Source organism: Dipodomys ordii, unplaced genomic scaffold (genome assembly GCF_000151885.1).
Source record: "Dipodomys ordii isolate 6190 unplaced genomic scaffold, Dord_2.0 Scaffold1000000616, whole genome shotgun sequence".
NCBI classification, from domain to species: Eukaryota; Metazoa; Chordata; class Mammalia; order Rodentia; family Heteromyidae; genus Dipodomys; species Dipodomys ordii.
This window is the reverse complement of record NW_012284233.1, coordinates 344387-632744: the sequence shown is the minus strand read 5'-3', so window position 1 is coordinate 632744 and position 288358 is coordinate 344387. Positions and strand designations below refer to the sequence as shown.

The following is a 288358-nucleotide window of genomic DNA, read 5'->3' as shown; positions in this document are numbered from 1 at the left end:
GCTTTGATCTGTGATCCTCAGATCTCAGCCTCCTGAGTAGCTAGGATTACAGGCGTGTACCACCGGCACCCTGCTTCCATGAGACTTTTAGCTCCAAGTTATGAACAAAAATATGGAGAGGAATATGTGGCTCAAACAGTAGAATGTCAGCCTTGAATACAAGAGTGAAATCAAAGTGCCAAACCCTGAGTTCAAGCCCTACTACAAAAGCACATATGAAGAAAACAAAAGACATGCTAAACTGACATCTGTATTCCCTTGTTCAATTCAGCACGATGTATAGTAGCCAAGAAAGCCAATCTAAGGTTCTACAAGCAGATGAAGTAATATAAAAATATCACCTATATGTTTTTATACATATGTGTATATGTGTGTATGATACTACTCAGTTATAAACAATAGTGAGAGCTTAGTGGTAGAGTGCTTACTTTGCATGCATGAAGCCCTGGGTTCAATTCCTCAGTACCACATAAACAGAAAAAAAGCCATAAGTGGGACTGTGGCTCAAGTGGTAGAGTGTTAGCCTTGAGCACAGAGAGGCACAGGGACATAGCCCAGGCCCTGAGTTCAAGCCCCAGGACTGGCCAAAGAACAAAAACAAAAAACAAGAAAAAACCAAAAATTAAATATTGTCATTTGTTGAAATGTAAATGAAAGTATAATTCATTATGTTAGAGCAAAGATAACCTCTGCAAAGGAAAGCAAGTATCTGATCTCATAGATAACTGTGATTGCATAGAAGCTGAGAGGAGAATGGTGGTTGCCAGAGGCTGGTGAGTGTATAGCAGTAGTACAATTTGGAAAGGTTGATGATCAGGGGCATAGCTACAGTAAGACTGGAGTAAACAGCTCTGCTGTGCTATTGCATAATAGGCTGACTGTAGATAATTACTAATAATACAAGGGCAAAAAAAATCGTTTAACTAGGGATACAGGTGGACCCATTGGAACAATGAGATGTACAAGTCGTTATGTCGATAAACGAAATTTACAACTTTGGTGAGGGGTGGGGCGAGTATTGGGTGGGGGGAGGAGGGGAAGGGATGGGAAGGCGAAACAAAGAGGAGGCAACAATGCTTGATAAGAAATGTACTCGTTATCTTGCCCATGTATTTGTAACTCCTCTGTACAATAAAAATTAAAATAAAAATAAAAATTTTGAAGGGTTTCATCACAAAGAAATGAAATATGCTTGAGGACAGTTTAACTTAACTTAAAAATTTCACAATTGCTGCATGTTTTAAAATGGCATGCAGAATTTCATTAAAATGTATAATTATTACTTTTTCTAAATCAGTTAAAAGTAATTTAATAGCAAATTTCACAGGGCTCATTCATCCCTTATTCTTATCTACTCAGGATGCTGAGGGCTACCCCTGTCCCCTAGTGTCTTTAGAAACTAGAAACCTCTCTTTTACAAGTAAAAATTAGAGGTCTTAATTATATCATACTCTCCCATATTCCCAGCAGTACTTTCTCAGCAGCTTTAATTGATTCAGTTGGATGGAGTTCCATGTATCTTCCCCTATTGACATACTCTGGTATTGCAATGATTTCGAATTCATATGGTGGAAATGTCCTTTGACAGATCTTACCTATATTAAAAGTTGTAGACTCAGGGGCTTAAAAATAACTTTTCTTGTCTCACTGCTTTTAAGAATTCAGTATGATACTGAATAAGAGTTTGGAAAGCAGAAACTCTTGACTTATTTCTGACTATAGAGAAAATCATTTTATGTTTTCCATGTTTAGTATAACTAGGGAATAAAAGTTTATAGAATATACTTTTATAATGATGACATAGATTCTTTACGATCCTACTTTCCTGAGAGATTTCATCAGGAATTAGTATTGAAATTTGTCAAAGTACTTTTCTACCTCAACTAACAGGATTATGTGATTCTTTCCTTGATTTGGCTTATGGGATATATTGCATTTAATGAACCGGGTTAAGTTGAGCCATGTCTGTAGTGATAGAATAATATTAATTTTCAGCCTGGAACTGGTGGCTCATGTCTGTAATTCTAGCTACTCAGGTCATCTGGGGATCGTGGTTCAAATCCAGTCTGGGCAGGAAAGTCCATGAGACTCTTATCTTTAACCCATGAGAAAACTGGAAGTGGCTCTGTGGCTCAAGTGGTAGGGCGCTCACTTTGAGCTGAAGAGCGCAGGGACTTTGCCCAGGTCCAAAGTTCAAGCCCCATGAATGACAAAAGATAATTAATAACAGTAATATCAATTTGATCACGGTGTATTATGATCACCCAAATGTGTTGTTGAACTTGGTTTGAAAATATTAATTGGGAATTCTTATGTGTGTGTTCATCAATGTTATTGATCCATAATTCTATATTTTCTTGGTCTTATTCAATATAAATATAATACTATACTCAAAGAAGAAATTTGCTAGCATTTTTACCTTTCTAATTTTTGAAGACTTAGGGAAGTATCACTATTTATTTTTCTGAAAAATCTGATAAAATTTTTCAATACACTATGAGATCCCAGGCTTTAAATTATTTGGAGCTGTTTTATATTTTCAATCATTATTTTTGCTTTACATTTAGATGGTTTATTTTCTTTGATTTTGGTTTTAATAGGTCTTATGTATGCAGAAATTTATAAATTTCTTTTAGACTATCAATTTTATTAGAAGATACATTTTCACAGTATTCTATCATAATCCTCTAGCTTTTGTAATTTTTGTTTTGTTTTTCATTTCCTTTTGGTTAATTTGACTAAGAGTTTAACAAACCAATTTAAAGGTGTGTTGTCAAGATGATGCATGGGGAGTTACAGTTACATGTCATTTAATGAGTTATTTCTTTTTAACAATGTCCTCCTTCCTTGGCTTTCACCCAGTTTTCTGTTCCCAATCTCATCCACAAGCTATATAGGTCTTTTTCAACATAATATCTGGTGAATATGATATGCTGTATTTATTCACTCTTTTATCACTCCATTTCTATTCTTTCCCCTTTCTCTCATCAAAACAGATAAACTTGGGGCTGGGAAGGTGGCTCAGTGGTAGAGTCCTTGCCTTGCATTCATTAGGCTCTGGGCTCAATTCCTCAGAAAGAGTCAGAAGTGGCGCTGTGGCTCAAGTTATATAGTGCTTGCCCTGAGCTGAAGAGCTGAGGGACAGCACCCAAGCCCAGAGTTCAAGCCCCACGACTGACAAAAAAAAGATAAATACAAGACAAAAAGTATAGGATTGTCTACGCATGTCCAGAAAACTGAAGCCAGATCCTTATATATCACCCTGCAACAGGTTCCATTCAAAATGGATTAAAGACCTGAGTGTAAGATCAGATCCCTGAATATATTACAAGAAGTTGTAGGGAAAACACTGGCGTTCCTAGGCTTCGGCTAAAACTTCTTAAGTAAAGATCCACAATCACAACAAGTCCATGAAAGACTGCGTAAATGGGATTGCATCAAATTTAAAAGTTTCTGCATGGCAAAGGATATAGCTAGCAAAATTAATAGAAACATGGGAGAAGATTTTTATGTGCTATATACCAGACAAGGGTCTCAGATCTAAAATATACTTAGAGCTCAAAATTAACACCTACAACAATAAACCCTCAAGGAAGTGGTGCTGTGTCTCAAGTGAGAGATCTCTCGTCTTGAGCTGAAGAGGTCAGGGATAGTGCCCAGGCCAGAATTCAAGCCCCCCAACTGACAACATAAAAACTAAAAATAATACAAAAATAAAATAAACCCTCAAATAAACAGCTACCCAATTAATAGATGGCTAGAGACTTAAAGAGATATTCAAGGATTTACAGATTTAAAGATACAAAAGGATTGGCCAATAGACACATGAAAAATATTTAACATCTCTGGTCATAAAAATGTACAAATCAAAACAACACTGTAATTCCACCTCACCTCAGTTTGGTCATTATCAAGATAAAGCAATTTAGCTTTTCACAGAAAACTTTTGCTTCAAAGATTGTTTGTATTTTGTGTATATTTCATTAATATACTTGACCTTCATTATTTCTCATATTGGGTTTGGCTTTTAAAAAATAAGAAATTCAGAAATGTTTCAGTTCTACAAGTCAGACTTGGAATACAATGCATCTTGATCAGAATCATCCCTTCCATTTTTCTTATCTATCTTTTGTTTTTGTTTGTCTAGGATCTTGAGAAGGTTTGAAATCACTTAAAGGCAGCAAGAAACTCCTGGGAGTCTTATGCAAAGGTGATTATTTTATGAATAAAGCTCTACTTATCTATAAAATAAAAGCAAGGCTGCATCAAATTAAAATGTTTTTGCACATTATAAGAAACACTCATCCAAACTGAGAAGACTTATGACATGGGAGATAAACTTCAACTATTTAAAGAACCAATAGATAGAATCAACATCCAATATATGCAAGACACCCAAAAATTAAACAGCAAGAGAGCTGATAATCGATTGAACAATGAATTGGGCAATTATTTCTCAGAATAAGTACAAGTGGCTTATAAATACATGAAAAAACATTCAATATTCTTAAAAGACCAAACATAGAGCTCCCCAATGATCCAGCAATCCCACTCATGGGAATTTAGCCAAACAATCACAAACAAGGCTACACTAAAGCTACCATAACACTTAGGTTCATTGCAGCATTATTTACCATAGCTAAGATATAGAACCAATCCAGATGTGATCAGTAGATGAAGGGATCAAGAAAATGTGGTATATATAGACAATGGAATTCTATGCAGATCAAAACTACACTAAGACTCTATCTTACCCCAGTTGGAATGGAAATCACCAAGGAAATAAACAATAACAAATTTTGGCTAGGCTTCAAGGTGAAAGAAACACTTACATACTGTTCAAATGTAAGCTAATACGACTATTATGGAAACATGTATCTAGATAATTTAGAAACTAAAAAATAATCTTTCTGTAGGTCACTGCTCTATCACTTTTGGTAATATATTTGAAATCTGGTAAAGCATCTAGAAAGACACGTGTATAACAATATTTATTGCATCACTGTTCACGATATCCAATCTATGGAGTCAGCCTAAGTTCCCAACAACCAAAGAAGAAAGAAAATGGGTATATTTACTCCACATATATTCAGTCATTAAGAAGGAAATAATGTAATTTACAGGAAAACTGATTAAAATGCAGATTGAACTCCTGATGGGAGGCCCAACAAAATAAATATGGAATGATTTTGCTGGCTTTTAGATTTTAAACCTAAAATTGTGATAAAGATAATAAAAAGTAAATAACAAAGTAAAATAATAAAATAGCCATACTAGTACTTTAATGTAAAATAAAAACAGCCTGATGACAATAAAGAGAGGGTAGGGGAAGGAAAATGAAATTGAGTGATGAAGATCATTGAAATAGCTTAGACAAATAGAAAGATGATAGATGAATAGATGATAGGTACAGAGATACAGATGATAGATAGGTAAAAATGTAGATGAGGGGAAGGAAGAATAAAGAAAGAATAAAATCAAAATGAAGGAAGGAAGAAAAGAAGGAAGAAAGGAAGGAAGGAAGGAAGGAAGGAAGGAAAAAAGGAAGGGAGGGAGGGAAGGAGGGATGGAGGGAGGGAGGGAAGCAGTAAGGGAGAAAGGGAGGGAAGGAAGGAGGGAAAGAATGAGCCTAGTGAAAACCACCAATCATCAACAAAGCATGAAGAGAAGAGTGACATGATAATACATTATAGAGGATAAATGTATTAAAAGTACTCTCTATGCATTTATGGAATTATCATAATGACCCCCTCTTATACTATTTAAGATATGCTAATTAAAAATAAATATAGATACAAAACTAAAATCTGGAATGTAGATTTTTTTTTTGTTGTGGGGCTTGAACTCTGGGCTTTGGCACTGTCCCTGAGCTCTTCAGCTTAAGGTGAGTGTTCTACCACTTGAACCACAGAGCCACTTCCGGTTTTCTGGGGGTTTATTGGAGATAAGAGTCTCATGGACTTTTCTGCCTGGGCTGGCTTTGAACCGTGGTAGATCTTATTTTTTTCTTTTACTTTTTTCCTTCCTCCTGTATGTATGTACTCTTTCCTTCTTTCCTCCCCTTATTTTCTCAGTTTCATTTGGCCTACATGCATTCTTTACAGGCATGCTGTTGTCCCTAAAATGAAGGTTGACTTGGTTATATCAAACAACTCTCCGCCACAAATGAGAATGAGAGAAAGACCTTCAAAAGAATCCTTTGAAAATGCAAGTCCTAGCACAGCTGATAAAAGCTTTGTTTAGAAACCTTCTATCCTAAAGGGACATGAAAGTAATGGCAGTAACAAATATTATTTAACATTTAACATTCATTTCAACTAATGGTGTTTGAACATTACACCTTGTGCTTTTACCTTGGATTTTTCTCTCATACATGACTCTGAACTGCTTGAGCCACACCTTCAATTCGACCTTTCCCTCATGATTTGGAGATAGGAATCTTATGGATGTGTCTTCCCAGACTGACTCTGGACCTCAATACACAGATCTCAGTCTCTAGAGTAGCTAGAATTACAGGTGTAAGTCACTATGTCTGGCTTATTGTATGGTTTTTATAAATTGTATTGTTAAGTCTAAAGTTTGGAAAGGGGTGAAATAAGGTATGAATCCATATTATTTATTATGTTCTTTACTAATATATTGTACTTTGGGTATGGTTTTATTTACTTTTAAAATGAAGTCTGTGTTTAAAATAATCTCATTGTACCTCATCACAGTTTTTTAAATTAAATACTATCTTGAAGCAAATTATTCTTTCAGACTTTTTATCATTTTTCTTTTCCTCTGTCTTGATTTCAGTCTCAATTTCGTTCTCAGAAATTATCTGACGACAGTGATATCTCTTGTGTGTGTGTTTTCGTGTGTGTGTGTGTGTATGTGTGTTTGTGTGTGTGTGTGTGTGTGTGCGTGCGTGTGTGTTTCTAGCAGGGCATTTTTAAGTTATCTTTAAGTAGTTTTACAAAAAAGCCACTTAACAAATCAGTTCATAAATGTAATATACTTTGATCAGAGTCACCACTTTCAACATCCTCACCCATCCCTCACCTACTCAATCCTTCCCTCCTTTTCTTAATTTTGTAGACTATATGGTGAATTCTTGAAAGCAATCTTTTCCCTTGCCCCTACCCCATCCATTTCAAGTACTGTACCTTGGAACTTATTTCCTTTAACTTTGGTTTTGCCTTTTTAAGGAATTACAGTACTCAAGTTCTCCCTTGAATCTACCATATTTCATTTCATACATTTTTGTAAGCCTGAATACCACCTAATATGTTTGCTTATAAGTTTATAAGCTATATCTAACTTACACATTATGTGAAATTATGCATCCTTTTTCTCTCTGGACTTGACTTACTTCATGTCACATAAATTTTTCTAGGTCCCTCACTTTTTCTTCAAATGATACAATAGCATTCTTTTTAAATAAGTTTTTATTGTAAAAATACTGTACAGAGGGGTTACAGTTGCATGAGTATGGTAATGAGTACATTGCTTACCAAGCAATGTTTTTCCCCTACCATCTGTGCCCTCCCACCTCCTCAACTACACTCCCCTCCCCCCACCTAAAATGTAAAGTGCATTTTTCAACATAGATGTACAATACCATTCTTTCAATGCCTTTCCACCCTAAATTTGATTTAGAGATTTATTTATGTAATGGATATGAAAACTGAATAAAATGCAATATAAATGTAAAGCAGATTTACTGAACTTACCTTTATAAAAATAGTATCATGAGATAATGGAAATTATTTTTTCAGGTTAGTTAGACATGTATAACCTTTGTTTGTATATTTAGTTGACTATCTGGGGTGTTTTTCCATGTACATAATTTATTCAGTTTGTATAACAAAATATAAATTATAGATAAACTATTATTCATTAAATAATACATCAATTATTTTATTGTTATTATCTGTAAGTAGATGCACAATGGAATTGCCACTTAAAGTAGTTTATTAATATATTTTGATTAATGTCACATCTTCCAATAGTCTCACCCATTCATCCCCTACCCACACCTTCCTTAAGTCTTTTTAATTTTGTAGGATATACTTTGGATTCTTGTATTTTTCTCCTACTCTCCTCTTCATTTGTCCATCCCTTTCCCTACCCGACCCTACCCCTTTTGAGTATCCACGTCCTTTTGTACCTAGTTAAAAATATGATTTTTCTATATTTTCAAGTTCTCAATTTTCCCAGTTTCTATATTCTACAAGTCTATATTTTCTAGTTTGTAATTTTGAAGTCAGAGACTGTGGATAGTTCTCTCTTAAAGAACAAGGTAGCATACTAATAAACTTGGATTTATTAGCCAATAACAACCCTGTTCAAATATACATCCATTATCTACTAATTTATTCAATGGCTTATACAAGTTACCGAGATCTTGTACAGTATCAATTTATTCCTGTTAAATGAATGTGTTAGAGCTCAGAGGGTGTTGTAAATTTTACTTAAATTAATTGAATAAAAATCACAACCAGGGCTGGGAAGGTGGCTCAGTGGTAGAGCACTTGCCTTGCATGCATGAGGCCCTGGGTTCGATTCCCCAACACATAAGCAAAAAGAAAAAAACCAGGAAGTGGCGCTGTGGCTCAAGTGGTAGAGCACTAGCCTTGAGCTGAAGAGCTGAAGGATAGCGCCCAGGCCCAGAGTTCAGGCCCCATGACCGGACCCCCCAAAAATATTACAACCATAGAAAAAAGTTCTTTATAAAATATCATTTACTTTTCTCCTTTTGTCCTTTTTGGAATAGTAAAAGGTTTTATATAAGAATAATATAAATTCTCTTCAGTTAACATTGTGTGTCTATTCAGGTCATTCAATGAGTTGAATATTCCTTACCACTATGGCCTTTGCCCATGTTATTAGTTGGAATGACTCATCATACACTTGAACTGTTAGCTCTTGTGTTACAGAAGACATTCATATTTTCACACTTAATGCAAAATACCTTGCTGAGTAAAATGAATGCAATGCACAATTGTGATCGTGCAGTATGCATAAGTAAAAGACTGGTGGCCTTTCTACTTTAAAGGAAACATTGAAATATATTACAGAAAGAAATTTTGTCTTCCACTCTAACAATGATATGCACAAGACACTATGTTGAAAATGAACTTTACAACTTGGGGGGAGGGGGAGTTGGAGAGGTGGAATGGGAAGAGATGGTAGGGGAAAACAAAGGAAGAGGTAACAATGCTCAATAGGAAATGTACTCATTACCTTACTCATGTAACTGTAACCCCTTTGTACAGTAATTTTATAATAAAACATATATTAAAAAGAGAAATTTGGTCTCAAAAATATGTTTAGAGATTTAAGTACTGACAGTATGTTTACTAGTATAACTATGACTATTTTGGTTCCATAAATAATACAAAGTGGGTAAAATTGAAAACTGGCTTTTATACTTTATGCTTTATACCTTAGTAATCATTATATCATGCCTATTGGATTGTTTTGATTTGCAGGGAGACTTGGATCATCTAGACAGTCTAACAATGTGATGTGGGATATAGTTGGCCATATAAGGTAGTTTAATGTAAGATTGAAGGTAGATATTCAGGGTATGTGATATCATCATGACTTCGACAGGAGTTGAGGTTGAAATTCAGCCACTTGAGAAATCACCATGTCAATGCAAGATCTACTCATTTAAGTTACCACACCAAGGCTCAGATAAGTGTTCTTGATTGGCCATATTCCATGCAGTTGTATCTTACCCAATTCAATGTCAGGAGCTTCCATTTCTCAGCAGAGGAAAAAACAAATAGAAGATCTACACTTGAAACTTTCTTATAATGCTTTTATATAATTCCTATAAAACTATAGGAATTATATTTCCTTTCTCCCAGTGGAATGTAACAGTTCACTTTTATCTATAATAAAACACACCCAGGAATATAACATCTCTAAGTATAATTTTAGTAAGTTATCAAACCTAAGATTAATCAGAGTGTGCTTATAAATTAGGGACATGTCTGAAGTGAGAGTACTCTGCATTGTTTATTAACTTCAGAATGTGTCCATTCCAGTTTTTAAAAAAAGACAAAATACATACAGTTTTTCTTTTCAATGCTTGCTAAAACCCTAGTCAATGAGAACATTCAAATTTTATATTCTGTGGTCAAAGGGGGTGAGACATGCAATAGATTCATTTCTTTCTTTGTCTCACTTTTTATTTTTGGTCGGTAGTGGGGTTTGAACTCTGGGCTTGGGCGCTGTCCCTCAGCTCTTCAGCTCAAGGGGAGCACTCTACCACTTGAGCTACAGCGCCACTTCCGGTTTTCTGGTGGTTTATTGGAGATAGGAGTCTCATGTTCTCTCATACCCGTGCTGGCTTTGAACCGAGATCCTCAGATCTCAGCCTCCTGAGTAGCTAGGATTACAGGCGTGAGCCACCAGCGCCTGGCTTCTTTGCCTCACTTTTAAATCATCCCCATCCTTCCTGGAAAATGAACAGGCTATGTGTTTTGTTTTTATAAATAAACTACAAACATAAGCATAAGTTATACATAAAGCAGAGTATAGGTAAATAAAGCATGGATGCTGTCTTGAATTCTCCTCCACCTGATTGTTAGCTAGAGGCCAGCAAAATAGCTGTATACCCTGACATTGGGTGGCAATGTCTCATGCCTGTGATCCTTGCAACTCAAGAGGCTGAGATCTGAGGATAATGGTTCAAATCCATGTCAGGCAAGGAAATTTGTGATACTTTTACCTCTAGTTAATGAACAAAAAGCCAAAAGTGAATCTGGGTCAGGTAGTAGAGAACTAAAGGACAGTGCACAGTTCCTGAGTTCAAGCCCAAGTGTCAGCATGCAAATTAAATATATATGTATATATTTGTATACATATATATGTATATATACATATGTATATTCCTGTATATCTTATATGGGATTATGAAAAGCTGTTTACTCTCTGAGCAACAATCACTATATAAGAATGTCTTTGCAACTGGGCACTGGTAGCTCATACCTGTAATCTTAGCTACTTAGGAGCCTGAGATCTGGGGATCACAGTATGAAGCCAGTCCAGGCAGGAAAATCATTGAGCCTCTTATCTCCAATTAACAACCAGAAAACTGGAAGTGTTGCTGTGGCTCAAAATGGTAGAATGCTAGTCTTGAGCAAAAAAGGACAATGTCCAAGTCCTGAGTACAAGTCCCACAACCAACTACAATAAAATCTATGATGTCTTAATTTTGTTAAACAGGATTGGTGTTCTTGTTACTTAGCATAATGTGTCCAAATCTAATCAAGCAATACCCTTTTTAAAAATGAATGACCAGGCCGGGCGCCAGTGGCTTACGCCTGTAATCCTAGCTACTCAGGGGGCTGAGATCTGAGAATCGCAGTTCAAAGCCACCCCAGGCAGGGAAGACTGTGAGACTCCTATCTCCAATAAAACCACTAGAAAACCGGAAGTGGCGCTGTAGCTCAAGTGGTAGAGGGCTCGCCTTGAGCTGAAGAGCTGAGGGACAGCGCCCAGGCCCAGAGTTCAAGCCCCATGACCGACAAAAAAAAAAAAAAAGAATGACCAAATGGCAGATTTCAGAGGAAGATAACACTGTCTGCTTAACGTGAATCAGAGCATGTCTGTCTCACTTCCTATGTCCTGGGAGAGAGTGCCAGGACACAGAGTTTCCCAAAGTAATTGTTCTGAAAAATGAAGAGGATGTTATTAAAAATTGGATGTTGGATAAATGATGTGTGCCAATTATAGTAGAGTTTGAGACTGCCAATTTGTTTCTATGAAGATCTGTCTCTCTTCCAAATTAAGTGTGTTATGATTATTTCATTTCTTTTATAAAACCTGCATGGTACAAAGTCAAGCAGTTGACTTACTATCAGAATACAACATTTTATATATGATGTGTAAGTATGAAACTTTGGACTGCTTTGTGTTAACTATCCACTATTTTATCTGAATTGATTGTTTTCAACAGCATGTATGTAGCTAAGTTCAATTTAATAAAAAATAAAAGCTGTGATTGATCCAGTCATCCTGTTCAATCTATATGGGGCATATTGATTCAAAGTGGCATTTTGAAATTTAATTAAATCTAGCAGTCTTGTATATTTTACATATAGTATTTACACAGTGGCCTACCAATGTGCTTGATTTTTCTCCCCTTCACTATTGAACCTACTTGCTGTTTTTAGTTTGTTTGTCCACATTTAATCCTGGATAGAAATCAGATAATACAAAGTTTTCTCGTGAGGTATAAAGCTCTATTGAAATAATTTTAAAATAATAATAGGTTCTAAAAATTCTATAACATGTTCAGGATTATGTTTTAGGATTTCGCTGACACTATTTATAAATGTGAATTCAATTGTTTAAAATTGTTTAAATAGGGATACAGGTGGACCTATTGCAGCAATGAGATGTACGAGTCGTTATGTTGAAAAAACTTTACAACTCTGGCAAGTGGTGGGGGGCAGGATGGGAAGGGACGGGAAGGGGAAACAAAGGAGGAGGCAATAATGCTTGATAAGAAATGTACTCATTATCTTGCCCATGTAATTTTAACCCCTCTGTAGAGTATTTTCACAATAAAAATGTTGATGGACTTCAATAGAATATAAAATATAGAGAGTTTTCACATTGCTGTTAGTATGAATCAAATTTTATGCTGATTAGTCTTATAGTTATTATCTCATGTAATTTTTCATTCCATATGTTAATATCTTTAGGGTGATTTGATGAATGAAGGAATTAGAACTAGAAGGAATTATATAAATTTGTCCTCATATTTATATATTTAAAATAAATAGCCAGATCCACGACTTTGTCATTTGAAATTAAGCATTTTACATATTATGACTTTTTACAAGTTTGATGAACTTAAAATGTTTAAGCTTATTAGAATCTATTTAAATGAGAGATATATCTTTATAGGTTAAAACAATGATTTTCATGAAAAAATAGTACTTTTTTGGGTGGGAGGTTTCTGAATTGCTGGAAGTTATAACATAAGTTTAATAGAGGGATATTTCTCCAACTAATAATTGTCTTTAATGTTTTACAGACTTTAATATCAACATTGAACAATTCTTAGATAACATTTGGTTACTCCATTCAAGTCAGTAGCTACATTTTAATATATATTTAAAAATGCAATATATAATCACTTTTAATTTCTGTGAATTAATTGGAGAAAAATAAAACTTTGGAAAATACTAAACTTTGCCATTTCAATAGGTATATTATTTAATAATTTATCCTTGTGTTTCAATTTTATATATAAGAAGATATCAAATATTTATAAAATATTTCCCTAATAAATACATCCATTCACTGTCTTTATCAGCTTTGGCTAATATAATAATATAACTAACATGGCTTAAAAAAACAAACAAGTATTTATTTTGTCTCAATTGTCAAGGTGCAAAGCAGGTAAATTCTTGATTTGGTTTGTAAACCTCTACTTTCTCACTTTTTTTCTGGCACTGATACTTGGATTCAATGCCTGGGCACTATCCTGTAGCTTTTTAATGCTCAAGGCTGTCACTCTGTCACTTGAACCACAGATCTGCTTTTGGGTGGTTAATTGGAAAAGAGAGTCTGACAGAGTTTCCTGCTCCAGATCGTTCCAACCTTATCCTCAGATCTCAGACTCCTAAGTTAACTACACTTGAATAGAGGAACGAGTCACCAGTGCTCAGCAATTACTATATTCTTGTATGTTTCCTTGGTGCTCCTGAAAAGATAGAGGAAAAGATTAGTTGTTTCTTTGTCCTCTTCTAAGCATGTCCACCTTTTAGCTTTAAGACTTCATTTAGTCCCAATTACATTCATAAAATCTTTGGCTGCAAATATGGTCATATTAAAGGTTAATAGATCAAACTCAGAATAGAGATACCTGCTTAATATTTGCAAGCACATAAATTAAGCTATAGGTGAGATGCTGGAAATATAAATATTCTACATCCTGAAGTTTATACATGGTGGAAAGAATAAATTTATAAGTGGTAAATAAAACACAGTAACATAAATAACTCTGATGGAATTGAAAGTCAGGAAGATGGTTCCAAGGATAGATCTAGAAATTAGAGATAAATGGATAGAGGAAATGGTGGGTGAAGACAAATTGAATATTCAATATTATATATGTGAAAATGGAACCAGTTACCTTTGGGGTTTGGGGAATGGGTGTGGTTGGGAGAAATGATGCAAGGGTGACATTTATCAATATGCTTTGTGCTTCTAAACTGATGTGTTGAATTGAAACCCTTTTGTACAACTACTTAATGATAATATATACATGCAAACATATACATATATATATATATATACAGATACATACATAAAAATATTGTAACTATTAAAATTGTTGAGAAATAAGGGTAAATGAATGAGTTCAAGCAGTGATGACGATTGGATGTAAAGCAAGAACCATCCAATCAAACTACAGCAAGGACTGCAATTTGTCATGAGCATGTTGTGAATCTCTCTGGGCTGTCCATGGTAAAGGCCTATATTCTCAATTACATTTGAAGCAAAATTTGCTTTCTAGCATGTGAGAATGAAATGGAAAATGCTAAGGGAAAAAACTCGATAGTTTCAATTAGATAGACAAGTTGTGGGCTTGGATGTAGCTCAGTGGCAAAGCACTTGCCTAGCAAGTGCTACGTCCTGGGTTCGATCCCCAGTACCAAAAAAGAAAAGACAAAAAAAAGACAAGTTGTGAGGCCGGGAAAGATGATGGCATGTTATTTAGATAAATTGATTTAAATCTTTTTTTGGGGGGTCCGGTCGTGGGGCCTGAACTCTCAGCCTGGGTGCTGTCCCTCAGCTCTTCAGCTCAAGGCTAGCACTCTACCACTTGAGCCACAGCGCCACTTCCGGCTTTTTTCTTTTTGCTTATGTGGTGCTGAGGAATCGAACTCAGGGCCTCAGGCATGCAAGGCAAGCGCTCTACCACTGAGCCACCTTCCCAGCCCTGATTTAAATCTTTTCTAGGACAAGAAACCAGGGTGTGTAAATGTAGGAGTAATGTGGGTGTGTCAAAGCAAACACCTAAATCTATAGGAAGAACTTTGAAAACACACCCTATTCTCCAATAATGGAGACACTGGCTAAAATGAAGTTTGGAGGAAAAGATCAGAACTCAATTATGTGCAAGTGGAAGATTGCTCAAGAAACAGTGAGGCCCCATGTTGACACTAACTTGTTTATCAGTGGTCTGAAGAAAAACAGATCAAGTGGGATGGAAAGGGTTGGAGACTGAGAGGAATGAAGATAGAAGAAGAAGAGAAGATTATGAAAACTGGCTCAATTATAGTAGTTGAAAAAACTGAGGAATTACATGATCTACCATCAGAGCTGGGGAACCAAAAGAAAAAGGAAAAAAACACAGTTGTGCATCTTATGCTAAAGATAAGGACTGAGATATAGGTTTTCTAATGTTCATTTAATATTCCAAGGCAAAAAAATGTCCTAGTTCAAGGAATGTGAAGAATTTGTCTTAATTCATTCACATTTTGGGTGTACATAGACTCCTGTTGATTGGATAATACCTGCTAACTTTCACAAGCAATCATCTTTGTAGGATCTACTATTTCAATTTCTGACTTCTCTGCAGTTTCAAATATCTTGAGAACATACACAGAGGTATTTCCACGCCTTTGTCCACTCAAGAGTTCACACATAAAATTACATCACTCTATGATTTTATGTCCTCACAGATTCACTACTAACTTCCATGACCCTAATTTTTAGTAGGAAAGAATCTAGTACCTTAGAGAGCTTGTGACAGAATTTGGGCTAATTGGTATTCCTGAAAAATTTAGAAGGATGACAGCAAATTTAGGAATAGAGTTTTTTTTGGAAAGGAAAATGGCATAAATTGGAAAATAATGGAAAACATTAGCAAAAGGAATTCTGGAACCACAAAAGAGACAGATTTAACTGAGTAGTTTTTTTCCTCCAAAAAGAGTAGCAATCATTTTTATGTAGTTTAGAAAACATATCAATGTAAAGAATAGGGTTATCACACCTAGAAACAAGGATATTATTAAAGAATAATAATGCAATGACAATAACAGTATTTAAAGAATTATACAATAAAAATTCAAAGGGGCTGGGAAGAAGTCTCAGTGGTAGAGCAATTGCCTTGCATGCATGAGACCCTGGGTTTGATTCCTCAGCACCACATAAGCAGAAAAAGCCAGAAGTGGCGCTGTGGGTCAATTGGTAGAGCATTAGCTTGAGCTGAAGAGCTGAGAGACACTGCCCAGGCCCAGAATTCAGGCCCCATGACTGACCAAAAAAATTCAAGAATTACCTCTAAATTACCTTCAATATTTTTCATGAAATATTCCACAAGCTGTCACAAGCATGCATACAAATACATTTTCAGTTTAGTTTAAATTTAGACAAAGTGGCTTTCTGCAAACCCAGCTACTATGACCTATCTAAAAATCTAGAAATTGTTGCAAGAAAAGCTTGCCTTTTACCATCCTCAACTCTGTTCTCACCTCAGCTGCTGACTTTTTATTTTTGTTTAAGAAGCCATGCCATTTGGGGAATGGCTAGTTACATCTCATGTTAAAAACTAGAGTCCCCTCTTTCCTTTGACCTCTCCCCTTTTTTTCTTTCTCAGGACTACAAAAATCAAAAGAAATGCTGAACTAGTGGGGCTGTGATTTCCCACTTGCACTCTTAGTACTGTTCATAAGAGTGACCTTGGAATTCTAAAGTCTAAAATGACTTGGAGGAAACTTTCCATGCAATATCACTTGATATGTTTTCAGACCCACACACAACCATCAACTAATTGAAACACTCCATGGGTTTATTTATTTTTAATGTACAATGAGTTAAATTAAATGGCTCTTTACATTGATCTGAGTGATTGTAGATTGGTAAAGAAATTCCCAAGTGTAGGGAGGAGGCAGTCACCTTGAACTTGATTTTTTGTGACAGTTCCAATTCCTCCATCCTTACATGATATTACAGCTATGGAAAAGGAAAATTAGTAAACTTTCATATAGGTCAAAGTACTACTAGACATTGTCTGCTTCCTTAAACTCCATTCTCAATTCACAAGTGGAACAATGTAATTTTTTCTCTTTTTTCCTGTTGTTTTATTTAATTAACTACTCTTTACAATTCTGTCATTAAAACAAAAAGTTAGTACTGAGTCCTGGAGTTTTAGCACTATGTAACACAATCCACAATTCCTGTGAATTTACATGGACCCATGTATGTTAATTTCAGAGGGAATCTCATTACTTAATGCAGTAAAAGCATGGCAAATAGTGGCATAACATAACAATACAAATCTTGACAACTTTTATTTTAACTATCACAAACAAGTTAAGCCAGGCATCAGTGGCCTGCATCTGTTTTCCTTGCAGTTCAGGAAGCCTGGATCTAAGGATTGAGATTCAGCTTGAGCAAGGAAAGTCCATGAGAGTCTTGTCTCCAACAAACAAGCAAAATGTGGGAAATAGTGGTGTGAATCAAATAGTAGAGCACAATTCTTGGGAGAAAAGTTAAGGCAAAGATGAAGTACACAACCTAGGACCTGAGTTTAAGCCCTAGTACTTGACCTCCACCTACAAAAAATGATAGAATAAATGGAATGTCACTTTATTGGTGAGATTCATCTACAGAAAGGATTTCTGTACCTGTGTCACCTTTAGGAGTTATGAACATGTAGATTATCAATGGATTAATTTTGTAATTACAAATAAAATTAGAATTTGGGACTGCTCTCTCAGATACTCAAAAGTTATCTACCATTATAATAGTAGATTTCAAAAAAATCTTAGGAGAAATGTGTGACTCCATCTAAGTACATTGTGACTAGGAAGTAAAAGAGATTGCCTGGCTCTGAAGGCTTCCTTCACCACCTCGTGTTCCATCCAGGCGCACAACCTAGATGATTCTGTCAACCACATTCAAGATGTGTTATCTACCCTTAATTAATCATTTCAGAAAATTCGAGGCATCCTTCAATTGGATCCAATTGACAATTAAGAAAAACCATCACGAGGACGGATGTTCATGAGAATATGGAGAATGGTCAGACAGAGTTGCAATTGCTGAAGAAGCATTAAGCCAATGTATCTACAATTTAGAAGGCAAGACAACTGATTTTGTGTCAGCCTCAGATACAATCAATCTTACTATACTTTCATTGAAACTTTTACATAAAAGAAACAAATTGTTTTAATCCAGTTATTTTTGTCATAATTTGTTGCAAAAGTAACGCAAAACTATACAAAAGTAGATGAAGTTTAAAACATATATGCACAATTTAACAATGATAGTGCTTAAAATAAATGTATCGGGTCAAGAAAACTGCTAATGCTAAAGTGTGTCTTCAGTGCCTATTTAATCAAATACCATACTTGTTTTTACTATATAGTAAAGTGTTAGTATACAGTAGAATGTTAATTTGCTTAGCCTTTTGTTAGATTTATTTATTTATGTATTTATGTTTCATTGTGGGGCTTAAACTCTGGGCCTGGGCACTGTCCCTGAGCTCTTCAGAACAAGGCTAGTGCTCTTCCACTTGAACCACAGAGCCATTCCAGATTTCTGCTGGTTTATTGGCAATACATTCTCACGGACATTCCTGGCCGGACTGGCTTTTAACTTTGATCCTGACATCACAGCCTCCTGAGTAGCTAGGATTATAGGAATGGGCCACCGGCACCTGGCTATTAGATTGACTTTTTAAAAATTTGTCTGCATTTAAATTTTATATAAACAGAATTCACCAAAGATTGTTTTCAGTGTGCCCAGTATATCATCTCTATACTTTCTGTACTTATACTGTTTGTTGCATTCCATTCCAATGATAAATGTGTATATATTTTATATATGCACACAAATAACATACACAAATAAATATATATAAATATATATATATCCACATAAAATAATTTCTTTTAACATGGAACTCAGTTTTTTAACACTTCCCAGAGATTACTTTGCTAATCCTTATAGATTGCAGTTTACCAAGGCTGTATGAATTACTGGGATATATGGAGTGCCTTATCATCTAAGTGTTTATAGGACACAAGTGACTCGAAGCTCAAGGTTTAAGAATTGCCTGTCTCATCCAGAATAACTCCCATTGATCAATGTGTCATGGATGTAATAACATGACCTTGATCCTTGAACCAGATCATTGTTGAAAAAGAACTAATTTTAGTTAGTACACATTAGCAGTGATGAATGATGTCATTATCAAGACATTGGGAAGTAATTTCAGAAAATTTCTTATCATATCCTTAATCCTTGACGTAAAGGTAAATTCATAGGGTCAATTTTTGCAGATTTATAGTTATTGTTCTGTGCTGCCTGCATAATATAACAGCCCTGGGACTACGGGTTTTCATTTTGCTCTCCTTATAACATCGGAGAGAATTGAATTAATATGCACTGGTACCGTTTGAAAATTTCAGATCAGGATGAACCAGGACTTTAAAGGTCTATCACAATGACCATTGTTCAATGGAAGAATTTGCAATTTATTTTACTTAAAAGAAATCTTTCCTAAAGTGATAATTTAGTTAATCTCTCGATAGAAAAAAATTCCGGACTTATTTCCATACCATTCATGAATTCTATATCAATTTTGTGGGTCCAATGCTTTTTCTCTAAATTTTTTTCACTTAAATATTATCAAGTATTATAATAGTGTTCACATATTCACTGTATCAATACAATTCAAATACAATATTGGAGAAAGAACATAAGAGATAAAGAATGTGGAACTACAGGTACTTGAGGTCACTGTAGCCGACTGATTCTATAATGGTTCAATGTCTGAGGATAAATAAGTATTGAGGCTAGATCACCTTGATCACTTTTACTTTGTGTTTGACTGTACAAGCTGATTAGGTGTTCTTTCTCTTGGTTGGATGCCTAGTATATATGTAAATATATATTATTTACATATGTTATATACATGATATGTTATAGATAAGTAGATGACAGAAATAGATGATAGATAGATAGATATGTATACATATATACATACATAGACATTTCCAAAATTGTTACACTACTCACAAATGAATAGATAGTAAGAAGTTCTCTAACCCTATATCTAGGTAAATATTTACTTCAGATAGCTTCCTATTTTGTCCCTGGATTTTCTAAAGTGATACATGTTATTATATAACTTTAATTTTGCATCATTAGAAACAATATTAAAGCCTGGTGACAGTGGATAGCATTTATTATTCTCGCCACTCAGAAGGCTAACACTTGGAGACTAAAGTTCAAATTCAGCTTAGTAGGATAGTTCAAGATATCCAGTTAACCACCAAACAGCCAGATATTTCGCATCTGGAATAGAGTTCAAATTATAGAGCACCAACCATGTGCAAATGACACAAACAGGAGCATGTTTCTTAGTTTAAGCTCCAAATCCAGAATAAGACTGCAGATTCTGTTTCATAGAATTCTAAATAGTTTCTGATCATATTTCTTTATGTCCTTTACTTAATAGTATTGGGATAACTGTTTATATTTGCTTCAGATTTTTTCTTTTTTGCTTTTATTATGTTTTATGTTTCACTTTTGTGTTGGTGATGTTTAATTGATGTGTTTCCATTGTGTACTACTCTGTGGCATTTATCTTCTTTGAACAGAAGGATTAAATTTTGATATTGTTAAAACATTCTGTTATTTCATTGTTAGCTTCATATATTGTATTTTCCTCAGTTTGAAAGGCTTTTCCTCTGTTGAAGTCCATTTCAGTTGTAGTCATCTAAATGAAGTGAAACTTTGATCCTATCAATGTTTCATCATTGAAAGCAAGTTCCTTAAATAGTCATTAATAACATTGGAAATGCTCTATTTTTTGTCAGTACAATATATGCCTTCAGGGAGAGAACTGTTGTCATACTTAGGGTCATATGCCTGTCTAGCCAAGGATCACAAAAACCCTTATTAATACAGTGCATCTGGGTGACATAGCAGGTAGAGTCTATGTAAAATATGACCCATAGTACAGCCTTCAGTTACACCTATCGTGTCAGAAGACATTGTTATCCACTTATCTGATGATTTATCCTAAAATATTTCTTTCCTTTTTACACCTTTGTACATTATTACAGCCCCCTAAACTTTCTTACTCCATCTTCTGTAAGGAATCAGTTCTACTGCAAGCAATAAAATAATGGTTCATTGGCCCCAAATCTTTTCTATATGTTAAATTTTGATTTTATTATCATTGCTAAAATTAACATAAAGGGCAGGAAAAATTACTTTCCTCTCAATATAGTTTAAGATTTTTCTCTTTCTTTTTATTGTTTACTTCATGAGAAACATTGAGTATTTAGTTTTGAGAGTGTTTCCAGCGTTTAAACTGAAAATCTTTTCTAAGGTAAAATATAACCTAGGGACTTTCTTTAAATACTCTATTATTTATTTTCTTGTTTTGTTCTTTATTTAATTCTCAAATAATGAGACACATGGAAATATCGAACATAGATGGAGAGCTTCTATAAATAATAGAATTCATCAAGAGGGAATTGGTGAAGCTAATACTTGTAATCTGAACTGTGCAAGAGCTAATGATATCTTTGCTCCTCTGAAGCATAATTCTAGTGAGTATGAGTTATAAAAGGCTCTCAGACACAAAGTTCATTGAAAACTAAAGAACTGAGATGTTATAAGTTCAAGTGGTCATTTGACTCATGCATTGCTAATGGAAAATCTTATCATTTGCTTCACAGATTGGACCTATAGCTTTCATAATTCAGGATGAAGCACATTTTTTAAAATTTAATTTTATTGTCAAGGTGACCTACAGAGGTATTACAGTTACATACATAAGGCACTGAGTACATTTCTTGTAGAACTTATTACCCCCTCCCTCATTTTCTCTCACTTCCCTTTCCCCAATCCCCTCCCCCATATTGTACAGTTCATTTCTAGCATATTGTCTTCTTAGTACAGTGCACATTTGTTTATTTTTATTTTATTTTATTGTAAAGGTGATTGCAGAGGGGTTACAGTTAAATAAGTAAGGCATTTAAAAATTCTAGGTTTTGAATATTTTTCAACATTTTTCCATTTGAGACTTCAGCGGTAAATGATCTTATGAGTTGATGTCATTACAAATATATAGTAAAGAACATTTAGAATAATGCACTATTTTAGGTAAACATGAATGTCGCTTTTCCAGTCACAGAGATTTATCTCCACTACATCAGTTCATTCATGATTTAGAAACAACTTTTTCTTCCTTTTCTTATTTTTCCTTTTCTTTCCTCTAGCCATCTTAATTTGTTCTCATTGAAAATAGGAATATGAAACAAGCACTGGAGCCTCATGCCTGTAATCTAAGCTACTCAGGAGGCAGAGATCTGATAATGCCTTTGAGACTCTTATCTCTAGTTAAGCTCAAAATACAGAAGTGGAGTCGTGGCTCAAGTGGTAGAACACCAGCCTGAGCAACGAAAAGGCTCAGAGACAGAGCTTAGTCCCTGTGAGCCCCAGGAATAGCTGGCACACACATGTGTGAACGCACACACACACAGAGAAAAATATAAAGAGCAATTCCATAGTATTGATTGCCTTTAATCACTGATGGGTTCTGAACAACATTGCCAAATATCTTCTAAGTATAAAATATAATGAAAATGATACGCTGGATTTCACAAAGTTGGTTATGCTCTCGTTTCATTGTCTCTAAATTTCTTCATCGAACTTCTTACAATCAATTCCACCATTCTGTCAGAGCTTGCTAAGGCATACAATAATATTCAGATTTTTAAAAAAATCTATACTTTGTTTCTAGGACATACCTGTCCTTATGAACATTACTCGTGGAATATCACTCTACCTCTGGAAGAATCTTTTGTCACATGACCTGAGATTGTGGTTCATTTCACCCTCCCTCTACTTCCATAGGCATGCTTTTTTCATCTTTCTTGCTACCAATATTCTCCTTTTTTTAAGTTTAAATGGATAATTCCTCTGTTAAATGGCACTATCAAAATACCTACCTTGTATCTCAATGTGAAAATCTAAACAAGTGCTGAAAGTAAAAATATTTGAACCATTCTCTTTCATATTCTTTTCTCTCACAGTGTCCTAACCTTCAAAAATAGCAATTCCGTCTTTCTCTTGCTGAGGAAAAAAAATACTTGAAGTTGTTTGTAACTTAATTTTAGCTTGAGAGAGTATTTTTGGTTGTAAAATCAAGTTTTGTTTGCAATCAAACTTAATTTTAAGTTGTTTGCAAATTAAAAAGAAGGTTAGCATGGGATAGTTCATTAAAACAAAGTAGAGTTCAGTGTAGGTTACATCTATCCCTTATTTAATAAAATAATCCTACAAGTTTCTTAAAGTTGATCTGACTTCTCTATTAGTATCTATGTGAGACTGATATTTACGTAAGATTTGGATGGCTATAGATAGATATATGTACATTCATAATGGGACTCTAATGGACATGAACATCTATTAGATTAAGTAAATACCTAGTATGAGCATATTCGTTTAGAAGGGTTGAAGATAACAATACCGGTTCAGCCCATCATCCCAATCAATGGCATTGAGCAGATAAAATGAATGTCAAGGTCAGAATTGAGAATTGTAAGCAGGGAAATGCAACTCTGAGTAAGTCTGTATGGGATGACTCACAGGAGTATTGTATTTTGTGTTACACATATAAGACATTCCCAAAGCATTTTGACTCAGAAATATGCTATTCCAAGACCATAACAGAAAGAGCATTTAAGCATATTTGTTCACTCAATCACTAATCAATTTCATATTATATTGTTATTGTCCTATTTTTTGAGTGCATGGTCCCTATTTGTTTTAATTTAATTTAATTTTGTTTGTGAACATACTGTACAGAGGTGTTACAATTACTTTGGCAAGATAATGCGTACATTTCTAACCAAGCATTGCAGCCTCCTCCTTTGTTTACCCTTCTCATCCCTTCCCAGCATCCCCCTTCCGCCCCCACCCCCGGCCAATCATAATACTTCTCCTCCCCCCCACCCCGCACCGACTTTGTAAAGCTCGTTTTGGACATGACAACTTGTACTTCTCATTGTTGCAACAGCTCAATCTGTATCCTTAAACGAATTGTTTTTCCCCACCTCCTCCCCAACTTATACTGACATCAAATATAGACAAAGCAGGGTTTATACTGTGGAGGATAGACATACAAAGCAACAAAAAAAATCTTATAAATGCGATAGAAACACACTCATGAAAGAAAAAACATTAAAATATATATCTAAGGGTTCATTTGACAAACATCACATTATCTGATCTTTTCTGCTTGACTCATACATATACTGGATATTGCAAATAAGGGAAACCATGGGGCATATGTTTCTTTGGGCCTGGCTTACTTCATTTAATAAAATTTTTTCCAAGTTTTTCCATTTCCTAACAAATGGGGCAATGTCATATTTTCTGACGGAGGCATAGAATTCCATTGTGTATATATACCACATTTTCTTGATCCATTCATCTACTAAGGGGCATTTGGGTTGGTTCCATATCTTAGCTCTAGTAAACAATGCTGCAATAAACATAGTTGTGCTGGTAGCGTTAGTGTGGTCTTGTTTGTAAACATTTGCATAAATGCCCAAAAGTGGGATTGCTGGGTCATAGGGGAGCTCTATGTGAAGTCTTTTGAGGAACCTCCATACTGCTTTCCAAAGTGGTTGAACAAGTTTACATTCCCACCAACAATGAAGTAAAGTTCCCTTCTGTCCACATCCCCTCCATCATCTGTTATTGTTAGAGTTCTTGATTTTTGCCATTCTAACTGGAGTGAGGTGGTATCTCAATGTTGTTTTGATTTGCATTTCTTTTATGGGTAGGGATGTTGAGCATTTTTTCTTTTTTTTTAAATTTTATTTTATTTTATTTGTGAACATACGGTACAGAGGGGTTACAATTGTATGGGCAGGATAATGTGTACATTTCTTACCAAGCATTGCAGCCTCCTCCTTTGTTTACCCTTCCCATCCCTTCCCAGCCTCCCCCCTCCCCCCATCCCAATCCTTCTCCTTCCCCCCGCCCCCCACCTCCTTCCACCCCTGCCCCCGCACCGACGTTGTAAAGCTAGTTTTGGACATGACAACTTGTACTTCTCATTGTTGCATCAGATCCACCTGTATCCTTAAACAACTGGTTTTTTCCCATCTCCTCCACAAGTTATACTGACATCAAATATAGTGAAAGCAGGGGTTATACTGTGGGGGAGGGACATACAAAACAACAAAGAGATAATCTTATAAATGCGTTAGAAACACATGGATGAAATAAAAAACATTAAAATACATATCTAAGGGTTCATTTTCCTGACATCACATTATCTGACCTTTTCCGCTTGACTCATACATATACTAGATATTGCAAATAAGGGAAACCATGGGACCGATGTTTCTTTGGGCCTGGCTTGCTTCACTTAGTATAATTTTTTTCCAAGTTTTTCCATTTCCTAACAAATGGGGCAATGTCATTCTTTCTGATGGAGGCATAGAATTCCATTGTGTATATATACCACATTTTCTGGATCCATTCATCTACTGAGGGGCATCTGGGTTGGTTCCATATGTTAGCTATGGTAAATAATGCTGCAATAAACATAGTTGTGCTGGTAGCTTTAGTGTGGTCTTGTTTGTAAGCATTTGGGTAAATGCCCAAAAGTGGCATACGGGAGTTCTATGTGAAGTCTTTTGAGGAACCTCCATACTGCTTTCCAAAGTGGTTGGACAAGTTTACATTCCCACCAACAATGAAGTAAGGTTCCTTTCTGTCCACATCCCCTCCAGCTTCTGTTGTTGTTAGAGTTCTTGATTTTTGCCGTTCTTTCTGGGGTGAGGTGATATCTCAATGTTGTTTTGATTTGCATTTCTTTTATGGCTAGGGATGTTGAACATTTCTTCATGTGTCTATTGGCCATCCTTCTTTCTTCTTCAGAGAAGTTTCTCTTTAAGTCTTTTGCCCACTTATTTATTGGGCAGTTGTTTCTTTGGGGATTTGTTGTTGGGGGGTTTAATTTTTTGAGTTCCAAGTATATTTTAGATATGAGACCCTTGTCCGTTGTATGGCTAGTAAAGATCTTCTCCCAATCTGTGGGCTTTCTATTGATGTTGCTAGCTATGTCATTTGCCCTGCAGAAGCTCTGCAACTTTATGCAATCCCATTTGTCCAACCTTTCTTTGATTTGTTGTGTTTCCGGTCTCTATTCAGAAAATTTCGGCCTGAGCCAAGGAGACCTAGGGTTTCTCCTATCCCATCCTGTAATGTTTTCAGAGTGTCTGCTTTGACTTCGAGGTCTTTGATCCATTTGGAGTTGATTCTGGTGCAGGGTGATATATAAGGATCCAGCTTTAGTTTTCCACAAGTAGTTAACCAGTTTTGCCAGCACCATTTACTGAAGAGGCTGTTCTTGTTCCATTCTACTATTTTAGCTCCCAAATCGATGATTAGATGGCTGTAGGTCTATAGGTTCATTTCTGGGTTTTCAATTCTATTCCATTGGTCCTGAGGTCTGTTCTTATGCCAATACCAAGCTGTTTTTATTACTATGGCTTTTTAGTAGAGTTTAAAATTTGGTATTGATATTCCTCCAGCCGTGTTATTTCCGTTGAGGAGAGTTTTTGCTATTCGGGGTCTTTTGGTTTTCCATATGAATTTTTGGATTGCCTCTTCTATTTCCTTGAAGAATGAGGTTGGAATTTTGATAGGTATCACGTTGAATTTGTAGATAGCCTTAGGAAGTATTGCCATTTTCACGATATTAATCGTTCCAAACCAGAAGCATGGGAGGTTTTGCTATTTTTTAAGTTCTGTGTTGATTTTCTTTTTCAAGATTTTAAAGTTTTCATCATAGAAGTCTTCACTTATTTGGTTAAGTTAATTCTTAGGTATTTTATTTTTTGTGGGGCTATTACAAATGGTGTTGCTTTCCTAATTTCAGCCACACTTTACTCATTGTTGCCATACAGAAAAGCCATTGACTTTTGGGGGTTAATTTTATAACTTGCTACTTTGCCAAAGTTTTGAATCAGCTTGAGTAATTTGGGAGTGGAGTCTATGGGATTCTTTAAATACAAGATCATGTCGACTGCAATGAGGGAGAGTTTTATTTCTTCTTTCCCTATTTGGATCCCCTTTATGTCTGCATCTTGTCTTATTGCTGTAGCTAGGAATTCTAATAGTAGATTGATGAAAAGTGGAAAGAGTGGACATCCTTGTCTTGTACCTGAGTTAAGAGGAAATGGCTTTAGTTTTTCACCATTGAGTATAATGTTGGCTGTAGGTTTGTCATATACAGCCTTTATTGTAGTGAGGAATGTTCCATGGATTCCTAATTTTTCCAAACCCTTCATCATAAAGGGGTATTGGATCTTGTCGAATGCTTTTTCTGCATCTATTGAGATAACCATGTGGTTCTTATTCTTGCTCCTGTTGATGTGATGAATAATATTAATTGATTTGTGTATATTGAACCAGCTTTGCATCCTGAAATGAATTTTTTTGATCATGATGTATGAATTTTTGGATGAATTGTTGAAGTCTGTTAGCCAATATTTTGTTGAGAAGTTTTACATCAATGTTCATCAAAGAAATGGGTCTATAGCACTCTTTCTTTGATGAGTCCCTGTCTGTTTTGGGATGAGGGTTATGATGGCTTCATAGAATGTGTTCGGTAGTGAACTTTCTCTTTCAATTTCAATAAAGAGTTGGAGGAGTATTGATGTGAGCTCTGCTTTGAAGGCCTTGTAGAATTCCACTTTAAAACCATCTGGTCATTGACGTTTCTTAGCTGGAAGGTGTCTTATGGCTGTTTCTATTTCAATGCTTGATATGGGCCTGCTAATCTGGTTTAACTGATCTTGGTTTAGTTTTGGCATGTCAATATTTGCTAGGAAAAGTTCCATTTCTGTCAAGTTCTCAAACTTATTAGCATAAAGTTTTGAGAAGTATTCCCTTATAATGTTTTGAATCTTGGTTGTTTCCGTGGTGATGTTTCCATTCTCATCTCTGTGTTTATTTATTTGGGTGTGTTCACTTCTTTTTCTGATAATATTTACTAAGGGTCTCTCAATTTTTTTAATTTTTTGAAAGAACCAACCCTTTGTTTTGTTGATTCTTTCTGTAGTTTTTTGGATTCTAATTCATTTAATTCTGATCTAATTTTAATTAGTTCTTTCCGTCTACTGGTTTGGGGTTTATCTTGCTGCTCTTTTTCAATGAGGTTAAGATGTGTCATTAAATCGTTGGTTTCCAATCTCTCCTATTTGTTAATGTAGGAGATCAGAGCTATAAACTTGCCCCTGACTACTGTTTTGCTGTGTCCCAGAGGAGCTGTTAATTTGTGTGTTCTTTTTTGTTGAATAGCATGAACATTTGAATTTCCTTTCTAATCTCTTCCATGACCCACTCATGATTCAGCAGTGTGTTGTTCAGCCTCCATATGATACCACACTTTCTTAAGTGGCTTTTGGTGTTGTGTTCTAATTTTATTCCCTTGTAGTCAGAGAGGATGCAAGGTATAACTTCAATGTTTCTGAATTTAGACAAGTTTGCTTTGTGGCCTAAAATGTGGTCTATTTTAGAAAACGTTCCATGTGTTGCTGAGAAAAACGTGTATTCTGATGCTGCTGGGTGAATTTTTCGGTAGATATCTGTAAAATCTTGTTGATCTATGCAGCTGTTTAGATCTGCAGTTTCCCTGTTGAATTTTGCCGAGTTGAAGTATCTATTGGGGAGAGTGGTGTGTTAAAATCCCCAACAATTAATGTCTTTGGATTTATACGGGATTTGATCGAAAGTAGTGTTTCTTTGATAAATTTGGGTGCTCCATTGTGTGACGAGTAGATATTTAGAATTGTAATATCCTCCTGAAAGTGGGATCCCTTAATTAGTATGTAGCGACCTTCTTTATCTCTTCTCACGAATTTTAATTTGAAGTATATTTTATCTGATATTAGGATTTCAACTCCTGCCTGTTTATGGGGGCTGTTTGCTTGGTAGATTTTGTTTCAACCTTTAAGATTGAAAATATGTTGTTTTTACAGTCAAGATGTGACTCCTGAAGGCAGCAGATAGAGGGGTCTTGTTTTTTAATCCAGCTAGACAGTCTATGTGGCTTAATTGGAGAGTTCAGTCCGTTAACATTAAGAGAGAGGACTGAGAGTTATTTGGGAGTTCCTGCCATGTTATCCACCTTCTTGGGAGTTGCAAAAACTGGGTTTTTCCTATGGTTCTTGGATTCTCAGTTTTGGTGCAGTTTTTTGGCCTTTATTGTGGTCTTGTTCGTTTTCTATGTGTAGGACATCTTTAAGAATCTTTTGTATGGCTGGTTTGGTGGATATGTATTGTTTCAATTTTTCTTTGCTATGGAAGGTTTTTATTTGGCCTTCAGTTATGAAGGAGAGTTTAGCTGGGTACAGTATTTTTAGTTGATAGTTGTTTGTTTTTAGGGCATGGCATACATCATTCCAGGCTCTTTTTGCTTTGATTGTCTCTGCTGAGAAATCTGAGGTGATTCCAATTGGTTTTCCTTTATATGTGATTAATCTTTTCTCCTTGACAGCTTTAAGGATCTTTTCCTTGGTCTGAGTTGATCCTGTGTGGATTATAATGTGACAGTGGGATGTCCTATTCTGGTCTGCTCTGTGTGGAGTTCTAAAAGCTTCTTGTATCTGAATAGGCCTATCTTTTTGCATGTTTGGGAAGTTCTCTGCTAGGATCCTGTTAAACAAATTTCCTAGGCCATTTACTTCTCTTCCTAGGTGCTCCTCTACACCCATTATCCTTAGATTAAGCCTTCTGGTGGTGTCTTCCAAGTGTTGGATAGATCTATCATATTTCTCAGACTTGTCTTGGATGGTTGTATATTCTTTCTCCATAATATCTAGGCTGTCTTCAATGCCTGAGATTCGATCTTCTGCATGGTCTAACCTGCTGTCAAGACTTTCTACTTTGTTTGTAACTCTTTTCCTTCTAATTGGTCAGCTTTGATGGCTTCAAATTCTTTGTTGAAGCTTTCTTTTACATCTTGTATGAACTTCTATACTTCCGTAATTTGATGTTCAGTGTTTATTCTCAGATCACTTATTTGATTGGTTATGGTTTCCTTGGACTCCCATTCCTTCTGTTGGGTTCCATTCAGCATTTCCTTTGTGGTCTCCCTGACTTCCTTCAGCTCTTTGTTAATGGATTCCATGAATGCCTTTAGAGATCTTTGTGTACTCTCTTCCTGCTCTCTCAATTCCTGTATTATTCATTGATTAGCTTTCTCCCATTCGTGGTATTCCTGTAGTTCTCTTTGATTGTTCTCAGTCTGTTCACGCCATTCCTGCCTGTCTCTTTGAGTATTCTCAAGCTGCTCATGCAAATCCTGTATCCGCTTTTGAGTAGCTTCCTCATGCTTATGATATTGCTGCATAAACTTTTGGATTGCCTCCTCTCTCTCCTTATCATGCTCATACAGAGTCCTGTGTATGCTTTCTGTCTTTTGATTTATCATGTTTGCCAGCAGTGTTTGTAGAGCAATTTGGGAATTCTCCTCTGGATTATTCATTATCTGTTCTGTCCCCTAATTATCAAGATTGTGAATTGAGATACCTGGATTTGCCATTTTTCTTGTGTTTTTCCGGCTTACTCTGCCTATTTCAGATGAAAATAGCACCAGATTTGTGCTAGAGCACTATCTTAAGGCAAGCATCAACCAAAGTCTGAATTTGCACAGTCAATAGTCTACAGATACAAGCTAGTTCATCAGATACAGCTATTCAACATCAAACAGCTATATGTTAATTGGCTACGAACTGCAAAGAAGAATTTGGAAGACCAGAAATTATTAGGGTTAGGGCGAGATGTGGGTAAAAAAATAGGAATAGATTGATGTGGGGAGAGTTAGATTAAGGCTCAGGGAGAGTTATCTAAGTCCTAATCTCAAAGCAGGAAATAGGTTGGGTAGGATGAAAGTAGAGAGAGAGAAAAAAAGAAGATATGTAATGGGAAATTAAATAGACCAGAAAAAAATAGAAAGGTAAAAATAAAATTATGTAGAATCGATAACAATCTGTTTAGATAAGAACATGAATTTATTGACAGAAGGGAAGGGACATAAAGGGGATGTGAAAAACTTAAAATAAAAATGCTTAAAATATTATATAGGTTTAAAGAGGTAGTACTGCTATTGAGGGATTTAAGTCTTAGAGGTTTTGACTTGAGCAATAAATTTGTGGATTAAGTCTGTACACAATAGGGGATAGGGTCTAATAGTCAACTACGGGTTTTCTTAGGATGTCCAGGACAAGTATTAAGTCACATAAAGAAGAACGAAATAGCGGAGAAGGTAAAAAGGATAAGAAAGGAAGAAGAAAAAGTTGAGAAGTTCAGTACAGCTAAACAAAAAACAAAAAGATAATTAAAAAAAGAAAAAAAGAGATATAAGACCAAAAAAGAAAGGAAAACACACACTCACGTATCTCTAAAATAAAAAGTATAAGAGGAAAAAAAAGTTTCTGGAAAACAAATTTTTTTTTCAAAAAAGGCAAAGATTAAAGATTTAAAAAAGTTTTAGAAAAGAAAAAAATTTTTTATATAAGGTACCAAAAATAAAAGATAAAGGGGGGAGGCGACAAGATGGCAGAGGAGAAGCTGGAATCTGAACAAGCTCTTGCATAGAAAGCAGTTTTAGAGTTCCAGTGAACAGTCCTAAGCCAGAGAAACACACCAAGTGTGCCATCACAGGACAGAGAGTTAGACAAGTGAAAGAAACCCAAGGCAAGAATACACATCTGAGCACTAGCCAGCAGCCGCCGGCGGAGGCAGCGGCAGGGTCGCGGTGGAGACAGCAGCCGGGCAATACCTGAGCGCTCACACAGAGAGTCCGGGACGAAGGAGCCAGACCCAGTGGGCGAGCGGATTCTACTCAACACCAGCAAGAACCGACAAGGAGCAGAAAGCTTCATCCTGCAGTTTGCAGACCAGAGACGACCCAGGATCCATGAATCGGCATGAGTAGAAGCCCAACATCCTCACTCCTTCTCAGGGAGCAGAGGAGGGAAGGCCACCCCTCCCCCCCCAGCACCGGTGATCTCCATGTTGGATACCGACAAAGCTAGGAGGAGCTGCTAGCTCCAACTCAGGCCTTGGAATAAAACGAGTCATTTAGCAGGTCACAAGAACTTAATGGAGAAGTGACCTGCCAGACGCAGCTCCATCCAGGGAAAAGTCACCCAGCTCAGGCACCAGCCATTGGAGTGGCTTTCCCCACTGGGTAACCAGAGCCAGTGGCTGCCCCTCCCTCTAGCAGCCTGAACAATCAAAGGAAAAACAGAAACCCTGAGAATGGCTCCAGGCTGGGCTCTGTGAGTTTTTTTTTTCTTTTCTTCACAAATTAGCCCCAGGGAAAAGCTACTGATTGGTGAAAGCCCTCAACTCTACCCAGAACCCAGCCTCACCACTGCATCCCCCTCTTTTGTGATTCTCAAAGCAGATCTGCCTCCCATTAAACTAATCTGGGAGGGGGATCCCAAAATCTTGGGTAAAGCAGAGCATTTTTCTGCCTGTTCGAACAAACTGACTTAAGAAACCAATCAAGCCACAGGACCTCAAGCTGACCAAAGACTCCAACAAGAAGCTGGTTACAGACAAAAGGGAGATACAGGATTCTCCCCACCCCTCCAAAAAAAAAATCAAAGAATTTTTTCTTTTTTTTCTTTTCTTTCCTTACTTTTTTTTTGGTACCTTATACATATAAAATTTTTTTTCCTTGTCTAAAAATTTTATCAATTTTTGCCTTTTTTGAAAAATAATGGTTTTCCAGTAACTTTTTTTCCTCTTATAATTTTTATTTTAGGAATACATGAATGTGCAGTTTCCTTTCTTTTCTTGTCTTCTCTCGCTTTTTCTTTCTTTCTTAACTATCTTTTTGTTTTTTGTCTAACTCTACCGAACTTCTGATCTTTTTTTCCTCCCTTTATTATCCTGTTCACCTATTCTTTTTTTGACCTTCTTTATGTGACTTAGCTCTTTTCCTTCACATCCTCAGATAAACCCGCAGTTAAGTAATAGACCCTATCCCCCATTGTGTACACACTTAATCCACAAATTTATTACCCAATTCAAAACCTCCGAGATTTAAACTCCTTAATAGCAGTACTACCTCTTTATACCTATATAATATTTTAAGCATTTTTTTAAGTTTTTCACTTCTCCTCTATGTCCCTTCCCTTATCTTAATATACTCACATTCCTCTCTAAATAGATCGTCTTTTAATCCCCATAATAATATTAATTTTTTACATTTCTATTTTTTCTGGTCTCTTTTCATTTCACTTTCCCTTTCTTCTTTTTCTCTCTCTGTCTCTACTTGCATCCTACCCAACCTATTTCCTGCATTGGGTTTAGGACATAGTTAACTCTCCCTGTGCCCCCCCACACCAATCTATTCCTATATTTTACCCACATCTCTCCCTAACCCTTATAATTTCTGGTCTTCCAAACTCTTCTCTGCGGTTCGAAGCCCATTAACATATAGTTGTTTGACATTGAATAGATGTATGTGTTGAACCAGATTGTATCTGTAGACTATTAACTGTACAAAAGCAAACTTTGATTGATGGTTGCCTTAAGATACTGTTCTAGCACAAAACTGGTGCTATTTTCATCTCAAATGGGCAGAGTAAGCCGGAAAAACACAAGAAAAATGGCAAATCCGGATATCTCAATTCCTAATCTTGACAATCAGGGGTCAGAACAGATAATGAATGATCCAGAGGAGAGTTTCCAAATAGCTCTACAAACACTGGCGGCAACCATGATAAATGAGAAGTTTGACAACTTCCAAAGGACTCTGTATGAGCATGAAAGGGAGAGAGAGGAGGCATCCCAAAAGCTTATACAGGAATATCATAAGCGTGAGGAAGCTTCTCAAAAACTGATACAGGATTAGCGTGAACAACTTGAGAATACTCAAAGAGAAAGGGAAGAATGGCGTGAGCATGCTGAGAACACTCAAAGAGAACTGCAGGAATCCCACGAAGAGAAGGCAGCTAATCAAAGAGTAATACAGGAATTGAGAGACCAGGTAGAGAATACACAAAGATCACTAAAGGCATTCATGGAATGGATTAACAAAGAGCTGAAGGAAGCCAGGGAGACCACAAAGGGAATGCTGAATGGAACCCAACAGAAAGAATGGGAATCCAAAGAAACCATAACCTATCAACTAAGTGATTTGAGAACAAACACTGAACACCAAATAAAGGAAGTAAGGAAATTCATACAAGACCTAAAACAGAGCTTCAACAAAGAACTTGAAGCCATCAAAGCTGACCAACTAGAAGGAAAAGAGATAAAAAACAAAGTAGAGAGTCTTGACAGCAGGTTAGACCATGCAGAAGATCGAATCTCAGGGATTGAAGACAGCCTAGATATTATAGAGAAAGAACATACAACCATCCAAGACAAGTCCAAGAAATATGATAGATCTATCCAACACCTGGAAGACACCATCAGAAGGCCTAATCTAAGGATAATGGGTGGAGAGGAGCACCTAGAAACAGAAGTTAATGGTCTAGGAAATTTGTTTAACAGGATCCTAGCAGAGAACTTCCCAAACATACAAAAAGATAGGCCTATTCAGATACAAGAAGCTTTTAGAACCCCAAATAGACCAGACCAGAATAGGACCTCCCACGGACACATTATAATCCACACAGGATCAACACAGACCAAGGAAAAGATCCTTAAAGCTGTCAAGAAGAAAAGGGTAATCACCTATAAAAGGAAACCAATCAGAATCAGCTCAGATTTCTCAGCAGAGACAATCAAAGCAAGAAGAGCCTGGAATGAAGTATGCCATGCCGTAAAAACAAACAACTATCAACCAAGAATACTGTACCCAGCTAAACTCTCCTTCATAACTGAAGGCCAAATAAAAACCTTCCATAGCAAAGAAAAATTGAAACAATACATCTCCACCAAACCAGCCCTAAAAAAGATTCTTAAAGATGTCCTAAACATAGAAAACCAACAAGACTGCAATAAAGGCCAAGAAACTGCACCCAAACTAAGAATCCAAGAACCATAGGAAGAACACAGTTTTTGCAGCCCCCAAGAAGGTGGATAACAAGGAAGGAACTCCCAAATACCTCTCATTCCTATCTCTTAACGTTAATGGACTGAACTCTCCAATTAAGCGACATAGACTGTCTAGTTGGATTAAAAAACAAGACCCTTCTATCTGCTGCCTGCAGGAGTCACATCTTGCCCGTAAAAACAAACACATTTTCAAAGTTAAAGGCTGGAACAAAATCTTCCAAGCAAACGGCCCCCATAAACAGGCAGGAGTTGCAAACCTAATATCAGATAAAATAGACTTCAAATTAAAATTGGTGAGAAGAGATAAAGAAGGTTGCTACATACTAATTAAAGGATCTCTCTTTCAGGAAGATATTACAATTCTAAATATCTATTCGCCAAACAATGGAGCACCCAAATTTATCAAAGAAACACTACTTTCCCTCAAATCCCATATAGATCCAAAGACATTAATTGTTGGGGATTTTAACACACCACTCTCCCCACGAGATAGATCAACTCGGCAAAAACTCAACAGAGAAACCGCAGATCTAAACAGCTGCATAGATCAATTAGACTTAACAGACATCTACCGAACATTTCACCCAGCAGCATCAGAATACACGATTTTCTCAGCAGCACATGGAACATTTTCTAAAATAGACCACATTTTAGGCCACAAAGCAAACTTGTCTAAATTCAGAAACATTGAAGTTATACCTTGCATCCTCTCTGACCACAAGGGAATAAAATTAGAACTCAACACCAAAAGCCACCAAAGAAAGTCCGGCATCACATGGAGGCTGAACAACACACTGCTGAACCATGAGTGGGTCATGGAAGAGATTAGAAAGGAAATTAAAATGTTCATGCTATTCAGCAAAAATGAACACACAAATTACCAGCTCCTCTGGGACCCAGCAAAGGCAGTACTCAGAGGCAAGTTTATAGCTCTGAGCTCCTACATCAACAAATTGGAGAGATCTGAAACTAACAATTTAATGACACATCTAAACCTCCTTGAAAAAGAACAGCAAGATAAACCCCAATCCAGTAGACGGAAAGAAATAATCAAAATTGAATCAGAATTAAATGAATTAGAATCCAAAAAAACTATAGAAAGAATCAACAAAACAAAGAGTTGGTTCTTCGAAAAACTTAACAAAATTGACAGACCCTTAGCAAATCTTATCAGAAAAAGAAGAGAACACACCCAAATTAATAAACTCAGAGATGAGAATGGAAGCATCACCACGGAAACAACCAAGATTCAGAACATTATAAGGGAATACTTCCCAAAACTTTATGCTAATAAGATTGAGAACTTGACAGAAATGGAGCTTTTTCTAGCAAATATTGACATGCCAAAACTAAACCAAGATGAGTTAAACTATCTTAACAGGCCCATATCAAGCATTGAAATAGAAACAGCAATAAGAGACCACCCAGCTAAGAAAAGTCCAGGACCAGATGGTTTTACAGCGGAATTTTACAAGGCATTCAAAGCAGAGCTCACACCAATACTCCTCCAACTCTTCAATGAAATTGAAAGAGAAAGCTCACTACCGAACACGTTCTATGAAGCCATCATAACCCTCATCCCAAAACCAGGCAGAGACTCATCAAAGAAAGAGAACTATAGACCCATCTCTTTGATGAATATTGATGCAAAACTTCTCAACAAAATTTTGGCCAATCGACTTCAACATTTCATCCAAAAAATCATACACCACGATCAAACAGGATTCATTTCAGGGATGCAAAGCTGGTTCAATATACGCAAATCAATTAATATTATTCATCACATCAACAGGAGCAAGAATAAGAACCACATGATTATCTCAATAGATGCAGAAAAAGCATTCGACAAGATCCAACACCCCTTTATGATGAAGGGTTTGGAAAAATTAGGAATCCATGGAACATTCCTCAATAAAATAAAGGCTGTACATGACAAACCTACAGCCAGCATTATACTCAATGGTGAAAAACTAAAGCCATTTCCTCTTAACTCAGGTACAAGACAAGGATGCCCACTCTCTCCACTCCTTTTCAATCTAGTATTAGAATGCCTAGCTACAGCAATAAGACAAGATGCAGACATAAAGGGGATCCAAATAGGGAAAGAAGAAATAAAACACTCCCTCATTGCAGATGACATGATCTTGTATTTAAAGAATCCCATAGACTCCACTCCCAAATTACTCAAGCTGAATCAAAACTTTGGCAAAGTAGCAGGGTATAAAATTAACCCCCCAAAATCAATGGCTTTTCTGTATGCCAATAATGAGAAAAGTGTGGCTGAAATTAGGAAAGCAACACCATTTGTAATAGCCCCACAAAAAATAAAATACCTAGGAATTAACTTAACTAAAGAAGTGAAGGACCTCTATGATGAAAACTTTAAAATCTTGAAAAAGGAAATCAACACAGAACTAAAAAAATGGCAAAGCCTCCCATGCTCCTGATTGGAAAGATTAACACCGTGAAAATGGCCATACTTCCCAAGGCTATCTACAAATTCAACGCAATACCTATCAAAATTCCAACCTCATTCTTCAAGGAAATAGAAGAGGCAATCCATAAATTCATATGGAACAATAAAAGACCCGGAATAGCAAAAACACTCCTCAACGGAAAGAACACTGCTGGAGGAATATCAATACCAAATTTCAAACTCTACTACAAAGCCATAGTAATCAAAACAGCTTGGTACTGGCATAAGAACAGACCTCAGGACCAATGGAGTAGAATTGAAAACCCAGAAATGAACCTACAGACCTATAGCCATCTAATCTTCGATAAGGGAGCTAAAACAATAGAATGGAAGAAAGACAGCCTCTTCAGTTAATGGTGCTGGCAAAATTGGTTAACTCCTTGTAGAAAACTCAAGCTAGATCCTTATATATCACCCTGCACCTGAATCAACTCCAAATGGATCAAAGACCTTGAATTCAAAGCAGACACTCTGAAAACATTACAGCATGGAATAGGAGAAACCCTAGGTCTCCTTGGCACAAGCCGAAATTTTTTGAATAGAGACCCGGAAACACAACAAATCAAAGAAAGGTTGGACAAATGGGATTGCATAAAGTTGCAGAGCTTCTGCAGGGCAAATGACATAGCTAGCAAGATCAATAGAAAGCCCACAGATTGGGAGAAGATCTTTACTAGCCATACAACGGACAAGGGTCTCATATCTAAAATATACTTGGAACTTAAAAAATTAAACCCTCCAACAACAAATCCCCAAAGAAACAACTGCCCAATAAATAAGTGGGCGAAAGACTTAAAGAGAAACTTCTCTGAAGAAGAAAGAAGGATGGCCAATAGACACATGAAGAAATGTTCAACATCCCTAGCCATAAAAGAAATGCAAATCAAAACAACATTGAGATATCACCTCACCCCAGAAAGAACGGCAAAAATCAAGAACTCTAATAACAACAGATGCTGGAGGGGATGTGGACAGAAAGGAACCTTACTTCATTGTTGGTGGGAATGTAAACTTGTCCAACCACTTTGGAAAGCAGTATGGAGGTTCCTCAAAAGACTTCACATAGAACTCCCTTATGACCCAGCAATCCCACTTTTGGGCATTTACCCAAATGCTTACAAACAGACCACACTAAAGCTACCAGCACAACTATGTTTATTGTAGCATTATTTACCATAGCTAAGATATGGAACCAACCCAGATGCCCCTCAGTAGATGAATGGATCAAGAAAACGTGGTATATATACACAATGGAAATCTATGCCTCCATCAGAAAGAATGACATTTCCCCATTTGTTAGGAAATGGAAAAACTTGGAAAAAAATTATATTAAGTGAAGTAAGCCAGGCCCAAAGAAACATAGGTCCCATGGTTTCCCTTATTTGCAATATCTAGTATATGTTTGAGTCAAGCGGAAAAGGTCAGATAATGTGATGTCAGGAAAATGAACCCTTAGATATGTATTTTCATGTTTTTTATTTCATCCATGTGTTTCTAACGCATTTATAAGATTATCTCTTTGTTGTTTTGTATGTCCCTCCCCCACAGTATAACCCCTGCTTTCACTATATTTGATGTCAGTATAACTTGTGGAGGAGATGGGGAAAATCCAGTTGTTTAAGGATACAGGTGGATCTGATGCAACAATGAGAAGTACAAGTTGTCATGTCCAAAACGAGCTTTACAACGTCGGTGCGGGGGGGGGAAGGGGTCGGGGGAGGGGGGAGGGAGAAGGATTGGGATGGGGGGAGGGGGGAGGCTGGGAAGGGATGGGAAGTGTAAACAAATGAGGAGGCTGCAATGCTTGGTAAGAAATATACGCATTATCCTGCCCATGGAATTGTAACCCCTCTGTACAGTATGTTCACAAATAAAATAAAATAAAATTTAAAAAAAGAAAAAAACAAAAAAAATAAATAAAAGATAAGAAGAAGAAGGAGAAAGAGAAGAAGAAGAAGAAGAAGAAGAAGAAGAAGAAGAAGAAGAAGAAGAAGAAGAAGAAGAAGAAGAAGAAGAAGAAGAAGAAGAGGAAGAAGAAGAAGAAGAGGAAGAAGAGGAAGAAGAGGAAGAAGAGGAAGAAGAAGAAGAAGAGGAAGAAGAGGAAGAAGAGGAAGAAGAAGAAGAAGAAGAAGAAGAGACAGAAAAAAAAACTACTTTGATTTTTTTGGGAGGAGTGGGAAAAATCCTGTATCTCCCTGTGTCCTTAACCAGCCTCTTGTTGGAGTCTCTGGTCTGCTTGTGTTCCTGTGGCTTGGTTGGTTTCTTAAGTCAGTTTGTTCTAACAGGCAGAAAATGCTCTGCTTTACTCAGGATTTGACGATCCTCCTCCCAGGCTTGTTATTTGGGAGGCAGATCTGCTTTGAGTATCACAGAAGAGGGGGATGCAGCTATGACGCTATGTTCTGGGTAGAGTTGAGGCCTATCAACAGACAGTAGCTTTTTTGGGGCTAGTTTGTGCAAACTTCACAGAGCCCAGCCTGGGGCCATTCCCAGGGTTTCTGTTTACTGATTTTCAATTGCTTGTGGAGCCTGCTAGAAGGAGGGGCAGCCTCTGGCCCTGATTACCCAGTGAAGTAACCCACTCCTAGGGCTGGCACCTGAGCTGGGTGACTTTTCCCTGGGTGGAGCTGAGTCTGGCAGGTCACGCCGCCGTTAAGTTCTTGTGACCTGCTAAATGACTCCTTTTATTCCAAGGCCTGAGTTGGAGCTAGCAGCTCCTCCGAGCTTTGTCAGTATCCAAGATGGAGATCACCGGTGCTGGGGGGGGAGGGGTGGCCATCCCTCCTCTGCTCCCTGAGAAGAAGTGAGGACATCAGGCTTCTACTCACGTGGAGTCTTAATTCATGGGTTGTCTCTGGTCTGCGAACTGGAGGATGAAGATGTCTGCTCCTTGTCGGTTCTTGCTGGTGTTGAGTAGATTCCCCTCGCCTGCTGAGTCTGGCTCCTTTGTCCCGGACTCTCTGTTGCTCAGGTATGGCTCCTGTACTCGCCCGCTGCCGCCACAGCTGCAGCCGCCACCGGGGCTGGTGGCAAGGGCTCAGAAGTGTCTTCTTGCATGGGTTTCCTTCTCTGGCCTAACTCTCTGTCCTGTGATGGCACACTTGGTGTAATTTTCTGACTTAGGACTGTTCACTGGAACTCTAAAACTGCTTTCTATGTGAGAGCTTACTTAGACTCCAACTTCTCCTCTGCCATCCTCCCGGACTCTCCCCATGGTCCATATTATCATTGCTTCCATAGACCATATTAATTTTTTCATAGAAATATGCTGCCCCAATGTTACCACATTAGGACATACAATGTAGCTTCATTTGTCATTATGAACAAATACCTGAATAATTTTGTATTCAATTTTTGAATAAAACTATTTTTTTAAAGGATGTAGTATTTCTAGAAGGAAAGATTTATTAGTGAATGGAATAGCTTATGTCATTAAAACTAAAAAGAAAGCATGCAGCATCTCGGGCTCACGCTTGTAATCTTAGCTACTCAGGTCTAAGTGGTCTAAGATCTGAGGATCACAGTTCAAAGCTAGCGTGCACAGAAAAGTCCATGAGACTTTTATCTCTAATTAAACAGCAAAAAGCTAGAAATGTACCTGTGGCTCAAGTTGTAGAGCACTAACATGGAATAAATAAGCTCAGGGACAGCATCCAGATCTGGGTGTAAGAACCAGGACCAGCAAAAATAAAATAAAATTAAAACTAAATATAAAAGAAAGCAATGTATGAAACTCGACGACAATGGAATGTTTTCTTATGGTATTTTAATGAATATTATTTTAAGTTGATAAACTTAATATTTTTGTAATTGTGATTTTAATATTTGATTCAATAGGACACTGCAGTGTATATATATATAGTAATAGTATTTATATTTCAATGCAATTGAATGGCAAAGGTCATATTACCAAATATACAGGCACATAAAGATGAAGAGATATTCCCTAATTATCGTTTTGTTTGCTAAAACAATAGTGAAATAACTATGATTATGACATGATAGTGATTTTCAAAGTACTTACTCATTGTTTAGTTACCATGTACTTCAAGAAGAAAAATCAGCACTTTGAAATACTCAAGTAGATCTGCATACAAATATCTTCATATTTTGACAAAATAGATTTTCTTTTATCAGATATCATAGGAAACTATGTAGACACTGAAGCCCAAGGCATTACCTCTGTGTTAATTTCATGGTATTTCATTTGTTTATTTATCTCTTGTGAATACATTTTAGCTGAATGACTTTAATATGTCAGGCATGGAATAAATAATGAAGGACCACGTTGCTTACCAACAACGAGCTACATTTACATCTATTCTTGTTTATGTCTGATTTATTTCAGAATCAGTGTGCAGGACTGCTGTCAGAGATTGTGTATAATACTAATATGTCATTGGTGCTCCAAGAGGCGGTCAAAACTCTACTTTAAGAAGTAATATCCATTTAAATGTTGTGTTAACTATTCATAACTTCAACAGTGCCACTGTTCCTGTAGTTCAGGAATTAGTTCTGAAGCTGAAAATATAAATTTAAATCATTTCTACATAAGGATTAACTCTCTAATGACTGTCAAATGGGGAATCTGTGGAACTTCCTTTGGAATAGGTCATCGGTGTGTTCTTTCCTTCCAATTTCTAATCAAACGTGACTAACATCTTAGGGCAATTTTAGATTTGTAGATGATATGAAGTGCTTATATAAAAGAACTTACATATACCTTCTACTCAGTATTCTACTGTTGATAACATAAATGAGTAAGATCACATTTGATACAATAAATGAATCATTCCTATTAGTGACACATGTGTCTGTAACGCATGTATCATCCAATATGTCACTTTTGCACTTAAAATGGTTAGACTGCCTAGGGTCCTCTGGCAGTGACATTCTCTCTGATTTCCTCATTAAAAATAATACCAGACATTTTTGAAGAGTACTCCTGAAGAGTGGCATATGGTATTCCTTTCTTCAACACTGCCACTATAAGTGTGGTCTAGAAATGACCCATATTTAAAAACTGGAGTTATTAATGCTTTCTTCTTATAAGTTAAATCTTTTTTTCAGGGGCATCTTGTCTCTTCTTCCAAATTTGGATTTTATTCAATCATTTAGATAACAGCAATAGAAACTCTTAGATAACTATTTTATATTTAGTCTATCATCAAACATTACTTTAAACCAACTTACACCAACTTTGGTTTTAGTAAGTTTTCTATTTGTTTTTGATTTCTCTTTCTCATATTCTACCACTGTGTACTCTTCTCTTATCGATAAAGTTCTTACATTCTGGAAACCCAAAGTGCTGCAGTTTCATCCTGTATGATTTCTGCTACACAGTTTTCAATCCCAGAATCAGTGATTTCTGCAAGGATCCTTGATTTTAGTTAATAAACCATAATTGATGTTAGAATACAGTTATGCTCATTATCATCAGGATGCCATGTTTTTCGCAGGGCACATGGCCCATTAATAGGCCAAGGAAAAAGTTTAACTCAGGTTCACTCTGAAGTAAAAATAGCCACATTATACCCAGATGGCAAAGAGTTTTTGAAATGCGGTCATTTGCAATGTATGGGTTTTAGTAAATGTGATTAGGCGCGATTGCATAGATTACTATTCTTTAGGGATATTTTATTTTAAAATGATATTACTTAATTTCAAAGGATTTATAAAAGTTATTTCAAAACAACGAATTTAGGGACTGGGAAGGTGGCTCAGTGGTAGAGCGCTTGCCTTGCGTGCCTGAGACCCTGGGTTACATTCCTCAGCACCACATAAGCAAAAAGAAAAAAGACGGAAGTGGTGCTGTGGCTCAAGTGGTAGAGCGCTAGCCTTGAACTGAAGAGCTGAGGGACAGTGCCCAGGCCCAGATTTCAGTCCCAGGACCGAACCAAACAAAACATAAAACAAAAAACAAAAAACTGAAGGGATGATCGAATACTTCAGACTACTTAAACAGATCCAAATTTTTAATGGGAGAGTAAAAGTCAACGCATAATTTTGTATAGTTTGGACCATCTGACTGTAGCTGATTCAAGCCAATTATTTAATAATTGGATCATCCATTCTGCCAAGTACTAACAAGTGAAGTTTGATCAACAGAAAAAAGAAACGGTACTGTGTGCCAAGAGGTTATCATTTAAATCTTGTAAAGTTCATTGAAGGTCTGTGTGCTGGGACTTTCTTCTCCTTTGCTTTCTCTAAAGTTGCAAGTTCCTTTGATTCAAACTCCAGAATGAGTTTCCAGCTTACTCTAACAGAATGGTGACTGTGTGAACTTGATTATCTCCTCAAGAGGATATTACTTCCTCCTCACAACTGAGACAGCTGTTAGAAGGGTAGAACAATGAAGGTGGACTCATTAAACCTGAGTCAAAGTGGCTCCATCTTGCTCCTGGAAGGAACAATGTAAGCTAGCCCTATACCCTGACTCTACCACAGTGACTCGAAAAAGACCCCAGTCGTTTCCAGAATCTGGAACGCCTGCTAGAGGGGGTAGTACCAGATCCCATAGATAATATACAAGCTATAGATGAGAGTTTCCAATAGTATTGATCATAATAAATAAGGCCTTCCTTCAATTTAAAAAAATCACTGTTTTCTACAGGTGATTAACCAATTTTGCCAGCACCATTTAATGAAGAGGCTGTCTTTCTTCCATTCTATTTTTTTAAGCTCCCTTATCCAAGATTAGGTAGCTATAGGTATGTTAATTCATTTCTGAGTTTTCAATTCTATTCCATTGGTCCTGAGGTCTGTTCTTGTGCCAGTACCAAGCTGATTTGTTATTGCTATTTCTCCAGCACTCTTCTTTCTGTTAAGGGTCGTTTTTGCTATTCGGGGTCTTTTATTGTTCCATATGAATTTTTGGATTGCCTCTTCTATTTCCCTGAAGAATGAGGAAAGACTTGAAAAAATTATATTAAGTGAAGTAAGCCAGGCCCAAAGAAACATAGGCCCCATGGTTTCCCTTATTTGCAATAACTAGTACATGTCCTGGACAGGCAGAAAATGTCAGGTAAGATGATGTTAAGTAAAATGAAACCCAAGATAGTGACCCAAGTGTTTTTTAATTGTTGCTATTGTTTCTAATGTATGTATAAGGTACCAAGTGATTTTTTGTTAATTTGTATCTCCCTTACCAACAGAATAACCCACTTTCACTCTATTTGATGTTGGTATAATTTGGTGAGGGGAAGGGAAAAATCAAATTGTTTAAATAGGGATACAGGTGGACCCATTGCAACAATGAGATGTACAAGAGGTTATGTTACAAATGAACTTCACAACTTGGGGCGGGGGTAGGGAGTTGTGGCAGGAGGGGCAGGAAGGGATTGTAAGGGAAAAACAAAGGAGGAGGTTACGATGCTCAATAGGAAATGTACTCATTTCCTTATTCATGTAACTGGAACCGCTCTGTACAGTATTTTTACAATAAACATATATACAATAAATCACTCAGTTTTATAATGCCCAGGCGATATTGTGTGGTGCTTGTTACATACATGGAACTGGGGTTCAGGGGTCAACCTCCTGGATAGACTATTAGAATAGAGTGCCAATGTTTCTTCAAATGTCCCCATTAAGGAAATTATAGTGGAAGTAAAGCCTTTGAGACACCATAGAAACTGAGACTGGATATTGAGAGACTAATACTTGGGTAGAGTCAATTAAATATTCTCTCTGTGCATTAAATAAAAATGAATCTTAGTTAAGCTGTAAGGCAGGGAAGCCGGGAGTCAAGTGGTTTTATTCCCACTGGAATAGACCGTTTTCCCCATAGCAGTAGAGTATATAATGTCTCTCTAGGGATATGGAGTGTGGGAACTCATCTTCTGCATCCTGTCTTTGCTGATTCTGACACTGAAAAGTCTAGGACAACCCCCTTCCTAAAACTGAGCAGTCCCTTTACCCCAAGGCCATCTATACCATGACCCTCTCTAAGTCAAGAGGGGAAAGTTGGTATTTCTTGGAAATTTAGCTGGCAGCAGTGAGTGCTGATCCTTCGAGGGGAAAATATTCAGAGTAGAGTAGTAATGGTTGTCATAGTTTCCTTCTTCCGATCTTACAGGAAAACATTTTCTTTCCCCACTATGTGCGAGGCTGGTGATGGGTTCCTTATATGTAGCTATAACTATGTTTACATAATTTTAGACTTAGCTTCTGAGGTACATTTATCATGAAGTTTTGCTGTATTTTATTAAATCCTTTTTATGCAGATTATTATGATGATCTGTGGCTCACATCATTCATTTGGTTGATGGAATATCTTACATTTCCATGTTCCCCATCATCCTAACATTCAGGGAAGAAATTTGGCTTGTGGTTTGTGATCATTTCAATATGTTTTATAATTTAGTTTTCTAGTGTATCAATGAGGACTTTTTTCATAAACACTTGTCAAGGACATTACTTCCATATTCTTTTTGATTGTAGTAATGTCTTTATTTGATTTGCTTAACCAGGTAACTCTGGCATGATTAAATGGATTTTGGAGTATTTTCCTTCCTTAAATTCTTTTGGTTATACGGTTATATGTATATAGCTTTTGACCTCTTCTACTTGTCCTAGACCTAAACTAGTTATTGCAAATAAGAGAAACCAAGGGACCTATTTTTCTTTGAGTCTGGCTCACTTCACTTAATATAATTTTTTCCAATTCTTTCCATTTCCTAACAAATAAGGCAACGCCATTCTTTTTGATGGAGGCATAGAATTCTATTATATATATGCATATATATATATATATATATATATATATATATATATATACACCACATTTTTTGACCCATTCATCTATTGTGGGGCATCTGCGTTGGTTCCATATATTAGCTATGGTAAATAATGTTGCGATAAACATAGTTGTGCTGGTAGCCTTATAATGGCTTTGTTTGTGATTGTTTGGGTAAATGCCCAAAAGTGGGATTGCTGGTCATAGGTGAGCTCTATGTGGGTCTTTTGTGGAAACTCCATATTATTTTCCAAGTTGAACAATTTACATTCCCACCAACAATGATTTAAGCAAAATGAACCCCAAGATAGGGACACAAGAGGTTTTACCTTTGTTGCTGTTCCTTTTAATGTACTTACAAGGTACTATGTGAATTTTTTTTGTTTATTTGTATGTTCTTCCCCCATGGTAGTTCCCCTGTTCTCACTGTATTTGATTCCAGTGTCCTGCATCTTGTACATACATTTTTCTAATCTGGGGATGGGATGGGAAATAACAAAACGCTGAAATAAGGATACAGGATGACCCATTGTAACAATGAGATGTACAAAAAAGTATGTTGAAGATGAACTTTACAACTTTGGGTGGGGGAGAGCAGAGAGGAGTTGGGAAGGTGGGGAGGAAAGGGATGGTAGGGGAAAAGTAAAGGAGGGTATGAGAATGAAAAAAATTCCTTTAGAAGAGTTTGAGAAAGATTGTTGTTGACTGTTTAAATGCTTGATATAATTCTCCACTGAATCTATCTGATCCTAGATTTTACTTAGATGTAAGATTTTTTTTTGGTCGGTCATGGGGCTTGAACTCTGGGCTTGGGCGCTGGTCCTAAGCTCTTCAGCTTGAGCCACAGTGTCACTTATGGTTTTCTGAGTGGTTTATTGGAGATAAGAATTTCACGGGCTTACCTGCCCGGGCTGGCTTTGAACCTCGATTCTCAGATCTCAGCCTCCTAAATAGCTAGGATTACAGGTACGAGCCACCAGCAGATGGAAGAGTTTCTGTGTGAGGGAAAATTATATTTCCTGTCTGCTAGAATATTACGATTGGTCTATATAAAATTGTTCATAATTTTAAAACATGTTTATATCACTTGTAATATCTGCTATTTCATTCTAAGTTTATTTGAATCATCATATCTCTTCTTTGTCTTACTTAATGATTGGCAATTTTATTTAATAATTTTCAAAAATGTGATTTTTTCCTATTACATTTCCATTTTCTATTTTATTGTCTCTAATCAACTTTTTCTGTTACTCCCTCCTGTCAACAGACATAAGTTTTGTTCACTTTGTAGTTTCTTGAAGTATAGGTATAGAATTCTGCTTGAAATTTTTAAAATTTAATTTGAACCACTATATACTTCCAATTTGTCTCCCCTTTACTGGATGCTCCTGTTATTTTGGTTATCATTAAATGTTGTTTCTCTTTTACATATTTATAGATATTTAATTTACCTTCTACTATTAATTTTGATTACTAATTGTGGTGAGAAAAATGCTTTGTATAATTCTAGACTTAAATAACTTAAACTTTCAGGTCTTTTATATTAATAAGTATTTTGTATTGTGAAAATACCATACAGAGCGGTTACAATTACATGAGCAAGGAAATGAGTACATTTTTTTTAATCAAGCATTGTTGCCTCCTCCTTTATTTTCCCTTACCATCACCCCCAAAGTTGTAAAGTTAGCTTTTCGACATAACATAGGTCCCATGGTTTCCCTTATTTGCAATAACTAGTATATGTCTCAGACAAACTCTGAGGTCTTATACATTCTTCATAGTGGAACTTGGGGTATATGATTTCTGCTGTTCTTTGTTGGAGCTTGTTTTGCATATGTCTCAGAGGTCCAGTCCATCCTTACTGTTATTAATCCCTTCTATTTTCATATTGATCTGTCTAGTTACTTTATCTATGTCTGAAATTGAGATAATACAGTCTCATACAACTTTGTGGCTTATTGCCTGAATTTTTAAAGTATTCCTATGTTTATCCCACAAATCTAAATATTATTATATTAAATACATATATTTATTTTTGTTTCTCAAAAACTTGACTTTCTTTTTGGAGAACTCAGGTTTGAACAAGGGCCTCAATCTTGAAAGCATGTATTCTACAAGTTGAGCTAAAACAAATAGAAATACATCATTCTATTCTGCAAGCATCATTTGTTAAAGAGGGTGTATTTCTTCCAACTATCTGATGATTTTGACTCACTTATCAAAGATTAGGTGGCCATAGGCATGTGGGATCATGTCTGGGTCCTCAATTCTATTCCATTAGTCGTCAGCTCTGTTCATGTGCCAGTACCAAGCTTTTCTTATAAATATATCTTTTTAACTTTTCTTTATTATTCATAATATGTATGAATATTAAGTATTTATTGTGAAAATAATGTACAGAGGGGTTAGAATTACATGAGCAAGGTAATGAGTACATTCCTTATCAAGCATTGTTGCCACCTCTTTGTTTACCCTTAGCATGCCTGCCCATCCAACTCCCCTCCCCCAAAGTTGTAAAGTTCATTTTTCAACATAGCATCTTGTACATCTCATTGTTGCAATGGGTCCACCTGTAACCCTATTTAAATGATTTGTTTTTTTCCTTCCCTCCCCAAATTATACCAACATCAAAAACAGTGAAAACAGGGGCTAAACTGTGGGGGAGGGACATAGAAAGCAACAAGGGAATTATCTTATAAATATGTTAGATTTTTTTTCTTTCATGCACTTGTTTCTAACATATTTATAAGATGATTTCTATGTTGTTTTTTATGTCCCTCCCCCACGGTACAACCTCTTCTTTCACTGTATTTGATGTTGGTATATTTGTGGAGGGGAAGGGCAAAAACAAATTGTTTAACTAGGGATACATTTAGACCCATTGCAACAATGAGATATACAAGTCGTTATGTCGAAAAACGAACTTTACAACTTTGGTGGTGGGGAGAGGATAGGGTGGGCGGAGGTATGGGGAGTATGGGAAGGGGTGGGAAGGGGAAACAAAGAGGAGGCAACAATGCTTGATAAGAAATGTTCTCATTATCTTGCCCATGTAATTATAACTCCTCTGTACGGTATTCTCACAATAAAAATTAAAATAATTAAGTGAATAAATATGTTAGAAATAATAGCAAGAAAGAAAAAAAATTGAGTCCTTATCTTGAGGCTCATTTCACCTAACATCAACTTATCTGACTGTTTCTGCTTAAAAGTAAAAAATTCTGGAACAAAGAAGAGAAAAGAAATGTATCATACTAGAGAGTCCTGTTTGTTTATATTGTGACAACTTTTGTTCTATGTCTGTGTTGTCTGATATATTTTGCTATTTCTTCTCTCTATGTTTGCATGTGTCTGAAATATCACTTTCTTCTCTTTATTGATTGGGAAGAAATTTATCTTTTCATTGACTGTTTTCTGTTTCTCTAATAGCTGTTCTTTATCCCGTGGAAACTGTTTTATTGACTTCTCTAGTGTATTTTTTGTATTTATATATTTCAATGTAATACGTTTTAATTTTCTTCTAATTTGGGGGTGTATTATAAAGATATTTTCTGTATGTTTAACATTGCATGAAAATAACTTTCAAATAGTTAAAAAGCTTAAATTTAGTTACATGAAATATTGTTGTATTTCTGATTTCTCTATTTGTATTATTGATAAAAATAAATTGTACTATTTTATTTTGAATCAGTTCCTAATTATTTTCTTATACTTTTATAAATAATTCTGAACAATTCTGACTATTTTATAATATGTTTGGATCTTATGTTTATATATGCTGTTTATATTTATGATGTTTATAATATATAATTTTGTGCTTCTATTGATTGTTTCACAATACATTAAGCCATATGACTTGTTACAGAATTTCTAGTGGTTATCAATTTCTTAGCTTTCAATTTCTGCTTAAGTTTTAAAGGAGTACATTTTTAATATAGAGTTTTCTTGGCTGTCAAATTTCTCTACCAATGCTTCAAATATATCATCCGAGAAGGTTTCTAGTGATAAATCAGCTGGTGGTCTAATAAAACCTTCCTTGAATGTGAAAAGTCTCTTTTCTGTTGCTTCCTCCGTGATTCTGTATGTTAGTGGCAGGTGAAGTTTCTGTGTAATGTGTTTAAGTGTAAATCTTTTAGATTTATTTTTGTTGGAGTTATTTAATCATCTTGGACTTATGTGTGTATTTCTATAATCAGATTTTGAAACTTCCAATCATTATTTCTTCAAGTAGATACTCTATCATTTTCACTTTTTTCTCCTTTGTGAACTCTCATCATATATGTTTTGCTTAATAGTGACCCACATGTCCCTTAGGTTACCCTTTTTTCTTCCTGATTTTTCTTTTCCTCTTTTATCTCAGTAATATCAAAAATCCTATGAAAAGTCCCAGTTTAATGATTTTTTTCTGATTGGTCATCTACTATTGAATCAGATCAGTACAGTTAATTTTCAATTCAATATTATATTCTTAATTTCCAGATTTTCTTCAGATTCCTATTCATAATTTCTATTGATAGACTTACTTTGTCATATCTCATGTTTATATTATTTTCTTTAATACCAGTGTGCTATATCTTAATTCAATAAATATCTTAGTTTGATGTTGTTACCTTTAAGTAATAGTACAAAAGAGATTTCAACTTCAGATATCAGAGTTTTACCACGAGGAATCATGATCAACATCACTCTCCTAAACATTCTTCCTCTCTCTCCCAAGCCACTAAACCCCTTAATATACCTAGTTTTTCTGGAATGAATTCATATATTGCTACTGCCTTAGAATCAGTATCTGGAGACCAAATTGATTACAGTATGTCATGGTTGCCTTATCTGTACTGTGCTTTTTTGGTTTTGGTTATTAATTTGTTTGATTAATTTTTATTATTTTTCTAAGATTGAAGTCACTGATTATGACAATCTGAGACATTTCAGAGTAGTTCATACAACATTTGCCCCACAGCCTGGATACAGCTTTTGGTGCTCTCAACCTTTTGCTTGGCTTGTCCTCTGTAAGATTGTGTGTGCACGTTTTTGATTCGATTCCCCATTTCCTATTCAAATGCTGCCTTTTGGCAGCTGCCTGGAAGATCATAGCTTCTATGTTGCTATCTTAAAAATGAGAATGATTATAGGAATGAATATGAAAGGGATATTCACTCAGTATTTATTTGTGGTAAATATGCTTCCAGGTGCAAGATGAGATTCTCAACATACACCCTTAATATAAGGACTTAGAGAGAAGGTCAGAAATGGGTCCTTTAAGTAATTTCCAATTATAAGAAATATTCCCTCCAGTGCCTGTGAATTAACAGGAATAATATTTGATAATCATCTTAATAATAATAAAATTTTCTAGTCTTATGAACAGCAAGTTCAAATAATATGTGTTTTCAATTATAATTAACCAAAGAGGGAAAATCATAACATGATGGCTTATATGGTTCTTTTCTGAAATTTGCTAGTGGTATTCAACATATAGATAATCCTATATCTGTTTTAATGACAACACTATTGTATGTCCATTGTTTATAATAAATCTGGGCAAAAAATACTTTAAAATATATATCGACACAAATATAGTTTACGTCTTAAACTATATATGTATTTCAATGACTCACCACTGGAGGTCATATATATGCATATATATTTTTCATAGAAGGTAATATATATGACATCATATATGCTAATGTTTCTATTTATTAAGGAAGTTTATCACAATGGCAAAGGAAGATGAAAGAATTACACCATGTCAATTTAAAGTCTGAAAAAGAAGCTGGGGATTTTGAAATTCCAATCTAAATATCAAAAAGCTGTTAAGTGAGACAGGCCAAGTACACAAAGTCAAATTCTACACGTATTTCATTCATAAGTAGACTCCATACATGTACAGTATACATGTATTTGAAAAAAGACTATCTGCAGGCAAAACAACACGTAGGGTAGACAGGAGGGAAAATGAGAGGGTGTTCCAGGATAAATACTATAAAGGTACATTATACAAATGCATGAAAATAGCACAGTGAAAACCACCAAAAACTGTTAGAAAGGCTAGGCTAAGAAGGAGGATTTCTAAGGTAGCAGGTGGGGGTAGATCAATATATATGGTGCACATGTCTTAATATTGCAATGTAACTGGTGCAGTTACATTTGCAAATAAAAATGTTAGAAAATAGATTTAGAAAATTTATATAGTTGAGGTATAAATGAGTACTTATTATATGTGGAAATACATACTTTCAGGGAAATAAAAAATGAGAATGCAAAATGTAAGAGGCCACAGTAAAAAGGCATGACTTAGAAATAAGAGTTAAGTAATTAATGTGAAATTTTCTTGATATAATTAACATTCAGGTGATTGCAGATCAACTGCTTTTTGGAAGTCCAAACATTATTAAATAAGGAATATTTTAATATCTAGTGGAAAATATTTGCATAGAATATTTCACATGAATGTTATAATTAACCAATACGATACAGAAATTAAACTAATGTCTTCATTTATAACATCTTTTCTTTTTCTGAATTAATAATCATACATATCTTAAACAAGCTTGATTAATAAGGTTGTATGCTTCCTCTTTAAGTCACAACTTGTCTAACTCAGAGTAAATAATAGCACTAAGCAATAATAAAATATGACAAATGGCCTTGCTTATTTTGAACAAAAGAGGCAAAATCATTACCAGAAAATCATGATTGATGGAATGAATAGTGGTAATTGCTTCATATTAAATAAACAAAAGACAGTATCATATATTAATACATTTTGTTAGTGAATTTCATTTAGACAGATATTCTCATCAACAGTAGCAGGAATTGAATAGATTAGTTGCACCCAAAGGTGTTGTTTGTTAATATATCTGACCAAATAATGATGTTTGTATCATGGTAAATTATCTTCTTTATGCTGCAGGGAACACAAGAAACTTTTCTGAAACTTGAATCATGTTGGAGGCTTTTTTGCAGATTTTACATACAAAATTATTTTACATCAACATTTTACTGTATTTTGAAAGAAATATGAGATTGTCTATTTTTCAATGACTTACAATATCATAATAGAGAATAACATTTGACCTATTAATCAGATTTTCAGATATTTTCACTGAATTCTGTATTTCTAGAAATAATAAAATTTGTACATGATTTTTAGGGTTCTTTAACATATTTAATATGGTAAAAGAAATGGCATACTTGAAATTGAAAAATCATAATGAATAACAATCATAAAGAGTTACAGTTTTGTTTAAAAAGAATTACTTTCAAAATGTAAGCAAGAAACTCCACTCCATTTACAGAAACACTTACCTAGAATGAGAACCATGCCAGTTATATTCAAATACATTTTCAACCATTGGCTTTAATCACTTTCATCTGCTGCTCAGAATAACTCCTTGTTTATACTTTTACCTAAGCAACTAATACATTTACTTCAAGATGCAACTACCATTTTACTATACATGTATTTTGAATTTTTGGTGTTCTCATTATATTTCTTGATCTTTGACTTTACAGTACTATGGTCATCAATGCTATTTCAATTGTGGGTTTCTCTCACACAAGAAAAAAAGAAAAGAATAATAATTTAATATGAACCATGTTATTCCTTTTATTTACAAGTGTATTATTATATGTACTTTTATGTCAAATACTACATTATTAAAATAATGTTATAAATCTAATAGAATCTCAACTATGGGATATACTTTCATATAATCTATAGGAATATAAACACTGTTTGCACATCTGTATAACATACATATTTGTATCATTTCTCCCTCTGCTCCTTGTTGTCTTTTTCTCTTAATGTGCATCCTTCCATATACATATAAACAGGCAACATAAATACATTTTCCTCAGAGAAAGAAATTTTAAGACCATTCTATGTCAAAACCATCATTAGGTTTTGATTCTAATTTTCTAATCAAGCAGAAATAATGCAACCTGACTTAATTTTTTTAATTTTTTTTCTATGTGAAAGATGGGATTTTATTGATTAAGGAAGGGTAAGATTCCTTTCACACCCTGAATTCAAGCCTCAGGACCAGTTCATGTACACTTGCCTTCACACACACACACACACACACACACACACACACACACACAAATTTTTAATTTTTCAGGATAAAATTCATAATTTTTCAGGATAAGAAAGACCTGACTTAACTAGTACTTATCTTTCTTAAAATCTATTCTCCTCTTACAATTTTCATTAAGTCATTTATGTTCATTAGGGTTCATTTTCAATTCTGTCAGCTTTGTATACATTTTTATTTTTTTAACACAATGAATTTCATTCTATATTATTTCAATAGTCTTAAAGCAGCCTACAAATCATGGCTTTCTTTTTCAGCTTATTCATTTTTGTGTTTTCATGATCTACCATAATAAGTAACAGGTATTCTAAAATTACTTGACAGATGAACAAATGAATTGGCGCATTCTGTCCTAGTATTCATAGGACACTAGGGGTTAATAGTTAATGAATGGGCAAGATGACATTATTCTAATCACATTTTTATTCCTACGTTCCTTTTATGGCTGTAGAGTGGGAGCATTCAAGGCAAGAGCTTTCAGTCAGATTTCTATCTTTCCAATCAAAGCATCAGTCTTTTATTATTACTCATCTTATTCTGACATTAATTCACTGGCAATATTTTCTTCCATGATGAATATACTAATTTTAAATATTATTTAAAAATTGACCTCACGATCAAATTGTTTGAGCATTTGTGGAATTTTAGGAGAGAATTTACTCTTACAAGATGACGGTACATTTTGCTAAGTAGATTATAAGACAAAGCACAACCATGATTCTGAATATTGAAAAAAACCTTTCGCATTCAAACCTGTTACTCTGACTATGATGATCCACTTGTCAAAACAGAGTACAATTATGCTATGAATAGGAGGGTGATTTCCTGTTTTAATTTTAATGGAAATTGGATATTTGAATTCGGTAGACATGTGTCTGATTTTAATAACCATCAAACGTATGTTCAGACTGAATGACCTAGTCAATTACTTTTCCAAAACTAGTAATTAACAGAGTTTTACATACATAAGAATGGCAATGGAATAACTCATAAATATTCTATGTTTCCAAAGTTAATCACAAGTCAATGTCTAGTTTATTTTTGGAAAGTCATTATTGATGATTTGTAGATGCTGATGAATTACAAAGTAGTAGAATGCTAATAAACAAGGAGAGTATTATAGAAAACACACAATAGTAGAAATAAGAACTTATATTTTAAATTTTAGTGTAATATGTAACTGTTGCTTTTTCATTAATATAAAATTGTCTATAATTTGATGTAGATGCATTCCAAGTTATTCATATATATATGATATTCATATATATGTATAAGCAGAACATGTTTATAAAATAGTAAATACCTTTGTAAAAAGTCTAAATATCTGTGTTTACTAGCCTCTCCAGTCAGTCATACCATCTTCCCTCAATATGCCAATAAATTAAGATGTCATCACTAACAGTAACTAAGGAATGGGTAGAAGAAATGGAAAGAAGGAAGAATGATTTATTATAGTTCATTATAGTCCAAAACTAAAGAAGCAGACTAATTGGTGAGAGAAGACTCTATTTTAATATATCAAAGAACATGAATATAAAATTTACTTTTTTGTGTTGGAGAGAAGTATGTGTGTTTGTGCATGTGTATGTGCATATGCCAGTTCTGGGATTTAAACTCAAGGACTCGATGCTGTTCCTTAGCTTTTTTGCTTGTGGCTGGTGCTCTATCAGGTGAGCACGATCACCACTTTTGACTTTTTGGTGGTTACTTAGATATAATATTCTTACTGTCAGCTTTCAAACAGTGACAGAGCTGTCTTCTGCATAGACAGGATTATAGACATGAGTCATTGGTATCCAACCCAATATGTTATTTCCTTCATAGAATCAAAAAATTCTGTCCAATCATAAGAGTCTGGTGGCTTCTTGTATTAATCAGAGTTTTTCAGATAGCAAAACAAACATTACATATATATATATAATGTATGTATATTTATTTATGAAAGGTTCATATAATTTTTGATCCTAGAAGTATCCTCACCTCTATACTGAGGATCCAGAACAAAGGGGGTTATTAATTTAATCACATCCCAAATCCTTAAGAAAAAGGAATGCCAACATAATAATTCTAAGCCCAATTGCATAAGAAAACTGATCTTTCAGCTTAAATACAAAACTGAGATTTCCACAGTATTTTGTTCTATTCTGATGCAGAATGGGTGGATGCTGTCTGTCCACACTAAGGAGGGTGATTTACATCATTCAACCCACCAATTCAATCCACTAGTTTCTCCTAGAAATGCCTGGTATTAACATAATATTATTTCAAATCCATTCCTTCATTTCTTAGGAACTGTGTCAATTTCCATCAATCATGATACTCACATAAATAAAAAGATCATAATTCTATCTAATATGATACAATTATCCTAGGTATAATAAAACACAAACTATCCCTCCAAAAGAACAAGGTAAATTACTTTTTTACTTTTTTCCTTCCTGTCATAGTCTGAACTGCTATAAAAATAGCAATTGTACAGGGTATTAATAGCTTGAGTATGTTTAACACAGGTCTGGATACCAAGAAATCCAAGATTAAAGCACTGGTATACTAAGAGTCTGGTGAGGCCTAATGCTCTCCATTTCCCGTTCCCTTTTCTTTTGTGGTATATCAGCATGAATCCCTCATCAGAGGCCAAGCAGATGCTGGTACCAACATTATGGACTCTGCCTCTCCACAAAAAGAAGTGAGAGAAGTAAACTTCTTTCCATTTTAAATTATCCAGTATCCAGGATTTTGTTATAGCCACAGAAAAAAATATATCTTTCTCTATTGCAAGCAGATTGAGCATTTACAGATGGCCAACGTCAGGTCAGTTTGATGAGTAAACGCTTAGATTGCCAAGTTCAGATATAACCTTTCTTCTGCTTCAATGCCCATTTTGTAAGAGCTCTTTGGGTAAGAAGAATGGTAGCTAATGAAAGAGGATGCCTGATATCCACAAAGGAAGCCATCCTGTCTGCTTAACTAATAAAATCTTCCTCTCTTGCAATATGTTTTTATTGATAATTCACTAGGAACACTAATATTTTATCCTGTCTCCAATCCAGACAGCCAATTTTTTTCTCTACATTTTCTTGTCTCTAACTTTTTTGTTCGTATGATAATTCCTTCCAAATCCCTGATTATTCACCCAAAGTACAGGTTACAGATCATGAACAATTATGAAATTTTTGTAATCATATGCCTCACCATTTCTTGTAAATGAAGTGCACATGACCAACTGAAATGCATAAAGTTCTATTAAATCAAAGACTTTCACTTGCCACCATCATTGAATCACCTGTCACCTTTTAGATGGTGCTTCATATCATAAAGAACTCTGACCTGAATTGATCATAAGAAACCCAGAGTGCTATGGTTGTGTAAAGACTTAAAAAGAAAGCAGTAGGGAGTCTATTGAGGAACCCCCATGCTACTTTCCAAAGTGGTTGAAAAAATTTACACTCCCACCAACAATGAAGTAAGGTTCCCTTCTGTCCACATCCCCTCCATCATCTCTTGTTGTTAGAGTTCTTGATTTTTGCCATTCTAATTGGGGTGAGGTGGTATCTCAATGTTGTTTTGATTTGCATTTCTTTTATGGCTAGGGAGGTTGAGCATTTCTTCATGTGTCTATTGGCCATCCTTCTTTCTTCTTCACAGAAGTTTTTCTTTAAGTCTTTCGCCCACTTATTTATTGGGTAGTTGTTTCTTTGAGCATTTGTTGTTGGGGGATTTAATTTTTTGAGCTCCAATTATATTTTAGATATGAGACCATTGTCCGTTGTATGGCTAGTGAAGATCTTCTTCCAATCCGTGGGCTTTCTATTGATCTTGCTAGCTATATCCGTTGCCATGCAGAAGCTCTGCAACTTCATGCAATATCATTTGTCCAACTTTTCTTTGATTTGTTGTGTTTCCGGGTCTCTATTCAAAAATTTTCGGCCTGAGCCATGGAGACCTAGGGTTTCTCCTATTCCATCCTGTAATGTTTTCAGAGTGTCTTCTTTGACTCCGAGGTTTTTTGATCCATTTGGAGTTGATTCTGGTGCAGGGTGATATAGAAGGATTTAGCATTAGTTTTCTACAAGTAGGTAACCAATTTTGCCAGCACCATTTACTGAAAAGGCTGTCTTTCTTCCATTCTATTTTTTTAGCTCCCTTATCAAAGATTAGATGGCTATCGGTCTGTAGGTTCAAAGACTCCACATAGAGCTCCCATAAGATCAAGCAGTCCCACTTTTGGGCATTTACCCAAATGTTTACAAACAAGACCACACTAAAGCTACCAGCACAACTATGTTTATTGCAGCATTATTTACCATAGCTAAGATCTGAAACCAACCCAGATGCCCCTCAGTATATGAATGGGTAAAGAAAATATGGTATCTATACACAATGGAATTCTATGCCTCAATCAGAAAGAATGACATTGCCCCATTTGTTAGGAAATCGAAAGACTTGGAAAAAAATTATATTAAGTGAAGTAAGCCAAGCCCAAAGAAACATAGGCCCCATGATTTCCCTTATTTGCAATATCTAGTATATGTATGAGTCAAGCAGAAAAGGCCAGATAAGGTGATGTTAGGAAAATGAACCCTAAGGTATGTATTTTAAATATTTTTTTTCTTTCATGCATTTGTTTCTAATGCAATTATAAGATTATTTCTTTGTTGCTTTGTATGTCCCTCCCCCACAATATAACCCCTGCTTTCATTGTATTTGATGTCGGTATAATTTGTGGAAGGGAAGGGGAAAAACAAGTAGTTTAAATAAGGATACAGGTGGACCTGTTGCAACAATGTAAAGTACAATTTTTCATGTCGAAAACGAACTTTACAACTTGAGGAGGGGGGAGAATTGGGGGGGTAGGATAGGAAGGGATGGGAAGGGTAAACAAAGGAGGCTACAATGCTTGATAAGAAATGTACTCACTATCTTGCCCATGTAATGGTAACCCCTCTGTACAGTATTTTCACAATAAACAAAAAAAGAAAAAAAAAGAAAGCAGTATGGGATTAGTATAGGCCCACACTCAGACAACTTCTCCATATAGCATCTTTGTATCTTAAGGATATACTTGGGGCTTATAATGTCATACCACTCTCATTTGATGAAGTTGATCTCTGTGATTCCTATTGTATGGGAAGATCATTCAGTTCACATGAAAATTTAGTTGCCTGTAGTTAAACATTGACTGTCTCCTAAAGCTCAGTAGCATGCAAAGAACAGTTTCTCTTAAAGAGAGCTATTATGCAAAAACTCACCATAGAAACCCCAGACCAAAACGACTGCATAGATCAACTAGATTTAACAGACTTCTGCAGAATATTTCACCCACCAGCATCATTATACACATTTTTCTCAGAAGCACAAAGAATATTTGCCAAAATAGATCATATTTTAGGTCACAAAACAAATTTTTCCAAATTCAGAAACATTAAAATAATGCCCTTCATTCTTTCAGATCACAAGGGAATAAAATTCAAACTCAACACCAAAAGCCACCAAAGAAAGTCCTGTATCACATGGAGGCTGAACAACACACGGTTGAACCATCAGTGAGTCATGGAAGAGAATAGAAAGGAAATTCAAATGTTCATGATATCCAACAAAATGGACACACAAATTACCAGCTCCTCTGGGACACAGCAAAGGCAGTACTCAGAAGCAAGTTTATAGCTCTGAGTTCCCACATCAACAAATTGGAGAAATCTGAAACCAACAATTTAATGAGACACCTGAAGTTTCTTGAAAAAGAACAGTAAGCTAAACACCAACCCAAGAGATGGAAAAAATAATTAAAATTAAATCAGAATTAAACGAATTAGAATCCAATTAAAAACATACAAAGAATCAACAAAACTAAGAGTTGGTTCTTTGAAAAAATTAACAAAATTGACATACCCTTAGCAAATCTTATCAGAAAAAGAAAAGAACACACACAAATAAACAAACTCAAAGATGAGAATGGAAACATCACCACAGAAACAACCAAGATTCAGAACAGTATAAGGGAACACCTGTCAAACCTTTATGCTAATAAGTTTGAGAATCTGGAAGAAATGGATGATTTTCTAGCAAATATCGACATGCTGAACCGTTTAGGTTCATTTAGAACATGATTTAATACAACTTAATAGACCCATGTCAATCATCAAATTAAGAAAAAGCAATGAGACCTCCTACCCAAGAAAATCCCAGGAGTGGATGGATTTACAACTGAATTCTTCAAGGCCTTCAATGCAGAATTCACAACAATACTCCTCCAACTATTCAATGAAATTGAAAATGAAAGTTCACAACAAACTCTTTCTATGAAGCCATCATAACCCTCGTCTCAAAACCATGCAGGAACTCACCAAAGTAAGAGTACTATAGACCCATTTCTTTAATGAACATCAATGCAAAACTTTTCAACAAAATTTTAGCAAATCCTCTTCAACAACTCACCAAAAAACCGTACAACACGATCAAACAGGATTCATTTCAGGGATGCAAAGCTTGTTCATTATACACAAATCAATTAATATAATTCATCACATTAACAAGAGCAAGGATAAGAACTACATGATTATCTCAATATATGCAGAAAAAGCATTTGACAAGATCCAATACCCCTTTATGATGAAAACTCTGGAAAAAGTAGGCATCCATGGAACATTCCCCAATATAATAAAGGCTTTGTATGACAAACCTATAGCCATTATTATATTTAATGGCGAAAAGCTAAAGCCATCTTCTCTAAACTCAGGAGCGACACAAGGATGTCCACTCTCTCAACTTCTCTTAAATTTAGTATTAGAATGCCTAGCTAGAGCACTTAAAACATGATCCAAACATAAAGGGGATCCAAATAGGGAAAGATGAAGTAAAACTCTCCCTCTTTGCAGAGGACATGATCTTGTATTTAAAAAATCCCATGGATTACACTCCCAAATTACTCTAGCTGATTGAAAACTCTGGCAAAGTAGAAGGGTATAAAATTAACCCCCCAAAATCAATGGCTTTTCTGTATGCCAATACTGAGAAGAGTGTGGCTGAAATCAGGAAAACAACCCCTTTTGTAATAGCCCCACAAAAATAAAATACCTAGGAGCTAACTTAACTAAAGAAGTGAAGGATTTCTATGATGAAAACTTTAAAAACCTGAAATAGAAAATTAAAGCAGAACTTAGGAAGTGAAAAAACCTACCAAGCTCCTGCATTGAGAGGATTAACATCGTGAAAATGACAATAATTCCGAGACCATCTACAAATTCAATATGATGTCTATCAATATGCCAACCTCATTCTTCAATAAAATAGAATAATAAATCCAAAAATTTATATGGAACAATAAAAGATGCTGTATAGAAAAAACAATCTTAACAGAAAGATCAGAGCTGGAGGAATATTAATACCAAATTTCAAACTCTACTACAAAGTCATAGCAATCAAAAGAGCTTAGTAGCAGCATAAGAGTAGAAGTCAGGACCAATGGAAAAGAACTGAATACCCAGAAATTATTCCACAGACCTATAGCCACCTAATCTTTGATAAGGGAGCTAAAAAGAATAGAATGGAAGAAAGACAGCTTCTTCAGTAAATGGTGCTGGCAAAATCAGTTAACACCTGTCCTAAACTAAAGCTAGATCCTTATATATCACCCTGCACCAGAATCAACTCCAAATGGACCAAAGACATCCAAGTCAAACAGATACCCTGAAAACATTACAGGAAAGAATAGGAGAAATTCTAGAGCTCATTGGCACAGGCCAAAATTTTCTTAATAAGACCCAAACACAACAAATCAAAGAAAGGTTGGACAAATGGGATTGAATGAAATTGCAGAGCTTCTGCATGACAAAGGAGATGGCTAGCAAGATCAATCGAAAGCCCAGTGATTGGGAGAGGATCTTCACTAGCCATACAATGGACAAGGGTATATCATCGAAATATACTTACAACTCAAAAAAAATAAATCCCCCAACAAAAGAGCCTCAAATAAACAACTGCCCAATAAATAAGTGGGGGAAAGACTTAAAGAGAAACTTCTCTGAACAGGAATGGCCAATACACACATGAAGAAATGCTCAACCTCTCTAGACATAAAAGAAATGCAAATCAAAACAACATTGAGATACCTCAACCCAGTTAGAATGGATATAATCAAGAAACCTAATAACAACAGATGCTGGAGGGGATGTGGCCAGAATGACACTCTACTTCATTGTTGGTGGGAGTGTAAACTTGTTCAACAACTTTGGAAAGCAGTATGGAGAAGACTCCACGTAGAGTTCCCCTATGACCCAGCAATCCCACTTTTGGGCATTTACCAAATGATCACAAACAAAAGGCTATACTAAAGTTACCAACACAACTATGTTTATTGCAGCATGTTTAACCATTGCTAAGATATGGAACCAATCCAGATGCTCCTCAGTATATGAATGGATGAAGAAAATATGGTAAACATATATACAATGGAATTCTATGCCTCCATCAGAAAGAATGACATTGTCCCATTTGTTAGGAAATAGAAAGATTTGGAAAAATTTATATTAAATGAAGTAAGCCAGTCCCAAAGCAACATAGGTCCCATGGTTTCCCTTACCTGCAATAACTAGTACATGTGTAGGACAAACAGAAAAGGTCAAATGCTATGTACATATGAACCTCAAAATAAGGACACACATTTTTTTTCCTTCTTTTTTATTTTTTTTGGTCTGGTCGTGAGGCGCCTGAACTCTGGGCCTGGGTGCTGGCCCTCAGATCTTCAGCTCAAGGCTAGAGCTCTACTACTTGAGCCACAGCACCACTTCCAGCATTTATCTTTTTGCTTATGTGGTGAGGAGGAATCGAAGCCAGGGCCTCATGCATGCAAGGCAAGCGCTCTACCACTAAGCCACCTTCCCAGCCCTTTCTTTCTATTATTTTTAACACATTTATAATGTGCTATGTGATTTTTTTTGTTTCTTTGGTATCTTCTTACCCATGGTATGTCCCCTGTTTTCACTCTATTTGATTTGGGTGTCTTGTATATAATTTTGGGAGAGGAAGGGAAATAATAAAATGCTGAAATAAGGATACACGTTGACCCATTGTAACAATGAGATGTACAAGGCACTATGTTGAAAATAAACTTTACATCTTCAGTGGGGGAGGGAGTAAGTGGGGGGTGAAGTAGGGAGGAGTTGGAGAGGTGGAGAGGGAAGGGATTGTAGGGGAAAAACAAAGAAGGATGTAATAATGCTTGATAGGAAATATCCTCATTACCTTACTCATGTAACTGCAATCCCTCTCTACAGTATTTTTACAATAAAAACATATAAAATAGAATAAAACAATCAGAAAAAAGTGAGCCGTTATGCAGAGATATTCCAATGGAATGTTCTATGATTACCATAGAAGAACCTGTCAAAGGCCCGAGATCATTATTTTTTGTATTATTAATTAACTTCATTGTTATTATAGAGGTGATGTATAGAGAGATTACAATTATAAATCAAACAATGTGTACACTTCCTTTCATACAGTGTCTTCGGTTCCCTCATTCTCTCCCAGTCCCTCCTTCCCATCTCCACCCATGAATAGTATAGTTCACTTTCATCAGTGTCCAGTGAGCTCACTTGCTGCATTTTCACCTTTTTTCCTTTGAGTTTTGTACCCTTCCCTCAACTCTTCTGAAAATGTACAAGTGAATACACCATACATAATGAAAAGATGACATCATGATTAAAAACTAATTGTAGAGCCTTTGGATTCCAGGCAAAACTAGTAACCTTTCAGATCACTCACTAACTACACCAAACTGAGACATCAGAATATGGAATACATCGCCTCTAGAATATAAAGATAATCACTATGGCATGGCATATATCCTTTCTGTTCCTTTATCAACTATTTGAGAAGGGCTATATCTAATTCCTACACACCCTCTGCTCTTGTAATTTTAGTGAGTTTACAGAGTCTTAATCAGATCTGCATCCTACCCTATACCTAAAATACCAATATGTCTAAAATAGTTACTTTCCTAGTTTACTGGATCTTATTTTCATTTGTGATCAGTTTAACAGATTGAACAGATTTCATGAAACTGAAAGAGGATTCCCATACTTTTTTTTCAACTGGAAGAGCAGTATCATTGAGCCAAAACAGATCAGGGACAGTGCCCAGGCCCTCAGCTCAAGGCCCACAACTGGCCAAAGATAAAAAGGTATTCACTCCTATCTCTAGCCATTTTTCATTTTGTTCATCTTTTGTCATAGTCAATATTTTTTCGTTTTTCTTTTCTTTCTTTTTTTTTTGGTCAGCCAGTGGGCTTGAACTCTCAATCAACTTTATTTCCTGTCTTGACATACTGATTGTTTTCCTTCTGTCCTTTAAAAAAAGCACAGTCATAAAATAAATAATAGATTTTTAAAAATCAAAAAATAGTGTAGACTCAAGAGCAGTACTACTAAAATGATATTGCTAGATGGGCACTGAAGGTCATACCTTTAGTCCTAGCTACTCAGGAAGCTAAGAGCAGAGGATCTGATTAACTAGCAGAAGATCTGATTAACTAGCAGAAGATGGAACTGGAGACAGTGAGCACAAAAGGCCAAGTGAGAGTTTAAGCCCAGTACCATCACAATTTATTAAGTAATTAATGAAAAGTCTGTTGTTGGCTTTGTCATCTGAAAGCTACACTAGTTATAAACTAGTTACAAGTTTTCACAAATAGGCATTGATATATCAGTATATATATATATATATATATATATATATATATACTAGTATATATATATATATATATATATATATATATATACTTGTACTAGGATATGTATTAATTTTAGCAAGATAGAAATTTTTGTTACATAAAAGTGAACACTTATTTTTATTTGAAATGTAGGATTTTTCAGCTATGATATTAGAGAAGTTAAAGACACTTACTAAAATTAGTTTTACCTAAGTAAAAACAGGATAGAATAGCAACAATCATGATCTAATACAATGAAGCACAATAAATGTATCATAAACTTGCATGCTGGCCTTCTTTTGATCCTTGATGAGCATATTAAACTATCACTTTATAGATTCAATAGACAGTCAATATTAGTTAGTATTACTATTTTCAAAAGAAGATAAAGAAAAATACAGAAGAAGAATAAAATTCTTATCTTCAAAAAATATCCATGAGTTTTGTATTGGTTAGGAGAATTGACAGTTCTACAGTAGCAAACATTTTGAATACAAACTGAATGTCAAAAGTTAAGGTTGTTTGAGATTTGAGAACAAATTTGAAAAAAACAAATAGAAGTGCACTGCTTAAGCCTAAGGTTTATAGGTGAAAAACTTCAGTAATCAAGATCCAAAAGTGTTTAGAAATGATTGAGCATGTATGTCCTAGCTTTCACTTCTAGGACATATATATTTTATCTAATTATCCATGAAAAAGAAATCTAAGGGTTTCATGAAGGTAACATTAGATGGTGCAGAAAATGAGTTGTTACGAGACAATATTGCAAGATGATAGTCTAGTGAAATGGTACAACAATCCATGTAAGAAATATTGAGATTCTTTCATTTTTATTTTTTGTGAAAATACTGTACAGAGAGGTTACAATTACATGAGGAAGGTAATGAGTACATTTCTTATCCAGCATTGTTGCCTCCTCCTTTGTTTTTCCCCTACCATCTGTCCCTCCCAACTCCTCAACTACATGCCCCTCTTACCCCCCCATCTTAATTGTGAAGTTCGGTTTTTCACCATAGCATCTTGTACATCTTATTGTTGCAAAGGGTCAATCTGTATCCCTATTTGATTCTTTCTGAGAAATTGATCTACAATGTCATACAAAGAGAGGTATAATGCATGATTTATTGGGTTGGTATATTGATCTGGTAGGATTTGAGAGAAAAAGAAGTTATTCAGAATTTATGTGAGATTCAGATGATTAGTAAAGTAAATATGTCACAAGCAAATCATGGAATAAAACCAAACCATAGCGAATTTTATACTCTTTGGTGGGGGGGCAGGTGTATTACAGTGACAGGAAAGTATGATCGTAAACTCAAAGTTGTATATAACTTTATGTAAAAGTTTTAAAAGTTGAACAAATGGTCAAAATTAATTATAATTTAGTAGGAGTATAAGCACTCTGTTTTAATATTTTAAGTATTTTACTCAAATGTGTTCTACTATCCTCATTTTTGATGTGGTGTCAAAGGGAGAAAAAAAGACTTGGTATTCCATGTGGAATTTATTTCCAGGAGAGATAGGGAGGAGCTAGCAGACAGCACACATGCGTGCAGCTAAAACAAGGAACATTCAGAAAAATCAATTTTATTATTTGCTGACATCACTTGAAAATTGAGCCTCAAAGACAAAACTGTGCTTTTGCTCCTTCAAGTCATTCTTGCTTTAAATAGAACTTAAATAGAAAGGATCAGGTAAAAGTAACCAGCTACGTTCGAAGAAGATGAATGCGCTAATTTTCTGTTGATATTTAGAAAGCATTCTTGTGTTGCGTCATCCATCATCGATGTTCAATATAGAAGAAAAATCATTAAAAAGCTGTTCATTATTTCATGTAAATTAATGCCACATTATTTAGGAGAGTTGCTTAAAGGTTTGTGTTTTCAAAATTGAATATATCTTAAGATGAATAAAAGAGGGCTTTATATTTAGTCATAACAACTATTTATTCTAGAAATCTGAGATCAATTGATTGAAACAATGAAGAAAGTAATTCATTGACTGTCCTACAGAAACAATGAACATTGGCTTATTTCTACTCATTTTCTCCAAAATTTTGGCTATCACATTTATTATCATAGGAACTCACCAAAATACAAAGGATTGTCACAATTTTAAAATGGCTAATCTAACCTTAATGAAATTTATTTGCACTAGATCCTTCAGTTGATAAGTAGCAGATACAATTTGGACTTAGATAACCAATGCATATGTAAGTCCAAAAAGAAATATATTTATCTATTTTTTTATTGTCAAGGTGATATACAGAGGGGTTGCAGTTACATAAGTAAGGTTATATGTACAATTCTTGAAGAACTTTTAAAAGCTAATTTTCCTTTAAGATTTTTGTGTGCATGTACCTTCAAATTTATCTATTTCCATTCTACTTTAGGTTATGACTTGTCTATTCCCAACTGATTCTAACAGATTCTAAGGTTTTTGTCAAGTATCTGTCTCTTCTCTTTCATATTTGTAATCTCACCGTGACCATTTCTGTGTACAGAAATGTGCCATACACACAAAGAAATCCTGTGCCACTTAACAATATTGAAATAAGTCTATGACCTCTTTCTAGATACAAAATATATTGGGAATTGTTTAGTCTTTTTATTTTATTTTATTTTATTTGTGAACATACTGTACAGAGGGGTTACAATTACATGGGCAGGATAATGCATACATTTCTTACCAAGCATTGCAGCCTCCTCCTTTGTTTATCCTTCACATCCCCCACCAGACTCCCCCTCCTCCCCCCAGTCCCAATCCTTCTCCTCCCCCCTGCACCGCCCCCCCGCACAGACATTGTAAAGCTCGTTATGGACATGAAAACTTGTACTTCTCATTGTTGCAACAGGTCAACCTGTATCCTTAATCGACTTGTTTTTCCCCATCTCCTCCACAAGTTATACTGACATCAAATATAGTGAAAGCAGGGCTTATACTGTGGGGGAGGGACATACAAGGCATCAAAGAAATAATCTTATAAATGCTTTAGAAACACATGCATGAAAGAAAAAAACATTAAAATACAAATCTAAGGGTTCATTTTCCTAACATCACATTATCTGACCTATTCCGCTTGACTCATACATGTACTAGATATTGCAAATAAGGGAAACCATGGGGCCTGTGATTCTTTGGGCCTGAAATACTTCGCTTAATATAATTTTTTCCAAGTCTTTCCATTTCCTAACAAATGGGCAATGTCATTCTTTCTGATGGAGGCATAGAATTCCATTGTGTATATATACCACATTTTCTTGATCCATTCATCTACTGAGGGGCATCTGTGTTGGTTCCACATCTTAGCTTTAGTGAATAATGCTGCAATAAACATAGTTGTGCTGGTAGCTTTAATGTGGTCTTGTTTGTAAACATTTGGGTAAATGCCCAAAAGTGGGATTGCTGGGTCATAGGGGAGTGCTATGTGAAGTCTTTTGAGGAACCTCCATACTGCTTCCCAAAGTGGTTGAACAAGTTTACATTCCCACCAACAATGAAGTAAGGTTCCCTTCTGTCCACATCCCCTCCATCATCTGTTATTGTTAGAGTTCTTGATTTTTGCCATTCTAACTGGAGTGAGGTGGTATCTCAATGTTGTTTTGATTTGCATTTCTTTTATGGCTAGGGAGGTTGAGCATTTCTTCATGTGTATTTGGCCATCCTTCTTTCTTCTTCAGAGAAGTTTCTCTTTAAGTTTTTGGACAACTTGTTTATTGGGCAGTTGTTTCTTTGAGGATTTGTTCTTGGGGGATTTAATTTTTTGAGTTCCAAGTATATTTTAGATATGAGACCCTTGTCCGTTGTATGGCTAGTAAAGATCTTTTCCCAATCCGTGGGCTTTGTATTGATCTTGCTAGCTATGTCCTTTGCCATGCAGAAGCTCTGCAACTTTATGCAATCCCATTTGTCCAACCTTTCTTTGATTTGTTGGGTTTCCGGGTCTCTATTCAAAAATTTTCGGCCTGAGCCAAGGGGACCTAGGGTTTCTCCTATTCCACCCTGTAATGTTTTCAGTGTCTGCTTTGACTTTGAGGTCTTTGATCCATTTGGAGTTGATTCTGGTGCAGGGAGATATATAAGGGTCTAGCTTTAGTTTTCTACAAGTAGTTAACCAATTTTGCCAGCACCATTTACTGAGGAGGCTGTCCTTGTTCCATTCTATTGTTTTAGCTCCCTTATCAAATATTAGATGGCGATAGGTCTGTAGGTTCATATCTGGGTTTTCAATTCTATTCCATTGGTCCTGAGGTCTGTCCTTATGCCAATACCAAGCTGTTTTGATTACTATGGCTTTGTAATAGAGTTTGAAATTTGGTATTGATATTCCTCCAGCCGTGTTATTTCCGTTGAGGAGCGTTTTTGCCATTCGGGGTCTTTTATTGTTCCATATGAATTTTTGGATTGCCTCTTCTATTTCCTTGAAGAATGATCTTGGAATTTTGATAGGTATCACGTTGAATTTGTAAATAGCCTTGGGAAGTATTGCCATTTTCACGATGTTAATCTTTCCAATCCAGGAGCATGGGAGGCTTTGCCATTTTTTAAGTTCTGTGTTGATTTCCTTTTTCAAGATTTTAAAGCTTTCATCAGAGAGGTCTTCACTTCTTTGGTTAAGTTGATTCCTGGGGATTTTATTTTTGTGGGGCTATTACAAATGGAGTTGCTTTCCTAATTTCAGCCACACTTTTCACATTGTTGGCATACAGAAAGGCCATTGGTTTTGGGGGGTTAATTTCATACCCTTCTACGTTGCCAAAGTTTTGAATCAGCTTGAGTAATTTGGGAGTGGAGTTTATGGGATTCTTTAAATTCAAGATCATGTCGTCTGCAAAGAGGGAGAGTTTTATTTCTTCTTTCCCTATTTGGATCCCCTTTATGTCTGCATCTTGTCTTATTGCTGTAGCTAGGAATTGTAATACTAGATTGAAGAGAAGTGGAGAGAGTGGACATCCTTGTCTTGTTCCTGAGTTAAGAGGAAATGGCTTTAGTTTTTCACCATTGAGTATAATGCTGGCTGTTGGTTTGTCATATACAGCCTTTATTGTATTGAGAATGTTCCATGGATTCCTAATTTTTTCAAACCCTTCATCATAAAGGGGTATTGGATCTTGTCGAATGCTTTTTCTGCATCTATTGAGATAACCATGTGGTTCTTATTCTTGCTCCTGTTGATGTGATGAATAATATTAATTGATTTGTGTATATTGAACCAACTTTGCATCCCTGAAATGAATTTTTTTGTTCATGGTGTATGATTTTTTGCATGAATTGTTGAAGTCGGTTAGCCAATATTTTGTTGAGAAGTTTTGCATCAATGTTCATCAAAGAAATGGGTCTATAGTTCTCTTTCTTTGATGAGTCCCTGCCTGGTTTTGGGATGAGGGTTATGATGGCTTCATAGAATGTGTTCGGTAGTGAACTTTCTCTTTCAATTTCATTGAAGATTTGGAGGAGTATTGGTATGAGCTCTGCTATGAAGGCCTTGTAAAATTCTGCTGTAAAACCATCTTGTCCTTGACTGTTCTTAGCTAGAAGGTCTCTTATTGCTGTTTCTATTTCAGTGCTTGATATGGGCCTGTTAAGCTGGTTTAACTCATCTTGGTTTAGTTTTGGCATGTCAATATTTGCTAGGAAAAGGTCCATTTCTGTCAAGTTCTCAAACTTATTAGCATAAAGTTTTGAGAAGTTTTCCCTTATAATGTTCTGAATCTTGGTTGTTTCCGTAGTGATGTTTCCATTCTCGTCTCTGAGTTTGTTTATTTGGGTGTGTTCTCTTCTTTTTCTGATAAGATTTGCTAAGTGTCTGTCAATTTTGTTAAGTTGTTCAAAGAACCAACTCTTTGTTTTCTTGATTCTTTCTATAATTTTTTTGGATTGTAATTCATTTAATTCTGATTTAATTTTAATTCTTTCTTTCCATCTACTGGATTGGGGTTTATCTTGCTGCTCTTTTTCAAGGAGGTTTAGATGTGTCATTAAATTGTCAGTTTCAGATCTCTCCAATTTGTTGATGTATTAGCTCAGAGCTATAAACTTGCCTCTGAATACTGCCTTTGCTGAGTCCTAGAGGAGCTGGTAATTTGTGTGTTCATTTTTGTTGAATAGCATGAACATTTGAATTTCCTTTCTAATCTCTTCCATGACCCACTCGTGATTCAGGAGTGTGTTGTTCAGCCTCCATGTGATACCAGACTTTCTTTGGTGGCTTTTGGTGTTGAGTTCTAATTTTATTCCCTTGTCGTCAGAGAGAATGCAAGGTATAACTTCAATGTTTCTGAATTTGGACAAGTTTGCTTTGTGGCCTAAAATGTGGTCTATTTTAGAAAATGTTCCATGTGCTACTGAAAAAAACGTGTATTCTGATGCTGCTGGGTCAACTATTCAGTAGATATCTGTTAAATCAAGTTGATCTATGGAGCTGTTTAGATCTGTAGTTTCTCTGTTGAGATTTTGCCGAGTTGATCTATTTAGTGGGGAGAGTGGTGTTTTAGTATCCACAACAATTTATGTCTTTGCAGTTCTATGGGATTTGAGGGAAAGTAGTGTTTCTTGGATAAATTTGAGTGTTCCATTTTCGAGATATTTAGAATTCTAATATCCTCCTGAAAGGGAAATCCCTTAATTAGTATGTAACCACCTTCTTTATCTCTTCTCACGAGTTTTAATTTGAAGTCTATTTTATCTGATATTAAGATTGCAACTCCCGCCTGTTTATGGGGGCCGTTTGCTTGGTAGATTTTGTTCCAACCTTTAACATTGAATATGTGTTTGTTATTACGGGCAAGATGTGACTTCTGCAGGCAGCAGATAGAAGGGTCTTGTTTTTTAATCGAACTAGACAGTCTATGTTGCTTAATTGGAGAGTTCAGTCCGTTAACGTTAAGAGAAAGGACTGAGAGGTTTTTGGGAATTCCTGCCGTGTTATCCACCTTCTTGCGGGTTGCGAAAACTGGGTTCTTCCTATTGTTCTTGGATTCTCAGTTTGGGTGCAGTTTCTTGACCTTTATTGTGGTCTTGTTGGTTTTCTATGTGTAGGACATCTTTAAGAAACTTTTGTAGGGCTGGTTTGGTGTAGGTGTATTGTTTCAATTTTTCTTTGCTATGGAAGGTTTTTATTTGGCCTTCAGTTATGAAGGAGAGTTTAGCTGGGTACAGTATTCTTGGTTGATAGTTGTTTGTTTTTAGGGCATGGCATACATCATTTCAGGCTCTTCGGGCTTTGATTGTCTCTGCTGAGAAATCTGAGGTGATTCCAATTGGTTTTCCTTTATAGGTAATTAATCTTTTCTCCTTGACAGCTTTAAGGATCTTTTCCTTGGTCTGAGTTGATTCTGTGTGGATTATAATGTGACAGTGGGATGTCCTATTCTGGTCTGGTCTGTTTGGAGTTCTAAAAGCTTCTTGTATCTGAAAAGGCCTATCTTTTTGCATGTTTGGGAAGTTCTCTGCTAGGATCCTGTTAAACAAATTTCCTAGGCCATTGACTTCTGTTTCTAGGTTCTCCTCTACACCCATTATCGTTAGATTAGCCCTTCTGATGGTGTCTTCCAAGTGTTGGATAGATCTATCATATTTCTTGGACTGTCTTGGATGTTTGTATGTTCTTTCTCTATAATATCTAGGCTGTCTTCAATCCCTGAGATTCGATCTTCTGCATGGTCTAACCTTCTGTCAAGACTTTCTTCTTTGTTTTTTATCCCTTTTTCGTCTAATTGGTCAGATTTGATGGCTTCAAGTTCTTTGTTGAAGCTTTGTTTTAGATCTTGTATGAACTCCTTTTTTTCCTTAACTTAATGTTCAGTGTTTTTTCTCAGATCACTTATTTGATTGGTTATGGTTTTCTTGGACTCCCCTTCCTTCTGTTGGGTTCATTCAGCATTCCCTGTGTGGTCTCCCTGACTTCCTTTAGCGCTTTGTTAATGAATTCCATGAATGCCTTTAGTGATCTTTGTGTATTCTCTTCGTGCTCTCTCAATTCCTGTATTACTCTTTGATAACCTTCATCCCGTTCTTGGGATTCCTGTAGTTCTCTTTGAATGTTCTCAGCCTGTTTGCGCCATTCCTGTCTTTTCTCTGAGTATTCTCACGCTGCTCATGCAAATCCTGTATGGGCTTTTGAGTAGCTTCCTTATGCTTATGATATTCCTGTATAAACTTTTGAAATGCCTCCTCTCTCTCCCTATCACACTCATACAGAGACCTTTGTATGCTTTCAATCTTTTGATTTATCATGTTTGCCAGCAGAGTTTGTAGAGCTATTTGGGAATTTTCCTCTGGATTATTCATTATCATTTCTGTCCCCTGATTATCGGGACTGGGAATTGAGATACCCGGATTTGTCATTTTTCTTGTGTTTTTCCAGCTTACTCTGCCCATTTGAGATGAAAATAGCACCAGATTTGTGCTAGAACACAATCTTAAGGCAAGCATCAACGCAAGTCTGAATTTGCGCAGTCAATAGTCTACAGATACAATCTAGTTCAACAGATACATCTATTCAACATCAAACAACTATACGTTAATGGGCTATGAACTGCAAAGAATTTGGAAGAGCAGAAATTATTAGGTTTATGGAGAGATTTGGGTAAAAAATATGAATAGATTGATGTGGGGAGGCTCTGGGGGAGTTAACTAAGTCTTAATCTCAAAGCAGGAAATAGGTTGGGTAGGATGAAAGTAGAGAGAGAGAGAGAAAATAAAAGAAATGGAACGGGAAAAGAAAAGAGACCAGAAAAAATAGAAAAGTTGAAAGTAATAAAATTATGTAGACTCGATAACAATCTATTTAGATAAGAACGTGAATTTATAGAGAGAAGGGGAGGTATATAAAGGAGATGTGAAAAACTTAAAAATAAATATGCTTAAAATATTATATAGGTATAAAGAGGTAGTACTGCTATTAAGGAATTTAAGTCTTAGAGGTTTTGACCTGTGTAATAAATGTGTGGATTAAGTGTGTACACAATGGGGGATAGGGTCTAATAGTCAACCACAGGTTTATCTGAGGGTGTGCAGGACAAGAATTAAGTCACATAATGAAGACCGAAATAGCGGAGAAGGTGAAAAGGATAAGAAAGGGAGAAGAAAAAGATGAGAAGTTCAGTAGAGCTAAACAAAAAACTAAAAGATAATTTAAAAAAGAGAAAAAAAAGAGGAAGAAGACCAAAAAGAACGCAAAAACGCACACTCCCGTATCCCCAAAATAAAAATTATAAGAGGAAAAGAAACGTTTTGGAAAACATTTTTTATCAAAAAAGGCAAAGATTAAAGATTGAAAAAAGTTTTAGAAAAGAAAAAAATATTTTTATATAAGGTACCAAAAATAAAAACTAAAAAAAAAAAAAAAAAGAAGACGAAGAAGAGAAAAAAGAAAAAACAAAAAAGCAAAAAAACAAAAAAACCCAAAAATTTCTTTGATTTTTTTTGGGGGGGAGGAGTGGGAAAAATCCTGTATCTCTCTTTGATCCGTAACCAGCCTCTTGTTGGAGTCTCTGGTCTGCTTGTGGTCCTGTGTCTTAGTTGGTTTCTTAAATCAGTTTATTCTAACAGGCAGTAAAATGCTCTGATTTACCCAGGATTTGGCAATCCTCCTCCCAGGCTAGTTCACTGGGAGACAGATCTACTTTGAGTATCACAAAAGAGGGGGGTGCAGTGATGAGGCTAGGTTCTGGTAGCTTTTCCAGGGCTGGTTTGTGAATACCTCACAGAGCCCAGCCTAGAGCCATTCTCAGCGTTTCTGTTTACTGATTTTCAATTGCTTGTCAAGGCTGCTAGAGGGAGGGGCAGCCTCTGGCTCTGATTACCCAGTGAAGAAACCCACTCCTAGGGCTGGCACCTGAGCTGGGTGACTTTTCCCTGGGTAGAGCAGAGTCTGGCAGGTCACACCGCCGTTAAGTTCTTGTGACCTGCTAAATGACTCCTTTTATTCCAAGGCCTGAGTTGGAGCTAGCAGCTCCTCTGAGCTTTGTCAGTATCCAAGATGGAGATCACCAGTGCTGGGGGTGGGACGGGTGGCCTTCCCTCCTCTGCTCCCTGAGAAGGAGTGAGGACGTCAGGCTTCTACTCACGCCGAGTCTTAGTTCCTGGGTCATCTCTGGTCTGCGAACTGCAGGATGAAGATGTCTGCTCCTTGTCGGTTCTTGCTGGTGTTGAGTAGAATCCGCTCGCCTGCTGTGTCTGGCTCCTTCGTCCTGGACTCTCTGTTGCTCAGGTATGGTGGCTGCGCTCGCCCACCACCTCCACAACTGTCGCCGCCGCCGCGGCTGCTGGCAAGTGTTCAGAAGTGTCTCCTTGCCTGGATTTCCTTCTCTGGCCAAACTCTCTGTCCTGTGATGACTCACTTGGTGTAATTCTCTGACTTAGGACTGTTCACTGGAACTCTAAAACTGCTTTCTGTTCGAGAGCTTACTTAGACTCCAGCTTCTCCTCCGCCATCTTCCCGGACTCCATGGCTTATTAGTGTGTCTCACCAGTTCCTGGCTTTGGTTTCATATGATCTGAAGCAATCTCACATGAAACTAGGAAGATCAGCAGTGCAGCACTGTTGTTTAGTCTTATTCCAATACAATTAAGACAAAGCACTTAAATCTAATGACTACTTGCTGATTGTAATCACTTTATAGGGCCAGTCAACTGCTGATCTTCTGTGATCATTCCTCTTTTTCCTAGGAGTATGTATAAATGCTTATTTTTTAAAATTATGATTTGTCTGATAATAATCATGAACCTTAGTCCTGTTTTTGCCTCTCAATTTAGAACTATTAATGTTGAAAAGTAAAGAGAAAAAGTGTAAATTATTGTTATTTGTGTACCTATTTAAAAATTATGAATATATTACTTGAAATATTCAAAATGAAATTTCACTCAATCTAAATAAAGATGAAAATACTGACCAAATACTGTTACATGATTTTTATTCTGTGCCCACATTGAAATGGAAACACCTTTCTTTTATTGGATCAGTATTATTTTGTGGTATTTATGCTTTTAATTTATTGTAAATATACATTTATAATATGTATATATATGTATTTGTGTATACATGTGAATATAGTAAATATATATATATATATATATATATATGCATGTATATATGTATGCATACATGTCAGATCCTCTTCACCACCCAGTAGCCTCATCTCCTTTCTCTAAACTTCCCTCCTAGACTATCCAAATAATACATTTTGTACCACTGTCATCATCTTTTTCATTTTGTTTATTCTCCTCTTTGAGATACTTCAGTTACTGAATTTATCCTCTTTGAATTCAATTCATCTTGCTATCATGCTTCTGAGTTCAGTGACCTGTTTCTTCTTGTACAGTAGTTGTTGACTTTCTAGATTTCTGCTGCTATTTTATTTTATCTGTTTTTGCTTTGATTCTTAGCATCTGAGGCCAATGTATGTATTCAACATTTTAATCACTTGCAATCTTGCAATCAAGGTATTCACACTGCTACAGTAGTACTCTATAGTGGAAGAGTTGCAGTGTATTTTCTTGCTGCTAGACTGGAAGATAACTCAGAAATGAAGTTTTTTCCATGCATTTTTGGCACTAGACCCAGTCATGCTAGGAAAACAAGATGAAGTCTCTTGAATTTCTTTGTGTGTTCATTGCTGTTAGATGTATATGGAGAATGGGGATGGTAAATAAGAATAAATAATCCTTATTACTTACCCTCTTCTATTCTGCTCCCAGTTTAGATACTTATTTCATATCTTCAGGCATACAAAAATTAATATCCTCAAAATATTACAAAATGTGTTACCCTAGACATCTATACTATTTTCAGTGATAAAATAAAATATCAGATCCAGAATATTTCATCTCCAAGATTCTGTAACCAAAAACCTGTTCATTTTTCCTTTTACATTGATATGTACCTATATATGCATATATAAATATTATATATGTGTAAATATGTATACATAGTTTATCATTTCTCATCTTTTCTCCCAACAGTACTGACTTTTTTGAATTCATATAAACTCACACCAAATTGTGGTAATTGGCATTAGGCTCCAAATTAGCTCTCTTATTTCTTGTTTCCCAATTGCAATGACTAGGTTATGAACAAAGACATAAAAATACATTGATAGTACTACTAGATAAGACGTATTCACTACATTAGTCCAATACTATTAGAAGAAAATTAATTTTGCACTGAACCAGATTTTACTTGCGGTTGCACCATGTCTGGAAGGCTTCTGTGGTAGCTGCTGAAATGACAGTTTACTGCAGTTTGAAGTTTCAATTATTCTCATCATGAGGGCTAATTCTTTGTTTTTAGGAGAAAAAAATTTTGTACTTATCCTCTTACACATGCACAACACATGCTATTTTGTAATCATTTGACAATTTGTCCAAAAAATGAACACTGGAACCACCAAATGCACAGATTGATGAAAATAATCAAATAAATAATACCAATGTGGGACTACAACACACTATAAAATTCAGTCTCAGCTATTGTGGCCAAAATGTTGTGTATATCATGCTTTTGACCTGAATTCAATATGACACATGCTGCTCCACTGTAACTGGAACTTTCTTAATTTATACAAATAAAATATTTAATTCCTCTTGGATTGCAAACAAAAGATGTATATATGTGTGTGTGTATATATATATATTGTTTTCTGATATTAAGAAGTACGGGACAATTCAAGGATTAAGAGGTTTTCTTACAAAACTTGTCTTGCCAAAGTTTTTCTTCCAAAATGTGACACTGTTAACAAAGAAATTGGATAACAGGGTCCACAGAATCTTCCCTGACATTCTGAATAGAGTGTGCCTGGCGGCAGCCTATTGTTGGTTGGTGTTAGATTGATTGCAGCATGATAGACCTCAAAATACCCAGCTTAGTCAATCATAAAACAAGAGGTAAAGATAAATTCAAGACTCTGGTCGGTTCTGTGACCTTCACTGGTAATGAAACTTGTAGGCTCATTAGTTGCAATTAGAAGCATTTAAAAATTAATTGCTTTTAGCTTAATGAAGTTTTTGCTCCCTTGGAACTCACAAGAATGGTAAACACATCAACAAACTTGTTAGCAATGCTTTACTATAGGGTAGAGATAAACTTGGAGAATTGTTGTTTCTCCTTTCTTTCCCCCCCCCTCTTTCTCTCATTATGATGGCATGTATGAAAAGAATGCATGGGTTAAAGTTTCTTTATGTCTTCATAAACATTTGTACATTAGGAGTCATCATTGCAATCCTATACTATTCACATAAGCATTAATATCTCTTCCAAAGTTACCTTTGTTCACATTCGTATTTTAATGTATTGTGTATTTAGCTTATGTGTCTGTAAGAATGTCATTCATCCATGAAATTAACTACCCAGAGAGTATGCTGTTACAAAAGCATTACAAGCCAGAAGAGGTGGCTCGACCTTGAAATCTTAGATTCTTGAGTTGCAGAGAACATCAACAAAGGCAGAAAAGTTCACAGGACTACCTCATTGTGATGATACAGGCTGTTTATCCGAGATACAAGGGAAACACCATGTCTGGCCAGACTTCAACATGGCTGTCATTGCCAGCAGCATGGGCAAACACAGTAGTAGGATCAAACTCAATCTGCCCTGGCCTAAGGCCTTACTTTGAAAATAGCCAAGTCAACATAATGCAATTCTAACTGGAGCGATGTGGAATCTCAATTTTGTTGCTTTGATCTGCATTTTTTAAGGCTAGAGAATTTGAGCATTTTTTCATGTATCTATTGACCATTCTTATTTCCTCTTCAGATAAGTTTCTCTTTAAGACTTTACACACTTATTTATCTCGCAGTTGTTTCTTTGAGGATTTGTTGTTGGAGGAATAAATTTTTTGAATTCTAAGACCCTTATACATTGTGAGGCTAGTGAAAATCTTCGCCCAGTTCATGGACTTTCTATTGAACTTGCTAGCTATGTCCTTCGTCATGCTGAAGTTCTGCAGTTCCATGCAATCCCATTTCTCCAACCTTTCTTTGATTTGTTGTGCTTCTGAATATTTGTTAAGAAAATTCTGGCCACTTCAACCTAGGTTAGAATAGCCATAACTAAGAAATCTAATAACAACAGATGATGGAGGGGATGTGGCCAAAAGGGAACCCTAATGCATTGTTGGTGGAAGTGTAAACTTGTTCAACAACTTTGGAAAGCAGTATGGAGGTTCCTCAAAAGACTCCACATAGTGCTCCCATATGACCCAGAAATCCCACTTTGGGGCATTTACCTAAATGATCACAAACAAGGCTATACTAAAGCTACCAGCAGAACTATGTTCATTGAAGCATTATTAACCATAGCTAAGATATGGAACCAACCCCGATGCCCCTCAGTAGATCAACAGATCAAGAAAATGTGAGATATATCTAGATAGATAGATAGATATATGTATATGTATATATATAATGAAATTCTATGCTTCCATCAGAAAGAATGACACAACCCTATTTGTTAGGAAATGGAAAGACTTGGAAAAAATTATATTAAGTGAAGTAAGTCAGGCCCAAAGAAACGTAAGTCCCATGGCTTCCATTATTTGCAATAACTAGTGTATGTCTAGGACAAGCGGAAACAGTCAAAAGCTATGTACATATGACCATATAAGATGATGTTAAGCAAAAAAACCACAAGTGTTTTTTTTTCTTTCTTGCTATTGTTTTTAATGAACTTATAATGAACTACATGATATTTTATATCTTTGGTATGTTCTTCCCCCACGGTGTAGCTCCTGTTTCCACTGCATTTGATTCAGGTGCCCTGGATCTTGTTTATGCATTTCTAATTTGGGGAAGGGATGGGAAATAACAAAATGCTGAAATAAGGATACAGGTTGACCCATTGTAACAATGAGATGTACAAGACACTATGTTGAAAACGAACTTTACAACTTCAGCAGGAGGGGAGGGAGTTGGTGAGGCAAGGAGGGAAGGGATTATAAGGGAAAAACAAAGGAGGAGGTAAGAATGCTCAATAGGAAATATACTCATTACCTTACTCATGTATCTGGAACCCCTCTGTACGGTATTTTTACAATAAAAAATATAAAAACAACTGATGCTGGAGGGATTGTGGCCAGAGGGAATCTGCATTGGTGGGAGTGTAAACTGGTTCAACCACTTTGGAAAGCAGTATGGAGGTTTCTCAAAAGACTCCACATAGAGCTCCCGTATAACCAGCAATCCCACTTTTAGGCATTTACCCAGTCACAAACAAGGCCATACTAAGGCTACCAGAACAACTAAGTTTATCACAGCATTATTTACCATAATTATAATATGGAACCAACCCAGATGCCTCTCAGTAGATGAATGGATCAAGAAAATGTGATATATACGGATTGGGAAGATGGCTCAGTGGTAGAGCGCTTGCCTTGCATGCCTGAGGCCCTGGGTTCAATTCCTCAGCACCACATAAGCAAAATGAAAAAAGCCGGAAGTGGCGCTGTGACTCAAGTGGTAGAGCACTAGCCTTGAGCTGAAGAGCTGAGGGACAGCGCCCAGGCCCATAGTTCAGGCCCCACAAACGGACCCAAAAAAAAAAAGAAAAGAAAGATATATATATATATATATATATATACACATATATATATATATGTTTATGTATATATGTGTGTGTGTATGTGTATACAATGGAATTCTATGCCTCCATCAGAAAGCATGGCCTTGTCCCATTTGTTGGGAGATGGAAAGACGTGGAAACATTTATATTAAGTAATGTAACCAAGGCCCAAAGAAACATAGGTCCCATGGTTTCCCTTATTTGCAAAAATCTAGAACATCTGTAGGACAAGCAGAAAAGGCCAAAAGCTATGTACATATGACCATACAAGATGATGTTAAGTGAAATGATCTCCAAGATAGGGACATAAATATCTGTTTTCTTTCTTGCTATGTTTTCTAACATATTTATCACGTACCAAGTGATTTTTTGTTGCTTTGTATGTTCCTCCCCCACGGTACAACCCCTGTTATCACTGTATTTGATATGGTGCCCTGCTGTTGTATATACACTCCTCTAATTCAGGGAGGGGAAGGGGAAAAATAAAATGTGGATAAAAGGATTCAGGTTGACCCATTGTAACAGTGAGAAGTATAAAACACTATGTTGAAAACTAACTTTACAACTTGGGGGGGTATTTGTGGAAGTGGGAGGGAAGAGATGGTAGGGGGAAAACAAAGGAGGAGGCAACAATGCTCAATAGGAAATGTACTCATTACCTGGCTCATGTAACTGGAAGCCCTCTGTACAGCATTTTTACAATAAAACGTACAGAAAATTAAAAAAAAACAAATAAAGTGTGGCTCAACTGCTAGAACACTTGCCCTCAAGTTGAGGTCAGGAGTTCAATACCCACTACTACCAAAGAAAATAATAAGAAAAGGAAGAGCATCATTTTTTCTAAAACTTATACATTTAGCCTAAAATGAGATAGAAGTAAAAAGAAAATGAAATCCAATATTTGCTAGACAATTTAATGATGAAGAAAAGAGTTCATGTTCATATTTTAACTTTCTATATTTTTTATCCTGGGGACAAAACCACTCTATTATTTCCTCTGGATCAATTGCTTTGTATATATTTAAAGTGTAGTGTGAGTTCATATTTTCTGACTATATGGGGTATGAGTCTATTATTATTAGGTTATGCAATTTAGCAATCATTCTGAGATAATATGTTTTTATGATTTCCAGGTACAGGAGCCATTTCTTTTCCTCATTAAGAACACATGAGTTATTTTCATAAAGATATCTAAGTGTTGCTGAAGAATGTGAAGGATTTATACACATGAATAACCACAGACAACTTTAAAAATTGCGAAAACACAATGGCTAAATTCTGGGATTGCATTGCCTTACCCCGGATATTTTATTCAGGAAAAAATTGTTCAAGTAATATTTATTTACATATTGGTAAATACATAGATACAATTTATATATTCATTCAATCAGATGATTTAAATGATGCCAAATAAATATTTGTGGAGATGTTATACCAGAAAGTCTGCAGCAATGTTAGATATTGCAATAGAAATTATATTTTAATAACTAGTCTTTGATTAAAAACAATACAAAAATGTCTTACATTAAAATGATAAAAAGATAGAGTTTAGTTCTGTATTAAAAATAAACCATTAATCGGAATTCTAAATTTGTGTAGTTACCACTATATGCTAAAATAGCCTCAGTCTTGTACCTGACATAATTTAACTTACAGATATTTGAAGAACTAGGGTGTTTGCCTTACTTTAACTATCTTACACATTAATACACATTAAGATATGTCCCATATTTAGACCTGTTCTCTTTGACTCAACATACATTGACATATATCTACATACACAGCCTCTTTTGTCTTTGTCAACTAAAACACAATTTTGACTTCTACGTAAAGATTTATCCTCCTCTGAGTCATTTCCTATGATAATATGTTTTATTGGATCTGAAAATAACTTATGTATTCAGTTGTTCATAAATTATGTAAATATTTTGGGGATCAGTAAGTTTGACAATGCTAGAAAGCTGTATGTTTTACATGTGAATTTCCATTACTGAAATAGTATTAGATTAGATGGAGACAGAGAGAGAGAGAGAGAGAGAGAGAGAGAGAGAGAGAGAGAATAAAAAGAGGAAAACTTAAAGCACACACTAAAAAGCTAAGAAATTAATGAATTCTTTTTGGAGGCATACATTTTTTCCTTTGCCTTCCAATGAACTCAGAGTTCCACAGTTGTGTTTAAATAGATGTTAATCTAATTTCTTCCTTGATAATAAAACCCTGCTGTGGCCCAAGTTAATTTACTCAGCTCTTTTGTAATGAAGGCCAGGATGTCTTGTCCTTGAAATTTATTTCTATATCAAAAAGCTAGAATTTTGGATAGGTACTTAAAACTTAGAGCAAATTTGCATACTTATTCATTTGCTTCAACTTAGCCTAAGGAGCAATCTTAATACCTTTATTTATCTAAAGGGTAATTAATAGTAACATCTTCAAACATAATGAAAATTTGGTTTAAGTTTTCTTATTTTCATCCACAATACCTCAGTTGGGCACATTCCCTCTTGTAGTAGTTTTCTATTGCTGACTTGATCCATAATACCACCACTGTGAGAAAAGTTTTTATTCTTCATATACTGCAAACATAGGACACTGCAATTGTGTTGTGTGGTAGAAGCTAATATCTGCAATCTCTGCTACTGAGAATTCTGACATTGGGGATGTGTAGTCTCACAGCAAGGCTAGTCTAGGGAGAAAAGTTAAATACACTACACTTCCAAATAACTAGCAAAAAGCTATGTTAGAAGCATGACTTAAGTGGTAGAGAACCAGTCAATCAAGTGTGCTGCCACCAAAAAATATCTAGGGCTGGGATTGTGGCCCAGTGGTAGAGTGCTTGTCTTGAAGGCCTGAGGCCCAGGTTCGATTCCTCAGCACCACATTAGCAGAAAAGCCGAAAGTGGTGCTGTGCTGAAGTGGTAAAGCACTAGCCTTGAGCTGAAGAGCTGAGAGATAGTTCCTAGGCCCAGAGATCAGGCCCTATGACTGACCAAAGAAAATCTGTAAAATTAAAACCACTGCTTTAGTCAACTTTTTTTTAATGTATCTATTTCAAGCATGGTTGAAAAGATTTAAATATTAAGAGAAACTATTCATGTTGGAATTGTTATATTTTATATCATATTATCAATTCTGATCACTCTAATCCTATCCTATATGTCATTATTTTATCATTCAAAATCTTTCACTCTCTTGTTATAGAAAAATTCCATAACTCTATTCCTATGAGAACTTTATGTTCTCAATCTGTATAATCCCTACTTATAATTCAAGTTTCCTCAATTAATGAGGGTAATAACCACGTTTTACAATTAATTGATAAGTATACAAAGATAAATAAAAGTACCTTCTCCCAAATATATGCTAGAACAAGTACATATACTAAAAAATTAAGTTCAATGGTAAAATAAAGGAAAATATGTGTGAAGATTTTTATGAATCACAAAAAACAGAGAAGTTAGTTGCTGAAATGAGTGTGGGAAAAGAAAATGATGAAAAAGAAAAAAATAGATAAAAAGACTGATATCTCTAAAACACTAATTTCATTGTCAACTAAGAAAATGACTGATAATTAACACCAATTAAAAAATTAAAAAAACGTAGTTTAAGAAGAGAAAGATGTGTTAAGTAGTGAAAAGAGAGTATTAACCGAAAATGCATCACCATTTCAAATCATTGTATAATACCTGTATTTCTCCAGAAAAATATATCAATAGAATGTATATATATCTTTCTTCTATCTTTCTTCTATCTATCTATCTATCTATCTATCTATCTATCTATCTATCTATCTATCTATCTATCTATCTATCTATCTATCTATCTATGTTCCTATCCAATATCTAGATTTTGATTAGAAGGAAAAGTTGGTTATAGTTAGGGGAACTAAAAATTACAGTTTGAAATTGGCAACCTGGAGAAATACAAGAACTGATGCTTCATTTTAGGACAAATCAAAATACCTAAGTACCAAGTTAAAGTTCCAATCTCAAACCAGCAATTTAGCTGAACAAAAAAACACTTATTTCAGTCACAGTCCGAAGGCAAGAATGACCAAAGTCCCACCTCAGGTATATAGAAACTAGGAATTTTCAATTGTTCTGCACTTCGGTTGATTGGTGAACATCTACCCATATTAGGGAGGAAAATCTGCCTTACTCATTCTAAAGATTTAAATGTTTATGTTACCCAGAAACAGATGTACAGATATATTGCAAATGTTTATCCAAATTCCTGGTCACTCCATGGACCTATCATATTAATTCATAAATACAAACTAAAACAAATTCATTTGCTTATGGTTTAGAAAACAATAATAATATTACATTCTTTTCTTCTGATATTGGATTATCAATAAATATCTTGATTTCACCTTTCTCAGAAGAACAGTACACTAACTAAGCTACACAGTTATTCAACAACAGTCAAAATAAAGACTATAACAATGTTAAAGTAAGAGGCTTCATAGGAACATTAACTAGAAAGTAACAACACAAAGATAAATAAAACAGGAAAAAGACAACAAAAAAGAAAATGTAACAATTACTTTTGAATATCACATTTGAGAAAAACATTAAAAGTTTTCCTGATGGTGTGAAGAAAAGCAGAAATTTGGAGAATTTTTCATAAAATTAAACAATCATTGTATAACAACATGAATTGAACATGAATATGAGAGAGAAACATGCATATTCACTTATTTTTTTTATTTTGTTGATCTTGATTACAAAGCTTAGGTAGGACCATAATCTAAAGGAAATGGTAGGGAGCTCTAAATGACTTGAGAAAACTGGCCATAGAATTGTTATATACCTAAAATCAATCTCATAATTTACATTCCAGGAAATTCTTTTTCTTATTTTTTTCTTTTTTTTATTGTGAAAATACCGTAAAGAGGAGTTACAATTAAATTGGCAAGATAATGAGTATAATTCTTCTTTTTTCATGATTAATTGAATTGTTTTTAATTTTTAATTTTATTTTATTGTTTTTATTTATGAACATACTGTACAGAGGGGTTACAATTACATGGGCAGAATAATGCATACATTTCTTACCAAGCATTGCAGCCTACTCCTTTGTTTACCCTTCACATCCCTTCCCAGCTTCCCCTCTCCCCCCCATCCAATCCTTCCCCCCCCTGCACCGATATTGTAAAACACCTTTTCGACATGACAACTTGTACTTCTCATTGTTGCAACAGGTATACCTGTATCCTTAAACGACTTGTTTTTCCCTATCTCCTCCACAAGTTATACTGACATGAAATATAGTGAAAGCGGGGTTATACTGTGGGGGAGGGACATACAAACAACAAAGAAATAATCTTATAAATGCGTTAGAAACACACGAATGAAAGAAAAAAACATTAAAATACATAACTGAGGGTACATTTTCCTAATATCACATTATCTGACCTTTTCAGCTGGACTCATACATATACTAGATATTGCAAATAAAGGAAACCATTGGACGAAGTTTCTTTGACCCTGGCTTACTTCACTTAATATAATTTTTTCCAAGTTTTTCCATTTCCTAACAAATGGGGCAATGTCATTCTTCCTGATGGAGGCATAGAATTCCATTGTGTATATATACCACATTTTCTTCATCCATTCATCTACTGAGGGGCATCTGGGTTGGTTACATATCTTAATTATGCTAAATAATGCTGCAATAAACATAGTTGTGCTGGTAGTTTTAGTGTGGTTTTGTTTGTAAACATTTGGGTAAATGCCCAAAAGTGGGATTGCTGGGTCATACGGGAGTTCTATGTGGAGTCTTTTGAGGAACCTCCATACTGCTTTCCAAAGTGGTTGAACAAGTTTACATTCCCACCAACTATAAAGTAAGGTTCTGTTCTGTCCACTACCCTCCAGCATCCGTTGTTGTTAGAGTACTCGATTTTTGCCATTCTAACTGGAGTGAGGTGGTATCTCAATGTTGTTTTGATTTGCATTTCATTTATGGCTAGGGAGGTTGAGCATTTCTTCATGTGTCTATCTTTCTCTTTAAGTATTTTGCCCACTTATTTATTGGGCAGTTGTTTCTTTGAGGATTTGTTGTTGGGGGATTTAATTTTTTGAGCTCCAATTATATTTTAGATATGAGACCCTTGACCGTTGTATGGCTAGTGAAGATCTTCTCCCAATCCGTGGGCTTTCTATTGATCTTGCTAGCTATGTCCATTGCCATGTAGAAGCTCTGCAACTTTATGCAATCCCATTTGTCCACCCTTTCTTTGATTTGTTGGCTTTCCGGGTCTCTATTCAGAAAATTTCGGCCTGATCCAAGGAGATCTAGGGTTTCTAGTACTCCATCCTGTAATGTTTTCAGAGTGTCTGCTTTGACTTCGAGGTCTTTGATCCATTTGGAGTTGATTCTGGTGCAGGGTGATATATAAGGATCTAGCTTTAGTTTTCTACAATTAGTTAACCAATTTTGCCAGCACCATTTACTGAAGAGGCTGTCTTTCTTCCATTCTATTGTTTTAGCTCCCTTGTCGAAGATTAGATGGCTATAGGTCTGTAGGTTCATTTCTGGGTTTTCATTTCTATGCCAATACCAATTCCAAGCTTTTTTGATTACTATGGCTTTATAGTAGAGTTTGAAATTTGGTATTGATATTCCTCCAGCAGTGTTCTTTCCGTTGAGGAGCGTTTTTGCTATTCGGGGTCTTTTATTGTTCCATATGAATTTTTGGATTGCCTCTTCTATTTCCTTGAAGAATGAGCTTGGAATTTTGATAGGTATCACGTTGAATTTGTAGATAGACTTGGGAAGTATTGCCATTTTCGCGATGCTAATCTTTCCAATCCAGGAGCATTGGAGGTTTTGCCATTTTTTAAGTTCTGTGTTGATTTCCTTTTTCAAGATTTTAAAGTTTTCATTAGAGAGGTCCTTCACTACTTTGGTTAAGTTAATTCCTAGGTATTTTATTTTTTGTGGGGCTATTTCAAATGGAGTTGCTTTCCTAAATTCAGCCACACTTTTCTCATTGTTGGCATACAGAAAATCCATTGATTTTGGGGGTTTAATTTTATATCCTGCTACTTTGCCAAAGTTTTCAATCAGCTTGAGTAATTTGGGAGTGGAGTCTATGAGATTCTTTAAACACAAGATCATGACGTCTGCAAAGAGGGAGAGTTTTATTTCTTCTTTCCCTATTTGGATCCCCTTTATAAGTCTAGAACTTGTCTTATTGCTGTAGCTAGGCATTCTAATACTAGATTGAAGAAAAGTGGAGAGAGTGGACATCCTTGTCTTGTTCCTGAGTTAAGAGGAAATGGCTAATTTTTTCAACATTAACTATAATGCAGGCTGTAGGTTTGTCTTATACAGCTTTTATTGTATTGAGGAATGTTCCATGGATTCCTAATTTTTCCAAAACCTTCATCATAAATGGGTATTGGATCTTGTCGAATGCTTTTTCTGCATCTATTGAGATAATAATGTGGTTCTTATTCTTGCTCCTGTTGATGTGATGAATAATATTAAATGATTTGTGTATATTGCACCAGCTTTGCATCCCTGAAATGAATCCTGTTTGATCGTGGTGTATGATTTTTTGGATGAATTGTTGAAGTAGATTGGCCATAATGTTGTTGAGAAGTTTTGCATCAATGTTCATCAAAGAAATGGGTCTATAGTTCTCTTTCTTTGATGAGTCCCTGCCTGGTTTGGGATGAAGGTTATCATGGCTTCATAGAATATGTTCGGTAGTGAACTTTCTCTTTAAATTTCATTGAAGTGTTGGAGGAGTATTGATGTGAGCTCTGCTTTGAAGGCCTTGTAGAATTCCACTGTAAAACCATCTGGTCCTGGACTTTTCTTAGCTAGGAGGTCTCTTATTGCTGTTTCTATTTCAATGCTTGATATGGGACTGTTAAGATGGTTTAACTCATCTTGGTTTAGTTTTGACATGTCAATATTTGCTAGGAAAAGGTAGATTTCTGTCAAGTTCTCAAACTTATTTGCATAAAGTTTTGAGAAGTATTCCCTTATAATGTTCTGAATCTTGGTTGTTTCCGTGGTGATGTTTCCATTCTCATCTCTGAGTTTATTAATTTGGGTGTGTTCTCTTCTTTTTCTGATAAGATTTGCTAAGGGCCTGTCAATATAGTTAATTTTTTCGAAGAACCAACACTTTATTTTCTTGATCATTTCTATAGTTTTTTGGATTCTAATTCATTTAATTCTGATTTAATTTTAATTATTTCTTTCAATCTACTGGATTAGGGTTTATCTTGCTGCTCTTTTTCAAGGGAGTTTAGATGTGTCATTAAATTGTTGGTTTCCGATCTCTCCAATTTGTTGATGTAGGAGCTCAGAGCTATAAACTTGCCTCTGAGTACTGCCTTTGCTGTGTCCCAGAGGAGCTGGTAATTTGTGTGTTCATTTTTGTTGAATAGCATGAATATTTGAATTTCCTTTCTAATCTCTTCCATGACCCACTCATGATTCAGTAGTGTTGTTCAGCCTCCATTTGATACCGGACTTTCTTTGGTGGCTTTTGGTGTTGAGTTCTAATTTTATTCCCTTGTGGTCAGAGAGGATGCAAGGTATAACTTTAATGTTTCTGAATTTAGACAAGTTTGCTTTGTGGCCTAAAATGTGGTCTATTTTAGAAAATGTTCCATGTGCTGCTGAGAAAAACGTGCATTCTGATGCTGCTGGGTGAAATGTTCAGTAGGTGTCTGTTAAGTCTAGTAGATCTATGCAGCTGTTTACATCTGTGGTTTCTCTGCTGAGTTTTTGCCGAATTGATCTATCTAGTGTGGAGAGTTGTGTGTTAAAATCCCCAACAATTAATGTCCTTGGATCTATGTGGGATTTGAGGGAAAGTAGTGTTTCTTGGATAAATTTGGGTACTCCATTTTTGGCGAATAGATATTTGGAATTGTAATATCCTCCAGAAGGAGAGATCCCTTAATTAGTAGGTAGCAACCTTCTTTATCTCTTCTCATGAATTTTAATTTGAAGTCTATTTTATTTGATATTAGGATTGCAACTCCCGCCTGTTTATGGTATTTTGGTTTGCCTCCTCTCTCTCCCTATCATGCTCATACAGAGTCCTTTGTAGTTTTTCTAATTTTTCATTTATCATGTTTGCCAGCAGTGTTGGTAGAGCTTTTTGGGAACTCTCCTCTGGATTATTCATTGTCTGTTGTGTCCCCTGATTATTAAGGTTGGGATTTGAGATACCCAGATTTGACATTTTTCTTGTGTTTTTCCGGCTTACTCTGCCTACTTGAGATGAAAATAGCACCAGATTTGTGCTAGAACACTATCTTAAGGCAACCATCAACCAAAATCTGAATTTGTACAGTCAATAATCTACAGATACAATCTAGTTCAACAGATACATCTATTCAACATCAAACAACTATATGTTAATGGGCTTCGAACCGCAAAGAAGAATTTGGAAAACCAGAAATTATTAGGGTTAGGGAGAGATGTGGGTAAAAATAGGTATAGATTGGTGTGGGGAGGCACAAGTAGAGTTAACTAAGTCCTAATCTCAATGCAGGAAATAGGTTGGGTAGGATGAAAGTAGACAGAGAGAAAAAAAGAAGAAAGGGTAAGGGAAAAGAAATGAGACCCCCAAAAAATAGAAAAATAAAAATTAATAATGTTATGGAGGACGGAAAACAATCTAGTTAGAGAAGAACGTGAATATATGGAGAGAATGGGAGGGACATAGAGGAGATGTGAAAAACTTAAAAATAAAAATACTTAAAATATTATATAAGTTTAAAGAGGTAATACTGATATTAAGGAATTTAAGTCTCAGTGGTTTTGAATTGAGTAATAAATTTGTAGATTAAGTGTGTACACAATGGGGGATAGTGTCTACTAATTAACTACAGGTTTAGCTGAGGGTGTGCAGGACAAGAGTTAAGTCACATAAAGAAGAGCAAAAGAGAGGAAAAGGTGCAAACGATAAGAAAGGATTCAGTAAAGCTAAAGAAAAAACAAAAAGGTAATTAAAAAGAAAAAAGAGAAAGAATACAAAAAAAGAAAGAAAAACGTACATTCACATATCCCTAAAATAAAAATTATAAGAGGAAAGAAAAAAGTTACTGGAAAACAAAATATTTTTTCAAAAAAGGCAAAAATTAAAGATTAAAAAAAGTTTTATATAAGGTACCAAAAGAAGAAGAAGTATATAAGGTACCAAAAGAAGAAGAAGAAGAAGAAGAAGAAGAAGAAGAAGAAGAAGAAGAAGAAGAAGAAGAAGAAGAAGAAGAAGAAGAAGAAGAAGAAGAAGAAGAAGAAGAAGAGGAAGAGGAAGAGGAAGAAGAGGAAGAGGAAGAAAAATTTCTTTGATGTATCTCCCTGTGTCCATAACCAGCCTCTTGTTGGAGTCTCTGGTCTGCTTGTGGTCCTGTGGCTTGATTGGTTTCTTAAGTCAGTTTGTTTGAACAGGCAGAAAAATGCTCTGCTTTACCCAGGATTTTGAGATCCTCCTCCCAGGTTAGTTTAATGGGAGGCTGATCTGCTTTGAGAATCACAAAAGAGGGGGATGCAGTGATGGGGCTAGGTTCTGGGTAGAGTTGAGGCCTTTCAACAAACAGTAGCTTTTCCCTGGGCCTATTTTGTGAAGAACTCACAGAGCCCAGCCTGGAGCCATTCTCCGGGTTTCTGTTTACTGAATTTCAATTGATTGTTGAGGCTGCTAGAGGGAGAGGCAGCCTCTGGCTCTGATTACCCAGTGAAGAAAGCCACTCCAATGGCTGGGCCTGAACTGGGTGACTTTTCCCTGGGTGGAGCTGAGTCTGGCATGTCACACCGCCGTTAAGTTCTTGTCACCTGCTAAATGACTTGTTTATTCCAAGGTCTGAGTTGGAGCTAGCAGCTCCATCGAGCTTTGTTGGTATCCAAGATGGATATCTCTGGTACTGGGGGGAGGGGTGGCCTTCCCTTCTCTGCTCCTTGAGACGGAGTGAGGATGTCGGGCTTCTACTCACGCAGAGTCTTGGTTCCTGGGTCGTTTCTGGTCTGCGAACTGCAGGATGAAGATGTCTGCTCCTTGTCGGTTCTTGCTGGTGTTGAGTAGAATCCGCTCACCTGCTGCATCTGGCTCATTTGTCCCAGACTCTCTGTGGCTCAGGTATGGTGCCCTGTGGTTGCCGCTGCCACTGCTGCCGCCGCTTCAGCGGCTGCTGGCAAGCACTCAGATGTGTCTCCTTGCCTAGGTTTCCCCTCTCTGGCCTAACTCTCTGTCCTGTGATGGCACACTTGGTGTGATTCTCTGGCTTAGGACTGTTCACTGGAACTCTAAAACTGCTTTCTATGGGAGAGCTTTTTCAGATTCCAGCTTCCCCCCCCGCCATCTTCAATGAGTATAATTCTTATCAAGCATTGTTGCTGCTGCCCCCCATATCTCCTCTCCTCGCCTCCACCTCCCCCCCACCAAAGTTGTAAAGTTCGTTTTTCCACATAACGACTTGTACATCTCATTGTTGCAATGGGTCCAACTGTATCCCTAGTTAAACGATTTGTTTTTCCCTTCCTCTACACAAATTATATCAACATCAAATACAGTGAAAGCACGGGTTATACCATGGGGGAGGGACATACAAAGCAACAAAGAAGTCATCTTCTAAATATGTTAGAAACAATCGAACAACAAAACTCATTAATTAAGATATCATTAAACCAACAAGGGTTAAGTTTAATGAAAAGCACTGGGCAAGGGTAAAAGGTAAGCTAGGCTTAGGAAAGTACAACATAAACACATATACATGTACATATACATATACCCACATGTATGTGCATATACATATGTACTTCTCATAAATGATTACTTATGTAAATAAGGTTTAGATTAAAATTGAAATTGCAGCACTTGCAATAAATATGCAATGATAATCTCTAATTAGATATTAGAGCATACAGTTATTGACTAATCCACTCTTTATTCATACAGATAATTGTATTGAGTATAGTATGAAAATTGTATGTTTTGGGTGTGTTATTCAGGTCTCCATCATTGTATTATATATATGCTTATATATATTTGCTCATAACTATTATCTGTACCATGAATTAGAGCGAAAAAGATAATCAATATCTAAAATGGTGAGAACTAAGACTAGCAGTTTGGGAAGGAATTTATTGTAAAAGGATATTTTTAGTTGAGATTAGAAGATATCTTTGGGAGAGAGACAAGGCAAATGATCTATTATGAACTGAGTCATCAGATTATGTCAGTTATGTCCTCACTAGCATACACCTGCCTCCAATAAATGATACAAGTGAAGTGTTAAGAAGCTAGCATAAATCAGGCATAAAATAAAGTAGAAGTAAAACTGCTTTCTCATTCCTCATCAGGAATCGTGGAATTTTTTCCTTATTAAAATCACTACATATAATTGAAAATGAAATATGAATTTAATACAATTATTTGTTAGGGGTTGGTTTTACAACAGTTTTCCTTCAAAGTAAGAAAATTAAAACATTTTTATTGAGATTCAAATATCTAAAATTAACAGTTGTTTTAAAAAGTGAAATATATGGGGCTGGAAAGTTGACTCAGTTGTAGAATACATGCTTTGCAGACATGAGGCACTGGGTTTGATTCCTCAGCACCACATGAATAGAAATAGCTGGACGTGGCTCAAGTGTTAGAACTCTAGTCTTGAGCTGAGGAGCTGACCCAGAGTTAAAGCTCCACTAAAAACAACAACAACAAAAAAGTGAAATATATATAAATAATGGATAGTATGAATGAGAGATAATGGAAATACGCATATCTGACATCTCTAATTGAAGTCAGACTAAAGGAGGGAAAGAAGGAGAAAGAGATGGAAAGATGAAGAAATGGAGAAAGACAGAAAGAAGATCTGATTGGGCACAATAATACTTGACACTAAAATACCTGAAACAAAACACTGGAAAAGATATTCAATGAATGTTTAAGTACACAGGCAAGAGAGATACAAGGACATCTACTTTTAGTAGACTTGTTATAGTAGAGTTAAAATCTAAAGCAAAGCAAAAAGATTTCTGTACCAGAAGAGGATTTGCTGTATTGGCAGCAGTGAAATGTCAGGTACACTCTGAACTCTGAAACAAAAACAGCATACACACAAAAAGACCAGCAAAAATCAGAAAAGCTATACAAAAAAACACAACAATTTTTGAGACAACTAGACATCAACCAATGAATGGCAGTGATTCTTAAAACATGGTAAAATCACTTTAAAAGCCACAAAAGCACAAATTTATTGCATCCAGAATTTGCTAATGTCATGATATCATGATAAAGAAAGCCCTGTATACTTAATCTTTGACCAATGGCATGAGACAGGCAAGAAATAGAAGGAAAAGTCTCTAAATGCAGAAATAAAACCAGACATCCTCCTGTTCCCAGGGCTCAGGGTAGAAATCTTGTGAGTCACAAAATACTATGAGGATATCAACATGTTTTTTCTCAATAATAAAATGTATTTATGCTGAAAGCTACATAATTTTCTGGTTGAAAGTAACAAAATTTCAACAGGCCATATACATCAAAAGATTCAGTATTCTCCCAGTAGCAGTCAGGTTGGAACTTGGTTGGACCTCTGGTGTGGCTTTCTTGCTCACAACTGGCACTTTACATGCTTAAGTAATTGTTTAATTCTTTCATTTTGATGGTTATACTGGAAATGGAGTCTCAAAGACTATTCTAGATATCAGATGTCACTCTCCTAAGTAATAAAAACTACAGGTATGAGCTAATATCATTACTTGCCTAAGAAAAAGTATGTATAACAAATGTAGCTGTACCAAAGAAAATATTTTTATTTTATTGTAAAATAAAGAGAGGTTACATTTACATGAATAGGTAATCAGTACATTTCTTGTGAAGCATTGTTTTTTTAAGTCTAAGAATTTTTTAAAAGGTCAGAAATCTTCAAGATAAAAATATTATATCTGAATTTCAACCAGAAATGTCTAGGTTCTGGATATTATGATTGTATTCCAATGATATTAGATGATAATTGAATTTAGTTTTCTTTCTTTCTTTCTTTCTTCCTTCCTTTCTTTCTTTCTTTCTTTCTTTCTTTCTTTCTTTCTTTCTTTCTTTCTTTCTTTCTTTCTTTCTTCCTTTCTGTCATGAAGCTGTCACTCTCCTATGTTGAGCCACAGCACCACTTCTTGAATTTTTTCACTGTTTTTTCACTGTAATATTTATAGAGAGAGCAGAAGAGGAATAAAAGTAATATTTATAGAGAGAGCAGAAGAGGAATAAAAGTAGATGAAGCTGAAAAATTCTTATATAAGAGGAAAAAATCGATCATAATCAATTAAAATTCATGTAGGTGTTGCAATTAGAAGTGAATATTAAGATATTTACCACAATGTTATTCTATCTGCTAAAAATTTGTTAACATCATCTGATATATATATATATATATATATATAGGTATATATAGGTATATTATATTTTGTGGGGTATTATGAATGGAGCTGCTTTCCTGATTTCAGCTACACTTTTCTCATTGTTGACACACAGAGAAGTCATTGATTTTTGAGGGTTAATTGTATACCCTGCTCCTCTTCCAAATTTTTTAATCAGCTTGAGTAATTTGAGAGTGGAGTATATGGGATTCTTTAAATACAAGATCAGGTCATTTGCAAAGAGGGAGAGTTTTACTTCAGGTTTCTCTATTTGGATTCCTTTTATGTTTGCATCTTATTGCTGTTGCTAGGTATTCTAATACTAAATTGAAGAGAAGTGGAGAGAGTGGACATTCTTGTCTCATTCCTGAGTTTATAGGAAATGGTGTTGGTTTTTCACCACTGAGTATAATGCTGGTTGTAAGTTTGTCATTTACAGCCTTTATTGTATTGCGGAGTGTTTCCTGGATTCGTAGTTTGTCCAGAACCTTCATCATAAAGGGGTGTTGGATCTTGCCCAATGCCTTTTCTGCATCTATTGAGATAATCATATGGTTCTTATCCTTGCTTTTGCTGATGTGATGAATTATATTAATTGATTCACGTTTATTGAACCAGCTTTGCATCCCTGAAATGAATTGTGTTTGATTGTGGTATATGATTTTTGGGATGAATTATTAAAGTCGATTGGCCAGAATTTTGTTGAGAAGTTTTTCAGCCATGTTCATCATGAAATGGATCTATAGTTCTTTTTCTTTGATGAGTCCCTGCCTGGTTTTGGGATGAGGGTTATGATGGCTTCATAGAATGTGTTTCGTAGTGAACTTTCTCTTTCAATTTCAGTGAAGAGTTGGAGGAGTATTGGTATGAGTTCTGCTTTGAAGGCCTTATAGAATTCTGCGGTAAATCCATCCAGTCCTGGGATTTTCTTAGATGGGAGGTCTCTTATTGCTGCTTCTATTTCAGTGCTTGATATGGGCCTCTTATGTTGGTTCAACTCATCTTGGTTTAGGTTTGGCATGTCGATCTTTGCTAGGAAATCTTCTATTTCTTCCAGGTTCTCAAACTTATTAGTATAAAGGTTTGAGAAATATTCCCTTATAATTTCTGGATCTTGCTTGTTTCTCTGGTGATGTTTCTAATTCTCATCTCTGAGTTTGTTTGTGTGTGTTCTCTTCTTTTTCTGATAAGATTTGCTAAAGGTCTGTCAATTTTGTTAATTTTTTGGAAGAACCAATTCTTTGTTTTGTTGATTATATGTTTTTTTATTCTAATTCATTTAATTCAGACTTAATTTTAACTATTTCTTTTCATCTGCCGGATTGGGGTTTAGCTTGCTGCTCTTTTCAAGGAGGTTCAGATGTCTCATTAAATTATTGGTTTCAGATTTCTCAATTTGTTGATGTAGGAACTCAGAGCTAAGTTTTGCCTGTGAATACTGCATTTGATGTGTCCCAGAGGAGCTGCTAATTTGTGTGTTAATTTTTGTTGAATGTCATGAACATTTGAATTTCTTACTAATCTCTTCCATGGCCCACTGTTGATTCAACAGTGTGTTTTTCAGTCTCCTCATGTTACTGGGCTTGTTGTCTGAGAGAATGCAGGGAGATCTGCTTTGAGTATCACAAAAGAGGAAGATGGTTATTTCCTCTCATGTGGAGATGCTGTGTTGAGGCTAGATTCTGGGTAGGGTTGAGACCTTTCTGCAAATAGTAGCTTTTCCCTGAGAGGCTAGTTCATGAGACCACAGAGCCCAGTCTGGATCCATTCTCTGGGTTTATGTTTACTGAGTTTCAGTTGTTTGTCTAGGCTGCCTTAGGGAGGAGCAGCCTCTGGCTCTGTTTACCCAGTGAAGAAAGTCACTGCTCTGGTGGTGGAGCCTGCTCTGCCTGGGCTGGATGACTTTCCCCTGGGTGGAACTGAGCCTGGCAGGTTAGGTCAGGTTCCTGTGACCTTCTAATGGCTCCAATTGTATTTTTCCAAGGCCTGGGTTGGAGCTATCTTCTCTGGCTTTGTCAGTATCAAAGATGGAGATCTGCCTTCCCACTGTGGTCTGTGAGGAGTGAGGATGTCAGGGTTCTACTCAAGCCAGAATCTAGTCTTTGTTCCTTGGAAGTCCCTGGTCTGCAATCAGCAGTATGATGATTTCTGCTCCTTGCCAGTTCTTACTGGTGTTGAGTAGAATCCACTGGCAAGCTGCCTTTGGTGCCTTTGTCCCAGACTTTCTCTGTATGTACAGTGGCTGCAGCCACCACCTCAGCCGCCACCTCACCTGCCACAGCCATGGCTACCGGCAAGTGCTCAGATCTGTGTCCTTGAACAACCTGCCTGGATTTTCCTTCTCTGGCCAAACTCTTTGTACTGTGATGGCACACTTGTTGTGATTCTCTAGCCTAGAACTCTTCACTGAAGCACTAAAACTGCTTGTTTTAGTGAGCTTGTTTAGCCTCCAGCTTCTCCTCTGCCAAATCCTCTGGTCTCTTAATATAATTTTTATCTTCATAAACGGTAAAAACAATATATGCTAACCAGAAATGAAATAATTGTGTATACCTACAAATATATCTATATTCTCACAGAAAAGGACATATTTAGAATATAATGAAATAAAAATTCTGAAGACAACCAAAATCAATATCAAAATATAGGTTTAACAGAAAAGTGGACCAAACCAAATAAGATTAAGAACATCAGAATTCAGGTGAGAAGTATATGGGTGAAAAATATTGAATAAAAGGAAAAATATTAAAGACATGTTGGTAAAGCTAAAGTTTCTGAATATAGTTTTTTCTCAGTTTTCAATAAGGCCTTAAAATAAACATCTATGTCAAAAATATTGAGTCATTGTTTGTCCTGAGGATCCTTGGCTTATTATGAGGTTTCCTGAAGATAAAGCTATCATCAAAATGAAGAACTATAAACTGAAATATTAGAATTCATTATTAGTCTGCATACTAGGAATCCTATAAGAAATGGAAAAGAATAGATATGAAGCAATGTTTGAAGACACAAAATTTAATCATGGTCCCAAATCCCTTTATATATCAATCATGTAATCATAAACACAGAGTACAATTAAGACTAAATCAAAACAAAATAAAATTACTACTCCTATAGGTTTCCTAGTTAAAATGCTTTAAAGTAAACATACGGGAAGAAAGCAAGTCATGTTCCCTTTAAAGACCAAATGATGTGCTAATAGTCCAGGATAGAGCTTGAACATATGCTTTCTCAAAACTTTCTGGTGAATCTTAATCAAACTGTCATTGTGTTCAGAGGTGGAGATTAATGACGTACAAAAGGGCTAGAGAAAAGTGACTTACACACATTCTTTTATCCCCTATGCTATGGTTATGTGCACAATTCATATTTGTCCCCTTCAAGGACACAGTCTTATAGGTTCCTTTCGACAGCAGAGAGAGAGGGGGTGAGGAGAAAGAGAGAAAGAGAGAGAGGGAGGGAGGAGAGAGAGAGAGACTCATCTGACACTAAAACAGCCAGCACTATGCTTTTGCTAGTCACCACTTCTAGAGCTGTGAGGATTAAATTTCTATTCCTCATAAATTATGTAGCCTCATATAACTTGTCATAGTAGCATAACCAGGCTGAAACATTCAATAATCCATTAGGAACTATGACTAGCAGAAGATAGTCTTTACTGAAAGTTACTAAAACCTAGGATTCTATTCAAAAGAGAAGCAAACCTTAGAAATGAATATACAATAAAAAGTTCAGATGAAAACAGAAAATTTGTCACTAGAAATATTACTCTAAAAGAATCAATAACATCAACTTCTTACCAAACAATTCACAAGGAAATCATAAGTCGATGTATAATAAAGTAACTTTATTGCCCCATAGTCTCCGAATACATTCAACTATGGAACAGCCTAATCAAATCTCTAGGAGTTCACAGTTCAAAACAACTTCTCAGTTGTAATGCACTAAATTTAATCAATAAAAGTTCTCTATCCACTCATTTCCTCATGAAAATGTGTTTTTATTATTTTTACTTGGAGCTTGAACATTTTAAAACTTAAGTAGGATGCATATTTTAACTAAACAAGTTCATATTGTTTTGTTAAGGTTAATTTACAGTCTAATATTCTTCGTTGAGAGCTAAGTACAGATTTTTTTCAAAATTTTCTAGAACACTTAGTTCAAGTTCAATATTAATTCAACCTAAATTAGCATGACTACTTATTGTAGAGTAAATGCTGTGATTTATCAGCCATGAATTATAATGTACACTAGAACTTGTTGCTAAGTACAAATACTTATTATCAAGAGCACGATATTACACCAATGGAACACAGACAGAGCGAGGAAATGATCTTGGAAGGAAGAGATCATTCGATCACAAGCCTCCCATTACAGACTACAAGAAAATTAATGGTTCAGGTTTTCTGCCTTAATAGGTTTCAGTCCCTGTCTCCTGGAAAACATGCATTTCAATTTTATCTACTCTAAATCTCCATTGCACTTTAAAAGATTAATATGAGGTCTATAGCATAGCAGTTTAGAAAGAAAATATTCCTTTTGCAGGTGCAGCCTGTCAAGCTGCTAACATTTACATATGCTTTCACAGTGCTCAGAAAACTTCCTGAGAAAATGAAGCCTGTAATTGTGGTAGTCACCTGAAGACATGCTTTGAATAATCTTCAGAGCCATGGCCAGTTTTGTTCTAGATTACTTATATCTAGTTCTAAGATAGATACATGATCAAATATCTACTAATATAAATAAGCAAGACTTATCTGAATCTCTTTTTCATGGAAGCTATTTTATGGTAGTAAGTTCAAATATATTTAAAATTCCTTTAATCTTATCGCTGTCTATGAAAATGTCTGACTTTTATATAAATTAATGATAAGCTGACATGGTGGCTCAATCCTGTAATATTAGCCATTTGGAGGACAGAGATTGGGAGATTACATTTCAAGCAACTTCAGAGAAAAAAATAGCTCACAAGAATCCATCTCAACCAATGTCTGGGTGTGGTTGTCTTGCCCATTATCCTGGAGGGAAATGTACAAAGTCTGGGCACAGTCAGTACTTGCATGCCTGTTGTTTCTAGTTCCATGGAGACACAAGCAGGTTGTTTACAAAGCAAGTAGGACTGAGCATGAATTTAAGCCCTATCTTGAAAAATAGCCAAAACCTAAAAGAGTCTGAAGTGCCTTTCTAGCAAGGAAGAAGCCGTGCATTTAAATCTAAACTCATCTGAGCAGGGAGCGTAGATCATACTTATGTGTCCTGTAATACACCCTCAACATTGTTTTCACCCTAATGGCTTGTAATTCATCTACTCAATTGATTGTTTCCCTAGTGATAAATATTGTGTGTCTCAAGGCACAGACAGGAGTTTTATTTTTGTTGTGTGTTTTGTACCATAATTAGGGCATGAAGTCAGGGCCTGGTGTTCTAACACTTGAGCCACAATTCCTCTTCCAACTTTTGCTGGGTAATTGGAGAGAAAATTGTCAGGACTTTCTTGTTCCTGCGGGCTTTCAGCTCTAATCTTCAGATTCATTATCCTGAGTATCTAGAATTTCAGGCATGAGCCACTAGCACCAGCCAAGGCACAGGTTTTCTTTGTTTTGGTTTTGTTGGTTGTAGGGCTTGAACCCAGGGCTTGGGTGCTATTCTTGATTATGTTTGTGATCAAGGCTAGCACTCTACCACTCGCGCCACAATGCTATTTCTGGTTTTTGAGTGGTTAATTGGAGATAAGTAAGAGTTTCACGGGGACTTTTTTGCCCAGGCTGGCTTCTAACTGTGATCCTCAGATTTCAGCCTCCTAAATAGCTAAGCTTATAAGCATGAGCCACTGTGTCTGACTAAAGGCACACTTTTGAACATAAATGATAACAACATTCCTGCCACAAATGTGACTATTATTATTATTAATGTGGAAATAGTAGAAATTTTCCTTAGGAATGCTAACAAAACTAAGTAACATTATTAGTTCTACTTAACATGATATTACAATTATTAGCCAGTGGAAAAAATGTCAGAACATGTCATCAACATATCAAGATGGAAAAGAAACTCAAATACGACTTACCACAACTGGTCAAATTAACACTAGGCAAACTGTCAGTTTAATCTCTGAATATTTATTAGAGATAATGGTAGCCCCAATAATAGTGTTTGCTATAAGTTCATCAAAAAAGAAACATACAAACCAAAAAGTTCAGAGACATAAATCTTAAAATATAATTTCATGATCATAAAGAATTAAAATATCAATGAATAAAAAATATAGTACATGCAATATATTTTTACAGAAAATATAAAATATTAAAAAGGGCTGAAGGAATTTCTACTTAAATATTATGATAAATTATGCACATGATTGATAGGTCCAATAATATACAGGTATAAATTGTGTCCAAATTTATAGGTAAAATCATTATTGTTTGAACTAGCCTCTTAAAGGGTTCCATGGGGATACCTACCAATAGTAATATTTATGACCATTAGTAATATTTATGTAAAAGGGGAAATGAAGTACTGAAATATTCTTGACTAAGAAATGCAGACAGAATCAGCACAAGTGGATCACACCTGTAATCCCAGCTACTTAGGCGTCAGATTTGAGGATCAAAGCAGTCCTGGCAGAAAAGTCTAGCAGACTTCTGTCTCTAATTATCCAGAAAGAAAGAAATAAACATAAGCTGAAATATATCATCACAGAGATATTTGATTTATTTACTACAAATCATGATAAACTTCCTGATAAGAAATGTGGTGGCTTTTGAGTAGGGAACAGTTTACCAGATTGGGATAATTCAGAGGCTAGAAATAATTCTTGAGTGCTCAGACCTCAGTACCTTTGCAGTCCTCTATGGAAAAATAAATTGTTATTATAAAGGTAGAAGAATAATCAATCATTTTATGTGAACAAAAGGAAAAGAGAATGAAATAACCTCTCATCTGATATGTAGACATTAATTCATAAGAAATTGAATAAAAGCTGGGTGCTGGTGGCTCACACCTGTAATCCTACCTACTCAGGAGGCTGAGTTCTGAGGATCACGGTTCAAAGCCAGCCCAGGCAGGAAAGTCATGAGACTCTTATCTCCAATAAATACCACCAGAAAACTGGAAGTGATGCTGTGGCTCAAGTGGTAGAACTCTCACCTTGACCGGAAGGGCACAAGGACAGCACCCAAGCCCAGAGTTCAAGCCCCAAAACCGACCAAAAAATTTAAAAAAAGAAACTGAATACATAAATGGGATTTATAAAAAGTAAATCCCAGTTATCATAAAATTCTCTTGGTTTTCCTGTTATAGCCTGGTATGATTCAGATAGTACACATCAACATCAGTTTTGTTCTATACAGGTAACATAATGTTGCTTGTGGAAAGACATAGTGATGCTACTCATCACATGATTGATGTGTGTAATTCTAAAATATTGATGAGACTGAAATCAGAGGCCTGAATGGTTAGACAAACATTATAAGCTCTCATCTCCAATTCACCAACAAAATATAGAGGTGGAAGCATTGAGTGATGATTAGAACACCAGCTGTGAGCAACAGTCCAAGGCTCTGAGTTCAAGCCTCAATACTAGCACAAATAAAGGCGGGAAAGTATAGGTGTAGGTACCTAAGAGATGAGTAAGCTGAAAAAGGAAACTTACAAACATATATCACAAATAAAGGATTAAGGGATTAGTCCCTAAAGTGTGTATTTTTGTGTATATAGTATCTATAAACATGAAATATACAGACAAAGGCACTGAAAGGCATAATGTATAAATATATTATAAAAGGAGACCTAAGATGCAGAAACATCTCTGGGAGACTCCAGAATTTGGACATATGCATAAGTATAAAATTTCAGGATTTTGTGTGACACTCATTTGTAAACAGTAGGTTGCCCATAATGAACACGTTATTTATCAAAATTCCTACCTTACTTTGAAGGCTGTTTTTAAAGTTACCTTTCAGGAGACTATTTGGAACTCCAGAACTAGTATAATGATGACTAAGCAAAGAGCTGTTCTTTAAGCAAAAGACCTTTCTTCTTCTTTCCCTTTATTTCTTTAATTATATATATATAACTTTAACCATTTGTTGAACTACACATTTTGCTAGTTTCGTATATACATGCACCTATTTTACTCCTGTAGATCTGTCTTTCATCAGTATAACTGGTAGTCCCCCAAGTACGTACATATATAGGAAAAGAGAAATATTCTTACTGTGCCACATCTCATAAACTTACTATTACCTCCTTTTTCACCTGCCTCTAATACTTGTAAAATATCTGTTCATTATGAAATTACCATTCCACTTAAAAGAAATATATCTTCTACTCACTTGCTTGCAACTATTTCTTCAAATTGGAGCTCAGTTAATTTCAGTTGGAACACAATTGTGCTTCTTCATTTATTAATGAATCATTCTTTTTCGGAAAGAGAAAGCATGGGATGTGCTTCATTTCTCTAGCTTTCTTTATTAAATTTCATGTTCTGGTATTCTTTCCTGTGTGGCCTTCATCACCCATATTTGGGAACATATCTATAGACTGTATGTACATCTTTATTTAGCATGTGTTCTGGGTCTCATCTGTGAAGATAAGAATGTGTGGAGTTGGATAAAGCAATGTCCTTGTTTTGAGAAAAGCCATTGTGTAATCTTTTTTCAATTTTTCAGCAAATGGAATACATTTTTTCAATTTTATTTTATTTGTGAACATACTGTACAGAGGGGTTACAATTACATGGGCAAGATAATGCATACATTGCTTACCAAGCATTGCAGCCTCCTCTTTGTTTACCCTGCACCTTCCTTCCCAGCCTCCACTCTCCCCCGCACCCAATCCTTACCCCCTCCGCTCCCCCCCCAGCAACATTGTAAAGCTCCTTTTTGACATGATAATTTGTACTTCTCATTGTTGGAACACGTCCAACTGAATCCTTAAATGACTTGTTTTTCCCCATCTCCTCCATAAGATATACTGCCATCAAATATATTGAAAGCGGGGGTTATACTGTGGGGGAGGTACATACAAAGCAACAAAAATAAACTTATAAATGCATGAGAAACACATGCATGAAAGAAAAAAACATTAAAATGCCTATCTAAGAATTCATTTTCCTAACATCACATTATCTGAATTTTTCCACTTGACTCATGCATATACTAGATATTGCAAATAAGGGAAACCATGGGACCTGTGTTTCTTTGTGCCTGGCTTACTTCACTTAATATAATTTTTCCAAGTTTTTCCATGTCCTAACAAATGGAGTAATGTCATTCTTTCTGATTGAGGCATAGGATTCCATTGTGTATATATACCACATATTCTTGATCCATTCATCTACTGAAGGGCATTTGGGTTGGTTCCATATCTTAGCTATCGTAAATAATGCTGCAATAAACATAGTTCTGCTGGTAGTTTTAGTGTGGTCTTGTTTGTAAACATTTGGGTAAATGCCCAAAAGTGGGATTGCTGGGTCATAGGGGAGCTCTATGTGAAGTCTTTTGAGGAACCTCCATACTTCTTTCCAAAGTGGTTGAAAAAGTTTATATTCCCACCAACAATGAAGTAAGGATCCCTTCTGTCCAAAACCCCTCCAGCATCTGTTGTTAGAATTTTTGATTTTTGACATTCTACCTGGGGTGAGGTGGTATCTCAATGTTGCTTTGATTTGCATTTCTTTTATGGCTAGGGATGTTGAACATTTCTTCATGTGTCTTTGGCCATCCTTCTTTCTTCTTCACAGAAGTTTCTCTTTAAGTCTTTCGCCCACTTATTTATTGGACAGCTGTTTCTTTGAGGATTTGTTGTTGGGGGATTTAATTTTTTGAGTTCCAAGTATATTTTAGATATGAGACCCTTGTCCGTTGTATGGCTAGTAAAGATCTTCTCCCAATCTGTGGGCTTTCCATTGATCTTGCTAGCTATGTTCTTTGCCATACAGAAGCTCTGCAACTTCATGCAATCCCATTTGTCCAACCTTTCTTTGATTTGTTGTGTTTCCAGGTCTCTATTCAGAAAATTTCGGCCTGAGCCAAGGAGACCTAGGGTTTCTCCTATTCCATCCTGTAATGTTTTCAGAGTGTCTGCTTTGACTTCGAGGTCTTTGATCCATTTGGAGTTTATTCTGGTGCAGGGTGATATATAAGGATCCAGCTTTAGTTTTCTACAAGTAGGTAACCAATTTTGCCAGCACCATTTACTGAAGAGGCTGTCTTTCTTCCATTCTATTGTTTTAGCTCCCTTATCGAATATTAGATGGCGATAGGTCTGTGGGTTCATTTCTGGGTTTTCAATTCTATTCCATTGGTCCTGATGTCTGGTCTTATGCCAATACCAAGCTGTTTTGATTACTCTGGCTTTATAGTAGAGTTTGAAATTTGTTATTGATATTCCTCCAGCAGTGTTCTTTCCGTTGAGGAGCCTTTTTGCTATTCGTGGTCTTTTGTTTTTCCATATGAATTTTTGGATTGCCTCTTCTATTTCCTTGAAGAATGAGGTTGGAATTTTGATAGATATTGCGTTGAGTTTGTAGATAGCCTTGGGAATTATTGCCATTTTCAAGAAGTTAATCTTTCCAATCCAGGAGCATGGGATGTTTTGCCATTTTTTAATTTCTGTGTTGACTTCCTTTTTCAAGATTTTAAAGTTTTCATCAGAGAGGTCCTTCATTTCTTTGGTTAAGTTAATTCCTAGGTATTTTATTTTTTGTGGGGCTATTACAAATGGAGTTGCTTTCCTAATTTCAGCCACACTTTTCTCATTGTTGGCATACAGAAAAGCCATTGATTTTTGGGGGTTAATTTTATACCCTGCTACTTTGCCAAAGTTTTGAATCAGCTTGAGTAATTTGGGAGTGGAGTCTATGGGATTCTTTAAATATAAGATCATATCATCTGCAAAGAGGGAGAGTTTTATTTCTTCTTTCCCTATTTGGATCCCCTTTATGTCTGCATCTTGTCTTATTGGTGTAGCTAGATATTCTAATACTAGATTGAAGAGAAGTGGAGAGAGTGGATATCCTTGTCTTGTTCCTGAGGTAAGAGGAAATGGCTTTAGTTTTTCACCATTAAGTTTAATGCTGGCTGTAGGTTTGTCATATACAGCCTTTATTGAATTGAGGAATGTTCCATGGATTCCTAATTTTTCCAAAACCTTCATCATAAAGGGGTGTTGGATCTTGTCGACTGCTTTTTCTGCATCTATTAAGATAACCATGTGGTTCTTATTCTTGCTCCTGTTGATGTGATGAATAATATTAATTGATTTGCATATATTGAACTAGCTTTGCATCCCTGAAATGAATCCTGTTTGATCGTGGTGTATGATTTTTTGGAAGAATTGTTGAAGTAGATTGGCCAAAATTTTGTTGAGAAGTTTTGCATCAATGTTCATCAAAGAAATGGGTCTATATTTCTCTTTCTTTGATGAGTCCCTGCCTGGTTTTGGGATGAAGGTTATCATGGCTTCATAGAATGTGTTCGTTAGTGAGCTTGGTGGAGTGTTGGTGTGAGCTCTGCTTTGAAGGCCTTGTAGAATTCCGCTGTAAAATCATCTGGACGTGGACTTTTCTTAGCTGGGAGGTCTCTTATTGCTGTTACTATTTCAATGTTTGATATGGGTCTGTTAAGATGGTTTAACTAATCTTGGTTTAGTTCTGGCATGTCAATGTTTGCTAGGAAAAGGTCCATTTCTGTCAAGTTCTCAAACTTATTACCATAAAGTTTTGAGAATTATTCCCTTATAATGTTCTGAATGTTTGTTGTTTCCATGGTGATGTTTCCATTCTCATCTCTGAGTTTATTAATTTGGGTGTGTTCTCTTCTTTTTCTGATAAGATTTGCTAAGGGCCTGTCAATTTTGTTAAGTTTTTCGAAGAACCAACTCTTTGTTTTGTTGATTCTTCCTATAGATTTTTTGGATTCTAATTCATTTAATTCTGATTAAATTTTAATTATTTCTTTCCATCTACTGGATTGGGGTTTATCTTGCTGCTCTTTTTCAAGGAGGTTTAGATGTGTCATTAAATTGTCAGGTTCAGATCTCTCCAATTTGTTGATGTAGGAGCTCAGAGCTATAAACTTGCCTCTGAGTACTGCCTTTGCTGTGTCCCAGAGGAGCTGGTAATTTGTGTGTTCATTTTTGTTGAATAGCATGAATATTTGAATTTCCTTTCTAATCTCCTCCATGACCCACTCATGATTCAGCATTGTGTTGTTCAGCCTCCATGTGATACCGGACTTTCTTTGGTTGCTTTTGGTGTTGAGTTCTAATTTTATTCCCTTGTGGTCAGAGATGTTGCAAGGTATAACTTCAATGTTTCTGAACTTAGACAAGTTTGCTTTGTGGCCTAAAATGTGGTCTATTTTAGAAAAGGTTCCATATGCTGCTGAGAAAAACGTGTATTCTGATTCTGCTGGGTGAAATGTTCGGTAGATTTCTGTTAAGTCTAGTTGATCTATGCAGCTGTTTAGATCTGCGGTTTCTCTGTTGAGTTTTTGCTGAGTTGATCTATCTAGTGAGGTGAGTGGTAAGTTAAAATTCCCAACAGTTAATGTCTTTGGATCTATATGGGATTTGAGGGAAAGTAGTGTTTATTTGATAAATTTGGGTGCTCCATTGTTTGGCGAATAGATATTTAGAATTGTAATATCCTCCTGAAGGAGAGATCCTTTAATTAGTATGTAGCGACCTTCTTTATCTCTTCTCACCAATTTTAATTTGAAGTCTATTTTATCTGATATTAGGATTGCAATGCCTGCCTGTTTATGGGAGCCGTTTGCTTGGTAGATTTTGTTCCAGCCTTTAACATTGAAAATGTGTTTGTTTTTACGGGCAAGATGTGAGTCCTGCAGGCAGCAGATAGAAGGGTCTTGTTTTTTAATCCAACTAGACAGTCTATGTCGCTTAATTGGAGAGTTCAGTCCGTTAACATTAAGAGATAGGACTGAGAGGTATTTGGGAGTTCGTGCCATGTTATCCACCTTCTTGGGGTTTGCAAAAACTGGGTTCTTCCTATTGTTCTTGGATTCTCAGTTTGGGTGCAGTTTCTTGACCTTTATTGTGGTCTTGTTGGTTTTCTATGTGTAGGACATCTTTAAGAATCTTTTGTTGGGCTGGTTTGGTGGAGATGTTTTGTTTCAATTTTTCTCTACTACGGAAGGTTTATATTTGCCCTTCAGTTATGAAGGAGAGTTTAGCTGGGTATAGTATTCTTGGTTGATAGTTGTTTGTTTTTAGGGCATGGCATACATCATTCCACGCTCTTCTTGCTTTGATTGTCTCTGCTGAGAAATCTGAGGTGATTCTAATTGGTTTTCCTTTATAGGTGATTAATCTTTTCTCCTTGACAGCTTTAAGGATCTTTTCCTTGGTCTGAGTTGATCCTGTGTGGATTATAATGTGACAGTGGGATGTCCTATTCTGGTGTGGTCTATTTGGGGTTCTAAAAGCTTCTTGTATCTGAATAGGCCTATCTTTTTGCATATTTGGGAAGTTGTCTGCTAGGATCCTGTTAAACAAATTTCCTAGACCATTAACTTCTGTTTCAAGGTGCTCCTCTACACCCATTATCCTTAGCTTTGCCCTTCTGATGGTGTCTTCCAAGTGTTGGATAGATCTATCATATTTCTTGGACATGTCTTGGATGGTTGTATGTTCTTTCTCTATAATATCTATGCTGTCTTCAGTCCCTGAGATTCGATCTTCTACATGGTCAAACCTGCTGTCAAGACTTTCTACTTTGTTTTTTATCCCTTTTCCTTCTAATTGGTCAGCTATGATGGCTTCAAGTTCTTTATTGAAGCTTATTGTTAGAACTTGTATGAAATTCTTTACTTCCTTAATTTGATGTTCAGTGTTTAATCTCAGATCACTTATTTGATTGTTTATGGTTTCCTTGGACTCCCATTTCTTCTGTTGGGTTCCATTCAGCATTCCCTTTGTGGTCTCCCTGACTTCCTTCAGCTCTTTGTTAATGGATTCCATGAATGCCTTTAGTGATCTTTGTGTATTCTCTTCTTGCTCTCTCAATTACTGTATTACTCTTTGATAAGCCTCTTCCTGTTCCTGGGATTCCTGTAGTTCTCTTTGAGTGTTCTCAGCCTGTTCACGCCATTCCTCCCTTTCTCTTTGAGTATTCTCAAGCTGTTCATGCAAATCCTGTATCCGCTTTTGAGTAGCTTCCTCACGCTTATGATATTCCTTTTGGAATTCCTCCTCTCTCTCCCTATCACGCTCATACAGTGACCTTTGTATGCTTTCAATCTTTTGATTTATCATGTTTGCCAGCAGTGTTTGTAGAGCTATTTGGGAATTCTCCTCTGGATTATTCATTATTTTTTCTGTGCCCTGATTATTGGGATTGGGAATTGAGATACCGGATTTGCCATTTTTTTGTGTTTTTCTGGCTTATTCTGCCCATTTGAGATGAAAATAGCCCCAGTTTTGTGCTAGAACACTATCTTAAGGCAACCATCAACCCAAGTCTGAATTTGCACAGTCAATAGTCTACAGATACAATCTAGTTCAACCGATACATCCATTCAACATCAAACAACTATACCTTTATGGGCTATGAAACGCAAAGAAGAATTTGGAAGACCAGAAATTATTAGGGTTAAGGAGAGATGTGGGTAAAAATTAGGAATAGATTGATGTGGGGAGGCTCAGGGAGAGTTAACTAAGTCTTAATCTCATAGCAGGAAATAAGTTGGGTAGGATGAAAGTAGGGAGAGAGGAAAAAAAGAAAGGGAAAGGGAAAAGAAAAGAGACCAGAACAAATAGAAAGGTAGAAATTAATAAAATTATGTAGAGTCGATAACAATCTATTTAGATAAGAACATGAACTTATTGAGAGAAGGGGAGGTATATAAAGGAGATGTGAAAATTTTAAAAATAAAAATGCTTAAAATATTATATAGGTATAAAGAGGTAGTACTGCTATTAAGGAATTTAAGTCTTAGAGGTTTTGACTTGAGTAATAAATTTGTGGATTAAATGTGTACACAATGGGGGATAGGGTCTAATATTCAATTACGGGTTTATCAGAGGATGTGGAAGACAAGAATTTAGTCATATAAAGAATAATGAAAGAGAGGAGAAGGTGAAACGGATAAGAAAGGAAGAAGAAAAAGATGAGAAGTTCAGTAGAGCTAAACAAAAAACAAAAAGATAATTTAAAAAGAAAAAAAAGAGAAAGAAGACGATAAAAAGAAAGCAAAAACGCACACTCCCGTATCCCCAAAATAATAATTATAAGAGGAAAAGAATGTTACTGGAAAACAATTTTTTTATCAAAAAAGGCAAAGATTAAAGGTTGAAAAAAGTTTTAGCATAGAAAAAAAAGTTTTTTTTATATAAGGTACCAAAAATAAAAACTGAAAAGAAAAGAAGACAAAGAAGAAGAGAAAAAAGAAAAGAAAAAAAAGAAAAACTTCATTGTTTTTTTTTTGGAGGTGTGGGAAAAATCCTGTATCTCCTTGTGTCTGTAACCAGCCTCTTGTTGGAGTCTCTGGTCTGCTTGTGGTCCTGTGGCTTGGTTTTTTTCTTAAGTCAGTTTGTTCGAAAAGGCAGTAAAATGCTCTGCTTTACCCAGGATTTTGCGATCCTCCTCCCAGGCTATTTAATTGGGAGACGGATCTGCTTTGAGTATCACAAAAGAGGGGGATGCAGTGATGAGTCTAGGTTCTGGTAGCTTTTCTGGGGGTGGTTTGTGAAAACCTCACAGAGCCCAGTCTAGAGCCAATCTCAGGGATTCTGTTTACTGACTTTCAATTGCTTGTCGAGGCTGCTAGAGGGAGGGGCAGCTTCTGGCCATGATTACCCAGTGAAGAAACCCACTCCTCAGGCTGGCGCCCGAGCTGGGTGACTTCTCCCTGGGTGGAGCTGAGTCTGGTAGGTCATGCTGCAGTTAAGTTCTGTGACCTGCTAAATGACTCGTTTTATTCCAAGGCCTGAGCTGGAGCTAGCAGCTCTGCCGAGGTTTGTCGGTATCCAAGATGGAGATCACCGGTGCTCGGGAGGGGGAGGGGGGCCTTCCCACCTCTGCTCTCTGAGAAGGAGTGAGGATGTCAGGCTTCTACTCACGCCAAGTCTTAGTTCCTGGGTCGTCTCTAGTCTGTGAACTACAGGATGAAGATGTCTGCTCCTTGTCGGTTCTTGCTGGTGATGAGTAGAATCCGCTCGCCTGCTGCCTCTGGCTCCTTTGTCCTGGACTCTCTGTTGCTCAGGTTTGGCGGCTGGGCTCGCCCGCCACCGCCACAGCTGCCGCTGCTGGGGCGGCTTCTGGCAAGGGCTCAGAAGTGTCTCCTTGCCTAGGTTTCCTTCTCTGGTCTAACTCTCTGTCCTGTGATGGCACACTTGGTGTAATTCTCTGTCTTAGGACTGTTCACTGGAACTCTAAAACTGCTTTCTATGAGAGAGTTTACTTAGACTCCAGCTTCTCCTCCGCCATCTTCCCAGACTCCCTCGGTCCTCTGTTTTTTACCTAGGCCAAGATCACAATTTTTTTATATAAGCCATATATCTCCTTCATAGCTGGGATTGCATTTGCATACCACTATAGTCTTTAAGTGTGAATTAAGTTGAGAGGAGAGCTTGCTAACTTGTTTTTATTTTTTTCATCCAACTTGGCCTTCAAAAATGAAATCCTTCCCTCTGAAATTACAGGAATGTTTAGGTACAAAGTTAGAAAGACTTTGACTCAAGGAACAAAACAAAACAGTTGAGCCTGAGAATATATGCTTGTAGTCTTCACAATGAGAAGTTCAGGTAGAAGAATTAAGGTCCAGGAGGGAGGAGGATTGGTGGAAGGGGGGGGAGGATGGGAAGGGTAAACAAAGGAGGAGGCTACAATGCTTGATAAGAAATGTATTCATTATCTTGCCCATGTAATTGTAACCCCTCTGTACAGTATTTTCACAATAAAAAAGAGGAATTAAGGTCCATTCTGACCTGTGCAAAAGTTTTGAATCCCTAAGTAAAGAATACTTAAACATTAGAAATTACTTATGGATATAGCTCAGTAGTGGAGCACTGCCTAGCAAGCAAAAGACCATGAATTCTAATCAGTTATTTGTTAAAGGGGTGGTGGGAAGAAGAGGAGGAGAAAGAAGAAGAAGAAGAAGAAGAAGAAGAAGAAGAAGAAGAAGAAGAAGAAGAAGAAGAAGAAGAAGAAGAAGAAGGAGAAGTAGAAGAAGAAGAAGAAGAAGAAGAAGGAGAAGGAGAAGAAGAGGAGGAAGGAGAAGAAGAGGAGGAAGAGGAAGAGGTGGAGGAGGAGGAGGAGGAGCAGGAGGAGCAGGAGGAGTAGGAGGAGCAGGAGGAGGACAACAACGGTGAGGAGGAGGAAGGAGAAGGATGAGGACGAGGAATAAGATGCGAAATGAAACTTGTCATTAATTTACAAGTTTCCAAGACAGGGTCTATTATTTTAGATGTCTTCAAGAAGAAGAAAAGAATGGTGGCAGGGGGAGAGGGATAGATGGTGAGAGAGAGAGAGAAATAGAGAGAGAGACAGCAAAGAGGGAGGAAGGGAAAGAGGGAGGAAGTAAGAGGTAGAGAAAGAGAAATGGTAATCAATGAATAAAAGACTAGAAGAGAAAAATATCTGAACACACAACCATGAAGTAAGACTTGCATAATACCTATTTCAACAAAAAAAATAGAAAGGAGACAGGGAGAGAAGGGATTGCGGAGAATGAGAGAGGGTGGGGAGGAAATAGGGAGAGAGGGTGAAGGAGAGGGATGGAGAGAAATTATAATCAGTGAATACAATCTTAGATAAAAAGGTCTAAAAACATACACATGAAGTAAGACTTTTATGATATCTGTAAAGATGCTTCCTCTATTTCTGTTTCCTTCCTGAATCTCACCCACCTGGATAGATGGATTTATTACTGTTGCTTTCATAGATGTGAATGCAAGTGGTTTCAGACCTTTGGTTGCCTCACTTACTTTATTTTTGTAAATTATAACTTATTAATTGAGGAAAAATACTTATGAAACACATTTTAAAATAGTTATTGATTCTGAGAAAAGTTATTTGCCATGAAAAAAAATGTGTGTAAAGATTTCTTTTAAGTTTTACTCAAATCTTTAAACACTGATGATGTCATTGGCGTGGACTCTCATACAAAGGAGGGACTATTTACCATAAAGGGGATTTGAAGACCAGGGACTGTAAATACCCAGGCTAAAGTCAGTCATAAGCACACATACGATATAAAACCAGCACTGTATTCCATAACGGAGCTCCTCATTCACGTAGTTGTTTCACTTCAGAATTCCTAGATGAAAGCCTACAGAAGGTGCAAGATATAGCACAGAGTGTTTTGTATTCACATTTTGGGTTCATTCTGGGTGCTCATGGACAAGCTCTTGTAATGCACCCAGCTTCCCTACCAAGGAGGACACTTCTATCCATCTCCAGTCACCTGCAAACCCACAGCAATGTCCAGCCAGACATTATGTTTCCAAAAGCCCAGCCATAACAACTCCTTTGTCATTCTGTGAGCCCACAATGCTTTGCTCTCTCTCCTACATTTCTGTGTCTATATTCTTTGCAGTTATTCTTATTTTATAAGCCAACACTGTAGTACCCCAATACTTTCCTATAGTTCATAGTTCTTTCTATTGAACTTCCCTCTTGTTTAAATTACTGGGTGGATTCTTTCCCCTGACTAATCTGTGACTGATACACCATCCAAAGCCATCTGTCTTCTAAGGACTATTAAGACTGGCTCTTAGCTTTACATTTACTGAAGAATGGAGATCCATGTCTTGAAGATTAACGACTGCTTTAGTGCACAGAAGTATTTAATAAGGTCTTTTAAAACATAATTTTAAGGCACAGAAGTATTTAATAAGGTCTTTTAAAACATAATTTTAAGGCATTTCTCTTCTGGTCTATTTTCCAGAAAACAAATATTTAGAACCTGATTGAAGACTGTACAGAATGGCAATTGGTGCCTGTTCATGATATACTAAATATCTTGCAAGAACCCCATGTTTATGTATATATAGAGAGAGATAGAGAGCATTTATACAATGCATGTGCAAGCCAGGAGATCTAAGCAGTGTTGTGGCCTGGGCAGAGACTAGAACACAGTTGGGAGATCTAAGCAGTGTTGTGGCCTGGGCAGAGACTAGAACACAGTTGGTCCATAAATTTATTATAAAATTTAAAGTTTTCTTTTCTTTTCTTTACTTTTGTTAAAGTTTTACATAAATTTATTATAAAATTTAAAGTTTTCTTTTCTTTTACTACAGGATGTTCGTTTATTTGTTGTTCTTCTGGTATTAGTGCTTGGACTCAGTGTCTCAAAATCTCTTAGCCTTTTCACTTAAAGCTGGCACTCTGAGGCTTGAGCTAAAAATCCACTTCTGGATTTTTAAAGTAGCTATTTGGGTATAAAAATCTCACAAACTTTTCTGCCCTAGCTAGCTTCAAATCACAATCCTAAAATCTCGGCCTCCTTGAATACTTAAGATAACAAGAATGAACCCAACAATGCTTGGAAAAAAATAACGTTTCTTATTAAATGATGTTTCATATTTCCTCTCCTACGAGTCTTGGTAAACTGAATATATCATTAGAGAGGTACATTGAATTCCCCATCCAAGATCACAAAATCAGCTATCAATATTGCTACAATCAGAACCATAGTTATTTGAGGAAAATCTTCAGTCCTGAAAGTTAACAACAATAACAACAAAACTTTCCAAACTATTAGCAAGTATATGTCTATAGCAAATCCATTTGTCAATGTCATATTCATCACCAAGGCCTGGATTCTTGTCCAAGATCATATATAGATTTTATCACTTTTGATTTTCCACTCAAAGTGGTAGCTCTACCACTTGAATCACACTGCTACTTCTTGGCTTTTGTGTTGGTTAACTGGAGATGTGTCTCTTGAGCTTTTCTGTTAGACTTTGTGGAATATTATGGTCATCAGAATGTAAATGAAGTAGAGATGCTATGATTAATTCTGAACATATTTTCTGCATGTTCCATGTTCTTTTTCTATGAAATTTGGGCATTGAAATCCTCCAGTGGTTTTAAATAGAGACCATTTTCAAGTTGGTAAAAGTCGTGATCATTCCCATTTTGGACACACAATAAGTGTAAGTTGATACAGATGTAGAAGAAATACTTCACCTTTTCAAATAAAGCATATCTGGTTAACTCAGTAAGTTTTGATATCATGGTAGTATCACCTGTAGTCAGAGACGACATTTCAAGGGTAAAGTAAGAACACATGGTGTATTCTGTCTGGTATCACTTCTTGTGGTGGTGATGGTGATGATGGATGTGTTTGAGCTCAGCGACTTAATTTCTGACTCAGCTTTCTTTCTTTATTTTTTTTAATGTGAAATTACTGTACAGAGGACTTACAATTACATGGGAAGATAATGAGTACACTTCTTATCAAGCATTGTAGCCTCCTCCTTTATTTACCCTTCCCATCCCTTCCCATCCTCCCCAACGCCCCCCATCGTTCCGCCTCCCCCCCCGCCCAAAAGTTGTAAATTTCGTTTTCAACATAACGACTTGTACATCTCATTGTTGCAAGGGCTCCACCTGTATCCCTATGGAAACGATTTGTCACCTTCCCCTCCAAAAATTATACCCACATCAAATACAGTGAAAGCTGGGATTATACTGTAGGGGAGGGACATAAAAAGCAACAAAGAAATAATCTTATAAATGCGTTAGAAAAATTCACATTGACTCAGCCTTATTGTTCATGGCTGAGGCTCATAGCTAGAACCATCACAAGCATTTTGCTAGTTCATCAGAGATGGAGAGTCATGCGGTCTTATTCCTATACAGGCTTTGAACTTCCCTCTTCCAGATATCTGCCTTTGAGTACCTAGCATTATGAAAACATGACCCACTGTGGCCTAGTTTTAGTTTAATTTTATAATGCACCAGTCAATAATGATGAATTCTAGGTTCAAAAAAGGGGAACAAAATTCGATAAGTATATTTTATTGCGTTTATCCACAAATGACTTTCTTCTGCACTGGGTAATGGGAATCACAGCAAGATGTCAATTATAACAAAGAATAGAAACTTTGGCAGAGAAATTTGTAAAATGTCACATCAGGTAGGTCTGCTTGCTAATAACTTTTCAACTTTTAGTAATGTAGATCCACGAGTTAAAACATCATCAAGTTTAAGGGAAAATGTAAATTTATCAGTTCATAAAAAAGACTTTTCTTTTTTTCTTTTTTTCAGTGGTAGAGTGCTTGCCTTGCATGCCTGAGGCCCTGGGTTCGATTGGTCAGCACCACATAAAAAAAGACTTTCCTAATGAAGTTCCTCTGATATTGTTATTAGAATATGTGGGTAGATAGCTACCACCGGGTTCATTGTGTAATTTGGATAATATGATGATATTTTCTCATTCCTGTGAGCTTGAGTCTACTTCAATATTGCCCCCACATCACTCATACATGTATCGTGAGTATGTAGAATGCTTCATTTGTTTATGATGTTTAAGAACATGCACAAGTTTAATATGCTAGAAATTGCCTTTAAATCTAAAAATCAGATTCATTTTCAGACTTTCAATGCCTTTGCAGTTAATCCTTATAAATTGCATATATTATTAACTCCAGTGCATGATAATACATTTGGGATGGATTGTTAACACAAAGATAGGTTGGGGTAACCCATGTTCAAATCAACTCAGTTTCCTCTCACACACAATAACATCTTTAAGTTGCTAGACTGGGTGAAAAGTAGGTTCAGTTACAACTTGGTGAGAAACTTCTTTAGTGGGAGTAATGAAGATATATTTCTATGAAATTTACCTGTAAGAGTTTTGACAAATTCCCATCACAATGCTCAGATTTTAATAATTTCTGACATCCGAGGAAAAGAGATGCTCCCAAAATATCTTGTTCTTGGCAAGAATGGGCTTCTGGTTAAGAAAAACTGTGCCACTATTGTGTGATTTGAAATAGGGAAAGGATTGTTTGAAAACCCAGCCTCTTCTTGCCTTTCTGTCATGTATTAGGAAAGTCAAAACTGAAAATTTTGGAGTAGAAAGGAAGACAGAGAGGAAGAGAGAGAAAGAGAAAGAGAGAGAGACTGGGGTGATGGTTCTGGGACGGAGAAAACAGAGGGAAACGGAAAGCAAGAGAAACTTAGGTATAAAATACAAAGCAAATATCTTTACAGATACCTTTCAAACCTACCACAGGGTTTGGGTATAAGTGATTGATGGTGATATAACAAAGGCTATATAACAGCAAGGTGTTTTATTTTCCCCAAATCCAGCAGGGGGAATAAATAAAACAAGAATATAAAAAGTAAAGAACTTTTAATACCTACAAGTACAGCAAAGATGAAAAAATCTTAATGCCCAGCCAGATAAATATAAATCCTCATACTACTGGCGTTTTTTACTTGTATTCTATGTACTTGATGCATTTGTCTTTTCACAAAAATTTAATAGACACTAAGGGCCAGGTTCAGAAAATATGTATGAATTTTTAATCCAATATAACAATTTTCAGATTGACAATTTCAAAGAATTATATAATCATAATTACTACATGGATGGAACAAATTGGACATCATGAATTAAACATACAGGTAAGGAGAGAGACAGTAACATTAGAAAGAATTTTTAAAATATCACTGACGATATTAGTATAAAACAGAAAACAAAAGACTTTGATGAACTCATCAGTGTAGTGGGAAAAATACATATGAAGATATCAGTGAGCTTAAAGACTTTTCAATAGACAGTTACCAATCTGAAATTGAGGAGATAGAAAAAGGAATGAATTAAAAGAAATAAAATATTCAGCATCTATGTGATAATTATTGAAGGTATCATATATGTATAATGAATACCAGAGAAGCAAGAATACAAAGGCCAGAACAGCTGATCAAATGATAATAGTTGAAAATTAAACAAAATTTATATGAAATTCCAGAAGCTTACAGAAAACAAAGCAAATATTTTAAAAAATCATATTTTAATGGCAGAACACCAACAGCAGAAATAAAAAAGTCACCCACCACACAGTGAGACCATTGGCAGATATTCATAGCAGCATATCAAAAAGGAACAATCACTATGTGCACATGTTCTTATAAAATAATATTTAAAGAAATGAATTCCAAGAGATGGAAATGAGATTTTTGGTGTTGGTGCTGCTGTTTTTGTTATTTTCCTTTATTTGTCATTTGAAGGATGGGGGGGCACAGAAAAGGTGGGACAAAGGGAGAACAAATGCAGCAGTGGTATTCATTAGACAGTATGTAGAAAATGAAGTGACTGTCCCTCAATAGATGAATAGATCAAGAAAATGTGATATATGCTGGGTGCCAGTGGCTCATGCTTATAATCCTAGCTACTCAGGAAGCTGAGATCTGAGGATTGTGTTCAAAGCCAGCCTGGGCAGGACAGTCCTTGACACTCTTATCTCTAATAAATCAACAGAGAAACCAGAAGTGGCATGTAGTTCAAGTGGTAGAGCTCTAGCCTTGAGCTGAAGAGCTAAGGAACAGTGCTCAGGCCCAGATTTCAAGCCCCATGACCAACCAAAAAGAAGATATATATGAATTCAATACTTCTATCAGAAAGAATGACACGGTCCCATTTGGAAGGACTTGGAAAAAAAATCATATTAAGTGAAATAAGCCAGACCCAAAAGAACATAGGTCCCATGGTTTCCCTTATGTGTAATAAATAGTATACATCTAGGATAATCTTAGCAGATGAGCAGAATAGCTCAATAGCTATGTACATATGATCATATAAGATGATGCTAAGAAAAATGAATCCCAAGATATGGGCACAGGAGGTTTTTCTTTGTTGTTGTTGTTTTTTTAATGTACTATGTGGATTTTTTTTGTTTCTTTTACATGAACTTTCCCCTATGGTATAATTCCTGTTGTCACTGTATTTGATTTTGGTACCCTGGGTATTGTATAAATGTTTATATCAATTAGGGAAGGGTAACAAAAAATGGTGATTCAAAGGACAAAGATGAGAACCAATTCAACCGTGATACTCACAAAACCGTATGTTGGAAATGTTCTGTACAACTTTGGGGGAGGGCTTGGGGGAAGGGAAAGCAGGAGAAAAATGAAGGCAGGAGTAAAAAGTTAGCAAGAAATATACTGACTAACTTACTTATGTGATGTAACCTCTAGGTACAACACCTGGATAATAAAATTTAAATTTAAATTAAACTAAAACTGTGAGTAGGGATGGGAGAGAAAAACTGGGAGAGAGCAAAGGAATGGCTGGCAGAGTTCAAAAGGAAATACATTTATTATCTGACTTACATAATTATAACATTACCTGTACAATACATCTGTGTATTAGCTGAACAGTAATAATAAAATATATTTTTAAGAGAAAAAGAAAGACTGTCTGGTTCTAACACAATGTCTCTTAGCTGTGGTGAGTCAGAGGGAAAGTGGAAGAAAAAATGAGGGAGGGGTAACAATGCTTGACAAGAAATGAACTCACTACCTTACTTATGGAATTATAAAGCCTCTTTGCATCACCTTTACAATAAAATTAAATTAAATTTAAAAAAGAAAGAAAATCACACATAGTGGAGCCTTACTTCAGAGGGACAAAGATAAAGATTTTATCAAAATCTTCTAAATTTTTCCAAGCAACAATTAAATGGAGGAGAATATTTAAAGTATGGAAGAAAGACATAACAAAATAGAGCAAAACTAAAACAGAAAGACAAGTTTAGAATCTCATATTCAACAAAATTCTTATGAGAAGAAAACATTGTCGGGCATACGAGAACAATAACAAAAACAGTGATTTTTTTTCTTTGTGTGTTGTGGGGCTTGAACTCTAGGCCTGGTTACTGTCACTGAGCTCTTCAGCTCAAGGCTAGAACACTACCACTAGAGCCACAGTGCCACTTCTGGCCTTTGTATTTTTTTTTGTTTTTGTTTTTACTGTTTATATGGTGCTGAGGAATCCAACCCAGGGCCTCATGTATTGGAGGCAACCACTTGACCACTCTGAGCCACCTTCCCAGCCTCAAAAGTGAGTGAATTTTGTCCTTCATCTTCCCAGATTCATCCATCAATGTTTTTCAGAAGGAACAAAGAAAGAGGTCATCTTAAATGTCTTTCAAGATGATCTTGGTAATTCTAAATAAATTTTGATGAAATGGCATTGTTTAGTGTGACACAATTCAATGAATGGACAGTCATGGTGTTAGTGACCTCTTCTGGAGAGATTATGTGTAAATAAATCTCAATCCCTATTAGGTTGGAAAAGCTCATGACCAACAACGTCTGCAGAATCCCACTCCCAGCTAGTCTTTTAGATGAGGCTGATTGTCCATTGCTCCCCTTAGAGTTCATAATCAAATTTGAACCATGAAGCCTTGTATTTGCCCTGGTTACTAGCCTCGAATTCACTGGTTAGAATCCTAGCTGAGGCCATTCTTGATCATCCTTGTCTATAGTTTTCACGCGTTCACAGCTGGAGAGTATTCACTATGTTTAGTCCTGCAAATTAGACTCTGACTTTCCAGTATAAAATTACAAATTTGTTTCTTTTCACATGTTGTCATAAATTTCTTATAAGGACCCAAATAATAGTCATCCCTGGGCAAATGAGTCCATCAACAATGAGGAGAGGACTCTGGAGGTAGTTTGGATCTTAAAATATGAAAAATAGCATTTTCGCTTAGATGCCTTTCTGAATAAATCTAATTTAAAATAAACTAAGTATAAAACTGGGCACTGGTGGCTCATACCTGTAGTCCTAGCTACTCAGCAGGCTGACATCTCAGATCATGACTCGATTCCCACACAGGTATATAAATCTGTAAGACTCTTATGTGGCTGCAATGGTAAAGCACTAGCCATGAGCATAAAATTTAAGGAACAATAACACTGAGTCCCTGAGTTCAAGTCCCATTACTGAAATAAATAGATTAGTAAATAAAATAATTTATTAATCAACTAAATATAGCTACTCTGTGGCTGTACATTTAAGAGATAATTTTCTAAACATTCCAGAGAGAACATGAGATGAAATAAAGTCATATATGTTGATGCTTGGTTTTGTTATCAATGCCATGAGAATGTATCAAAGAGTTTGATCTAGAATAAATGAGTATATTGATTGAACTCTATTATTCCTGACAACTGAGATGACAGTTTGAATATCTGATGAATAAAATCATGTATTGATTCTTATCTAAATGACAGGTGTTCACTTTTCAAAAAGGAAGATGAAGATGAGAATTTTTTGGTTGGATATGAGGGCAGAACATATTTTGGGAAGTTGACACACAAAATATCAATCAATAGACTATCTTTTAAAGAGTTTCCTTAGGACAATAAAAAATATGTAGGGGTACCAGAGTAACATGTAAAATATATCATTCAGTTTAGAGGACTTGTGAAAGGATCAAAAAGATGATTAGGTTTCCATAGAGATATTTTTTAAATTTTTTTTTAAATTAATTTTTTTAAGTTTTATTATTGTGAAAATACCATACAGAGGGGTTACAATTACATGAGCAATGTAATGAAGACATTTTTTGAATTTTTTATTTATTATAGGTATATATATATATATTATAGGTATATTTATATGTTATAGGTATATATATGGCACATTGGAAGGTTTGATATTTTCTGGTATTATGAATATTTAAAAACAAATTGCTTTTGAAAGTTTTCTTCAAAAAGAAAGAAAAAGAGAGGGTGTAGGTATCTTTCCATAGCTGAAAGTACTTAAAAATTACTGAGAGGAAAAAAATCTAAAGAAGATATCATTCTTGATAAAGAAATGAGGCAGTTTCAAATTAAAAGTACAAGATTAAGTACTTTTCATAAAATATTAAAACTAAAATCACATGCATAAGGTATTTAATTATAAGAATAGCAGTGAAATTTAAAAAGGACAGGATTTATCTATGATAAATAGGCGTTTTTAGGGCAAATACTGCAGAAAAATTTTCCAAGCAAAGATCATAATCATTCTAATCTATATAAAAAACAATCTCAGTTCTTTAAACAATGTAGAGTACATCTGAATTCAGCCATTGCAATGAAATGCCAACTTACAAACCTTAAATCTAAAATAATGTACTTAGTTTTATTTCTCATTTCTCTCTTGGCGGTCCATGTTTTCAGGAAAATCTGTAATGGACCATGAAGTTGGCTGTGCATTGCTATCACTTGTTTAAGTTTCTCTTCCTTGGCTCTTCTACAGTGGCAAACTGTTCTTTTTTCCATGAAGCTACTGAGAAAATCATCTATTTCAGTTTTTCCCTCCGAGAAATCTTCAGCAATATTATCAGATTCTTCCTCAGCTTCATGTGCAGCGACTTTCCATCTTGCCTGTAGGGCACTTGCACTACAACTCTCACTCAGTTCATGTTGTCTCTGCATCTTCTTTTCAAACGTAGATTTCATTTGTGTAAGTAACTCATACTTATCTAAAACAGTTTGCCTTTTGGCTTCTAAACTGGGCTCCAAGAGGAGAGTTTTCTTGCTAATTCCTCAATACTTTTTACTAAATCACCCTTGTCATTAATAATTTGTTTTAGTTGAGGTAAACTCAGAAACTGTTCTAGTAATACTTCCTCTTGTTCATTCATATCTGTGAGTTGTGACACAATCCTGAGAGTTCTGGAAATGCATCAGGGACATCTGGCATCTTGTACCCAAAACCATTTTGGCTTATCGGTGTTGAAGTTTCCATTGTGGGAACAGGCAATGGCAGACTTGAAAGGACACCAAATGTAGGAGCAGCAGACTTGGCTGTTGTATAACTTGTTGAAGAAGAAACAGTGTCAGTAACAAAGAAGTGATGTTCTGTTAGCTTCTTGAGGAGGATATGCTGGAAGAAATAGAAAACCCTAAGAAATTGAGAGACCAGGTAGAGAATACACAAAGATCACTTAAGGAATTCATGGAATCCATTAATAAAGACCTGAAGGAAGCCAGGGAGACCACAAAGGGAATGCTGAATGAAACCCAACAGAAAGAATGGGAATCCAAAGAAACCATAACCAATCAACTAAGTGATTTGAGAACAAATACTGAACACCAAATAAAGGAAGTAAAGAAATTTGTACAAGACCTAAAACAGAGCTTCAACAAAGAACTTGAAGCCATCAAAGCTGACCAACTAGAAGGAAAAGAGATAAAAAACAAAGTAGAGAGTCTTGACAGCAGGTTAGATCATGCAGAAGATCGAATCTCAGGGATTGAAGACAGCCTAGATATTATAGAGAAAGAACATACAACCATCCAAGACAAGTCCAAGAAATATGATAGATCTATCCAACACTTGGAAGACACCATCAGAAGGCCTAATCTAAGGATAATGGGTGTAGAGGAGCACCTAGAAACAGAAGTTAATGGTCTAGGAAATTTGTTTAACAGGATCCTAGCAGAGAACTTCCCAAACATACAAAAAGATAGGCCTATTCAGATACAAGAAGCTTTTAGAAGCCCAAATAGACCAGACCAGAATAGGACCTCCCACCGACACATTATAATCCACACAGGATCAACACAGACCAAGGAAAAGATCCGTAAAGCTGTCAAGGAGAAAAGGGTAATCACCTATAAAGGGAAACCAATCAGAATCACCTCAGATTTCTCAGCAGAGACAATCAAAGCAAGAAGAGCCTGGAATGAAGTATGCCATGCCCTAAAAACAAACAACTATCAACCAAGAATACTGTACCCAGCTAAACTCTCCTTCATAACTGAAGGGCAAATAAAAACCTTCCATAGCAAAGAAAAATTGAAACAATACATCTCCACCAAACCAGCCCTACAAAAGATTCTTAAAGATGTCCTACACATAGAAAACCAACAAGACCGCAATAAAGGCCAAGAAACTGCACGCAAACTAAGAATCCAAGAACCACAGGAAGAACCCAGTTTTTGCAGCCCCCAAGAAGGTGGATAACATGGCAGGAACTCCCAAATACCTCTCAGTCCTATCTCTTAACGTTAACGGACTGAACTCTCCAATTAAGCGACATAGACTGTCTAGTTGGATTAAAAAACAAGACCCTTCTATCTGCTGCCTGCAGGAGTCACATCTTGCCCGTAAAAACAATCACATTTTCAAAGTTAAAGGCTGGAACAAAATCTTCCAAGCAAACGGCCCCCATAAACAGGCGGGAATTGCAATCCTAATATCACATAAAATAGACTTCAAATTAAAATTGGTGAGAAGAGATAAAGAAGGTCGCTACATACTAATTAAAGGATCTCTCTTTCAGGAGGATATTACAATTCTAAATATCTATTCGCCAAACAATGGAGCACCCAAATTTATCAAAGAAACACTACTTTCCCTCAAATCCCATATAGATCCAAAGACATTAACTGTTGGGGATTTTAACACACCACTCTCCCCACGAGATAGATCAACTCGGCAAAAACTCAACAGAGAAACCGCAGATCTAAACAGCTGCATAGATCAACTAGACTTAACAGACATCTACCGAACATTTCACCCAGCAGCATCAGAATACATGTTTTTCTCAGCAGCACATGGAACATTTTCTAAAATAGACCACATTTTAGGCCACAAAGCAAACTTGTCTAAATTCAGAAACATTGAAGTTATACCTTGCATCCTCTCTGACCACAAGGGAATAAAATTAGAACTCAATACCAAAAGCCACCAAAGAAAGTCCGGCATCACATGGAGGCTGAACAACACACTGCTGAATCATGAGTGGGTCATGGAAGAGATTAGAAAGGAAATCCAAATGTTCATGCTATTCAACAAAAATGAACACACAAATTACCAGCTCCTCTGGGACACAACAAAGGCAGTACTCAGAGGCAAGTTTATAGCTCTGAGCTCCTACATCAACAAATTGGAGAGATCTGAAACTAACAATTTAATGACACATCTAAACCTCCTTGAAAAAGAGCAGCAAGATAAACCCCAATCCAATAGATGGAAAGAAATAATCAAAATTAAATCAGAATTAAATGAATTAGAATCCAAAAAAACTATAGAAAGAATCAACAAAACAAAGAGTTGGTTCTTCGAAAAAAGTAACAAAATTGACAGACCCTTAGCAAATCTTATCAGAAAAAGAAGAGAACACACCCAAATTAATAAACTCAGAGATGAGAATGGAAACATCACCACGGAAACAACCAAGATTCAGAACATTATAAGGGAATATTCTCAAAACTTTATGCTAATCAGTTTGAGAACTTGACAGAAATGGACCTTTTTCTAGCAAATATTGACATGCCAAAACTAAACCAAGATGAGTTAAACTATCTTAACAGGCCCATATCAAGCATTGAAATAGAAACAGCACTAGGAGACCTCCCAGCTAAGAAAAGTCCAGGACCAGATGGTTTCACAGCAGAATTTTACAAGGCCTTCAGCGCAGAGCTCACACCAATACTCCTCCAACTCTTCAATGAAATTGAAAGAGAAAGCTCACTACCGATCACGTTCTATGAAGCCATCATAACCCTCATCCCAAAACCAGTCAGAGACTCATCAAAGAAAGAGAACTATAGACCCATCTCTTTGATGAATATTGATGCAAAACTTCTCAACAAAATTTTGGCCAATTGACTTCAACATTTCATCCAAAAAATCATACACCACGATCAAACAGGTTTCATTTCAGGGATGCAAAGCTGGTTCAATATATGCAAATCAATTAATATTATTCATCACATCAACAAGAGCAAGAATAAGAACCACATGATTATCTCAATAGATGCAGAAAAAGCATTCGACAAGATCCAACACCACTTCATGATGAAGGTTTTGGAAAAATTAGGAATCCATGGAACATTCCTCAATACAATAAAGGCTGTATATGACAAACCTACAGCCAGCATTATACTCAATGGTGAAAAACTAAAGCCATTTCCTCTTAACTCAGGAACAAGACAAGGATGCCCACTCTCGCCACTCCTTATCAATCTAGTATTAGAATGCCTAGCTACAGCAATAAGACAAGTTCTAGACTTATAAAGGGGATCCAAATAGGGAAAGAAGAAATAAAACTCTCACTCTTTGCAGATGACATGATCTTGTATTTAAAGAATCCCATAGACTCCACTCTCAAACTACTCAAGCTGATTCAAAACTTTGGCAAAGTAACAGGGTATAAAATTAACCCCCAAAATTCAAAGGCTATTCTGTATGCCAATAATGAGAAAAGTGTGGCTGAAATTAGGAAAGCAACTCCATTTGTAATAGCCCCACAAAAAATAAAATACCTAGGAATTAACTTAACTAAAGAAGTGAAGGACCTCTATGATGAAAACTTTAAAATCTTGAAAAAGGAAATCAACACAGAACTAAAAAAATGGCAAAGCTTCCCATGCTCCTGGATTGGAAAGATTAACATCGTGAAAATGGCGATACTTCCCAAGGCTATCTACTAATTCAACGCAATACCTATCAAAATTCCAACCTCATTCTTCAAGGAAATAGAAGAGGCAATCCAAAAATTCATATGGAACAATAAAAGACCCCGAATAGCAAAAACACTCCTCAACGGAAAGAACACTGCTGGAGGAATATCAATACCAAATTTCAAACTCTACTACAAAGCCATAGTAATCAAAACAGCTTGGTACTGGCATAAGAACAGACCCTAGGACCAATGGAATAGAATTGAAAACCCAGAAATGAACCTCCAGACCTATAGCCATGTAATCTTCGATAAGGGAGCTAAAACAATAGAATGGAAGAAAGACAGCCTCTTCAGTAAATGGTGCTGGCAAAATTGGTTAACTACATGTAGAAAACTAAAGCTAGATCCTTATATATCACCCTGCACCAGAATCAACTCCAAATGGATCAAAGACCTTGAAGTCAAAGCAGACACTCTGAAAACATTACAGGATGGAATAGGAGAAACCCTAGGTCTCCTTGGCACAGGCCGAAATTGTTTGAATAGAGACCCGGAAACACAACAAATCAAAGAAAGGTTGGACAAATGGGATTGCATAAAGTTGCAGAGCTTCTGCAGGGCAAATGACATAGCTAGCAAGATCAATAGAAAGCCCACAGATTGGGAGAAGATCTTTACTAGCCATACAACGGACAAGGGTCTCATATCTAAAATATACTTGGACTCAAAAAATTATACCCCCCAACAACAAATCCCCAAAGAAACAACTGCCCAATAAATAAGTGGGCGAAAGACTTAAAGAGAAACTTCTCTGAAGAAGAAAGAAGGATGGCCAATAGACATGAAGAAATGTTCAACATCCCTAGCCATAAAAGAAATGCAAATCAAAACAACATTGAGATATCACCTCACCCCAGAAAGAACGGCAAAAATCAAGAACTCTAACAACAACAGATGCTGGAGGGGATGTGGACAGAAAGGAACCTTACTTCATTGTTGGTGGGAATGTAAACTTGTCCAACCACTTTGGAAAGCAGTATGGAGGTTCCTCAAAAGACTTCACATAGAACTCCCCTATGACGAAGCAATCCCACTTTTGGGCATTTACCCAAATGCTTACAAACAAGACCACACTAAAGCTACCACCACAACTATGTTTATTGCAGCATTATTTACCATAGCTAAGATATGGAACCAACCCAGATGCCCCTCAGTAGATGAATGGATCAAGAAAATGTGGTATATATACACAATGGAATTCTATGCCTCCATCAGAAAGAATGACATTGCCCCATTTGTTAGGGAATGGAAAAACTTGGAAAAAATTATATTAAGTGAAGTAAGCCAGGCCCAAAGAAACATAGGTCCCATGGTTTCCCTTATTTGCAATATCTAGTATATGTACGAGTCAAGCAGAAAAGGTCAGATAATGTGATGTCAGGAAAATGAACCCTTAGATATGTATCTTAATGTTTTTTCTTTCATACATGTGTTTCTAACGCATTTATAAGATTATCTCTTTCTTGCTTTGTATGTCCCTCCCCCACAGTATAACCCCTGCTTTCACTATATTTGATGTCAGTATAACTTGTGGAGGAGATGGGGAAAAACCAGTTGTTTCAGGATACAGGTGGATCTGATGCAACAATGAGAAGTACAAGTTGTCATGTCCAAAACGAGCTTTACAACGTCGGTGCGGGGGGGGGTGGGAAGATAGTGGGGGGGAGGGGGGAAGGAGAAGGATTGTGATGGGGGGGAAGGGGGAGGCTGGGAAGGGATGGGAAGGGTAAACAAAGGAGGAGACTGCAATGCTTGGTAAGAAATGTACGCATTATCCTGCCCATGCAATTGTAACCCCTCTGTACAGTTTGTTCACAAATAAAATAAAATTAAATTTAAAAGAAAATACTATAGGATGAGAGCAAAAACATACCTTGCACAAAGGTTCTATTGGCTTTCTCTGCAGAATATGTGTAAAGCCTGCAAATAAATACAAGATATCCTCAACCCACAGACTCACAAATCATGTAAAATTTGACTCATATTCTATACTACATTGTTTAGAGATGTGTGTGTGTGTGTGTGTGTGTGTGTGTGTGTGTGCAAGTATTCGGGATTAAATTAGGATCTAGGCACTGCACTTTTGCGTCTTTAGTCAAGAGTGATACTCTCACTTGAGACACTGGTCCACTTCTGGAATTTTTTTAAATAAGTTTTTTTTTAATTGTGAGAACACTGTACAGAGGAGGGGTTGCAGTTACATGAGCAAGGTAATGAGTATATTGCTTCTGAAGCATTGCTGTCTCCTCCTTATTTTTTCCCTACCATCCCTTCCCTCCCACTTCCACAACTACACTCTCCCGTTCCCCACCACCTAAATTGTAAAGTTTGTTTTCTCTGTTTTCTTGTACATCTCATTGTTGCAATGGGTCAACCTATATCCCTGTTTAAACAATTTGTTTTTTCCCTTCCCCTATACAAATTATACCAACATCAAATACAGTGAAAACAGGGGAGGGACATACAAAGCAACAAAGAAACCACATGGTACCTTATAAATACATTAGAAGCAATAGCAAGCAAGAAAAAAAAACACAATTGTGTCCTTATCTTGGCATTCATTTCCCTTAACATAATCTCATCTGACCTTTTTCTGCTTGTCTCAGACATATACTAGTTGTTGCAAATAAGGGAAACCACTTGTGGCTTTGGGCTGGTTCATTGGAGATGAGTCTCATAGACATTTCTGTACAGGTAGGCTTTGAGCTGAAATCCTCACATCTCCACCTCCTGACAGGTATTATAGACATGTGTACTTTACTGTTGCTCACATTTGCTCACATTTGCTACTGATAAATTTAATCCCAAGCACTGTATTTTAGCTATGAACTTCAGAAACAAAATTTTCTGGCTTTATTAAAATTTAAAATGAAATGTGCCTGCTTTTTTCTTTCTAAATAAATGTGCCTGCTTTTTTATTTTAAGAAATCCTTTATGGGGCTGGGAAGGTGGCTCAGTGGTAGAGCTCTTGCCTTGCATGCATGAGGTCCTGGGTTCGATTCCTCAGCACCACATAAGTAAAAAGAAAAAAGCCGGAATTGGCGCTGTGGCTCAAGTGGTAGAGCCCAGGCTCAGAGTTCAGGCCCCACAACAAGCCCCCCCAAAAAGAAATCCTTTATATGCTTTACTTCTTATTTAGAAAGAACTTGGCTTCAGAAAGATTAATGAGAATTTTAAAATTTACCACCCAGCTTAAGAAATGAAGCTTGCATGAACACAGTCTTAGACTTCTTAAATCTAAAAGTATTCTCCAACTTGAATTTTTTCTGTCAGCTTTTACAACAAGGAAAGGAAATTGTTCCAAAGAATTATGACACTTGATACTTATTTGGCAAAAGTAGAGAATGACAATAGTAAAATACGGTTATTTTAAGGGGTTTGAAGCAAAGGAATACTTGGAATCTCCATAGTCTATTCAGATAGAATTTTAGAGACTTGGCATGGTCTTGGAGACACAGCGTTTGTAGGCATCCTTGAGGGACATATGTTCATGTCTGAAGTGTTGGATTCTTAAGGATGCCCAAGACAAAATTTAGTATCAAAAATCTGTGCACACAGACAAAATAAGGAAATAACAAGGAGCACAAATCTGGAGATGAAATCTCTTACAGGACTTTGAATATATTAGAGAAAGTACAGAGAAAGACCAAGGTAGGCTGGCCAGCTTCGTATTTCCCAGATTTTCCTCTGTGTTTGATAAGAATGATTTTGTCTTAATATCACCTTCTTCAAGAGGTATTTATTATTGCTGTTGTTGTAGTTCTTGTTATTATTATTTGTGACATGGCTAAACTGCATGTTTTGCATGTATTTAGATTTTAATCTCACGGAAATTTCTTTGATAGTGGAATCTTCATAGTTATATCATTTAGAAGGAGCCTAGTTATAGGAAATGTACTCATTACCATATTCATGTAACTGTAAACCCTCTGTACAGTATCTTTGCAATAAAAATATATATCAAATAAAAAGAAGTAGCTTAATATAATATGCCTAATTTCCTTAATAAATAAGAAAGTTTGGACAAGGAGATAATCATTGAAAATAATTCAGAACAGAAAAATGATAGTAATCTAGAATTCAAGGAAAAGGAAGGCCACAACAGACCCTTTTAATACATCCTAGAGCAAGAAGTAATCTTTACTTTTGTAGCTCCCAAAATTGTGAAAAAAAATATATCATCCATCTATCTGACTGTCTGTCCTTCTCCATCTGCTTTTCTTTTTTTTAATTTTATTTTATTTGTGAACATACTGTACAGAGGAGTTACAATTACATGAGCAGGATAATGGGTACATTTCTTACCAAGCATTGCAGGGTCCTCCTTTGTTTACCCTTCACATCCCTTCCCAGCCTCCCCCCTCCCCCCAATCCCAATCCTTCTCCTTCCCCCCTTACCCCCACCCCCGCACCGACATTGCAAGCGGAAAAGGTCAGATAATGTGATGTCAGGAAAATGAACCCTTAGATGTGTATTTTAATGTTTTTTTCTTTTGTGCATGTGTTTCTAACGCATTTATAATATTATCTCTTTGTTGCTTTGTATGTCCCTCCCCCACAGTATAATCACTGCTTTCACTATATTTGATGTCAGTACAACTTGTGGAGGAGATGGGAAAAAACCAGTTGTTTAAGGATACAGGTGGACCTGTTGCAACAATGAGAAGTACAAGTTGTCATGTCCATCTGCTTTTCTATATAACATCTATCTGATTTAGTTTAGGAAGTAGAATCATTAGCTTTATGCATGTTAAGTTCACTGAGCTACAGTCTCAGCCCAATTTCTGTAATCAGAGTTTCTGTTTGACTTCCTTACTGCACCTTTAGGGAATGGATACATGTGTGGGTCTTTCCCTTAGTACTAACTAGCAATAAGCAATAATAAGCCATAAACAATATAACACTATGTATTACTAGAAATAATAGAGCTCTCTTAGAATGCATAAATTTTATGCTTATCTAAGTATAATATGTTATAAAATAACTGTATAAGCATAATAAGCAGATATTTTATGTATCCTTTATTAGCACATGTTTCCGGAGGGAATATTTCCTGAAACCAGGCTGCATTGCCAGCTACACCTGACTAAATTTAGCTAGAGATCACAACAGATTATCCTCTTATCCCTCTACTTGGCTTATCAATATATGGTTGTTATAGTCTAAACAATAATTAGATGGCTAAATGCAAGATTCTTCATTGCTGAGTGCAGTCGGTAAATTTTCCTCTGATATACTGTAAACATTCAGTATGCATTTATATATCTTTTATAAATTCAGGAGAATTTTTGTTCTATTGTTTTCATTTTCTTTATGCCTTCTAAAACCAAGGTGAAACTTTGTCCTTCATTACTTTACCATTACCCTTTTCCTTAATATTCTAGTGTGTTCGATTGTTATCTTTATCTTTCCTGGTTTGGGCTTTATTTCTGAATTTTTGACTAATATCTGTCAATTTCTAAGTCATATAACTATGCTTTCTTTTTGCCCATCCCTTTTCTTTCATGTGACTTTCTCAGTAGGCTTGCACTTTGCCCAGAGTGGCAAAATATTCCAATGCTTGTTTCATGTATGTTGTAAGATCTCAGTTTTCATCCCATTATCAGCTGTTACTTGTTTTGCGGGAATCTCTAGCACTTTAAAATATTATCGCTGTATGAATCCTATAATTTTTGTTTCTTTTAAAAATATCCACTGAGGAGAAATTGCTTTACTCAGATTTTGTAATTATAGTCTATTTGGCGAAGGACAAGGGAAAGAATTTTCCACAGGTTGTTTATATTTCTCTTTTGGTCGGTATTTTCATTTCTGAATATTTTTTTTTATTTTTCCCAAAAAATTGGGATACTCAAAAACGGAGATAAAGGCTGAGATTTTTAACAAGTGGAAAATCCTTCCCTTCCATCTCTCTGGTGCTGTCTCTCTGTTCACATTTCTCTCTCTCTCTCTGTCTCTGTCTGTCTGTCTGTCTGTCTGTCTGTCTGTCTGTCTGTCTCTCTCTCTCTTTCTCTCTCATTCTTCGTTGTTCTCCCTTGTCTCCTTCCTGAAAACATGTGTTGTACCCAAACATTCACTTTTTTTCTCATTTCTTAAATGCTTTTGATTCAGTCTGGCTACTTATTCAGTACATATGGCTCAGCTTGAGTCTGGATTTGTATACAATTTCCTCATTATATATTTGTTAATTTTAGTTGACAAATAAAAAATATGTATATTAAATGATATATGCGTATGTTGTACAAAGATTCAATCAAGATCATTATTTAACCAATATATTACTTTTTATCTTTCCATCTATCATCTATCTTATTTATTTGTTGCCTGATAGACACATACTCTGGTTCTTTTGTTCAGCTATTCTGAATATTACTAATATAAACATGACTGTCAGTTGTGTCTCTATTGAATGCTTACTTATATTCCTTTGGATACATACCTGGGAGTTTTATAGCAAGATATATAGCAGTTTTAGTCTTTTGAAGACTCTTCTTACTGTTTTTCACAATGGCTGCACTGATTTATATTTTATTCACCTCACATTAGTGCTGCTTGTTTTCTTAATGATTGCCATTCTGATTGTAGTGAGATGGAATATCTTTATCATTTCAATTTTTTATGACAAAGGATGTTGAGGTTTTTTTCTGTTTATTGGCCACATATGCTTCATTGAGAATTGTCTGATCATTTATTTTGTCCAGCTACAAACTGGATTCTTTTCTTCAGTTTTCAGTTGGTTTGAAATTTTTTAAAGTATAGTCCTTTACTTGACAAATAGCTAGAAAACATTTTCTTTATTTTATAGATTTTCCTTAGATTTGAATGCTTATTTGCTTTGATGTCCAGAAGTTGTTTAATTTGATGCAAAAGCATTTTCAATTTTTGCTCTTATTTCTTGAGCAATTTGCATTCCTTTCAGAAAGGAGTCTCAAATTTAACTACCTATTTACAAATTTTTAAATTGCCATGCATAGTCATACATGTCTGTAATGACAACTACTCAGAAGGGAAAATCAGGATGATTATGACTGGAGACTATTTCAAATTTAATGATACTATCTAATAGACAAAATTAAACAAAAGTACTGCTGACTTGTTTCAAGTGGTAGAGTGCAAGAGAAAGACATTATCACAATGAAAGAAAAGGAGGAGAAAGTGGAGGAGGAGGAAGTAGAGAATGAAGAGGAGGAGGTGAAAGAAGGAAAAACCACAATAGTCTACTATAACTAGAATTGCCTTATTCTTCAATTAAGCGAATTCCCTTATTTTTGAATTCTGTATATCATCATGTGTCCAATAGTATCTTCAATAAAAATTTCTTTCCCTAAACTTCAAGATTTTTATGGAATCCAGTGTTCTTTCTCTTTTTTAATAAATCCTCCATTGTCTCTTCAAATAATTTATCACATATATTGTTTTCATTGCTCTCAACATATAAATATGTCTCTCTCATTTACATATCTGTACACATTTATTTTTAATATAGTTTATCTTTTTGTATTTTAAGAATAATATTTAATAATAATTTATTTGATTTGTTTTTTCTTTCACTCAAGCTATACTCCATTCTTCAAATATGGAAGCCAGTCATCTATCTGGTTACTTTTTATGAACTTCATGTACAGGTTCAGAAGACAATCAGTCTTTCTTCATTAGTAGGTCATTTTGAGATTAGTGGTATCACTCTCTATGAATCACCTATTAATAATCAAAAATCTATTGCTTATATTGATAAAATAGTAACCTGAAGGGATTCATCAGGGCCCATGCATTCGAAGAACCAATGTTGAATATTCTAATAATGTCAAAAGATCGAAACTGAGGAATGAAAAATGAGGAATGTTTGGAATGTTTATACCTGAGTTTTAAAATGAAAAATGTACATGAATTGTGATACTAATATTGTAGAAACTTTGTGAAAAATTTGACCAGGTTCTTATGAATTTTTATGTTAAATCTATTAGAGAACCCAGGAAAGATTCAAAGAAATACAACTTGTGCATACAATATGAATGTGTAATTAAGCATTTATAAATATATGTATAACTACATATGTGTAGATATATGTAGAAATGTTTCCTATAATAACTAATCACTATAATATATTGTTATAAATTTATTTTAACTTCTGGAACCAATATTTTGATTTCAGAGGTTTGTATTATTATAATAATACTTGCTTCACAATCAAGGTTTTATCATTTCATTGTCATTCTTAAATACCTTATTACATCTTTTTAATATTGCTAAGTGTGAAGGCCTTGAAAATCTAATATTTCATGTTTTTGTTACTGTCTGTCATGATGGCTGAATTCTTATTAGTGGGAAATCTTTTGAAAAAGTTTGTTTTCAATTGTGTTGAAGGAAACTTTAAGACATGGCTGTAAACATCCACCTTCTATCATGGCCATCCAATGATCATGTTCTAACAGAACCAATATATGTTAAAACTTCAATAAAGCAAAGGATGTATAGATATTTAGAATGTAAATTATATATATATATATATATATATAATTTGCTTGTGGCTAGGTCAGTGATTCTACATCCTACATTCTTTGCTTAATATTTTACATTTTTAACCCAGAGCTCAAAATAAAAAAAGACAAAAAACTCAAAACCAACTACTCCTTTCTTATTTTCCTGGTGGTAAGAATGTTCTTTACCCATGTGTTCTTTCAGTGTGCACGACTTGTTTGATCGAATTTTAATGTGGGGGTCTGAATTGGTGCTCTTTCCTACACTTCAACATGTGCTTGATTTTCAGCTCAGCCTCTTTTGCTGGGCTTCGAATTTGCCCTGTTTTTATGGTATAATTCAATCAGTATATGAAAGTATGTTTCATGAATATATCAAGAATGTAGAATAGTTTTACATTTCAATTCTTTCAAAAGATTATTTATATGAATGTAAAGCACAAAATGCAGCAGTCTGCCATTTTCCTAATCTGGATTTTAGAAGAGTCTTATTCTTCACATCATATTCTCCCAAATTGCCCTTGCAGTCAGTAGAGTGTGCTTAGCAGCTGTAGTCGGTCTGGGCATGAACACCAATCTGATTTGGCTAATAGACTGTGAACAAGCTTATACACTAGATCCAAGCAAACACTTTAAATGTATTGGAAAGGTTTGGCTATTCCTTCATCTTGAGCCCTAGAATGAGATAATATGTAGAAAAACTAGAGCTGTTTCAGCTGACCAGTGAAGTTTCTGTAAATACAAGCAAAAAGTAATTTTTTGCTGTTAGCTGCAATTGATTTGGTTTTCCTTGTTGCCATAGCAAAGAATGACAGATCAAGCAGAGTGATTTTCATTTCCTTTTGGTACTTATTCCTCTTGTACTGATAAGATTCAGACTCTGCTTTCATGAAAGTTTCCATTATTTAAAGCAGCCTTTTCAAATAATTTTTCAAATAATTTTCTGTGCTCCTAAATGGGAGACTTCTGGCACTTGCCAAACTACTTTGCCCATAATTATAATAATGGTCTCTTTTAATTAAAAACGACTTAATTGTATGTCATTTTTACATGATCTCCTATGTTTTATCCACTGAAGGAAAGGTATAATATACTCTTATGTCATTCATATGGTACATGGTAAAATATGGAAGGTTTTCCCTAACTTTTAAATCTAAAATGAAAACAAAATCCCGTAGTTAAATTCACCCAAGATATTTCAAATAATCTGGCTTCTCCAGTGGACAACGAGGGCAAAGGATTCTCTTTGTTTTTCTTTGTTTAGTTCAGCTTAACATTTGTCAGCCTTGCTGATCTTTTAGAAGATGGACTGTTTTGTTGATTGATTCATTCTTACTTGATCTCCATTTAATTGATTTCTGCCCTAATATTTAATTATTTCTTTCCAACTACTCATTTGTGGATTGGAATGTTCATTTGAATTGTGTTTAGCTAATTATACAATAAGTTTTCAATTAACATGCCAGTTTATGACTACAATATCTCTTGACTAATGTTATCCTTTAATAGTTCAACCCTATCTCTCTTAGTTCCATTTTCACATATGAACAGACCCATGCCCAAATAGCTTCAAATAAACTATTAGGCTGATTTCTCTATTTATTTAAGGTGCATGTGTGGTTGTTTGTGGTTGATCATTTTCTTATGTAGGTATTTATAGACATAAACATTTTTTTAAAATTACTGACTTTACATTCCCAAAGGTTCCTGTATTTTTTAAGATTTTTATGGCCTAATACATGATCTGTTTTGTAGAAAGTTCCATCGATGACTAGAAAAATGTGTAATCTTCTACAGTTGGGTGAAATACTGTTTAGGGCATTTTATCCATGGCATTGTTTAGTTCTGAGATAAATTTGTTGACTTCTGGTTTGGATCTTTGTTTATTGATAAGATGTAAGTTAGCATTCATTAAACACACTTGAACAACTCATCATTAGTATAGTGCTTTTCATCATAGTTAAGCTACAGAAGCAGCCAAGATGCCCTAAAACTGATGAATGGATGAATGATAGGAATATAAGATGGGCTCTGTTGGTTGGTGGGTGCCAGTGGATGGGAAAAGAAGGATGTAGGCAAGAATAGGTGAAGAAGGATGAATATAGTCAAAATACTTTACATACTTATATGCAAACAGAACATTGAAACTTGTTAAAATGAGTTTAATGAGCAAATTATGAAGGACAATGATAGAGGAAGTGGATTTGATGAGGTTACACTGGACACATGACAGAAAGTAGCATAATTAAGCCCATTTGCATCCATAATATATGCTAATAAACAGGGAAACAATAGACAACATTCAGCTCTAAAGAAGGAAATTATGTGATTTTCAGGAAAATGAATGAAACTGGAGATCATTATGCCAGCTTCAGAGGGGCAAATATGATATGCTTTGTCTTATATGTATTATATACATACACACATTATACATTCATATATATATATATATATATATATATATATATATATATATATACACACATATATACACACACACACCCATAACAGAGAGAGGGTAGAGAGAAAGAGGGAGAATTTGATTTTAATATTGGGAAGTGGAGAGAAGGAAAGAGAATGAAGAAGGCTGAAAGATATTGAAATACATGTTTGTGTACAGTTATGAGTAGAATTAAAAATAAATAATAAAGTGAAGGAATATACATAATCATTATATCAAGAAAAATAAAATTATCCTGAAGTGAGGAGCACATCTTCTGTGATCTTTCTGAGCTAGAGAGACCCAGATATAATCCATTTCAATCAAACTGAATGAAACAAACACATAACAAAATGTGGAACTAAAAAAGGGACTGTATTACAGGCACACTGAGAACAAGCCCTCAACCATCTTCCCCCAAGTGACTGATATAGCCGTAGTTGGTATAGCCTCACTACTAGTAACCTCTCATTAAAAATAATGCCAGATGGAATTTTTCAGTTTGCTTTGTTCAGAACCTAATCAATAATCTTAAGTTTGTACCAAGATTCTATATCTTGAAATCAATGGGGGAAAAAGTATTAAGATTCAGTATCTTTCGTGACTCTCTAGGCTTCTTCTGGAATTGAATATTTACATAATGAAGTTTGGTCATTATGAGCAAGATCTAAATTCCATTCAGGAATATAACACTAGGTGTAAGAATTCAAAGCCAACTAACAATTCATTAAATTTAAGAACTGCAAAATTTCAGTTCCTGTGAATTTAACAAGTTATTTGGCGGGGGGGAAATTAACTGAACAGGAAGATTGCATACAGCAGCTGCTGCATTACTAGTGGAGGTATATTTATTGATTTAGGACTTTCTTAAACACCTGTATTAACTTGGTGAGAAAAAGTAGAGTTTTAGAGTTGTGGTATATACATTTCTTTAGATAAAGTATTGCAATAAATTTTGTACAAACCATTAAGGTATACAAATTACTTGGATAAATAAAAATTACACAAAACTATGGAAAATTTTCCCCAGCTTTCAATGCATAATTATAGATAAAGTGAACAAAATTTTCATTTATTTTTGCTTGTGATCTTCTACCCTACTTTAGTAATGTATAATTTTATTGTTATTTTTAAGGTGTGCACAGAGGAGTTATCATTTCATAAGTCAGCATATGCCTTTTCCTCTAGTTTTAAAAAATGTTTCTAATAGATCAAAATAACTTTTAGTATTTGTTTTACTATATGGTGATGACATGAACCTTCAGAGAACATAATATCCCTAATTCAGAACAATTACAAAGTAGATATTATAGTGGAATGAATAATTTGAAACAGAAAACTGAATTTACTGTAATATATGTTCTCTGAGTCTTCTCTTGGGCTAAAATAGGAATAATGTGCCAATGGAAGGTAGTGAAAAAAAGGAATAGTTAAAAACTGCTCATCTGGAGGTGATTGATGAAGATTAAAAATGAAACAAAATGATATCTCTGACAGTATTATTCACCACAGTTTCCATGTCAAAAAGAAATATGGGAAAAGAATGAGCAATATATGAAGCATGAATAGAAATCACCCAAAACAAATATTCAACAAGAGAACAAATGGAACATGAAACACCCCGTCCTTAGTCTATGAGAAATAATAATTGAGAAGGTGTGTTCTCAGATGCACTGTGATAAATCCTGCATATAGAACGGAATCATCATGCAACAGAAATAAAACCCAGTATTCTGGGATAGGAAAGCTTTAGACATGATGATAAAACCAAATGATTTATTTATAACTTGAACAAGCAAAATATTCCTGAATTCATTCATGCATTACAACCAAAATGAAAACCATCATAGATTTTTAGGTTTATCAATATATATTATTGAATAGTATGCAGGAAAAATTTACACACATCTTATGAATTCTATAATATGTGTATTTTTACAACATACAATTGATACAGACTTTGTGACTCATGAGTTTATACTTAATATAAAATATTTTTTAGTGTTAAGAGACAAAGTTCTGATTATAAGTATCTAAATAACTGATTTCTTTTATTCCTTTCTCTACGTTTTACTTTGCAAGTGCTTACACATTTGAGTTAACTGAATAAAGTGTTTATTCAACTGAATAGAATACTAGAAGGAAGAAGAGGATACATCCTCAGAGGACAAGAATGTCAGGAAGAGCGCGCTGTGGTTAGAGGTGAAATAGGGATGTGTGGGCTGATTGAGTCTAGTAGGTATATTGAGTGCAACTGTGAAATAGGTACTATAGTTGGATGCTTGTTGTCTCCAAAAGAAAATTGAAACCCAAATTCATATTTCTTAAAATTAAAGACCCAGAAAAAAGTATTTTTCAAGACATATGGGCCTATATATTGGCCCATATATATATATATATATAATGCTTTGAAAGAATATTCCTTATCAGATCCTTTCATGTAATTTTAGGAGAATAATCATAATTTCAATAAATTATTAAGTATTATACATCTATAATATCTATAATTTATCATTACAATTGTTTCAAATTAGAGCATGATGGTACATAACCTTTTATACAAGATGCAAAGACATGAGAATTATAATGAGGTCAGCTTACACTACATAACAACTTTCTGTCTCAAAATTACCAAAATGATGATGATAATGATGATGATGATGATGAGGAGGAGGATGATGATGATAAAACATTAGCAACAATAACGCTTCTATATACTTTACAATTTTATATTATTTTAAAAGACTAAGGCAGAAAGTTTTGTTTTAGGGTCAAAAGATATACACATTTATAATAAATACAGTTATGCTCTAATATTCTCAGTGATCTAAAACAAAATGGCATACTACACATATTATAAATTATGGAAATAATTGTAATGTTAGTAACACTGTTGTTGGTCCAAGGCCCAGGCTGACTTTAGACTTTGTATCTTCCTGCCTCAACTTCTAGAGTGCATTATATATACCACAATGCTCAGTGTTTCTCACCTTAAAATTTTAATAGTGACGAGAGCAAAACACAAATAACCAATGATTAAAGATATGCTTATGATTTCATCCTCTCAGCTCTATATTAAACAGTTCTTTTGTTATTGTCAAAAATTTATTTTATAGCTTGATTTTTGTTTATTTTTATTTATTTTCTCCTGACTTAAAGCCTAGGGTAGGACAACCAGTATTATGTTGAATTGAAGCTACATCAGTGGAGATCTTTATCTTGTTCCTGTTCTCAGAAAAAAGAAAAGAAGAGAAGAGAAAAGAAACTTAAAGAAAAAGCTTTCAGCCTCCTTAAGTTAGCTCTGACCTTGTCCAATATGGACTTTTTCTCATTGAACTGTATTCCCTTTATATCTATTTTTGAGATATTATCATGAAAATATGATGTTTTTTGTCCAATGCTTTTTCTCTGTTGTAAACAACTATGTGTTTTTAGTCCTTCACTCTCTCCATGGAGTTTATAACACTTCTTTGTGTCTATTGAACTTGCCCGCATCTCTGACAAATCTAGGTTGACCATATTGAATGACCTGCTAATACTGTATTGTGACACTTATTTTGTTAGTATTTTGCTGAGGTTTTCCTGTTTTTTTTTAATATCCAGGATATTCATCTGTCTCTTGTTTGAATGGCTTTGGTATTTGGTTAATACTGGTCTTGTAAAATGAGCTTTTACATATTCCTTTCAATTCATTTTATTTTAGAAGAGTAGTGACATTATCCAAGATGAATTATACTCATAACTTAATTTCTGGAATTGATATCCCTTATGGACAACTACTTAATGATAACAAATAGGATTTTTAATGTTGGCTTTTGCTAGATGCAGTTGGCTCCTGCCTGTAATCCTACCTACTCATTCAGCTGCCATTTGATGATCATTATTAGAATCTATCTTGGGCAGGAAAATAAGTGAAATTTTTATCTCAAATTAACCACAATAAAGCCAAGTGGAGCTGTGACTCAAGTAGTAGAATGCTGGCATTGAGTATCAGAGTTAAGAAATATCATCCAGGCTCTAAATTCGAGCATCAGAACTGGCAAAATTAAACAAAAAACCCAAAAGTTCTTAATTTTAAAAATTACTCTCATATGATTCTTTGCATGATTATACTATCACAGTGCTCCTCACTTTCTCCTTTTATCTTATGAATCTTTTCTGTTTTTTTCTAGATTAGCCAAAGATTTGTTGCTTTTATATTTTTAAACAAATTATTACATTCATTAATGCATTCTATCGCTTTTTCTACCTTTTATTTCAAGGATTTAAATTTTGATTTTTATTATGTACATCTTCCTACTAAAGTTAATGCTACTATTTTAAACTATAGTTCCACTGCTCTCTCCAGTTTTGAAACTGAGAACACAAATACTTTTGTAAAAGAGCTAATAGAATATGTTAAAATATTCTAAAATTTATAGTACAGAGTGCTCTCCACCACAATTTTAATAAAAGTCAAGAAATATGTTGACTCATAATACATAAATGTTTGTATTTCTTTTATATGTAAAATTGCATATTGAATTGCTAGAATCAACAAATGAAAAATAATACAAAACAATAAATAAACCAATATTTTTGTAGAAATAAAAGGAAAGTGAAGATAGAACAGAGTGACAAGACATAGGAAAGTTTCACTTAATTTAGAAGATGGTAGAAAAAAAGAAGTCTAAAGATGAATGTTTTCTGAACATTGTGTGTGCCCATGTGTGTGTGCAAATGTGTGTGCATGCACACACACACACACACACACACACACACCAGTACTGAGACAGTGCCGTGGGCACTGTCCCTTAGCTTTTCCTCTCAAGATGACGCTTGTCACTTTAGCATCACTTTACCTCTGGCTTTTCGGTGGGTGATTGGAGGTAATATTTTCATTGACTTTGCTGCCTAGGGTGTCTTCAAAGCTTGATCTTCAGATCCCAGCCTCCTGCAATTTATTATATATATTATATACAATATGTATTATATAATATATAATATACTATATAATTTACAATATCTCTCTATATATAGTCTCTGTGTGCGTTTAGAACTTTCTATCAGTGTCACATCTTCCATTCTTATTCCACATCTACTCTGTTTTCCCTTCCCCAGTACCATCAAGTCTGCCACTCACTTTTCACATATGTGTTTATTATTATGACTATATATGTCAGCCTTATACTGTTCCATTCATCCACTACTCAAACTATGTTTCAGCTACATGACATATTTTTACTTTTATTTTATTTTTTTTTAATTTTTTTTGGATCCGGTCATGAACTTGAGCCTGGGCACAGTCCCTGAGCTCTTCAGCTCAAGGCTAGCGCTCTACCACTTGAACCATAGCGCCACTTCCGGGTTTTTTCTTTTTGCTTATGTGGTGCTGAGGAATCAAACCCAGGGCCTTGAGCATGCAAGGCAAGTGCTCTACCACAGAGCCACCTTCCCAGTCCGATATTTTTACTTTTAGAGTGTAGTTTGTAATTTGCCAATTAATTCTAGAAGGGTTCTGTGAAAAAAGTAGATAATTATGTTTTTCAAAAGCAATAACATCAGAATATATATACACACATATGGAAATGATTGTATATGAATAAATATCTCCTATAGTTTTTAATAAAATTTAATTTTAAATATTTTTAACAAATTGACTACATGACCATCTCCTATTATTTACCTCGTTGAATTTTACATCTTCTTATTTTTTTTTCCCAGTCGTGACGCCTTAACTCTTGTCCTGGGCACTGTCCTTCAGCTCTTTAGCTCAAGGCTAGGGCTCTACCACTTGAGCCACAGCATCACTTTGGCTTTTTCTGCTTATGTGTTGATGAGGAATTGAACCCAGGGCCTCATGCATGCAAGGCAAGTACTCTACCACTGAGCCACCTTCTCAGCCCTGAATTTTACTTCTTCATGCTAATGATTCATATTTATTGGAAATTAGGTGATATTTTTATACCAGGAGGTATTGTGTAAAGTTCAATTTAAGGCAAATCTTTCTCCAAATCTTGCTGGTACAGTCCCATGATCCCAGTCTATTCTGGAGGCTGACTTCTGAGGATCATAGTTCAAAACCAGAACATCTAGGAAAGTAAGACTTTAATCTCCAATGAACCAGCAAAAAGCCAGAAATGGAGCCATGATTCAAGTGCTAAAGTGCTAGACAAAGCCAAATGAGAATTCAAGACCTAATTTCACGTGTTATTACCTTCTTCCACAAATCTACAAGAAAAAAACTGAAAACAACAAAGAAATCCATCTTCTTTCATCATTTGTTTGATATATGTAGTCTAGAATTGAAATATATAATACACTGTCATTGTATCTTTTTTGTTATTGTTGTTCAGTTGTGGGGCTTGAACTCTGGGCCTGGGCGCTGTCCTCAGCTCTCCAGCTCAAGGCTAGCACTCTACAACTTGAGCTACAGCGCCACTTCCGGTTTTCTGGTGGTTTATTGGAGATAGGAGTCTCACAGTCTCTCCTGCCCTGGCTGGCTTTGAACCGCGACCCTCAGATCTCAGCCTCCTGAGTAGCTAGGATTACAGGCGTGAGCCAGCTTGTATCTTATAAGCTTGAAATGCACACACTCACACACACACACACACACACACACACACACACACACCCTCCTTTTCCCCTGTAATTCCACAACACTGACACGCTGAAAATTTTTGCATTTGCTTTCAAAACTTGCTGCAAACATTAAATCTACTTTGCCAAGAAATGATTGAGCAAGAAGGCATGCTACATTCCAATGCAATCAACCTTCTCTACAGTAGCAACAAATTATTTGGAGTGACAGTTGCAGAAGCTGTTTGGCAATTATGAAATGAGAGTTGGATTCATGCCATGTCATTTTTCCCACTTTCTTCTATTGTGCCACTTTAGAAAATAGCATTGTAACATCCGTTGTGAAAATATTTCCTTCATCATCTAACAACACCTGGACCCAAAGGGGAAGATTTGATGATTTCTCAATGCAGAGACTAAAATAAAAGATGTGTGTGTGTGTGTGTGTGTCTGTGTGTATTCTATTTTAATAATATTTTAAAATATTTGCCTTTTATTGTTTCACAATGATAGTTCGAGTCATGTATACAATTTACCATAATTAACCTATCCCTTCTAGGGTTCTGATTCTTCTTCAAAAGACTTCTGCACCTTACAATGTTCTGTTTTTATATAGGCATATAAAGTACATATATGCATTTTCATCCTCCACCATATCTCTAGGTTTTCTCCTCCTTCTGTGCCAGCCTTCCCTCAGTAGAGAATGTTTTACTTTTCTTTCGTTTTTTTTTTCATTTCAGTTTTTAGTTTAATGTTTTTGTTATGGTGATGGACCGAGGGGTTTCAGTCACATTTGTCAGGCATGTTGAACATTGTTACCCCCCAATTTCATTTTAATGTATATTAATTGTACAAAGTACTTTCACCATGGTATTTTACATATTTAGAGATTAAATTTAGTCAGATTAACCTCCCTTATTCACTATCCTTGATTCTTCTGTCTCCTCTAAACTCCTATTGTTCAATAAACAATAACATTTAAAAATGTATTTTCTGATACTTATTTTGTGACTTCTTGACATTCTTAAAAATGCACTATGGCTTTTTCACACTATATGATATTATCCTGAAGACATTTTCAAACATTATGCACATCTCAAATTGCTCACCTTTCTGAATCTGTGGTGAGGAGTGAGAGTCAAGAGAGACTGTCACAGAAAGTCTATGCCTCTGTGCAGAGGGCAGACATGAGGCTCATTATTGCCACTGTGATTTCAAAGAAGGTTCATCTAACTCACATTATTTCTGTATCCATTTGAAATAACATTCACAATGCAGGGCACCGATATCAAATACAGTAAAAACAGGGATTTTACCATGGGTGAAGAACATACAAGAGAAACAAAAAAATCACATAGTACATTGTAGATATATTAAAAACAATAGCAAGAAAGAAAAAACAAGTTGTGTTCTTATCTTGGGGTTCATTTCACTTAACATCATCTTATATGGTCAAATATACATAGCTTTTGACCTTTTCTGCTAGTCCTCGACTTATAGGAGTGATTACAAATAAGGGAAAACAAGGATACAAGATGGTCCATTGAAACAATGAGATGTAAAGACACTCTGCAGTAAAGGAACTTTACAACTTGGAGGGGGAGGTGGGAGGTGGGGAGGTGGGGAGGTGGGGCGGGAAGAGATGGTAGAGGAAAACAAAGGAGGAGGTAACAATGTTTGATAGGAAATGTACTCATCACCCTACTCGCGTAACTGTAACCCCTCTGTACAATATTTTTTACAATAAAAAACATAAAAAGAAATAGCATTTCACTGTTGGGTTTTCCTGAGTCACTGTTAATTTCTCCTGTTTCAATAAAGGAACAAAAAAACCCCACAAAGCTGGTCATAAATGGGGATTATTGTACCCACCTGTAATTTCAGACCTCAGAAGGCAGAGGCAGGTTTGTGAGTTCATGGCAGTCTACACAGGAAGACCTTCACTGCCTGAGGAAAATTAAAAAAAGAAAGAGAAAAACAAAATAGGGAGGAGAAAATATTGCAAGTGAGAAAATATTGCTTTGGCTCACGCTATGATTCACCTATGTTATACTCTTAATTCTTATTCTAACCAATATATATCTATACCTATACATATCTATCTATCTATATACATATGTATTCTAGAACCCCCAGCCAATATATATATATATATATATATATATATATATATATATATGAAAGAAAAAAGTGAAAAGAAAATTATGAGTTAAAAGTAAACAGATATTTAATAAATAATCATTAATAAATAATCATGCTAAACAATGCTTATATCGGACCACTGATTTATATTTTGAAATTGTTTTAAATCTTATGAAAATTTTGAACAAAATGAACCCCAAGATAGGGACACAAGTAATTTTTTTCTTGCTTGCTATTGTTCCTAAAGTATTTATAATGTACCATATGATTCTTTGGTTACTTTGTATGTTAGTCCCCCAGGGTTTAACCCCTGTTTTCACTGTATTTGATGTAGGTGCCCTGCATCTTGTACATACACTTCTCTAGCTTGGAGAGGGGAAGGGAAAAAAAACAAAATGTTTAAATACGGATATAGTTTGACTCATTGTAACCATGAGTTGTACAAGACACTATGTTGCAAAACGAACTTTACAATTTAGGCGGTGGGGGTGGGGATTGGAAGTTGTGTCATTGTGGAGGTGGGAGGGAAGAGAGGATAGGGGAAAAACAAAGGAGGGGGCAATAGTACTTGATTGGAAATGTACTCATGACCTTATTCATGTAACTGTAACCTCTCTGCACAGTATTTTCACAATAAAAAACTTATTAAAAACAAGAAAATTTGTAGTGAATGGGTATTTTTCTTACTGCAGAAGAGATAGGAAACATTTAAATATCACTATAATTTTACTAAAAGAAAAAACTTTTTACAGTAATTTCTATGATTATAGATGATATTCAAAGCTGTCAGGCTTGTCAGTCTTGATAAAATACAGGAGGAAGATTTTTTTTGCTATAAACATCTTTATATCTTTTCCTTAAAAAAATAAAAAACAACTCTTTGTCTTGAGTTTGCTTTGCACTAACCTTGTATATGATTATTTACAGTGGCTAGTAAAACAAATGGTGATTGGAAAGACTTGTTTATTTAATACAAGTATTAAGAAGAGGTTTTCTCTATACCTTATAGGCACACTTGGGATTTTTGCCCCGCTTTTAAAGAATGACAGCAAAGGCACCTTTATCTGACATTTAGGATGATTAAGTTTTAAAAAATCACTTGGCATATTCTGCAGGACTCCAGAGGGTACTTAAGTTCTATAAGGTAAAAGATCATGTTAGCTTAACTTATATTTAAGGTTTGTTGGCCTGCTATTACTGTGTTAGGCAGTCTCACTGAAATGGAAATATAAAATTTTGCTGTCTGGAGATCAAGTCTGTGCCTGCCCTGCACTATAAATTAGCTGCATAATGCTGTAAAATGTGGTGTTTATCCTGGTTCTAGTAACATTGAGAAAATAGCAAAATACATAAAATTAAGCCTACTTCGTGTGAGACCAATGTTCTTTTGTTTATCATTGACATTTGGGAAGAAAGGTCACTTTACAATGATTTCATAAATAATGCTAAAAGAGAAGTCATTTGTGTCAGAAAGATCATTTTAAAAAGCGGTGTATCTATTGGTTCATAATCCCTACATATTACATATAATATTTATTATATAATATGTTGAAGAAAACATCTAAGAAAATATACTAGTGAATCTAATTAACATTTAGCTTCATTATATTGGTAGTACTGGGTATGAATTCAAACCCTTGTGCTTGCTAGTTAATACCTAAACCAGTTGAACCACACATCAAGCCCTTTGTTTTTAGTTATTCTTCAGATAGGGTCTCATGCTTTCTGGCTGTCTTAGCCTAAGATTCATGATAACATGTGTTTACAATTATACCCATCTTTTACTTTGAAATAAGAGCCTAACCAATTTTGAACTTACCTCAATCATTGGCTCTTCCAATCTCTACCTCCTGAGTAGTTAACTCAGTTTTGAAAATGTACCATTTTTTGGTGATATGTATTTATTAAACCATCCAAGTAATTTTTTAAATTATATGATAAAACTTTTATCTTTAGAAAATTATCTTGAGCAAAATTATTTGACCCTTCCAATAAAATTAGGACCATTATCATTATCATTCATGGGGTTCTTCCAGTCTCCAAATTTCAAGGCAAGAAGCATAGCTATTCATAAAAATAAAGGAAAGCTTTACACTAGAGGACTGTCACTTTCAGAAGAATAATATCCATGCAAAGTTTAATAAAACCTACAAAACCTACAAACCTTCTATAATTTTATATAACCATGTGTAAGTTGATGGAAGTATTTTCTGTGATGCTAATTGGTATGCTTTCAAGTATTTATTGTATTTTTCTTATTTTGTTTTTTTGTTTTATTTTAGCGTGTGTGTGTGTGTGTGTGTGTGTGTGTGTGTACCAGGGCTTGAACTAAGTGACTGAGTGCTGTCCCTTATCTTTTTGCGCAAGACTGAAGCTCTAGTATTTGAGTCACACTTCCACTTCTAACTTTTCATTGAAGCTAAGAGTTTCTGGGATGTTTCTGCCTGAAATGCCTTAGATCCTTGATCCTCCGATGTCTGCCTCTTGAATAGGATTAGATGTGAACTGCTAAGCCCTAGCCAGCAAATGCTAAATTTAATGTATCCTGACATGTTGACAAATCTTAAACTAATTTTTATGACTTAAGATTCCTTTATGAATCTCAAAATGATATGCTGTTCTCCCAAGTCCTCACAAATCTTTTCTTTATAAAGTTCTAGTTTTGAAATAAAGTTGGGAAGACATGACTTTTGCTATGTTCTTATACCTCACAGGCACATATTTATATAAATTATCAAAAGCTTAACAAATCTTGTCTGTCTTCCTTAAATCTTGACAAAGAACATAACTTTACTGTTCCATGTATGAGCGATCGAATAGAAAATAATGTGAGGGGGGAGGAAAAGTGGGAGAAAAATGAGGGAGAGAGTAACAAGTTTGACAAGAAATGTACGTATTACTTTACTTATATAACTGTAATGCCTATGTATATCACCTTGGCAATAAACATGATAATAAATTTTGACAGCTGAGAGAAAATATTCTTGCAGATTATTTTTTTTCTTAATGTGATAATGCATTCATCTCCTGGTGATTTTGTTGAAAATAGTCTCCCAATATTGGTGGATATCTCCTCTCTCTCTTTTTTTTGTTTGATTGTGGAGCTTGAACTCAGGGTCTGGGTGCTGTACCTGAGGTCTTCTGCTCAAGGCTAATGCTCTACCACTTGAGCCAAAGCACCATTTCCAGTTTTCTGGTGGTTAAATGTAGATAAGCATCCCATGGGATTTCCTGTCTGGGCTGACTTTGATTTGTGATTCTCAGATCTCAGCCTCCTATGTAGCTAGGAATACAGGCATGAGCCACAGGGGAGCCCGGCTTGATAGAGTATTTGCAATCTGCATGTCCAAGTTTCAACCATCTCTTTGCTTATTTACTGACACAGCATGTTTTCTATCACCTAGCATATGTTTGTCATTCTTGTTTTAAAACACATGTTTCTGCGATACATAGAAAATATTAAAAGCTTTTAGGAGTATAAATAAGACTGTATATCAAGTTCTTTAATCCAATATGTAAACGGTGATGTAGACTTATGCAGCAAATAATTACCAATTATGAATTTCTAAACTCTTCAACTCTTCAGTGAAATTCTAATAGTGTCCTAATTATGAATAGTATTATTTCTATTTCATATTATGGCAGTTATATATTTCTAAATGTTACCTAATGCGAAATATATAAAAAGTTTAATTATTCTACCTAGCTTCTATATTTCTGCATTTTCATTATTGAGACTTGATGAATATAAATTCCTTCCCCTTATGCATAATTTATTCCTTATCAAGGTTGGTTATGTCACTCACTGTGTTAAAATCCATAATGGATACTTATACATTCTTCACATTAATTTTAGGATTCACGATTAAATAGATGAACTCTTTTTAAACTTGTTGGTTTTGTTATTTAGAATGTATATCTAATTCATCTTCCTTCAGTTTGAAGAATAGAAATAGTACTATATATTCAAAACACTAGTTAATTTGCAACAGCAATGATTTTTATGTTCCTTTTGCATGAGCTCTATGAACGTCAATTTAACTAATAAATCATTTAGACATTTTAAGTCTCACACAGAATATTGGAACTACATAGTATTTTCCATGTATCCTAATAATAATTTAGTGAACTTACTTATAATCATAATTAATATACTATTATTTTTATAAGAATATTAAGTGTTCATAACGTGTTCTCTTCAAATATACTTTATTCATAAAACAGTAGAGTCAAAGACTATACTGACTTTGAGACAAAGACTCAATAGATTTTTCCAGGATTAATAAATAAGAAAACTGACTAAAATACTATGAAACAACAGATACTTACAAATTCTGAAATACAAGTAAGATTCTATACCCTGTTGTTTTTCATTGTGACCTAATAAGGGAATCATATCTTAAGTGAGAAGGAAAATGTATTCTAGATTCTTCTTCTGAATTGATACTATTTACTTCCACCAGTTCTTGAAAGCATTGCCTTAAAAGTACTTATTCTGCCAGGTGCCAGTGGCTCGTGCCTGGAATCCTAGCTACTCAGGAGGCTGAGATCTAAGGATCACAGTTCAAAGCCAGCCCAGGCAGGAAAGTCCGTGAGACTCTAATCAAATTAACCATTGAAAAACCAGAAGAGGTGTTGTGACTCAAATGGTAGAGCACTTGCATTGTGCTGAAGAGCTGAATTACAGTGCCCTGGCCCAGAGTTCAAGCCCGATGACTAGCCACATATATATATATATATATATATATATATATACAGATTTTAAGAAAAATTAGACATAGTATGCAATTTCAAAATATTTTTATATATGAATATCTGATATATAAATATATATCATATGTATTATATATTATAAATTACATTTCAAATATATATAATAAACACACACATATATAAAGAAAATGTATTTATATAAATATATAAGAACACATATGTGTATATGTATTTATATATATATGTATATATATAAATGAAATTCAAAGTACACTGTGTGCATGTATGGAAATATCACAATATAATTCCTAGTTTTACAAGTTTTTGTTTATCAAAAATTAAACAGAAATGCTTACATAAGTTTAAAAATGTTAATAAAATATACGGTATGAACTCCTTAATACACATATGTGTATTAAGGGAAATATGTGGGCAAGAGCAATAGTTGTAACCAGAGTCTATTAGTGAAGGCTCAGTGCTAGTCGTTTACAACTAAGTCTGAATTGGCCTACCACAAGCAAGCACTGTCCATGAATGGAATTATCTTATAAAGAATTTGCTAATTATAATAGAAATTATAGGGAATAATAATAGAAATTTTGCAAGTTTTCTCTAAATTACTGAATTTTTCTGTATAGAATGTGTAATGAAAATCTGTTTCTACAATAATTAGAATCTATTTCAAAGTTCATCTCACAAATTTATTTATTTTTTTATTGTGAAAATACTGTACAGAGGGGTTACAATTACATGAGCAAGGTAATGAGTATATTTCTTACCAAGCATTGTTGCCTTCTCCTTTGTTTCCCCTTACCATCCCTTCCCATTTTCCCACCTCCCACCACCATCACCCGCATGCCACTTTTTTTTAAATTTTATTTTATTTTATTTGTGAACATACTGTACAGAGGGATTACAATTACATGGGCAGGATAATGCGTTCATTTCTTACCAAGCATTTCAGCATCCTCCTTTGGTTTACCTTACACATCCCTTCCCAGCCTCTCCCTCCCCCCCAATCCCAATCCTTCTGGTTCCCCCCCTTGCCACCCCCCACCGACGTTGTAAAGCTCGTTTTGGACATGACAACTTGTACTTCTCATTGTTGCAACAGGTCCACCTGTATCCTTAAACAACTGGTTTTTCCCCATCTCCTCCACAAATTATACTGACATCAAATATAGTGAATGCAGGGGTTATACTGTGGTGGAGGGACATACAAAGCAACAAAGAGATAATCTTATAAACGCGATAGAAACACATGCATGAAAGAAAGAAACATTCAAATACATAGCTAAGGGTTCATTTTCCTGACATCACATTATCTGACCTTTTCCGCTTGACTCCTACTTATACTAGATATTGCAAATAAGGGAAACCATGGGACCTATGTTTCTTTGGGCCTGGCTTACTTCACTTAATATAATTTTTTCCAAGTTTTTCCATTTCCTAACAAATGGGGCAATGTCGTTCTTTATGATGGAGGCATAGAATTCCATTGTGTATATATACCACATTTTCTTGATCCATTCATCTACTGAGGGGCATCTGGGTTGGTTCCATATCTTAGCTATGGTAAATAAGTCTGCAATAAACATTCTTGTGCTGGTAGGTTTAATGTGGTCTTGTTTGTAAACATTAGGGTAAATGCCCAAAAGTGGGATTGCTGGGTCATAAAGGAGTTCTATGTGAAGTCTTTTGAGGAACCTCCATACTGCTTTCCAAAGTGGTTGAACAAGTTTACATTCCCACCAACAATGAAATAAGGTTCCTTTCTGTCCACATCCTCTTCAGCATCTGTTGTTGTTAGAGTTCTTGATTTTTGCAGTTCTAACTGTGGTGAGGTGATATCTCAATGTTGTTTTGATTTGCATTTCTTTTATGGGTAGGGATGTTGAACATTTCTTCATGTGTCTATTGGCCATACTTCTTTCTTCTTCACAGAAGTTTCTCTTTAAGTCTTTCGCCCACTAATTTATTGGGCAGTTGTTTCTTTGAGGATTTGTTGTTGGGGGGTTTAATTTTTTGAGGTCCAAGTATATTTTAGATATGAGACCCTTGTCCGTTGTATGATCTTCTCCCAATCCGTGGGCTTTCTATTGATCTTGCTAGCTATGTCATTTGCCTGCAGAAGCTCTGCAACTTTATGCAATCCCATTTGTCCAACCTTTCTTTGATTTGTTTTGTTTCCGGGTCTCTATTCAAAAAATTTCGGCCTGAGCCAAGGAGACCTAGGGTTTCTCCTATTCAATCCTGTAATGTTTTCAGAGTGTCTGCTTTGACTTCAAGGTCTTTGATCCATTTGGAGTTGATTCTGGTGCAGGGTGATATATAAGGATCTAGCTTTAGTTTTCTACATGTAGTTAACTAATTTTGGCAGCACCATTTACTGATGAGGCTGTCCTTGTTCCATTCTATTGTTTTAGCTCCCTAATCGAAAATTAGATGGCTATAGGTCTGTAGGTTCAATTCTGGGTTTTCAATTCTTTTCCATTGGTCCTGAGGTCTGTTCTTATGCTAATACCAAGCTGTTTTGATTACTATGGCTTTATAGTAGAGTTTGAAATTTGGTATTGATATTCCTCCAGCAGTGTTCTTTCCATTGAGGAGCGTTTTTGCTATTCGGGGTCTTTTATTGTTCCATATGAATTTTTGGATTGCCTCTTCTATTTCCTTGAAGAATGAGGTTGGAATTTTGATAGATATTGCATTGAATTTGTAGAAAGCCTTGGGAAGTATTGCCATTTTCACGATGTTAATCTTTTCAATCCAGGACCCCATGCCACTTTTATGTTATTCACGATAATATTGTACAAAATAGTGTAGGTTGAGAGAAAATGAAGTTATATATGTTTTTCCATTGCTCAAATAATCACCTAATATTGAATGGATGTGTTTTTGTCAATTACATATTCCCTATTTCCTGAGCAAAAAGCTTACTTCGGAAAGAAAGGCTTTCACATAAATGGTTTCAAAAATTGTTCTTTGCTCTATCGTACTGAAAAGGCTTTATCAAGTTTTTCATTAAAAGGTAAAGCTCTGTCCTCGAACTTTGATCGATTTAAGTCAAAACTTCAGAGTAATGTATTATTATAAATCCTTTCTCTAAAATATAGTGAAGACAGTTCAGAGGGCTTATCTTGATCAGTACTTAATACAGAAATGGTGGTCATTTAAACAACACATATCTAATAATTAGGTGCATTAATCATTTATAGTTTGTGTAACAAGTTACATGGTTTCTTACATGTAAAAGTACTTATACAAGATATTGTTGTTGCTGGCAAAGTGTGTCCAAAATCTTTAAGGTAGACATCCATGGGAAGGAAAGATTGTGCATAAACGGGAACTCCAAATGTGCAGGCTGCAGAAAGTAATACACAAAATAAAATCTTGGATTTTGAGGAAGTTATAAGCCTTCTTTTAAAGACGTTTTAGCTGACCACATTGGACCTTGAAGAATAACTTAAAGTCAATTTAAAAGTCGACTATAATCTCTTCTGTAACATTGTTCACAGCTATGTCTAGAAGGCATTTGATAGAATAATAGAAATGTCATAAGCTAACTACCCGAAGTCCAGGTGCCATCCTCCCCGACCACGTATTCCTAGAGGAAATGTTATATGCTTCTATACTTACACTAGCGAAAACACTCTAAAACTATGGCTCAGCTGAACCACATTCATATATTGAAACCAATAGTGGCTGATACCTTATTGATAACTCTTGTACAAGATCTTCCTGTTTGAGAATTGTCTCTTCGACTTAGATATTGCTTTCAATTAGATTGTTCCGATAGAACTCAAGAAAAAAATTAGCATTCAACTAACAAAAAAATGTACCTTCTTTAAACTTTTGTATTAAATTATTCATAGTAATAGGCAAAATATTTGGAAAATATAGTGTCAATTCTATGTTTGAAAAGTAAGTTGTAAACACGTAAAAAAAAGAACAGTGTTTCAATTAAATCAATATTATGTTTTCCTGGCCTATATGCTGACTATATTTTGCTTTGTCTTCCCTCCAAACTCAAATATGAATACTTCTCTTTGTCTTTGTTGAGGCCTGATAAGAAGTCCTATGAATATAGCTAAAGTAAATGGAACTCTATGCCTCTATCAGAAAGAAAAGCATTGCCCCATTTGTTAGGAAATGGAAAGACTTGAAAAAAATTATATGAAGTGAAGTAAGCATGGCCCAAAGAAACATAGGTCCCATGGTTTCCCTTATTTGCAATTACTAGTATATGTCTGAGACAAGTAGAAACGGTCAGGTAAGTTGATGTTAGGCAAAATGAACCCTAAGATAAGGATTCAAATGTTTTTTCTCTCTTGCCATTGTTTCTTTTATTTTTTATAATTATTCTTTTTGTGGGTCCAGTCGTGGGACCTGAACTCTGGACGTGGACACTGTCCCTCAGCTCTACAGCTCAAGTGTAGCGCTCTACCATTTGAGCCACAGCGCCACTTCCTGCTTTATTTTCTGCTTATGTGGTGCTGAGGAATCGAACTTAGGGCCTCATGCATGCAAGGCAAGCGCTCTACCACTGAGCCACCTTCCCAGCCCCTTCCTATTGTTTCTACCATATCTATAAGATGATTTCTTTGTTGCTTTGTATGTCCCTTCACCACGGTATAAGCCCTGTTTTCACTGTATTTGATGTTGGTATCATTTGTGGAGGAGAAGGGAAAAAACAAATCGTATAAATAGGGATACGGGTGGATCCATTGAAACAATGAGATGTACAAGATGTTATTTCAAAAAACGAACGTTACATCATTGGCTAGGGCCGAAGAGGGGAAGGAAGTGGGGCAGAGATGGGAAGGGATAGGAAGGGGAAACAAAAGAGGAGTCAACAATGCTTGATGAGGAATATACTCATTACCTTGCTCATGTAATTGTAACTCCTCTTTATGATATTTTCACAATAAAAAACTTATTAATAACAAAAAAATTAAATCTCAATCATGGGTTTTGGCAGTTTAGGACTTGCACATAAAAATATATGAAACAAGTAAACTAATTCCAGTGGTATTACAGAAAATAGTAATGCAACAAACTATGCTTGTTTTTTCATAAAACTACTTAAAATAGTTTAAGTGAGAACAAAACAGTCTTAAGGTAGCAGTATTCTTAGCATAATGTTTTATTCCAGTATGTACCAGTCTATTACTTAAGAAAATGTATTTTGTCCCCCAAATTTATTTGTTTTATAAAAAAGAGTAGGTATAGGTTTTTTAAAAAATGTTTTATTTTACTAAGCATATAGTTTCTGAAGTATTCTAAGTTCTTTCCCTTTAGAATACTCTAAGGGCTTAACTTTCTGGTGAGAACATTAATTGAAATACTTTATGGTCAATGACTTAGCAGACTTCCAGTGACTTCCACTATCTACTACGTTCTTATTTATGTCTTTTTAGTGCTAGTACTAGGGTTTGAAATAAAAGCCTTTTACCATTGCTTGGCTTTTTCCACTGAAGGCTGCTGCCTTACCACTCATCCAAACTTCCAGATCCAGTGATTTGCTATTTTGAGGATTTGAGGATTTGTCTGCTGGAGCTGGTTTGTACCTTCATCCTTGATTCTCATCCTCCTCCTTAGTAGTCAAGATTATAGCTGAGAAACACCATGACCTAGCAGCTACTTTTTTTTCTTGTCATGGGGCTTGAACTCTGGGCTTGGGCACTGTCTCTCATCTCTTCAGCTCAAAGTGAGCACTCTACCACTTGAACCACAGCGCCACTTCTGGTTTTTTGGTGGCTAATTTGAGATAAGAGTTTCACAGCTTTTCCTGCCCAGGCTGGCTTTGAACTGTGATCCTCAGATCTCAGCCTCCGGAGTAGCTAGGAATACAGGCATGAGCCACTGGCACTTGGCTTAGATTTAAGATTTTTATTTGTCCTAGACATGGGGTTGAACTAAGGGCCTAATCCCTGTCCTGAGCTTCTTTTACTCCTGGCTAACATTTTAATACTTGAGCCATAGCTCCATTTCTGGCTTTTTGATAGTTTATTGACGATAAGAGTCTCATGGACTCTCTTATCTGGTGTGACTTCAAACCATAATCCTCAGATCTCAGCCTGCTAAGTAGCAAAGGTTATACGTATGAGCCACCTGCACCTGGCTAGATTTAAACTTTTATATTAAGTTATACAGCTTAAAAAATCCTACTAGCAAATCCTACTAGAACAAACCTCTTTGATATTTTGAAGAATTTCACATATTTTGTCCTTTATGCTACATCTGAGTTTTTTTAATAAAACCTCTCCTTTCATTCAGATGATTGTGTTGATGGTTGAACAACACCGTGTAATAGGGGCCAGAATATTGAAATCATACAGCTGTTGATTCACCTAGTCTAGCATACAGTTCTTTTAGTCTAATTTTTATCTATCTCAACTTCCATTCATAAACTCAGTTTTGAAAATGCACATTTTTTCACTGCATTAGCAGTGAAAATTACAACTTTGGAACCTGGACATTTTTTGAAACATTTTTCACAGCTCTGCCAGCCAAATAACTATCTTTGTAAACATGATACTTCTGATATGTGAAAGCTGCCATCAAATTCTGATGTTTGAATAGGAGTTTTACAGCTTAATCTCTGATAAATTTTCTATGTCAGATGTCAGTGTGCCATATCTTATTTTTTATGAAAGGTTCTCTTTTCTTTTAAAAACTTTATGCTATGTTTTTAAACTGAGTGAAATTCTATTGCCTATTTTATTAACTTCAGAGCTCTTACAGATTGTAGGGACAATGCCAGAAAATGTAGACAATTAATTACCACTCTCTCCAACTGGAGGTTTTGTTTTATTTGCAAAACCTAGAGTATACTATCATTTCTCCCCATCATTTACCTTCTTTCTCATGTATATCATTTCTACACTGAAATGATCCCTATGTTGTCACACTCTGTTGCTTACAAGTAAAAATAGATGCCTGAAATATTACTTGTCAGTTGAAGAGATGTTTGAAGGTAATAATTCTAAGAAAGACAGTCTTATTTTGTAATGAGGCCTAATTCATGAGGATACTTTCAAAGCATGTGTGTTTTTTATAATTACCTCTGAATATTAGGAAATTATGAGATGCTACAGCTGGACAGCATGCATAATGTACATATTCAGAAGTTGGAAAAACAGATATATTGTCTAGATGAATAGAAAATAACACGAAAAACACAAAATCAGAATATAGATAACTCACCCAGAAATACTTTTCAAAACAACATTAAAGCCATCAGGGTAACATTAGGGTTAGAATCTATAAAGATAAATGGTGATAATTTCTGCAAATTTGCATAGTAGTTAAATATCAAATATTTATACTTAATAAATATCTTTTTCATACATACAAAAGGCCAATAGTTATACAACAAAAGACTCAATATCACTGTTACAGCAATGTAAATAAATATACACATCAATTTCGCCTCCCAACTGTTAGAGAGAGTATAATTAATCACACAGATGACAAGTGTTGGTAAAGGTATAACAGAATGGAGATTGTTTACACTCTTCATGTGAATATAAATTGGTACCACCAAGTGAAAACATTATGGAGACGTCAAGAAATTATTCATAATTCTAATATGCAGCAGTTTTGTCTATGGGTACATTGCCAAGACAATGAAGTCAATATTTTGAAGAGCCAAGTGCACCTTCACTTCCATTTTTATACTATTTTTGAAACCAAGAAATGGAAATAGACTGTCCTGATTGATTGCTGAACCAATAAAAATATATTACATATATGTATACATATGTACATGTGTGTATAAACACATATGTATATTATATGCATATCACTGGAATGTTATTCAGACAAAATGAGAGAAATTCTATGATAGTACAGTATTTGATAGCTAACAAATTTGTTCTCCCAATAACAGAGATAATTGTGCTTATCATGGTTGAGTGGATGGCAAGGTGTTTCTCAAAGTAAACTTCAAATCATAGGATGAATGAGTTTTGGGAATCTGTGTACAGAAGTACTGAAGCTATAGATTCTATTTGAATACATTTGTCTTTAAGAATACTAGAAAAATTAATTTCCTCCTTTATTAAAAGTGTAATATAGTTGATACTTGCTTCCATTGTCCTTTGACTGATCTTATGACTTTTATCTGGGAGCTTGACAATGGATATGATTTTAAATGATACCATCAATTATTATTCATAATAATAATTTTATTGTTTCGATATACCAAGTAAAGAAGTTTTGCCATATCCAATTCAGAAAATTGTGTACTTTCTCTAAAATAAGTTGTAAAAGTCATAATGAGAGGTTAAACTTGTTTTTTTTGGGGTCCAGTTGTGGGACCTGAACTCTGGGCCTGGCTGCTGTCCCTCAGCTCTTCAGCTCAAGGCTAGCACTCTACCACTTGAGCCACAGCGCCACTTCCTGCTTTTTCTTTTTGCATATGTGGTGCTAAGGAATCGAACCCAGGGCCTCATGCATGCAAGGCAAGCACTCTACCACTGAGCCACCTTCCCAGCCCCTTAAATTTGTTTTAATCTGCATTGTAAAATATCAGGAAAGAGAGTAGAAACATACCTGTACACTGGATCCTAAATATTTTGGATAAAGTAGAAAGATATTAGTTTAATTTACCTCTCTCTCTAGATCCATCATTTTCAAAACCAGAGCTTTTCAGAAATAATGGATGTGTTTTCTGACTTTTAATGTGCTTACAAGCTAAAATCAGAACCAAAATCACTCAATATTAACTCCTCTGTCCAAAAATACCATTAAAATGTTTAGCTTACAAAAATAATTTAAGGAAACATAAGTCACCAAGCGTGTTTCCTATGTTTCCACAAATGCCTCAATATGAAGAATACAAATTTTACTAGAGGAAACAATCATGCACAATTATGACACCTTCTTAAAGGAAAATACATCTTTATGAATCAATGCAAAACTCATTTATTGAATATCTGCTGGATGTCACAATGTGCTCTATTAAAGAATCTTAAGAGAATTGTAAGTTCTTTCAGAGAAATCTGTTTTTTTGTTGTTGTTGCTGTTTATTTTCCTTTGATTTTTTATGTCAGTCCTGGGTCTTGAACTCAAGGTCTTGGCTTTGGCCCTGAACGATTTTTGTTCAACGCTATCATGCTATCAGTTAAACCACAGCTTCGCTTCCAGGTTTTGTATTTGTTTTTTTTTTTTGAGTAATTAGTTGGATATTAGTGGTCCAAAAACTTTCCTCCCTAGTCTGGCTTCAAACCCTGATCCTCAGATCTCAGCCCCGGGGAAAATGAAGAGTGCAGGCATTAGTTACTGGCAGCCAGCTGTTATTATTTTTCACATCACCATTGTCTGTCCTAGCTTGAATGGCTTTTCAGTAAATCATGCTATTAAAATACTGGGGTTTTTTGCTCTTATATTTTTAAGAGTATAGACATGTTCCTTTTGGTATATTGATGAAGTAATGGCTTTAATACAAGTTATGAACTATGGATATACAACACTGTTTCAAGGTGTTTATGGTTTTCATAAATTTCCATCATATAAATTCAGGGTGAACTGTATAAATTTTTCTAACTATAAACCATCCTTGTTAATAAAGTGCCTGAGTTATTTAACAAGTTGGACAAAGAATTAACCAAGGAGGGGCCAGCTGATCAACTTTTTATATTATTAAACATAAGGGTCCTTGTGCAAAATTCAAATTTTATTTTACTCAATTTAGGCCTTAATAACACATAATACAAAAAAGCCACACTCAATTCTTTTCTTCTAAATAAGGAGTCTGTTTCAATAAATGAGGTCTGTGGTTTGATGCTGGGAGCTCTTTTGTTTGGTTATTATATTTCTTATTTGATTGTTCCTTCTTATTTTAATATTTAATGAAAGGTTTATCCATCTTGTGTCCTTAGGCTTTGAAGCAAAAAGCATAATTTAAAACATCTAATGAGTAAATAAATGTCCGAATACTGAAAAGTTATGGGATATGCTAAAGATATTAAAAGTGGTTTTAATAATAGAGCAACAGATTCCACTTTTCTCTTGAGATGATGAAGTATACAAAATAGGATCAGGGTTTGAAGCCAGACTGGGGAAAAAAGTTCTTGGGCCTATTATCTCCAACTAATTGCTCAAAAAAAACCCAAAACCCAAATACAAAACCTGGAAGCGAAGCTGTGGTTTAACTGGTAGCGTGATAGCTTTGAACAAAAATCGTTCAGGCCCAAAGCCAAGACGTTGAGTTCAAGACCCAGGACTGACATAAAAAATCAAAGGAAAATAAACAGCAACAGCAACAAAAAACAGATTTCTCTGAAAGAACTTACAATTCTCTTATGATTCTTTAGTAGAGCACATTGTGACATCTAGCAGGTATTCAATAAATGAGTTTTGCATTGATTCATAAAGATGTATTTTCCTTTAAGAAGGTGTCACAATTGTGCATGATTGTTTCCTCTAGTAAAATTTGTATTCTTCATATTGAGGCAATTGTGAAAACATAGGAAACATGCTTGGTGACTTATGTTTCCTTAAATTATTTTTTTTGTCGGTCTTGGGGCTTGAACTCTGGGGCCTGGGCGTTGTCCCTTAGCTCTTCAGCTCAAGGCGAGCGCTCTACGTGAGCTACAGCGCCACTTCCTCCTTAAATTATTTTTGTAAGCTAAACATTTTAATGGTATTTTTGGACAGAGGAGTTAATATTGAGTGATTTTGATTCTGATTTTAGCTTGCAACTACATTAAAAGTCAGCAAACACATCCATTATTTCTGAAAATCTCTGGTTTTGAAAATGAGGGATCTATAGAGAGAGGTAAATTAAACTAATATCTTTCTACTTTATCCAAAATATTTAGGATTCAGTGTTACAGTTATATGTTTCTACTCTCTTTCCTGATATTTTACAATGTATATTGAAACAAATTTAACCTCTCATTATGACTTTTACAACTTATTTTAGAGAAAGTACATGATTTTCTGAATTAGATATGGCAAAATTCGTTTACTTGGTATATCGATACAATAAAATTATTATTATGAAGAATAATTGATGGTATCATTTAAAATCATATCCATTGTCAAGCTCCCAGATAAAAGTCATAAGATCAGTCAAAGAACAAGGGAAGCAAGTATCAACTATATTACACTTTTAATAAAGAAGGAAAGTAATTTTTCTTGTATTCTTAAAGACAAATGTATTCAAATAGAATCTATAGCTTTAGTACTTCTGTACACAGATTCCCAAAACTCATTCATCCTATGATTTGAAGTTTACTTTGAGAAACACCTTGCCATCCACTCAACCATGATAAGCACAATTATCTCTGTTATTGGGAGAACAAATTTGTTAGCTATCAAATACTGTAATATCATAGAATTTCTCTCATTTTTTCTGAATAACATTCCAGTGATATGCATATAATATACATATGTGTTTATACACACATGTACATATGTATACATATATGTAATATATTTTTATTGGTTCAGCAATCAATCAGGACAGTCTATTTCCATTTCTTGGTTTCAAAAAATAGTATAAAAATGGAAGTGAAGGTGCACTTGGCTCTTCAAAATGTTGACTTCATTGTCTTGGCAATGTACCCATAGACAAAACTGCTGCATATTAGAATTATGAATAATTTCTTGACGTCTCCATAATGTTTTCACGTGGTGGTACCAATTTATATTCACATGAAGAGTGTAAACAACCTCCATTCTGTTATACCTTTACCAACACTTGTCATCTGTGTGATTAATTATACTCTCTCTAACAGTTGGGAGGCGAAATTGATGTGTATATTTATTTACATTGCTGTAACAGTGATATTGAGTCTTTTGTTGTATAACTATTGGCCTTTTGTATGTATGAAAAAGATATTTATTAAATATAAATATTTGATATTTAACTACTATGCAAATTTGCAGAAAATATCACCATTAATCTTTATAGATTCTAACTCTAATGCTACCCTGATGGCTTTAATGTTGTTTTGAAAAGTATTTCTGGGTGAGTTATCTATATTCTGATTTTGTGTTTTTCGTGTTATTTTCTATTCATCTAGACAACATGACTACATATGTTTGTTTCTCCAACTCCTGCATATGTACATTCTGCATGCTTTCCAGCTGTAGCATCTCATAATTTCCTAATATTCAGAGGTAATTATAAAAAACGCACATGCTTTGAAAGTATTCTCATTAATTAGGCCTCATTACAAAATAAGACGGTCTTTTTTATAATTATTAATTTCACCCTTATGTTCAACTGACAACCTAATATTTCAGGCATCTATTTTTACTTGTAAGCAACAGAGTGTGACAACATAGGGATCATTTCAGTGTACAAATGATATACATGAGAAAGAAGGTAAATGATGGGGAGAAATGATAGTATATTCTAGGTTTTGCAAATGAAACAAAATCTCCAGTTGGAGAGAGTGGTAATTAATTGTCTACATTTTCTGGCATTGTCCCTACAATCTGTAAGAGCTCTGAAGTTAATATAATAGGCTATAGAATTTCACTCAGTTTAAATCATAGCATAAAAGTTTTTAAAAGAAAAGAGAAACTTTCATAAAAAATAAGATATGGTACGCTGACCTCTGACATAGAAAATTTATCAGAGATTAAGCTGTATAACTGCCTATTCAAACATCAGAATTTGATGGCAGCTTTCACAGGTCAGAAATATCATGGTTACAAAGATAGTTATTTGGCTGGCAGAGCTGTGAAAGATGTTTCAAAAAATGTCCAGGTTCCAAAGTTACAATTTTCACTGCTAATTCAATGAAAAAATGTGAATTTTCAAAACTGAGTTTGTGAATGGAAGTTGAGATAGATAAAAATTAGACTAAAAGAACTGTATGCTAGACTACGTGAATCAACAGCTGCATGATTTCAATATCCTGGCCCCTATTGTTCAGTCATCAACAAAATCATCTGAATGAAAGAAGAGGTTTTATTAAGAAACTCAGATGTACCATAAAGGACAAAATAGGTAAAATTATTCAAAATATCAAAGAGGTATGTTCTAGGATTTGCTACTAGGATTTTTTAAACTGTATAACTTAATATAAAAGTTTAAATCTAGTCAGGTGCGTGTGGCTCATACCTATAACCTTTGCTACTTAGCAAGCTGAGATCTAAGGATCACGGTTCAAAGCCAGCCTTGGCAGGAATACCTGTGAAACTCTTATCTCCAATTAACCACACAAAACCCGAAGTGGCCCTGTGGCTCAAATAATAGATTTCTCCCTTTGAGCTGAAGAGATGAGGGACAGTGCCCAGGCCCAGAGTTCAATTCCCACGACAGGAAAAAAAAGTAGCTGCCAGGTCATGGTGTCTCTCATCTATAATTTTGACTACTAAGGAGGATGAGAACCAAGGATGAGGGTACAAACCAGCTCCAGCAGACAAATCCTCAAATTTTCATAATTCGTATCTTCAATAACTAGCAAATAGCTGGATGTGGAAATTTGGATGCTTGGTAAGGCACCAGCCTTGAGTGGAAAAAGCCAAACAATAGTACAAATCTTTTATTTCAAACCGTAGTACTAGCACCAAAAAGGACATAAAGAAGAACCTAGTAGATAGTGGAAATCACTGGAAGTCTATGAAGCCATTGACCATAAAGTATTTCAATTAAAGACAAGCCCTTAGAGTATTCTAAAGGGAAAGAACTTAGAATACTGCAGAAACTATATGCTTAGTAAAATAAAAACTAAAATAAAAATTAAGAAAAATCGTACCTACTCTTTTTTATGAAACAAATAAATCAGGGGAGCTAAATACATTTTCTTCAGTAATAGACTGGTACATACTGGAATAAAACATTATGCTAAGAATACCTAGTTTAAGACTGCTTTGTTGTCACTTAAACTATTTTAAGTAGTTTTATGAAAAAATAAACGTAGTTTTTGCATTACTATCTTCTGTAATACCACTGGAATTAGTTAACTTGTTTCATATATTTTTATGTGGAATTCCTAAATTGCCAATGCCCATGATTGAGATTTATTTTATTTTTTATAATTAATAATTTTTTATTGTGAAAATATTATACAGAGGATTTACAATTACATGAGCAAGGTAATGAGTATATTTCTTATCAAGCATTTTTGCCTCCTCCTGCTAATTCAGTTAAGAAGAAGTCATTCCTAAGTATGGAATACCCCTAATCCAGTGGGCCTAATGTCTTAATATAAATAATATTTGGGCAAAAGTATATACTTAAGGAGAAAGGCAGATGTCACGGTGTTGTCTTTACAAAGCAAAGAATGCAATAGATTATCAGAATACCACCAGAAATGAGTTGAGCAGGATCAACTGGATCCTCTTGAATCGTGTCCAGAAGAAACTAACCCTGCTGATAGGTTTCATTTTGAATGTTCAGGGTTTATCTGAGGATATGAATTTGTGTTGTAGTTCATTCAGTCTGTGGAAGTTTGTGTGAGTAAGTGAAGATGACTAATAATTATCCACACAATTCTATTGTACTCCCAACAGAAAAAGGTATATATGTATGTGTCTGTGCATATATATATATATATATATATATATATATATATATATATATAATACAATTACTAGTAGATCATATGATGTCAAAATGTGTAGCATATACTTAGGTAGAGGAATTTTTCATAACTATAATACAGTATTTATTTAATTATGACTGAAAGATGAACATTGATTTCAGAAGTATATGAGTTTGAGAATTGAATGAAGTTATAATTCCAGGGCAGACTTTGTGAAGAGAAACAGATATCCTCAGAATAAGCAGCTGTCTATGATAAATGATAAATTCCATCGGTGTTCCAAAAGTGAACAACTGTAAGGAGTTGAAGAATCATCCATCAAATGTAGTAATATGATGTCTTGTCAAGTTTGTAGCATTTGATAAAATTTAAAAAGTCAGGTATATGATTTAAAATTATAAGAAACACAAAGGCAGTGTTCCTTTCAGGCTAGACCTGACTTAACATACATGGCCAGAAAGTGGATGCAGAAACATTGTGTTAAAGAAATTTTGCTAATATCTATGGTTTCACATTTTTTGGTTATTAAGTGTGAAAAAATTTAAGAAGTCTCTAGGACTCTAAGTTATAATGCACAAAATCTTGGAAGATACATAAAAATTGTGCCTTTGATATAGACAGAAAGACCATTATCCATAAGCAGGAATTCTTGGTCTATCTCTGGAGGAGTCTTATCTGATGCATCTACAGAAATGAACAAGAGATGTGCCCCCAAATCTCCTAAACCCAGTGCTTCAATAAATGGAAAGAAAAATGAAATAAGCAGATAGACTTCATTGCAAATGTCATAAGATATATAAAGCAGAACAAAATGGTATTAAAGGGACCTAGGGCATACAGTAAATTGAGAAGCACTTGACTTAAAGAAAGCAATTATCTGAGGCAAAGTCAGTTATGTGAAGATCTCAGGGTAAAGAGCTCAGTCTGAGTGTAGAAAAACTAGAACAAATGTATAAATTAAAGAATCTTTTAGAGAAGAATAAGAAGGATTGGGAAGCCATATAAATGGAGAAAAATGGAGAAAAAACATACGTAAATGAAATACCAAGAAATAAAACAGAAAAGCTGAGTTCGTGAATATTTTAGTACGTATTTTCGAAGTGAATATTTTAGTAAACTAGTTCTAGCTACATGAAAGTATTCATGAAAATATGGCTGTGAGTTGTTATAGGTTCTTTCAAAATCCTACTTTCTCAGGATCTACTGGATCTACTAATGTAAAGTACTATGCCTTTTCTGTGCCCTTAAGTAATGTCTGATGCTACAAATGATACAGGGAAGATATGTATAAGATCTTTAAAAGAATACATACTAGCAAGATGTATTTTTTTCATTTTTATTGTGAAAATACTGTACAGAGGAGTTACAATTACATGGGCAAGGTAATGAGTAGATTTCTTATCAAGCATTGTTGCCTCCTCCTTTGTTTCCCCTTTCTATCCCTTCCCATCGCCCCTCCTTCCCTCTCCCCTCTACCTCTCTCCCCCCCACTTGCTCCCAGCCAAAGTTGTAAAGTTCGTTTTTTGACATAACATCTTGTACATCTCATTGTTGCAATGGGTGTACCTGTATCTCTATTTAAACTATTTGTTTTTTCTTTACCCCTCCACAAATTATACCAACATCAAATACAGTGAAAACAGGGGTTATACCGTGGGGGAGGGACATACAAAGCAACAAAGAAACCGTATTATAAATACATTAGAAACAATCGCAAGAAAGAAAAACACATTTGAATCATTATTTTGGGTTTATTTCGCCTAACATCAACTTATCTGACCGTTTCTACTTGTCTGAGACATATACTAGTAATTGCAAATAAGGGAAACCATGAGAACTATGTTTCTTTGAGCCAAGCTTACTTCACTTCATATAATTTTTTTCAAGTCTTTCCATTTCCTATCAATGTTTTTCTTTCTGATGGATGCATAGAGTTATATTTGCTTTAGATATATTCATAGGACTTCTTATCGAGCCTCTACGAACACAAAGAGAAGTATTCATATTTGAGTTTGGAGGGAAGACAAAGCAAAATACAGTCAGCATATAGGCCACGACAACATAATATTGATTTAATTGAAACACTGTTCTTTTTTTAAGTGTTTACAACTTTCTTTTCAAACATAGAATTGACACTATATTTTCCAAATATTGGCTTTTCTGTATGTCAATCATGAGAAAAATGTGGCTGAAATTAGAAAAGCAACTCCATTCGTAATAGTCCCACAAAAAATAAAATACCTAGGAATTAACTTAACCAAAGAAGTGAAGGACCTTTATGATGAAAACTTTAAAAATCTGAAAAAGGAAATCAAAACAGAACTTAGATAGTGGCAAAACCTCCCATGCTCCTGGATTGAAAGGATCAACATCGTGAAAATGGCAAAATTTCCCAAGGCTATTTACAAATTCAATGTGATACCTATCAATATTCCAACCTCATTCTTCAAGGAAATAGAAGAAGCAATCCAAAAATTCATATGGAACAAAAAAGGACCCCGAGTAACAAAAGTAATCCTTAAAAGAAAGAACGGTGCTGGAGGAATATCAATACCAAATTTCAAACTCTACTACAAAGCCATAGTAATCAAAACAGCTTGGTACTGGCACAAGAACAGACCTCAGGAACAATGGAATAGAATTGAAAACCCAGAAATGAACCCAAAGACCTATAGCCATCTAATCTTTGATAAGTGAGCTAAAAAAAATAGAATGATAAAGACAGCCTCTTCAGTAAACGGTGCTAACTTGCTTAACTACTTGTAGAAAACTAAAGATAGATCCTTATATATCACCCTGCACCAGAATCAATTGCAAATGGATCAAAGACCTCAGAATCAAAGCAGACACTCTGAAAACATTACAGGATGGAATAGGAGAAACACTAGTTCTCCTTGGCACAGGCCGAAATTTGCTTAATAAGGACCCAGAAACACAACAAATCAAAGAAAGGTTGGACAAATGGGATTGCATGGAGCTGCAGAACTTCTTCATGGCAAAGGACATAGCTAGCAAGATCAATAGGAAGCCCATGGATTATGAGAAGATCTTCACTAGCCATACAACGGACAAGGGTCTTATATCTAAAATATACTTGGAACTCCGAAAATTAAATCCCCCAACAACAAATCCTCAAAGAAACAACTGCCCAATAAATAAGTGGGCTACAGACTTAAAGAGAAACTTCTCTGAAGAGGAAAGAAGGATGGCCAATAGACATATGAAGAAATGCTCAAACTCTCTAGCCATAAAAGAAATGCAAATCAAAACAACATTGAGATATCACCTCATCCCAGTTAGAATGGCTATAATCAAAAACTCTAATAACAACAGATGCTGGAGGGAATGTGGACAGAAGGGAACCTTAATGCATTGTTGGTGGGAGTGTAAACTTGTTCAACCACTTTGGAAAGCACTATGTAGGTTCCTCAAAATGCTCCACATAGAGGTCCCCTATGACCCAGCAATCCAACTTTTGGGCATTTAACCAAATGATCACAAACAAGACCATTCTGAAGCTCCCAGCACAACTATGTTTATTGCAGCATTATTTACCAGAGTTAAGATATGGAGCCAACCCAGATGCTTCTCAGTAGATGAATGGATCAAAAAAATGTGGTATATATACACAATGGAATTCTATGCCTCCATCACAAAGAATGACATTGCCCCATTTGTTAAAAAATGCAAAGACTTGGAAACAATTATATGAAGTGAAGTAAAGCCAAGCCCAAAGAAACATAGGTCCCATGGTTTCCCTTATTTACAATAACTAGTACATGTCTGAGACAAGGAGAAAACGTCAGATAAGATGATGTTAGGCAAAATATACCCCAAGGTAAGTATTCAAATGTTTTTTCTTTCATTTGAGTGTTTCTAACATATTTATAAGATTATTTCTTTGTTGCTTTGTATGTCCCTCCCCCACGATATAACCCCTGCTTTCACTGTGTTTTATGTTGGTTTAATTTATGGAGGGGAAGGAAAAAAAACAAATTGTTTAAATAGGGATACAGTTGGACTCATTGCATCAACGAGATGTACAAGTCATTATATTGAAAAACAAACTTTACAACGTTGGGGGGTTGGGAAGTGGGGAGTGGGAGGTGGGGGAGGGGCGTGGAGATGAGAACGGAAGTGATTAGACGGGAAACAAAGGAGGAGGCAACAATGCTTGATAAGAAATGAACTCATTATCTTGCCCATGTAATTGTAACTCCTCTGTATGGTAGTTTCACAATAAAAAAGATGAAACATAGGTCTTATCCTTTCTTTATTTGCAATAGTTAGTATATGTCTAGGATATTCTTAGCAGATGAGCAGAATAGCTCAATAGCTACATAAATGTGGCCATATAAGATGATGCTAAGCAAAATGAACTACAAGATGTGGACACAAGTGGTATATCTTTATTGTTGTTTTGTTTTAATGTACTATATGATTTCTTGTTTCTTTTGTTCCTCCCCCTATGGTTTATCCCCTGTTGTCACTATGTTTGATTTTGGTACCCTGGTATTATATATATGTTTATTTGAATTTAGGAAGGGAAGAGGAAAACAGAATGATGAGAGAAAGGATAAGGGGAACCAATGCAACATACACAAGACAATTTGTTGGAAATGATCCCTACAACTTGTGTGTGGGATGGAAAGGAGAGACATTAGGAGAAAAATGAGGGTAGGAGTAACAAGTTTAACAAGAAATGTATTGATTACCTCATTTATGTAATTGTAACCCCTCTGTACATCACCTTGGTAATTAAAAAAATGTTTCTGTCCTTTAACCATTGCTTATTTCTGATCACCAGCCCTGTCCTAAAGCTGCCCATAGGAAACACCAAGTATTATTTAAATGAGGGTAACAAATATAGAAAATTCTTGAGTTTTGTAGTTCTGTGACAGAAACGGAAGTCAAAGGAAACTACCTTTTTATTTGAAGAAGCAGAATTTTGCTTGGCTTTCAAAAAGTTACCCACCATATGAAATATTGAGACATAAATGCCAAGTACTTAGTGCTATCCAAAAATACAACGTGATTCAATTTGCCGAGCACTCTTCTCATTCTCTTGTGTGAATGTAATGCTATGAACTGAGTGACAATATTCCTTTGAATTGGAAAGGAAAACAGATTTGTTAACCATCAAGTGAAGGAGTTTGTAGATAGTGACTCAGAGAACCTTCAAAGTAAGTTTATATGGGTGAGAAATTGAGAGTCAGAGACTGAACATTACCATTCAGTAAATGTGAGGTATATTTACTTCCTACCTTAGAGTCTATGTGATTTCTGTTAATTCCTTAAACTGAGACAAATTTTAAGTAAATTGTAGGTATAAAAAATCATTTTATTTTTAACACACTCTCCAGTGATTCCATCTACACCTATGGGTTATTGAAACCATAAGCATGAATCCCTTTTCATGCTTCGTTTGTAGGCCTTTAGATACATTTCACTGTATTTGCTATCATTATTAAATAAAAATGTCATTTGTGCAGATTAGTTGTTTGTACGTTATTGAAAATCTCAGATTGGAAAACTTGACTTGAATAAAAAAGAACCTTTTATTCCTACTGTTATGACTTTCATTACATGTCTCCTTCCCCTATTCTCTCTCATATTTTTCCGATCATGGGGCTTGAATTCTGGGTTTGAGTGCTGTCCTTCAGCTCCTCAACTTAAGGTTAGTGCTCTACCACTTGAGCCACAGCGCCATATCCAGTTTTTTGGTGGTTTATTGGAGATAAGAGTTTCACAGAATGGCAATCCTCAGATCTCAACCTCCTGAGTAGCTATGATTACAGGCATGAGCCACCAGTGTCAGGCTACATGTCCCGTATTCTTTTGTTTTAATATATTTTTATTGTAAAGATACTGTACAAAGGGGTTACAGTTACATGAGTAAGGTAATGAGTCCATTTCCTATCAACCATTGTTGCCCCCTCCTTTGTTTATATCCTACCATCCCTTCCTTCCCCAACTCTCCAACTTCTCCCTCCCCCATTCCAAAGCTGTAAAGTTCATTTACAACATATTCTTTATACCAGATTTGAAGGTTTAATGTAGCTTTGCCTTTAGACATTAGAAGCAAGGTAAAAGCAGTTAACAATACATGTTTAACTACAAGATTTGGCCTTTTATTTTATTTATCTATTTATTTTTTGTTGGTCGTGGGGCTTGAACTCTGGGCTTAGGCACCATCCCTGTGCTCTTCAGCTCAAGGCGAGTGCTCTACTGCTTGAGCCACAGGACCACTTCTGATTTTCTAGTGGTTTATTGGAGATAAGAGTCTCACGAACTTTCCTGCCTGGGCTGGCTTTAAACCGCAATCCTCAGATCTCAGCCTCCTGAGTAGCTAGGCTTACAGGTGAACCACCGGCACCCAGTTTTGCCTTTTATTTTTTATTTAAAATATTTTATTAATATGAGATATTTAGTTGTGAGTTTATTATGAACAAATTCATCCAATCTACCAGAACCATATTCCTGCTGTGATCTTTCCCCATTTCAAATCTTTCCCCATTTCAAATAGTATTTGGTTTCATGATATTAGAGAGATGAATGTATAGATAGATAGATAGATAGATAGATAGATAGATAGATAGATAGATAGATAGATAGATAGATAGATAGATAATGTAAGGTCCTTCAATCCTCTTTCCCCCCTGGTACACCTATTTAAACCAATCCTCTTCTTGCTGATTATTTCCTAGATAGTTCCCCTTTCACATTCATATCCTGTCACTACTACTAAGGTTATTAACATCATCATCTTTTATGTCTGCAATCCACAAATAAGCAAGAACATGTAAATAACTGGTTTTATGGGCTTAGCTCATTTCACTCAGCAAGATGTCTTCCATCTCCTGCAAATGGCATAATTTCATTTTTTTTCCTTTATGGCTGAGTACTATTACAAATTTTCCCTTTAAGACTCAGTAATATTACATGATACATATATGTAGAGAGACACATATAGTATATCTATGTAGTATTTATACGATCTATCTAGCTTGCTAGCTTGCTAGCTAGCTAGCTATCCATCCATAGTATGTTTCCCTTATTAGTCAGTTGCTGGAAACAGAGATGCAAAATACATTGATTTATTTTCCTTAAACGCATGCTCAAAAAGAAGGAATCATATACTATTTTAGTATTATCAGGCACTCAATTCTGGTTTCCATAGTGGTTGTAGGAGTTTACAGTTTCATCAATGTTTGTTGTTTGGATTCTTGATGATTGCCATTCTGATTGCAGAATATTCTAATTGAAACAGAATATTAGATTATCTTTCCTTTGAATTCCCTTTAGATCTAAAGGCATTGAACATTTTTTCATATACTTATTACGAATTTATTTGTTATTCTAAAAACAATAAACAAATTTGTTCAATTTACATGCTAATTTTAATAAGATTATTTGTTCCTTTGTAGTTTAATTTTAGACCTGCTTGTATATTCATTACAGTATTCTTATCCATTTAAAGTTTAAAAAGATTTGCTCTCATTCTGTAAGTTATTTATTAATTCTGGCAATTGTTTCTTTTGATGGGTAGAAACTTTCAAAACATTGATGGAATCCCATAAATTCAATCTCATTTTTACTTGGTGGACTATTGTAGTCCTACTAAGAATATAATTGGCTAAGCCTAAATGTTTCATGTTTTTACCAAACATATTTTCCTCACATTGTTTTAAGGCTTAACGCTTTCTATTCTTTTTTTTGTTTGGAGTTGTTTTTCTATTAGATAAGGTATATCAGTCTAATTTCAGTCTCCTGAATGTTGACAACTAGTTTTACCATTTTTGCATATTCATTAAAATACTGATGCCCCTCTTCTGTATTTTTATTATAATCCTCGAATACATATTTTGATGTCTCCTGATAATAAATTTCCCCCAGAATTTCTTCTAGCATAACTCACATCTCTCTAAAATTGCCATGTGTCAGTTTTTCTGTAGTGACTCTCTCATAGTCTTTACCAGCAATATTTATGATAAGAAAACTTAACAATGATCGGTGATAGGCAATCTTTAAGTTGCCTGTGCTGCTTAAGTCACATAATCGATCTACAACCTTGAAGAAATGGCTGCAGTACGGAAATAACACACAACTAGGCAGAATCTTTCTATAAAGCTTTCTCATTTTGATTTGGAACCTCTACAGGCCATTTAATTCCAATGGTAATACTCTGTCTGTTATGGTAGAACATATTTCATATTCTTTTCTTAAAATATTTTTATTGTGAAAATACCATACAGAGGGGTTATAATTACATAAGCAAGGTAATGAATACATTTGTTATCAAACATTGTTGCCTCCTCATTTGTTTCCCCTTTCCATCCCTTCCCACCTCCACGCTCAACCTCCATCCCCGTGCCAAAGTTGTAAATTTCATTTTTGACATAAAGTCTTGTACATCTCATTGTTGCAATGAGTCCACCTGTATCCCTATTTAAACAATTTGTTGTTTCCCTTCCCCTCCACAAATTATACCAACATCAAATACAGTGAAAACAGGGGTTATACCGTTGGGGAGGGGCAAACAAAGCCAAAAAGAAATCATCTTATAAATATGTCAGAAACAATTGCAGGAAAGAAAAATCATTCGCATACTTATCTTGGGTTCATTTCACCTAACATCAACTTATCTGACCGTTTCTCCTTATCTCAGACATATGCTAGCTATTGTAAATAAGGGAAACCATGGGACCTATGTTTCTTTGGGCCTGGCTTACTTCACTTCATATAATTGTTTCCAAGTCTTTCCATTTCCCAACAAATCGGGGAATGCCATTCTTTCTGATGGAGGCATAGAATTCCATTGTGTATATATACCACATTTTCTTGATCCATTCATCTACTGAGAAGCATCTGGGTTGGTTCCATATATTAGCTATGGTAAATAATGCTGCAATAAACACAGTTGTGCTGGTAGCTTTAGTATGGCCTTGTTTGTGATCATTTGGGTAAATGACCAAAAGTGGGAGTGCTGGGTCATAGTGTAGCTATTTGTGGAGTCTTTTGAGGAACCTCCATACTACTTTCCAAAGTGGTTGAACAAGTTTACACTCCCACCAACAATGCAGTAGGGTTCCCTTCTGTCCACATCCCCTCCAGCATCTGTTATACAGAGAGAGCACATATTTCATATTCTTGTCTCAATATCTTTCCATCTTAATTTTTATCCTCAAACTACAGGCATGTTAATAAAGAGATGATAAGATTTCTGCAGGCCTTGTCTCAGTCTCTCTGTACATTACGTGATACTTGATGAGAAGTTCTACCAGCTAAATCCTCCCTTTGACTGTCTATTTTTGTGACTTTTTGAAAGTTAGGTTGTTATTTTATTTCTGAATCAGTCAGCATTTTGCTAGGTCATCATTGATGGTAAAATCATTACAAGAATTCTGCCAAGCTATGACATCTTAATAAATTATTAATACTTCATAGTCCAAAATAATATATTCCATCTTAGGTACTGTCACAAGAAAGGCACTAGAATCAATGCCAGCACTCACACACACACACATACACACACACACTCACTCTCTCACACACACACACACACAAAATACATTGTAAAGTAGTTCTGTATGATTTCTCCAAATGCTTAAAATATATATATGCATAGTATTTTATAATTCTCAGAAACAAAGATTATACCCACAGATGTACCAATTGTGATGAAATATAATTTATATATTGACTAAGTGTTCAACATAAAAAATCAATGTACTTAACTAAATGTAGATAAATCAACAACAAATTTAGCTATAATTCTTGCTAGAATTCCAACCAGTTGTGGTAAACATCTCTTTAATACCAGACATCTGGAATAATCGAAAAATTGTTGTCATATTTACAGTCATATTTAATATAGGGTGAAAGACAACATGGCACATTGTCTAAAGTGTGGCCTTTTGGAAAAACTCTACCATGTGCCCTCTTTTTCTATCATATTGGTTTTCTAATAATGTTGTTTTCTGTTGTCTTTAGTGGTTTTTGTTTGATCTTTTTTGGTTTTTTTGCTCATTTATGTCTTTGGGGGGAGGTGAAGGGATGTACAAAAATGGAGGGATAAATGATGAACAGATGCAGCAATGCTACTCGTGAGACACTATCTTGAGAATGAACTATACAACTTGCGAGTGTAGACAGGAGGGAAAAACTGAGAGAGAGCATGGAACGATGATGTTGCCCAGAAAGAACTGTACAGGTTAGCTGACTTATGTAACTGTAATCCCTTTATACATCACTTTTATAAAAATAATGAAATAGGGAAAAGTCTTACCACTCTAAAAATAGTTAATGTAATTATCTCCAATAATTAACAACCATTCATTGATTATATACCAAAAATTAATACAAATCATTCTTTTTAAAGTACACTATATGATGCAGTGTGGAAATATATTTGTCAGCAGTTGAAGTATATGTTTCCTCTATGAATCCTGCAGATTTATTATGACTTTTCATCCCATATTTTTTCTAAGATAAGGCAGTATATTATTGGAGTCAACAGTCTTAAGTGATTTTTGATGTAAAAATTGTTATAAATGAAATTTTTAAAAAACCTGATATCTAGAATGACAACTTTCTGAATCTTCAGTCTTCAAATCACTATAGCACTGATCTGAAATTATCACTCTTGAGGCCAGGCATATAGAATGAGCTTTCAAATATTCATCATTTTCTTTAAGCAGTTAGATTTCTGGTATGAAATTGATACTTGTAGCAGCCAGAATATTTTTAACGGCCACTGGGTATTCAGGAATCATTGCTTATTATTCTTGATCCTTCAATCAAGCTCCAAAGTTATCAATAAGTTTTAATGTAGCAATTTCCTCTCCCTTTTCTACATATGTATCAATCAAAAGTGGTAGATACAAGAAATAACTGAGAGGTATCTTTTATGGTTTAGTGAAAGGAAGTTCCTGATTCTTTTTGAGATATAAAATTTGGAACTACCACAAATGTAAGCATATTTGAATTATAATCTGATATGATTACTTAATTTTTGACAAATATCTATTATATTGTTCTATTCAGCATTGTGTTTAACTTCTAATTTTCTGAAGTATGTATGACATAAGAAATGCATAGATCTGAGGTTTCTGATATTTCCATACTTTATTTTCTCCTATGATTCAGGATGAAATGGTGAGCTAGGAAAAGTCATTGGCAAATCAGCATTGACTATAAGTGCATAGTTCTAAGGGTATTACACAATGCAATTATAAATTGCATTAGATCTCTTTCACCACAATGTGTACAAACATAGAAATTGACCCATCCAAAGAAGATACATTAAATGAAAATGCAGTCATTTTTCATTAAGTTTCGTAAAGAGATGTTTCTTTTATGATAATTTTATTGTTACTTATAGAATTGATTTAAAATCATGAATGCATACCAACAATTTTATGCATAAAAATCATGCCATGAAAACTTCATGAACCATTAGCCATGTGCCTGAAGCTCACCTCTGAATTTGTAGTTATACATCAGCATGAGTTCCAGAGGATTGAAGATTGAGGCCAGCTCAAATAGAAAACTTCATGGACTCACTTGCCAAATCTACAAGCAAAATGCAGAAATAGATGCATGGCTCAAGTGGCAGTAGCAGCTCAGCATGTAAGCCTATTGAGTACCCTATGTTCAAATTCCAGTATTGCAAAAAATTAGTCAATAATTTTATATTTCCTTTACAAACAGGGATGTTGAACATTTCGTCATGTGTTTCTTTGCCATTTTTGTCTCTTCTTCTGAGAAGTTTCTCTTTAGTTCCCTTGCCTATTTATTAATTGGTTTGTTAGGTTTGGGGGGATTAGTTTCTTAAAGAAAAACATGAGGAAATGTTCACCATCCCTGATTGTAAATGATATGCAAATAAAGACAACCCTGAGATTCCACCTTACACCAGTCAGAAAGGCCCACATCCTAAAGTCAGCAAATGACAAATGCTGGAGGGGATGCAGAGAAAGAGGAACCCTATTACACTGCTGATGGGAATGTATCCTTATCCAACCACTTTAGAAATCAGTCTGGTGGATCCTCAGAAAACTAAATAGTGACCTCCCCTATGACCCAGCCATACCACTTATAGGCATCTATCCTGAACAACAGGAACCAGTATACAAGGACAAATGTACCTCCATTTTATTGCAGCACTGTTCACAATAGGCAGGATATGGAAACAACCCAGATATCCCACCACAGATGAATGGATCCAAAAATTATGGTATGTATACACTATGGAATATTATGCAGCCATTAGAAAGGGCAAAATAATGGCATTTGCAAGGAAATGGATGGAACTAGAAGAAATCATGTTGAGTGAGGTAAGCCAAGAACAAAGAGACAAACGGCACATGGTCTCGCTGATAAGTAGATGTTAAATCCAAAACCTAAGTTGATATGACAAAGTTAATAAGACTTAAGAAACAAATAACTTCCACTCACCTGGTTGAATCACTACTAAATAATCCCATGCTGCTGATCACATATATGGTATATATGTGCACACCAGAGGGAAACCAGAAGGACACAGAACTAGATGGAATCAGGAAAAAACATACAACACTGGGACCCATCAGCTGCACTGGACATTGATCAAAATGAACTAAGCAACACAATGGCAGCAATGGGAGTGAGCGAACTATGGAAAAGAGTGATCAGCTGATGCTATGCAAAATGAAAAAAATGTACATATCACCCAATGTGGAAGAAATAACTGTATTGTCAAAGCTCATAGAACACATAAATGTTATAGACCACGATAGACAGTTTGGCCCATGAAAGTTAGATTGTGTTTGTAATTTTAACTAGGCATCACTATCCCACAATACTGTGAAATTTGGGAAATTATGTAACCACTTAATCACAATAAAGGATTTGATCTATCTAGTGGGTGTAGTGGTGTGTTAAATTCCCCAATAATTAATGTCTTTGGATCTATGTGAGATCTGAGGAAAATTATTGTTTCTTGGATAAATTTGGGTACTCTGTTGTTTGGTAAATATATATTTTGAATTGTAATATCCTCCTGAAGGGGAGATCCCTTAATTAATATGTAGCGACCTTTTTTTATCTCTTCTCACTAATTTGAATTTGAAATCTATTTTATCTGATATTAGGATTGCAACTCTCACCTGTTTACGGGGGCATTTGCTTGGTAGGTTTTGTTCCAGCCTTTCACTATCAAAATGTGTTTGTTTTATGGGCCAGGTGTGACTCATGAAGGCAGCAGAGAGAAGGATCTTGCTTTTTAACCAACTAGACAGTCTATGTCGCTTAATTGCAGAGCTTCTGCTTGGCAAAGGACATAGCTAGCAAGATCAATAGAAAGCCCATGGATGATGAGAAGATCTTCACTAGCCATACAACAGACAAGGGTCTCATATCTAAAATATATATGGAACTCCAAAAATTAAATCCCCCAACAACAAATCCTCAAAGAAACAACTGCCCAATAAATAAGTGGGCTACAGATTTAAAGAGAAACTTCCCTGAAAAGGAAAGAAGAATGGCCAATAGACACATGCAGAAATGCTCAAGCTCCCTACCCATAAAAGAAATGCAAATCAAAACAACACTGAGATAGCACCTCACCCCAGTTAGAATGGCTATAATCAAGAACTCTAATAATAACAGATGCTGGAAGGAATGTGGACAGAAAGAAACCTTACTCCCTTGGTGGTGGGAGTGTAAACTTATTCAAGAACTTTGGAAAGGGGCTGGGAAGTTGGCTCAGTGGTAGAGCGCTTGCCTTGTATGCCTCAGGCCCTGGGTTCGATTCCTCAGCACCACATAAGCAAAAAGAAAAAAGCCGGAAGTGGCGCTGTGGCTCAAGTGGTAGAGCGCTAGCCTTGAGCTGAAGAGCTGAGGGACAGCGCCCAGGTCCAGAGTTCAGGCCCTACGACCGGACCCAAAAAAAAATAGAACTTTGGAAAGCAGTATGGAAGTTCCTCAAAAAACTCCAGATAGGTGGCTCACTGGTAGAGCACTTTCCTTGCATGCATGAGGCCCTGGGTTTGATTCCTCAGCACCCCATAAGCAAAAAGAAAAAAGCCAGAAGTGGCGCTGGGGCTCAAGTTGTAGAATGCAAGCCTTGAGCTGAAGAGCTGAGGGATAGTGCCAGGTCCAGAGTTCAGGCCCCATGACCGGACCCCCCCCAAAAAAAAAAGACTCCACATAGAGCTCCCCTATGACCCAGCACTCCCACGTTTGGGCATTTACCCAAACGATCACAAACAAGATCATACTAAAGCTACCAGCACAACTATGTTTATTGCAACATTATTTACCATAGCTAAGATATGGAACCAACACAGATGCCCCTCAGTAGATGAATGGATCAAGAAAATGTGGTATATATACACAATGGAATTGTATTCCTCCATCAGAAAAAATGGCATTACCCATTTGTTAGGAAATGGAAAGACTTGGAAACAATTATATGAAGTGAAGTAAGCCAGGCCCAAAGAAACATAGGTCCCATGGTTTCCCTTATTTGCCATAACTAGTATATGTCTGAGACAAGCAGAAACGATCAGATAAGTTAATATTAGGCAAAATAAACCCCAAGATGAGGACTCAAGTGGTTTTTTTTGTGATTGTTTCTAACATGTTTATAAGGTGATTTTCACCATTATATTTCAAAATATTTTCTCATAGTTAATTATATTTGACAACATTGTTAAAGTGTTTCCTGATGAAACAGTTACTTTTCTGTATGAGTCTGTGAGAGTGATTCTGAAAACTTGTCTTTTCATTTGGTGGTCTGAAAAAGTCACTTTTACCAAAAGGGAGTGTATGTCACCTGCTGAAAGTGTAGATTGAAGAAAAAGGCAGAGGAAGCCATATCTCTGTCTTTGAGAGCAGGGATATTTGCTTTCTCTGTTCTCAGGCATTACTGTTTATTTTATTTTGGCGGGAGGGGAGGGTGTCCGGTCATGGGGCCTGAACTCTGGGCCTGGGCACTCTCCTCAACTCTTCAGCTCAAGGCTAGCTTTCTACCACTTGAGCCACAGTGCCACTTTCGGCTTTTTTCTTTTTGCTTATGTGGTGTTGAGGAATCAAACCCAGGGCCTCAGGCATGCAGGACAAGCACTCTACCACTGAGCCACCTTCCCAGGCATAAGTGTTTATGACTATGAAAGATTTCACTTAGGCCAGGATTCAACAGTCTCTCATTACTCAAACTTTTGATCTCAATTTGAATTGCATACCTGCTTTCCTGATTCTCCAGACTAAACACAGACTATCATGGGACTTCTTGTCGTCTAGAATCAGTCTAATTCCCATAACAAACACTCATTTGAGAAAAGTACAGTGGAAGATATCATGTAGGGTTTACATATACCGGTATATGATACAAACCATTCATTAGAGAAATATTTATACATCTACTTCAATATAAAACTTTGAAACTATACCGTAATTGCTCAAGAATTCTCTCTAAAATGTAGCATAAAATATGAGAGCTGAAACTGATTATATTAGGACTAATAAGTGTCAGTGCCCTTCATTATTCTCTAAAGAGAAATAAAATCATTCATCTACAAACATATCTTCTGCAATCATTAATTTAAAATGCATAACAGCAACACTAACAAAAACTAACTATAGCAAAGTTTCAGAAGAAAAAAATCTATCTATCATCTATGTATCTATGTATCTATTTATCTATCTGTATGGAGTTAGAAAACAACTATGAGATGAACTCAGGCTAATGTAATAAAAAGGGAAATATGGCTGTGTACTCATACTTCATTACATACAGGACAGCAATGAAAGCCAAAATTCATTTCTCTCTGGCATTCACTAATAAAAGGAGTTTTAACACATTATTCACCAACAAAACTCAAATGATAAATATTTCTTAAACATGTGAACGTTAGCTGGGTGATTTTCACTCACACCTATAATCCTAGATACTTTAGAGACTGAGATCTTGAAGACTATAGACTAAAATCCAGACTCACGAGAAAAGTCCCCACGACTCTTTTTCTCATGAATCAACAAAATATTGACTGAAGACATGTTTCATTTCATTCTTGAGTCATTAAGCCAAGGAAAGAAAGAGAGATCTGGAATTAAGGTCCTGGCATAAACACAAGGAATATGTAAATGAAGTAAACAAATAAGTAGCAAGGCAAATCTTTTCTAAATGTTCCATGATAGTAAATTTTTATATTAACATAGTAAATCATGTGTTATTATGTCATAATCATCTTGAAAGTAAAATAAAGCAGTTACAATAGAATTAATCTCCTAAGGTTATAGTTGATATTAGTCGACCCATCAACTGGTATAAATACTTGAAGGGCAACTGACAAATTGCTATAAATGGAATCTGAAGTAGCATGAAAATAAGGAGTTAATTGGAGTTAGTCTTGTAAAGGGCTATACACTTTTGTGTGTACACACAGACACACAGACACACAGACACACACACTTTTTTCCTCCTTGAATACTCACAAAGAAAATTGAAGAAATCTGCCTTCATCGTTTTTCCATAATAAAGTTAAGAGCAAATATTTTGAAATATACTTTAATTCTTCATATAAAAGCTCATTTCCCGGGGGAAAAATTTCTTCCAAAACCCTTCCACTCTAATAATTAAGCCAATTCCATCTCTCATAGCTTTTTCCACTTATATAAAAGAGGACAAACCTATGAGGATACCACATAGAAGCCATAGATACTGCCAATGACAAGGTAAACAATTAAATATCATTTAGAGAATATTTTCTCTCACCACTACAAGACAGCAAAATAGTTGTAGGAGTGGTATTTAATAAAACCCAAGAGTAACAAAACACTCAAGGAACTTGAATTCATTGCAATAATAATTACAACAAACAGTAAAGCCAGTCCAGATCTCTAATGGTTTTAAGTTAAGTGAATTTTCAGAGCTTTGGTTATCTTTGTTACTATTTTGATATACATTTCAAAATCCTAAATCTTCTGACATAATGGTCTTAAACATGTAATGGTGACTATATGTAAAAATGAAAAAAAATACTTCTTTGTTCAAAATACATGTCTGCCCTTTCTATCTGTTACTACTAGGGGAAGAAAAAAATATTGAGTTGACTTTAACAATAGCTTATAGAAGTGTACATTACTTAAATTTTCTTTAAATTCTCTTTCCTCTAACCTTTACTAGGCTTGGTTAAGGATGGATTATTGTGGTATACCTTGAATAATTTTCTTTTGAATCCTAGACTGGACTAATCAGTTTGTGTGTATTTAATTTCCCTCAGTAACAGTCTTAATAATCTTTTGAGAATATTTTTAACATAAATATCTTCTCATTGATTGGTTAGTTTCTATTATAACTTATAGAGACTTTGAGAAAATGCTTTAAGCTCTAAAACTCAACAGACTGCGTTTCTTCAACATTACTCCATGCCTCAGGTTGTATAAGATGTAACTAATGGTCATTTTTTCCCTTGTGATAAGTGCAAAGGTTTGTATTACTTCCCTGACAAAATATCTCCTTTTAATGAGACTTAAATACATGCAAGACATACAATTTTTCCCAAAGAAGTGTTAAAGCTGCACAACTATTGGATATTGAATTTAAAATTTTTATCTTTATGTAATAATCTATTAAATAAAATATGCTTAATTTGCTTTATTCTCTTCTGACTGAAAGACTCAAATATATAATCTATTTTTATGCTTACAAATGCTAAATGGATTTTTCACCTAGTTTCTGGAATCTACTCATTAAACTGATTCAAAGAGAATCACTTAGCAGTTTTCTCTAACCTATCCTTTGCATCTAATTGTTTGCAGTTGAGTCAATATATGTTTGTCTTTAAATGTTAAACACATAAGCAGCAATGTTTATGCTGTTTAAGTGTGATTAACTTGTGAAAAATTCATCAAGTGCCCTGAGATCTGCAGCATTTATTTAAAAACTATGTCTAAAGTTTTGAAGAATAAAAAATGGCTTGACAAGGAGGCAGCGCACAAAGAAGCTGACACATCAAAGGAAGAAGATCAAACAGGAAGAGAGCAGGCATATTCCCACTGATGGCTTCAATGTCTGGCTGCACTGCAAGGGGCCCAGAGAACAGGCAGACTTGAAAAATAGAGAAAGAAGAGAGACATGAATCTCAAGGTGAAGAAATGAAAGACCGTTTGACATTCAAAAATGATTTCTATTTTTGCAAGTTTTGCACCATGAATAAATTCAACTCAACCTAACTTAGTTAAGTCACAATGCAACTAGTTTTCTACATATGTAAAGAATGTAACAACAACACATTGTCTCTCATCAAATGTTTCTATTAAATAAATCTGAGCTTTCATAAATTTTCTTTTTGGTAATATGTTAATTATCCTTAAGTACTTGTTCAAAGGCATTTCAATTCAGCACTCCAATTTATGACCACAATGCATTTGATCGATGTTACCCCTTTACAATTTTTCAATAACATCTAATATAACATAAAAAAATAGATGGGTGAGATGGATTTTAAAATTTGTAAGACTTCAATTTATTTTCCACAAAACTTAGAATAAATTTTTACATTTTCTTTATACATAATAAACGTTAATTGATTAAATGACATGATCTAGCTAAGCACTGACTGGAACATTTAATTATGTTCTCAGGGTTTTTTTGTATTGTCCAGTCATCTATTATTTTACATTTCAATATTTAAATAAATTAAGTTGTGTTTCAAATGCAAGCTATTCCACCATCTGTATGGCACTGGATTTAGGTTAGAATTAGTTATTTTCAAATTCTCTTGAGTAAAAGCATATAGATATAGCCAAATAGGGCAAAAGAAATGGGAAGAAAACTATACTAAATTAAAAGTATTGGATTTAAAATCACATGGCACATTTAAAACAATACTAATAAAGACAGACCTCTTGTGTCCATATCTTGGGGTTCATTTAATTTAACATCATCATATATGGTCATATGTACACGCTTTTGAGCTTTTCAGCTCATCTGATAAGATTATCTTATATGTCTACTACTTACTGCAAATAAGGGAAACCATGGGACTTTAATTTCTTTGGGACTGGGTGACTTCACTTAATATGATTTTTTTCAAGTCTTTCCATTCCCTAACAAATGGGGTGGTGTTGTTCTTTCTGATGGAAGCACAGAAATCCATTTTCTTCGTCCACATTTTCTTGATCCACTCATTTACTGAGAAGCATCTGGTAATGTACTCACTGCATTACTCATGTAACTGTAACCCCTCTGTACAGCATCTTTACAATAAAATAAAATTAAAAAAAGAAAAGCCAAATGATGATTTTTAAATATCTTTTAAAAAGTAATGGATTTAAGAATGTATTAGACCTATATTAGAAGTTTACTTTTAAAAAGTGGGATTTTGTTTGAAATCCAGTAGAATCCAGATAGACTAAAGGTCCCTTAACTTCTATCTTATCATATGTAAATCTAAAGGAAATACTATTGTTAATTGATGAAACTAAGAAAAATAATTTCTCATGGAATTTGTCTATTTTGGAATAGATTTATTTTTTACATACTGAGAAACACTTGCAAATTGCCTTCCCTAAAAGACCTTCTAGTTACATCTTCTCCACTACACATATTGACTTTCTAAGGGAAAGTAGTTATAGTTTAATGTTAGCTTATTTCAAATGTCTTTGGTACACACACACACATACACACACACACACACACACACACACATATAATATTTCATGATTTAGGTAGTTGATATTATTTTTTGAATCAATCAGTTTCCATATTTGTCTTTTTTCTAGTTCATTTTAAGCTGATATTATTTTACAATTTTGTCAGTTAATTTTTTCCTATCATCTTTTTTTAAGTGATATTTTCTTTTTTATTTCTTTTTTTTTTATTCATTTTATTTTATTTTTTTTTGGTCCGGTCGTGGGGCCTGAACTCTGGGCCTGGGTGCTGTCCGTCAGTAATTCAGCTCAAGGCTAGCGCTCTACCACTTGAGCCACAGCGCCACTTTTTTTTTTCTTCTTCTTCTTCTTCTTTTTTTTTTTTTTTGCTTATGTGGTGCTGAGGAATCGAACCCAGGGCCTCTGGCATGCAAGGCAAGCTCTCTACCACTGAGCCACCTTCCCAGCCCCTTTCCTATCATCTTAATGCATTCAGTATTTCATTTTGTATTGAAACATTGCTTCCATCAACACTAAAATAAAATATATAAAAATACTAAAGTTTTAGTTACATAATCATATACTATTAAATAGCATTAATGAGCCATGTCGGCAATCCTGATTTTAAAACCTGAAAGAAATTAGAAATTAAGAAGAAATGTGATAATTAAGAATTATCTGAAGAATAATGAGACTATTGGAACAATTTAATCAAGAGATAGTGTTTTCCGTTAAAAGTATTTCTCACGCACGGAGGATGGGAAGGGATGGGAAGGGAAAACAAAGGAGGAGGCTACAATGTTTGATAAAAAATGTACTCATTATCTTGCCCATGTAATTGTAACTCCTCTGTACAGTATTTTCACAATAAAAAAATAAAAAAATTCTCACCCAGTTTGTATTTATATTTTAATAATGGAAACTTTGACTTGAGAGTATCAATGTTGTATTTTCCCCAATCTTCATTTTATTTATGTGTTAAGACTCAAGACTGTGAATGTCTTTCCTTTGTGATTTGGTAAAATAATTAATTGGAAATATATAATACAATATTTGAGATGAACTCCAATTTTTAATCCCAGTATAATCATTCTACACTTCCATTTTTCAACTACAGATGGAAGGTTGCTAGGGATATTTGTCTGAGAGGGAAAAGTATTTCACTGGGATTTTTTAAGGAAAAACTTACATAAGCCCTTTCAAGGAACTAGAAGATCATTTTCAGTGTGACTACTGTCAGTATTACCATTTTGACTTTCATATTACTCTGAACTTGATTGAAATGTTTTTAAAGAGAATTATTTGAGATGCCTACAGTATTAAAACTGCCACTCAATATTGATAAAATTTCACTTGAAAGAAAATTATATATTACTTTTAATCAAATTTCTATAGTGTCATTATGACTTTTACAAAGACCAGTGACTATGAATTAAGTGAAATTAAAATATTTTTAAGTTAATCTGTTCATTTGATTTTTGCATATGTTCACTAAATCAGAAATTCTATGTTGTCTGTGTTTACGTTGTACATTCTGGAGTGAATGCTGTTCTCATAAAATTTTTGCTTACATATGCTCTTTTTCAGGAGCGTAAGAAAGGGTTTGGAAGGTTCAATATGGTAATAAAAGGGAAATTTATTGCAGGTTAGCTAAGAGAAATCGGCATAAGCTTTGAATTCATCTAATATATGTTTTATACAGTTAAATATGAAGCAAAGATAGAAATGGAATTCCTTTCAAGCCATAGTATATTATCATTCAACAATTTAAACACTATAACTGCTTAAACTTGCCAAAGGCTCAACTCTATCTCTCAGAAAATTGTAAAGTCTATCCAGATTGTAGAAAAAAGGCTATTTATTTTGAAATGTAATCTTTAGTGTTGTTAGCCCTACAGCATGATCAAAATAGGATTTCAGACTCTGCATTGAATTTTATTTCATGTATCTGTCAACATTCAAATTCCCTAAGATTAGTATAAAACATTTCAAAGAAAAGAGTAGTATTATTTATACGGTGATCTGTGACGAATAATAAATATCTTAAATGCTTTCCTGATCATCAGTGTTATACTATTTAACTACCCCCAATGATTTTATTTGTTCCAACAAAAATCAGTAAGCTTCAATTAAAAGCAAAGTAAATAATTTTCTCACCTGTTTCATCTGTGTTGACAATTATACTATAATGGGTTAACTAAAGAACCATCCTTCCTTTTCTTCTTTCGTGTTCAAAGATTTACTTCGAACCATTTCCTATTCAGTCTCTTCTTTTGATTTTCTGTTCTGTTTTCATTTTAACCAAACTTACAAAGGGAAAAAAAAAGACCTCAGTTGTATTTTTTGTTATTATTTCTCCTCAGCAGCGTTTTGACTAAATATAAACATCCTTTTCCTACTTGAAATTTCTAAGCCCATTGCCACTCATTTCCTTGGCATAATTTTGACCTCTTATTTTTTCCCTTGATGGATACTGTCATTTTCTTCCTTCAGTGATATGACCTCCTTGTTTCCCCACGAAACATAATTTCTGATTTTCTGTTATAATAGAATCTAAAGCACACTGATCTCATTTATTATATACTTTGAGAGGACTTTTTGCTTAGCTTATCTAAGTCAGTTTCACTCATTTTGAATTTCTGTAAAGAATTCACTTCTATGTTTTGTAACAATAGTTTATTTTTTAAATTTATTATAAAGGTGATGGACAAGGGGGTTATAGTTGCATGAGTAAGGTAATGAGTACATTTCTTTTTAAACACTGTTACACCTCCCTCATTTTCTTCCCCTTACCACTCCTCACTCCCCTCCCTGCCCAAGCAGTAAAGTTCATCTTCAAAATAGTGTCTAGTGAGTATCATTGTTGCATTAGTTCATGTTATGTCCTGTTGTTTCTGTGATTCCTATTTTCTTCCATGGATCAGATAAGCTCACATACAATACAAAGGGTACAAAAAACTAAAACAGAAAGAAAAAAAGAGAAATAACTGCATACAGGACATAGTAAGTACCTCTTGTTTCCAGTTCTTGGAGTCCATTTTGATATGCTATGCATTTAGCAGTTGTGATACTCTGCTAAGTATATCATAGACATATTCTAGTTATTAAAAAAGAGGGAAATTATGTAGCCTGTATTTCTTTGGGCCTAGCTTGCTTTGCTTAAGGTAAATTTTCTAGGCTTTTCCATTTCCTTACAAATGGGGCAATAGCATTGTCTCTGATGGAAGCATAGAACTCCATTGTATGTATATATACATCATGCTGATTCATTCCTCTCCTGAGGGTATCTGGGTTGGTTCCATACCTTAGCTATGATAAAAAAAAACGCTGCAATGAACATGTAATGCTGGTGGGGATGTGGCCAATCTAAGGCTACTACACTGTTTTTGGGAGTGTAAAGTTGTTCAACTACTCTGGAAAGCAGTATAGAGGTTCCTCAAAAAGCTAAACATATACAAGATGAGGGAGTAACAATGCTCAAGAGGAAATGTACTTATTACCTTACTCATGTACCTACAATCCCTCTGTACAGTATCTTTACAATTCCCCTATGACCCAGCAATCCCACTCCTGGACATTTACCCAAAGGACCATAAGCAAGACTATACTGAATTTACCATCATTTCTATTTATTAGCCAAATATTTCTTTAGACAGCTGGGAAAGAAAAGCTTCTAATATTATATTTAATCATTTTCCTAAAAAATTTGTAGAACATGTATAAAATCTAATGGGATCATTATATGCATTTTCTTCACTAATTTCTGTTTATTTTTCTCCTTTGCAAATTATATTTTATACACTACTTAGATTTCCTTCTCAATCTCCAGAATTATACTTTTATAGATTATAATTCCTACCTAAATAATTTTCCAAATAACTTCTATTTGCAAAATAATTTTTCATTAAACCCATTTCAATTGAATTAAATATGTCTATTTTGGAATAAGACATAGTATTTAATTTTTAATATGTATTAAATGTTTAGAAATTTTACTAGATGTGTGCTTTGTTTTGGTCAAATATGACATTTTTTAAAATATTAGTTGATAACTATTTTCATGAAATATGGGAACTTGGAACATACTGTCACTTTGACTTTACCTGTAAGATTCTCCTAAGTTGTCTTAAGTTTTAGCACCTCTCACATGAACATTTTTATTTAAATGTATCAAGACAAATATATCTGCTTTCCATATCTTATTCAATTTTCTTCCCTAAGGGTCATCCTCAAATCAATTTTGGAAGAGAATACACTTTATGAGTACATATTATTTGTATGTGGCTGTAATACATAGTTCTACATTAGGAGAAATAATCCCTCCCCTTTTTATTTTCATGAATGAATTGACATCTGGTGTTTTCCAAATGGACTACATGTTGGCTTTCTTATTTTTATTTATTTTTAATATGCTTTTAAAATGGAAGGTGAATTACAAAATCATGATTTTTTCTAATATCATTGTTTTCTTTGTGTCTATTATTTTGAATGAGGTCACTACAAATTCCTAAGTGTGTGATGTGCTTTCATGTTGGTCTCATTTCTTATATTTACTAATATTCTATCCAGGATACATTTAAGAAGATGCAGTTACTTTGTTTTGATTTGATGGTCATGATATATTTTTTCCTTTGAAGCCTCCATTCCTTCGTCACGAATTTTGAATGTGAAAATGTAAAAAAGAGAAAACATGTTTACTAGTATTAAGAATGCTTGAAAAACACTTTACACTAACAGCAAATTTTTTCTTTCTTTTTTGAATTAAGTTTTTTATTGTGAAAATATTCTACAGAGGGGTTACAGTTACATGAGCAAGGTAATGAGTACAATTCCTAACAAGCATTGTTGCCTCCTCCTTTGTTTTTCCCCTACCATCCCTTCCCTCCCATCTCCAGGGCTACACCCCTCAGCTCACCTCTCTACCCCCCCACTCCTCTACCCCTCCACCCCTCCACCCCTGCCTAAATTGTAAAGTTCATTTTTCTGTCTTGTACATATCGTTGTTGCAATGGTTCACTTGTATCCCTATTTAAACAATTTGTTTTTTCCCTTCCCCTCCACAAACTATACCAACATCAAATACAGTGAAAACAGGTGTTATACTGTGGGAGAGGGACATACAAAGCAACAAAGAAATATCTTTTAAATATGTTAGAAACAATAGCAAGGAAGAAAACAAAAAATACTTATGTCCTTATCTTGGGGTTCATTTTGCTTAACATCATCTTATCTGACCTTTTCTGCTTGTCCCAGCATATACTTATGTGTTATTGCAAATAAGGAAAACTATGGGACCTCTGTTTCTTTGGGCCTGGCTTACTTCACTTAATATAATTTTTTCCAAGTCTTTCTATTTCCTAACAAATGGGGTAATGTCATTCTTTCTGATAGAGGCATAGACTTCCATTGTGTACATTTTCTTGATCCCCTCAGTAGATGAATGGATCAAGAAAATTGTTATTCTTTCTGACATTGTGTTGCTATATAGCCCGAAATTTCATTCAACCCGTGTGTGTGTGTGTGTGTGTGTGTGTGTGTGTGTGTCTGTGTTTGTGTGCCACTGCCTCCTGTTGTTGCTAGGCTTTGCTCTAACACCTCAGGCATCCCTCTAAATCAGCTTTTTACTAGTTAATTTGAAATGATATTTTACAGGCATTTCATCTTAGGCTGGCTTCCTACCATGATCCTCTGATCTCGGTCTCTGGAGGAAAGCTAGAACCAAAAATGGAGAATGAAGTATATAAATAAATTAATCAGATAAGAAACACTTATGTGAAGATGGAGATATCATAATTTTTATACAGGGCCATCTGTGGTGGTTCTTGCGTGCTATCCCAGTTACATATGAAGATAAGCTATAAGAAGTTTGAAGCCAGCTGGTGCAATTAGAGAGGACCTGTTACCCCGAACATCTGTACAATGTAACATGCACCTGTGATTTCCGTTATGGTAAGAGCTGTAGGCTCAGCAGCCCTAGGCACCCAAAATGGTACTTAATTTGGAAAATAAAGAAAAAGCCAAGTAAGGTCAAGTGTTATATTGCATGCCTTGTAAGCATGAGTCCCTGAGTTCATATGTTAAAATCTACATAACCTACATATATATGTGAATATACATATGTATAAAAGTTCATATATATATATATATATATATATATATACATACTATATCTATATATAAAGTGAAGATAAGTAATACAAATTCTTTGTGAATTTTAAAGAAAATAGTGGTGTGGCAAAAAATGGCATTCATGATTAAGATTCTAGGAACCATGATTTTCTAGAATCTATTCAAACAATTTTACTTTTATTCTCATTCTAAAAGATGTACAAGGGCTGGGAACGTAGCTTAGTGGTAGAGTACTTGCCTAGCATGCATGAAGACCTGGGTTCAATTCCTCAGTACCACATAAACAGAAAAAGCCAGAAGTGGAGCTGTGGCTCAAGTGGTAGAGTGCTAGACTTGAGCATAAGAAGCTCAAGGACATTGCCCAGCCCTGCATTCAAGAAAATACTCTAATTTTAAACATTTTAATAAATTTAAGGAACAGTCTCAAGGAACAAACAAGCAATATGATCATGCATTTCAGAACGCCAAAAAAAACTCTACCCTGAAATTTATCTATGTGAGTAGGGACTGAATTTTGACTTATAAAAGAAACATAGGAATATACACCATTTTCTCAATTTTTCCAGGTTTGTGAATATTTCCTTTTCCTTATTTTGTCAGTACTGGGTTTTGAACTCAGTAGCTTACAGTCTTACTTAGCATTTTCCACTCAAGGTTGGTGCTCTACAACTTGAACCACACCACGACTTCTATTACTTTACTAGTTAATTGGAGTCTCTCAATTGTCTCCCCAGGCTGGCTTTGAACTGGGATCCTTAGATCTCAGTCTTCTAAATGGCTAGGAGACAATCATTAATTATCAGCATCCAACTAAATATTTTAAACACAAATATTTTCAGTGTTAGGAAACATAGAAATGTAAATGAATTACAATATCCTTGTATATTTATTTACATGCTACAAACATCTATACTCTTCAGCATTAAAAGTTTGAAAAAATTGTAGTGTATTTTCTTACTGTAGTATATGAGCTATAGTTTTAAGAATTAAGCACAATGTTTGAAATGAATAGTTTTTTTCTCTTTTTGATGGCCTGATAATATTTATTGGTGATCAATAACATTCAATAGTCTATAAACTTGATTTTCCCTCTTTAAGGCAATATTTTGAAGTAAAAATACAGATACCAGTGACAGATCTCTGCTCTTCTGGCTTCAGTGAGGACTCAGCCTATTTTCTCCATTTTGTAGGCTATCAATATTATGTTCTGGGAACCAAATGAAATAGATTTCTAAGAATATTATTGATAGTATGCTTAATAGTTTGGAACAGCAAATTTAATTAACTTTCAATATTAAATATGACTCTTCAGTGAAAAATACACTGCTTACATAATTTTCTGATTTTTAAATGTTAAGAAATTTAATAGCTCTCCTAAATTGTGAAACTATATAAACTCAGTAATACATTGATTATACATAAAAGCAGAGAACACTAAAGTCTTCTGCTAGTATTCCATTGTATTCCTAGTGAATACTCAAAATGAGTATTTTACTTAATACAAATTATAGCTTCATTCTTTAATTCTTTTTAATTTAATTTAATTGTAAAGGTGATGGACAGAAGGATTATAGTTGTATAGGTCAGGTAGTGAGTATATTTCTTGTAAAACATTGTTTCCCCTCCCTCAGTTTTTGCCCATCCCCGCCTCCAGTGCTCCGCACTAAGTGGTAAAACATTTTCAACATATTGTCTTATGAATATCAATGCTGCAGTGGTTCACCCTTTGTCCTTTGTCTCACCATTTTGTTGTTCCCCTTCCCTTCCCTAATTCAAATAAACATATACTCTTAATGTTGAAATTTCATGCTCATTTTATTTTGCAAAATTAGTGCTTAAATTGCATGTTAAGAAACTTTAATGCCACAATTCCCTATAATATATATCTATATATAACACAAATTAATTTATGTATGTATGTATGTTTGAGCTCAGGGCTTTGGGATCTTGCTTGGTTTTTTTACTTGAGGCTGACACTGTATTAGTATTTGAATCACAGCCCAATTTCAGTAGTTTATTGGTTAATTAGATAAGAGTTTCACTGCCAGGGCTGACTTTGATGCATAGTGCTTAGATCTCAGCTTCCCAAGTAGCTTTAATTATAGTTGCCAGTCACCAGCACCCAGCTTCTATTTCTTGTCATGGAGATATTATCTTCAAAATCCACCTATGAAGATCTTACAATAAGCATCTTTACATCTCAAAATAGTAAAATATCCTACAGATTCTGACTAATTTTTATAAGACAATGTAATTTATCTTAGGATGTACTGCTTTCATGATGCTCATAGCCTGGATTAATAGTGTAAGCTAATTATCTGTAGTTATATTAATTAATCTTTCATTAAATTTTCTTGTCATTAACCTGATTATAACAATAATATCTATGATTGCTATGAAGAGTAAAACAAATTAATATTTGTAAAATTATTACGAAGTACCTATGATTAAATGTGTTCTTACTGAATGCTAGTTATTCTCATCCAAACAATGAGCTTTTGATATGTATTAGAGTTTGTTAATAGTACTAACACTAGGATGATATGGTTGTAGAAGAAATGTAAAAAGTGGAAAGCATTCTTTAGGACTTTGGTTACTGTACTGCTATTTTTCTGTTACATTTAAAATAGGTTTTGGTTATATTAAAATTATGCCACAAACAAATGGCATTAAGTGAATTAAAGCATTAATAGAGAAATCTAGGACACAGGAGACAAGATTATTCTTAAAGAGCTGATCTTATTAAGATTATTGTTAAGGAGACAAAATAGAGAAAAAGAGCAGAGCAGAGAAGAGAAGAGAAGAGAAGAGAGAGAAGACAAAGGAAGAGAGGAGAGGAGAGGAGAAGAGACAAGAGAGGAGAAGAGAAGAGGGGAGGGGAAGAGAAGAGGAACTGAAGGGACACAAGAGAAACAAGGGAAGAAGACGAGGACAAAGAAGAGCAGAAGAAAAAAGAGGGCAACAAGAGAAACAAGGGAAGAAGACGAGGACAAAGAAGAGCAGAAGAAAAAAGAGGGCAAGAAGAAGAACATGTTGAGCAAAGAGTAAGAAGAAGGGTGAGAAAGAGAGAAGGAGGAGGTAAAGGACGAAGAAGGAGAAATCAAGAAAAGGAGAAAGAAATAATAAAATTGTTGGAAATTTGGAGAGTAGCCTATGTGGCAAATGGGTAGCCTTTTTATCTTAAGCAAAATGCACATAATTAAATTCTTAGGGAATTAGTAAATACAAGAGAAAATCCAGCTGGATCGCCAGTGAAGATCACTATTTTTCAAAACATATAATGCAGAACTTACTAAATGTTCTTTCCTTACCTAAGCTTGGCAGGTTTAAGAAGTTCCTCTTGTTCTGGTTTCTTTTTGGCCTGTGTTTTAGGGGAAAAATTTAAGAAACTATATTTAAGGGTAGACTTTATTGCAATTGTCTTCATTGAAGTTTCTGAGACATTTTCATTCCTTCTGCTCTCTCTTTTTTAATCATTTTTCCATAATAATTGAAGATTTTGAACTCTTTCCCTTTGTGTGTCATCGGATAAATTCAATTAATGCTTCTATTTCAATTATCCTAGTTTCTTTTGTTCAATTTCATCCTCTTTTCTATTTTATATAGAAGTTTTCCATTATTTCTGTGATGGTTACATTCATGTTTTAATTTAGTATTTCTTTGATTCTAATCATCTCCCTTATAAAAACTGAGCAGCTGTGTGATATAACTTTCTCCTATTTTAGTCAGATTTTATTTTTCCACACTTTTAACTACACAGACTAGATTTTAAAACTTTAAATCTGCTAAATTATTATCCTCACTATGTGCATTCATTTGATTTGTCCTTCCTAAGTTTACTAATATTTTCATTGAAATATTTTACAATATTTCTTACATCAAACAAATTGCATAGGTGTTAAAATTTCAATAATGCTTTGACTAATTTAACAAGACTATATTTCATATGGTTCTCATGTTCAGAAATAGCCCTGGCTATATTTACATTCTTCCTCTCATTTCCTAAATTATTGCTTTTCTCCTATAATCAAATAAGTAGGAAACTATATTGCAGTTGGATTAAAAGTGCAAGTATTATAGGCCAAGATACTTGACTCAGAGGTAGCAAAAACATCTATTTCTTTATTTTTCTAGAAACAAACATGAGATTAAGAAGAGGAAATTGTTCCATTGGTAATTACAGGTGGAATTTCAGCGAGTGATGGGAATAATCTTGCTTACTGCACAATGGGACATGATACTATTGAAGCTATTTCGTAAAAAATGATAAATATTGATTCATTACTTCTAAGTCAGTAATGCTATATAGATGCCTCCTTTTATGACTTATAGTATGTGTGTGTGTGTGTGTGTAGTTCTCTGCAGTAAAGGGACTTGTTAGTTACACTGTCTCACAATCTAGTATAGATATTTAGGTATTTTTGAAAGTATTAATAGCTAATGTATTTGTGGCATCTGTGGGTATTGTGAATTTTATAAAACTAATATTATTTAAAATGACAATGGAAAGAAATAGCTCAAGTAAGATTTGTTTTAAATTACCTGATCGAAATTCAAGAGAATTAATTACTCTAGACTATATGAGACTATACTATATTAATGTATGAGAAATGTAAAAAAAGGCTTTACTGTGTTCTACCAAGAAAAGAAATCTGAATTGTTCCTGAAATGAGTTTTGGATTTATATTGACTAATTAGAAAATGATATTCACTGTGAGTATTTGAAAATGGAAGACTTAAATATCTTCTATGGAAGTGACTAAAGATTTCAGCATCAGTTGATATTATATTTTACAATTGAAGGATTCTGGAAAGATCAGTCTTCATTAGTGAGAAATTTGAATATCAGTCTGGAAGTGCAATTTATCCTGTAGATAATAGGAAACCGCTAAACATTTGAGCAAGAACATGACATGACAGAAGGTTCATTTCAGGTATATTGAGCTATGAGTTTATGAAAAATGAATATAAAGATGGAAAAAGATTGCTCTTGAAGGAATAAAACCTATCAGAGAAGAGAATTCAGCTTGAAGAGAAGTAACAAAAGACCATCTTATAAAAGGATGAATTAACATTTTAGCATGCAGAGATAAGATATGAAAGTAGAACGCAGAAAATTAGTAATATGCAAATATTAAAAATCTTCTCTAATGAGTAAGTCAGATAAAATAATTAATTTTCCTTGGGAAAAAGGAATTATAAGCCTAATGATGCTGTCAATAAATAGAATCTTATGCTTTCATCAATGATTATATAATTTCTCTTAAAAATAGTATTCTATAAGTTAATAAAAATCTATAAATTAATAATATATCTATAAATTAATGCCTTGTGAAGCAAGGTACTATTCTCTCACACCTGTAATCTTAGCTACTCAGGAGGCTGCATTCTGAGGATAGCAGTTCAAAGCTAGCTCAGATGGGAAATGTCACAAGACTATCCTTAGTTAACAAGTGCAAGTGTGGCTAAGAGATAGAGTACCAGCCCCTTGAGCAAAGAAGCTAAGGGGCCGTGTGAGTGCCAGTACCAGAGAATGAATGTATATACACATTTGTTTGTATATTTATATATCTACATATAATATATTCACACATATATCCATTTCTCCTTGTGTACAGAAAACTATACTACAGTATAGAAGATAGAATATAGAATAGAATATATTATACATGATTAATAAAAACTCATGTAAAAGTTCATATATATGAATAACTGCTATGTATATAAATATAGACTATAGAATTGAAATTGTAACATATTATAAAATAATTATAGCATAATATATTGTAATATAATTTTATAATTTTATATAATATATAATATATAAATATAGAATATAGAATAGCTATATGTAAATATAGAATAAAAATGCTAAACTACACTAACATTATATATAGAATGCTTATTCTATATTTATATGTTATATTGTGATATGCATATGATTAACAAAAACTTACATAAAACTATTCTATTATTCAAATCCTATGTCTGAAAAAGTTGTAAAAGTTCCATCTAATTTTTTTATCTTCCAAGAGATCCCTATTTCATCTATATTTCGATTTCCATACAGTCATTTTTGAATAATATGTGATTTCAAGAGAGTATACATCATGGTCTTCCTACACTTTAATGAGAAAAGGTATGTTTTAAAATATATCATTTCAATTAAATGAAAGCAATTCTTTTTAGGAAGACCTTGAATTTTAAGGTTAAATATTATGGACAAATTTAATTCAAATAAGTGGAATGAAAGACTTTCTATAATTTTGTTTGTCCGATGACCTCTCCCTGGAATTTTCAGAAAATAGAATAAGTTAACTAGCTTTGTTTATCATATGGTCAACAAAATAAATTACAATAAATATGAGCTGCTTCTTACTCTCATGACATTTTATTTCCATGTATTATACTGTTATTCTTTTCATATGACAGGTACATTTTCTATTCTAAAAATTATCATGCACTTGACATCCATAATAAGTATGATTCCTGGAGATTTTATCTAAGATTCTCCAATTGTATCATAATAGGCCTCTGATAATGTTAGAATTCCAGAATGTATGAATGAAGTCACCCAGATATATAGAAAAGGCACTTAGCAATAAAATTTAGATATAATTTAGGGATATTCCACTTCTGCTCATGCCTCTTTATTTATTGAGTCCTGTGATTATTAAGACATGGTACATTTTTTGTAGTTTTTGTGTTTGATTACTGTTTCAGAGGTATATCACATTGTCTATTTGTATGCAACTTTCTTGACTCACCCTATTTTGCGAAAACCTACCATATTCAGCATACATGCTACACTCATAAATGAACTTTCAGAGTGTCTCCAAGGTCATTATTACAAAAGGTTATTATTGTTGTTGAGGATAGTGAATATATGAAATACAGACATTGTTTTACTTCCTTTTCGAAATTTGCTTTGAGATAGTGAGATAATAATTTTGAATGAAGTTACATAGATATTTAATGTGATCTTCAAATAGGGTCTATGAGGAATTGTTGTTGTGTTGGTGGTGGTTTCTTTTTCCTTCTGTTGCTTTTCATTTTAGGAAAAGTTAAAGCCAAAAATTTTGGATAAGGATCAAAATGGTCAGTGTTTATATTCTGGGAGAAATTAGCTCCAAGTCTATTGACAGGATCTATAATAAAATTAGCATAGGCCAATTTTCTGAGAGCCAGAGACTTCACTACCGATGAGGAAAGCTCTCAAAAAAATCTGTGCAAAAAAATTTCTCAACGGAATCATGCTTCTTTTCATGGAAGAACTCCAAGATTATAAACATGGGTCTGGGCATGAAAAACCTTTCTCCATGCAGTACAGATAGTAGGTAAGCAGGTGATCACCACTGTTCTCCAAGAAACGTAATCATCCTAATAAATACTGTTAGCTAGCTTTCCTTCATTATTAATGAAATATCAGATACTTTACAACAGCAGCTTCTAGATGGTCTACACACTCAGTTGTAGCACATGGATCTACACCTGTTATGTTAGTCACCCCTGATGTCATTTCCTAAAGAAAGTTTCCTTGAAATTCAGACAATATGGCTTTTATTACATTGCTAACTGTTCATCTGTTTTTATTTTAATACTAGTTATTGCAAATAAGGGAAACCATGGTACCTATGTTTCTTTGGCCTGGCTTACATCACTTCATATAATTTTTTTCCAAATCTTTCCACTTCCTAACAAAAGGGCAATGCCATTCTTTCTGATGGAGGCATTGACATTTTCTCCATACATTCATCTACTGAGGGGCATCTGGGTTGGTTCCATATCTTAGCTATGGTACATAATGTTGCAATACTTATAGTTGTGCTGGTAGCTTTAGTATGGTCTTATTTGTGATCATTCAGGAAAATGCCCAAAAGTGGGATTGCTGTGTCATTGGGGAGCTCTATGTGGAGTCTTTTGAGGAAACTTCACACAGCTTTCCAAAGTGGTTGAACAGTTTACACTGCCACCAACAATGCAGTAGGGTTCCCTTCTGTCCACATCCCCTCCAGCATCTATTGTTATTAGAGTTCTTGATTATAGCCATTCTAACTGGGGTGAGACCTCAGGACCAATGGAATAGAATTGAAAATCCAAAAATGAGCCCACAGACCTATAGCCATAGGTCCCTTCAATAAGGGACCTAAAAAAATAGAAAGACAGACTCATCAGTAAATGGTGCTGGCAAAATTGGTTTATCACTTGTAGAAACTAAAGCTAGCTCCTTATAAATCACCCTCCAACAGAATCTACTCCAAATGGATCAAAGACCTTGGGGTAAAAGCAAACACTCTGAAAACATAACAGGATGGAATAGGAGAAACCCTAGGTCTCCTTGGCACAGGCTGAAATTTTCTTAATAGAGACTCAGAAACACAACAAATCAAAGAAAGGTTGGACAAATGGAATTGCATAAAATGGTAGAGCTTCTGCATGGCAAAGGTCATAGCTAGCAAGATCAATAGAAAACACATGGATTGGGAGAATATCTTCACTAGCCATACAATGGACAAGGGTCTCATATAAAATATACCTAGAAATCAAAAAATTAAATCCCCCAACAACAAATCATCAAAGAAACAACTGCCCAATAAATAAGTGGGATAAAGACTTAAAGAGACAGTTCTCTGAAGAGGAAATAAGAATGTCCAATAAACACATGAAGAAATGCTAAACCTCTCTACCCATAAAAGAAATGCATATCAAAACGACATTGAGATACCAATTCATCCAGTTAGAATGGCTAAAGTTCCTTTTCAACATAATGTCTTGTACATCTCATTGTTACAATGAATCAGCCTGTATCCTGATTTCAACATTTTGTTATTTCCCCTCATCTCCCCAAATTAGAAAAATGTATATACAAGATGCAGGGCACCAGAATCAAATACAGTGACAACAGAGGTTATACTATGGGGGAAGAACATACAAAAGAAACAAAAAAAATCACATAGTACATTAGAAACAACAGGGAAGGGATAGTATGTGACAAAAAAGGAAGAGGCAACAATGCTTGTTCATGTAACTGTAACCCCTCTACAGTATTTTTACATTAAAAAGTTATTAAATATACTAACATTATATACTAAAATATAAATATTAATATAGTATATATAATATATTTGAATATATTATGTATAACATATCATAAATAATCAAATATATTATATAATGCATATAAAATATGTATATATAATATATTATATAATATATAATGTATATATATTGTATATATAATTTATATATAGATATATGTTTCTAACATATTTAAAAGATATTTCTTTGTTGCTTTGTGTGTCCCTCAAACATGGTATAACCCCTGCTTTCATCGTATTTGATGTTGGTATAGTTTGTGGAAGGGAAAGGTAGAAACAAACAGTATAAATAGGGATACAGGTGGACCCATTGCAACAATGAGATGTACAAGTTGTTATGTCAAAAAATGAACTTTACAACTTTGGAGGGGTGGATGGGAAGGGATGGGAAGAGGAAAGAAAGGAGGAGGCAACAATGTTTGATACGAAATGTACTCATTACCTTGCTCATGTAATTGTGACCCCTCTGTACAGTATTTTCACAATAAAAAATCTAACTTGCCCTCACTGGTGCAAGTTTTACGGCTTTAAACATCCCCTTTTCGAAAGCAATCTTATTCCACATGGTATTCAATGTAAACAAAAGTACAATTTTGTGACTTTTTAAATATTATTTTTGTGTATGAGTGATGAGTGGTGGTCCTGAGGCTTGAACTCAGGGTCTAAGACTTTTGCTCAATGCTAGAGCTCTACCACTTGAACTACAGCAAAACTTCCATGTTTTTGTTCATGAAGTGAAAATTTGAGTCTCACAGACATTCATCCTTGGGGTGTCTCTAAACTGTATCCTCTGATCTCAGCCTCCAGAGTAGCTAGGGATTATGCCACTAGTGACCAGAATAATGTTTGTGATTTCTTTTGCTCTGATGATGCACTTTTCTCCTAGCAGAACTACTGTTTTCTATTCCCAAAGGCAAACACCTGCTCGCCACACCAATGCATTTTCTGTTTTCTATTCCCATAGCACGTGCTTTTCTAGAGTTTTAACACAGGTAATCCACTGCTGACAGCTCTCCCCATCACAACCTGATGGAGATTGATAAGGGAGAAACTGGGGCAAGACCAAACCCAAGCTCATTCATCTTCCTCCTCGCAAGAGAGAGTCGACTTCTCATTCAAGTTTTGATAAATGTGAATTTAATTACTAGATTGTTACACTTTTCCTGCAACAGAGTTAAAAATATGCTATCATTTCTTATTTTGATTTAAAAACGATAAGGGAGACTGGTGCTGGTGGCTCATGCCTTTAATCGTAGCTACTCAGGATTCTGAGATCTGAGGATGTGGTTCAAAACCAGCCCCAGTAGGAAAGCCCATGAGATTCGTTTCTCCAATTAACCACTAGAAATCCGAAAGTGCTGCTGTGGCTCAAAGTGGTACATTGCTAGCCTCGTCCTGAAGAGCTCAGGGGCACTGCCCAGGTCCAGAGTTCAAGCCCCATAGCAGACCAAAACAAAATCAAAAACAAAAAATAAAATTATGAAATAATTAAAAGTACTGTGAATATATAGGATATACAATATGTTTTTAAATATTACAAAATGGGGCTGGGACGATGTCTCAGTGGTAGAGCGCTTCCCTTGCATCCCTGAGGCCCTGGGTTCGATTCCTCGGCACCACATAAGCAAAAAGAAAAAAGCCAGAAGTGGCGGTGTGTCTCAAGTGGTAGAGCGCTAGCCTTGAGCTGAAGAGCTGAGGGACAGCGCCCAGGCCCAGAGTTCAGGCCCCACCACTGGACCCCCCAAAACATAAAAAAAAAACAAAATGGTTAAAGAAATTTCAATCACAGTGCATAAATGTTGTATTTTCATTGTATCCAACATAGAATAAATTGTAGTTACCGATTAGTTGGAAAAAAACAATGAAAGAGGAAGTTTTAGAATGAAAAAAAAATTCGAATCTAATTTATTGAAAATGAAAATATTCACTAGCATCAATGTTTCCTTAATGATTTTAGGATATTCATTTTTTTTGGTCTGTTTCTGTTTTTTGTTTTCTTTTTGGTTTTGAACTCTGGGCCTGGGCGCTGTCCCCCAGCTCTTCAGCTCAAGGCTAGCGCTCTACCACTTGAGCCACAGCGCAATTTCTGGCTTTTTTCTGCTTATGTGGTACTGAGGAATCGAATCCAGGGCCTCATGCATGTGAGGCAAGCACTCTACCACTGAGTCAACTTCACAACCCATTATTTTAGATATTACATCTTTGTGACCTTATGTGGTTCAAGGGGTAGAATGCCAGCCATGAGCAAAGAGGGTCTTCAAGAGTTCAAGGGACTAAGTTTAAGACACAATACCATAACAAAAACATGCAAATAACCAATATCCATTCCTGTTCAAACTATTTTCAAGGGAGGAAATTGCCCTAGTGTTTGCTAAAAGGAAAAGATCCAGCACATGGTAATGTTCATTAATGTAAAATATAATGTTATCATTATACCTAATGGGTATAAATGGAGTGCTAGTATCCTAAATACAAGAAAGACTATCATTACTTTCATGAATATGTGTAGTGGTATATGTTTATAAATTATGTTTTCTATGTTTTATATTATATAATAGATATGATTATAATTTATGCTGTGAATGGTTATAATTGTTTATAATTCATAAACAACATATTCATTATATTCAATATATTCAAATATATTCATTATATACAATATGTAATTTAATTATTTATAATACGTCATGTTGTCTTCTTCATATAAATTATAGAGTGCCTTGGTAGTCTCAGGAATAAAAATTGGGATCGAGAATCATCAAAGTGAAAATTGTCTTTGGGGTGGGAAAAAATTGCCTAGAATTTGTGAAGCTTTGAGTTCAACCATTCTCCCACTCAAATTAAATGTTTGAATTTTAAAATGTTAACAGTTCTAAAGACAGCAGTACTTCATGAGACAATATAAGGCTATGGAACTTATACAATACATAAAACACATTTAAAATCTAGTGAGAATTATACAACCTATGAGGGTATTTATTTTTCACAAGTAGTAGTAGCCAGGATCAATTGTTGAACACTTGAAAAATAAGACTTATTCAGGCAGCGAAAGAAGCGCCTATGAGGAAATGCAGGGAAACTTCATGTTATAGGCACAGATAATAAGGTTTGAACAAGAAGTGGCCCACCGAACATCATGATCCATGTATACCCAGCAAACACATAATTCCTCTGACCCTTGAGATATCAGAACTGACAGATGGGTACTGACTCTGGAGAACAGTGACATGTGGGATTGTCACACTGTCACAGCCTTATATACCAGGTACACCTGACCCTGAGTTTTTTTTTTTTGCCACAGCTCCCTTTATGCCTATTTTTTCTGTGGTCAATTAGAGATATCTCTGGTACATTCCTTCGATCGTCATATTTCAGCCTTCTAGGTAGCTAAGGATACAAGCATTAATCATTGGAATTGTAGTACATCTTCAGTATATTTTAATATAATATTAATATTAAATGATAATTTTATATTATATATTATGATATATAATTTATTACATATTTTGTATATATACTATATAGTATTAGTATATAGTATATATACATTATTTATGAATGTATATGTTTATATATATTCATTATATGTACATTATATATATACATTATATATACATCATGTATATTACATATTATACATAATATGTTATATATTATATATACTATATATGTTGTATATACATTTTATAATATATTTTCATTATTTATGATATATTACACATAATATATTCAAATATATTATATATGCTATATTAATACTTATGTTATATAATGTTAGTATATATTAATATCTTTTTATTAAAAAATACTGCACAGAGGGGTTACAGTTACATGAACAAGCTTTGTTGCCTCTTTCTTTGTGTGTCCCACACCATCCCTTCCCTCCCACTTCCATAACTATGTTTTCCCCTTTGCCCCCCTAAATTGTAATGTTCATTTTCTTTTCTTTAACTTTTTTACTGTGAAAATGCTGTACAGTGGAGTTAGTTACATGAGCAAGATAATGAGTACATTTCTTATCAAGCATTGTTGCCTCCTCCTTTGTTTTTCCCCTACCATACCTTCCCTTCCATCTCTACAACTACACTCTTCCCCACCCAGCCAACTCCCACCCCTAAATTGTAAAGTTCGTTTTCCTACGTAGTGTCTTGTACCTCTCATTGTTACAATGGGTCAACCTGTATCTCTATTTAAACATTTTGTTTTTTCCCTACCCCTCCACAAATTATACTGTCATCAAATTTAGTGAGAATAAGGGTTATATCATAAGGGGAGGAATATACAAAGCAACAAAAAAATCACATGGTACATTATGAATGTGTTAGAAACAATAGCAAGAAAGAGAAAAAAAACACTTGAGCCCCTAAGTGGGTGTTCATTTTGCTTAACTTCATTTTATCAGGTCATATGTCCATAGCTTTTGACCTTTTCTACTTGTCCCAGATGTATACTAATTATTGCAAATAAGGGAAAACATGGGACATATTTTTCTTTGGGCCTGGCTGAATTTATTAAATATATTTTTCCAAGTCTTTCCATTTCCTAACAAATGGGGGAGGCACAGAATTCCATTGTGTGTATACATACATATACATATATATGTGTGTGTGTATATATATATATATGTATATATATATGTGTATGTATATATATGTGGGTCATAGGGGAGCTCTATGTGGAGTCTTTTGAGGAAACTTCATACTACTTTCCAAAGCGGTTGAACAAGTTTACACTCCCACCAACAATGCAGTAGGTTTCCCTTCTGTCCACATACACTCCAGCATCTGTTGTTATTAGAGTTCTTTATTATAGCCATTCTAACTGGGGTGAGGTTCTTTTCTTTCCTCCCTTTATTATCCTGTTCACCTATTCTTTTTTTTGACCTTCTTTATGTGACTTAGCTCTTGTCTTTCACATCCTCAGATAAACCCCCAGTTAACTAGTAGATCCTATCCCCCATTGTGTACACACTTAATCCACAAATTTATTACCCAATTCAAAACTTCCGAGATTTAAACTCCTTAATAGCAGTACTACCTCTTTATACCTATATAATATTGTAAGCATTTTTTTAAGTTTTTCACTTCTCCTCTATGTCCCTTCCCTTATCTTAATATACTCACATTCCTCTCTAAATAGATGGTCTTTTAATCCCCATAATAATATTAATTTTTTACATTTCTATTTTTTTCCGTCCTCTTTTCATTTCACTTTCCCTTTCTTCTTCTTTCTCTCTCTCTCTACTTGCATCCTACCCAACCTATTTCCTGCATTGGGTTTAGGACATAGTTAACTCTCCCTGTGCCCCCCCACACCAATCTATTCCTATTTTTTACCCACATCTCTCCCTAACCCTTATAATTTCTTGTCTTCCAAATTCTTCTCTGCAGTTCAAAGCCCATTAACATATAGTTGTTTGACGTTGAATAGATGTATCTGTTGAACTAGATTGTATCTGTAGACTATTAACTGTACAAAAGCAAACTTTGATTGATGGTTGCCTTAAGATAGTGTTCTAGCACAAAACTGGTGCTATTTTCATCTCAAATGGGCAGAGTAAGCCGGAAAAACACAAGAAAAATGGCAAATCCGGATATCTCAATTCCCAATCTTGACAATCAGGGGTCAGAACAGATAATGAATGATCCAGAGGAGAGTTCCCAAATAGCTCTACAAACACTGGTGGCAACCATGATAAATGACAAGTTTGACAACTTCCAAAGGACTCTGTATGAGCGTGAAAGGGAGAAAGAGGAGGCATCCCAATAGCTTATACAGGAATATCATAAGCGTGAGGAAGCTTCTCAAAAACTGATACAGGATTTGCGTGAACAACTTGAGAATACTCAAAGAGAAAGGGAAGAATGGCATGAGCAGACTGAGAACACTCAAAGAGAACTGCAGGAATCCCACGAAGAGAAGGCAGATAATCAAAGAGTAATACAGGAATTGAGAGACCAGGTAGAGAATACACAAAGATCACTAAAGGCATTCATGGAATCCATTAACAAAGAGCTGAGGGAAGCCAGGGAGACCACAAAGGGAATGCTGAATGGAACCCAACAGAAAGAATGGGAATCCAAAGAAACCATAACCAATCAACTAAGTGATTTGAGAACAAACACTGAACACCAAATAAAGGAAGTAAAGAAATTCATACAAGACCTAAAACAGAGCTTCAACAAAGAACTTGAAGCCATCAAAGCTGACCAACTAGAAGGAAAAGAGATAAAAAACAAAGTAGAGAGTCTTGACAGCAGGTTAGACCATGCAGAAGATCAAATCTCAGGGATTGAAGACAGCCTAGATATTATAGAGAAAGAACATACAACCATCCAAGACAAGTCCAAGAAATATGATAGATCTATCCAACACCTGGAAGACACCATCAGAAGGCCTAATCTAAGGATAATGGGTGTAGAAGAGCACCTAGAAACAGAAGTTAATGGTCTAGGAAATTTGTTTAACAGGATCCTAGCAGAGAACTTCCCAAACATACAAAAAGATAGGCCTATACAGATACAAGAAGCTTTTAGAACCCCAAATAGACCAGACCAGAATAGGACCTCCCACCGACATATTATAATCCACACAGGATCAACACAGACCAAGGAAAAGATCCTTAAAGCTGTAAAGGAGAAAAGGGTAATCACCTATAAAGGGAAACCAATCAAAATCACCTCAGCAGAGACAATCAAAGCAAGAAGAGCCTGGAATGATGTATGCCATACCCTAAAAACAAACAACTATCAACCAAGAATACTGTACCCAGCTAAACTCTCCTTCATAACTGAAGGCCAAATAAAAACCTTCCATAGCAAAGAAAAATTGAAACAATACATCTCCACCAAACCAGCCCTACAAAAGATTCTTAAAGATGTCCTACACATAGGAAACCAACAAGACCGCAATAAAGGCCAAGAAACTGCACCCAAACTAAGAATCCACGAACCATAGGAAGAACCCAGTTTTTGCAGCCCCCACGAAGGTGGATAACATGGCAGGAACTCCCAAATACCTCTCAGTCCTATCTCTTAACGTGAACGATATGAACTCTCCAATTAAGCCACATAGATTGTCTAGTTGGATTAAAAAACAAGACCCTTCTATCTGCTGCCTGCAGGAGTCACATCGTGCCCGTAAAAACAAACACATTTTCAATGTTAAAGGCTGGAACAAAATCTTCCAAGCAAACGGCCCCCATAAACAGGCGGGAATTGCAATACTAATATCAGATAAAATAGACTTCAAATTAAAATTGGTGAGAAGAAATAAAGAAGGTTGCTACATACTAATTAAAGGATCTCTCTTTCAGGAGGATATTACAATTCTAAATATCTATTCGCCAAACAATGGAGCACCCAAATTTATCAAAGAAACACTACTTTCCCTCAAATCCCATATAGATCCAAAGACATTAATTGTTGGGGATTTTAACACACCACTCTCCCCACGAGATAGATCAACTCGGCAAAAACTCAACAGAGAAACCGCAGGTCTAAACAGGTGCATAGATCAACTAGACTTAACAGACATCTACCGAACATTTCACCCAGCAGCATCAGAATACACGTTTTTCTCAGCAGCACATGGAACATTTTCTAAAATAGACCACATTTTAGGCCAGAAAGCAAACTTGTCTAAATTCAGAAACATTGAAATTATACCTTGCATCCTCTCTGACCACAAGGGAATAAAATTAGAACTCAATACCAAAAGCCACCAAAGAAAGTCCGGCATCACATGGAGGCTGAACAACACACTGCTGAATCATGAGTGGGTCATGGAAGAGATTAGAAAGAAATCCAAATGTTCATCCAATTTTTGTTCTGTATTATTAGTTTGAAGCATAATTTTCATATTTTTTTGGGTCCGGTCGTGGAGCCTGAACTCTGGGATTGGGCGCTGTCCCTCAGCTCTTTACCTCAAGGCTAGCACTCTACCACTTGAACCACAGCGCCACTTCCGGCTTTTTTCTTTTTTGCTTATGTGGTGCTGAGGAATCGAACCCAGGGCCTCAGGCATGCAAGGCAAGCGCTCTACCACTGAGCCATCTTCCCAGCCCAATTTTCATATTTTTTATAAACTGGTTTCTTTTTGTCCTAACTGGGAGAATAATTAAATTACTTTCCATTGCCCCAAACAGAAATTTTGTGGTTATTATTTATTTGTACTAATTGCCTATCCATTGTATTCACTCAGATGTACCTGGTGTCAGGAGCCAGTGGCCAACACGTGTAATTCTAGTTATTCAGGAACCTGATATCTGGATGCAAGCAGTTTGAAACAAGCCTCAAGAGAAAAGTCTGTGAGAGTCTGTTTGCAAATTCATTAGTGAAAAGCCATGCTACAGGTGTGGATCAAGTGGGAGAGTGCCAGTTCACCAAATTCAACATATTTACCTCAATATAAAATAATGCCTTAAATTGTTGAATGTAATTTAAAAAATGTTCTCAAGCAATGAATTTTTGCAAGCTTTTTTTGTGATTGATTACAATGTTTCACAAATTTCACAGTATTGTGGGATAGTGATGCTTAGTGAAAATCACAAACACATTCTAACTTTCATGGGGCAAATTGTGTATTGTGGTCTATAAAGTTTACGAGTTCTATGAGCTTTGAATATACACTTATTTCTTCCACCTCACATAATATGTACATTCCTTTCCTTTTGCTCAGTGTCAGCTTTTCTCTCTTTCTCACTCATTCCCTCCCTCCCATCACTGGCATTCAGTTGCTTAGCTAAAATAGTGAATTTTAAGTAAAAATTATACCATGTAACAGCAGTAAAGAAAAAGTGTTTAAAATATTTTTAGTTTTTTTTTTTTTGGTCCAGTCGTGGAGTCTGAACTCCGGACCTGGGTGCTGTCCCGCACCCTACCACTTGAGCCATAGCGCCCTACCACTTGAGTCCTTTTGTTTTATGTGGTGCTGAAGAATTGAACCCAGGGCCTCAGTCATGCAAGGCAAGCACTCTACCACTGAGCCACCTTTCCAGACCTTATTTCATTTTTTATGGCATCTATCCATCCATCCATCCATCCATCCATCCATCCATCTATCCATCCATCTATACATACATATCAACCTATTCATAATCTTCATTGAAACATCTATTTCACTAATGAGCAATTAGAAGATATCTTGGGCCCTCTGTATTATACCACTATGTAAGATTCCCAAGGCCTGCAGGCAGCCTTAGAATGACATCCAACTTTTTTTTAAGTGTACAATTTTATTTTTCTAGGAAATTATGGTATTTTCTAAAAAACCCTGCTTTAAAAAATAAATTTCTCCATGCAGAAGTAATTTCAAGAAGTATTGAGATATCTAACTAAAATACTCAAAACTGAGGGAAATTGGACATCCTTAGAGTTATATTTGCATAGGGCCTATTTTTATGTCATCTACAAACCAAATTTTATCCATTTGGCTTTTGATAGTGTATCATGAAGAAAATAACATCACCTCTAATTTCAAACCATGTAACTTATGTTAACCACAGTGTGAGTGGCACAATTGCTATTGTAAAACACAAGGTGTTCTTTGCTAATGTTCTGGAGTGTTGATTCCCTCACTGTACGTGTCCCTTTTCTGATAAAAAGGTGAAAGCTTGCCGGGTGCTGGGGGCTCACACCTGTGATTTTAGCTACTCAGGAAGCTGAGATCTGAGTCAGATCACGGTTCAAAGCCAGACTGGGCAGGAAAGTCCATGAGACACTTAGCTCCAATAAACCACTCAGAAAACTGGAAGTTGTGCTATGGCTCAAGTGGTAGAGCACTAGCCTTGAGCTGAAGAACTGAGGGACAGGGCCCAGGCCCCGAGTTCAAGCCCCATGACCTACAAAAAGAAAAAAAATCGTGAAATCTTTAGTTAGACAATGTTGGAACATTAAAACACAAAATGAGCCTAATGTTTTGTTTGGACCTGTGTTCTTCTGGAAGTATAGTATGTTATAATCATTGTATTCCAAATATTCCTTTCAATTTAATATGTCCTCCCAAGGGCTTTTTATGGTTTTAGGATGTAAGAACATAAGTACTAGTTGGGCATCAGTATCTCACACCTGTTATCCTAGCTACACCCCAGGATGAAATCTGAGGGTTGTAGTTAAAGCAACTTGGGAGGAAGATCTGTGAGACTTTTATCTCCACTTACAAAGAAGAACACACAGAATTGTCTAGGAGACCTTAGCTGGCCATAAATAGGAGGGAGATCTTTTTACTCTCAGGTCAGAAGAGGTGAGAGGAGGGAAACAAAGTGGAAACAATGACCATAGTCCAATTTAAATACCTGCCACCACTTTATCTCTTACCAGCAAGAAGGTCCTCCAATGACTCCTAACTCTGCTCCATGCTGGCCAAATTTCTGGAATTTCTTCTCTGTCTCTAGATCTTTTCTGTAATTATTCTCTTGAAGCAACTTCTTCTGTGTTATAAGTGAAGGTTTTCTAGGGTTAGTTAGTGAACTAGTATTGAAAAAGCTATGATAGATTCTTACTTAAACAACTATGATATGTACCAGGTCCTGTACTGAATCCCCAGCAGCACAAAAACAAACAGCTAAACAAACAAACATAAATATTAAAAATAAAGTGTCTATAATCATAGCCACTGTGGATGGATGAGTCACCGATTCACTTGATCTTTTCTGATTCATTTGTTTGTCTTTCTTCACTTGTCAATTTCAATCAAATCCACATAGCCACTGTTACATAATTTCTATAATACTGTAGCTTTCCAGTGCTCTGTAGACTAAGCTTGTTTGGGCATACAATATTTTATTTTCATCATACATCCTGGCATACTTCCTACTTTCACTGTTAAGTAGTAAAAAGTGGGGCTGACTCTTCCTTCCCTGTTTCTTTTCTAAAGCTTAGCAAAATGGTACAAATCTGTGTTTTACGATCTCATGTAAGTTGGACAAAATCAGACTGATAATTGACTGTCCTCAATAAGGATAATTGATTTGAAAGCACATTTTGGTTTGTTATCATTAAAATTTATTTAATCAGAAATATAATTTCTGCATGATTCTAATAATATTCATCCTGGCTATGTTAATGACTTATTTAAGGGATAAATTATTTAAACAGTCATGCTTCAAAAGATAAATGAAATGATAAAGCTCTCCTTCCACTATTATTATATCTTTAACTGGAAGGTTTACTACTTTAGAATTATATCTTTAGAATTATATCTTTAACTTGTAGATGATCCACAAATATATATATATATATATATATAACTGGTAGATCATCCAGAAGTATATATATAAACATATATATGTGTGTGTGTGTGTGTGTCTCCTCTCTCTCTCTCTCTCTCTCTCTCTCTATATATATATATATATATGTCTCTCTATATATGCTTATATATGATACAAGGTAAATTCTTCAGTTTTATCTTAGCTATCCTGGTGTCACTGAGTCAGATATAATGCTCTTAGTAGTCTCTGCTTCTCCCTTTCTGAATGATACTTGTGGCTAAAACTGCAAAACCAGGAACCTTTCCTCTTGTAGAAACCCAATAAAAATTGATTTCACCCTAACACTTGAAATATTGTAGATGATGAACATTTTACACATTATAGGTTTTAACATTCCTTGTCATTTATATCTATGACAATACTTATTCATCAGTACTGAAAAACATACTGACAATAGGATCCAAATTATTGTAATGATAGTATTTTTGCATTCATAAATGAACTAACAAGATATACTGATATTCATCTTTTGTATTGTATTGATAATTTGCAAGAAATTGCTGTCATTCAAGTATACTGTCAATAGCATAGAGGCCCATTATTTCTTATATATTTACATGAATATTTCATGTACTATTAGCAAAGACCGTTGTGTTAATATGTTCTTGTATTTTAACTCATTGGGAGTTTTCCATGTGAACTGACTTGAACGTTGTTTTCCAATGCCTCTGAAACTTGTAAAAATAACTGAAAGGAGCTGGGTGCCAGTGGCACACACCTGTAATCCAAGCTACTCAGGAGGATAAGATCTGAGGAGTAAGGTTAAAAGCCAACTCGGGTAGGAAAGTCCATGAAAGTCTTATCTCCAATTAACCACCAGAAAACAAGAAGTGTGCTATGGCTCAAGTAATAGAGTGCTAGCCTTGAGCTGAAGAGCTCAGGGACAATGGTCAGGCCCAAAATTCAAGCCCTACAACCTACAAAAAATAAAAATAAAAAATAATAGAAATAATTAATGAAATGCTAAGACATGTGTTACTGGTTGTATAGATGATTACATGTTGAATTTAAAAATTATAATTCTATAAAGAAACAATAAAGAAAGCAAACAAAATTATTAACTTAAAGAACCTGTACAATTTTTATTTTGATGAATATGTTGTCACAAGAAATATGTAACTGTTATAATGATGTTCTAAATATTTTTGCTTATTGATTTTTATGGACAGATTAATTTATGTGAGGTTTTATAATCATAACAATCATATTTTTTAATTGAAAGAATGTTATATATTCTTTTTCATATATATATTTACCTGAGATATTATTGACATTTTAACATAAGAATTGAGGCCATGGATCATAATTATTTTAATTTTTTGAATAACAGTGTTTAAACATATTTTAATAATTATAGTGATATGTTGAACATATTGTATTTAGACATTCACAATGTTTTTAAATTGCTGTCCTTATTACTATTTTCCACACTCATACGTAGTACATTTTTCAAATAATATTTTGTTACTCTTTTAAGTATCTCACAAACTACCATCAATTTTTAAATTTTTGATGATTTTCTTATCTTACCTCTATATTTCTTCTATGGCTTTCTCCCCAAAAAAGTTTCTGTAATTCTTTATTTACAGCAGATATCACTATGTATGAGCTATAATGGCTCATACATAGAATAACACATGTATCAATCAAAGAAATCAATACTAGTGTAAACTCATAACAAATAATTGCAATAGAAACTTCTCAGTGTATTTGTAAGTATAATTAAATAAAACTGAAATAGTTCTTTCAAGCTCTGTGTTATTGAGTAGATATGAGTTATTATTGACCCACAATTACACAATCACTAAACAAATGTCCATTTCATATATATGGTGTTCCCTATGTTATTTTTTGTTTTGTTTCTTAATTTTATTATTGTAAAGGTCATATACAGAGAGCTTAAAGTTACAAAAGTCAGATAACAATTACATTTCCGTTCAAACAGTATTATCCTCTCCCTTGTTTTCTCCCAGGTTTTCCCTCCCCACTATCTGATCTGACCCTCCAAGTTGTATAGTTCAATTCCAAAATAGTGTCTAGTGAGTATCATTGCTAAATTAGTTCACTCCTTGTCCCACTATTTCTGTGTTTCTTCTTATCCTCCGCAAATCAGATTAATTTAGATAAAAGACAAAAGTGAAAAAGAAGGAAAAAAAGAAAAAAAGGAAAAGAACCACAAATAAAATCCCTTGTCTCCATTTCTTGGACTGTATTTCAAGGAATATCATTTTATATGATCATATGAGCAGAGCTATTGAGACCTTGTGATCCTCTCCTAAGAATGTCCTCCTTCCATCTCACTGTGTGAATGTTTAAAGTCCTGTTTAACTAATCATCTCCATGTATAATTTTTACTTTTAATATCCATTGCGTGTACTTGTAGATTTATAGTCACATTTCTAATTATTACAAATTAGGGAAATCATGCAGCCTATGTTTCTTTTGGTCTGGCTTCATTTAATATGATTGCTTCCAAGTCTTTTCATTTCCTTATGAATGAGGCAATGCCATTCTTTCTGATGGAAACAGAATGAGAGAGAGAGAGAGAGAGAGTCATTTTCTTGATCCATTACTCCACTGAAGGCTATCTGGGTTGATTCCATATCTTAGCTAGGGTAAACAATGCTGCAAGGAAAATGCTTCTGCTGGTAGTATGGCCTGTAAATGTCCAGGAGTGGGATTGCTAATACTTTAGTTCTTGTAATACTCAGTAAAGATAACTTGAAATATGAACTATCAGATTTTTTCTCTACAAATGTACTCTGTGAACATTTCTTGGCAAAGAGTAGAATATTTACAGAAAAGTTCCTCTAAGCTTAGTGTTGTCAGTATGGGAAAGTTGTCCAAGGCATGTTAACAAAATTATGTATATATCTCTTGGGTCATGATTTTACATGTACAAATTACTCATTTTTCTGGCAAATGACACAATCTCATTCTTTTTATGGCTGAATAATATTCCTTGTTTCTATATGCAACATTTACTTTATTATTATCATTATCATTATTTATTTAATTATTAGTACAAATGAGTCTGTATTCAACAAAGCAATTTGTAAACCTAATGCATCTTTATCGATGTCACACTTTTCATTGATTCCTTCATCACCTGTAGAACTTGAAATCTGTGTCTATAGCTTGTCTGTTGTACATAATGTTAATAAAAGTATAAGTTTTCAAGTGCCTCTATTATATCCTGGTTCATATGCCTCCTGAATGTTTTCTGATATATATATATATATATATATATTTGTGTATATATATATATATATATATATTTCTTTTTAGAAAACACCATATTGATTTCCAAATTGTTTGAACTAGGTTAAATTTCCAACTATGATCTCTAAGTTCTCCCCATACTCCCACATTCTTGAAAATATTTGTTATTGTTTGTGTTTCTGATACTGCATATTTTGACTAAAGTAAGATGAAATTTCAATATTGGTTTCCTTTGCATTTTACCACAAGGGATGTTGAGTATGTCTTCATAAATTTGATTGGTCATCTGCTCTATTCTTTCAGGAATCATCTGTTTAATTGTGAATTGATAGGGCAAAAGAGGATAAATATGATCAAACTACTTTTTATTCATGTGTGAAAACAAAACAGTAAAACCTGTTAAAATTGTTTTAAGTAAGGGAAGAAAAGAAGAAGGTGAGGGAAGAAAAGAAGAAGTTGAGTTTGATGAAATTACCTTGTATACAGGTATGAAAATATCATAATAACCCTTATTATTATGTAAGTAATATTTGAAAATTAACAATTAGAAAATGTGTGAAAAGTTTCTATCTTTTGAATTTAAATATAGACAAATGAGGATACATTGACACGTTTTAAACCCTGGCTTATTAATTTAATGAGTATTTGAATATTTAAAAATTTTAATAACTGCTGATTATTGGATATCCTAGTAAGATTTTTTTCACAAAATTACTTTAAAACATTGCACTTATTGAAGACAAGTTCTTTTGAACATTTGAGTGCACTATTTTATAACAAATGTAGATGTTATTGCATAATTCCAGTTTCACACAAATCTCATTATGACTTTCTATACGCTTTTATCATTCTTTATGATTGATTGCTTGTTATACACTATATGTTGTTATGTATAATGTATGTATATAATATTTATTTCTAATGTCATTATGCTCTATGTTATGTAATATGTAGCACATTTGTGTATGGTTAAATTAAATGTTCCTTTATATATATATAAATATACATAAAAAAGAAAATGTGAATATTTTTACAAAATACCTCTCTTTCAGTGAGGCAGTTACAGTCTTGAAGCAAGCTGAGAGTCTCGCCTCAATCAGTTTATGTGTTCCACAAAATTATTATAATGTTTCTCATTTTTATTTAAGGGGTGAGAGTGATTATCTATTTGTCCATTACATTAGATATTAGAAAAATTTTTCTAAAATAATTTAATATTTTAGCTATTTTTAGTTTCTTTCATCAGTGTTATTCTTATAATACAGCTAAATGAAAACTTATGTATTCAAAGGGTATCTATTAGAACTTAAACTGAACAGCTCTATAAAATACAAATCCATTTTCTTTTTTGAGGGGGGTCCACTTGTGGAGCCTGAATTTTGAGCCTGGATGCTGTCCCTCAGCTCTTCAGCTCAAGGTTAGCGCTCTGCCACTTGAGCCATAGCGCCACTTCCGGCTTTTTTTCTTTTTGCTTATGTGGTGCTGAGGAATCAAACCCAGGGTCTCATGCATGCAAGGCAAGCGCTCTACCACTGCGCCACCTTCTGAGCCCCTACAAATCCATTTTCTACATATATAAATAATATTATCATAGGTACCATAGTCCATTTTGTGCTGCTGTAACAGAATTCCTGAGACTGGGCCCATTATACTGAACAAAATTATACTGGTCCATATCTCTGGAAACTTTGTGATGGGTATAAAATGATTCTTTACATGTTCTTTCATCCTATGTCAGAGAAGTAAAGAGAAGTGAACAAAGGACAAGAAGTCAAACTCACAACCTCAAGCAGATTTTAATTGCCATTAATCCATTCATATAGGGGAACCCTTCTCATCTAAACACCTCACATTGAGTCTAATACTCAAACATAATTTTGCTGGTGATTATTTCAGTATTAAAGTAGATATAGTCAGCCCAGGTATATATGCTGTTTCATATAACAAGTTTGCAAATGAACTGTAGAGATACAATGCTTTGTAAACAGGAAAGTGTGTGTGTGTGTCATTTCCTTGATCCAAGAAATGTTATCTCAAAATAATTTTTCTCAATATCATTCCTTCTGATGGATGAGTAGAATTCTATTGTGTATATATACCATTTTTTTTTTACCTATTAGACCACTGAAGGGCATCTGGACTGATTGGATGTTTTGGCTATGGTAAATAATGCTGTTTTGAACATGGTTGTGCTGGTGACTTTAGTGTGGCCTTAAAGAGGGGAATGTGGTGTATATACCATAGAATTGAGAAAAAATAGGGAAATGGTGGGTCAAAGGGTGTTGAAGAGGTTGAAGGGATGACATGGATCAACATGCATCATACACATCAATTGCTTTATGGCAAAAAATCAATACATAAAAAGAAAAATGAATGAAGGGGTAGATTAAGATGGGTGGTTAAGAACATTGAAAGGGGCAACATTGAACAAGATTCACTGTATTCATAAACTGCTTTGTGAATAGCAAATCCATTGTAATGTTACTTAAAGATAATAAAAAAACAATTAAAAAGAACTGTAGGTCAAAAGCCAAAAAAAAAAGAAAAGAAAGAAAAAGAAAAATTGCCTCATTTTAAGCATAGACATACTTTTTTTTCTTTTATCAAGCACAAAGTTTAGACTTTACATGTTATTTTAATCTATCAGATGTGAGATGATCCAGCAATTTAGCCCTTTAAGGGTCAAATCATTTGGAATATGACTGTAAAAACACATATGTTTCTTGTGTGCTTCTTGTCCACTACTCTTGCCCATCTTGCTGTATTGGTCATTTTTAATTGCCATTGAATAACTTATTTAAAAAAAGCCAGATGGCTTTGGTAGAATTAAAGGTGCCATCTCATGTTAAATATATTATATTTGGTTCATAAACATTTTGTTAACTAGTATTTTTCTGGTATTTGGATTACAAACTATATAGTGCATTGCTCCTATGCTTAAGCTGATGATATACTGAAGAAAATAACCAAACAATGCTAATATATTTATATGTATATGTATATAAAATACACTTGCATATAAAGAATGGAAGTCCTCTGTTTGCAATCATTGCAATGCTATGGGAAATTTGTACTCAATGACAGGAAAATTATCAGTGCTTTCTCTTCTTTTAAATGATATGCTATCTTAAGTTTCAATAATGTGGAAAACCACTTGCTGTAATATTCGTAAAAATGAGTACTGTTCTAAAGATGTGAACTCGATACTATAGCAAGTAAATTTTTTATAAAGATTTAAGAATTCTATAAAATTGGTATTGACCCACAAGTTAACCTGCTGACATTTAACTTAAAAATTAGCTTTATAAGCTCAAGAACAGAGGACAACCCCTGAGTTCAAGCTCCAGGACCAACACACTCTTTCACATACACAAGAGATAATCAAATCAAACCAAAAATTGTCTTGTATATAACTTTATCTGATGTGGGGTGGGGAAGTGTTAAGCACAGAAATGGTGGGACAAAGGGTCAACCAATTTAGCAGAAATTGCTAGATACTACGTTGAAACTATACAATTTTGGGGGAGGGAAGTAGGGAGAGGAAAAACAGGGAAAGAATGAGGGAGGTAATGACACGTTTCAAAAGGAAATACACTCATTACCTGACTCATATAACTGACACCTCTCTGCATATCACCTTTACAAAAAAATTTAAAATAAATAAAACAAAAAGAAAAAATTAGCTTTATAGTAATTTTTATCAGAGATTTAATTAATAATGATAATTTTCTAGATCTGAAAACCATGAATACATTTCAGAAAAAAAAATCAAGTAGCTTTCATACGTTCATGTAATGCGTTATATTTGCTAACTTGATAAAACAGCATACTATATCACCACTTTTTAGTAGAAAATCATATTGGCATTTAAATAAATACCAGTATTATCAACTGGCTAGTTCAATGATGACATTGACATATATTTAAGAAATTTCAGGTTATATATTTAATAACAATAAACAAAAAATCTGAACATATGTTCTCACAAGTTTAATTTTTGTCCTAATTTTAAAAATGTATAGTAAGGGTCAAACTTTAGTAGCAATGTATTTATAGCAACTTCAAAATTTGCAAGATAACATCTTTCTTAATCTAGTCAGAATACTGACAAATCTCCCTTATCTCTTTGTATTATGACATTTTTGTTGACCCTGTTGTATTGAAGAACTTATTATTCGCTAAAGCCTTTCCCAAAATAATCCTACTGAAAGATGGAACATCCTGAATAACTATATAATAACATTCCTAAGAAGCTATTAAAAATTGATACATCAGTCCAACAAAATCATTTTAATTATGTACTTTTGTGTACAATAAAACTTTTGAGTAAAAAATGCTGTTACATTTTGTGTAAAACAAAAGTAAAATATGAAAAATAATTTTCAGCTGTGGACATTGGCAAAATATGCATTGTAATATGTTTGGCTAAACTATTATTTCTGACTAATATTTTGTTGTTTGTGCCCATAATTGAAATCAAGAATAACCTGCAGAATTTGGTAGTAACTAAATCTTAATAATTCATAATATTACTCATTTTTGGTGATGTATTTCAGAGAAAATTTAAAGAACAACTTAGCCATATTTATGACGCTGTTAATAATCTGAAACAGACTTGAAGGGAGTCTGAGAGCTTGTCAATGGTCAATTTTGTTGCTTTTTTGTTATTTTTTATTAGTTATCTTTAAGGAGTTGTACCAAGTTTGTTGAAATTTAACAAAGAAATTTAAGAATACAACGCATCTTGATCTACGTCACCCTTTTCAACATTCTGATCCATCCCTTTTCTTCCTGTCCCTTCCTATACTCTTCTTAATTTTGTAGGATACACAATGGATTCTTGACTGCATTCTTCCCATCTTTCCTTTTCACTTATCCACTGCTTTGCCCTGACACTTCCCATTTGAATACCTGCCTCTGGGTGGTGAACTATGATTTTACCTTTCTGAGGAATTACACTATATTTTTCCACACAGAAATACAATTTTATTTATTTACATTCTTTCCTGGTTGCATACAAACACATAAACTCATTACCCTGGACATAATTACAAGTGAATAGATTATTTGGTACCTGGCTTTAAAAATTTAGAAACAGGAGACGGCACAAGATGTCGGAGGAGAAGCTGGAATCTGAACAAGCTCTCGCATAGAAAGCAGTTTTAGAGTTCCAGTGAACAGTCCTAAGCTAGAGAATCACACCAAGTGTGCCATCACAGGACAGAGAGTTAGACAAAAGAGGGAAGCCAAGGCAAAAAAGACACATCTGAGCGATTGCCAGCAGCCGCCGCCGCGGCGGCGGCAGGGTTGCAAGCTGCGGAGACCGAAGCCATACCTGAGGGCTCACACAGAGAGTCCGGGACGAAGGAGCCAGACACAGCGGGCGAGCAGATTCTACTCAACACCAGCAAGAACCGACAAGGAGCGGACATCTTCATCCTGCAGTTTGCAGACCAGAGACAACCCAGGATCCAAGACTCGGCGTGAGTAGAAGCCCGACATCCTCACTCCTTCTCAGGGAGCAGAGGAGGGAAGGCCACCCCTCCCCGCAAAGCACCGGTGATCTCCACCTTGGATACCGACAAAGCTTGGAGGAGCTGCCAGCTCCAACTCAGGCCTTGGAATAAAATGAGTCATTTAGCAGGTCACAAGAACTTAACGGCGAAGTGACCTGACAGACTCAGCTCCATCCAGGGAAAAGTCACCCAGCTCAGGTGCCAGCCATTGGAGTGGCTTTCCTCACTGGGTAACCAGAGCCAGAGGCTGCCCCTCCCTCTAGCAGCCTCAACAATCAATTGAAAAACAGAAACCCTGAGAATGGCTCCAGGCTGGGTTCTGTGAGTTTGTTCTTTTTTTTTTCTTCACAAAATAGCCCCAGGCAAAAGCCACTGATTGGTGAAAGCCCTCAACCCTACCCAGAACCTAGCCTCACCACTGCATCACCCTCTATTGTGACTCTCAAAGCGGATCTGCCTCCCATTAAACTAATCTGGGAAGGGGATCCCAAAATCTTGGGTAAAGCAGAGTATTTTTCTGCCTGTTTGAACAAACTGACTTAAGAAACCAATCAAGCCACAGGACCTCAAGCTGACCAGAGACTCCAAGAGGCTGGCTACATACTAAAGGGAGATACAGGATTCTTCCCAACCCTCCCCCCCAAAAAAAAATCAAAGAACTTTTTTTTCTTTTGTTTCTTTTTTTTGGTACTTTATATATATAATTTTTTTTCCTTTTCTAAAAATTTTATTAATCTTTAATTTTTGCCTTTTTTGAAAAAGTTTTCCAGTAACTTTTTTTCCTCTTATAATTTTTATTTTAGGAATACGTGAAAGTGTGGTTTCCTTTCTTTTCTTGTCTTCTTTCTCTTTCTCTTTCTTTCTTAACTTTTTGTTTTTTGACTGGCTCTACTGATTTCTGATCTTTTTTTCTCCCTTTATTATCCTGTTCACCTATTCCTCTCTCGAGATCTTCTTTATGTGACTTAACTCTTGTCCTGCACATCCTCAGATAAACCCGTAGTTAAATAGTAGACCCTATCCCCCTTTGTGTACACACTTAATCCACAAATTTATTACTCAATTCAAAACCTCTGAGACTTAAATTCCTTAATAGCAGTACTACCTCTTTATACCTATATAATATTTTAATCATTTTTTAAATTTTTTCACTTCTCCTCTATGTCCCTTCCCTTTTCTTAATATACTCACATTCCTCTCTAAATAGATGGTCTTTTAATCTCCATAATAATTAATTATTACGTTTCTATTTTTTTCTGGTCTCTTTTCATTTCACTTTCCCTTTCTTCTTTTTCTCTCTCTCTCTATTTGCATCTTTCCCAACCTGCATTGGAATTAGGACATAGTTAACTCTCCCTGTGCCCCCACACACACCAATCTAATCCTATTTTTTACCCACATATCTCCCTAACCCTAATAATTTCTGGTCTTCCAAATCCTTCTCTGCGATTCGAAGCCCATTAACATATAGTTGTTTGATGTTGAATAGATGTATCTGTTGAACTAGATTGTATCTGTAGACTATTGACTGTACAAAAGCAAACTTTGATTGATAGTTGCCTTATGATAGTGTTCTAGCACAAAACTGGTGCTATTTTCATCTCAAATGGGCAGAATAAGCCAGAAAAATGTCAAATCCGGATATCTCAATTCCCAATCTTGATAATAAGGGGTCAGAACAGATAATGAATGATCCAGAGGAGAGTTCCCAAATAGCTCTACAAACACTGGTGGCAACCATGATAAATGAGAAGTTTGACATATTACAAAGGACTCTGTATGAGCGTGAAAGGAGAAACAGGAGGCATCCCAAAAGCTTATACAGGAATATCATAAGAGTGAAGAAGGTACTCAAAAACTGATACAGGATTTGCGTGAACCACTTGAGAATACAAAAAGAGAAAGGGAGGACTGGCGTCAGCAGGCCGAGAACACTCAAAGAAAACTGCAGGAATCCCAGGAACGGAAGGAAAGAGAGCTACAGGCATCCCACGAAGGGGAGGAAGCTAATCAAAGAGTAATACAGGAATTGAGAAACCAGGTAGAGAATACACAAAGATCTCTAAAGGCATTCATGGAATCCATTAACAAAGAGCTGAAGGAAGTCAGGGAGACCACAAAGGGAATGCTGAATGGAACCCAACAGAAGGAATGGGAGTCCAAAGAAACCATAACCATTCAACTAAGTGATTTGAAAACAAACACTGAACACGAAATTAAGGAAGTAAAGAAATTCATACAAGACCTAAAACAGAGCTTCAACAAAGAACTTGAAGCCATCAAAGCTGAACAATTAGAAGGAAAAGAGATAAAAAAAAAGTAGAGAGTCTTGACAGCAGGTTAGACCATGCAGAAGATCGAATCTCAGGGATTGAAGACATCCTAGATACTATAGAAAAAGAACATACAACCATCCAAGACAAGTCCAAGAAATATGATAGATCTATCCAACACCTGGAAGACACCATCAGAAGGCCTAATCTAAGGATAATGGGTGTAGAGGAGCACCTAGAAACAGAAGTTAATGGTCTAGGAAATTTGTTTGACAGGATCCTAGCAGAGAACTTCCCAAACATACAAAAAGATAGGCCTATTCAGAAACAAGAATCATTTAGAACCCCAAATAGACCAGAACAGAACAGGACATCCCACCGTCACATTATAATCCACACAGGATCAACTCAGACCAAGGAAAAGATCCTTAAAGCCGGCAAAGAGAAAAGGGTAATCACCTATAAAGGGAAACCAATTAGAATTACCTCAGATTTCTCAGCAGAGACAATCAAAGCAAGAAGAGCCTGGAATGATGTATGCCATGCCCTAAAATCAAACAACTATCAACCAAGAATACTGTACCCAGCTAAACTCACCTTCATAACTGAAGGCCAAATAAAAACCTTCCATAGCAAAGAAAAATTGAAACAATACATCTCAACCAAACCAGCCCTACAAAAGATCCTTAAAGATGTCCTACACATAGAAAACCAACAAGACCGCAATAAAGGCCAAGAAACTGCACCCAAACTGAGAATCCACGAACCATAGGAAGAACCCAGTTTTTGCAGCTCCCAAGAAGGTGGATAACATGGCAAGAACTCCCAAATACCTCTCAGTCCTATCTCTTAACGTTAACGGACTGAACTCTCCAATTAAGCGACACAGACTGTCTAGTTGGATTAAAAAGCAAGACCCTTCTATCTGCTGCCTGCAGGAGTCACATCTTGCCCGTAAAAACAAACACATTTTCAATGTTAAAGACTGGAACAAAATCTACCAAGGAAATGGCCCCCATAAACAGGCGGGAATTGCAATACTAATATCAGATAAAATAGACTTCAAATTAAAATTGGTGAGAAGAGATAAAGAAGGTCGCTACATACTAATTAAAGGATCTCACCTTCAGGATGATATTACAATTCTAAATATCTATTCGCCAAACAATGGAGCACCCAAATTTATCAAAGAAACACTACTTTCCCTCAAATCCCATATAGATCCAAAGACATTAATTGTTGGGGATTTTAACACACCACTCTCCCCACGAGATAGATCAACTCGGCAAAAACTCAACAGAGAATCCGCAGATCTAAACAGCTGCATAGATCAACTAGACTTATCAGACATCTACCGAACATTTCACCCAGCAGCATCAGAATACACGTTTTTCTCAGCAGCACATGGAACAATTTCTAAAATAGGCCACATTTTAGGCCACAAAGCAAACTTGTCTAAATTCAGAAACATCGTAGTTATACCTTGCATCCTCTCTGACCACAAGGGAATAAAATTAAAACTCAACACCAAAAGCCACCAAAGAAAGTCTGGCATCACATGGAGGCTGAACAACACACTGCTGAATCAAGAGTGGGTCATGGAAGAGATTAGAAAGGAAATTAAAATGTTCATGCTATTCAACAAGAATGAACACACAGATTACGAGCTCCTCTGGGACACAGCAAAGGCAGTACTTAGAGGGAAGTTTATAGCTCTGAGCTCCGACATCAACAAATTGGAGAGATCTGAAACGAACAATTTAATGACACATCTAAACCTCCTGGAAAAAGAACAGCAAGATAAACCCCAATCCAGTAGACGGAAAGAAATAATCATAATTAAATCAGAATTAAATGAACTAGAATCCAAAAATCTATAGAAAGAATCAACAAAACAAAGAGTTGGTTCTTCGAAAAACTTAACAAAATTGACAGACCCTTAGCAAATCTTATCAAAAAAAGAAGAGACACACCCAAATTAATAAACTCAGAGATGAAAATGGAAACATCACCACAGAAACAACCAAGATACAGAACATTACAAGGGAATACTTCTCAAAACTTTATGCTAATAGTTTTGAGAACTTGACAGAAATGGACCTTTTCCTAGCAAATATTGACATGCCAAAACTAAACCAAGATGAGTTAAACTATCTTAACAGCCCATATCAAGCACTGAAATAGAAACAGCAATAAGAGACCTCCCAGCTAAGAAAAGTCCAGGACCAGATGGTTTTACAGCAGAATTTTACAAGGCCTTCAAAGCAGAGCTCACACCAATACTCCTCCAACTCTTCAATGAAATTGAAAGAGAAAGCTCACTACCGAACACATTCTATGAAGCCATCATAACCCTCATCCCAAAACCAGGCAGGAACGCATCAAAGAAGAGAACTATAGACCCATTTCTTTGATGAATATTGATGCAAAACTTCTCAACAAAATTTTGGCCAATCGACTTCAACAATTCATCCAAAAAATCATACACCACGATCAAACAGGATTCATCTCAGGGATGCAAAGCTGGTTCAATATACGCAAATCAATTAATATTATTCATCACATCAACAGGAGCAAGAATAAGAAACACATGGTTATCTCAATAGATGCAGAAAAAGCATTTGACAAGATCCCGCTCCCCTTCATGATGAAGGTTTTGGAAAAATTAGGAATCCATGGAACATTCCTCAATACAATAAAGGCTGTATATGACAAACCTACAGCCAGCATTATACTCAAAGGTGAAAAACTAAAGCCATTTCCTCTTAACTCAGGAACAAGACAAGGATGCCCACTATCTCCACTTCTCTTCAATGTAGTATTAGAATGCCTAGCTACAGCAATAAGGCAAGATGCAGACATAAAGGGGATCCAAATAGGGAAAGAAGAAATAAAACTCTCCCTCTTTGCAGATGACATGATCTTGTATTTAAAGAATCCCATAGATTCCACTCCCAAATTACTCAAGCTGATTCAAAACTTTGGCAAAGTATCAGGTTATAAAATTAACCCCCAAAAATCAATGGCTTTTCTGTATGCCAACAATGAGAAAAGTGTGGCTGAAATTAGGAAAGCAACTCCATTTGTAATAGCCCCACAAAAAATAAAATACCTAGGAATCAACTTAACTAAAGACCTCTATGACGAAAACTTTAAAATCTTGAAAAAGGAAATCAGCAAAGAACTAAAAAAATGGCAAAACCCCCAATGCTCCTGGATTGGAAAGATTAACATCGTGAAAATGGCAATACTTCCCAAGGCTATCTACAAATTCAATGCAATACCTATCAAAATTCCAACCTCATTTTTCAAGGAAATAGAAGAGGCAATCCATATGGAACAATAAAAGACCCCGAATAGCAAAAACGCTCCTCAACGGAAAGAACACTGCTGGAGTAATATCAATACCAAATTTCAAACTCTACTATAAAGCCATAGTAATCAAAACAGCTTGGTACTGGCATAAGAACAGACCTCAGGACCAATGGAATAGAATTGAAAACCCAGAAAAGAACCTACACACCTATAGCCATCTAGTCTTCGATAAGGGAGCTAAAACAATAGAATGGAAGAAAGACAGCCTCTTCAGTAAATGGTGCGGGCAAAATTGGTTAACTCCTTGTAGAAAACTAAAGCTAGATCCTTATATATCACCCTGCACCAGAATCAACTCCAAATGGATCAAAGACCCTGAAGTCAAAGCAGACAATCTGAAAACATTACAGGATGGAATAGGAGAAACTCTAGGTCTCCTTGGCTCAGGCCGAAATTGTTTGAATAGAGACCCGGAAACACAACAAATCAAAGAAAGGTTGGACAAATGGGACTGCATAAAGTTTCAGAGCTTCTGCAGCGCAAATGACATATCTAGCAAGATCAATAGAAAGCCCACGGATTGGGAGAAGATCTTTACTAGCCATACAACAGACAAGGGTCTCATATCTAAAATATACTTGGAACTCAAAAAATTAAACCCCCCAACAACAAATCCTCAAAGAAACAACTGCCCAATAAACAAGTGGGCGAACGACTTAAAGAGAAACTTCTCTGAAGAAGAAAGAAGGATGGCCAATAGACACATGAAGAAATGTTCAACATCCCTAGCCATAAAAGAAATGCAAATAAAAACAACATTGAGATACCACCTCACTCCAGTTAGAACGGCAAAAATCAAGAACTCTAACAACAACAGATGCTGGAGGGGATGTTGACAAAAAAGTACCTTACTTCATTGTTGGTGGGAATGTAAACTTGTTCAACCACTTTGGAAACAGTATGGAGGTTCCTCAAAAGACTTCACATAGAGCTCCCCTATGACCCAGCAATCCCACTTTTGGGCATTTACCCAAATGTTTACAAACAAGACCACACTAAAGCTACCAGCACAACTATGTTCATTGCAGCATTATTTACAATAGCTAAGATATGGAACCAACCCAGATGCCCCTCAGTAGATGAATGGATCAAGAAAATGTGGTATATATACACAATGGAATTCTATGCCTCCATCAGAAAGAATGATATTGCCCCATTTGTTAGGAAATGGAAAAACTTGGAAAAAATTATATTAAGTGAAGTAAGCCAGGCCCAAAGAAACATAGGTCCCATGGTCTCCCTTATTTGCAATATCTAGTATATGTACGAGTCAAGAGGAAAAGGTCAGATAATGTGATGTCAGGAAAATGAACCCTTAGATATGTATTTTAATGTTTTTTTCTTTCATGCATGTGTTTCCAACGCGTTTATAAGATTATCTCTTTGTTGTTTTGTATGTCCCTCCCCCACATTATAACCCCTGCTTTCACTATATTTGATGTCTGTATAACTTGTGGAGGAGAGGGGGAAAAAGCAGTTGTTTAAGGATACAGGTGGACTTGATGCAACAACGAGAAGTATAAGTTGTCATGTCCAAAACGAGCTTTACAACGTCGGTGGGGGGGGGAGAAGGGGGGGGAGGAGTAGGGTTGGGATTGGGGGGGAGGGGGAGGCTGGGAAGGGATGTGAACGGTAAACCAAAGGAGCAGGCTGCAATGCTTGGTAAGAAATGTACGCATTATCCTGCCCATGTAATTGTAACCCCTCTGTACAGTATGTTCACAAATAAAAAATGAATAAATAAATTAAAAAATTTAGAAACATTATTAGATTTCATCGTTACTTAGTGACCAAAGGAAAACATTAAAAAATGAATGAATTAATTAGTAACTTCCTTATAGTTTTCCTACTCCTTCACTCATCTCACTTTCTTAAGCTTCTTACCTACCAATAATGGTGCACACCCATAATATTCAGGCAGCAGGAGGCTGAAGCAGCAGGATCAGCAATGCTTCCACAGACTCTAGGGCTGTGAACTGGGTTTCTTCTTTCTACACTTTTTCTTTCTGTGTATATTCTGATGCCCAGTAAGATGTGAGCTCTGGGTGACACATAGGGGTGCTCCCAGTATGAATTCTCTGATGTTCAATGAGATGAGAACTCTTGTGGAATGCTTTTAGACAGTTCTGATATGGGTAGGCTTTGGCTTCAGTGTGAGTACTCCGGTGCTGCAAGAGGGCTGAGCAGACATTGAAAGTTTTCTCACACTCCCACACTCAAATGTTCTGTTCACCATGAAATCTGGTGTTATTTAAGGGAGGAGCTCTGTACAAACACATTCCTACAGTTCTGATACACATTGGTGTTTTCTCCAGTGTGGATCTAACTTTGAGATGATTTCAAAAGATGAGTTAATATTTTGCTTGCACAATGTCTACAAGTTCACGAAATCCATTCTGGTGGGACCAGGTTATGAATCTTTAGTGTGGGTCATTTTATGGACTGAAAACTACCTTGGGTTCAGGAACATTTGACTCTCTTCGTTGCATCATCAAAGTTGGCTCACATAGTGAATCCTTCTAAAAAAGAATCTGCTGCTCTCAATGGTGAAATGCTTTTCTTAAAACCAGTTTCCCTTGCCTCCTTCAGAGCCCTTTTGGTGAATGTTCACAGGGGACCTGCTTGCCACAGAACCGCTGCTCTCCTTGACTCTGCCCACTTCACAGTCCTTCTGGTAGAAGTTTTATATGTGAACCACGAATTATGTTTTTAACTCTCAAGCTACGTTTGCTCATGAACGTTCTAGAAGGAATGTCTGGGCTCCAGCCTCCATCTTCAGCACAGAGGGCATGAACCTGAGCATTCCCGGGACTAAGCCACTTCTTGGTTCAGGGTAAGAACTTCCACCACGTTATTTTTCTTCAATGGATTCATGGCAGGAAGAAAATCCAGCTGAAGTACTCCTATAGCCCCAGTTCATTCTAGAAAGGAGTCTTGAAGAATTTCTCTCTCCACTGGTCAGCAATCTTTTGCTTTCTGTAATGGAGATATCAGATCTGCTTTGGAAAGATAGAGTTCCACTGAGACCAGCTTTCTGTAGTTTCCCAGTGTCACTTTCCTGTACAAGGAATTCTCTGGAGGCTCAGCAGGCCCTGCTCCTCCAGGGTGAAAGTCAGTGCTGTTCCTTCAAAGTTCACTGGTTCATGTGACCAGGATACATTAGTCTGTAAGACCATATTTATGTTCTCTTCTACATCTCTTTCATGAGTGAGCAGAGTTCAGGCTCAGGCTGTTGGCACCAGTGGACCCATGATTGGGAATTACACTCTTGGAGTTCTCCCCTGAATCAACTCTATTTCAGTTAATACTTTTGTATGTAATTCTATACCACCCAACAAATTTACTTACAAATTTATACATAAAATCTAGCTTTCAAATGTATGTGAAAGCATGCAACATTTGGCACTATGGCCTAGCTTCACATAATGTACTTAATAGCAGTATAAATAGTTATAAATTCAAATCCCATGTTATTCATTTTGCCATTTAAATGTCTTCCATTACCTCATTTTGCCATTTAAATGTCTTCCATTACCTTATTTCCTTTGAATTCTACACACAACTACAAGCATTTGTTTTACTGTTAACTTGATCCTGTATTTATTTTTCCTTTCTTTTTTCTTGTTTCCTTCCTTCTTTCTTTCTTTCTTTCTTCCTTTCTTTCTTTCTTTCTTTCTTTCTTTCTTTCTTTCTTTCTTTCTTTCTTTCTTTCTTTCTTTCTTTCTTTCTTTCTTCTTTTATTGTGAAAATACTGTACATTTCTTATCAAGCATTGTTGCCTCCTCCTTTGTTGCCCCTTCCCAACCCTTCCCATCCCTCCCATTCCTTTCTTTTTATAAATTGATTTTCCACTTATTTTGGTGGTTCACTTCAAATAGCAGCCTCTGTGTAGTTGCAATTGACTTTCAATCAATTACATTATTTTTCATTTGATTCAGATTTTTCAGAAATAAAAACACATCTCTACTCACAGGATATGTGCTAAATTTCATTCAATCACATATTGTCCTTGTCATAGGTAAGCTTGAACCAAAAATTTGGCAATAATGCACAATAAATACTGGGTGCATATTGTGATTAAATCAAACCAGTACTTGTATTTTACAGAAGAGCTCAATTCTAAAGCACTCAATTGGTTGGAAACTTAACTAAAAGTAATGACAGTACTTAAGAATATTAGCCTAGCCATCATTTTCTATTCTGCTATGAAAGAGAAATGTGTTTGTATTACTATTCATTCACCATGTGTCTAAATCTGAAATTTTATATGAAATGATATATTTCAAAATGTATTAAAATTTTATTTTTAAAGTAGAGAAACTATATATTATCAGGTCTAAAAGCATAAAGTGGATTAATCTTACAAAATAAATGGCCAATGAAGAATGAATTTGTGATTTAAACTCGGTTTAGATTCATTTGCCTCTTGTGGGTAATAGTGTCGTACACATTGAAAATTCAGATTTTTAGAAAAGGCCTGTTTGCCTTCAGACTTGCCTTATTGAACCACCATTTACATCTCTGATGATAGTTGTTTAGACAAGTATGAAGTCAGATCAAATGGTGGAACCAATAATTAATTAATCAATGTTGATTTAAAAATATTAGTTGGCTTTGATTTTCCTTATATTTTGTCTTTTGGTCTGCATTATCTTTGTTAATATATCTTTTCTCCTGGCCAGTTTGAAAGGGTAATTTTTTCATCATACTAGTACAGATTAATACAGAATTACTCTTTTCATTCAGATTTTTTTGGTATGGTGTTATATTGGTCATTAGTTTGGGATAATTAACAATTTAAACCTTTGGATAATTATTTGTGTGGAAAAACATAATCATACTTTTCACCATTCGTAATAATTCAGCTTTATTTTTGTGTCTTTTATATTTATTTCTTTAGTTTGACTGTTCAGTTCATTATTCCAAAGTTTGTTGTATCATTCTCTTATATTTAATGTCTCATTTTTTTCTTGGTAGCTTGAATATTTCACAAGTATCCATGCTCTAATTTTTCTCCATTTCCTCATGTGCCTGTACTTCTTGATCGAGTTTTAGACAAAGTTTATTTTATAGTCAACAAACCCATACCCACACATTCACAAACTAAACTTCTTAAGTATTACTACACCTTAACCAAGGTTGTCTTACTTCCATACTAACAATTAACATTCTCAAAAGTTTACTAATAAACAAAACTAAAGGATTTGATTTAGTCCCTAAGTAGTTCACTCTTCAGAGAGATGTTGCTTCAATATTTAACCTCTCATTTTCTCACCTTCTAGAAACTCACGTCACCTTGACTTTTCATATTTTGTGTCTTCTCTAACCCTCATTTCTTTACTCCCCTGGATTTTCATTTGATGGTCTTTCACTGCACCACAAGCCTTTCCTTGTCAGCACTTGTTCTCCTTTCCATAATACTCTTATTCACATTTCTGGACACAACCACTGTACAAACTCTCCTACCCCAATTTTCAGACTTGAATTTCCAACAGTGTAACATCTATGTATCTATGCATGTACGTATATATCTATCATCTGTATATTATTTCAGAATACTTACAGTTACACAAAAGATACTCTATAGAAACTCTTCTTTCTTACACTCAAATTTTCAAATAATTAACTTCATTTTTGTAATGAATCCTCAGTGAAGTATTTATGCATTCTTTTCCTTAAATTTCCTAATTAGCCTTGTCCAAAATGAGCCTACCAAAATCTTGCCTGGTATTCAACAACTACATTTTATATTTTAGAATCTGGGACTAGATGTTCAGACGTAAGCTAACATACATGTTGAAATAATTTCTAGCTAAAGAAAGACTACAAGATAATTTTCTGTTTTTCTAATCTTCCTTTGGACTACTACTGGTTGCTACTATTTTATGGGGTTTTTGGAATAAATATTACATTATTTCAATTAAGTAATTGTGAATAGTATTTCTTTTCATTGCACAGAAATGAGACAAGCAAATAAAATGTCTTAAATAATAAAGATATTTTGTTGAGAATTTATCTCTGCTCTCAAAACCAATATATGTATTATTATAAGCGTTGTTACATAATTTTGCAGCTACTGACTTTAGACTAATGTACTTAAATTACAAGCTTATCCTTTATTAATATTGAAGCAATGTATAATATGTACATTTGCTGGTGTGACAGAAGCTAGAATACTTTTAAACAAATTTAGGGTGAAACAAGTTGAAGGTCACCAGAGTAGGAGTAATGTAGTAATATACAAACGCTCAGACTAAGTAAAATTTCTGCTTGTATTGCTGGGGACAGCTAGATTATCTTTTCCAATACTATTTCAGCATTCTGTGCTGAAATATTAAGCAATAACTTCTAGCTGTTGGTTGAAATATAAATTAGTTTCTCCTAAGAGAAATAATCTTTTAGTCTCTTTCTTTTAAATTTGGACTAGACATGCCAAAGACATATGAGCCCACACAATAACTTTTGAGTGAAAGATAGCTTCAGTACTTCAAAGTCATAGCCTCATCCCTGCAGAGAATATTGAAGGAAAGCTTCTCATACAATTCAACTCACAACCATGGTGCACAAACACTAAACTGTGAGCTTGAGAATGTGGGAAGACTAGGATTTATTATCAATGTCCCTCAGGTAGGTAGCAGACCTTCCAATACAGAATAAATCTAGGAATAAGTGGAACCAAAGAAGAGAGGCAATGAATTTCCTTCCTTGTTTTTATTTTTAATGTGTAAATCATCTCCTTATTTCTCAAGGATAATATTTCTAACAGGCAATAGACTCTATGTTCTAAAATGTGTTAGCAACTTTGGCGGGGGTTTGGGTGGGTAGTTGTGGAGGTGAGAGGGAAGGGATGGCAGGGGTAAAACAAATGAGGAGGCAACAATGCTCTGTAGGAAATATACTCACTACCTTGCTCATGTAATTGTAACCCCTCTGTACAGTATGTAAATAAAAAATATACAAAACTGAATAAAAAAGAAACAAAAATAAAATGTGTTAGCGTAATTTAATTAAGTTTTATAGACAGTGTATATTTTATAGACAGTGTATATCCTTTAATTTCCTTAAGTCTCAAGTTTAAAAATCTCAGTTTGTATATTGTCATGTCCCTGAGCCGAGGAGATAGCTTATTGTTGATAGTACCTTGATAAAGTAAAATCAGTTAAAAAATACTTCCAATTCTGATTTCAACAAGAATCTTTATAAGTGTAGTAACTAGTGTTCTGAAAGTAGGAGGAAATGGTGCACTATTGAAATGGATTTTGGGAGAAAAGACTAAATGGCTTTTATCTCATGGTATACATATCATATTACATGATATATAACAATATAGTAAAAGTACTGCACATTTTAAATATACATGCAAAAATGTGAACAATTCTATAGAGATTACAATTCTGTCAAAAAACCAAAGGTAATTCACAAGATCTGAAGGAAATAGCATCCCCAGCATTCCTAGAATGGCATGATGAAGATATCTCAATGGGGGTTTGGGTTATGAACAGTTTTATTAGCCTTCTTTGGAGCGTTAATTAGCTGGAGATCTAAATCAAAATTGACAGCTAGCAGAATCTTTTTCTCTTGAGTTAAAGTCAAACTAATTAAATTCCAGAAGGAAAACATTTTCTTTCTAGCATCCTTGATCTGTCATCCTTGTATAGTGAAAAAAAAGAGTACTATGGCCTGACAATAATGTAATCAGCTGCTAGACTTTCACTACTTATGTGTTCAGATAAATATAAAATAGACCATTAATAATGTTAAAGATTATGCTTAAAATAATGCATGCACAAATCACAAATCTTTTTTAAAATATCAGTATGAAAGATGAGTCCTATTACTGTCAGTCAATATCTAAGAAATATAGCAAATATTTGATAAAATATTTTCAATTTTATGTATTTCATAAATTGACTCAATTCATTAAGTGAAAACCATATATTCTCAACTACATACCTTGCTGTGTCTTTATTCTTAAAAAAAAAAAAAGAACTGTGTTTTTAACGTTTGGAGCCACAGAAGTTCAAATGTAAGGTTACAAGCCACTATTTTGCTGTGAGATTCAGTTGGTAATCATTTCCTTCCTACATTCACATTTTCTTTTGGTCAGATTGCCTATGTCTTTATGGGATTGTAGTTTATGTAGTATTCCACAGGAATAGGGTACTGTTTGTCATACGTGGCAAAATACCATATCAATAACAAAAATGTAGTTTTCTATAGTTTATCTTATTCTGTACATACATTTTCCTTGTTGTAAATGTTAATGATATTTATTTTTAGATTTTTTTATTATTTCATCAAGATATACCTATAATTATTTACTTTGTTTTTCTTGTTTGGTGGACTAGTGAATTCCTTTAATCACTGGATATTTACTTTTTAATCAAATTTCTAGTAAGATATTGACTTCTCTTTTTTTATATTGTCCATACTCTTGTTTATGTTACTCTATTACACAAGCATTGGTCCTCTTATGATGTCTCATTACTCACTGATACATGAGTCATTTTATTTCATTTTCTCTTTACATAGTTCATGTTGGATGGTACTATGGCAATGTCAGTGAGGTCAACATTTGTTATTTCTTTAATTGACAATATGGCCAATAATTTTTCCAGTGAAATGATTACCTTTTCGTTGTATTTTATAACTACAAGTTTGATTCAGGTCTTTTTACTAAATTAACTTAACCAAAGAAGTGAAGGACCACTATGATGAAAACTTTAATAACCTGAAAAAGGAAATCAAAAGAGTACTTAGAACATGGAAAAACCTCCCTGCTCCTGGATTGGAAGGATCAACATCATGAAAATGGCAAGGCTATCTTCAAATTCAATGCCATACTTATCAATATTCCAACCTCATTCTTCAAGGAAATAGAAGAGGCAATCCAAAAATTTATAGGGTACAATGAAGGACCCCGAAAGCAAGAATGATCCTTAACAGAAAGAACAGTGCTGGAGGAATATCAATACCAAATTTTAAACTCTACTACAAAGCCATAGTAATAAAAACAGCTTGGTACTGGCACAAGAACAGACCTTAAGACCAATGGAATAGAACTGAAAACCCAGAAATCAACCCACATACCTATAGCCATCTAATTTTCCACAAGGGAACAAGAAAAGAAAATAGAATGGAAGAAAGCAGCCTCTTCAGTAAATGATGCTGGCAAAATTGGTTAACCCCCTGTAGAAAACTAGAGCTAGATCCTTATATACCACCCTGCACCAGAATCAACTCCAAATGGATCAAAGAACTCAGAGTAAAAGCAGGCGCTCGGAAAACATTACAGGACAGAATAGGAGAAATCCTACCTCTCTTTGGCATAGGCCGATTATTTTTTTATTGTGAGAATACCCATACAGAGGAGTTACAATTATAAGGGCAAGATAACGAGTACATTTCTTATCAAGCATTGTTCCCTCCTCTTTGTTTCCCCTTCCCATACTCCACCCATCTTCCCCTATCTGATCCATCCCCTCCCCCGACCAAAGTTGTTAAGTTTGTTTTTCCAAATAATGACTTGTACATCTCATTGTTGCAATGTGTCCACCTGTATCCCTACTTAAAAGATTTGTTTTTGCCCTTCCCCTCCACAAATTATACCAACATCAAATTCAGTGAAAGCATGGGTTATAACATAGAGACCCAGAAACACAACAAATCAAGGAAAGGTTGGACAAATGGGATTGCATGAAATTGCAGAGCTTCTGCATGGCAAAGGACATAGCTAGCCCACGGATTGGGAGAAGATCTTCACTAGCCATACAACGGACATGGATCTCATACCTAAAATATACCTGGAACTCAAAAAATTAAATCCCCCAACAACAAATCCTCAAAGAAACAACTGCCCAATAAATAAATGGGCTAAAGACTTAAAGATAAACTTCTCTGAAGAGGAAAGAAGGATGGCCAATAGACACATGAAGAAATGCTCAACCTCCCTAGCCTTAAAAGAAATGCAAATCGAAGCAACACTGAGATACCACCTCACCCCAGTTAGAATAGCTATACTTAAGAACTCTCATAACAACAGATGCTGAAGGGGACGTGGCCAGAATGGAACCCTACTTCACTATTGATAGGAATGTAAACTTGTTCAGCTACTTTCAAAGTAGTATGGAGGTTCCTCGAAAGACTCCACATAGAGCTCCCCTATGACCCAGCAATCCCACTTTTGGGTATTTCCCCAAATGATCACAAACAAGACCACACTAAAGCTACCAGCACAACTATGTTTATTGCAGCATTATTTACCATAGCTAAAATATGGAACCAAATCAGATGCCCCTCAGTAGATGAATGGATCAAGAAAATGTGGTATATATACACAATGTATTCTATGCTTCCATCAGAAAGAATGACGTTGTCCCATTTGTTAGGAAATGGAAAGACAGAAAAACGTATATTAAGTGATGTAAGCCAGGTCCAAAGAAACATAGGTCCCATGGTTTCCCTTATTTGAAATGTCTGAAACAAGCAGAAAAGATCAGATAGCTTAATGTTAGACAAAAGAAACCCCAAGATAAGGACTCAAGTGGTTTTTCTTTCTTCCTATTGTTTCTAACATATTTATAGGGTGATTTTTTGTTGATTTGTTTGTCCTTCCCCCATGGTATAATCCCTATTTTCACTGTATTTGATGTTGGTATAATTTATGGAGAGGAAGGCAAAAAACAAACTCTTTTTTGTGGAGGGGGGAATGGTAATGAGCAGGGGATAGAGAGTAGGGGGAAATGTAGTTGTGGAGATGTGAGGGAAAGGATGATAGAGGAAACACCAACAAAGGAGGAGGCAATAGTGCTTGATAAGAAATGTACTCATTACCTTGCTCATGTGATTGTAACCCCTTTGTACAGTATTTTCCCGATAAAAATTTATTTTAAAACTTACATATGTAAACACACACAAACACACACACAAACACACACTCGGTAATATATGTTTAACTTCTTACTGGTTTGATTGTGTGCACCTTATATTCTTGATCACACAATATTGCATTTGTGCAACAGAGTTGCCTTCTTTGTAGTGACTTTATTATAGGTTATTTTTAATTATATGACCACAAAACTCATTTGAATAAAATGTAGTGAATTATACCATATTTGTAACAAACTAAAAAAACATACAACATACAGAGAATAGTTATTTGAATATCTAGAAAGCTTTGCTGATAATCTAAATCCATGATTCGATAGTAATCTATAACATTAAAGGATAGAAACATGATTTGAATAATCTGATTCAACATGCAACAAATTACTTAAAATGTGAAGTATTTCATATTAAGAAATGTGATTATATAAAGAAATTTTCAAAATAAATTTAAGATTTTTACTGCGATACTTTACCAATCTACCATTTAATATTTTTACTAATTGAAATTGAATGCCAGGTGCTGCTTGCACATGCCTGTAATTCTAGCTATCTCAGGAGGCTGAGATTTGAGAATAGTGTTTCAAAGCCAGCCTTCGCAAGAAAGTCTATTATGATACTCTTATCTCGAAGGAACCATCAAAAAAGCCGGAAATGGAGCTGTGTCTCAAGTAGTAGAGCTCAGAGACAGAGCCCAGGCCCAGACTTCCAGCCCTAAGACATGGCAATAAATAAACATACAATAAACAAACAATAAATAAGAAAAAGAAAAAAATAAATTGAAATGGAGCCATTCCTACATAGTCCAGTATTGTGTAGCTTTATAAAATTCTAACCTCAAAATTTCAACTCATTAATTAAAATACCAACTAGCCTTAACAAATGATTGCTTACAGAATTTAGAGAAGTAATATCAATTGTCAGCCTTTCTCATAAAAAATGCAAATTTATCCTTAAATATTTTGTCTAAGTAAATTTTTACTTAAGTGTTACATGGGGGGAGGAGCCCCAGGGTTTGAACTCAGGATCTCATGCTCTCTCTTGGCTTTTCCACTTGATACTGGTGTTCAAAGACTTAGGCCAAAACTCCACTTCCAGCTTTATACTGGTTAATTGGAGATAACCATCTTAAGGACTTTCCTACAAGGACTGGCTTCGAAATATCAGCTTCCTGATTAGCTAGATTTATAGTTATGAGCCACAGGTAACTGGCTAAGAGTTGTAATTTATTGTGATTTTTTTAGTCTTATCATTAAGTCATTGGACAAAGGTATTGGCAGTTAACAAAGCAGCTTACAAACACAATATGCCTTGATCAGTGTTACCTCTTTCAACATTGTCACCAGTCTTTCTTCTACCATCCCCTTCTGTTTGGTAGGCTATACACTAGACTCTTGCCTGCATTTTCTTCCCCTTTTCCTCTTCATTTGTCTAGTCTTTCCCCTTGACCCCACCACGCCACTTTTGATATCTGAATTTGTGTTTTTTTCACTATATTCCTCATGTTTATTTTTTTTGTCACTCATGAGGCTTGTGAATGCATATATATATATATATATATATATATATACATATACATATATGTACATATACACACATATAGATGTTAATATAGAATATATAGTACATAGATTTTGATAAAGATGAAAATAAAAATTTTTTATTCCTTAAGTGTTCTTCATATCAATTTATCATCTCTTCCTATTTATACTAACCTAGTCCTAATTATCTCATACTTGTATGAATAGTAAAGCTCTTAATTGGTTCCTTTTGATCTGAGATCCTATTTACATGAATTTCTTTTAAAAAAGCTTTTGATATAGCTTTAATAGATAACACACTTTTTCTAATTAAAATTGCTTTGTGTTTGTTTTCTCAAAGTTCAAAAAGTGGACTTAAATTATATTCTCAAAATTATTCCTACTTTTTCTGATTAAAAAATTGCAATGATTTTATTCCCAGAAGATTCCTCTGAGTAATGTATTATACATTTCTATGCTCAGAAAGTTTTGATGCACAACTGTGGCAGTCATTCTTCTCTAAAAATGCATGTCAGTTTTCATCACTGTAACTAAGTAAATTCTAATCACTTAATACAAATTGTTTATTAATCAATTTTTAAATTCAGCAATGTGTTAGACTCTCATCACTGAGAAATAACCTATGAAAAACCAATTAAAGAAGGGAAGGCTATATTGCTTTATGGTTCCATTTTAGTTGATTTTGGCTGAGAGAAAATGGCCAAGACAAGGAAATAAGTAACACATTATGGTGATTTGTAAGCAGAGAGAGAACTCCTGAATAAATTTGTTTCTCATTTTCCCTCCCTTGATTCTAAGTTTTTAGACTTGAGGATAGTACACAATCAGCATGTGTTTTTCCACTTTGCTAAACTTCTCTGGGTACTCAGACCCCATACACCTAGTTGTGTATGTTATTGCTCTCTTGCATATTTTTCAATCCAATCAAAGTGACAATATGAATTAACCATTTCATTTGAACACAGCACCCAAACACATCTCCTTATCCAAAAACGTTCCACTTTTGTCTCCAAAAGGTGTACATTCATCTTCTGACACTAGCATAAAAGGAGAGGTAACAGAATGCATTGCCTCTCTCCAAAATTCTTTGTAGCCTTGACTTCCAACATCATTCAAAATTCCAGGTTCAAAATGTCCACAGAGACTCAAAGAAAATTTTTAGCTGAGAGTTGCCATGAAAATAAAGCAAAATAGGGCTGGAAAGGTGGCTCAGTGGTAGAGTGCTTGCCTTGTATGCATGAGACCCTGGGTTCAATTCCTCAGCACCACATAAGCAGAAAAAGCTGGAATGGACACTGTGGCTCAAGTGGTAAAGTGATAGCTTGAGCTGAAATGCTGAGGGACTGGGCCCAGGCCAAGTTCAGGCCCCATGACCAAAACAAAAAAAGTAAATAATTTTTTTTAAAAAAAGCAAAACCAATTATATAACAAGTATATAGACACATGCCTTTAATTAAAGCTACTCATAGTGAAGACAGGAGGATCACAATTCTAGGGAAGCCTGAGTAAAAGCAATAGACCCTATGTGAAAAACAAACTAGGATTGTCCAGTTTTAAGTGGTAGAGTGCTTACTAGGACAGTATGAAGCTTTGGTCCAAGAAAGAAGAAGAGGGGCAGAGAAGAAGAAGAAGAGGAACCAGAGAGGTAGAGTAAGAGGAAGGAAGAAGAGGAAGAGGAGAAAAAAGAAGTAGAGAAAGAGGAACAAGGAGGAGAAAGAAGAGAAAGGAAGAAGAGGAAGAGGATGACAGAGAGGATGAGGAGCACCATACTTTCAATATATAATAACATGGTGTAAACATTCCTATTCCAAAAGAAAAGAATTGGAGAACAAGGAAAAAAATGGACCAGTAACTAAATTAATGGACAAAGAATTTGACTTGAAATTTCTTAATCGAACAATGTGTAAACAGAGGAAAGGAGGTTAATAACATTAGCACATGTAAAATCACTTATAAAATAGAAATGATATGTCATTTGATACTCACCAGAATGGGTAAAAGAAGATGTGCATTAGTAGGTTTGGCAAGGATGTAAAGAAATTGAAGCTCTCATACACTGTAAAATAGCACATTCATCTTGGAAATTAGTGTGTAAAAGTTCCTCACGAAGTTAGTTACAGAAACACCAAACAGCCTAGAAACTTTGTACAGCCTAGAAAGTTTGCCTATAGTTTTTATACACTTAAGTTCAAAACTTGTGCATCATCACAGCAATATTATCTATGACAGCCAAAGAATTAAAAAAATTTCAGGCTGACCAATAGGAAAACAGATCACAAAACATATTATACTCATGAAATAGCCCATTATCAAGTAAAAAAGAGAAATGGAGAATTGATATTAGTGGAAACACTGACAACAGGCTAGATAGAAAGAACTAGACACAAAATAACACATAAAATGATTTGATTTTCATGAAATTTTTGAATTATCAAAATGAGGCATAACATTAGTTTCTTTGGGGTTGGAAGTCTAAGGAGAATTCAGAATAGCTGCAGACAGGTATAAGATTTCCTTCTGAATGACGAATATTTGAGAATATTCCAAGGTGATAATGATCAAATATACTTTCAAAATACAAAGAATCCCTAAATTTTATAGAATTAATTTAACAAATATAACATTTTTCAATTACACATAAAATGATTTTTAAATGGAATAATAGATAATCTTTAACAAAGGTAGAAATAAATAAATGTTCTGGAATTTGGGAGTTGTACAGTCTCTCCTGCTAGGCATAAAATTAAAGTGTTCTACTATGAAAGTAGACATAGAATATAGCAAATTGGTGGAAAACAGGAGCAAGTAAAAAAATCAATGCATATTCCACAAAATTAAGAAAAAATCAGAGAATAAGCAGTTGGGAGAGATGAGTGAAAATGTTAAAAGGGATTAAAGAGATCAAGATATATTGTATTCAAAAACTACTTTATTGAATGGCAACTCCTTTCTTCAACTATTCAAATAAAATATTTTAAAAACTAGCAAATAAAATAAATTAATTAAACAAAAATAAATAATGAATAGATAAATAAAATACAATAAAAAATAAACTATAGATCCATAACAATATATGCCACAAATTTATAACCCAAACAAGAATAAAGTAGTTTTGTTCGTGCTTCTAGATATATAAGGTAGAAAATTTTGACTACGTCTAATTTATTGAGTTCTTTTGTCAATGGCATTAATTATGCCGGTAGTAAAAATAATCATGAAGTTCTGAAATGAACAATACAGTATCCAGGATATTACTAATTACTAATGCAAAGATATTATTGCAGAAAGATGGAATAGTATATGCTTGTATGATTACATAAAATATCAAAATGATGTCAGAATGTATCATTGATTTCACAGAAATAAACAATAGAAATTTAAATGTATAAGCCAGGGAAATACAGCATGATTACAGCAAGTAATTTACCTTTTTTCTCGGAAATGAGAGAAAAATAAAAACAACAGTGCACAGGACAACAGTCAAAAACTACCAAATGTGGTCAAAGTCACAAACACTACTTTTAATCCTATAATAGGAAGGTGAGGTCACCCTAAAAAATCACGTGTGGGAAGGTAAAGACTGCACTGAATTCTTTATACTCACATTTATACAGTGAAACATGACCACACAAACATTCTTCTAATAAACGCAGCACCACCGTATGTTTATTAACACCTGCCTATGGTTTTCTAAATTGAAAAACTGGACCAACATCATTGCATTTTATTAACATTTAGTGATAAGTAAATTGGTTAGCAGAGTTTAAGCAAATGGTATGAATTCAACAGTACAGTACCAGAACTGTATACAACATACCATTTTTTAGTTTATTTTTGTAATATGATCTTGTGTTAATGCTTAGGCTTTCCTGGATGAGATATTCCTATTGAGACTTTGTATATAGCTGAGATGACAGACATATGCTAACTTGACTAGCTATTGGATGGGATGTGATCATTGTTAGGTCTGCAGGAAGCCTATGCCCTACACCCATCTCCTTCACCAGCCTGAACCCAGTAATCACCTGACTGTCCATCACCTGTGAGTCAGAAAAGGATCCTTGAATCTGAGTTTACTTTCTCCATGTCTATTTTCTATTGTGACTTATCCATTTTATTTTTTTTCCCCGAAACAGACCAGGAGCTTAAACTAAGTATCTATGCACTGTCCTTGAGTTTTATGTTGGAGCAAAATATATGACTAAGCTTATATTAAAATGAAATGGTAAATTAAATTAATATATATGATAAACTGATAAAAGAACCTACTAATGCTCGTGTGTGTGTGTGTGTGTGTTATAAGAGCACATTATTAATACTCTATTTGCTATAAACTTTAGAAAATTATCTAGGATATTATTTTTAGGGTAGTAAGTTCTATAGTATCGATGACATAAGCTTTCACCTTCCAGGATTTATTACTATGAATCAATCTTGAACCTTATCTGTTCTTGTTTGTTGAACCATGAGCTTTAAAAGCAAATTCTCCTATATCTGACTTTCCAACAGGGAAGTAGCAGTCTAACCCTACATTCATATCATTGAATCTCAAGTTAGTAGCTTTTGCCCATCAATAAGATAATTACAGAAGGGATGAACACACAACAATTAAATATATAGGGTGAAAGGGAAACAAAATGTAAGCATTTTTAACTCCATATGATAATGCCACAGGGGATCAAAGAACTACAATTAATTATCCAAAAAAGAGCCATCACACCTGCAAAGCATCCTGTTATATTGTTACAAGTGGTGGCTCTTTTACCTTTCAGTATGCCTAATATATAAATTAAGGTTTGCCATAGTTATGGTTTGGGTTTATTTTTTTGTTTCTTTTTTTGGGTCCCGTAATGGGGCCTGAACTCTGGGCCTGGACGCTGTCCCTTGGCTCTTCAGCTCAAGGCTAGTGCTCTATCACTTGAGCCACAGCGCCACTTCCGGCTGTTTCTTTTTTCTAATGTGTTGCTGAGGAATCAAACCCAGGGTCTCAGGCATGCAAGGCAAGCGCTCTACCACTGAGCCACCTTCCCAGCCCTGCTATAGTTATTATTATGAATCTCTCTGCTCATTTTTACCCCCCAAAAGGATGACTTATTTCTTCTATTTAAAGACAGGCCTTCATCTTTAGTGTTCAACCATTTAGTGTCTTCTCCATTATTACCAGCTCTTTGTCTGAGTATACATTTTTCCCCCTTGTTTAGGAATTGGTACCGAAAGTTAAAGAATCCAATCTAATAGAAAGTGTAAAGACCCCTATGCTCTAGGAGAGAGGTGTTTGTGTTTTTCCTCCCAGGATGGATAACAGGACCTATTAACAGAAAGGCTGCTCTAGAACTTTGTGTCACTGAAACTAGTACTGTATTTTTGTACTAGCTGTTCCTGCGGCTTGAACTTAGGGCATGAGCCTTGTTCTCGTGGGAATTTTTTTCCTCTACCATGTGAACACAACTCCACTTTGGTGGTTATTTGGAGATAAGAGTCACTTGGATTTTTCTGTTTTTCCTGGCTATGCATTGCCATCCTCAGAACTCAGCCTGCTGATTAGCAAGGATTACTGGTAAAACAACAGTGCCCACTGCATTCAATGTTGTTTTTTGTTGTTATTCTGGACTCCAACTGCTTTCAGGGTGAAAAGCCATCACTGGGGACTCAGTTTTGCATGGGTTTATTTTTATAACAATTTTAAAATATTTATTTGCTCTCTTGTTGCATTGTTGCTACTTTATCTTATCTTCATTTAATACTGGTTTTTACATTTTATAGTTACCACCATATTTCATGAAAAAATTTAAATTAGTACAGTATTAGTGGTTTGCTTCATTTGAGAATGGTTCTCTGCCATAGAGTTCCCAACACATAGAGAGTCTCTTCACTTAGGACACCGGGATACCACTGGAAAAAAGGGGCCTGACAGGAAATCAGAGAGAATCATTGGGGTATCTCCAGATAAGGGAACACTTAGCCACATTCCAAAAACTCACACTGCCATGCTCAAGATCAAGAAACACACCAACCCGGCCCAGAGGCTTCTCTACATATTGAGACAGCAATGGGAAGGTGGTAAAAATGGTGTAAAGTGTTTTCTCTTTCACAAACAAAAGGAGGAAAACGTCCTCAGATTCACTGAGGTTGCTCCCTATGACAGAATCAGTAACAACACCCAAGGCCCAGGTCGAAAACTCATCCACACTAACATCCCAGTAATGTTTCCCAGAGCTGAAGACTTGGCATCCAAAAGCAGTGAAGTGGAGGGAGTCTTCAGAATTCAAAACCGCATATTGATGGTCATGTCTAACACTGCTCCCAGGACCTTGATTCCCCATAGTTTCATTGAAGGCAATCTCCACCCGGTACTGATTGAGCTTCTCTTTCATTCCAGGCATGGGAGGGGCACTGAGCTGTGGCCTCAGAGGAAGTGGCGTGAAGACCAACACTGACACATAGCTTTCTAGGGTCAACTCTACACCCTGAAGCAGTTCCACATCTGGCTTCTGGTATGTTTCGATCAGCTCCAGAAACATATTCCTGAGCTGGTGCTTCTTCTGAAGCATTTAGGTTTCCCTTTCTCTGAGTTGCTGTAACATGGCTCTTCCTTCATTGATCAGTAGCTGGGAATGATGTCTTTTCTCCTCCTGGACAAAAAGCTGCAGCATTCTTAGTCTTGTCTCGGTAGAGGTTCACATAATAAATCCATTGGTTGCTGTGTCTCCTCTTCTCCTGTAAATTGTGCTGGTTTTCTTGAGTATTTTCCCATACAGCATGCATCTGCTTTGAAATCATCTTCCTCTGCACATCAGCAGCCCTTTCTATAGGATAGTGTTTGTGAGCCCTGTGCTCCTGAGACATGGAGCAGCTCCTACAGAGCAGGGCCCTGTCTACCTCACAGAACATCTGCTTGGTCTCCCTGTGTGTCCCACACATGTATTCCTCAGAGCTCAGGAACTGCCTGAGTCTGGCTCTTCTGGCAATGGCCACCAGGCTCCTCAGAACCACGTTGGTTTTCAGGTTTGTCTGCTGGCCGGGTCCCTTGCATCCTGGGCACCTGGCTGGAGTCTCTTCCCAGCAAAGGAAGAGACAAGGTCGACAAAAACTGTGCCCGCACTCTAGGGTGACTGGCTCTATGAAAGTATTCATACAGATGCCACAGCTCAGTTCCTTCTGGAAGGCCTGGACAATGTCAGGATCCATCATTCCTAGAATCTAATGAGGTGCTGGTGACTCACCCCTAAAACCCTAGCTACCCAAGAGGTTGGGATATGAGGATCAAGCTTTGAAGCAGGCCTGGGCACCAAAATCCCCCTGACACAGACTCTTATCTCCTATTTACCACTCCAAAATCACAAGTGGGCTGTGACTCACGTGGTAAAGCACTAAACTTGACCACAAAGTGACCCAGGGATAATGCCCAGTCTTGAGCACAAAGAGGCCCAGCAACACTGCCCTACCACTGGGTTCAATCCCCACAACCAACAAAACACCAACAACAACAACAACACCAAACCAAGGAAAGAAGAATTAAAAGAGGAGTAGATTCTCCCACTCTGATCCTCACCTGGAGTATCCAAGCTCCAAACGGCCTCCTCCTGCTGAGGGATCTTCAGCAATGCCTGAGTCTCAGACTTCCACTCTATTTATACTGAAAGAAGGTGGGTCCAGAAAAAGAAGTGTCTCTGATTGGTTGTTTAGGGAAGCTGATTTACATATCAATAGAAGTTGGAATTTACATCCTGACAACCCCACCTTTCACTTCCTCTTTCAAGGACAAGCAATTTGGTTAGGTGATTTGGGTGAGGTGCAACTTAGGTTTGTCCAGGGTTGGAAAAGTTTATTGTGTTTGTTTTATTTTGTTTTTTACTTCTGTGTATGCTTTATATTTGGACTATGAGTTTATTACTTTTCCACCGGACTGTAGGACACATTCGTGGCATCATCCATTGTATCTTGTGGGTCTTCATTAATTTGTAATTTGTCAGGCCTGATGCTGGGTTGGTACTTTACCACTTAAGCCATGTCCTCTTCTGTTTGCTTTTGCTTTTGGAATAGAAAATTGTGCTTATGCTTAGGCTCCCTGGACTGAGATCTTCTGATTCACACTTTGCACAAAGCTGAGATGACAAGAATTATCTCTTGCTTGAGTTGTGATCAGGGTTAAGTCTGCCCACAGACCAGCCCCTCCCAGCTTTCCCATCACCTGCTTTAATCACACCAGTAATCACCTGACTGTCGATGATCACCTGACTGTGAGTCAACAAACATCCTAGGCTCCTAGGTCACTTCCTCCCAAGTCCATTTTCCATCAAATTCATCCTTCCGATGTTGTTGTTCTTGTTGTTTGTCTGTCAGTGCTGGACTTGAACTCAGGGTAAAAGATCTGTCCCTGAGCTCTTCTTCCACTCTATTTCTCTTATCTTTATTTTAAATATCATTTATACCTTTTTATTATAAAATGATGTGGTATTCTGATATATAATTTAATAACTCAATGCCGTTTTTGAGAATGATCTAAAAATTATCATAGACATAAACATGTATATACATATATATATATACATTATATACATTGGATTTCAAGAACACATTATTAATATTCAATTTGCAATAAGTTTTATCCTATCAGAATATTCTCTTTAGGGTTATAGGTTCTGTAGTATCCTTGGCATAACTTTTCCCATTTGTGGTTTTGTTACTATAATCAATCCTGTACCTTTCTTGGTGTTGATCCATTAGCTTTGAAAGCATAATCCCCTATCTGAATTGCCAGCAGCTAAATAGTAGCCTAACACTATGTTTGCATCATTGACTTTCAGGCATTGATTATCAAACAATCTTTTTAATTTTTCTTTTTTAAAAATTTTTGTCATTAATGCTGCGGAACTCTGGGTCTGGTGCTTTCGCTCATCTCTTCAGCTCAAGGTGAGCCCTCTACCACTTGAGCCACAGCAACACTTCCAGTTTTCTAGTGGTTTATTGGAGATGAGTGTCTACGACTTTCCTGCCTGGGCCGGGTTTGAACCGAGATCCTCAGATCTGTTTCCTGAGTAGCTAGGATTACAGGGAGTGCACCACTGGAGTTGGCTAAGCATTATTTTTTATCTTCATATGATAATGACAGCAGGGATGATGGCACGATAATTGGGTACATAGAGTGAAAGACAGACACCAACAAAGAGCCATCACAACTGGACAGCAAACTGTTGTATTGTTACAATTGTTGGCTATTGTTAATCTCTCAGTATGCCTAATGTATAAATTGAGCTTTGCCATTGTTATTATTAATCTCTTAGCCTGAGTTAATGTGCTCTTCATTTTTACCCTAAAACATTATGACTTATTTTTTCTAAAGCCATTCCTTCATCTTTAGTGTGCAACCATTCACTTTCTTTCTTCTCCATTATTACCAGCAATTTCTCTAAGTATTCCACTTCATTTTATTTTATTTTTAGGAATTAGTACTACAACTTAAAGAATCCAATCTAATAGAAAGTTTAAACACCCTAATGGTCTAGTATAGAGGTGTTTCTTTTTTTTCTTCCCAGGATGGATAACAGGATCTAGTCATCAAAAGCCTGCTTTAGAACTTTGAGGATGTACCTGGGGCTTGAACTTAGGGCATGAGCAGTATTCGTGAGGGTTTTTTTGGTGGTTGTTGTTGTTGTTTGCTTTGCTTTTTTTTCTCCTACTACTTGGACCACAGCTCCACTTTGGTGGTTAATTGAAGATGAGTCTTTTGGACTTTCCTATATGAACTGGCTATGAACTGCCATCCTGCTCAGCCTGCTGAGTAGCAAGGATTACTGGGAAAACAAAAATGCCCACTGAATTAAATGGTTTTTGTTTTGATTTGTTTTGTTTTTTGCTGTTATTCTGAGATTCACCTTCTTTCATGGTGAAAAGCAGTCACTGGGGACTCATTTTTGCATGGGTTTATTTTTATAGCAATTTTTAAATAGTTTTTTGCTCTCTTGTTGCATTGTTGCTACTTTATCTTATCTTCATTATTTTTTACATTTTATATTTTATTATATGTTACCTCCATATTTCATAACAAAATGGGATTACTGTGCAAAGAAATTCAAATTAGTACAGTATTAATGGTTTGCTTCATTTGAGAAAAGTTCTCTGCTATAGAGTTCCCAACATATAGAATCTTCACTAATAATGGTTTATCATTGGAGAAAAAGGGTCTGACAGCAAATTGGAAATAGCCAATGGGATATCTCCAGAGAAGGGAACTCTTAAACACATTCCAAAAACTCACACTGCCATGGTCAAGATAAAGAAACACCATACCCTGGCCCAGTGATTTCTCTATATAATGTGTCAGCAATCGGCAGGTGGTAAAAAAAAAAGTGTAAAGAAAGTTCCCTTTCACAAAAGGAGGAGTAAAAGGTCCTTTGATTCAGGGCAGTGGGCCTAGAAAAGAGTGTGTACCTGAGTTCTCATTTAGGGAGGTTGATTTACATATCATTTGGAGTTGGAATTTCCATCCTGGCAACCACACCTTTAACTTCCTCTTTCAAGGAAATGCCTCTTACAATTTTCTTAGACAGTGACAAGTGCTGTGTATTTTGGTTAGGTGCAGGTTAAATTTATACAGGATTGGAAAACCTTTTTTTTCCTTACCTTTTTGTATCTTTTATTTTCGTACTATGCATTAATTACTTTTCCACCAGAATGTAGGTGTCTTTGTATCTTGTGGTTTTGAAAATTAGCTGAGCTTACATTGTGGAGTTATTAGATGATCATCCAAGTTTTTTATTTGGAAATTGTCATGCCTCCTGCTTGTCAGGTGCTTCACCACTTGAGCCATTTCAATCTTTCTATTCTCATTGGACTTCTAATCTCATAAAAATACTGTATTCATTTTCTATTGGTAATGTAGTTCTCCAATTTTAATTTATGCAAGAATTCTGAACTGATTTCAAAAATGAAGGACATTTTAAAGTAATTCATTAAAATTTCATAAAAGCTATGAATATGGAGCTATATATAATTCATTACTTTTGTTTAATTTTTCACACCAGAGTTGTAGAGTATGCTCAAAGGTGATTTTTACACTAACCTTTTTCTTGGGGGAAATTTTTTAATTAAGAAAATACTTTAGAGACATTAATATTAGTTCAGCTATTTATTCTGCTTCATAAGTAATGTGATTTTAACTTAATATACAGATCTAAGACAGATGATACATTTGGCATTTAGATCAATTTGTGTAATTACTTTTTTATTTAAATACTGAATACCTGTTTCTGAATTTTCAATTTATTACCTGAGTCAAAGGTATATCATTACACCTGCAGAATCTAATCCACTTTACAAAGACTAAGTAACATACTAGTTTGAATTTTATTTTTTAGTTCAAAAATAATATTCAACATATATCATTTCAATAGGTTCCACTGAAAATTTATTAAGATATGCAATATCCATAGATATTTCATAATTATGTATTCTTATTTTTGGATTACATTTCTGTAATCCATGTGTCTTGTGTTAGACTTCCAATTGTTCATCTCACATCTCTGTTTGTTCCAGGATTTCAGCATTAATGTTTTCCTTTTTCTGTGGTTTTTATTATTTTTTCATCTCACTATCACCATTGTAATTTTTAACATACAAAAAAGAAAATTCACTATTGCCCAGCTCAGCATTCTTTACATTTTCAAAAATCCAAGTAATGCTAGTGACATACAACATACATCATGAAATGATTGATATAATGTATACAATAAAGTAATATCAAAATATTGCATAAAATTAAGAATATGTAATGTTATGAATTTAAAATACACTATTATTAAACTGTGACATCAAACATTTTCCATTATTACTATAATATAGTAATATAAAACCATGCCATCACTCTCTAACTTCCTTTGTAAAGAATTTACACTTTGTCGAAACCTACACCTGAGCCCCTTTCCTGGTAATGAACGGACTGTTAAATGTCTCCAGAATTTGGGCCACCTCCCAGAAGCCACTGGTATGTTTGGCTCCTCCCCTCTCTCATCCCTTATAATTAGGCATGAGAGAATGCCAACTAGTCCTCATGCAACAAAGTAAGTTAGAGGACAAGAGCCCTGTTCCCCAGCTGGACGCCTCCAGGTATTCATGCAAAAATGATCTCAAAGTTGTCATTTGCCTCAGTCCTGCAGCCTTCATTGCCCTAGCCTGCAAGCTCATGTAGGTGCTTGAATAGCAAGCTGTTGTAGCACAATCTGCTCTGTAGTAGAGGTCCTTGAGATGCGAAGGTACCCCAGCCTCTCCTTGGGCAGGCTCCACATAGTGTTCAAGCTTTAACTCTTCAAAATCATGTTGCTCCTTGATAACTTCCCTCTTCCTAGAGCCTGATAGGTCTGAGGGGCCCTCTTCAGCAGGGGTTTGGATGGCTGCCAGGAACTTGTCCTGAATCTCAGGTGCCTTCATCTGCAAGAAGCAGTAGTAGCTCCTGCAGCTCCTTCTTCTTCTCCCTCTCCTCCTGGGAGAGCTGGTTGACACACTCATCTTTCTTCTGATATAGCTCATCCAGTACTTCCATCTGTTTTTTATAGAATTCTAGGGACTTTTCAATGGTGCTGATAGGTTTTGACAGCTGGCTGCATCGATGTTGGAGATTATCCACTTGCTTCTGGAAGCCCACCTTTTTCAGGCAGCTTGTGGATGAAGCAGAATTTCAGGGTCTTCTTGGGCATTTGTGTGTCCTGCTTTCTATCCCATGGTTTCAACTCCTGAAGAAGAAACCCTACTGCTTCAGCTTTCTGTGGCTCTTGACTACCAGATTGGTCAGGCACCCACAGTACGTATGTTGCTCCTGCAGCTGCTGGCTGAGCTTCGCCTTCTTTAATTCACCAATGGATAAAGATAAAAATCCCACCTGGTCTTTGGGTTGTCTGTCTTCTAGGACAGTCACAACAAGTAGAGTCTCCCCTTTTCTTTTTGCTCACTCTTCCTTCTCTAGTGAAAGCCAAAAAGCTCAGCTGGGGCCCACAGCTGGTCCTGTTTCTTTCTGGTGTTTTAAGGCATATCAAAATTGTTGTGTAATTTTTGATGGACCTTCTTGGTCCTCCAACTTCGTCCAGCAGTTGTGTGTACTTCTGCAGGTACTGTGGCAAGGCCTCATTCTTTAAGGTCAGCTGCAGTTTGTAGGCCCTGTGCTGTTCACAGGTAGCTCTGAGCTCCTGCAGCTGTTCATGTTGAGCCACGTGGCTCCTTAACTCAGCCATCTTTTTCCATTCTTCTAACTTCTCCTCTTGCTGGTCCAGCTTCTTCTTTCACCTGCACCTGTGAGTGCAGCAAAGTAGAGACCTTCTCCTCTTAGCCTATGTAAGGCATCCTGCACCTGGCCCAGCTGCTCTTTGATCTCTAGGTTATGCAAAATTGTGCATCTCATGGCCTCATGTTTGTGTAATCTTCCCACTGTCTTGAAGAACTCATGCAGATCCCAGGCCTTTCCCTGCTGCTCCAGTTACCACAGCCACTCCTGCTGCTAAAGATTCTGGAGACTGAGGTTCTAGTTTTCCCACCCTTGAATGTAACACTTCTTCTCCCATTTCTGTTGCTACGTCTGCGACTAATAGGTATTGGCTGGCAGCTGTAGCTTGGTCTGAGTTGGTACTCCATGCTGCTGCTTGGAGGGAAGCTCTGCCAACTGCCTTTGAAGTTCCACCATTTTGGTCTCTAGGTCAAACACTTATCGCACCATTGCTCTTTCTCATCTCTCAGTTGGTTCATCTGTTGAGCCTTTTGTCTTTCCTCATGGACCTCTCCAACTTCAAGTCCCCTGCAACATGTCTCTCTCTAGCCTTAATTTGGTCATTAATTCTTTCATGGTCTCTAGCTTTGTATCCACCCATGCCTTCTCTCCTATTACCATTGTCTATATTTTGGTTACTCTCTTGGGGTGAATTAGGCTTTCTGACATATTGTTAGTGATTCCAGTGTTAGTGGAAAGTACACTAGCAGGAAAGGAACCAGAGGAAAATTCCAGGTATGCATGGTCTTTGGTCTCACCCTTAGCTGATTTACAGTCCCCAGTAATATTTGTTTTGAGCTTACCTCTGTTTTTAGTTTTCTTTTTTTTGGTTTCAGTGGGTCCACCAGGAAAATTCCTCTCCAGATACTCTTTCTTTAGTTTCTTGCCTAAAGAAAATTTTATTGTGCATGCGTGTCTGGTTTGGTTAGATATCCCAGCACTGGGATAGGGATGGTGGAGGGACCATATTACAAGGCTTTCTGAAATCACCTCTATTCTTGCAATCACCCACTTCCTACAGGATCTCTGAAATTCACTCAGTCACCACCTTCCTTCAACTGCCGGTAGTGGTATGAGGCAATAGAGGGAAATGCCAGTGGTACTAGGAAGCACATAATGTGGGTGTGGCCTTGATTCTTTTATCTTATTGGTCAGCTAGAAAAAGATTTGCATTGTGGGATCATTGTAATCCAGACACAGTGGATAGAGTCACCATGAGACCTGCTCCTACAGTCCTCCCCCATCCACATACCTATTTGGGGAGCAGGGCAGCACCAGCTCCTGCTTGCCCTCCCCATCTAACCTGCTCACTTGGGCTGATTAACTAGGATTAACTCTAGTTGTACTGGAGACTGCTCAAGACAATGTCTTCCATCCCATAATTACAATCACCAAGTTATCCTGAGTGGTTGCTCTCAGACCACTGTCATAGTCCCTCTTATGCTGGGACTATGGAGGGATTAGACCCCAGAGCTTAGGGGATGAGTGAGTGACAGACAGTAGGGATGCTGGATACTGCATCATTTTATGGTCTGTTTCCTCATATAACAACTTGGTCCACATATTTTTACATCGCAGAAATACCGTTCAAATAATTTCCATCCAGTCCTCCAGACTGCCAGATTGTGCAAGTGCCACAATTCACTCACTCCTTACTGCAAGTTTCTAATCTGGTTCTGAATGTGTTCCCTCTACCTCCCAGGTCTCTATCCCACATGTAGTGTACCATGTTCCCCATTTGACTTATTTTTAAAAATTTTTATTGTGAAAATACCGTACAGAGGGGTTACAATTACATGGGCAAGGTAAAGAGTACATTTCTTATCAAGCATTGTTGCCTCCTCCTTTATTTCCCCTTCCCATCCCTTCCCATCTTCCCCCACCCCCATCCTGCCTGGCCAAAGTTGTAAAGTTCGTTTTTCAACATAACGACTTGCACATCTCATTGTTGCAATGGGTCCACCTGTATTCCTAATTAAACGGTTTGTTTTTGCTCTTCCCCTCCACAAATTATACCAACATCAAATACAATCAAAGCAGGGGTTATACCGTGGGGGAGGGACATATAAACCAATAAAGAAATCATCTTATAAATATGTTACAATCAATCACAAGAAAGAAGAAAACATTTCAATAATTATCTTGGGGTTCATTTTACCTAACATCAACTTATCTGATCTTTTCTGCTTGTGTCAGAAATATACTAGTTATTGCAAATAAAGCAAACCATGGGACCTATGTTTCTTTGGGCCTGGCTTACTTCACTTAATATAATTGTTTCCAAGTCTTTCCATTTCCTAACAAATGAGGAAATGTCATTCTTTCTGATGGAGACATAGAATTCCATTGTGTATATATACCACATTTTCTTGATCCATTCATCTACTGAGGGGCATCTGGGTTGGTTCCATATCTTAGCTATGGTAAATAATGCTGCAATAAACATAGTTGTGCTGGGAACTTTAATATGGTCTTGTTTGTGATCATTTCGGTAAATGCCCCATATTGGGATTGCTGGGGCATAGGAGAGCTCTAAGTGGAGTCTTTTGAAGAACCTTCATACTACTTTCCAAAGTTGTTGAACAAGTTTACACTCCCACCAAAAATTCTGTAGGGTTCCCTTCTGTCCACATCCCCTCCACAGCTTGGTACTGGCACAAGAACAGACCTCAGGACCAATGGAATAGAATTGAAAACACAGAAATGAACCTACAGACCATAGCCATCTAATCTCCGATAAGTGAGCTAAAAAAATAGAATGGAATAAAAACAGCCTCCTCAGTAAGTGGCAAAACTGGTTAATCACTTGTAGAAAAATAAAGCTAGATCTTTATATATTACCCTGCAACAGAATCAACTCCAAATGGATCAAAGACCTTGGAGTCAAAGCAGACACTCTGGAAACATTATAGGATGGAATAGGAGAAACTCTAGGTCTCCTTGGAGCAGGCCAAAATTTTCTTAATAGAGACCCAGAAACACAAGAAATCAAAGAAATGTTGGACAAATGGGATTGCATGAAATTGCAGAGCATCTGCATGGCAAAGGACATAGCTAGCAAAATCAATAGAAAGCACACAGATTGGGAGAAGATCTTCACTAGCCATACAACGGCCAAGGGTTCTCATATCTAAAATATAATTGGAACTCAAAAAATTAAATCCCCCAACAACAAATCCTCAAAGAAACAACTGCCCAATAAATAAGTGGGCTAAAGACTTGAAGAGAAACTTCTCTGAAGAGGAAAGAAGGATGGCCAATAGAAACATGAAGAAATGCTCAAATTCCCTAGCCATAATAGAAATACAAATCAAAGCAACATTGAGATTCCACCTCACCCTAGTTAGAATGGCTATAATCAAGAACTCTAATAACAGCCTTTGTCTTGACATCAGAACAGGAAAGTTGCCAGGGACCTTCTCTACTACACAATATACTTGTGCTCCTCTGTCTCACCTGGCCCCAACTGCAGCCAACTGTCTCAGCTTTCTTCAAGATTTTCTTCTAGTAGTCCTGTGTACTAACCACATTTTTACATGTCTAATAACTATGTATGATTCACTAGTGGCTATCATATAGAGCAGGCTTAGACATTTCATAAATTTCCTACTCCCAATAAAAGATGATTAAGCACAATTAGCTGATACTAAAATGCGTCTTCTTGTTGCAGGTTTGAGTGTAAGTTAGAAAATACAAAAATAAGATGGGTACTGATGGCTCATGCCTAATAATCCTAGCTACTCAGGAGGCTGAATTCTGAGGATCTTCGTTCGAAGCCAGCACAGACAGGAAAGTCCAAGACACTCTTATCTCCAATAACCCACCAGAAAATCACTACTTTGGTTTTAGAGCACCATCCTTGAGCAAAATTAACCCAGGGAGAGTGCCCAGGCTCTAAATCAAGCCTCACAAGCAAGAACACAACAAAATACAAAAAATAATCTGTGAGTAGTTTGCATAGAATAATATCTCGTTTAATCCTGGTCTTTTTTTGTTTATGTGTGTTTGATTACCAGAAATAGACTCTCCTAAAATTTTTGAAATAAAGTTACACAGTTCTTGAGTTATAGAGCATTTGTAATCTGCTTTTTCTTGATGCTATTTTGACAAAAAGCGATCTATTCTGTCAAACCAAAGTGTCTCCAACTTGCAGCAAGTTACCATCTGTTAACACACACTTACTGAAATAATTCATATCTTAACTTCAAACTGTAACCGTCAGCTATATTGTTCATAACCAGCCAGCGGTGTCAAGGCTATGAAGTCCTTACCAATGGAGTTAAAAGAGCCCAACAACTACTGTGTCTCAGAGACATCACCACTCCTTGTGTTAAGATAAAAAGCTCAAGGGCCACCCTGCCTGGCATGCCTGCTTGACTCTGGGTAGAATGTCTAGGCTCCCTTCCTCACAGAACTAAACTGCCTTGGTGAGATTTCCTTTACTTCTGTGTGTCTATTCTATCTGGGTTAATATTTTGACTATTTTGTTTTGACACTGGAGCATTCTGGGGGATAGTCTGCAATCTTCATTCTCTCTGGGATGGTGAGGAACTCTATTAGGGGATATGATTGTCCTGCTACTCAGCTGCAACAAGGTGGGGGCTGGGCAGCACTGGTGACATCTCATATTTGTGAATGAACTCCAACTCTTGGACATTACATGTGGATTTAAAAAAATCCCTAAATCTGGGCTCCTATGGCCCTGAACTCTGAAGATTATGGTTTGGATAATGGTTTGAAGCTAAACATTGATCCTCAGATCTCAGCCTCCTGAATAGCTAGGATATGAGGTGTAAGCCACCAGCACCCAGATTTGCTCTTGCTTTCTGTAGTGTAATTGCCTTACAAAGTCTTATCTCATTTAAGTGTGATTTCTTCCTGAGTTCTACCCTGGGCAGTACATTACATATGGAAATTCCTCATCCTGTGCTGTCTTGGTCTTATTAAAACAAAGATTACTCTTCAGTAGATTTTTGCTGCTGCTTACCAAGTACACCATTCCCTAGTCCAATTCATGAGTGCACTAAGTATTTAAAACCTTCCATAAACTATAGGAACCCTTCTAATTTCCTGGGTTAAAGTGTTGAAATATTGTATGTCTCCTTACTTTGTCTTCTTTTCTTTTCCTTTTTCCTTTTTTCCTTTTTTTGGTCCATCGTGAGTCTTGAACTCTGGGCCTGGGCACTGTCCCTCATCTCTTCAGCTCAAGGCTAGTGCTCTACCACTTGAGCCAAAGTGCCACTTCCTCCCTTATCTGCTTGTTTTCTCTGTCTACATTCAAGGCATTTCAACATCTATTTTCCAAACAATGAACAATATATTTACACAGTATAGACTAAAGGGGTAGGTAATCAAATATACTTGTAAAATCAAACTAAGCATGAATATAACAAATGTTCTTGACAGATTCACTTAAAACTCTTTTCTTGGATGAGTAGTTCTAGTTGCAATTGTGGCATAAATTTCTTTTTTTTTCTGAAATCAAATGATGGAAGAAACATTTCAACAAAGGGAAGTGAGGAATGAGCTCACACCTAAAGAAGAAACAAGGACCTTTCTAAGTTTATGGAGTACAGTAAGAAAAATATTGAAAAAGAAACAGCTAAATTTGAAATTTATGACAGGCATGATATCTAGAACCCATTGCACGTTAAAGTAAGCCTGAATTCACAGCATCTATAATTTTTAGCTAGTTTTCAGGGTTTCACACCTGAAATATCTAACCACACTTGAGGCTAAGATCTAGAGAACTGAGGATTGAGACTAACTTTGGCAGAAATGTCCTGCCTCTATGCAAAACTATCAGCAAAAATATATGTAGGTGTGTGGCTCAAGTGGTAAAGCTCTATCCAGTTAAAGTGGAGCAAGGAAGCATGGCTCTGAGTTCAAACCCTAATACGAAAAAATTAAAGAATCACAATTCTGGATTCTTGAAATTCACTTGAATGTAAAATCATTTGGCAGAAAAGACTGTGAAGATAAAAATTAAAGCAGAAAAAGTGTATTGTTCTATACACACAAAAAAGGTTTTATAGATATATAAATATATCTATATATAAATATATATATACATAGATAGATAAAAATATACATACATAGTTGTGCAATATATAGAGAATAATGTCTGTAATTACATATATACATATATATAACAACTAAGTGTATACGTTTGTCCATAATCCCTAAATTAAACTAAAAGTCCATATTTTAAACTATGACTCTTAGAAAGCATTGTCTTCACCTTAAATATTTTCTGGATATTAATTTGTGTATGAAAGAGGAAAAGAATTTAAGTACATGTAACAATATTTATATTAACATGACCAAATGTAATGGCTTTACATAATTCTGTTTCATAATTCATTATGCATTAGTTATATTGAGATTTTAAATATGAGAATTGTACACATATTAACAATCTATTTATGAATAAGTTTGTTCTCTCCAACATCTTCCTATGTTCCCTTTCCTCTTTCTAGCTTTTTAAACTGTGCTTAGTGGATATATTTATATTGTTTACACATATATATGTAGATATGTGTATATGTATGTAGCCTCATATATACCTAGAAATGTCCATATGCAAATATATACCTATATGTGAATACAATACAAATATATATTATATTAACAATACAATATTGTAATTATATATTTATATATTATCCCCTTTTATATCCATGTCCCATGATAATTATTAATTTTTACTATATTTGTTATTATGATTTTTCTGGTTTCTCATCTGAGAACAAGACTAGTCAGTGAGATTTTTTTCACATTAGCAGAAATATCACTGTCATAATTAGAAGTTCTATGAGAAGAACCAGGAAATTTAAGAATATATCTAGAAAAAAGAGTCTATCCTTCTCATTCCCAGTCTTGGCCTTCCTTCACTTGTACCTTTGTTCCCCACGATGACCTTTCAACAATAATACTGTTCTGTCATGGCTTACAATGACTAAGATTCTGACAACATCACAAAGAAAATTTTTCTCGATTGAGGATAGATTGCTAGATAAGGGCTTTTAACAAAATAAAAATTAGATTTTTTTCTTTTCATATTATCTTTTCTTCTTAAAGTGTTTTTGATTGACACATCACAATTCTATATACGTTAGATGAATAATGACCTGTTTTATTCTTGCTTTGCTTTGCTTTCTGCATTTCTGGTATTGAACTGTGGGGCCTCACCAGGATATAATATGTTTTGACTTGTTCCATCATTAGACAATCAAATCTGAGCAATCAGCATATTGATCTTTAAAGTTAAACATTTCGAAGTCAATTTCGAAGTCAATGGGGATGTTACAAGTTCTTTTTCTAAATTTGAAATTTCTTAGCAACATAGAAAATAAATAAACAGATAACAATTCAACAGGTTGAAATACAGAGAAATATACTATGTAAAGATTTTCACAAATGCCCACGTGAATAGATGAAATTCTAAAGAGAACAGCTTGAATCTATAAGAGGCAACAATGCTTGATAAGAAACGTACTCATTACTTTGCTCATGTAATTGTTACCCCTCTGTATTATATTTTCACAATAAAATAAATAAAATAAAAATATTCTTAAAACAGAGAGTGAGGGAAGGAGCGATATTGTCAAAAAAGAAATGAACTCTTTACCTGACTTACGTAACTGTAACCCCCGTGTACATCCCCTTATGACAATAAAAACTTAAACCATTCTAGCAATTGTATTCAGTATAAAGCAAACATAAAAACATCTATTCACTAGCTCTTCTTAACCTTCCTGAAATTTATTGTGTCCCTTTTCCATGATATAGCAGTAAATATAAATGGACTATAAACATATTGATCGCCAGGTGCCAGTGGCTCACAATGTAATCCTAACAATGAAGTATGCTGAGATCAGAAGATTGTGATTTAAAGCCAACAGGCAAAAAATCATCTATGAGACTCTTACCTCCAAATTAACCATCAAAAAGCCTAAAGTGGAGAAATGGCTAAATAAGTACATACATAAGTCAAGGACAACATCCCAGGCTGTTAGTTCAAGCCCCATGATCAACACACACAGTTCAAGCCCCATGATCAACACACACACACACACACACACACACACACATTCTGCTCTTCCATTTATGTTGAAAATATTATTTATGTTGAAAATATTATCTCATGTGAGAAGCATTTAACATACTTTTTAAATTTTTAAATTAAAAAAGTATCCATTTTATAAAAAAACAGGTATTCTAGGCACTTGCTATCTGCTAGGAGACATTAATCATACCTTGATATAGTTAATGCCTTAATTAAGTAACCTGTGACAGGTAGGCATATATTATTATTATTATTTCTCCTCAACAAATGTGGAAAATTTTGGAAGAAAATGTGATAATAGTGGAATTTCATAAAATTTATGCTTCATAAGAGGTAATATTCATTGTAACTCCTAAACACAGCTTAAAACCAATAATGCAGTGATATTGAATTTCTCTGTAGTTTATATAGTGTGCAAAAAAATTGATACTATATAGTATCTCCTTTACATTTCCTTGGAAGAAGCTAAATAAGAATATATACATCTTAAAATCATAAAATAACACTTTGGTTATATTAATGAAATGCCCACATTCAAAATCATTAATAAGTTTATGTAAATAATACAGCTCTTAGATATTCAAATTTTGAAAGTTTTGAAACAAGTCATTTCAAAGTTTAAAACAATAATAAAAATAATCATTTTAATCAAACTAAACATATCCTTGATTGGACCATCAACTTTCATAGGAATATATAAATCTAGATAAATAGTATCCTTGAGCATGTGTGTGTTGTGTTTGCACAGGTATGCGAGTACTTGTGTCTCTTTGATATTTATATTGCATTCTTCTCTTTGGTGTGTATTGATTCACGTTAATACCAGTTTTGCATAATTCATCATGCATTTAAAAACGTGAAAGACAGTGGTAACCAAAGGTAGCCCTCTGTAGAAAAATGGTGGCATGTGAAGAGCTCATCAATTTGAAATCAAGCAGTGTATCATCATTTATCATTCATTAAAACACACACAGCTTCAAACATCTCCTTACTGTTTATATTGGAGAAGGGCACAATGCATAGATGCATGCATAGACACATGTTGTTACCTAATAAATCTCTTCATGCTTTTGACTGGCAGTATAAGTATCTGACCTTGGAAGCGACCTCTCCTCTGGAGTCTTTACATAGAGATGTAGGAGCAGCATTGACAAGCAAAATGAACCCTTGATAATCTCTGACACTCTTAGCATGGTTAAGCTTCTTAAAATATTACCACGGAGCTTTTCCTTCATTTTTACAAACATATTTCAATTGTACTACATACTTTTTAAAACTCTTAAATAGAGCCATGATGTAGAGGAATAAAATGCTAGGCAAACAAGAAGAACTAATCCGTCCAATAATAAGTGAATAATAATAATAAGCCACAGGAAAGACAATATTAAATCCACACAAAATTGCAAGAGGGAAAGATTAGAGTGGCAATATCAAACCCATGAAATTATAAAGAATGAGGCAGTAAAAGTAAAGTACTGAGAGGAAAAGTAATGTTATTAGTTGTCTAGTAGCTTTTCATCCCAGTGGATCGCATTTATCTTTGGAAGAAGTTTAAAGAAAAATCACAGCCCCTGTGTAAACTTTGTTTTTCCACTGTCAGGTGTATCAGCAACATCTTGTATTTACAGCTGTCTTCACAAATCACAGGCAATTATGTATGTGTCTTTTCATTTACAACAAGTATCATCTTTGCAAAACTCTAAACTTTATTCCTTTGTGATTTTTAAATAAAAGCCTGTGATTTTAGTTGCCTATGGTTTAAGAAACAACTTAGAAGACATTGAAGAGTTCATTGTTGCCACACCATGACAGGTTCTATTACTTAAAAAGCAGAGTAGATTCCATGCTAATGTTCATATGGCCAAATTTTATATATTAAAGAAAATAATCTCAGTACATCTTAAACTTTTGATGGTACTTGGCTCTTATTACATTTCTTTATGATTTGTTAAACTACAGTTAAGAGAGCTATTATTTCTTTCCCAAATGCAAAGAAGAAATAAATATTTTTACTTAATGATATATCAGACATTAACTCATATTCTAAGTTGATTTGAGCAGAAAATGGATATTTCATTTCTCATTATGACAAAAATAAACAATTCATTCTTACATGTACTTTGTTTTAAATATATATATATATATATATATCACTAAAGATTAAATTTACCTGAAAATAATGGCGGTCCAAAATAAAACTGGCAAGAATAAGTAAAAAACGTAATATTTTTTCTGATATTTTGAAAGAAAGCAGTCTGATTTTATTAATGCTTTAAAATCTGCAAATGAGTATCATGGTTCATCTTCTCTAATTTCAATAGTCCAATCTAGAAACAATGGAACCGTTCCTCTTTTCTAATCCATAAAAAATTCTCTTGGCAGTTTTTTTCAAACTGTACACTAAGTCTAATTACTTCTGTCACCTTTAGTGCTACATGTATGTTGAAGCCAGAACCTCTCTTACTTGAATTATTGCAATAGAGTTCAATAAGTTCTTTGTATTTTTTCTCATACTTTTATAAATTCAACAAAACAAACAGAAACTTCTATATTGTAATTCTGCTAATTTTCCCTTTTACTCAAAACCATTCTGTGGCTTCTCATGCATGTAGAATTATAGGTAAGTTGGTCTTACATAAGTTTCACAACCATCCCTACTTCTTTGACATGTTTTCTCTTATTCTTATATTTTATGACTTCAAAAACTTTAACTTCCATATTGTTTACTGAACAAGACTGACTCCTTTACTGTCTCCCAGCCCATCTTTTTAGAATATTCTTATCCTAACTATCAATTTGGTAGTACTGGGGCTTGCATGCATGGCCTTACCATTGGTAGGATAGACTTCTACCACTTAGCAGCAACTCCCAGGCTAGCTACCAATTTTGATTCTTCAATCCCTTGCTTAGGTCTCACTTTCTTAATGAGCACTGCCTTGAGTATGGCATCTCCCACTGAAACTTCATCCTCACTGGACCTCAAAATTTAAACACCACATTTATTCCATACCATAATTTATTTCTAGTATGATATATGTTTTACTGATTTCATCGTTATTTGTTTATGAACAGTCTTTTTGTCTAGAGTCGTTTCTATTTTTGTCTATTATTTAGTGATTTTTTGTGTGCCCTAGATCAATTCAGAGCACGTGTTTTATGTGCCATATTCAAGTGGTTTTGTGGATTGAAGCCTTTTATTAGAATGGAAGAATAAAACTAGGGTTGGTGATAAGTAACCACTCATGACCACCAAACCTATAGTGTGCTAAATTGATTAAACCTCTTTTCCTTGGCAACATTTAGCAGTGAGTTGGATAGAAGTAGTATGCATTTCTGGATTCATGGAATTTTTTACAAATGAAGTTAAATTTGTCTTCACAGATTTGATTAAATCATTATTACCACTATTTCTTGATCAGTATGACTGAGACTTATGAGTCAGCCATTTTCCTAGATCAGAGAATAAAATCTAAATTTAGGTATTGAAATGTTATTTATATATATGAGTAAATATACATTTTTCTATGTATATTCAATAATCAATGGCTATTTTTTGTCATGCATTCTTGCTTTCTTTCTCGTTCTATTTCTCTGTTTGCATGTAGATAATTATCACTCTATTCTTCTATAATTTACCCTTTTCCTATCAGTCGTTGGGTTTGATCTCAGGGCCTACGCACCAGGCTAGCCCTCTATTACATTAACTACAGTGCCACTTCTGGGTTTCGGTGGTTAAAGGGAGGTACGAGTCTCATGGACTTTTCTGCGCTGGAAGGCTTCCAACCACAATGCTTATATCTCAGCCTCCATAGTAGCTACGATTACAAGCATAAGACACAGGTGCCCAGCTTGTATATTTCTGTTTTATTCTCTGCATCTAATAGAGAGGATAAGTAGGTTTGAGAGCCTTTCTGGAACCAGAGAGAGATCCAATCTACAGAAACATCTTACACTGTTCAGGCAATTTTACCCTGGACCATTCTCCATTATCCACAACAAAACCCCAAGTTAGGGTACTGGAACTGTGGCTCAAGTGGTAAAGTGCCAAATGGATTGAAAATGCCAAATGAGAGTGTGAGGCCCTGACTTCAAGAAGCTCTACTACTGGCATGAACAAACAAACAATTAGTTAACTAATTACCTGGTTAAATAATTAATTCCATAATTAATTACTTAAATTTTGAAACCTTATAAAATTGAAGCTAGAATGTAGCTCTTTCAAAACATTTAAGACCAGTTTAGTAAGCTTGCATTTCTTTTCCCAGAATTTCACTTTTGTTTGTGCTAAATCTCATGCACTCCATGGTGCATTTGAAATAATCACTTTCTATAGTCAAACTAAGTTTAGGCTTAGGAAGCTCTATTTGTTCATCTGACTGATATTCACTCACTCATGTCATAAGACATTATGGAAATTGGATCACGTTTCCCTAACAGCCTGGGAGACATAGATTTAACAACTGCATATCTCAACTAATTATTATTATTCCTTGCTTGTCTTGTTGTACTAATCATTTGACTATCAAATCTGTCATTCAACCACACACACAAAAATTACATACATGTGTTCAAAAATCTGAATATCTATAAGTTATTAAAAGCAAAATAAATAAGAAATGTTTTAGGTTTTAGAAATGTTTCATTTTAAGATGCAGAGTTGTACGATAGGGTGAAGTTGTACAATGGTTGTTCAAAGCTTATAATTATCTCCATGTTGAAAACAGAGTGATCTCATTGTTAAATGCAAATAAATATTGGAGAAATGTGGTATGGATTCTAATGTGTGTAGCTTAAATTGCATGATCTATGTGCTTCAAAGTGAATTAATTATTATAATTCATTTTTCACATTGGAAATAAGTCAGTTGACAAAGGCTTTGATTCTTTGGTTATAATTGTAAAAGAAAATAACTGGCAATTCTTGGTTTATAAAGATTGGAATCTTAGAGCACCAATTACTCTAAAATAAAGCAGAAATATATATGCTAAAATAGTGCATAGAATGTTCAATTAGATACATGGACTTTGCCAGACTATTGGCTTTTCAACAATTCATGTAAAGCTCTCTGACTATAAAATATACAGATTCGTAAGTATACCCTGCTGTGACTGGAGAGTGACAAGCCATTGTGAAGGCTGCTTGAGAAACATAAATCATTTCAAAATAAATTTTCATGCATTCTACTAGACAGCACTGATAAAATGTGTTTATGATTAAGGACATTTGTCTTGGCTGAAAAAAGCGCTGAAATATACAATATAGACACATTCATATAGATGTATGGACACATTATCTTAGAATATCTATCCATTCTGATATATGATGTTTCCCATTGATTTGATGCCATAATTAAAATTCCCTATATGATTTCTGAATAACTAAATGTAGCATTACATTAAAAATATGTTTCTTTCTTCCAGCATTTTTTTCAGGAACACATTTGCCAATTCGCAATAAATAGTGTCAATTATCAACATGTACAAATTTCAACTATTTATTTATTTATTTTTGTCGGTGGTGAGGCTTGAACTCTGGGCCTGAGCGCTGTCCCTCAGCTCTTCAGCTCAAGGAGAGCACTCTACCATTTGAGCTACAGCGCCACTTATGGTTTTCTGGTGGTTTATTGGAGCTAGGAGTCTCACGGACTCTCCTGCCCAGGCTGGCTTTGAACCGCGATCCTCAGATCTCAGCCTCCTGAGTAGCTAAGATTACAGGCGTGAGCCACCAGCACCCGGCAAATTTCAACAATTTATTGAGCAGCATGCTTGCTTCACTTAATATTTAGGTCTATTTTATTATCTCAAGTTTTGGAACTTGTGTTGATGTCTTAAAACTTTAAATATATTTTCAGCTTCCAAACACATTGTGACCATTAATTTATGCAATTAATTTATCTTTAAATTTAATCTCTTACTTGTCTTTTCTTCCCTTCTCTGCTTTCTGCTTGGATAACTTTGCTCCTGTCTCCTTAACTACTTTTACTGACATTTAGCTAGTGATGGTTTATCTATGTTTTTCCTGATAGGAACATGTATTTTAGTTTTAAGGATGGTAATAGAAGGTTAGAATTGTAGCCATTTCCTCTGTTTTCATCATGTCTAAAAAGTGCTTTGAGATATTATGGTCTTTTTCACTTTGAAATAAATGGGCACCTCAAACTGCCCATTTTAGGATGCCTTATTTGTCTTTACATATTAGTGATTAGATGATGAAAAACAAACTATAGCTATATGGTATTTGTAGTTAGTTCTTCCAGGTGAGACCTAACATCCCTGACAAATTTGAAAATTTTTCAGTTGTTTTCCCTGTGATTCTCACCTTTAATCACCCTCGCTGTTGTATTTGTGCGCATTCAACCTTTTATGTTTTATAACTTATCCTCCTAGTTACATTTGGCTCTTGTTGCATTGTTTTCCCATCATTTTTGCCTGAATGTTACAATGTAGATATTTTACTGTGGATATATTGCTTCTGGAATATATAATCTCTTACAAAATCTACCTGTTAAATTTATATTAAGTACCAGAGTTTTGTTTATTTGTTTATTTTTTGTTTATTTATCTATGTTGAGGTGCTTAGGATAAGACTGTAATGGAGTCTTAATCTGCAGGGACACTGGATATAAGTATAAGGATACTGTACTACAGCATGTCAGTGTCATATATTAATTATTATTATTACTATTGCATTGTGTGAAGAGTGTTATTTATATTGAGTTTTGAGCTCAATGCTTCTTACTCTTTTGGCTTATTTGCACAGTGTACCCTAGCAGTTAAATCACACTCCAGCCTGACTTTTTTGTTGGTTCTTTTGGTGACAGAGTATCATGGACTTTACTGGCTTTGAACTATGATTGTCTGGATTTCAGACTCCTGAATTGTTTAAATTAGAAGCGAAGCCAAGGGAACCAGCTGTCAATGGTCAAACTGCAAAGATCAGGTTTGAATATCAATACTCTTTATACTTGAATCAAATTCTCAAACTTTGTTTCTGAAGTTATTGCAGATCAGTCAATATATGTGATGTATAAGTAAACATACAATATGTAGAGCTATAATTTAAGTGAGTTGCTCTATGAAGAACATTCTCCAAACTTTTTTTTTCTTTTGGTTGTGGGACTTGAACTCAGGACTGGGCACTGTCCCTAAGCAATTTTGCTCAAGGCTAGAGCTCTACCACTTGGAGTCACAGCTCCAGTTCTGGTGGTTAATTGAAATTAAGAGTCACATGGAATTTTCTTGTGTGGTCTGGCTTTGAATTGAATCCTCATATCTCAGCCTCCTGAAGAGTTAGGATTACAGGAATGAGCCACCAGCACCTGGATAACTATATATTTTTTTGGCTTTTTCTTTTTTGGTACTGGGGATTCAATCCAGGACTTTGCCCTTGCTAGGCGAGCACTTTGCCACTAAAGTACATCCCAGCCCCATTTTTAACACAATTCCTAATCATGTCCTAAATGATCTCCTTAATGAGATTGCTGTTAGGTTTCTCTTAGTTACTAATTTGACAAGCAAACTTAGTTTAGATGTACTTTGAGCATATTCTATTTTAGATGGTGGAATATCTACAGTGTTAATGTTTAGAATGAAGAGAATAGATGCTAAATTTTATTAATTTGTTCAAGCCACAATATCCACACTCACCTGCAGAATCATGAAATCATACTACATTTAACTATTCATATATGCTCGTAAGAAATCAAATTAAATAAAATTTTAAAATATTAGAGGATGTGTTTATTTAAAGTATAGAGTTTACTTACATCATATTCTAAAAAGTTCTCTTTCAATTTTTCCATTGATTATTGTCTCTTTCTTCATATATTTCAACCAGAAACTTTGGCTCTCCATTGACAAAAAGATTCCATTTAACATAAGGTCACTCAGCGACAGGATTTTCTTCTTGCAAAATAAGAGCTGCAAACTAGTATGTAAGGCACATTCTGGTTTCCAATAATCTTCACAAAATTTATTATGGTTACTTAACTTTTTCCAATCTTCAGTGTGTCTTTTGTTTTACACCTAATGTATTTAAAACATGCAATCTCATCATACAGGAAAGCTTGTCCAATTAATTTAAGCAGTATCAATCATGTTGACTAGGCTAAGTCATTTCTGAATAAACATTGCAAGCATGTATTATGCTAAAGAACAACTTAAGAAGATATAGTGTATTTTCTTGTAAAACTGAAAGGATGAATATGTAGTTTAAAGCAATATTTCTTCACTTTGTAATTGTTTATTGTTTATAGAACATATGGTTAACATTTGGCTTATAAAATTTTAAATTACACTGTAGATGTTGTTATTTTGAAAATAGATTTTTTACAGTCATATGATTTATGTATATTTAATAAATATTGAGTTCTATGGTGCAAGTAAATGGGCATTAGCCAGGTGCTGGGATTGATGCCTATAATTCTAGCTATTCAGAAGGCTGAGATCTGAGGAAATAGTTTCAAAACCAGAAAAAAAATCCATGGGTCTCTTAGATATAATTAACTAGAGAAAAGATGGAAGTGGAAGTGTGTTTTTTGTGGCTTTGATTGAAGAGGCCATGTGAGAGCTTGAAGCCTAATACACTGCTGGGAGGAATATAAATTAGCAAAACCACTCTGGAAGCCACTTTTGGAGATTCTTCAAAAAAAAGTAAAAGAAAAAGAAAGAAACCTAGGGTTTCCTTACAATCCAGCTCTTGGTCATCTACCCAGAATATTACAAGCCAGTACACAGCAAAGCCACGTACAACATGTTAATTGCTCATTATTCACTATAGGCAAGTTATGCAAACAGCACAAATGTCTTTAAATGGATCAGTGGAAGCAAAAAACTGTGGTGCATAGTTTCAATGGAATTTGCTCAACTACTGAAAAGAAATGATTGAACCTGGAAAACATCATGTTAAGTGAAGTAAAACCAGTTCAGACAGCCAAGGAGCGAATGCTTTTTCTCATGTGTTTATAAATTAAATTATAAACCTATTCAAAAAATGTAGGAGTCATGTAACATAGCCCCCCTCAAAATTATCTACAGCACGAATCCTTGGGGAGGATTTTAGTGATATAACTCCTTGGAACACTAGCAAACAGTTTCACAAAATGAAAACCAGAAGGTTCAGAGACCAGCTTTGTAGGGTGTCTGGAGGAATTGGTCAAAGGCAGTGGCAGATAAATGGAAAGAAGAAAGTTGAACAGATATAGACATTATATTCAATGCACATATATGAAAATGAAATCATGTAAGCTTAGGAATGGGTAGAGTTGGGAGAGATGGGAGTGGGAATGATGGAAGGAATGACATGAATCAAGATGTATTATACTCATAGGCTGACATGTTGACTTGAAATCCCTTTGTACAGGCAATAAAAAATGCCTGGTCTTTGTTAGTTTGCCAGAAATATACAGTGTTTCTCTTCACTAATCCAGTACCAATTGATTATTCTAGCAAGGAGTTATGCAGTTCATCCAAAAGTTTATTTCTAGGTCTCAGCTTAAGTGAGCATTTGTGTTCCAGTTGAGCTATATAAACTATTGCTTGCCTTTAGTTATATCATTCAAAAGTTAATTTAATACCTCTGGTGAAACAAACTTGGTTATAAGCTGATGCCCTCAGACTCACAATTGCATTTCTCTAACAGTATCTTCTGCTGGAAATTTCTTATAAGGTTTAAGTACTAAATTCCTCAACAATTAGTTAATCATTTGTACAAAATGCCAGATTCAATATAATTTCATAAAAGTAAAATTTATCTTTCTTGTTTAAACAATCTACCTACTGCATCTGGGTGCTCATTTCCGGAAAATGAATTCTATCCAGGAAGTCTATCTACAACTACCAGTTGATTTGTTATCCTTACGTGATACATCAGTTAACAATCTCGGTGTTTAGCATAGCTTATTAACTCATTGTGCTTACAGTATTTGTCTCTTTATAGTATGAAATCAGCAAAAGTTTTATGTCCTTAAATAATTTTTCCAGGCTTTGAATTACTCACATTTTTCATGTTAATATGCACTACATACTGGTTGAATTGAATTCAAGTAGGATATTGTCACTATGAATGCAATGAATGCAAACAATGAATGCAAATCCTTATTTCTGTTTTAATTTTTTAAATTCCAAAGCCAGGCTCAATGGCTCATGCTGCCTCTAAACCTAGATACTCAGGAGGTTGAGATTTTAGGATCTTGGTTTGAAGCCAGCCTGAGCAGACAAATCCAAGACAATATTCTTACCAAAGAGCTGAAAGTATGTAGCTCAAGGTAGAGCACCTGCATGAGTGAAAATATGCAACATGAGTCCATGAATTCAAGTCTCAATACTGACAAACACCAAAACAAAGTAAAAACAACTAATTTGTCTCCTAGAAATATTCATTGGATCTAACAGAATTAGTCAACTGTTTAACATATAAAAAGTACTAACTTTTTATGCCATTATCCCTTTTTGTTTATTTTTTGTAGTCAATAAATTCATTGTATATGAATCTGCTATGGTTTTGCAAGACATATCTGTGCTGTAACTTATGTGCTGTTGTTCTGGAATCCACAATATTTCTCTCAATGTCACATTTATCTGAATAGTCTATTACTAGACTTTTAACTCTTCATCTATAATTGAGTCATTTCATTGTCATCCATACATTTTCGAAATAGATTCACTCAAACTTAAAAAAATACAAAATCAACATTTTTATGTATAGAGATATATAGTTATTCATTACAGGTCAATGGCATATATTCCAGTAATATGACTATAAAATTAAAATATTTTTAAATTACAAAAGTGACTAAGCAATGAGATGCCACGTCTATGAATGGACCTCACAGTACAGAGTGAAATGCTCTGGTTACTAATTGAAAGTGTTGTACAGCCATTTTGATTATGAATGGGAGGAAAAGAGCATCCGTGGAAGTATTTCAAACTCAGTATCCAAGTATATTAGTCCAAAGATAAACTCCACTGAATAGTTTTGTGCTTTGAAATGCCAACAATGGGTCTCAAATCTGATGACTTTCTGGACTTTCATTTATTTATAGACTGATTTAATGGGGAACTTAATTCTCTTTGTCAAGCATTATTTTTTTTGTAAAATGGGAATAGTATTACTTATTAAAAGAGTATAAAGGATAACATTTGTGCTCACATATACAATATATTCAGCATGTCATAGATTATATTAGATGATATTTTGTCACTCTTTGGAGGATTTCTTTGTTTAGTTGCATTTAAATCACCATCCTGCAGACCTCAGCCCCTAAGTAGTTATAATTACCCAGTCCTAATGAAATTTTCAGTATGTATGTTTTGTATGTCATTATAATTTTGCCACATTATGTCAATTTATGATAAAAAATAATCCTTAGCCAAACACTTCATAGGTGAAATTGTCCAATAGGAAATTAGTGCAAAACATTAAAGTATTGACACATGAGAATAAAAAAAATCTCATTCAAAAATCCAAAAATCATAAGGCTCATAGTTTGGGGGGAAGGATTGCAATCATCAAATTCTTATTCAAGAGGAACTAAGCTATTTGCATATTACTAGGTATATGATTTGAAATTCAGATATGCAAATAAAGCACTCCATGTTTTGGCACGGTTTCTGGGTTTTGGTGAGTTTAATTGCCTTGAAAGATTTTAAAAGGTTGAAAACACAGAAAATTTCTTTTCCAATCAACACACAGACAACAAAACATCTTTTAAAATGTTTATAAAAATTAACATACTAGGCTTTGGAAAGGTGACTCAATTAGTAAAGCTCCAGCCAATGACTGTCCTGATCTTGGACATAAAAATTAATAAACTAGTCTATACATTTATGTAAACAATGGCTGTTAGTGATGATAGTCATAAAAATTACTACTGGACTTGAACTCAGGGTTCCAGCCTCACTTGTATTTTACCACTCAGAACTTATGCTATACCACTTAAGTTGGGACTCCACTCCTGAATTTTGCTGATTACTTGGTGACAAGAGTCTCTTGGATTTGTCTGCCTTGACTGGCTTAGAACTTCTTTCTGAGCTCACAACCTCTTAAGTATCTAGGATTGTAGATGTGAACCACCAGTGCCTAGAAGGATAAAAGTATAAAATTTCTAATAGTTTGCAAATAAATTTTATGTTCTACTAAAGCACAATTGAATATGAAATATCTATCAGGCACATTATCTTTACTTCTTAAAGTATTTAAGTACATGGTACAATAATTCAAGTCATAATCACATCACCATTTGTCAGCAAACTAACCATTCTTTCTATATTAATTGTACTTTGAATTATCTAGATTTTGTGAGAACATGTTTATGTACTATCTAGGTATTATGAGAATGATCGTTCACACATGTACTTATATGTTCATGCATGTGCATGAATAAATATAGCAAAGCAAGGTTGTTGGATGAAAATGAGCAAATACTTTTTCATTCTATTATAGTTGCATATGAGCATTTGGGATCTCACAGTAGTTCTCAAAAATTCTAAAAATCATTAGGGATATAATTTGGGGAGATGGATTGCAACCATCAAATTCTTATTCAAGAGGAATTAATGCTTATTTGCATATTACTAGTCACATAATTGGAAATCAGGATATGCAAATTTAGTGATTCATATTTTGGTCTTGTTTCTGGGTTTTTGTGGGTTTAATTGCCCTAAACAATTTTAAAAAGTTCAAAACATGGAAGATTTACAATCAGCACACAGACAACAAAACTTGCAAGTACTGACAAGAGTCAATGGTTGTGACACTGTTTACATTATGTGAAACATTTGTATCCTTAGCCAGGAAAATTTTATTTTCTCTTTCTTACATTTTTCATTTCTTACCTTCTAAATTTTTACACTAATCACTATATTTTTATGAAGTGACACAGATAGGTATCGATTAAATTACAGTGGATAAAATACAAATTCGAGTATGTGAGATCCCCTGAAGATTACTGTGAGAGTAAGTTTATGAATGCAAGTGATGGCATCCAAAGGAACCTATATCTGTGCCTGGGCTGAAGTGTGACCCTCCACCAACTTTACTTTTTCAGCCCTCATCCCTCATACCCAGGAATATGATATTTACAATAGAGATTTTGCACCCAGGAAAAAGTTAAAATGAGGCCTTTAGGGGATAACACAGTGAAAATGAACTATGATCCTTTATTGACAAGGAAATATAGTAGAGAAACAAGCCCAAGGAAAAACAGTAGCAGGAAAACAAGTGCAAGGGAGGAGACAGGACCCCCATGGAAGGGAGGGGAGGATGCTTCCAACACCAGCATCAGATTGACTTCCAGCCTCTCTAAGTGTGAGAATAAACAAATAATTCAGTTATAGTTCACCTTGTGTGTGGTATTTCATTTGAAAGCCTTAGCAAAGGAATGTAAAGCTTACAATGCTTTTTCTTAATCAGTTTTTTATTGTGGAAATACTACAGAGGGGTTACAGTTCCATGAGCAAAGTAATGAGTACATTCTTTATCAAGCATTGTTGCCTCCTCCTTTGTTTCCCCTACCATCCCTTCCCTCCCACCCCACAACTACAGTCCTTCCCAACCCCCTACTCCACCCCAGCCTAAATTGTAAAGTCTGTTTTTCAACATAGTGTTTTCTAGATCTCATTGTTAAAATGGGTCCACCTGTAACCCTATTTAAAAAATGTGTTTTTATTCCCTTCCCGTCCCCAAATTATGCTAACATCAAATACAGTGAAAACAGGGGTTATACCATAGGGGAGGGGCATACAAAGCAACAAAAAAATCACCTTATAAATATGTTAGAAACAATAGCAAGAAAGAAAAACCACTTGAGTCCTTACCTTGAGGTTCATTTTGCCTAACATCAAATTATCTGTTCTTTTCTTCTTGTCTCATACATATACTAGTTATTGTAAATGAGGGAAACCATGGGAGGAAAGTAGTATGGAGGTTCCTCAAAAGACTCCACATAGAGCTTCCCAATGACCCAGCAATTCCACTTTTGGGCATTTACTCAAATGATCACAAACAAGACCATACTGAAGCTACTAGCACATCTATGTTTACTGCAGCATTATTTACCATAGCTAAAATATGGAACCAACCAGATATGGAACCAACCAGATGCCCCTCAGTAGATGAATAGTTCAAGAAAATGTAGTATATATAAATTCTACGCCTCCATCAGAAAGAATGACATTGCCCCATTTGTTAGGAAATAAGTTTGCAAAAGAATTCTGAAAACGTGGATTGAACGCTATTTGTGTGTGTGTGTGTGTGTGTGTGTGTTTATTTGTCTGTGTGTGTGTGTGTGTGTGTGTGTGTGTTGGTCCTGGAGCTTAAACTCAAGACTTAGGCACAGTCACTGGGCTTCTTTAGCCCAAGGCTAGTGCTCTATCATTTGAGCTACATTTCCAGACTTTTTGGTAGTTTCTTGGAGATAAGAGTCTCTGGGACTTTGCTTCCCAGGCTGGCTTTGAACTACTATCCTCATATCTCAGCCTCCTGAGTAGCAAGGATTACAGGTGTGAGTCACTGGTGCCTGGCAAAACTGGTTATTTTTCAAACGCATTTTACTTATCTCCAAAGTTAAATTGGCCATTTTACCTGATTTATATCATTAGTGCAGTTTCCCATGATCCCTGACTATGTTGCATACATAGACATACTTGTAGCAATGTGATTATTATATGTTTTTCTTGCTCACTAATCCTTGAGGAATCACAAACCAGTTTAAAGTAGAAGCTGTTGTTTGAAATGAAAAGTATACTAAAAATCAATGTGCTATCTAGTTACTGATCCATGGTACAAAGTGTAGAATAGGTAATTGTGCCAGCAATCCCTGCACACACGTCTTTTCTCATTTTAAGAAGAGAGAAAAAGCATAATGTAGTTTCCAGGCAGACCTTACTGCCCCTTTCTAAAACTAATCCATATAATAGATACATTTTATTCAAGATAATATCCTTTTATAGCACAGAAGTACAATCTGAAATGCTTAACTGTTTTTAATCTTTTAAGATTGACTCTCTCCAACAGTAATGCTTCTCTTCAGTTAGAACAAAAGTCCCCCTGGCGCTAATTTGGTTTCTTCCTGAGCTGTTACTGCAAAGGCACCTACTAGTGCTCTTACTACTAGGGATCGAACCCAGGACGTTGCACTTGCTAGGCAAGCACTTTGCCACTGAGCTACATCCCAGCCCTTGCAGAAGTTTTTGGAAACTGAGTCATTCTTTTAAAATAGAGGCATATTTTTTATATATATATATATATATATATATATTTATATTTATATGCAAAGTATACAGAGAATGCCTGTCATGCAAAGTATACAGAGAATGCCTGTCAATTCTTTACCACGTTTGTTACAATTAAACTTCTTCTGTATTAAGAAAGAATGATCTCTATTATATTTCCAGCTTACTGTGAAGTGTGTGCTTCTTGTCTTCCATGGCTGAAATTCCCAGGGACCTGCTGTGGAAAACCTTCAGAGACATCTTGGACAACTTAAATTTCCTACCAAGTAATGAAATCAATCAATGAATGGAGAGTCAAAATATCAAGTAGTCATAAAAAAACAGCATGTATGTGTAGTATATAAGAGTTCTCAAGCACAGAACATTTCAACTTTGTTGATTTCCCTTTCTCTTTTCCACAGATAAACGTTTCCTGTTATTCACTTGCTTTAAGGAAAAATAAATGTGGAGGATAATCTTTCCTTCAATGAATCATCTTTTCAAAACTGAAGACAATGGGGTGAAATCCTCTGATTTCCTAAGTACACCCATGATATTGTAACCACAAAGTCGATGAAACCAGTAGCATGATTTAGGATGAACCAAGTCAGAGCCAGGTGAATTATATTTGTACATGTCACTCTTAAAGTCTCTTGTTCAAGACAAGCAATTGATGCAAATAAAAATATGAGGGAAGGAAAGGCTATTGAAACTTAAAGTGTCATGGATTTGGGGAGCACGTTTGTTGAAGAAAACTTATGATTGAATCCATATTAAAATTAGAGGAGGAGGAGGAAAAGGAAAGAATAAAGAGGAGGAGTTGGAAGAGGAGGAGGAGGAGGAAGAGGAGAAAGAGGAGGAGGAGGAGAAAGATGTGTACTAGTTTCTAGTTTTAGTCTCATATATTCCTGTATCTTCTTATTTGTCCATAGCCACATGTTCTAAATCAGAAACCACTTAAAGGAATCAAAAGTTATTATATATGATATTCTAGAAAAATAATTCAAATAACATGATTATGGTGAGGAGTTATAAGGAATGCAACAAACATAGCCAGGAAAATGCAAACAATAGAAATAAAATGTGAAGACAGTTCACTTGGCTAAAATGATTTGTATATGAGCCCAGTATTGTTAGGTGGAAGCTGGGAGAAAAGGCAAGAATTCAGTGAAACAAAGGAAATATGATGTAAGAGAAGAGCACGTAATGCTTTGGTGACACCTTAGGAAGAAGGGTAGGCTAGGGTGAAGACAATTATAAACCCTAATAGTAAACAAAAATAGCCTTCAATCTGAGCTCTGGTTGCTCACACCAGTAATACTAGATACTCAAGTAATTGAGATCTGAGGATTGTAGTGTAAAGCCAGCAGGAAACTCCACAAAACTCTAATCTCCAAATAACCAGCAAAAAGCTGAAAGTAGATTTGTGGCTTAAGTGACAACATTGAACAAAAAAGCTCAGACACAGCACCGAGGCCTTGAGTTCATGCCCCCAAGACAGGCCCATGTACACCATGTACACACACACACACACACACACAAACACAGAACTAGTTTTGGATACAGTTATTTTTCTCCAAATTTCTAATGCAGATGGTTTAATAAAGAAAAACAAAGACAACAAGCTAGTCTTCAGTAGGTAGCAACTAACTTTTTGATTTAGACACTGAGAATGGTTTTCTCTGAGGGCATTACAGATGAACAGAGCACATTTTTCCTGCTAACCCAGTATGATTACAACTTTCCCAAAAGTTAAAATGGTCTGTAGGAGGTTCAAATTATCTCCAAAATGAAAATACATCAAAAAGAAAAATGCCATATAATTTGAAAGCTGGATATTCGCTTTTGATCAACAAAAAGGAAATATTTAAAAATAATTATATAAACCACATGTAGTCAAATATGACACTAGAAAATGTATATACATTGGAACAATAAACATTTAAATAAGTATATATATAATTTTTCTTAGTGATTGAGTATTGGTTTTATTTATTTATATATATATATTTATTTTCTGAAGCACACTTTTCATTTGTTTTTTTTCAATTCTATATGTCAGTTTATGAGTCCATTGATATTGATCAATGTCACTGCTTCCACTCTTAAATCCTTCTGAAAAATTTATATACATATAAAATATGAATTTGTAATAATTTGATCTAATTTTTATGGCACTTATTGCTAAATGTATAATGCATTATTTTACATTACTGTACAGTTAAGTTGTGGACTTAGTCTAATTTCCTTTATAATAATAATAATTATTACTATTATTATTATGATTGTCATTTGAGGGGCTTGAACTCGGCCTGGGCGCTGTCCCTGTGCTCTTCAGCTCAAGGTGAGCACTCTACCGCTTGAACCACAGCATCACATCTCGTTTTCCAGTGGTTTGTTGCAAAAAGAGTCTCATAGACTTTCCTTCACACACTGTCACAATCACATCCCACATTCCACACTATTGCCTGGGGAATTCCCTTATCTGTTAATACTCAGTACCCATGATGGCCTGATCCACCTGTATTTCTTTTGTACCATTAATCATTTCTGTCTAGGAAATGGAAGACATATTCACTTATATTTTGTTTAAGAACACTGACACACACACATTTACATATATACTACCTATAACATATATTAGATACATAGATCTCTTCTTTTCACAGAGAATTCAAGGTGTATAAAACCTGGAAGAAATAATCTGTTAAGGCACAGGAAGAAATTTGGTTTGGGAAACTTAAAAGTTTATAGTTTGGAGAACTTTACAGCCAATAATGTTAATAGGTGTGATGTCAGTAAGATAAAGATTAAATGACTTTTTTCCTAATAGTTACTCTGGAAGTGGCTAATAGCACTATGGAAACAATTCAGAGAATACTTGAAAAGTAAATCATTTAAATGATACAAGAAGTTGTTCCAGCATTTATTAATTTAAATTGAGACTGTGGTTAAAGATTATTATTGTCCAGGATATTATTATATTAACTGAATATAACCACATGTTTATTGAGAAATATTCCTTTGACAAAATTTTGTCAACCTTCCAGTGTGTTTTTACTTTTGTTCAACTTTTAATAGTGGCCTCGAGATCTTTTCCCAAAGGTAGTTTTTATTTGTAATATTTCTTCTTTTTTCTTTTTCACAATTTAATTTCATGTTTGTCTACAGAAAAAAAAAACCTCCATTTTTGTCATTGATTACTCCAGATGAATCTAAATTAGACTGGCTCATATTCAGTTAATTTAGATAAAAACTATGAAAAATCTATGAGAAAGGGCTGCTTATTAAGTAAAATAATGACAGAATATTTGTGATGCTTGGCAGTTATTTCACATTTAATTCCACAAGCAAAGTTCTAAGCATTCAGCAGATTTTCATTCATTTTGCAAGCATTTAAAATAAGCAGATTTGGAACCAGTTGAGAGAAAGTCAGAACTGAATGAAAAAAAGTTCTCAGAATTTGATAATTCCTTGGTAATTGAATGGCGTGTACAAACAGAGGTTTATCAAAACACATAGAAAACTGACATTAAAATGATAACCTCACCACAATTTTTTTTGTCGGTTGTGGGGCCTGAACTCAAGGCTAGAGCTACCACTTGAGCCACAGCACCACTTCCGGCTTTTTCTGCTTATGTGGTGCTGAGGAATCAAACCCAGGTCCTCATACATGCAAGACAAGTGCTCTACCACTGAGCCACCTTCCCAGCCACTCATCACAAGATTTTTATAAGAAGGAAATTAAAATATAGATGTTCAAATATGTAAGAAATATTTGATATCTGAGTTTGTAGCATAATCATTTACATCGACATAATTAAAATTAATATATTCATAAAATATAGCAAAATTCATAACGAATAATAGATTCATAAAACTATCAGTAGATAATTACAGATTCAGTTAGTAAATAATTTTCAATTTTAGTGACTTTATTTGCTACTTATATATATATATATATGTTCAAGTTCTTTTTTCTTTTTCCTTCTTTCTTTCCTTCCCTCCTTTCTTCCTTCCTTCCTTCCTTTCTTCCTCCCTCCCTCCCTCCCTCTCTCTCTCTCTCTCTTTCTTTCTTTCTGTGTCTTTCTTTCTTTCCTTCTTTCTATCTTTCTTTCTTTCTCTCTGCCTATCTTCTTTCTTTTTATTTTCATTCTTGTGCCTGTCAGGTCATGGTGATTTTGCTTAGTTTTTTCACTCAAGGCTAGCATTTTACCACTTGAGACAAACCTCCACTTTCACCATTTTGCTGATTTATTGGAGAAAAGACACTGATGGATTTTTCTGTCCAGGCTGAATTTGAACCAGGATCCTCAGATCTCAACTTCTTGAGTAGCTAAGATTACAATTTTTAGACACAAGCTCCCAGCTTATTATCTTCACTAGTAGACACCATGGAATTATTAAGAGGGCTAATTTACCTACAATATATAGAAGCATATTTTAATTCCTAAAGCATAGTATAGGGTCATTTCCTATCCTATGATTTTTAAGCTTCCTCCACTTTGACTAAATATTTACATATTTCAATGCAAATATAGTTAACATATACTGCTACAGTGTTAAACTACTGTAAATTAATGTGCTATTTATAACTACGTTTTTGTATAGTTATATATAGGCTGTGAGTTAAGCAATTGCTAAGTATAGTTTGCATACATAATATATATTACATATGTATGAACACTCATATATTCATGTGTCTCAAGACATTCATTTATTTCAATGAATTACTAAATTATACTGTAATTTAGAATAATAAAAATTAACAAACAGAAATATATTTCAGTAAGCATAAAATATTTGAGCCAAGTGCTAGAGTTTTAAACTTATATTTTTAGTTATTCAGGAGATAGATCTGGAGTATCTGGAAGCCCAGGTAAAGACCTCTTTAAGACTCTATCTCCAAAATAACCATCACAAAATTGATATGGAGCTGTGGTTCAAATGGTAAACTGACAGCCTTTAACACGAAATTTACGTGAACATGATGTCTAGGACATGAAACTGGCAAATTAAAAGTGAGAATTGGGTAAAAATTAATTACAGTGCCACTACATTTTCTGTTAATTTTCTTTGAGTTTTATCCAGAAATATGGAAAAATTTTGAAGTCTATATTATGACTCAACTAAATGTTATCATGGGTTTAACCATACTTGATTTTATACAATACTGGCTCTACTTGACTGTATTTTGAAGAGAATACAAAAAGAGATAAAATGGCCTAAGAATTTTAACCATCTGCTTTGAGTTCTAATATTTTGATATAATCTTGGTATGTGTAGCTAAATTGTTATGTCATTATTGTCTACCATCTGTATTTTATATTAGAATAAAAATGTCCTGTTGTTTTTAGGGGATTCCATTGTTCAAAAGCAAATTCTGATTTAAAAGTTCTTAATCCAAATGAAACTTTTACACAGTGTTTCATCTTAGATAATTTATCAAAACCAATGGATGAAGAATTAAGGATAATCTGTTTGTTGGTGTTGTTCAAGGCTGACACTTTATCACTTGAGCCATAGCTGGTTAATTGGAAATAAGAGTATCATGGAATTTATTGCCTGGCTTTTAACATAGATCCTCATATCCAAGCCTCCTGAATATCTGGGATTACAGATATGATCCCACAAGTGCCTGGCTAAAGAGAATAATTTAAATGGGAAAGTGTTATAACATATATATATATATATATATATATATATATAAACACACACACAAAGAGATATCTGTACATAGACATGTATAATACATACTCATACTGATGTGGATATGTATATATACACATTTGCATAGATTTTACATAATGTTATACCTAGGAAAGTGTCCCAAATATTAAGATATTAAACAAAATTATACTCCTGCCATTCTTGAATGCTTCCTGTGTCCTTTAGAAGAAGCAATGTCTCTCTATTCTTGGCCTACATTGAAAACAGATTAGTTTTCAGTTTCTAGAGTTTTATATACAAAATAATATAGTATATCACCTGTTTTCCATCTATAAGTTGGTAAAATTATTTAGTAAATCCACCAGGTTGGTTGTGCTTTTGTATATTTTTGCATGTTTACTTCCTTTAGCATTATTCTCCCAAGTTAATAGGTAAATTTTGTGTACCTTTCACTTGTTAATGAACATTTGAGTTAATTCAATTGTCTACTGAAAATAAAGCTTTCAGTCAGCAATAAGAAAACAATTCAGTTAACAATGTCAATTTGCAATCAACAATTTGATTAGGAAAGATAAGGTTTTGTTATTTATTTGGTTTAATCCATTTTTGTCTCCACAGCTTTACAGAAATCTCTGTCAAAACACCCATGTACTACAAGCTAAGGGGAAGTTGGCTGGAGAAATGACAAGCCTGACTCTTAGACTTATTCCTGAATGCATCTCAATTCTACAAACAGTTCATCTAACCAAAATTGATGTGCCAAACATACATTATTTTAAGAGTTTTTCTGCGTGTATGTTCTATTTAGTATTTTCATCATATATCTTTTCAATTTTGTGGTTAACTTTATAGTCATACTTTGCACTTCTAATATACATTAAATTTATTAAAGAAAATTTTAAATGGAGTGTTACTCATTTTATTCAGACTTCTCTGTGGAAAGACGAAGAGAATACCTTAATATATATATATTATATATATATACATATATATAATTTAGCACAAATATTGTAATAGAGATTGAACCTTGGGAGCTGGAGGCACAACATTACATCAGCACACAGGAGGTTATGTAGTATGTTTTAGGAAGTTCATAATTTTCTGGTACTTACACTTTGGAAGATTATTCAAAATCCAACTTGAAAACCAACATATGACAGCTTATATGAAATAGAAATATTTATAAGAAATAAAAGAATAGTTGTAGGTGAATGGATCAAGAAAATATGGTGTACATACACAATGGAATTCTATGCCTCCATCAGAAAGAATGACATTGCTCCATTTGTTAGAAAATGGAAAGACTTGAAAAAAATTATATTAAGTGAAGTAAGCCAGGCCCAAAGAATCATAGGTCACATGGTTTCCCATATTTGCAATAACAAGTATATGTCTGGGACAAGCAGAAACTGTCAGATAAGTTGATGTTAGGTGAAATGAACCCCAAGATAAGGAGTCAAATGATTTTTCTTTCTTGCTATTGTTTCTAACATATTTATAAGATGATTTCTTTGTTGTTTTGCATGTCACTCCTCCCACGGTATAATCCCTGTTTTCACTGTATTTGATGTTGGTATAATTTATGGAGGGGAAGGGAAAAAACAAAATTTTTAACTAGGGATACAGGTGGACCCATTGCAACAATGAGATGCACAAGTCATTATGTCGAAAAAACGAACTTTACAACTTTGGCGCGGGTAGAGGGGTTGGGGGAGAAGCGGGTGGGGGAGGGGGGTAGATGGGAAGGGATGGGAAGGAGTAACAAAGGAGGAGGCAACAATGCTTGATAAGAAATGTACCCATGACCTTGCTCATGTAATTGTAACTCGTCTGTACGGTATTTTCACAATAATAATTTAAAAAAGAAATAAAAGAAAACTAGTATAGAAACAAGTAACCAACAAATAGAACCAAGGTACCATGTCACTATGTACACATTTCAAAATTCTACTTCCATGTATTCTCAATTATGAGAATGAGTCTTTTTCTTCTTTGACTTATAATTTAATGAACATCTTAATAAAGTTAACAATAATAAATTCTTCTTAAAGAAATATCTATTTGTAGATAATTATTTTGCATTCCATATTAATTCCTGGTTCTCTAAGAGAACAAAATAGTAATGGAATGATAATAGTGTGATACATAAGGACAGAGTTTCTTGGGGGAAAAAGCCCTCACAACCAAATATGACCAAAATTATGTTTTTCATAGAGAAATAGAAGCATCTAAAAGTGATGGTATATAGACACATTGGGCTAATTATAATAATTTCATCAAGAAAGGTGGTGTGCCCCTGTCAAGTAAAGAAACAATGTTCACAAATATAGCAACAGAGAGAGAGAGAGAGAGAGATCATGTATTTAGCATTGAATTAATGTTATTAGAAAGAGTGCAGCTAAAGTGTGCTGTTAATTTAGAGATTCAATACCAGGCAGATAGATGTAGGAATGCTAGAGAGATGTCAGAGAAAAAGAAAAAGAAAACCTTAATAAGGTAAAGGATTGTCTGATTTGTAGGGAGAGATTAAAGCAACATGATGTTTATAGCTCTCTAAGGGAATATGAAAATGATCCGCAAGCAGGGGTTATACTGTGGGGGAGGGACATATTGATGTCAGTATAACTTGTGGAGGAGATGGGGAAAAACCAGTTGTTTAAGGATACAGGTGGACCTGTTGCAACAATGACAAGCTTTACAACGTCGGTGCAAGGGGGGGGGGAAAGGGGGGAAGGAGAAGAATTGGGATTGGGGGGGAGTGGGGAGGCTGGGAAGGGATGTGAAGGGTAAACAAAGGAGGAGGTAATTGTAACTCCTCTGTACAGTATGTTCACAAATAAAATTAAATTAAAAAAAATGATCCGCACACAAATAAAATTAAATTTAAAAAAAAGAAAATGATCCACAAATAGCTGAAAGATTAGAAGCAATGTAGTTTGAATGAAAAGTGGCAAGGTTATTTATCTCACATAAGGATTCACACACACACACACACACACACACACACACACACACACACACACACACACACAAAGATACAATTTTCCTGTCCTGACTGAATTACTAAACAGAAGCGGAAGCACCATCTTTCTCCTGAAACAATAAATGCCCTTCTGAATGTGGATTGCACAGCAGGAAAACTGAATTTTTTTATTAAAATCTGGAAAAAATATTTACCTGTGAGGTTGTTTAATCACTGTCTCTATTTGAGAAGGACTCAATATTTTCTTCCGTTTAGGAATGCAAAGATTTATTTTATGTTTTCTTTTTCTTAACTTTTGCATAAAATGTAATTGGGAATGACTTATTAGCAGACCTTAAGCAAGGAAGAAGAGGTCACACAGAAAAAGATATGCAAAGATATTGCTCCAAGAGCCAATGATGAATGATCGGTACTCACAAAATTCACAGGTGGTAATTTTGCCTATAGAGACTTTACATGTGCATGTATAATTCTTGTGAGTACCTTTAGCCACTTTGTGTCAATTATAATTTCAAAAATGGTAGGCACTGAAAATACATTTACTTCCCTTCTTTGGCCTAATTATAAGAAACATTTTATCCAAATGAAAGACTACAGGGAAACTGCATTGATAATCTCCAATGAAAACACATAGATCAAGTAACATTTATTTGTAAGTTCATAGATCACCAGAAATACTTTAATGTAAATGAACTCCATTTACTTCTATACTTTATGATAAGTTACATTATTATGTTCTTAAAGTAATGAGAAACTGAAAAATGAAATTAAGTAACATTCCAAGGTACCACAGCTGCAAAAACAGAAGAGGATAGAATTCAATCCAGCTAATCTAGATGTAGCCAATATGTTATATTGTGACTCAATGCAGAGCACCACATTACATATGTATAGCTTCTACTATGTATTTGGTAAGAATAATTCTTTTCTACAGTAGCAAGGGCACTTTGCACATAATAGTATCATTTACCCAATAATATTAAATTTTATCTACTCTAAATCAACATCAAATATAAATTACAGCATTGTTTTGCATGGCACTACAAAAGAAACTGAAAATGTAACTTGATCTCAATACATGATTTAGAATTTTTGTTTTATATTTAGTGAAGTTGACAGATTGTACTTAACACATATTCATAATTTTAGCCTGTCCTTCTTGAAGACATAAAATTTCATCGTGTGTGTGTGTGTGTGTGTGTGTGTGTGTGTGTGTGTGTGTGTGTATGTGAATATCCATTCATCTAATGCGGGACATCTGGGTTTGTTCCATATCATAGCTATGGTGAATAAAGCTGCAATAAACATAGTTGTACTGGTAGCTTTAGTGTGTCCTTGTTTGTGATCATTTGGGTGAATGCCTAAAAGTGGGATTGCTGGGTCATAAGGGAACTCTCTGTGTAGTATTTTGAGGATTCTCTATAATACTTTCCAGAGTGGTTGAACAAGTTTACACTCCCACCAACAATGTGGTAGGGTTCCCATTTGGCCACATCCACTCCAGCCTCTGTTGTTATTAGATTTCTTGATTATAGTCATTCTAACTGGGATTAGGAGGAATCTCAATGTTGTTTTGATTTGGATTTCTTTTATGGATAGAGAAGTTGAATATTTCTTCATGTGTATATTGGCCATTCTTATTTCCTCTTCAGAGAAGTCTCTCTGTAAGTCTTTACCTAACACTCTCCACTACTCTTCAATTTAGTATTTGAAAGCCTAGCTAGAGCAATAAGGCAAGATGCAAACATACAGGGGATCCAAATAAGGAAAGATGAAGAAAACTCTCCCTCTTTGCAGATGACATGATCTTGTATTTAAAGAACCCCACGGATTCCTCTCCCAAGTTACTTGAACTGATCTGAAACTTTGGCAAAATAGCAGGGTATAAAATTAACCCTCAAAAAATAATAGCTTTTCTGTTTGCCAATAATTAGAAGAACGTGGTTGAAATCAGGAAAACAACTCCTTTTGTAATAACTCTACAAAAAATAAAATGCATAGGAGTTAACTAAAGAAGTGGAGGGCCTCCATGATGAAAACTTTAAATACCTGAAAATGGAAATTAAAGCAGAACTAAGGAAGTAGAAAAACATCTCATGTTCCTGGATTGGGAGGATTCACATTGTGAAAATGACAATACTGCCAAAGGCTACCTATAAATTCAATGTGATACCTATCAATATCTCAACGTCATTTTTCAATGAAATAGAAGAATTGATCCAAAAATTCACATGAATTTAAATTTATTTGTTTTTTGTCATTCATGGGCCTTGAACTCTGTGCTTGGGTGCTGTCCCTGTGCTCCTCAGCTCAAAGCAAGCACTCTACCTCTTGAGCCACAGCACCAACTCCGGTTTTCTAGTGGTTTTTATTGGAGATCAGTTTCATGTACTTTTCTGCCTGGGCTGGCTTTAAACCGTGATCCTCAGATCTCAGCCTCCTGAGTAGCTAGGATCACAGGCGGGAGCCACCAGCACCCGGCTTCAAATTTACATTTATAAACCAGAAAAATTGTAAAAATCTGATGATTATTTCATTATACTGTATAATACAAATGATGTCCTTAAATATGTTTCCAAACATAAAGTAATAGTTATCCATGTATGTATACCATTTAGTAATAAACTATTTTGTAAATAAAAGAACTTTAAGAACTCAATAAAGAAAATGTTGTTGAAATGGACATGTATTGGAAGCATGAAATAAGTTGGCTTTTTAATTCTCAGATCTACTAATGTAATTGAGGTTATGAGACTTTTGTTTTTGTTTGTGTTTAACAGATAAGTTCTGTTGAATGTAAACTGTATTTGATTTCTTTACATTTTGGAATAGCTCCCTGCTGATTATAAAAAGCTATTCACAGGAACTAAACTCATTCTTCTATCATTTTTCATGCATTAATGTATCCACTACAATAAAGTAGCAGAATTGCTAGATATACAGCATAATCCTTGCACCAGTTAAATTTTTCAAAAATCTAACAATTTCTGAGAAATGCCCAAATTCTCTTAAGGAGTTCTTGGCTGTTTCCAAATTTTTCCCTTCCTTTACAGCTTTTTTTCTTTTCCATTCGTTTCTTTTCTTTCTTTCTTTCTTTCTTTTTTTGATGTTCATTGTTGTTCTTGTGGCTTGAACTCATGGTGTTGACATTATCTTTTCTTTAATAGTTTCTTCATTTAAATTTATAGTGAAAAGCATCCTGTGGGTGGGAGGAGTGGTCTTAGTGCATGGCAGCTCACTATTATTGCTATTCAAACAGATCATGTATTTTCTGATGGACAGTAATGTATGTCTTCTGTCTGAAATACTTTCCACATTTGTTACATTTATAAGGTTTTTCTCCTGTGTGTGTTCTCTGATTTAGATTAAGTTGTGTCTTACTGGTTAAACATATTTCATATTACGTACATTCACAAGGTTTCTGTCCTGTGTGTTCTCTGATGACGACAAAGGTGTGACTTATGAATAAAAACCTTTCCACATGTGTTATATTCATAAGGTTTTTCTCCTGTGCGTGTGCTCTGATGAAGATGAAGGTGTACCATACAGGTAAAAATTTTTTCATATTTGTTATGTACCGAGGTTTCTCACATGTGTGAATTCTCTTATGTGTTGAGGTTTGATTTTTGGGTGAAGGAATTTTTAAATTTCTTACATTCATCTGTGTTTTTTTTGGGGGGTGAGGGTCCGTTCGTGGGGCCTGAACTCTGGGCCTGGGCGCTGTCCCTCAGTTCTTCAGCTCAAGGCTAGTGCTCTACCACTTGAGCCTCAGCGCCACTTCTGACCTTTTTTCGTTTTAGTTATGTGGTGCTAAGGAATCGAACCCAGGGCCTCATGCATGCAAGGCAAGCACTCTACCACTGAGCCACCTTCCCAGCCCCTCTTACATTCATATTAATGTGTGACTTCTGGGTGAAAGACTTTCCACATGAATTACATTTACATGAACACATTTATATGTGATCTCTGATGAAGATGAAGGTATGACTTACATTTTAAAAACTTTTCACATTTGTTACATTCATAAGGTTTCTCTCCTGTATGTGTTCTCTGATGAACAGTAAGGTCTGACTTCTGTCTGAAATACTTTCCACATTTGCAACATACATAAGATTTCTCTCCTGTGTGTATTCTCTGATGCAAAGGGATGTATGAGTTCATTCTGAATGTTTTTTCACATATAGTTCTCTCAGGTATTTTCCTCCCTCCCTGACAAATTTCTTGGGCAAGGAGAGCAGAGTTATCATATTCTTCTCTATTCATTATGATATAGGTGGGATCTCTGACACAAGCCCAATTATGTTGAAAGAATATATTCTCTGAGTTTAATATCTTCCCTCCTCCATATTCAAAATATAGAAGCTCATTTGGTCCCTCATAATTTTGACTAAAAGGGTCAGAATATCTAAGGGACTGTTTAACTACAGGAGGCACACCAGGCATATATGCATCCGGCATCTCACCAGGTGGCATGTTCTGACACTGACTGAACTCCACAGTCCTAATCCTTAAGGATTTCTCATCATTTCTATTCAGTTCTAGCTTCTGTTTTGAGGGCAAGTTAGAAGTTGGTACTAATCGCACTCTTTGGTCCACTGTGTTAATATCTGTGACAGCTACTTCACCCAGACATCTATCTAGATCTCCCTGTTAAATCTTAATCACATGTTATTTGTTTCACATCTAAATTGAATCATTAAATGAAGGAAAAAAACATAAATTAGATCCAAATACTCTTTTATGTAAAGGTAAAGATATTTTTCCCATCTTAACTGTTACAGATTTTAAAATATTAAAGTAGGAATTGATTGATGAGAAATGAATTTCATTCACCACAATGTATTAATTAGGAAAGTAATACTGGTATTTTATGATGGAAAATGTTTTTCT

The 288358-nt window shown here is 35.1% G+C and overlaps 1 protein-coding gene and 1 pseudogene across 2 annotated transcripts; both read right to left on the bottom strand.

The window, feature by feature from the left end:
• Positions 1-114638: 114638 nt before the first annotated feature.
• Positions 114639-244837, bottom strand: LOC106002763 (annotated as a pseudogene). Its single transcript, XR_001175954.1, has 3 exons — positions 244268-244837; positions 122139-122931; positions 114639-114735 (listed from the first exon to the last, which is right to left on the bottom strand). The product of XR_001175954.1 is annotated as an uncharacterized LOC106002763 (transcript).
• Positions 244838-244880: 43 nt separating this feature from the next.
• LOC106002762 (tripartite motif-containing protein 43B-like) lies at positions 244881-245474 on the bottom strand. The gene has a single exon (XM_013037569.1). The coding sequence runs from the start codon at positions 245472-245474 to the stop codon at positions 244881-244883; it is 594 nt and encodes a 197-aa protein (XP_012893023.1).
• Positions 245475-288358: the final 42884 nt, after the last annotated feature.

Excerpts from the sequence above, each read along its gene's own strand:
- LOC106002762 (XM_013037569.1), bottom strand. The coding sequence starts at position 245,474 with ATGGATCCTGACATTGTCCAGGCCTTCCAGAAGGAACTGAGCTGTGGC.